The sequence below is a fragment of the Plectropomus leopardus genome, chromosome 20 (genome assembly GCF_026936395.1).
Source record: "Plectropomus leopardus strain MGB_pleo_1.0 chromosome 20, ASM2693639v1, whole genome shotgun sequence".
Taxonomy (NCBI): domain Eukaryota; kingdom Metazoa; phylum Chordata; class Actinopteri; order Perciformes; family Serranidae; genus Plectropomus; species Plectropomus leopardus.
Window position 1 is genome coordinate 6,847,333 of NC_142195.1, and position 253,813 is coordinate 7,101,145.

Here is a 253,813-nt window from a genome sequence, read left to right on the forward strand (position 1 = left end):
GGAAACTGCATTTTACATTTTAGGTTTGCCTTTTGCATTTGGGTTGAGCTCTTAAAAACTTAATAAATTGCTAGCAGACACCCGAATCTGTTCAGGGTTTGAAATGATTTTCATCACTGTCACAACTAACCGACATCAAAGAACTAGCAGCGATGAAGCCTCCTGCTGTGACGGCGGTAGTCTGTTTTATTTATTAAAAAATATTTATTCAAAAAGAGAGACTGGACGCCTGCCTTGACCCCAGTTAGCCAGTTTGCACATTCACAACACAATTCAGTGTTGAAAGGACAACAATACAAACCATCAGGAAACGTTTCTGCTAAAGAGCTCTGTAGCTAAAGAAAAACAATCTTAGTTTTAACAAATGTTTTTCCTCATTCCCTCTTTACTTTAGATCTTGTTTTGCTTTCCTAACTTCAACTCTCTCCTTTTGCGCTGAGCTGAGCTCAAAATCAAAGTGATATCATCACTGACGGGCTTCATCGCTGCCAATTCAACATGCTGAATCAGTAAAAAAAAAAACAGATGACGGTCAGTGAGGGTCGACGAGGGCCACAGGTGCCCACTGTGACACACTGCAGCGACTAGGGCGACGGACGCACACCGATGCTCAACATGGACTGACGACCAACCTTCGGCTTGGTGTGTCAAGGCTTTAAAGTAGTCTATGAGTAATGGGAGGATATTTCATATCCATGCAAAATTGTCCCAACCGACCCCACCCTCCCCTATTAATTTCTGACAGGAACAGCTAATGAGAAACTGACACAAATAAACAATTAAGCTAACAAACAACAAACAAAATAAGAGAATACAGTACGTGCAAATTTGCAACCCGTTGGGTGGTGCCCTAGGAAAATCTGCCACTGCCTGCAGCACATTATGATGAGCCAGAAAATATATGATAACTCCTCCACTGTATGTAATTCATGCAAACCTCTCTCTGTGGTCATTAAAATAAAACTCCTCTTAACCCTCTCATGCACCACTAATTTTAAGAACGTGTAATCTTTAGGCTTTGATCAGATCTTCGGTTTTGAAGATGACTTGCAGCACTTCAAGTGTCTCATTAGCAGAAAACCTCGCACAGCACACATTAAGCCTTGCACAGCAAAACAAAAAAAAAAAGAAAGTTGTTGTGCATGATGCTCTGATCAATATTTAATGCAGCGTTTACAGGATGGATTTAGGACGATCAGAATGCATGGGTTTTACTGAGGCAGCAGCATCCGGGGTGATTAAAGCAGAAACCAAAGTGAGAAAAGCTAATTCCTCATCTAAGCACAGGCAACATAGGGGTGAGAAGTGGGACATCAAAGTGGGTTGAGGATGGTAAGCAAAAAAAAAAAACAAAAAAAAAACAGCAGGTAGGAATTTAGCTTCCTGTGTTTATGTCAACAGGTGATATGTGAAAAGACTACAACAGCACCCAAGTGAGACAAGCTTGTGAAACAGTTTAGAAGAGCAGATTCGGGATGTGTGAAGAGGTCACTTTGGGGCGTGCAAATGTGCTCGCAGCAAAACAGTACTCGAGGAAATTTATGGTGCAGCAAATGTCAACCAAACACTGAGGAGTGCCGCAATAAGATTGAGCCGCTCAAGGGTAAACTACGAGGGACTCCGATCCTTTCCTGCATCCTGAAGTATTTTATTAGCACTTAGGCTCAGGGGCTTCATTAAAGACAGAGCAGGCAGTCTGATTGCATTGGGGCCCGTACTGTATTGGGGCCCATGGCGCGAGCAGGCCCAGCCAAATGGAGAGAGGGGTCCCCCGGCAGAACTGTCTTAACACTATGGCAAGAAATAAATAAAAGCAATATTTTAGAAGTAATCTTTTGTTATTGATTAAATCTGTTTAATATATATATCCTCAAATATGCAAATCCATCTCTATCATGGTGTAAAAAAAAAAAGAAAAAAAAGTCAATACCAACCAAACTAGTACAAACAAAATACTATGCATATTCTACATAAACTATAGAAACTTTCAAAAACCTATTAAAAGCTATTAAATCCAATTAATACATTCTTTTTTTTTGTTTGTTTTATTTGGTACACATAAAAACAGTTCTATGTTTTTCTGTCAGGCAGTCTGAAGAGGACACATGTTTGGACCACAGAGATGTGATCACACAGCTGATCAGAGCGGACTGATTCAGCGCAGTGACAGAGGCAGACAAACAGCACAGGGGTAACTACAGCGATGATCTCATATCCACCGTTATTATCTGTCGGCCATGCATTTTTTTTTTCTATAATCAAATGTCACCAGAGGGACTCCGTTGCGCACACCTAGGTAAGCCAAGCGGAAGTCAGGCCATTCACACACAGAGGCGGTTTCAAGAAAAGACAACAGAGAAAAGAACTGAAATAAGTTTCTTTCTTTTTTTTTTTTTTGCAACAGTGGCCAAGCCCCTCGCGCTGCCCTCAGGTGTGTGTGTCAACAAACGTGTCGCAGGTAAGCTAACGTTAGCAGCAAGCTACATGCAGGTCTAAATACATGTGTGACTGTTGTATTAGATATTAATTTCAAGACAGGCCTTTCGTGTGTTGTGTAGGCTAAGTTTCTGCTAATGTCTCTAACAGGTGGATAGCCAGCCTGTGATTTATTATGCTAAGCTAAATAATAGCCACATAGATGCTAGCTGTTCCTAGCTGTAGATAAGCTTTATATTTACATGTTTCAGGCTGCAGAGCTAACCAGACAGAGACGGAACCGTTTAAAATGGTGAGTACTAGTGTCTTTTCAGTTTTTTGGGGTGTGTGTGTGTTGGGGTTGTTATTATTTCATAGTCAGGTTGTTGTTGAACACCTGTTGCATTGTGTGTTTGTACTTTTGTGGGTAAATAGTGCGCGTGCTGTTGTGTCCGGACAGTTTTCGGGACATGGTGTTGTTTGTTGAAAAGTATTGCAGCCCTCTCCTCTCTTATTTACTGTAATCTCTTGCCTTTATGTCGAGGAGTGCCGTTTTCTTGAGGCTGTTGAGCTAAAAATGCCTGAAAAAGTCGGCGGTCATTTCAGCAGACAGGGAAATGGACAGCTCCTCTGCTCTCAGCTGCTTTCTGTCACAACTGTGAGCTTTGACTGACACAGCACTATCTATGCTTCTGATCTCCTCGACCTGTGGACTTTGCAAATACACAAGCCTAGGTAACACATCCCCACTGTAAAATCAAACACATGATTGGTACTGTAAATGCCTGATAGTGTGTGCATATCTAAGTGTGTGCTTTGTAACTAATGAGTCCAAGGGCCTGTCATAATAGCCTAACTGGGGCCCTTGGTTACTAACTTTCGCCACTGGTTAGGTTGTTTAGACTAGTGGTTCCCAGCTGATGGGCAGAGAAATACTCAGATCCTTTTCCTAATTAAAGGCAGAAATACCAAAGTCTAAAACTCAGTTTCTAGTAAAAGTCTTTTATTTAAATGTTACTTAAAGGGAAAGCTCACCTGAAAATCAAAAATACATATACATGCTGTGCCATTTATCAGCAGAGATTGTTAGATTGTTTTGGTGTGAGTTGAGTGTGGGAGATATCGGCCACAGAGACGTCTGTCTTCTGTCAGTGTAATGGAACTGGATGGCACTCTGCTTGTGGTGCTCCTAGGAACAACAAACCACTTGAAAACTAGCCAAAGAAGCAGTTTCTTTCCAGAAATCATGAACTTGTTACTCAAGATAATCCACAGACCTTGCTGTGAATAGTTTCCACTTAGTGGAAAAGTGTGCTGTTTTCTGATGAGTCCACATTTCACATTGTTTTTGGAAGTCATGGACATTGTGTCCTCTGGGCTAAAGAGAAAAAGGACTATCCATATTGTTAGAAGCACAAAGTTCAAAAGCCAGCATCTGTAATAATTTGGAGGTGTGTTAGTTGCCCATGGCATCATGGGTAACTGGCATATCTGTGAAGGTACCAGAAATGCTGAAATTTAAGTAAGAAATTTAAGGCATTTTGCCGATTATCTGTATCATGTTTTATTTTAATAATCGCCAATAAAGGTAATTAATCAAAAAGTGCAAAGAAAGTGTCAGCATGGGATTAACTTTTACTTTGTAAAACCTCAGGGAACTATTTTTATATATTCATTTTTGTTAAAATTTTCACTTGACTTTAGAAAAAAGTTACTGGGAATTTGCTGTACATGATTTTTACATGAAGTTTCAGTTTTGATGAAACATTTGCTAAAAGCATTTAAACAAAGTTTAGTGTTAGTTTGTTATATTCCAAATCATTTTTTATTGGAAATGCATATCGGTTCCAATGTTGGTGATTGGTCTCATTAACTCCTAATAATTGCTGTTAGTATCGGCCCTGAAAAAGCATTATTGGTTGACCCTTTTCAAAACTTCAGCAATTACTGTCATCAGTTCCCAAATTCTTCCTGAGTGTTGTTAAAAGATAAGGTGGTGTCACACAGTGGTAAACATGCTCCTGTCCCAATTTTTTTTTTTTTTTGGAATATGTTGCGGACATCAAATTCAGAATGAACAAACAAAAAAAAGCAGTTAATCAGTTTCAGCATTAGATATCTTGTCTTTATACAGTATTCAGTTGAATGCAGGTGGAAAAAGATTTACAAATCATTGTTTTCAGCATTATTTTTTACAAAGTGTCTCAACTTTTTGGGAATTGGGGTTCTTTTGTAGACAATTGTGACTTTTTAAAGGAATTATGAGTGAAGAATATGAGGGGACTTGGATAAACTGCAGCAAGTTGACCTGGAACAGTAGGGTGAATGTTGTTTGGAGTATGAGTACCATGGATTTATTGACGTGTCACTGTCTGAGATTACTGCAGGCCATTTGTGAGACAGCCCTGAAGAATAGGACACCGGTCTGGATCCAGATACACTGTAAATGTCTTTCTGGATGTCATTGTTGTGGTAGAAAACTCCTCACAGCTGCTATTACTTATTGTTATTTGACAACTCCTCCTGCTTTCTCCATTCTGTGATTGCCTGTGAAAACTTACAGCATTACACATCCATTCACAGTCTTCCTACCGTACATGAAAGTCTTAATATCAAATGTGTGTTAATGTGTGGTCCTGGCTGGTTAGGGAAGAGCTGAAGGGTCAAGCGTCAGACGTTAAAAGGGAAATTTGGGACGGAGCCTCGTGTTAATGTGTAATTGCTTTGAGCCTGTGGATCTCGGGCTAACAGAGCCCATTCATAGCCGGGCCCCGGCACCACTGACCTACTTACATATTAATCAGATAACGGAGACAGAACGAGATAGTGTTACAACATGGGCACTGTCATAGTGGGATATTAATACCAGGCTTTTCCGCTCTAATAGACTTTGAGATTGAGGAGTGGCTGTAGTTCAAGATGCTGGTTTTTCTAATGTGATTAGGGCCTGGCCACCCAAACATTACACATGGCTGCATCTCTCCAATATCACTGCTGGGTGTGTGTGCTGCTGTATGGAGCTTATTATGAGTCATCATTTTTTTTTATTAAAGATGTAAGAAAAAAATGACATTTAACAAAACACGTTGCGCTTTTCTCTCCATTATGTCAATGGAGAATCAGTAATAGATGGCCTAATGGATGTCGCCATCATGAAGTCACTCATTGGTTAAATTCGGCATTTAAAACGTCACCATTTGGATTTTGCGAGCCAGGAGGAATGATAGAGAACACATTTAGTTGTAGGTCTACCTAAAGGGTTCACTCTACAAAAAGCAAACAGTATTTTTCCATTGGATTTTAGGTCTTTGCAAATAATCAGCTCTGTGGCAAACAGATGATTTTGATTTTTACATGTTACTTTCAGAAAGATAATCTTCACAGATGAACACCACTTTCTTGGTTTTTGTGTAAATGCAATCCTCAGGAGTAAAAAGAAACCTGAGGCTATAAATGGGCTACACTACAGTCGCATGACATTAACTTCACCACCACAACACCGCTGCAAAGCCTTTTCAGCTAATGACGTTCTTTGGTGTCATTTAGCCACTTCATGTTGTTGGTGCTATTGTTATTTAAAATCAGGTTAAGGCTTCAAAATGTATGTAAGGGGAATTTACTGACATATTTTATGATGGAGAACAATACACGAAAGTCTCTTACGCTTATGTTTACCACTTTATTTCACTCCTCTAACAAATAAGAACATTCAAAAACCCCTTGATTTCAAGACAAAGGAAAGTGGGAGTGCTAAAATGGTAACTAGTTTCTGGATTTTAGGACTCTGACCAGCCAGAGTTGTCAAATACAATTGCTTTGTCAGTGCTTTCGGTGTAAGATCTCGACACCAAAAGCCGCCTCAGTGTGAAAGCTGACAGCGTGGCCGGACAGAACAGGTTGTGGTATGCTTATACGTCAGGCCGGGTTGAAACGCTGTCAGTAAAAATGAGGCTGTCTATATCCTGGAACGCCACCAGCAGACACAGATACCAAGAGTGTAATATGTAGATGCAGAAGTCCACTGCAAAGTGACAACGTGATGACTGAGAACGTGTTGATCTGACGCAGGTCGTAGTTCGGCCTCGCAGACACTCAAAGCAGCCACCCCCTGAATTATGCATAACTTAAGAGAAATGTAAGCAGATGAGACGACGCCCCTGTTCAGGGGGAATTAGCTGACCAAAAGGTTTTTTTTCCCCTTTTTTCTTTTTTTTAAGCAGGTAAGCAAGTTTTTACTGCTGTTATTTTTTAATTTTTAATGTCTTTATTTTTTTATTTCTACCCTAGAATGACTGACGCGCTCTTGGAGCCGGTCTCATGTAGCCATTGGCTTCATTCCAGTGGTTGTCACTGGTTTGACACAAACAAAAACAATATTTTGAGGTTTAGCAGCTATCATTTCTGGCTGCCATCTTAGGGCAAAACAATTAAAGTCAAGAGCACGTAAGATTTAAAAAAAAAAAAGAAAAAGCTATTTCAGGTAAAATTATGTTTTCAGCCATTGAGCTCTTTAGTAGAAACGGTGCATAAGTATTCGTGTTACGGTTCACTGGAAAATGGGAAATATCATTTGTTATCTCAACATCGGCTGTGCTAACTGGGTGACTAGCATCTTGAATCCATCCTGTTGGTCTTCTAGTTTCACTTTTTGAATGACGGTTACAGAGTGTCGCTGCCTGCTGATATGGAGAGTTATTTTCTCTCATGCAGGCGCAGATCGTTCATGCTTATTGGCCATTGGCTTCAGTCTTTTGGCGTCTTCAAGTGTAACTTTTTTTGCCAAGACACAGACGACACAATAGTCAGCCCTTGTTTGATGTCTGTATTCTTTGATGCTGGTTTCATGTGTTTGGTACTTTAATTTGTATCAAGGAGAGATGACACACCTTGGGCAGCAGGCTGTAATTTAACACACCTGATGGATATAAGAAGCTCACAACCATCCACAACCTCGTGTCAGCTTTAATCCATCAGGCGCATCTAATCACACCAACTGACGACACCGTCTGCACTCATAAAACTGCTCCAAGAGCTTCAGTTTTTGTAAAGCATTTTTTATTCACAAAGAATGTAAAAACATTTCAGCCTCAATCCACCTTCGGTGTGCTGTAATGATGGACGCCAGCGGCCACCTCACAGCTGCAGGCTCTCAGTCATTACTGATCCAATTAGACGCTGCAAAGATGTAAATATCAGGAGGAAGCTACTCCAACCTCAGACCAAAGTTGCACAAGTTGCTCAAATTATCTAGTGATGCAAACCATCAAATTACAAACTCCCTTTTTATTTATGAAACGGACATGCCAGACAATACTTGACAAAGAGCATTCAAATATGAGAGGAGAGAAAGAAAAACAGCAATCAGAAAACAGCAGTCATGAATGGGTTAAGCAGGAGTCAGTCTAAAAATATACAACAGGAAGAGCGAATTGTGGCAAAGTGGGAGACTCAATCATAATTTACCTTCTGCACCAATTTTAATTCGGAGCCCTTTATAGGATTCAATTCCAAATAGCTTAAAATCTCTACTATACTATGTAGGAGAAAAAAGAAAGAAAGTCAAAAAATGTACAACAATAAGAAGCTATCAGTCGTTTTAAAAATTTGTATTACCGTAACATTAATCCAATGTGTTTGTATGATATTTTTTGAATTGGCCCCCATGGAAGATGTTACGCATTTAATGTAAAGTTACATAATTGAGGTACAGTTCAGAGGTATGGTTTAGGCAAGTAAAGTATGGACAACAGTCTCAAGGGGGAAAGTCCTGTGTTTTGTGACCTATCTTTACTCCAGTCAGCGCATTGGTCAAATGCTCGCAGTCTTCCTAAATAGATTACGCCAGAAATTACATTTTTCTGTAGGCAGACGTGAAAGTTACGTCGCCCTGGTTCCTTCGTCAAAAAGCCTGTGGGATTTTTCCACTGGATTTTGGATTAACATCAACGATACTTACACATTTCACAAATGAATACCACTTTTAGGATTTTTTTTTAAGCATAAATGCAGTCGCCAGAAATAAAAATCAGTGGACGCATGATTTGATGTCGCAATTACAACATAAAGCTGTGTTTGACGCGGCTTGGCATGATGATGTTCTGTAGTCTCATTTAGCCACTCATTACAAACCGCCTTTCTTAAGACACATAAAAGCTGCAAAGTTAACAAGTTCTTATTAAGGTATTTTATTTCGTAAAACACAATGTGAACGTTTATTAAGCTTGTGTTGACTACAGAAACTTTCAGGCATCTAATCAAAAACAAAAAACACTTGCTTATGGTAAGCTCAGTGTTGACTTTTATATACATGTAATGATAAACATGATAAAGCGCAGCTGTCCCACTTTACCAACTGTCCCTCATTACCAGTACTTGCTGTGCTACTCCGAGGTACATATCATCCTTGCAGTACAAAGTCACAAGTTGTATTGTAGGCAACAGGGGAAATGCTTTCTGCTCCGTCAGATTAAGGCAGGCTTTGATTAATATGGGCATGTCTTCAAAAGTAAGTTTTGTCAAAGCTCCTGCACACCCACACAAGTGTTTCAGTTATTAAGGCTGATTAGACCTCTTTTGAGGTTGACACCGGGTGAACCTGTGTTTGCTGAAGACGCAATCCTCCAAGCACCTAAAAACAAACATATTTTACCGTCATTAAAAAACAAAAAACGGATCTCAAAGGTGCCACAAGACTGCTGGGAGAGTCGGGCACATGTCAATCAAGCACAGTCTGCACCCGCCCACGCAGTGCTGAGAGGTCTAATCAGCTGAGTGACAACACCTGTGTGGGTGTGCAGCACACGCTTTAGATGCTTCCAAATTTTATTTATTTATTTCAAATAAAAAGGCAAGTATTCACCTCAAATATTAATAAGTTTATTAGCTGCTGCTGTAATTCTACAAGCTTGCGTTCATTCAATTTTAAGCTGTGGACCATGTAGAACAAATGTAATGAATTTTATACTTTTCAGATTATGGTTTTAAGATGAATAAGATAATGATCATAAGATAAGAGTGTCCTTTGAGGGGAGTTAAAACCAGAGATAAGAGCAGCCGGGAGAGGATCGCAGGAAGACAAAAAAAGAGAAAGCAGTGATGGGGAAGCGAGGGAGATGTTTGATGTGTAAATACACCACACACAGCCGGTGATGTTTTCCCTGCAGAAACGCAGGTAAATAACACATGAGTTTGGTTCATATTTAGAATAATATTCAAATAAGTGTTAGCAGATATCATTAGTATGCCGAGAATGAATTAGTCTTGTCGTCCTGCGCTGCTTCTTTGTTCCTCGTAGCTATTGTCGCGAGGGGTGTGACAGCTGGGGTGTTGTTATATTCAGCTCCTCAGAAGATTCTCAGATGTCTCTACAATTAAAAATGTATCAAGTAAAAAATTAAAAAGATTGCGAGAATTAACATAAACACTGCATTTTTCTGCCTTTTGGTGGAGGTGGATTGCTTTGAGGTACTTGGAATCGATTTTAGGAATTTGAAGCCAAAAAGGAATAGCTGACAATATGACTTTGAACCTTCTCTCAGCAGGAGAAGCTTTGTCCCACTCATGTAAAACTTAGCACTTGATTTAATTAGATCATCTTGTTTCGCGGCCAGAAGGAAGAGCATATGGTCCTGCACTCTTTTCCCCCCCTTCACTCACATACAGTAGCTCTGTTCTATTTTCAGGTTCCCCGAGTATCAGCTTTGAAGCTGCGGGCTTCTCCTCCACACTTTGTCGGTCCCCTGCAGAGAGACAGGGTCAAAGAGACCTGTGTGGTACAGGACCCAAACAGCAGCCAAGGACGGGCCCGTATTAAAAGCATTAATTACTTCTCCGAGACACAGTGTGAGTGCCGCTTTTTTATCCCTTGATGTTTTTCAAGAGAGACAAACAAGGACAGAGTGAATTATTCACTTAAAGGACTCGCTTGTCAGCTCTGCGATTGGCTTGTGTCTTTAAATATTTTTGCAGCCTAATGCAATTCTTCCTGAAAAACTGTTGTGTGAATGCTGCTGCGATTTTTTGGGATGAAAACATTTAGACTTTAAATTGTCTCCAAATACTAAAAGCCTGCCTTTTGATTGCCTGAGACAGTCTGTTGTGATCATCCATCAGCAGCTTGTTTCTCAGATTATTTTAGGACTAAATAAGCAACAACCAAAGTTAAAGTCTGAGGAAATATTTATAGTTACATCAAAGGTTTAACATTGAAAAATTTGATTGACACTGCTGGCAACACACACACAAACACACACACACACACACACACACACACACACACACACACACACACACACACAAAACAAACAAACAAAGCAAAACAAAATCATTATAAGATTTCGACTAAAATACTGAAACTTAAACTGGTGCATGGAAATGTGTCCCACTCACTTCAAACCAAGGAAAAACGTAAGCTCAAAACTGCAACTATAAATAATAGACAACCATTTTTTGTGCCACAATCACGACTGAAATGTTTTGATGTTTTGCAAAAAAAGATGCCTAGATTTGGCGGCACAATCACCACTGGAAATGCTGACATATCTCGCTAAAGACACAAGTTTTTGCGCCACATCCGCTGCTGGAAGTACTGTCATGTATCACTAAAACAAACACAGTATTGATGCTATAATTGCCGTCAAAAAAGCTGCAATGTCTCGCTAAAAAATACTCACTTTTGGTGCTAGAATCAGCCCTGGAAATGCTGCGATGTTATGTTAAAAACCACCCAATAGTGGTGTCACAATTGCTGTAATTTCTCACTAAACAACCCCTGCTTTTGGTGCCAAAATAAGCCCTCGAAATGCTGCGGTGTTCTGCTAAAAAAAAAAAAAAAAAAAATGTTTCGCCAAAAAAACATCTACTTTTGGTGTCACAGTTGCTGCTGGAATGTTGCGATGTCTTTTTAAAAAAACAAAATATTCACGCTCAAGCACATTCAGACAACAAAAAAACTAGATGCTGGAAAAGAGATAATACAAGAGAAAAAGAAAAAACAAGAGAATGAAAAGAACAAAATAAGAGAAGAAAAAAATGAGAACAGAAAACAACTTATGAGGAGCATGTAGCTTGAAACATCACCTGGGTGGTAACTGCATTAAATATTTATGGGAGCATAATCTAGAGTGCAGACTTTGTTTTTAATTCATGAAAAAACAACCACTTCTTGATGCCACAATCTGCCCTTGAAATGCTGCAATGTTGGGCCAAAAAAAAAAACGTCAAGATCTGATGCCACAATCGTGCTGGAAATACTTCAGTGTCTCGCTAAAAAAGCCAACCAGTTTTCATGGCATAATCAGCCCTGGAAATGCTGTTATGTTGTTGGCTTTCTTCACAGGCTCTCTCATCATCCACCATCCCCTCCACCTCCCAACGACACATTCAGCTCATATACGTGAATTTAGAACTATGTCCATTTAGAAAAGTTTATATAAAATGCAAAAATGTAGGTATTTGTGGCTTACAAAAATGTATAATGCAAATATTTTCATTGGCGACTGGGCTGAAAATAATGAACTTTGTCAGACTTTAGAAAATTTAGGTCGGACCCCACGGCTCATATTAAGAAGATGATGGAGAAAATTGGTTTTCAGGGTCTTTAAGTTCTATCAGTGTAATAAAACCACAGAGACACTAACCACTTCCAGGCCACCAGGCAAAGGCTATTCGCTTAACCTTTCACACCAGCAATCATCATTTGTGTGGGCAGAAGCTGAGACAGTGTGTGCCTGCTGATATAACTCAGATAAAAACCAACATGTACCATGTTTTTTTTTTTTCCTGAGGTGCTTTGGGGTGCAGAAGGAGAGAGAGAAGAAAGGTTTGGTGTTGGAGTGGCAAGGGGAGAAAGCGGTCTTTTATGTCTTGACATTTGGAGACAAAAAAAAAAGTCATATACTGAAGAGGGCTCACTAGGTCGATGAACACAGAAACCAATATTGTTTGCTCTCAGATTCAATTGGGAGATTTTTATATGTGGCTCTGTTAGCTGTCAACAAACAATTTCTCACAATATATCTTCGACCGTTGGGTTCATTCCCATTCCCTCTCCTCATCCCCTCCTCTCTTCTCCTCACAGAGGGAGTACATCTCTGCAGATGAATATGTTAGTCCAGCACAGGCTGGAAAGAAAAGCAGAGTTGTTAATGGATTTGGGAGAGGTGAAAAACAGACCGGGACAGTGTTGACATTGTGTAGTCGTTATCATGTGTGCACGGTGCTGTGTGGTTGCAATAGCGGCTCAAGGATTCAGGCAAAGTTTGTAGACAATGCGTAAACAAACACTTGGAGCCATCATTTTTTATGGGTCCATTATTTGTGCAAATAGTAATGTGAAATGTGTTATATTTTAAAATCTGCATTTTGTAAGGATTATATTTTATTAGTTAGAGAGGAATGTGCATGACTAAGTGGCCAGTATAAGAATCTCAGTGGTCCTGAGGGTCAAAATACGACATTTCACAAAAGACGACATTTCACAGGCCACAACAACATTTCAGAAAACCTAACAACATTTCAGCAAATACTACGCTTTTAAGAAAGCACTACACCTTTCAGAAAAAAACAACATTTTATAGAAGACAACATTTCAGGAAACATCATTTTACAAAAAATAAAAAAATTCACAAAACGCCACATTTCATAGAACATGTTTCAGAAAACACTGCGCATTTCGGAAAACACGACTTTTCCGAAAACAGTATATTTCAGAAAACACTACATTTTAGAAAACGACATTTCAGAGAACACACTCAGGAATACACATTTAAAAAAACACGTTACACAGAACATAACATTTGTGAAATGTAGAGTTTGTGAAATGTTTTATTGTCTTGTGAAATGCCACTGTAATTCAGTCATACTGTACAAAGCCAAAATATCATCTGATCATACAGTTTACTAGCCTTTTTCGACAGTAAGAAAATATATTACCATGAATCCATCAGTTTGATTCAGTCATCAGCTCTTCTGTATTGTCTCGGGTGGGAGTCCACATCTCTCAGCTCTCCATCAGCATATGTCTAACAGAATCAGGTGATAAAATCATTTCAGTCCAACTCAACTGAATATTTCATGATGCTGGCAAAAGCTATTGACAGCAGGATCTCACATCTCTCTCCTAGGTGCTTTTTTATTTGCTGTTAAATCATTTGCGAAATGTCAAAATAGAATCCAGGCTTGGTCATTTGCTGATGCAAATTCAGCCACTAAAACATTAATGAATTAGCCCAGAGGGACTGGCACGTACACACGCCTGCATGTACCCTGATTGCACAGACTGGCTTTATATATCACAGCGTGACATATTTTGTTATATGTTCTATATATCAAAATGCAAACCGGAGACCAAGGTCCCTCTCTGTGGCTCTCTGCAGACAGAGACACTGACCCTAATTGCCACTAAAATAGCAACTGGTTGGCTCCTTCAACTGGCCTTGACCATATTCGCCTGTGCGCCTGTGATATTTCAGTCTGTCATACAAATGGCCATTTAAATGATTTGTAATCCAGTTTCTATAATGCAGAGTTTGTTATTGCATGTGTGCATCTGGTCGTTGAAGTCTGACTCCCTCTGTGTTGGAAGCCACCTGAAGGTTTTATTTTTCTTGTATTTTGTCCCTGAGATTTGAGTCTAATAATTTCCATGTTTTCTTTTGGTATTTAAATTTTGAAAAACACCAGGGAACCAACTTGCCCAAACTTAATTTTGTATTGATTAAAATCACCTGGAATCATCCACCTTCACTCCATCCTGCCAAAAACAGGATATAATTTGAAAAAAGGGAAGATTAAATTATGGAAGTGCGAATGTACCACCTGAGGTCACAGCACATGGAGGTAATTCATCACTGTCATTTCAACATCAACACCATTCCAGCAGGTCAAAAAGCTTCCTCTGATTAAACATCAAGCGGAGACAGTGATGCCAAGGAGAATCAAACCAGTGAAGCATCTTTGGCCTGCAGGAGACTCTTTTCGCTAAGCAAGATAGATCTCCCACCAGTCCTATGAGAAACATTTAATTATAATGAGGTGATATCGCTCACAGCAACTGAACACAAGCGTTTCCTAAAATAGCTGGTTGCAACCTTGAGAATGATTTGTTTTTGGCTTCTTCTTCTTTCTTTTGTTTTTTTATGCAACCTGTGGTCTATGGTAACCTTATTAAATGATGCAATCCAATACAAAAATCAACAATCACAGTTGAGTGTAATGAGCACCTCCTATCTCAACAAAAATTGATGAGTATGCTTTGCAAAGCTAATTTGTATTTCAGCCAGGGCCATTGTATTGGATTGCATTAGATTATTGTGTGTCAACCCCAATTAAATTCCCATTCCCATAACATCCAAATTGAGTTCAGTGTATTTAAAAGATCATATTTTAAGCACAATTACCATAAATTTATGATTTAAGTCGATTTTCAGTATTATCAGTCCTCACAATATGCGTTTGTTGTTATTATCCATGTATTTGGTTACGCAGTTTGAATAATAATTAGCAGAAAAAAAGATTGGTTCAGATCATGTTCCTGGAAGCAGGCTGCACCCAGACTAACAAAGCTGATGCAGGCATGTGAAATGAATTACAAAATACCCTTTTTTGTCAATGCTATGTGTATTTTTCACTAGACACATGCTTTTATTCTTTGCAGCAAATTTCCATTGCCCTGAGGATTTGGTTCCAGAGGCTTAAGGCTCATTTATGCTTGACAATAGATGCGTATGAGACACGAATGGAGCCTTCTGTCTATTTTCTGTGTTCATGTTGTCCATATTTGTGCATAGTTTTTTCTCACGGATATGGACGAAATGGAGCAATATGGCTGAAAATCATGGTAGCAAGGTCGACAATAGAAGATGTTGCCTGTTTTCAAGGATGCAAAGAAATATGTGGGAAGTGACCGTTACGTTTGGAATGGACGCAGGCAATGGATGTATTTCGAGACCATACAACGTTCATAAAAGCTGCTCAATGGCACATGAAGCCAAAAAAGCTCTATTTCATTGGTATAATATTAACCGGATGAAGGATGCTGCTTCCACATCGTCAGGTCTATTGAGCAAATGCACTAGAGACTTCCGTCGGCAGAGCTGGCTAGTTTAGCGCTCTGCTAACTTGAATGGGGATAAAATGGTTTAATCTTGCAGCTCCTCTAGAGTTTTAAAATGTTATCAAACAAAATGGTTTAAATCCCCATTGTGAAACAACACTCAAAAAATGTTTCCAGTGATTTACAGACGTGTGCCTCCTAATGTAAATCAATGGGAAAAAGTCTTTTTGGGTTGAAAGGTAGCACATGACAAATGCAGGAGCTGTAATTTCACTGTTTGGCCACTACAAAAATTGGGTGGAAAGCAGGGCACAATTCCTTGGGGCCTAGCGTAGGCTCTATATTTTAGGCAGTTGGCAACATGCTAGCAATATTCAATAAAACAGCTTTTGGAGCTTTTTAAAATGTATTATTTTATAATGTCTGCATTGTGTAGATTACTGCCTCCTGGCATCAGCTCTTCAGAATGTGCATGGTTTCATTTCACTAAGAATGAAAAAAAGTAGGAAAATGTTGTCAGAAGGCAAGCACATTAGCCTGTTAGTTAAAGGGTCAAACACTTTACACTGTTTATCCAACAGATGTGTTTGTACTATCAATTCCTGTCTCAGGACTGTCAAGCAAGAGACCACAGTGATAGTCAAATAGCCTTAAATTCTTAGAGAAAAATAGTCACAGCACTGGCAAAAGAAGAGGATATTCATGGCAGTGTGTGGAAGAACATGCAAGATGAAAAGAGTGATGATTGGGGAGAAAACAAAGCGGTAATAAATACAGTAATAACTGGTACATACAATATGTGGCAATACATTAGTGTTTACCGCTGTTGCCACGCAGTCTCTTTGGTACAGTTTTTCTGGTAATACTTGTTGACTTCTTGCTTATCTACACGACATTTTACTTGTACACAACCTGGCGTTTTGGAGCATGTTGCAACGAACAAACAGTTGAGCATTAATGCCTCTGTGCATGCTTGTAGCTTGTGTGCCATCTGTGAAGTCCCATGTCACAGTGTCTTTGGCTTTTGTTGAGGAGTTCACTCCAACAGAGTAGGGTTAAATAAAGATGGATGGTGCAACACAGCTGGATGAAGCTATCGTATTCTATCGCATTTTGGCTTTCCATTTTTCTCAATGGACTGGGCAGCTTGCTATTGGTCAACAGTGGGAATGCAGCAGGAAATGTTCAAGTTTAACTTAATTTCTTAATTGTCAATCAGTTACATCTACATAGGGCTGGGCGATATGGCTTTAAAATAATATCGCTATATTTTAAAACAATATTGCGATACATGATATATATCGCAAGATATTTATATGTCTTTTAAGCTAATGTTAACTACTAAAATTAAATATATATATATTGAATGAACTATCAAACTAGGGCCTGTGGTGCTTTTATTTTGAAGGACCTGGTTCATCTCAGTCTGGAAGTGTCAATGTTTTTGCAGTGGGCTTTAAGTCTCTGGTCAACAGTTGGTTGTTTAGCGTTAGCAGACAGTTAAACAGACACTGCGGCATCTTTAACTGTGAGGATTCACTCTCTGTGAGCTGGCAACAAACTGACGGCACTCCAGTTCATGTGTTAGTAATATTTGCAAGTCGCACTGGTGTTCCGTGGTCGCAAAATGCGACCAAGTAGTCGCGATTTGAGCTCTGCAGATAAACACGCCTCACCCGCTCATACTACCGCTACTACCAGTCATTAAGTTCACTGTAAGCTGGAAACAAACTACTAGCTCTAGAGATAATATATTAATAGTGTTTGTAAATCGCAGTAGTGCTCCAAAATTTGTCCTGCAGAAGCCTTGCTCTGTGTGTCTGTGTGTGTGTGCGTCTGAGTGAGGCAAAGAGCTGCGGCGGAGAGCGAGAAAACCAAAACGGCGGTGGCTCATAAAGACAACACATTTTATACTCAATAGTCATGATAAACCTAATTTATACATCGCACAAAAAACAAGCTGTGATATATCACACATATTCAATATATCGCCCACCCCTAAATCTATGCTTCTCAAGCTATGCAATTTCAAAATATCTTTAGTGAAAGAAAACATCACACACTCATGTGCATGCTAATGACCAAAACTACTCATTACTCTAAAATGAAATACATCGTCAAAATGCAGTCTGTGCTCCATGTGTTGGAATGACATCAGTGAGCCACTGAGAGGATTGGTGTGACTGGACCTGCTGGACTACTTCTTGTCAAGCTTTGCGCTCCTCTCTGTCTGGGGCCAGACTGACTGATGGGGAGAATAATTTATCTAATGGTATTAAGTTGACACTGCTCACTGCTGTCATCAGGCATCTCCTCTGGTACCAGCCGAAGCCCAGACTCTGCTGGCTCTCTCTGTGTTTACACACACACTTAAAACACACATTCCAACATCCATGCAAACAAGAGCACACATATATATTTAAATATATTTTTCACATAAAGTCCAGGAGAAAAATTTCTACCCATAAACTGCCCTATATTTTGCCATCTGGTCTCCCTCTTTCTCTCGCTCACATTCACTCCAACAGCACTACTTATCTTGCTGTGTCTGCAAAAGACTGAATCTATTAAACTCAATATGTTTCATACCATGTGGCAAATAATAGGATACGCCATAAATGGTCCTCAATGAAAAGACAACCCCTCTTTAGTCTCAAAGTGAGTGTTGAAGCCTGAAAATGTCTCTACCTGTTGTGCCGTGGCAGCACGGCTCTCATCACCTCTGATGCAGTCAAACTGATTCTGTTTAAGAGATGACTTCACATTACTTTTGTCTGCGTGAGGGTGTCATCAACGGTTACCTAAAATGACAGCTGGATCAGGAAATGCCAAGCACACGCTGCTAGAAGTACAACAAAGATGTTTCATCATCAAAACCCAGCTGGATCAAATAAACTTAGGCGATGCATCTTTAATGGCGCCTAGGCAGGCATCAGGAAGCATTAAGTTTTTAAAGAATAATCCACCCTCAGGTATTCTTACACTGTTAGTTATCATCAATCTGTGACACTCCTGTGATGAGTGTTTCTAGGGTGCTTCTATGGAGCACCCACTTTACGTCAACCACCTTCGACTTCTGTTTCAGTTTGTGATTTCCTGTTCCCCTAAAGGCTTTCAACAAACCCCAGAGAAGAAGAACAAGCTTTCATTCAAAGGCGGGAATAAGAGCGTATAAATATAGCAAGCTCGCCAATTAGTACACGCACATTGGTGAGTGTCTATCATTGCTGTCATGCCCTTCAATCAAAATGAAGTGTGTCTTGCATCTGCATCTACTGCATTCTGGTCTACTGCAGCTTCTGCGAGAGAAAAAATGAAGGTTACAAGTTTGTAACCTTAGTTCTGTTAGCACAGGCGGAGCCCTCTACTGGACTCCTTGGGTAATACTACTCCTACAATCACGAGCATGCCTTCACACGCCAAAATCTGAATAAATGTGAATAAATGCGCCTAAATATGTGCGTAACCCACAGTATATACGAGGTGACTTGCCGCCATCAAAACATCCTAAACACTGTTCAGCAAATTCTATAGGAGTGACAGGGGCCCTAGCTGGAGGACTGCGCCTGTGCTAATAGAAGTAGGGCTAGCCACACTGACCCTGAGCGGCTAAAGGTTGGTCACCATAGCCTACCACTTTATAAACTAGACTGCTACAGGGGAGGAGTAGGGGCCCCAAACCAACCCAGATGGCAAGCAATCGAACTGGTTGGAGCTTTGGCCTAACCCTGCAGGTGTCGAAAGACAGTGTGCTATCGCCACGCAGTTGAGGAAGGAATGTTTTGATGGCACCAAGCCACCTCTTATATGGTGCGCTCTGCACATATTCAGATTTATTCAGATTTCAGAGGGCAAATGCATGCTCATGACTGGAAGAGTAGAGTCAAGTAGATGGTGGAGCTTGTGTGAGATAAAATGGTATCTTCCCTGCATCGTCTTATATGGTTAATGATTCCATCCACTTAAGGGCCAATTTATAGTTTCTGCGTCCATGTGTCCGTGAGTGTCAGCATGACTTCACAGTCATCATCCACCCATTTTTGCAAAGTTCAGCACAGACCCCTTGTCACATGCCTGCGTGCAGCCCACTTTTTGTGACCGCAAGGAGTGTGAGCGTAGCAAGCATGCAGATTGTGCTTGCTCCTATCTCTTCAAACTCAAGTCCAGTCCAAAGGACTGCAGTCAAGCCAGTGGCAGCCACCTTACCATGGTAAAGTTATTTGGATGTTCAACAGACATTCACTCCAGACCCAGTAGCATCTTCTGAAGGCCCAGACACACCAAACTGACATAAGAGAACTAACAGCGATGAAAGCCCCATGGTGCGTTGCCCCTTGTTGCTGTGTCTCAGCCATAAAGTTTTACATGAACACACCAAACCAACAGCCAATTGGCTTGTGCGTTCTGCACTTGCGTGAGAGAAAATACCCCTCTTTACCAGCAGACGGTGGTAGTCTGTAATTGTCAGTTCAAAAAGGAAACAGGAAGACTGTCTTGACATTAGTTAGCCCATTAGCATATTAACAGTGCATTTGAATGTCGAAAGAACAGAGCATATTTACCAAGTGGCAGTGAACAACAGCACAAACTATCAGAAAATGTTTCTGCTGAAGAACTCAATGGCTAAAGTAAAAAAAAAATGATTTGATTGATTTGATTTGATTGATTTGATTTTAAATTAACTAATATTACAAGCCCTTTGTTTTCTTTACTCACTTCCATTTCTCTTCTTGTGAGCTACGCAGATTTGCCAATCTGACCCAACACTGACCATCAGCGTGTCAGCGCCTTTAGTTTACCTTTCGCCTGCCTCGGCAGTAGGCAGGTGAGCTCAACTCCTAGCTCTCACGTTGACTGAGGCCCCTCACTTGTACTATGCATAAAATCGTGTGCATGTCCACATGATGGCAGCTGTCTGTGGATGTTCAGTGTGAAAAAATATGTCCAATCCTTTGTCCAGGTCACAGAGGGAGCAGGCCAACAAGAGTAAGTCAGGGCGTCTGCAGTTGGGTGTGCCTTGAAAACCGCTAAAGCGAGACATCCCTGTCAGGTGCCCTTAGTGTTTTGGTCTTTCTTTGAGTTCTCTTTCTCCAAGGTGTCTGACCTCTTCACCCTATCTTTCAGGCCAGCTCATTCTTTTGGTCACTATCCAAAGAATATGACCAAAGGTGAGGGTAGGAAAGCAGACAGGCCGTGACCTCAAGAGTTTCACCTTTAGACTCCACTCCCTCTTCACCACAGCAGTCCTACAATGTTTGCCATACCAATGACTCTGCAGTGAGTCTACCTGTCGATTCCATGCCCCATCTTACCCTCACATATAAACAAAACCTTGAGATACTTGAACTCCTTTACTCAGGGCAGCGACTTACTCCTAGCCCAGAGTGAGCCCTCCACAGTTTTCCAGCAGAGTATCAGAAGCCTCAGACTTGGAGCTGCTGACTCTCAAACACTTCGCAAACTGTCCTGGTGTGCTGGAGGTCACAGGTCAATGAAGCCAGAAGAACCACATCACTTTCAAAAAGCAGAGATGCAATCCACGGGTCCACCATACCTGACATTCTCCTCTTCTCCTGTACCTTGACATTCTGTCCGTGAAAATCACAAACGGAATCGGCGACAAGGCACACTTCTTGCAGAGCCAGACAGACACCCACTGCGAACACACTTGCCTTCCTGCTGTGGATACAGACACAACCGTTGATTATTGTTGAAGCAAAATCATTGAGGCCCTTTCTTGAAGAGGGTCCTCTGTTTGAAAATCTAGTTTTAAGACCTTGCAGTGAACATTTCAGTTTCTGCTTTTATGTTGTATTTTTTCTAAATTAATGTGCAAATTACCATTAAGTAGATCTAGGGCCAGGTCATATTACAGCAGAGAAAACACACTGCACAGAGAGAAGTAGAGGAGAAATGGGAGGGTTAATAGGTTCCCACCAGCAGCTCATTTTTCTTCTGGCAGGTTAGTCTGGCCATGCTGCTCAGAGAGAGTCATAATGTGATGCCAAGTCATGTACATTTACTCAGTAATCAACGGGGGGAAAAAAATAAGGTGTCAAACAACAACATGGGCGCAGATATACAGGGAACACAGTCAACAGCTGTTTTTTCAAAAAGACAATATGGCAAAAGCAAAAGCATGCATGCTGTTCAACATGATGTATCACATTAACCAAGGCAACGGTATGTTGCGACAAGCTGTTCAATTTATATCTGAAAACAATATGACTTCAAGCAGGTGAAGCACACCTGAGACAGCCAGTTCATTGTGGGGAATAAATTACAGGTATTAGAGTAGTATTTCCCTGCTGGAAAGATGGCCTTTTCATAAAACTAGGATGTCCATGCAGTAGAAAGACACAAACACCTTGAAAGTTGGTGCCACATGACCAGTGAAAACAGAGAAAAAGGACACTTTTGGTCAAGAGATAGAAAACCTACAACAACCAGAATGCACAGCACTGCACCAGTCCAATTAACACTCCAGCTGGTGGGTGAATAAATGTGAACTTGTGCATGTGAAACAATCAGGGCTAGCCACCAAGAAACTGTTTCATATTTTAGTTAAACCATGAGCTAAAACATGTTTCTGAACAAAATTGAGGCAAGAGATCAGCAAAGTAGTAACAGAATCTTGGTTTATATTTGATCAGCACTTCTTAGTTTTAACGTTTGAGCACATTTGTTTTGGCCTTTGTTTTCAAAGGCCAAAAAACAGTATAGCACCTACCTCCTGTTCACAAAGTCTTGCCACAGCTAAAACTGCACTAAAACATGTTTCTGGAAACATTTTATGTGAGACAGAGGCAGTGCAGTAACATGATTTTGTTTAATCAGCCCTGCCAAATTTGCCCAGTTTATCGGATTTCGCTTTGAGTTTGAGAGAGGAACATGTCTGTCTCTTGATACACTTCTATATTATTTGACTTCATGGTGGCAGCATGGGTGGCGGGCAATATAAAAATGCAGAGGTACGGGGCTCCTGGTAGCTCCCGAACCTGCAGCCCTTTGTTGCATGTCATCCCCGCTCTTCCCCTTTAATGGTTAAACTGTCCTATACCCCTTTCCCACCAAAGTTAGTGCATGCACACAGGCTTTTCAAACATGGTTAAACATGCTAAATTTATGCAGACTGCATTCCCTTTGCCTGTGAACACAGCGCTGCAGTAGACAAGTCTGCCTTTCTGTCAGCTGGCGTGTGGCGGGGTTGTTTTGGTGGCATGTCTGTGCAATGTCACAGACAGGCAGGAGGACAGATATACAGTAGTAGGAACAGAGGTCTTTGTAAGCTTTTCATAGGTTCTTCTCTTTATATATTTCTTCCGTGTCTCTTTCAAACTCAGTGCAGACTAACATGGATTGATGTGTTAGTGCTGCTAAGGAGGAGATGGGCGGTAACTAGTGATGGCACGTCATTTTATCTTGCCAGTTAAGATGGTGAAATTACTGTGGTCACCCGGGTGTTGTGTTCCCATCAATGGCAATCGGAGCCAGAGGTGATAAATACTGGTGTCTACTGCAGTCATTTGACCTGTGTGTGAATGCCGACACATTCCCATCGCATTAAAAAGCCAGATGTTAGTGGGTGTTAGTGGGTGTTTGCGGGATTTCCGTGCAGTGGGAATGAGGCTCTATAGAATAAAGGAAAAGCCAAAAAAAGAGAGAAAATTTTAGAATATGCAGAAGTACAGGTTGTAGTTTGATTTGCATCAATTTGCGTCATCCAGCTGTGTTTCTCTGGGGGGATGGGGATATCTAGGCACTTACATGGAGGAAGTTTACCACAGTTCATTTACACAAACTACGTACATTGCTTTGAAACAAAGCTGGTTGAATATCTGTGAATTATCCCTTTAATGGTGATAAGAAAATATACTTGTGGGTAAATTCTTCCTGTAGGTGTCAGATTGCAGATGATGTGGATATAAATCTGCTGAGTTTAGAGGGAAATAAGATAAAAGTACAGTCAGTTTCTTTAATGCACTTCTTTTTGCTAGATTGATTTGGTTCCATTTTCATCAGACTTTCCATTCACTCTCTTGCTCTAACAGTAAATCTTGAATCTACACTCCTTTGAATCCTGCTGTATTAACTAAGGTATGCCTCTTTTGCATATAATTGCCTTTCTCTGTTTTTTTTTCTCTTGCACACACATATGCATATTCCTAATTTCCATTCAGTGAATAAATGTATTCCATAAATGATAAATCAAGAGGATAGATTTTTTTTTCCGGCTTTATTGCAAAGACACACATTCTCTTCTTTGACTTTCCAGAGTGTAACTTCTTCTTTATGAGATTAAAAAAAAGGTCTCATGAGCATATGCTTTTCCTTAACTAATTGAGGCGCTAAACATTAAATTCGGGAATCCGCTCAGCCACTCATTTGTCTAACAGTGGCAGACTATACCCAAAATCCAGACGCCTGTCCACCCATCCTTCCCATTTGCTATTGTCACTAACTGTTCAATTTTGGTGCTTTTCGGGGAACGGTGCAGCCGTGCCTGTCTGACATGTAGATGCTACAGTGTGCCAGCACAGGTGTCTAGTTGGCAACTGGAGTTTCAAGCAGAAACGGATCTGACAGCTCAGTGCGATATCTCACTAACCGCTTCGAAACACAGACACCATTCGACTGCATTTTAATAGCATTATAAAATGAAAAGAATGTGTAAAGGGAAATAACCTGAGCTACAGGCATATTTACAAGGATACAGTGTGAGTTAGAAGTTTGTAGAACAAGTGAAAGGTGACGCATGGCCTCTGAGGACCAAAAAACAAAGCAGATTGTACGCTGTGAATACTAATTATGTTGTGGCCCAGTTTGGAGAAAACCTTAGGGACAAAATGATAACCTATAGCCAGATGCCTGGAAAAGAATGACAACTCAACTCACTATACAAGCTCATAATGGCAATTTGCAAGATTCCACTCGGGATATTTGGCATCATGTTCTTCCATAGCTGTCAGGCCTCGTCTGCACCCTGCGTCCATTTTCAGCGGGGGGGTATTCTGTATTAGCTTTGAGTAGGGCGAAACCCTGCAGCAGTCAGGGGCGATCATTATGGGAGCCACGTCTTCTACAGTAGCTGGTAGCTACAGCACTCGCTGTGGTGCAACTGCTGACAGGATGGAATTAAACCCAGTTTGAGCTCTGAGAGTGAAGGCCGTGACCATGAGAAATTTTTACAGTGGGCGCTCAGACATCACAGCCGCCTACTATGAGGTTCGTCCTCAGCAAAGCGTCCTGCATTGCATCAGCTGTCAAAGGAGTCTTAGAGTTGCAAGAATGCAGAACATCTAGTGTAAAAATGTGCTCAATAATTGAGAGCTTGTATTGCTTTTTTTTGCATGCGTGTGATGCAGGTTTAGCAGTTTACTTGTGAGGACAGCCTATAATGTGAGGACATTTTGGGTTGGACAGTCATTTTTGCTTATTGAAAGTTAATATATTTATTACATTGTAGACATAAGAATTGTATCAATATGCTCATCGAAGTCTCTGCACGAAAGCGATACACATATTTTCAAAAATACAACAAAAATACGAAATATATAAAAGACAATTCAAAATAATAACAAAAAATACAAAAAAACATGGTGTGTAACATATTGTGTTTTTTATTGAACTTGAATAAATAAATGACACAATGGAAATAATTTTCTTTTTCACGCACAGCAACTTTTCCTATTATATTTTAGATATTTTTCAGTTACTGCCAGACAAAGCGCTAGTTTCTTAAATTGTATTGTGTATGTGTACTTTTTTAATGAAATGGAGTGGTGTGTGTGGATGTTGGCGTATTTGTATTTTTTTAAAGTCCTTTATGTGCACATTTTTCGAATATCCTTGAGTGCACGTTTTTTCTAATTTTCTTAATGTGCACATTATTTTCTAATTTCCTTTATCTGCACTATTTAAATGTTTCTTAGTAACATTTTCTCCTCTTTGTATAAGAAAATTAAAATGTACATGTACTATACAATTTGAATAAAAATATTTTGGGATGAAAAAAAGGTGTGGGAAGAAAATACAGCCAAAAAATTGGTGCCTCTGGCACCCTTGATGGGTTTTATATTTCTCATAAAATATACTCGTTATCAAACAAGTAAACAACCAAATCTTTGTTTTATATTGTTTGCATGTGCACACCTGGGGGCTATTTCACAAAAGCAGAATACAGAAATCCAGGATAACAAATAAGGCAAAGTAAGTCTCGCCTGTGCATTCTGGCTTTGTCCATTCACATTGGCCAAGCTAGGCTAAGGAGGTGCAACTAAGTAAAGCCAAGTGTAGGTAATTTGGAAAAATGCATGTAAACAGCTTTCTTTAAATGACTGTAAAGTTCATCACAGATTTACTTAAACTTGTCACAAACAAAACACCCATTTTTTGCTAGACACAATACGCCACAAATGTAATATGCTAACTTTATCAGCCCAAGCCTATGGGAATTTACATTGCGTAATGTAGCCTAGTGGCTAGCGGAGTTTTTCTCTTATTATATGAAGCACAAACAGCAGCAACATTTAACAAAGGTGACTTTAGTAAATCAACCTCTATTATATCTCACAAGGTTAACCAACAAAATAAAAGTCCTATACTAGCTATGTTTCCCCCAAATATGTAACATTCTGTCATTTTAAGCATAAGCCTGTGATGTATAACATTGCATAAATGAGCCTAGGGACTAGTGGACTTTCTTCTGCTTATGTCAAGTCAGGATAAATTTCACACACAGGACTTAAAGTGCCATTGTGTGGGGACTCAGTTGTCTTCAAAGTTTAGTATTTCTCATCTGTGAAATAAAAGTAAATAAAAGCTTTGTTTTCAACAGAGGGAGCTTACAAAAATAGATAGGAGGTCTGCATCACCGTGAGGTATAGACCTAGTTACATTTCTGGGGAGGTGTGCATCAAGTTATGGCATAGGATATGTGTCTATGCACAACCTATGCCATAGGTACATTTTCAATTTGATGTACATGCAGCCTATACCTGAACAGAAACGGCACTACGATCAGTCAAACCTGGCTGTTAGCCTTGTCTGTAGCTGTAAGTTAGCTGCACAGAATAAATGTCCATAGTAACTTATGTGTCACTGCATTTGTGAAACCCAGTCACGGCTGTATTCAGCCAGGATAAGTTGAAAATCCTGCCTTAATCTGCTTTCTAGGCTTTGTGAAATAGCCCTCTGTATGTTAAATAGCTTGTGTACAATCTGTCTCACTCTGAAAACAAATGTGAAAAAGAAGGGAGGGTCGAAGGTGATTCATTCACTACTGTAATTTGAGTACACAGCATTAATAATAGCAACACAAGTCTGTTTTGCAATTCATGCATCACCGTGGACATAGGTGTGTCTCTCAGCCATCTGTCCTCATTGACTCATTCCATATCTCCCATACATACTCAGTCTTTCCTCCTCTTTCTCTAACTCATTTCTCCTTGATGATGTCCACAGCGCCTGATGCAATGTGCCGGCATCCCCTCCCTAACGCCAAAGTCAATGGGAAGATGAAGGGGGCGAAATGATTTGCACAGGACTGTGGGAATTAGTTGCACGGCAGTCAGATACCCTGGGGTTACATAGGAAGGAAATTGGATCTGGAGGGAATGTGAGTAGGCCGTGTGATGTCATATATTAGGAGAGATCAGTGGGGAGAGGTGGGGTTTCACTCATTACAGGGAGCCGTCAACACAGCTGAGCCGCTGTGTGACATGACAACTGGCTGCAGGAGCCATAAACTCCAACAGGGTCGTATATGTAGGTGGCAGTAACTAACCGAGCGGCGTGTTCCGTGGGCGTGATTCACTGCTAGAGCTATGAATCTGCGTTGACGATTGTAAAAAGGCAAGACAGTCTTCATATTGCTGTCACTCTCTGCGTTTTTCTCTGTGAACTCTTTTAGGTTATTTATCATCTCGTGCATCCCTGTGAGAGCGCCACAATAGGCAAACAGAACGTGGAAGGCTTACAACAACGGCTGGTAGTTGCCATTATTTGCTGCAAATAAAAGAAAAATCAGTGTATTTGCTTTGACACCAAAATAGCTTTTGCACTGCGGCCCACATGGTTCTCTGGCTCAGTGCATTATTAATGATGTTGTGTGCTGTGATAACACTGCAAATGTCCAGTACAGCATGGGCTGGGACACAAAAGGAAAAATACTGGATTTGGCACCAAGATGATCAAGCAACCAAGCTTTATGATCACAACTTAAATGTCCCATATTGTATTTATTTTCAGCTTCATACGTATATTATGGGTTTCTACTAGAACATGTGTATATGCTTTAATGGTGAAATAACTAATGATAATAATAACATTTTTTGTCATACTGTCTGCCTGAATACACCTGAATTCACCCTCTATCTGAAATGCTCCATTGTAGCGTTTGTCTCTTAAAGCCCCCCCTCCCAAAAAAAGCCCAATACGCTCTGATTGGTCAGCATCCTTAAGTCTTCCATGTCTGTGGTTGTAGCATCTCTGCACCATTGTTGTGGCTGAATAATGACTGTGACATCACTGTCGCAGTAATTTCTTTATATAAAATAATTATGGCATCACAACTTCGCGCAAATCCTGAGGGCTCATTTAAAGGCACAGTTTCTGAATATGGACTGCATACATTTATCTGTGGATTGATCACTTTTATACTTTCACAGTTTTCTATAGCACTTATACCCGCTTTATAATAAAAACTAGAATTAATGCTGCACAGTTGTATGCCTCTGTGCACCAGTCAAGTTGCACTTACAGTTTACACTCATGTCTGTGAAAACATGGATGCTTCACACACATCTTCACCCTGACAGAAAAAAAATGTATACAATCAGCACAGTTTCAAGGTGGACACCTAAAGTTGGTGTCAGCAATTCACTATCTGACCAAATTCTCCCCTTATGTTCCGGAGATATGGCGTTAACTAACGGACAGAAAATTGTTTTTCCAGAATATTATGATGTCACTGTGAAGTTGAAGTTTGACATCTTAGATATATAATGTCATCACTTCATCATTTGATCCCAGTAGGCCACAGTGTGAAATTTAAGCTTATGAATTCTTGAGTTGTTTTATGAGATCAACTTGACCTTGACCTTTGACCTTAACCATCAAATTGTAACCAGTTCATTCTTGTGTCTAAGTGGATACTTTTGCCAAATTTTAGGAAACTCCCTCAAGACCTTTTTCAGACATTGCGTTCACTTCAATGAGATGGAACGCCAGTGACCTTGACCTTTGAGCACCAAATTCTAATCAGCTCATTGTTAAGAGAATTTGTGTAAGATTTGAAGTTTCCTTAAGGTGCTCTTGAGATATCATGTTCACAAGAATGAGATGGATGCAAGTTCATTATGACCTTGACTTTTGATCTATGACCACCAAAATCAAATCACATCATCCCTGGGTTTACTTGAATATTTGTGCCAAATTTGAGGAACCTTCCTCAAGGCCTTCTTCAGAATTTGCATTCACAAGAATGAGATGGATGCAAGGTCGAGTGAGCTTAACCTTTGACCACCATATTATAATCAGTTCATTGTTAAGATTAAGTGGGCATTTGTGTCAAATTTGAGGAAATGCCCTCAAGTGCTTCTTTATATATTGTGTTCATAAGATTGAGATGAATGCATGGTCACAATAACCTTGACCTTTGACCTTTGACCACCAAATTCTCATCAGTTCATCCTGGGGTCCAAGTGGCAGTTTTGCCAAATTTGAAGAAATTCCCTGAAGACATGTGTGACATATTGCATTCATGAGAAATGGCCGTCCAGACATACAGGCAGACAGATGGACAACCTGAAAATATAATGTCTCCAGCGACAACTATTTCTGGCACGGAGGCATAAAAAGACATGGAAATCTGGCTTTTTACAACATGGGACCTTTAATTCTGTTATTATTATGTTAATCATTTAATAGCCGAGCAGCTGCTGGAGTCGTCACTGAACAACACCTTGCATTCATGTCTTGTGCTTCATTTGGTTTTTCAGAAAAAAGGACATGAAAAAATAAAGTACAAAGCAATTGTAGTTTTGGTTCAGTCGTAGTATGCGATATTATCATTTTGACACACTCCTTAGTTCCAGGATGCAAATTGGACCTGTACAGCTCAGTGCCAGTATCCTTGTAATTTCAATTGGGCTCGTTTAGGCATAAACTGGCCTCGGAGAGAGAATGAGGCTGGGGAACACGGAATTAGCTGGAAGCCAAGTCACAAAGCATTCAGCACCTGATTCTCAGCTAGGACAGATGGCAGAATTGCAGCACGATGGCATAAACATGGAGACCGTGAGGGATGAGGGAGAGGCAAGAACACCACACACACACACACACAGCCATGTCTCAGTGTTCCCTTAGGCGTGTGGCCAAGAAACTCAATGTTTCATAAGGATTAAAGTCTCTGTATGAAACCTGCGACGGAACATGAGACATTGGATCAGTAGACATTGCCAAAACAGCTGTCGGGGGCTAGTCACGGTGCCGGCAGTGAGTCACAGTTCCTGTCCACAGGCCATTTATTCTGTCATGATATGAGGATGTGAGCGAGATTTTCAATTCAGCAGCCATCACGCCTTAGCCCACCATGTTCCAAATCCTCCTCCACTCAAACGTCACGGACCTCTGAGTTGTTGTTGGACTTCCTGTGCTGATGGCGTCCGCCGCAGCTGACATCCTGTAGCTGGTTACTGTAGTTTGAGGATCATCACGGCTTTGGTATCACACCCAGACTTGTGCGGTGGTATTAGCTGTACCCTGCTTAAGCTCCCCGGTTTCTCAGGGGCAGTGTTAATCCATCAATACTTAGATCTGTCTCCCCACCCCGCCATGATCCATGATGATGAGCAGAGCTAATAAAGGCATGGGCAGACAGAAGCTGGCGATAACACATTATCCTCGCCATCTAATCCCCCTTCTAATTAGAGATGCTGATTTAGGCCGAGAAAAACACAACAAAACAAGGAAAAATGAAACAAGAAAGTGCCATACACCCATTGGGTTATTTTTTATGGTTTTAACGACTCTGAGAAAGGTCGATGGCAGCGTTTTTGTATGTTTAAGACCATTAATTACACATCACACACTTAACACTGCTGTTGACCAGTTTCCAACCACCGTCTTTAGATTGATTTCATTCCTTCCGGGCAGCCATTTGTTTCCAGACATTGGTTTCATTTCGGCACTTCAGAAAACCTCATTAACTTGGAGATGAATTAAAAATGGCTTGTAATAGATAATCCATCACACTGAACTTAGATTTTAATCCTTTTTTTGTGGTGAGAGGTGTGTTATCAGTTTCTTTGAAAAGTCTCCCAGTTGAAGCATTCCCAGATGCAGATATTCATGTCTTAAGGCTGCCAAACAGCTAACCTCAAAACAGCACTTATCATTATATTTTTATTTGCTTAATGACAACACAGCTTGCAGAGGAATATTACCCAGCTCTGTAGCTCTACAGAGCCTCTAAACCCTTTTTCTGGGCTTGTTTTCAGGTGTATAAATGCTGCTCTAACCTGCTCTAACCTCAACCTCATTTACAGCCATAGCGTGCACAACAAAAAAGCTCTGATAAAACCCCTGTATATATCTGCCTAACACCAAACAGCAGGAAAAAGCTGGTGGAGACCAAAATTGAGATAACAGGAAAATCAACACTGGATTTACATGCATCAAATGGCAACAAAACATCCAGACCTATTTTGTGTTTTGCCAGCACAGGAGAAAGTAATAATAATTCTTCACTTACACCCTGTTCCTACCAAAATTAGAGCGTATACGTGGGTTGTTCAAAAACGAGTAAAGCCGCAAAATATAGGCAATTCACTCCATTCCCACTACCAGTAAACTCACCTATGCAGCATGGGTGTGTGGGTTGTTTTGTTGGTGTGTCCGTGTGATGACGCAGATAGGCAGGAGAACAGGTAAACTGTAGACAGCAGCAGGAACAGAGGCCTTTGAGTGGGGGGTTCTTTTCTCTTTATATATCTCTTAGTTGTTCAGTATGTCTTTCAAACTTGGTCCAGAAGTATTTGGATCGCTGTTTTTATTTGCTGTTTTATGCATAGGGCTAAAACAAAGTGTGGTGCTACATTGTGGCTATGTGACACTATTTTCATTTAGCAACAGGGATTTTGAAAACGGTAACACATAGGAAGCATGTTATGTCTGAGAAAGATACCCACAGTCTATATCCTGTTAGTCAGTCCACAATATTGTTTTGGGATTTTTGTGTTTTTGACTTTGCATCATTTCTGTATGTGCAGCGTGTTTGCTGTTGATGTTTTTGGCTTGACTTTTTGCAGTTTCTGTTCTATTTATAGTAGATTTTTGGAAGTTTTATTTTGAATTGATATGTCCTAGCACGACAGCATCATTGCATTACAATACAGAAGATAAAAAAGTAAATATGATACCCATCATGATGTAATATCTCATTTTTACCTCTCTGCAAGCTGTACAAGAGGAAAACAGCTGTTAACTGGAATGACTGCAGTCAGTGCACTAATGTCAGCAGAAAAGAATCAAATAAGATCAAGAAAGCGACCCTTAACTTGTTCCCAGATGGACATTAACATTGATCTTTGGTTGAATTAAGGTTGTGACATCAGGTTACCAACACTCAGTGTCAGGTCTAATACCGACATCAGTTAGATGTAGAATATTGGCGATGGATGACATTGATATTTTATTGGTTTTAAGTAGTGTTTCAATAACTAAAATCCTGTATCTTCCAAACGTCTCATGTCAACATAATCTTGACATAGAATAACAACATTTGGTTGTAGGATAGGAACAGTTAGACTCTTACATCAGACCATCGCGATGATATTTTTTTAATTTCTAACGTCTTCTGATGTCATATTGGCGTCCAGTGCCAGCTGGGTTGAGACAGACAGAGAGACTGACTGACATCTTCTATCTGTCACCGCCATTATTATTTTATACAAACAGTTATTGAGGAGGAGGCAGTTGTTTTTACTCGCCAGTTTTTATTTTTTCTCACCATTTCCCACTTGATTTCATCACTGTCACTGTATTGGCTGTGGCATGAAGGTGCATCACTGGTGTATTTTTGTGTGTATGTGTGTATTTGGGTGTGTGTGCGTGTCTGTCACCTTTTGAGAAAGAGCAGGGAAAGGTAGAAAGATGCTCTCTGTGACACCATCTACTTCTGTCACTCACCTCTCCTCCCTCCTCCATTATCTTTGCACAGTCACTCCATCCTCCTCCACTTTCCTCTGGCTCCCCTATTTTGTCTTTCAGTGAAAATTTATTGCTCTGCTGAATTTAAATCCCCCTCTCTCCGCCTGCACTGCATATTCTCCTCTTCCCTCCGACTCTTTGTTTACCTTCTCCATCAGTTTTTTTCTCTTTACACCGACCACCAATTTTCTCTCCCTCCTCTTTTATATTCCATCACTTGCTGTGATTTTCAGCCGCTTCTTATCCTGCCTCTGTGTGTGTGTGCGTGTGTGTGTGTGTTGGACATCATTGTTGTTCTTTTCTCTCCTTTATTTCGGCATAGAGCTGAGGAAGGTTTTTATATCTCTGGGGGCTGACATGTTAATGATGCTTTAGTAAGTTCTAGCTATACGTCAGGGGTCTTTTACGTTTTTCAAGTCAAGGACCCCTTAGCTGAACGATCGATGGAGCAGTGACCCTGTACTACAAAAATTGTATAACACAGAGTTGAATTTGAAATGATTCTCTGAATATTTTCAGGTCTTCTCTCATTTGTGCTTACCTGAGGCTGCTGACTCAGCAGTAGATATAGCATGGCTAGGTGCATTAGCTTCATCCTCTGCATCCTTTCGTTGGTAGTTTTTGGGGTGGACGATGTGTTAAGAGTCTCCTGCGTGAAAAATTACTTACTGAATTAATTACTGTACACTTGTAATACTAATACAGATAATTGGCAAATATGTTTCAATAGTACGTAAATGTTAGCTAACTTTTACCTTGCCATTACTTAAGAAGTGCGGCACAGTGATAGCATTAGCTTGGTATTTGATTGCAAAAGAATTCATGGGTAACAGCAAGCCTATCATCAAATCAGTGCATTTACATGGACATAAATAACCTGTCTGTCATCAGGTTTTTGGTGTTTGGGGTTTTGCGAGAGAGAGAGAAGAGATAGCAGGACAAAAAGTTAAATCGTTTTTGCTGAATTGAGAGGATAAACTGTTGCACATTTTACTTAAAAGGGACAAGCAGCTGAGTTGTACTAAACTACATTTTTTGTGACCTGGAAAAGCATGACAGCTCCATTTCAAAATGATGCTACTTTTAGAGTTTGAGAAGTTTGAGCTTGCCCGTGTTGCTGATGTTGTGAAGTAGTTTGCTGAGCCCGGAGAATAGACTGCGGATAGCAAATGGCCTAATGAAGGCTTTTTGAGGTGTTGGCGTGTCTCTCTCTTTCACTCTCTCGCTTTGTGAGCATGTGTCCTGTCTCTCCGCGGAACAAATTGAAGCACACTTACTTCTGGACAAATCCTTCTCAAACCCTGGCTGACGCCCAGTGTCAAGAGTTATAAAAGTTTTATTGAGCTATGAAGGGAGTGATCTCTAATTGGCTTGGCATGCTTTGCAGTAAAAGCACTCCCAGTGACTTTTATGACTTATGGACAGTAACAGGAAACGCAGGTCAGAGAAGTCAAAAGGTAAGAGTGTGAGGTGCTTTTAAGGCCATATCCAATAAACCAGAATTTTGTATCATCACAGTTTATCTCCTTCCCCATATCCTGGCTATCCTGGTGGGTTACAACTCACCAAATTTTATTATTTTTTGCTGTTGATGGAGACGGTGAGAAAGCCAGACGGGCCCAGAGGGTGGTGTTTTTCAGACCTATCATCCTCTCCCGCTCCACAGCGCTACAACTTTGCCGACTGCAAGTTCAGCAGTTCAATTATATACACCCACTGGACAGAAAAAGAGGGAGCCTCCATGCTTTTATTCATAGAGTATCTTGGAGATCACAGCCACATCTCTCTCAGGCAGGATTCTGTGTGAACTCTTTGCCAGCTTGTAACGTAGCTACATTAGCCAGCTGAGAGCAGCATTAGCAGACAATAAGGCTTAATGAAGGCAGCGTATCCTCCTGTGGAGAAATGTATCTTCCCAGATTACTTGGATGAAAGCTGCAGCATCTAGAGAGGGAAAAGAAGTTACCTCCCAGTGCCAATAGTATTCTGTCCACTCTTACTGTAGGCAAATTCTCATCTCAGCCTCAACCTCAATGACCCATTGTCTGACTGAAGAAAGTCTTGATGTTGTTTTTTTTTCAGTCAAGGTCTGATTGAGAAAGTGTTGTAAACTTGGGAGATAAGTGGAAAGCATGTTTTTGGCATGGATACGGTTAAGCAAATACTGTTATTTATCTGTTTAAAAGATGCATCTGTATATCATTACATATGTAATGATATACAGATGATCATTTGCAAAAACCCTCAGACCGTAGACTGTATATAAAGATGGACGTCGCGCCCCCACTTACCCCCGCTATGTTTAAGTGAAGCTAAAATATCCCGGATACAGCCGCTGACATCTCGCACAGGTGATGTCATTCGGAGTGGAAGTCTGCGCAGTATCGATATCTGCGGTGGGGGAGTTTACGCCAAAACACCCATCCAACCAATAGTGAGCTGCCTCATTGAATGCGAGGACATGGATTGGCTGACACAGAGGTCAGTCATTTAATAGGTCATTAAAACTGAACTTATCATAAAAACAATTGCTTGAACAAATGTCAAGGTGATGAGAACTATCGTCAGTCTCAGAAACTAATTTATTTTGCGTATACTTTAAATTTTTTGTTTGGCCTATGTCCCATTCACGAACAAAGACGGACGAGCTTTATGATCTATACTGCAGCAAGACACCAGAGGGTGATCGAGATTGAAAAGCAACACTTTAGGAAAACTGTCATGTTGTCCATCTATCCGCAGTCTATGCCTTGGACGAACAGCGCTTGTCCAATCACAACGTAACGATCATAACTAGGCGCAGCAGGCCTGTCAAGCTTTTGATATCTTGGCATCATGATTTTATCTTTTCCAAAACCAAATTGTAAGGAAGGAATTACAGTGTGTTTATGTAGCAGCTGTGTCTGTATCTCCTGCATTGTGAGATAAATGAGGCACAATCCAGCACTTAAGGCACCAGCCATATATTCTGTTTCAACAAAATGATATTGTGTCTCCCACAGTCAACTTTGTGGTATCAAGCTCCAAAAAATACACAAAGAAAATAGGCCAACCAAGTTTATATATGTTTCCAAGCAGGTGAGGCCAATCCCTCAATGTCAGCCCTAAATTTGGTGCTTGAGAAAGTGCACTGAACATTTCCTTTTTTTTCCTTTAGTATGACGTCAAGTGTATAACCAACTTTGATTACAATTCTGGATGCTAGACAGGAAAGTGAAAGGATTGTGGTCTATATAAATGATAAATGGTGATGATGGTTCCTTTGAATTTCGAGTTGAAGTCGAGGTTGAATGTGCTACTGTAAACTGCATATGTGCCATATGCTACATGGGACAATGTGATCGCATACCTCAAATCTAGAAAACCGATTACCTTGAAAAATGTAAATAATTTTATACGTATTAATCCTAATTTATGTTTACTTTATATGTAATTGTTAAGTTTACTTAAAATGTAGTGATATTTACTTAATTTTGTGAGGTTGTTGCAACTTAAAAATGATAAGTTTATTGAAATCAGTCTTTTTAAGTTTTAGCAACCTCAGAAAACCAAGTTTGCTGGTTGTATATCTGTATTCTGCTTGTTGCAAACTAGTCAATCAAATTTCAAGGACTGAGCAACGACTTACGTGACAAACAACTTACGTAACAACATAACTTAATGTTGAATTTTACTTTCACGTGGGACACAACCACTGGTTTCTTGGGTCAAAGTCCTTGTCTTGCGAGACCAGGGTGAGTAGCAACATTTGCTAGGGGGGGTTGGGCTGAGCAAAGGGTCAATTACATGCAGTGGGTTTCACTTTAACATTCATATTTACTGTGAAAACTATAATGAATCTTGCACAGACTTAAATTAGATCTTGAGAAAAGCCATCTTATTTGTCATAAAAGTTATTGCATCTTTTCCAGCCTGCACAGTTAGAAGGGAAAAGGGAGTTTTTTGTCTCATCAGAAAAAAGAGTAACACTCACTGTCTAAAGATTCGTAAGGGCTGCTAATGATGCCCAATATGATGCAAATTACTCATTCATAGCCGCTGCTTGGCTTCGCCGAGAATAGATGGGGGAAAACTCAGATCTAATGATGTTTGGATGGAATCTCTGTTCTGCATTAGGGCTCAAATTCATTTGCAAACACAATATATTTTCTTATACCATCTCATCTAAATCAAACACAAAAAGAAATCCCAATGAAGCCTGCAGATGCTTGTTCAAATTACATTAGAAATTCTATTTCAAAATGAGCAGTCTACAGCGCCCGGCCCGCTCATCATCACACTGAAATTTCGCCTCCCCTGCCTTTTTGAAGGAGCTGAAGAAGCTGAGAGTATGGTGTCAGATTCATTCAGAGAAGTGTTGCTGCAGTTTAATATTACATGCTCTGAGCATACAGTTAGGGTTGGCTTTGTGTACGCACATCAGAACTGTGCAATCAAACTCAATCGGCTCTGCCTTGTTCTGACACACATCAAATAAACAATCACACGCGAAAGTGAATAGTGACTGTTTTTGGCAAGATGGAGAATTCATTTTCTCTGTGTCCAGTTGGAGCGATATTAAAAACATCTATCTGTTTCCTGCCAGCTGCACATCAACGCACTCCTACATGATGTGGATGTGTCAACACAAATCTGACTCAGACAGGCACTCTGTTCACAGACAGCGCTGATATATGAAGATGTCAGTAAAAGACCCACAACTTCCTCCTGTAAAATGAAAAAAACTGCTCTGTCAAAAGGCAGCTCTGCAGGGTTGTGTTGATTTACTCTGTTCACTGTGCAGCCTCCTGAAATAATAGCGAGGCAGCGACTTTATAGAGTAATCGTAACAGTTTGACGCCTCAAGCTAGATGAGAGTATATCTGCTGGCATGCTGCATTAATGCTGAATTAAGATCCTTGATTTTTTTTCTTTTTTTTTTTTTTACATACAACCCCTACTGGTCTCTGGGGAGCAAACTGAGAAAGCACTGTGCAATCAACTGATTCAGTTAATCGGAGTGCCTGAATAAACATGTCTAGGATATAAGAAGGGGCAGCACAAAAAGCATTTAAGTGGTAACAAATCAGTCAATACTCAAGAAATATCTCCTTTTATTTGCTAAAATAGCAGGATTTTGACTCTCTTTATGTGACAAAATACTGTTGTAAATCTCTCCATTGCTCCATTGATTGATGATCTGGCTCCATCAGTCTGAGAGAGCTCTTAGTAGTGTATTATCCCATACGAACACTGAGCTCCAATAAAGCAGGGTTACCTGTGGCTCATAGTCTTCAATGGTGGAATGAGAGCCAGAGACTTCAGCTATCAGGCTCCTCTTTTGTAGAATTATCTTCTAGTTTTGGTTCAGTAGGCAGACACTAGCAGAAATCTTGAAGTAGTGTTAGAATTCCCAGACTTTAATTTCATCCAATATATAGTGCACTATAAAAAACCCCAATACACGTCATATTTGAGTGTACATACCATGTACCCTACATTTTACTCCCAGTATACCACAATGCGCTGCAGTCATTTTTTTTTCGTAGTAAGAAAAGCGTAGTGTCCGAAATTTTGTTTGGTTAGTCCCCAAATAGTGCAGAGGGTGTTGAATGTTTTGAAGCCTGCTGAAGCAAATTGTGACACATGATATCAGGGGCTACAAATAAAATGGAACTGAATTGATCACTAGATGTTAATGCATTCCAATATTATTCGATCAATAACTGAAAATTGCACAACATTGCCTACACAATGCAGAAATATATCAGAGACAGTTGTTTGTGAAAAATAAATATTTAGATGCACACTGATGCTGATATATGCTCTAGCTCGCATGCACTGTGAATAAATAGATTGCTGTACTCTGGTCTTGATTTAACACACAGCAAGCGTTCATTTGCTCGCTCGCTAGTATCTTTGTAAATCTGTAGAGGACAGCTGCCTGACTGTGGCAGCCTACAGGAATGGGGGAGGGGTGGATGAGACTGATTGTGTCTCAGGGTCTCTCTCTCGCTGTCTTTCTCTCTCGCTCCATCACAGTGTTTCTGGGTAATTTGGTGAAGGGGTTAATGCTCCTGTGTGCATGCCAACTAGCAAGATGGATGTTTGCTGCTACGCAGGTGTAATTGGATCATGCACCTGCCTCTGGTGTGGTCATTGATCTCTCCCCCTGCAGGGCCCAATATTTAGGGGAGGCAGAGCTGGGAGACTGAGCTATTGATTTTCCCCTCAAACTGATCATGAGTCTTTGGACACATGTGATCAACATTAATCTGTTGTGCTGCATGATGGACTGGCTAAAAAGGGCTCAGCCATTCCTATCAATTGGTGCGCACATGGTGCAACCTCTAAATAAGACGCCTCTCCACTCTTCGTATGAAATCGATGAAATTGTATGTTGACATTTTGCTTGATTAGTGCCGCAACGTATTGACACATCAGGGCTGATGATCGATGATGCAACATAAACACTGAGCGGAAATGGGAGAAAATATGAGACCATGAAAATGTCAGAATTGTCATTTTAGGCTCAGGATGAATTATAATGAGCATGTTTGTCTGGGTGGTGACCTATCGAAAGACGGCCTTTGCAGGAACCAAGCGGCAGCCCCCAGGGCTGAAAAATGAAGCTAATGTGGAAGTGCCAAAAATTGTAGTTCATCAAATGGCCACTTGGGGCTGTCTCCAGGACAGTGTAAATCACCATAGACCCCAGTGTGAAAACGCTTAACTTTACAGCAGAAAAACACGCTGGTGCAAAAAGCAGTTTTGGTGGTCTCTACAGCCAATCAACATCATGAGAACTGTACGGGGCGTGAATTTTAGTAAGGCTTGAAATTCGCATATTTAAGGGTGGGGTCGCTAGAATAGTCATGAGCTACCGTTGCTACAGTTGATGAGTCAGATGCACCCCTTACTTCTCCACAATGCCAGCCTATGTCCAAATATGGTAATTTCTACAGTTTACGGGTGTATCATAGAAAGTCCCCTGGTAGACTTGGCCTGTTTCCTAGGGGCTGGTTTGTGGCAAGCCTAAGCCAGCCCTAACTTTTAGTTAGCTAAGAGGAGTCTTGAATATGGAGATGGTGTGTCCCTCCAGGAATGAAACTAGAAGATGGTTCCACAGAAAAGGAGCCTGATAGCTGAAGGCTCTGGCTCCCATTCTACTATTGTAGACTCTATCAACCACATGTAAACCTGCTTTCTTGGAGCATAGTGTTGTTGTGGGATAATAGTTCTCTAAAAAATGACTCTAAAAGATAATTGAGCCAGCCCTTGCTACTCCACAGGTCCAGCCTGTGTCCCTATATAGTCACTTCTGGCTCCAAAAAGCCAAGGTATTGATGGCCGAAATGCTGAACTCAAGGCTTCAAAATGGCAGTCCACAATCCAATGGGTGATGTCATGGTAGCTACGGCCATTATTTATACAGTCTTATGGTAGGGGCTCATTTTAAGAACCGCTAATACCACAGTTTGTTTACATTAAATTCAGAATTCATTACAGTGCTGCTTATTCAAAGTGTCACTTTCCATCATTTGAGTGCTGACTATGTGGTGACTCTGCGCTTATACCGTCTCACATTCAAACTAATTGTATGCAAGGGTTCTCGGAGAAAGTCCTCTGCAAAGCAATCCTTGACAGCCACACTATATTCACACTTCACTCAATTGTTACACACAGAAAATACTGCTTTTCTGCAAGACATCTCCCACGTGCAGTAATTATCGCATAGCCTCCTGTGTATTTTGTTCAGTGTTGGTACGAAATAGTACAAACTACAGACAATGTGTAGCAAAATAAGGTCACTCCCTGGCACTGAATTAATGTTGTATCAAAGAACCGGTTGAACATTTCGCATTTTGACATCTGTTTCATGATTTTAGTGTTCGTGCATGTATGAAAAAAAAAGCCACACAGTCAGGCAGCTCTTTGGAACTGAGGGTGTTTTATCCCCCTAGATGACATTTACTTGGCTTTAATGGCTCTCGCACAAACCCAGGGGACTGCATTGCCTGGGGGGCATTGACAAAGCAAACAGTTAAACAGCATCATTATCATCCATAGAGCCAGGAAAACTCATTTCATTTTTAATGCATATAGGTGTGTCTCTGTCTGTGCGTGGCACAAAGGCGATAAACAAGTCAAAGGAAATTACATTCAGATAGGCAAGCTGCTGGCTTTCTGTGCAGCTGTGTGTGTGGCCACAGTCCACTTGTGTGCATAATGCGCTTTGGAATATGTGTAATGATCAACATGTATGTTGCTTAGTACAAAGGAAAGATATGTTAGAGGTGCAATCTCAGTCCACATGGTCATAATATACGAATACAAATACATGTGGTAGACAGTATTTGTTTACAGTGATATTGTGTGTTTTCCGACAGTAAGCGCACGTAGATGATTGTGCATGCACTGTATTTGAGTAAATTCTGCTCATGGTATCTCAACATCACTGAAGTCATTTTACTGCACATTTATTCAGCTATAATATGCATGCATTAATTTTTTAAAGTTTCCCTCCAGACACATTTTAAAGTATGTAAAAATACTCTGCAATGATTAATATTTTGTTTAACATGGTTTTCCCACATAAAAAGTTTTTAAATAACTCTGAAAAGCAGCTGGAGGCACTTCTTCTTTATTATTAAAAATTCTGGATTTGGCCTCACACCATGCCCACCACCGTTGCTTGCGCTAGATTTTGCTTCGGCTGTCTCCAGCGCTAAAACAAAGTGTGGAGATAGCTCTATTAGATAGAGACAGAGCTGTTGTCCCTGTTGTGCAGATGCATCAGAATGCAAAGCGTAGTTAGCGTCTTTTATTTGTTTATGTTGTTTGTTAGCATGCTAGCTTGTGACTGACAGTGGCTGACACAGTGTTAGTGGTTCTAAACTATACAATAATATCTGCTGCAATGTTGATGTCTTCACATTGTCACATTGTATGTAAATATATGCTTGAAGTATATTCAGAGTTTACAAAAAAGATATATTCCATCTTGCTGAGATTTTTAGGTTATGTGTCATAAGTCTGCATGGGAGGTTTCAAGGTTTCTTTGCCGGTGTTGTCTCAAAGTCTGTTCCCCACATGAATAGTGTTGAATATTAGACAGCCATTGGCTTTTGAATTTGTGACACCAGATCTAGCTTGTCGACGGTATGTTTGAATCTCAGGTTCCCCTTCAGTAGAGGAATGTGAAAACACCTCTCTAGTGTCAGTAGTCAAGGTCACACATTTTAGGGGACATAAACAGAAGAGAAGCTCATTTTTAAATTATATACCATGTTGACACATTCTCATTTCATCAGAAAAAAGATCATGTTTTGCGTTAAGACAAGTGCATAACATAACACAAATATGTCATGTGTTATGTCAGTGCACAACTGTAAAATGACTAACATTACATTAACAGCTGTGGTCTCCTGGCTGAAAGTCCAGTTTTGTTTGACATGTCCACTCCCACCCACCCTTTCTCACTCTTTACGCTACTTCAGATACTGTTATGGGCAAGTATTGCCACGGATGGGTTTGCGTTGGGGTTAGAGAGCCCTGTGCGTCTCATAAAGACGTGAAAGGCTACGTTTGGTGTCGATATCAAACAAAAACAACATTGCATTATTTGACACACTGTGACTGGGAACAGACTGACTTTCCAAGCTTCTTACTAGTTACTGGTTTTATATGTGCTCACCAGTGAAAGTGAAAGTAAACACCAGTTTCACTGTTGTTGGACATTTCTTTGACGTTTCCTCGCTATATTTGGATTTTTTGTCTGTGCTATGTCTCTTGGATGCCATGGAAAACCCTGCATAGTATACCCTTAAATGCTCCAGAAAACAAACAAATACCATCAAAATCTTAACACTGTATGTAGTTCCTGGCTGTTAGAGATGCTACAATGTGTGTGCGTGTTGGATCTCTCCTCCAGCAATAGCTGTATTCCTCAATAGCCATCTCTTTCATATCTGGGAGTTCCACCAGATACTGCTTGATTTCACTCTTTTCAATGATGCTCTTTGACCAGCTGCAGAAGTTGCCTGAGGCACCCAAAGCAGAAATATTACAACTATGATGAATATCAAAAAAATGCAGTGTGGGGTTTTTAACAAGTGCTTATACACGGCGTATTAGGATGATGAATTTCACTGCCTGGGCACCCTCCAGATACAGCACAAAGAGATGAAAACTGTGTCACACACGGAGAAAGAGAGAGAGAGAGAGAGAGAGAAGCAGAGAGAGACATACCGGTACATATTAAAAAAAAAAGAAGGAAAATACCAGGGTGTCTGAACTTGATTAAAGATGCACTGTCAGGAGAGGTGGACAAAATATTAGGTGCAGTTTATAATACCCTGCAATTCATTATAACACCACAAACTGCCTAAAACATTACAATAGAGTTGCATCAACATCAGTGGCGCCCCTAGAAATTTTTCATTGGGGGGCCAGACGGGGCTACTAAAAAAAAAAAATGGGGTGACACACCAAAAGCCATAACTGAATTTCAGGAATTTCATTATACTGTGGAAGTATATGGGCTAGTTGAAAATGATAGGCTACAGTTAATGTTAAGTTCCACAACAATCCAGTTTAATGTATTATGTATCTTTCCAAGCTGTTCTCATGCATTGTTTATACATTTTTCTTCGAAAAGTAGTGCATCAAAATTCATTCATATATCATGTAATCACATGAAAGTAATCTGTGTATAACCTACGTATTTGGGAAGGCTGCGATCACGGGTTCAAGCCACTAAATGTAGTAAACAAAGAGGCAGGTCATTCCAAAGCTGCTGTTTGCTTCCCTAACCATGTGTGTTTGTTGCCTTAACCTAACCAAGTACTTTCATTGCACAAGAAAATAAATACAAGGTGTTTTAATGAAGCTGTACTTTTATTTTTAAAAAGACTGTATTTATCTAACAAGCAGAAACACTAGATTTTTAGTCAAAATGCATGTAACACGCATAAAATGACATGGCGTATCAGAAATTCAACAACAGACGCACCCAGGATACCTAGCGTGCCATATTTAAACATCAACTGTCCACAGAACATGCAGCGATATGTTTGAGTTTGGAGAGAGAATTTGCTTGGTGGTTTGGTGTTTTAAGGTATGCTATGATTCTTTTCCATTATGTAACCACAGTAACTTCATCTTGCATAAAACCTAACCTCTGTAATTTAACGTTAATTCCTCAACTTTACATTAACGATACATAATGTCATTTGTGGGGTGTTAATTTGTAAGCTATCATACAAAAAGTTTTATGAGAATATGTTAATCTCTACGTGTGTCAGGTGATTCCTTCTTGAAATAGTATGGCTTTCCTTTTCCTAAAGAGACAAATATACAGCTTTATTTTAAAAAAAGTACCCTTATTTTAAGGAACAAAACATTTACTGGGAACAAACCTTCTCAAATTTAGATAGAACCCATTTTCATCCAGATATGTTAAGGTGAGAGTTCAAGGGACCTATATTTGAAAATGTGCCATGTCAGTTGTTCTCTTACATTTTTAGCCCCTTTTCCTGACAACCTATGCCAGCATTCTTGTTACCAACAGATGCCTTAGGTTGTCTAGATTCCCAAAATATCATCATTGTTTTGCTTGCTTAAAATATGAACGTGCCTCGGATATTAGGTCGAGTTTATGTTCATGTGTCGGTGCCCAGTTCCTGTTTTATTTTGCAGTGTTCTCCTGGTGTTTAGTGTTACTCTCACATCATGAATTTTCTTGCCGCTGTTGATTACCTCATGTGTTTTACCTGTTGTGTTTCACTCACATGTGTGTAATCAGACCTGGTGTATTTAAAACCCAGAGTTTCCCTCTTTCAGTTGCCAGTTTGTTATTGTCGTCATAGTGTCTTTATACTCTCAAGCCTTTTCCTCTTGTTTGATTTCCTGGTTTTTGACTCTGCTAGGGTTTATAGACTTTGCTCCTTGTGTGATTCCCTTGAACAAATACTTTTGCCCTCGCAAAGTGTCTTTGTGTGTATGACCCCTAGCGGGGGCCGTATTGACAAAGCTTCGTAATACAAACAGTTGATCCCAGGGACAAAATTCTAAGAAAATTCCTCATGAAGTTAAGTGTTGTTCCTGGTAAAGATAAGTTATTCCCAATGAATCTTAGCCCTTTGAAAAGCTCAAGGAGAAAAACTGTTTGGATGAAGGAGGAAGACTTTTAAGAGGCTTAAAGAGTTTCTTAAACAGAAGAAAATGGCAGAGGGACAAAGATGTAGGAGAAATATTCTCCAAACGCCCATGAGTTAATGTGATGCCACACATTAGATGGTGCAGGGAAAACGTTTTAGGTCACTCTCATATGAGACATCACATAACTCACCCAACCCAACAATGATATAACGCTAGAAATGAAGTAATCAAAGCGCAAAGATGTTTACAACTGGAAAACATGTTGCAGTGCAATAGTGTGATTACACAGGCTGGCTATCCACACCTTGCAGGCTCACAAAAAGATGTGTCTGTGACAACCAATCCCATCTTTTAAAAGAATTTTCATACCACTAAATTTTTGTTCCTTACTTGCTCAGAGTTGCTCTGAGAATTTTCCAAAATCACGAAACGGTGTCCAATCTTCATGGTTCTGATAAACTGTTTCAGTGTTCATTGCATATTTCTGACACCAAGTCCCTGTTTTGTAATAAAACATTACAGTACCAAAGTCTCCGAAAGACAGTTTGAGGTTGGGCTGTGCCCTCCCTTGCAACCCCTTTGGAGACACCACTGATCAACATCTTTGTGAAAGTCTTTCAACCAAAACCACACATGCAAGCTTTATGAGCTTTACAGGGGTGCAGTAAGATCATACAGGTGTTCATGAGCGTCCCCTGCAGGTACGACTGACATCAACTGTCAAAAACAGCGTGTAGAAAGAAAAAATCTATGCATATAAAAGCCAGAGCTTTTCTGGATGTTAGAAAGATTATCCTCCTACAACACACTGAAAATGTTCAACTCTGGGCTGTCTTTCTTTCAACACAGAGGGATTTTTTTCTTTGTGGTTTCTATGGCACCCCAGTGATCAAGCCGATGGAACTTGCAGTCGCCACTTTGAAGTTGTAACACTCACACTGTGATGTCTCAGAGTAGCAAATACATCACTATAATCCGAATGCTCCCTTTGATGGGCTTTGAAATAGTGTTTAACTGAACTCTGCGGCGCTAGTGCATAATGTTCATGTAGGAATCCTGAGACGCATTCAAATCACTATTAAACTGAGAGGGCAGTTTTTGCTCTCAAGAACAAATCACACATATTCAGCCTCATAAATCACTGCGAGCAGCTTGGCAAAGTTTCTCTTGGACCAACTTTGAATACTAAGTAACTTTTCTTGTCTACTCATCTCGGCGTTCATTTTCTCGCAGCGCGGGTGCTGTTCAACCAATTTCCCTCGTGATGTATAATTGAACAATTTATGTATGAAACAGTTACACAGTGTCAGACTTGCAAATCCAATTTCCAGACAATAATAACCAGTGAGATATAATTTGCAGAGAGAGATCAACCAAATCTCGTGTACTGACTGAGCTTCCAATAAAGAGACACGTACCTCCTGTATCCAATGGTATTGTGGAAATATTTCACTAACTGCTTCGAATGAATTCAGAGTTAACAGGATTTTTTGCTTAAATGTCTAAGTACCTGATTTGTTGAGAACTGAGGAACAGCTCAGTCGCCAGAGTAAAATGTTGGATGTGTACATTTCTGCAAACCATGAATACATTATATTTCCACATTTCATACTGATGATATTAACTTTTCTAAAGTGACAGTATATGAGCTGATTTTGTCATTCAGAGGTGGATGAGATAGTGGATGGTGTGTAACTTAGGCCCGGACCAAACTGCATGCGTGAGCAGCATGTATCAGTATACGTCACTGAACTGCTGCGGTTTACACCTACAGCGTTCACACAAACAGTGTTGTAGCTGGGGCGCTGCTGCATAGCTGCCTGCTACTATAACTTCTGTATTTCCACAATTAAAAGGCAACACTAAACAAATTTATGGAGCCCTGCAAGTCACTGTATCGTTAACAAGACATTTGTGCAAATATGTCACAATGAAAAGCCCTGTGTTAACAACAGACAACACAAACGTTGTCCGAGGGCTTTTATTTTGAAACAGAAAAGGTTGCCCTGTCTCTTTAACTAAATCTGTCTGCTGTTTGGTGCAGCAAACACATAAAGCATCCAGGTAGTATAGTTTTTCTAAACATAATGAGAGTCTAGTAATGACGGATGAGAGCGGTGAGAGTAAATCAAAATGATAAAGTTGCTGACTTTAGCTCATTGTTAAGCTAGAACAATGAAGTGAAATATGCTAAAATATGCTGAAGAACTAAGGATTACTGCAGTCAGGGGATAATTATCTGTGTTTGTTAATACAAGTGACACCTTTCACATATATGTAATCCTTTGATCCATTGTTAATCCAAAAATATTGATCAGAGCCGTTTTAATCACCACATAATAAGTAACTCTGACAATGATTGCAAAGTAAAATTAAGAAATCAGTGACAGAGAAGTGTTTGCTGAATTCCACACAACTACAGTAGCAAGCCTTTAAATGAATGCTAAAATATACTGCGTTGACCTTCAAGGCAAACATAGTGAAGAAATCTGTACCCTCGCAGCACCATTATTTGAGGACGCGCAGAAGGTGAGGCACTGCTCCGAGCTTCTACGCCGTAATTAAGACATTCACAAATCTGGCAACCCGGTAGGGTGGAAAGCACATTGCTGAGATGCAGGTCCGTCCTCTAACTACTGATCTGGCAACTGGCGGCTCCGTCCTGTAATTAGCTTTGACATGAATACAAGAACCACGCAGAGATGCTGCGTGTGATGAGCAAACAAAGGATGGTACCAAATGACAGAAATACTAACATCAAGATCGACTGTGAGCTCTCCACGTCCTGTGTGTCTTGTTTTGCTCGTCCATCAGTCCGTCTCCTGCTGCATTTCTATCTTTTTTTTGTTCATCGCTGATGGCCTCCAGTCTGCTCAGCCTCTCTCCATCTCCCATTGTACATCAATGTCCCCCGTGCATGTCTGCTGCATCATTCTGGCCTGACCTACATAACCTCTGGTCATCAATTTTTTATATAGCTGATGCATTATGATGCATGGTTCTCAATGGCGGAGAGGCCCCTCCAGGGGTTGTGAGCAGTGGCATGTCACTAAAATACACACACAAACACACACACACACACACACACACACACACACTCACACACACACGCAAGGCATAAATCAGAGCCATAGCAGGCGTTCGCTGACATGAGCCCCCCAGCAACAACACACACGAACAGCACTGCAGCCATTCAGGGGGCAGACAAACATGGAGAAAGACCGCACAGTCTGAGCGGGGATGATAATATCTCGCCGCAGAACAGTGGATGTAGTGAATAAAGAATTAAATGGAACGGATAATTAAGAGACGAAAGGAGAAAAACACAAATGTTAGCTTTAATAGAGGGCTGAAGCAGCAGAATGGACACAGTAGAAAACAAATTGGCTAATATAGACACATTGAAACCTTCTAAAGCCATACAGTCACTCAGCTGTGAAGATGTTTGACAGTAGTGAGCAGCGCATGCCATCAGACTGGAAGATCCAAATAAAAGAGCATCTCCAGTGTCGCACAGTGAATGCGTCTGGATCTTTTTGGGTTATGTCTGAAGGTGTAAGCATGACATGAATAACATTTGTTAGTTTAGGATGCTTGTTGTTAAATGTCTGCATTAGTCTAATCACAGTGCCTAGTCAGTAAATCAAAGACAGGGCCCGGGGGCTGGCCTGTAGGCTTCTCCACCCCGAGGCCGTGAGTTGCCTGTGTTAACTGTGTGTGTGGGTTCAGCGACACTCACAGCAGCCTACACCACCTACACTCAGCTCATAAAATGTTTTCATCATCTACTTAAATATATGCTGTGGGCTACGAAAGATGCATTTAGGAAAGAGGAGGCAAAACTGAACCTTGCCTCCGTTTGCTGTGTTTCCATCAAAAGTTTTCTGTATAGTACCTTTTGAACCAAAAGTAATGCCTACAAACGCATACCTAGACCCTCAATCCGTGTAGTGTTTTCAGACAGTACTCTTACATGTGGGCAATTTGGTTGTCACTTACTGCTCTGCCCAGTAGCACTCGCTGTATTTCCCTGTTGAGAAGCTCAACAGATTGACGTCTGCCGCCCATTTATCATCCACAGAATGGGGCTGCATGCCAACATTTTCCAGAACAAAAAATAGCAGGCTGGAGTGACAGTCTCTCTCATTAGGACAGTTAAAAATAGCAGATTTGTAGTACAGTATCTTCTGAACCAGAAGTAACAACTAAAAACATGTACCTAGACCCCATCCATTTAGTGTTTCCACCACAGACAGTGCTCTTACATGTGGGCAGGGTCGTTGTCAATTACTGCTCCGTCCAGCAGCACTCGCTGTATTTCCTTGTTCACCAGTGAAACAGAGTGACATCTGCACCTCGTTCATCATCCACAGAACAGGGCTACATGGCGAAATTTTCCAGAACAAAAAAGAGCAGGCTGGAGTGAGAGTCTCTCTGAATAGTATAGTTAAAAATAGCGGGTTTGTGCATTGACTTAGGGGTTTAGTGCTGCCTGACAGGAGCCACGCTCCACCATGCATTTTTTCACCAAGTGAGGATTAGAATATATGCAGTTCACATGCTGTGGTCACAGTTAATATACATTTTTAATGCTTGATGATCCACTCATTAATAAAAGAATATGTCTGTCTCCAAAAGCGACAGAGAAATAGATGGAGTGAGCAGAGTTGCTGTGTTGAAATTGATTGTGTATTTGATGGATTTCTTCCATCAACCAGTGCACTGAGTAGCATTACAAGTAAACATTCCACCTTAAATGTTGCCGGCAGTGCACCCAGTGAATTCATTTTTTTCTCAGTCTACAGCTGCTACTAAAGGTTGCAAAACATCCTTTGATTTTATAGTTATCATTCACTAATGAGTTAAAAACCAGCCAAAGCACAGCCCTGAGCACAGAGTGTTAATTCTCTGCTGACCAATGAACAGTGTTTACAGAGCCACCCCTTAGTACCAGATCAGTGTGCTAAGTACCGTAGGCAGAGTGGCGATCAAATATGGGGATGGTAAGGAAGTATTACATTGGTACCATCAACAGCTTTTTGAAATGCAAAAAAATGCAGACTGAACTGAACTGACCTGCTAAGTGGAAATGAAGCTTTATCGACTGACTGTCCATTGTTCTGTTTTTGCTCAGCACATATGCAGTATTTAATTATAATGGTGGCACATTTACTACACACAATTCTCAGTAGTTTCTCAAACAATAGAGGCTTGATTTCCCACATACCTCTCCTCCATCAAATGAGCTCTAGTTCTTGAACTGGTTCCATTGTAATCAAGGATGTGTCATCAACAAAAAGTGTTGCACAATGCATAACAGAAGTAAACAGTAGTAGCAAGATAGCAGATCGCTTTGCAAGCTGCTGTTCTGTCATTGCAGATATTTGTTTCACCCAATAACAAGCAGGGACCGAGTAATGTGATCACTACAGGTTCTCTTTTGTGTCTGTTTTCTCACCTCAAATTTCTATTGTTACCTTCTCCATCCTTTCTTTCCAGTGAAATGCCCCTTGGTGTCATAACAGTTTCACACCTCTGGTTAAGACAAAACCTGCTATTTTTTTGGTTCCAAACCAATTTATTTTTGGTCAAAATGTGCTGAGCTGTTTAAAGTTAGATGCGGGAACCAGTATGGAACCAGTTCCATGTTGGTGGAACAGAGGTAACGGAAGTAGACAAAATCAGGCTTATAGTTTCTAGAGGGCAACTCATACTTTCACTGCCATATTTTAGCATATCTAGGCTATGTACTGTTGCTAATTATTATTAGCTGCATGACTAAAAACTTTGTGTTCTCTTTATCTGAAACTGCGTCACACTGGTTTCGCCACTACCCCTGTCCCTTTAAGAGAAGAATGACGGTCCTGAATCTGTTAACTCTAATGGAAAAAGTAAACATGAACATATGTGACCAATTATTTCATCTTATAGTCACCAAAGTTTAAATCAGATTATCGATCAGATCAGACCCATTTTTCACAAGCCACATTTCTCTTTTTTCAGACAAACAGTTCAGGCAGACAGACAGTTTTGCAACACACTCTTGCAAGATCTAAAGTGTCACATCTTGCAGCTTTGTCAGTGGATTACTGCGTCTACATATTAGGGGTTGACCGATATAGGTTTTTCAGGGCCAGTACCTATACTGATTTTTAGTAGGAAATGGGACCAATAATCAATATTTGGCACTGATATGCATTTACAATAAAAATGAAAATATTTCTAACTAAATCCAACACATAATTTTTATGAAATGCCTTTAGCAAATCTTCAATCAAAACTTAAACTTAAAAAAATCATAAACAGCAAGTTCCCTGCAACTTTTTATGCAAAGTTCAGTACATATTTAAATAAAAAAGTGAATAAATAAATGCAGCAAGCTGAGGTTATACAGGGTAAAAGTTCCTCCCATGCCGACACTTTCTTTGCATGTATTGCAGACTGCCTTCGCTGGTGTTGGTTGTGTGTAATATGTACACTTTCTCATTAATTAATGTTATCAATCATTAAAAAAAAAGCGGATAGAGATAATTTGCAAAATGCCAAATATCGGCCCCAATAATCCAGCTGCTACTCACACATGACGCAGTCCACTTACATTCCATGCACATGCAAAAGGTGCATTTTGGCATCACACACTTACACCAAAAAAAGCCCTGACAGATCAGAGTTATTTGACAAGTTCAGATGAGAACAGGCTGAGTATGGTCTTGTACTGAGCTGATATCAGGTATTAAGCTAACAGATAAAACAAGTGACAAAACAAGGAACGAAGATTCAGTTTGAACCGCATCTAGTATTGTATCGCTTTGAATCAGCTTTCATCCATCTATACAACATAACCCACACAAATTACCGTTTCCTAGAATAGTGAAACAATGGCCTGCCTTACTCTGCCTCTGGTTGGCTTGCCCAGACGTACACCCTCAGCCCGATCTCACTCCTCTTGCCTAAACTGAAGCGTTCCAAACAACGAAGGCAACAAGAACTACCCAATCATAGGGAGAGTAGGGTGGCTCATTCCTCGGCTATCTAAGGATTTGCAAATTTGCATTCCCCACCCTTCAAAACAAGGCGGAGGGATACAGGGAAGAGACTAGTATATACCATTTCATATCTCTGTGCAGTTTGAAATGCATCATCTTTTATAATAGTGCACCTTTGGCTTAATGAGCCATGACTAATTATAGTTGCTGAGCTATGACTGGACGATCAGTGTTTGTGGGAGGGGTTAAGCAAATTGACAATTTTGGAAATGTCAAACTGTGTCAGTGTTCTGTAATAGTCCTCAGCTCTATAAATACGTACTAATATCTCGCTAAAGAAGGAAAGCCTCCAACTCTTTGATGAACGAGGTTAGGTCATGGAAGTTAGATGTTAACGATCTAATTCATCTCTGTGATACCGAACTTCCCATAAAGCTTTAATGATTTTTGGATGTGGTGATTGGAGGGGCTGTTATAATGTGTTTGACTTCATCCCCGACATCGATTGAAATCACTCTTGAATTGCTCCAGCAGTGTGTCCAGTGACGGAGGGAAAAAAACTGTGCCTCCCTGTGATCACCTGATGCTATAAACACAGCCTAATATCCCCCTCAGCTGGTACACAATCATGCAGGGCAATCATCTGAACTAATGTATCGTAGTAGATGGGCTGTCGGCATCACTACAGACCTGAAAATCACGTTTAACATCTGGCAAGTGACAGCGATCGTCAAAGGTTTTTTGGATCGCACACAAATCTGTCTGGATGGAGAGATAAATGAGTGAAAAATGATTCATCAGACCACGCTTTTTCAATCGCAGGAATGCAGTAACAGTGCTCTTCATGCCAGAATATTTATCTTTGTCTAATGGCCTTAGATGTCTTCAGTTTCTGAAAGGCGGCCTTGCCATTAATGCCAGCTACATAAAACTCAATAAGTGCAGAGGTGTCGACTCTATTCAGAAGCACAGTGATAACTGTCTGTTCTCCTCTGACACTAGACTCCTGCTTGTCATTTGTCCAGATAGATAGATAGATAGATAGATAGGTAGATCTTTTCATCCTTATTTCTTTTACTTCAGTTCTCCTACACTCCTTTTTCATTTTCTCTTCTCCTCCCTCCTCCTCTCCTCTTTTCTCTCTCGTTCTCTGTACAGCACTGTGGCATTTTTATCCTCCCAAGGTCTGAAGGCTGAATGCCGATGGAGTGATTATACAAAGCATTAACACCGACTCAAGATCAACTCACAGGGGGCAGTTAATTCACATTTTTATGGAGCTCTCCCCGTTAGCGCCGAACTGATCAAGGTCTTGGGCCCGCATGGACCTGGTCTGCGGCAGAGCAAAATGAACGGAGCTTTACTGCCTACAAAAGATGTGTGAAACATATCTTTGATCACTATCTGTAGCATCAACCCTGCAGAGAGGAGCAGAGGGGGAGAAAGTGATGAAAGGGGGAAGTAATGGCAGCGTGCCTGAGAGGAAAGACACACATTCTATTGGGACCTAAATTTAAACTGGAGCTCTTTAACTCACTTTCTCTCGTTCCCCTCTCTTTCACACACACATGCACGCACATTTGACTAACTGGAAAGAAGAAAAATAACTCAACTGGTGAAAGAACTGGGCCTCTCTCAACACATTTTGGAAGCGTAATCCATTTTTCTCTGAAACTTGGATAACTACACTGACAAAAAATACTTTGGACTAACTGAAAAACATATTTTTGTTACAGCTAAATTTTCTTATAATAGTTACGATTTGGTTGAAACCTGAAATTTTGATTTAATATGAGACAATATATATTTCTTTGGCTAAAGACAAAAATGTATATTCACACTAAGTAAAAAGTTTATTTATTATAAAGATCATATACCTTTTATCTTTTCTTTGTTACATCTTAATTTTTTCATTTTGGAAAAAAAATCTGATATTTACATGGACATCCAAGTATTTTTCTACTTTAGAATAAAGTAATTTATTATAAACAGGCTAATTTCTTTACAGGCAACTTCATTAACTTTTCTCAAGTTAAATTTTTTATTCGGTACAAACTATATTTTTAATTACACCTTAACCCATTGAAACCTGAGTAAAGAATAGTACATGAAAATTTGTCAAATATATTTGAAAAAAATCCCCAAATTCAAACAAATTTGCAATTACATAAAATAATTTTCACATTTTTTAACTGTCAATGTTCAGTGTAGTACTATTAAATGAAGAAAGAACTGTTCTTCTCAAAAGACCTTATTGTTTATTGTGTCTTTTTAAAACATGCATCTCCTTTTCTGTTATGCACTGACAAAAAAGCACCAAAAAATAAATAAAACCTACAATGCATGTGCCCAAAAAATCAGTTTTTACCTAATTCTGCATGTGCAAAAAGGAGCAAAGAGAGAAAAGTGTGAGTGTGAATGTGTGTAAAGGAGGAGGGGGGGCGGGGGGGGGGGTGTTACAATCACCACAGTCACCTCACAAATTCAATGCAACTTCACAGAGCGTTTATGCATCACATGCATTTCACTCAGAGTGACTTCCCCCTCCGATGCACTTGCAATGAAGACATTTTACATATATCTGCATGCAAACAAGACAATCCGGCAATTTGCATTTCGAGCGCAACGGGTGGGAAATAAATCTTGAGGAGAAATATCCATACGCGTGGCAACATTAAATCAACCTCCCCGCTCTGTTTTTGTTCTGTTTGAACCGCCTTTTTCATAGATTTCTTCCAAATCATATTGGTGCTCCATCATCTCCCATTTCAGCTGATTGTTTAACATTCATCACTCATTCACCACTGTCCTCATCGCAAGTCTGCTGTTATCATCTTAGGAAGTGAGGAGACACATTATCCTGTCCTCGTTTCACACTAACAAGCATGTGCATATAATCAAACCTGTCATTGTAATTGGATTCTTATTTTTTGCAAAAGGTAAAAATATGCCAGGATCTGCTATAATTAATCAAACTGTAGTGTCTTCTCTCACACTCAGTAAACATCCAAAGACAAACAAATGCTGTTCTTCTTTTCAACTTTTAATAACCGAATATCTCATCAGGCATGATCAAAGGGTCTGCTGTGCTCAGCGGTGGGATCCACTGTGGCTCAGTGCTTCAGAGACAAACTTTAATATTGGCCAAAGTGCCAGTGAGAGGTGTCTCCTGCTGTCCAGTGTGTGGGCTGAGTACCACCACGCAGGGACGGGCTCCTGCCGACAAACAAATGTTCCTCTTTATATCGGGAGCATACCACTTTTATTACTCGCAGATCTTATTCCCCTGCCCCGTAATCAAATCCTCATTGAGCGAGCTGAAACTGCTGGTATGGCACGCCAGCACACATTTGCGCGTGCATGCACACGTCTGATGGAAAACATCATGGGAGTTGCAAACGTAATCAGAGGCAGGAAGAAGCAGGTGCCGAGCACTTTAACTCACTATCCTGAAAACCATTATCCCACCGTTAGAGCTTTAAACCTCTTCTCCGCCTGACCTTGCATTGCTCCGTTCAGGTGCACAGACCAGCCAAAAATCTGTTAACAGACAAATGGGAGTCCACATTAGAGAATACAGATATGAACTTGCACTGGTTCCATTACTGAGGTGATTTATGCGTCTTAGAGCCTCTAAAAGAGAATTCATTTCGGCTGAGAGTCTTTCTGCAGGCCACTGAGCTAACAGCGTATAATGTGGTTCAGACAGCCACAGGCAGGCAGGGAGCAGAGCGGCTACAGACCCACACGACCACCCAATTAAGAGCCTATTGTTGACACTCACAATGACTGCCCTCACAGAGTGCCTGAGTATCAAAGTAGTATCCTGATAACCTGACACACACTCCCAGAATAGATCTGGGTAGACCAGAAATTAACATTAAGTGATTTTTAAAAAAAAATGAACAGAAATTTTCACCCAGAAGACTGGGGTTCGAATCCTATTTGAAACTAATATTTATTTCCAACCATTCTGTTTTTCTTAACCCAACCAAGTTGTTTTTGTGCCCAAACCTAAGGAGACTGAAACCTATGTAACGCCAATTGATGGGCTGATAACGGCCCTCTGAACCTACCAGTAGGTGTAGCAGCCCCCTGCCAAGCCATATCTTTGAGGTTTATAAACAGGGTAATTGTCATTTAATGGGATGATGACATCCCAATTGCGTGCTTTTCCTGTCTTCTGGCTAATGTGACATTTGTCATTAAATGGGCTGATAACGGCCCTTTGAATCTACCAGTAGGTTATAGCAGACCCCTGCCAAACCATATCTTTCCTTATAACCACAATCAACATTTAATGGGTTGATTACGTCCCGATGGGGTGCTTCTTTTGTCCTCTGGCTAATTAGACTTTTGTCACTGAATGGGCTGATAATAGCTTTCTGAACCTACCAGTTGATGAAGCAGGCCTATACAGACCCATATCTTTGAGACCTATAACCACAGATAACGGACATTTAATGAGTTAATTACATCCCGATTGGGTGCTTTTCGCTTCTTCTGGCTAATGAGACTTTTGCCAAAGTTGATGAGCTGTAATTGGAAATATTTGAGGTTGCTGGACTCCAATAATAGGGATAAAGATGCAGTTTTCCCCATCTTTACAGGTGCAACAAGGTTGACGGGGATCAGGGAGGTGTCAGTCAAACTCTGCAAGCCAACACAATCCTGAAGTGGTTTATTTAGGCAAAATAATTAAAATAATAATTTTGACAACTCTACCCTGGACCTAATTCTAGTACTTGTTTTTTAGGAATGGAAACATTTTAGTATACTACAGTACTTCTCTATACTTCAGATGGTAATACTTTTCACTCTGTTACATTTATTTGGCAGATATAGCTACTTCTTGCTTTGAATATGAATATTTGATAGTTAGATATGATGCAGTGTTATACACTGTATTCACTAAACCTGATAAAACCATAAAATACTCACATAATAATGCATCAATGGAAATAATCAAATTATATAAAAGGCATTACATCCAATAACATAATAATACAAAAGCCATTCTATAAACCAATACTTTTGGTACTTTAAAGGGACAGTACAATCCATCACACATAGGAGAGGGATGCAGTTAATGTTTACATCTTGCACTGTCACAAATACAAGCCTCTTGAATATGGGTATATGCATGCGGATACAGTTTGCAGGTGTAGTTTGGTAGAAAGAAAATAATTCCTATATGAAACTGCTCACAACAAGGTCTGTGGATTATTTTGAGTAACGGGGTCATGACTGATTTATGAATGGTTGGTCCAGATTGGCTAGGCTGCAAAACGTTGTTGTTCAATCATAGCAAACAAAAGTTCAGAGAGTAGAGACGTGGAATCCTTGAAAAAGATGACAAAGTCCAAAGCTCCACATCCAAGGGTATGTGGACATTGGAAGAAAGCTGACAGAGGGCCCTGGGAGATGGGCACAGACCTCGCCAAACTCCCGCCCTCTGGTTTTCTGGCAGAGGAGCAGAGCACAGCCTGGGCCAGTGGGGCTCACTGAAGGCAGCTTAGGGGCCGTGGGATGGAGCCAGGCGGCTGAGAGTCAAGCCAGGGGCCCCGGAGAATGCTGGAGAACCAGAGAGAGGGCGGGACGTCTGCAGGGTCCGTGCCCATGGCAGAGTGCCTGCTGTCAGCTGTCCTCTAGTGTCCACACGGCCATAGATATGGAGCGTCCAACATGCTCTGCTGGCCCTGGGTCTCTAGAGCTTTACATACAAAACATGTATCAAGAATTTATATAACGTGATGTTTTGCCATATATTAAACTGCAGTGATTGTAGAAAAGTTTTTTGGCTCTGGTGAAAGTCAACGCTTTTCATTGTCTCGCATAAATATGGACAGCTGATGACATGATAACTAATCACAGCACAGCATAGTACCCCTCCCCCATTCCTCTGGACCATCCATCCTAGCACCAAGTGTCATGATTTCTGGAAGGAGACATTGCAGTTTTTCAAATGCATTTTCTTTTTTGTACTTGGAGCCAAGTGCCATCTAGTTTCATTATATTGGAGAGAAGGGAGACATCTGTATGACCAATATCTCCAACACTGTGAGACTGACAAATAGCACTACAGATAAGAAAAAAAAATGTTTCGTTGGAACTTTTAACACAAGTTAAAACCAACAAAATATCAGCATCATCCGTCCTCAGTTATAAGTCAAATTTACGCTGGCATCGGACTGTCGTGATTTGAGTTAGACTGTGGAATTTGTTTTGGTGTTTTCTGGTTGTTGGTTCTTTTCACTTTCCATGTTCTGTTTCCTGTTGTTTTTTTTTTTTTGAAGTTTCACTCCTCATGTGTCATGTCTGGTAGCACACCCGTTCTGCTTTAGTCTCGTTAGCTCCGCCCTTGTGTTTCCAGCCACACCTTCATTTGTTAGCCACTCCCTGTGTTTCCCAGCTGTTCACTGTGTCCACTTATCCCAGCAGTGTGTCCTTGTCTTGATTAGTTCCCTACACCTGTGTGCTCCCCTTTGTTGTTGGTCAGTTCATCTGTTCACTCCTGCTGTTATCCTGCCCGATCATCCTCCCTGCGTTTGCTCCCGTTTTTCACTCCTGTCTTCACCCCTGTTCCTTCTAGTGATCCTGGTTTGTTTCATAGACGTCCTGGCATCAACGTTTGCTTAACCTATGTCACAACCTAAATTCCCCCAAATATCAATGTAGGATAACATTGGTGGCCTGCTGTACAAGCCCGAAAAATAACAGCATTGGACCCTGAAATATAGTAAATGGACTGCATCTGTATAGCGCTTTTCAAGTCTTTTGACCACTCAGAGCTCTTTAACACTACATGTCACAGTCACCCATTCACACACATCCACACACAGGTAGCCAAAGTTACCGTACAAGGTGCCACCTGCTGCTCAGTAACCACTCAGCGCACTCACATTCTGATGGTGCAGCATCAGGAGCAATTTGGGTTTTAATATCTTGCCCGAGGATACTTCGGCATATTGCCTGGAGGAGCTGGGGATTGAACTGCTAACGTTCTGATTAAAGGATTTACCCCTGAGCCCCCCGTATGTCTTTTACGGGATTGTAACTACTGCAAATATGATTTTTTTTTTTTTTTTTAAATCAGATGCATGCTTTTTATTTCCTTTTTCAGTGTATACCCCTAAAATACTCCAAGAAAAACTAAGCTGTGAAAGTTTTTTTTAATTAATTTTTTTTTTTTTTTTTACATAGGCCTACACGCATGAGCCATTCAAGATTTACTATACTTGAGTTTGCATTCTTTTGCAGCCAAGACCATAAATCAGCCTTTAATGATTACATTAATTTGTTGAATGGCTTATCATAAATAAAAGTCAAATCCAAGTAAATTAAATGTTGATAAGGAAACTTTTTTTTATGTTGGACTAACTACCAACAAATCCTCTTGGAAAGCCTTTCTCCCTGCTGTCCGCCTGCCAATTTAAATCTCCCTCTCTTGGCGATGCTACTTCCGTTTTCAGCACCATGTACAGCGCCGTCACTCTCATTTTTTTTTTTCATCGAGAGCTTATACGGCAGCTCGAGGCGGGGAGGTAAACTTTTGGCAATATCAGAGTGAAGCTTTATAGCCGTGCGCGTGTATACGACAGTTGTTTGCGCGTCTTCAGCCCGATGTTTAGCACAGTCCGTCGCAGCGATAAATAAGTGCGGCCACGAAGAAGAAGAAGAAGACCGGAGGAGGGGGAGAGAGACGAGCAAAGCGAAGATAGGCTCCCGATATGATATGAATATGCACAGAGACGATTCCGTGAAGCGCATCTTTCTGCTACTGGGTCGCTGAGGAGGATAAAAAATAATAATAATAACCATAAAGAAAAAGAGAGAGAGAGAGAGAGACTTGCGACGAGAGCCGGGGAGGAGAGGACTGCTGTGCGGGGGGACGCAAAGGGACTCGATCTGCATGTGAGACCGCTGGTCCACACACACCGGAGGCGAGAGATGCAGCCTGCGAGCAAGCTCCTGACTCTGATTCTCCTCATCTTCATGGGCACAGAACTCACCCAAGTAGGTCTTTAACGCCATTTTCCACCTCCTGTATGTGTAAAAAAAAAAAAAAAAAAAAAAGCTAAAAACGGTTAATTGGCTTCGCATCCATGGAGAGATTACGCGTTCACCTCGCATAAAGAGCCCCCGTGAATTAGCCCTCTACCCCCCGTTTAAACAGATTAACGGGTGGGATTACATGATGTGAATACATTGTGCTTGACGGATAGATCCAGCACAGCTCAGGATCCCCACCGCCGGGGATGACAAGAAAATAGCAGAAATGATTGCATGATGTGCCAATTCCCTCATTAGCAAATGGTCAGATTAAGCAACTGCAGGGTTTTTCTTTTCTTTTTTTTTTTTCCTGTGTTGCTTTCCTTTAAAAAGGCCATTGTTGAATGATGGGCTCTTAAATCAGAGCTCCACAATCAAATGCAGTGTCTCAAAGAAGGTGTTTTGAGCATGCTCAATAACCACAATGTGACTTGTGAGGAGGAAGAGGAGGAGGAGGAGGAGGAGGAGGGGGGCACATTTAGTCCCAACAACCCTAGCTCAGCAGTTGTAAACAAATTTACAGGTCAATAAAATGCATCTGTGCGATCCTTTAGTGGGATTAGTAATGACTTCTCGCTAGCTGAAAAGACCATTTGTAGCAATACATATAATAGTTACTGTTGCATTAAAGTGTTGCCTTTGTAAATTGTCACAGGCGAGTGAGGGAGGGGAGTTATTTATCACCAGGCCCTTGCTGCTGCCGGATTGGAGAATTTGATGATTTGAATGTTTTGGAAAGTTCCTCACTTTTGTGTGAATTGGCAATTGGAGAGTTTAAAAAAAAAGAAAAAAAAAAAGATATCAATCAGGGATGTACGATAATATCGGCACGTCATCAGCATCAGCAGATATCGGCTTTAAAGTGAAATATTGGAATTGGCCAACATGCTGATTTCTGCAGATATCACAACTGTTTTTTTTTATATCAGCAAAGTGAACTTGTACAAAAAAAACAAAGTTGAAGTCTGTGTCTTATTTTTTGCACAATGAATTAATATTACATTAAAAAGTATTGTATTTCATGTCTCCATCTGCTGGTGGGCCATGACAATAAGAGTATGCATAATATAATAATGCCACAGCAGAGAAGACTTGATCACCAGAATAAGGTGAGAGACGAAGTGTATTCATCTATCAGTATTGGTTACCGGCCAAATGGCTAGTTATATATCGGCATATTGGCAAAAAAAAAAAACAAAAAACAATATCGTGCATCCCTTTTATCAGTATATGACTCCCTGTGTATGTGTACCACTCCAAGTGACAAACTCAATACAATGTGTTGGAAGCCCTGCTGGTCCTAATAACTAATGTGGCAGAGCAATATTGATGTTGACACAAATATGCCAGCAATTGATTTCAGCAGAATTTATGAGAAATGTCAGCCTGCTGTGTGCTGGGACATTTTTTATTCAACATTTGTGTGGAATTACACACAGTTATTGCGGTTTTTTTTTTGTTTTTTTGCCTGTAACTGGACATAGAGTGCAAGGCGGGGTGTGCACTAAAAATGCTGACACACTGGAACAATGGGTGCTGTTTTGCACTGATTGATGGAAGCCATCAGTCAGAGAGGAGCGGGAAAAAAGAGAGCGTGTTTCACTTTAGGTTTGATGACAGTTTGGGGTGCGGGTCAGGGCGCCTGCGTTACAGTGACAGTGTTTCTCTGATGGCCTGAGAGTGTGTGTCATCTGCTTGAAGGTAAGTCGATAGAAGTGCACAGCCTCGCCTGTCTGCTCCAGGAGAACACTGACAGGCTGTATTTACACAGCCTCTGCTATAGAAACCTACATTTCACCGTGGGAAGGCCCTGGCCTCTCATCTCTTTTTCTCATCTTCGGTTTGAAGATATAAAAAAAAATGTTAGAGGTGTATCCAGAGAAAGAAAGATCACTCAGGAGGAAAAAATAGCAATCTGGGCAAGGCCTCGACCTTTGATGCTGCACAATGACTTTCTCTTAATGACCACATTAACCACCTTACTTCAGAAGTCTCACACACTTTGAGACGGCATGGGGGCAGCAGCTGCGGCTTCTTTTCTTAACATCTGGCCGAGGGAGTGAGAAAGCGCTTGATTAGTAGCTCCTCTTTAATTCCGCCCACGTTTATTCACCTCTATCCCCTCGCCTGAAGGATTTGGCGACTGCTCGGCGCTCACACGGAGAAGAATAGCAAGCAGCCAGAGCGGCATCTGTTCCTCACCTAGTGGCTCCCCCATGGCTCCGGGCCCACATCCTCCAGCATCTCACAGACACCTGACAACACAGATGGCACCGCTATAGCCGCCCCTTTGACACCATGCAACCCACATCCTACAAACAAGCCCCGTGCAAAGGGATTACTGTAAAACACCTGTACATGTTAACGGCTTATGCACAATTTGAAAAAAAAAACAACCCACAATTAAATCTCTGCCAGCACGTCCGCATCTTAAGCTGATACTACAAGGGCTGCAGCGAGGGAACATTTCTGAAACAATTTAGTTGTTGGTTTTTTGAAAGTATGAAACCAAAAGAATCAATCCGGTTTTATGTGAGAAACTGAGACGGAGTTGAGCTGAATTGCAATACGCGTGGTGTGATTGGCAGCCAGGGTTGGAGCTATTTATTATTCAGTATGGCTGGTGGAGCGGCGAGGCAAGCGGGGAGAGAGAAAGAGAGGGAGAGAAAGCGAGCAGAAGAGGAGTAGGTGGAGATACGGTGCATTTTGTAGTTCACTCACAGGCTGGAAATGTGATTTTTCGCTACTTTATGAGCATTTATTACAGTGGAGACTGAGTGTGTCAATGTGGTTAACCTACTGTATATATACAATCCAAACACCTGTTCACTTGAATGCAATATGGTACAATAGCCCCGGCAAAAGTACTACTTTTATGAAGGTTATATTGCATTATATTATCAGATGTGCCTCCTTATTTGTCCTTCCAGGCACATCTACTCCTTTCACACCGGAAATCATAATTTATGTCCTATATTGTAAAAGCTACATTCTCCCAAGGTTACCATATAATTTGATTAAAACCTCTCTTCCACACTTAGTTATGTATTTTATGTGACTGCATAAGCACTCTTTGTGCATGCTTTTATTGTGTCTGCACATTTGAGATCTTGTATTAAGAATTAAAAATCAATCCTTCAATAAGGAGCGTTGTAATGCAAGTCTAACGAGTGGTTTTACCCTTTGAGCAGATTGGTTTTGGGGAAAAAAGGCCAATGGTCAACATGGCATGAAATAGCCCACAGATTACAAGAAACTGGTAAAATGTGACGAGACAAATACCAAAAAATAAGTGTTAAAAAAAAGGGAAGAATTAGAAAATTATATAAAAAAAGGAAAAAATGTCAAGAAAAAAATACATATTAGCACTGTTTTAGGGCATTTACGTTTTTTGTTTGTTTATTTTTACTTTCAGGAGATTTTCTTGTAACTTTTTTTTTTTTTTTTTTACCATTTTTTTGTTCATTTTTGGTCCATGTCTTCTTAAGTTGCTCGTTGCCGCCTCTCCATGTTTTTGAAAGAAATCTCACCAATTTGCTCAGGTTTCAAAGGCTTAAACTGACGAATGTCTCTATAAATCACTGAAGATTTATTCCTTGACATTGACTCTCGTGTCTTTTATCAGTCTGGTGCTCCTGCTGGTGCTGCTGTGTTAAAATCTGACTTTATACTAGAGGTGCAACCTCAAGTTTTTAAGTGTTTCGTGTCTGTTGAAACCCCAGTTGCATCCACACTTGTGAAGCGTAGAAAACCAGCTGCACGGGTTTGTTAGAGGCCACTGCGCCGCGCTGAACCGCACTATATTACACAAGAGCAGAATGGACCCTGGACAGCAGCGCACAGCGGTGAGCTGACCCCTGCCAATACTTCACAGTAATCTGTGGAGCCATCAGTACTGTGGGCTCTCACCTCAAAGGTCATAAAGAAGTGGGAGAGATAAGAAAGGCATGAGAGAGCGAGGGGAGAGATATGGAGGTGCAGTGAGTGCAAACTTTGCCTGCGTCTCTCAGTTTACCAGAAAAATGCATTATGGAGCTGACAGAAATAGCCGTGGCCACAGAGCCACTCATGGTGATCTGGGGTCCTCATGTATCATGCAGTGCTGCAATTTAGGCCATCGTCTGGAGCATTAGCTTTTCACCCTGTTGATGACTTTTGGAAATGAATAATTTGTTATTTCTGAGAGATTCTAAACAAATTTCCCTCTTTAATTGCCTCAGTGCACCCAAAGTTTTGAGACTACTAATCGTGCATTCAGTGCATCAACATGACATTTGTGCAGTGGCGTCTTTAGGTCCGGTCGTCCGAGGCTTCAGCCTTGAATATTTTATGAAGAGCCTTGCATCTAAATATATAGTTTTCAAAAATAAGAATAGGCCTAATAATAAAAAAGCCCAGATCCAATAATCGGTCATTCCCTTATGCTTGAATAAATATTACCGGTGGGGGTAAATAGAGCAAAGTATTGCAATATTTTGCGTGGCAATATTGTATCGATACATGGCCGCCAAGTATTGATATTGTTATTATATAAATTATTAATACTGTAAATACAAATGAAACTTTTGGTAGCCTACTAGATAAATCAGTTGCTTTTTCAATGTTTTCATTTCAAATGACTGAAGTGAGATGAACAGACTAAAAAAACTTTATCTTATAGGAAAAAACAGACACTAAATTAAGTGACTTTGGTATTGTGATAATATCACATCATGGGGCCTCTGGTGATACCCACTACTTATAAATGTATTTAGTTACATTCTATCACTGTTAATAAATACATACGTTTAACTACTTTTCCAACACTAGTCAGTAGATGTTTAATTATAGCATTTTTAAAGTATTGTACTCAATATCAATTACTAACAACTACTAATATTGCTCTCGTCACAATTCATAATTAATCTGGAAAGAAAAACAATGTTTTTAAGGGTATTAAGGTGCCAGACTGCATAAAATAGGATTAAAATAGAGATTGTGTGTCAAAAAATCCCTGGGAAGCATCCCTCTCGACCCCCTGGGCTAAGCCCCCGATGTCCTCAAATCCTAGAAACACCCCTGCATTTATATGACGTAAAGTCGATGAAAATCGACCAGTTGTGTGTCGTGCAGTGCTGCAATTTAGGCCACTGTCAGGAGCATTAGTCTTTGGGCCTGTTGATGACTTCTGGCAATGAATAATTTGTCATTTCTGAGAGATTCTAAACGAAATTCACCTTTTAATTGCCCCAGTGAATCCAAAATTTTGAGACTAATAACTGTGCACTCAGAGCATCAGCATGACATTTGTGCAGTGCTGTCATAAGGCCAGGGTGTGAGACTTTAGCCCTAAATATCTCATGAATAGCCCCGATCTAAATAGTCAAAAATAAGGATAGACCTAATAATAGCTATTATGTATTCAATACTAATTACGAACAAATAATAATATTATTCTTATTATAAATCTTTGAAACCTGCAACGACATCATTTTTATTGTGCTGTCTTCAGATGCCTCACACAAGTATTTAAACCTCTAAGCTACTTGGTGCAATTTCTTTAAAAAACACAGGAAAAAGTTGACTAATGACTTTGTACAAAATGTCCCAAAAATTGCAAGTAATTAGCAGATTTATAAAATTATTTATAAAAAGCTATAGGGAAAAATGTCTAGGGGAAAAAAATGAAAAAATATAGGGAAAAATATATTTATAATATTCATAATAATTACATATTTGATATGATAAACACAATAATTCTAATATTCGTTTGCATTTTCCAGGTAATTTCCTTGTGTTTGTTTTTTGTTATTTTGGTATTAATTTGTTTGTTTGTTTGTTAATTTTACTAATTCTCAGGTAATTTTCCTGTACCTTTTACTACTTCCTTTCTCATTTTTGTGACACTTCTTATGTTGCTCATTGCCTTATTCTTATGTTTTTGAAAGAAATCAAGGCGATTTGTTAAAGGGGTTAATCTGGAAAGCGAAAAACATTAAGGGGTAAATTAGCTGCATTAAAAATATATCTTTTTTTTTTAAAATCTTTAAAAGAAAATCTGGTGAAGGATCCCCTGGACCCCCTGGGCTAAGTCTCATGTCTTTAAATCTTTGAATCGTCCCTGCATTCACATGTGTAAAGTCAATGAAAATCAACCATTTTTAATTATTAGAGCCTTTGTTTAGATTGAAAATATATATATTGCATATTTTGTGCTGTTCCATTGCATTTTAGTGGCACTTCCCTTTAGATACCGGCAACACCCAAATCAGCTACACGATGGCGCCAGAGTCACATAAATTAAAAGCTCACCGTGTGTTTGAGTCCAAGGCATCCCATCAATAAAATATACTCTGAGCCCTCACACCCCTCTGTCACTGAAATGCGACACTCTGCATAACACTTTCGTGCGTATTTTGACATTTTGGCTGCGCAGTCATACATCGCAGTAATTTTTAGTTTGAATTACCAAGACGCGTGATCCGGAGCGCGCCAGAGAGCCCTCTTGTCTTTACGGGGCAGTGGAGAAAGACATGTCACTGTCCCCTATAAATAATCCCTCAGCATCAGTGTCGGCCGACCTCAGCCGCACTGCTCATTGTCATTCCCCCCGGGGACCGTCAGTGTCGGGCAGCTTTGGGCGAATCAGGCGCAATCGCCAAATATTACCATGAACGGACCCCAACCTGGCTGACATCATTGCGTCTGGCGATATAGATAGATCCGTAGTACCTCCTCCTTCCTCCTCTCATCCATTTGGAGCAGCCTGTGTGTGTAGTCAGTGGCACTTAATCACAGAGCGCACCAAGGCAGGAGGCGGACCGTCGGGCGTGCACGAAATAGTAACGGTGAACCGGAGAGGCAGCAGTTTGCGGGACAACGTAGACAGAGGAGCTATCCAGAGGACGTTTCCAGCGGGTTTTCCCCATCTTTATCCACCGCTGGAGCAAGTGTTGCATCCTCATCTACCGTCCCGACCCCGTTCAGGTCGTCTCTGCCGCGTCCGACTCGTTCGCAGCCAGTGCTTCCTTGGAGATGTCCAAAAAAAGACCAGCCGAGCCGGAGTCCCGGGTGAAACAGCAAGCCGCACTGGGCACCATGACTCGCCTGCCTTGTTTCTCACCGGAGTCTGTAGAATGAAGACGGCTTAAATCATAAAAACAGAAGTCCAAGCAGCGCGCAAAGATGTCGGTGCCTTTGCTGAAGATCGGCGTCGTGCTCAGCACCATGGCGATGATTACCAACTGGATGTCGCAGACCCTCCCCTCTCTGGTGGGGCTCAATACTACCAAGCTCACGGCGGCACAGGGAGGGTATCCAGACCGGAGCACAGGAGTAAGTGCGCAAGTTTCGTATATTTCCTGCATTTTCTGAATGAATGCAATTAAATTCACAGATGCGCAACATCTGTGCGCTTTGGCTCAGAAATAAAAAAACCCCTCAGTTGCGCGCTTGCAAAGGCTCATGCAAAAGTAAAAAAGGACTTGGAGAAGCATCATAGATTTCTTCTCACTGCGTTTGATGCTGCTCCAGCTGCCACTGGGCTGCTGTCCCTGTCGGTATGCCTTCACTAAGTGGAAAGTTCTTTTATTTTCTCTTCTTGCTTGATAGAAATACGAGATCCAAGGTGGAAAATTAGGCGTTTGACGTGACAAATTTCAAAGCAGTCTTTTTTTTTTCATGTTCTCCAGCCCATCTGAAACAGCAGGAGTCCTCATTCTTCCTTTCTCAGTCTGTGTGAATGAGAGAGGCGTTCAAAGCCTGTGCACTGTTACAGAGTCAAGACGGAGCGTTTCTTTGTTTCTCTGTCAGGCTCCTGGCAGATTCGGAGCTGTCTCTGTGCCAGGATAATAATGTGAGCGCTCTGTCAAGTGGAAGCTTTGCACTGAAATTTAGAACAATGGATGAAGGCAAAGAAATGAATAAATTGTGAACAGAGAAGCAGATATTTGCTCCGTTTTCTTGAATGTTTGTTCCATGATTTCAAGAAGAATTTTTACATGATATTTGATCTGATCATGTTTGTCAGTGATGGTGCAAGAGTCCTGACTGAGTAGATCCACGCTGAGATATCAAGGCAGGTGCTCGATAGTGATTTTCTTTGTCTTGTCAGCACATCCTTTGGTAGAGAGCAGTGCAGCTTTTTGGTCTCTGTCAAGTCTCTCCTTCTCACTAATTGACTCAATCAGCAGATGTGTCCACTGAGTCTTTTTTTTAATGGCTGATATAGTGATGAATATCTTTTTCAAAGTAACATACTCATCTGATCAGCAGGTTACTATCTCTCTGAGAAAAAAAAAAACTCTTTTTGACGTCACACTTTACATTCTTTCACACAGCCAGCCCACTGAATAATGGGAGTAGCTTGAGCTCCTTTGATTGGCTGTATCTTTTCTTTGTGTGGCTTTAGAATATAATTTATGATGGTGCAAAACGGGTGGAGCCTGGTGGGTTAGATTGTGATAAATGCAATGCAGACCAAGCATCAAACAGGCAATCTTAATGGACAAATAGCGGCAATTTTATAATTTCATAGACAAGGATGTGGTTTTTGTGGTGTCCTTTTTCTGTTTTTCTGCTCCCCTCTCATCCAGCATCGTCGTTCAACTTCCTTTATTCGTCTCAATATATCTGCTTCTTTTTCCTAAGGTGCTGCCAGCGAACCCAGAGGAATCGTGGCAGGTGTACAGTTCAGCCCAGGATAGTGAGGGGAGGTGTGTCTGCACTGTGGTGGCGCCCCAGCAGTCCATGTGTTCACGGGATGCCCGCACCAAACAACTGAGGCAGCTGTTAGAGAAGGTAATTACTGCTTAACTCCTTAGCAACTCATAAAGCATTCCAATCAAAGTCATACAATACCCAGAGTGACTGTCTTTTCACCTGCAGTACTTCACACTCAAAGGCGTGAGCGCATACTCTCATATAGGCTTACCCTGTGTTTGTGGTCTGCCTGTCGGACAAGAATAGGAATCATGCCCTAATGAGCTCCCTGGAAACCCAACAGGCGTCATGGGAGGCAGCTATACACTCACTCTCTGTGAATTTCTATTGTGCTGCACACATCCGACACAACAAGAATGATGCAACCAGGCTCAATACACACACCAGAAAGATGACGCTACCCTATTTACACAACTGGAACATCTAAAGCTGCAGTAGGTAACTTTTGTAGCAAATATGACAGAAAAGTTATTTTTTTCACCATGTCCTGACAATAGTACATGAGGCAGATAATCTGTGAAAATAATCTGCCTTCCTTGTGCTCCTAATGGCATTTGCGAGAATAAAAAATCCACCAATCAGAGCCGAGGAGTCTGTGACGCAGCTGTCATTTACTGCCACTGCTTGTGGACGATCAAACTCTCAAACTAGCCAGTGCTGATAAAATATAAAAATTCTGATAATGAGTTGCCCATTTCTTGCTTCAGAAACATATTTTAGTGTACTGTTTAGCTGTAAATTGAGAAAGTTGCTCCGCCCAAAAAGCGGATGCTTTGCACAGTTAAACAATACACTGATATGAATCAAGATTATTTTACTGTGTTGCCTGTCCCTCACCTCAAATGTTTCCAGGTGCTTGGGTTTTTTTTAACTTGATAGCCAGGTCTCTAGCTTCCTCTTTTTACATCTAAACAGTACACTAAAATATGCCTCCAAAAACATCTACAACATGAAATAGGCCATGCATTAACAGAATTTTGATTAATATATGATCAGCGCTCCTAATTTGACAGTTTGACTGCCGTTCACAAACAATGGTTGACATGATTGACAGCTGTGTTAGAGACTCCTGGACTCTGATTGGTTGTTTTCGTGGTTCTTGCAAATGCCATTAGAAGCGCTAGGAGGAGGCAAGGGAGCATGATTATTTTTACAGATTATCTGCCTCATGTACTACTGTCAGGATAAAGTGACAGTTATAAAAAATTAACTTATTATTATATATATATATATATATATATATATATTTTTAAAAAGTTGCTTTAAATGCTCCTTTTGTGTAAACGGGTTAGCCTCATATGTGTATTGAGCCTGGATGCATCATTCAGTGTGACTTCTTGGCTGTGATTGGTTGTTTTTTATGTTTTTGCAAAAACCATTAGAAGCAATAGGTGAAGGCAGAGGAGTATGATTTTTTTTTCACATATTATCTGCCTCATCTACTACTGTCAGGATAACGTGACAGTCTGAAGCGTGAAAACAGAGCCAAGTAGAGGTCTGTGTTCTCTTAGACTACTTCAGTTACAATATGCTCAAAGATTATTATGGGATTTTTGCCCAAAGATGCCAAAATTAAAACGGCCAACTGAGGTTTAAGCACATTTATGAAAAAAAGGTTTTAACTTTTAAGCTTTTTTTTTTCAAATATGGAGTTGCTCTCCAAATATCGTAAAGTAGTCGATTCGCTCAATTTAACGGAGACATCATAGATCTCTTCAGAATAAATAGGAGATGTGCCAAGTTAATAGAGTCTCTCCACCACAGTTTTGTAGAAAGCAAATGTCTTAACAGTATGTATTCTACACTTCCGCCATGTGTGTTAGGCCCCTGACTAGCTGGCCTGTTGTCAGAGCTCGTGAGTCACTGCACGAAGAACGCCAAGCGAAAACAACATATTGAAAATCTGTTGCATTCCTTCCAGTCTCATCGCTCTAATTAGACTGTAATAAATAGGGATTTATTGCATGACTCACTCTGATGTGTCCATATGGCGCCTCAGGTCCAGAACATGACCCAGTCCATCCAGGTCCTGGATCAGCGAACCCAGAGGGACCTGCAGTATGTGGAGAAGATGGAGGTCCAGCTCCGTGGTCTGGAGACCAAGTTCAGGCAGGTGGAGGAGAACCATAAGCAGAACATCGCCAAGCAATACAAGGTACGCACCCAGAATTCCAGCCATCGACCCAACCGCCATTCTGTCACAGCGGCTCTGTAGCCCATCACACACAGCTGTGCCCATTCTGTGTTTGTGTGCTCCCACTGTGAAGATGTTTCAGAGTCGACTAAACCACCATGCCACATACCAAGAAATCCATATTGCATGAATGATCAACAAGTTTTAATAACTGAATACATGAACTCAGCTGCAAGAATTCATATCCTTATTTCTCACCAACTCACTTTCTAAAACCATTAGATGGAATCCCATATCAAATCTGAAATGTAATAGAATATTTTAAGTTTATCACTGAGTAGATTATGGTGAACTGTTGTACCACCAAGACATCTGCACATGGGACATATATATATATATGTTGCAGGTAGTGTGGAGTGTTATTGGAATCGTTTCGTAGCGCTGATACGCCTCAACTTCTCTACCAATACCAAACTGATCCTTTTTATTCTTTGAAACCCTTTTAATCATTCAACTAGGACTGTAACATTTTGTTTTCATTATCAGTGTGCAGATGGGTGCCTCAGTTCATTAATTAACTGTTAGGCCAATAAAATTGTGAAAAAGTCCCTCACAGTTCCTCAAAGCTCACAGTGACATCAGCAGATTACTGGGTTTATCCAACCAACAGTCCAAAAAAGGGAAAAGTAACAATTAAGTACAATAAAAGAGCTGGTATTGAGGAATTATTGACATTTTTCTTTGAAAAATGATTTAACGATGAACCAGATTTCAAAATAGTTGACAATTTTTGTTGCTGCCAGTTGACTTATTGCATAATTATCTACTTCCTTCGACTCATAAAGGAAGTTCTCAACATGCTAAATGTTGTCTTAACAGAAGCGGTCATAAATGCTTTAAAGATCAAAGAATAAGTAGAATAAGATTACATATTTGACAAGACAGTCGATGTCACATTTAAGTACTGACCAGATCAGGCAGTTTTCAGGCACTGTTCACAAGTATTCCTATGAAAAGTCATACACCACAATTCATATATAACTCATGCACTTGGGAAGGGTGTGATTGCATGACTAATGTACTAGTGGGCGGAAAGAAGTAAGTAGTATACAGACCAAAAGTCTGCTTAGGGAGGCGTGTTATGGTGCATGTGTCAAACAACACAGGTCTTTCCCCAAGGATACTGGCATTTGAAACTTTGAGAAACCAAGTAAACTTTGCGTTATTCTAAGGTAACTCATTATCATGTTTCTTTTCCTAAACATAACTAAAGTAACTTTACTTGTCTAAACCCGACTTACCAAATGTTACATTAAGCCTTCCTTTCTATTTCATTAGATATCATATGAACCGTTGAATGAGCATTTTCGTAAGATGTCATATGAACTATTATATGAGGAAACGTTGCTCAGATTCACTCACGTTTTGGATCGAGCTTTGCATGCTTAGCATTTCGCCCTACTATTTTCATAGATTCCTCTTGGAGCTGCTTATGATCTGGCACCCGGTTACCACCTTTTTATTAAGTCCTGACCTCACTTGCCCGTTGTGCTCAGGCAGGTCCCCAAACATAGCAAAATAAGAAGAAAGCAAGACAACACCAAGCCCCCAAAACACCTCTCAGCTTTTCTCCCATTTTTTCCCAGTGGACACTCAAGTTATTGCAGGAAAAAAAAAATCCCTTTCGACCCAGAAAGCATTTTCCTCACAGGCCATAATAACAACAGACAAGTCTGTAAAACTGTTGACAGAACACATCAAACTGCAAAAAACATCAATTATTACTGTTCATATTTTCAATTATTGATCCATGGAGGTTTTATATTTCTAAAACTTTTCTTGAGCTGACAAAAGCAATTGAAAATCTGTCTCACTATAATCATTTAGGGGCCAAACGGCAGCAACACCGCCGGGCATATTTAGTGGGCCACATACTCTGGAAGCAAACACAGAACCTAGATACTTTTTGATGTATGCATCAGGCGAGCAATTCCATTGGACTGAATAGGGGCCATCTTGGGGTCCAGTATCCAAATCTAATAATACATCCATAGATAATTCAGGCAGATTCTCTCCAGATAAATACACTGCCACACACTTTTAATGGATTGTATGTGATAATTGCTTTTGTCTGAGTCTATACATTATTAGGAAAATTGCATAATACCTTTAAAAGTTTGTTTTACTCAGTGCTTCAAACACATTACATGCAGTATTAAAAAAAGCATTAAAGTTCGATACCTAGCCCTTTTTGCAGTCACTCACACAAATGCATTGTTTCAATTGTATCCCTCCCTTTTGTTTGTATCATCTTTACCTGCACCCACACATTTGTGCAACCCGATGCATGCTCAGAACCCCCATGCAACCAACCACATTCAACGCATGTCTGCATATTTCTGTAAGATGTCTGAAGTGCAAATACTAAGTGTGTGTGTGTTTGTTTGTGTGCCTTGTTAGCTAGGTTAGCAAGCCGTAGCCCCTGTCAACAGTTTGTCATTTTCTTGCTTGCAGGGCTAACTTTAAGACAAGTAAAGAGAGCCACAGGGAAGAAGAGGCAGGTCAATTCCAGATTCCCCTGAACTGGGCCACAGTACTGAGAGCATTTGGGCATCAAACAGTTAATTTACCTTTAGCACCATTAAGACTAAGAGACCCCACCCTTCTCCCAAACCAACCCACCACTGATCTCTTCCTGCATGTTACTGCTGTCAAAGTTTTCCATTTTAAAAGCTTTTTTCAAACGTAAATACATTTATTATTATTATTATTATTATTATTACTATTATTATTACTATTATTATTATTATTATTATTATTATTATTATTATTATTATTATTATTATTATTATTATTATTAATTGCTGTTATTCATTTTCTTTTTCTTTTGGCTTTTGTCTATGCATATTTGGTTACTCAACAAATCTCTGCGTAAAACTATAGACGTAAAATTCGAGACACTTTGTTGTGTGTGACATGTAAAAGCATGTAACCCTTAATACGATGTTGCATTTTAAACGATGATGACCAATAAAGAGCTTTCCCAATTGTTGTCGGTGTACCGAGGGCTTGCTTTTTAACGGCTGGTCACTGTCGAGGGGACGGAGCCACCTGCTCTGCTCGTCCAGCGGGGCGGAGAATTTATTCCTGGGTTTGTTTGCTCAGACACACACCTGCACAGACACAACACACACACAAACACTGATCGCGGACACAAACAGGGGCTCATCGTGTCAGTGAAGAGGCAGGATAGAGTTAGAGTAGTCAGGTTCAGACAGGTGTTTTTCTTTTTTTTCTTTTCTTTTTTTCTTTTATGGACAGTCTCCTTTTGTCGCGCATGACACTCAACCGAGCTTATTCTAATCCTTTCAGGCCATTAAAGCGAAAATGGAGGAGCTTAGACCGTTGATACCAGTGTTGGAGGAGTACAAAGCCGATGCCAAATTGGTATTGCAGTTTAAGGAGGAGGTCCAGAATCTGACGTCAGTTCTAAGCGAACTTCAGGAGGAGATGGGGGCCTATGACTACGAGGAGCTCCACAACAGAGTGTCAAATCTTGAGGAGAGACTCCGAGCATGCATGCAAAAATTAGGTAGGCACAGAAAGTTGTTGGCACACACTTTGCTTTCAAACATGTGCATGCACCCAACACTCCCACTGACATATAGTGTGTTGTAAGTGGCCAGAAAGAGATGCTCAGGCATATTCACACGATTCAGAACATCACAGGAACATTATGTGTGACTGAGATACACAGTCTTATAACACACTCTCCATCTACAATTTATAGTTGTGTTTTGTATGTGCTCACCCTCTAATGGATTTTACTATAGGTGTACTCTTACATTGTCAAGGTAACCTGATAGTTGAGTCAATTAGAGGGCCGCACAAATACTCATATAACTGGAGTTACATCTGTGTAACTCCTATAGGGGAGACCAGGTATGGTTGTAACAAAGAGATGGCTGTAGCAGCACCACTTTCACCAAGAAGAGATGACCTATGAGTCATACAATGTATTTATTGTGTGAATATTTACTTTCTTACTTACTTTCATTAAAAAAAAATATAGCTGTGTAAAGAAATGTGCAGATTTTGAAGCCAAAATACTGATTTTTAGGCATGAAAGCATTATTTTCTGGAGCAAATCTATGTTTAATTAGTACTGATAGTGTAGTTAGAACTGTTTAACTCTTTGAAACCTGAAGCAATATTACCTGACGCTTTTCACAGCCTTTGAACCCTAAGCAAATTGGTGTGATTTCTTTCAAAAACATGGCAATGAGTAACTTTGTGAGAAATAATCCACAAATTGCAAGAAATGAGTCGATTTAGAAAATTATTTTTAAAATAGCCTGGGGAAAAAGCTATATTCATCATAATTACATATTTAAAATTGTTACAGAATTATAATTTTTCAGGCACTTTTACCTTGTTTGCTTGTTTTTTACTTACTTTTTTCATTATCTTGTATATATCTTTTTTTAAATTATTTTTTTGGTCATTTTTGAGTCATTTTTTATTTTGTTGCTCATTTTCTTCTGGTGTTTTTGAAAGAAATTAAACCAATTTGCTCAGGTTTCAAAGGGTTAAATTGTATCAGATTACATTAAGTAAAATGTGAGGCATTTAATTTTTTCACATTTCAAACCACCATGCTGCTACTGCTTAACAGTGGATCACAGGCAGGGATGTTTGCAACACTTTCTGTTTAATTTATCTATTTTACTTTTTTTGAAAGTGTGCCAAGATGCCAAGTTCATCTGAACTGAAAAAATCTGAAAATCTTATAGGGGGAGCGCCTTAACTAAAGTCTGCATCAGATGCGCTGAGGCAGGGAAACACAGTAAGGTTTGTCCCCAAAGAATCTCTTATCTGCCTGGTGACATTGAGTGAATGCTGCAAGAAATTACAAAACCTCTGAGAGAGAGGTCACCATAGCTGCTCTGTGTGGGCTATCAGTGCAGTCAAAAAGTCTACAAAAAGGCGCATTTTTAATTCCACCCTCTGTATTGGACAAGCCCCCCCACTTACACTCACTAACATCAGGCTTTTCTGTTTAACAGAAAAGGTTACAATTGGCATTCAGAACTCTGCTGTTGTTATGGGTATATATGGGCTCCAACTCCAATCAGCTTTGATTTACAGTGATGAAATTGTGATAACCAGGAAGACATGCTAATTTTAGCCCCTTTGCCAGCCCATTGCAGTGACGGGCAGTCACAAAATACTGTCAGTCTCCGCCCAAGCAGCGCACCAACATTGTTCAAATTACTCTGCAACAAGTGTGAAAGAGAGACCAAATCAGTAAGAGATATAAAATAGATGTAACCATTGTAACATTTTCCCTGGCCTCCATGCTGCTTTCTACTCTTTTCTGACCTGTTTTCTGTTTTCTTCTATGACTTTGAATATGACACACCAGGGGGGGAAAAACACCCCCAGAAAAACAAAACAAAGGCATGCACATCTGCTGCCTAACCAGTCCAGATTGTTACAATGGAACTAGTAGAAGTAGAAAAATAAGTTTACTTTATGTCAATATTTGACAGTTTTTACATAAAAACTCAGCCAATTATCGGTGCTGGGACAAGTGTGACAACCATACCCAGTCTCCCCTGTGTTCTTTACTATGTCCAGCAAAGAGTTCAATTGGTCCATTTTCAGAAAATCAACACCAGTTTTATGTCATTAATCCATTAAAAAGCCAAAAAATTCTAGGTTCCAGCCTCTCAGATTTAATGTTGTCATTGTATAACAAATATTTTGGGGCTTTTTGTCTGTTTATGAGACAAAACAAACAATATGAAGATGCCACTCTGGGCTCTGGAAAATTGCGACAGACTTTGTTCACAATTTTATGACATTTTATAAAGGAAATCATGAATCTGAAATAATAATTAGTGGAAGTCCTACAAGGCCCGCATTTGTGTTTGTTGGGACACTGGAAAATTTTGTTGTAGAATTCTGCATGAATCTGTGGTAGCTTCCTGCAAAACTGGCTTCCTGTGATGAAATCAATGAGATGTTTAATACATGATAAGGCAGGAGGTGTTTTACACTGTTTCACAGGTACACACACACAAACACAAATTAATAGATAGCATAGAGAGAGAGAGAGAGCTACTGACAGCAACAGTCTTATCTTTGCTTTTAGCCCCTGTCTCAGTCTCTTCACACTTCTGTCACAGCCCACAGTGCTAATAGATGCACACCCACGCTACAGTGACTAAGATATATTACAAGTGCAGAGACACTTACACGCCGCACATCACGGGTATATTGTGTCCCTGTTTGGAATTATTCACAGCGCAAGATGACAGCAAGAAATTGGGTAAAAAAAACTTCTGGTTACAATACCTTTTAGACAGCTAGTCGCAACACACCGATTGTGTTTAAATTGAACATGTAGAGCACAAAAAGCAGACGCCTAATCTCAGCTCTGCAGCTACTTCCTCTGCCATTATTTTCTCTTTATCTATGCACACAGTTATTTATTTATTAATTTATTTTTTACTGCCCACCGGACTGTAGTTTTGTCTGGTTTTTTTTTAGCTCTCAGTTCGATGCACACGCCGCCACTCACATCTGTGGTCTGACTGTCAAAGATAGGAGAGGTAGGAACTGCGCGAGTTACTCCAGTGTGTGTGCGCGCGAGATCAGATGAGATAAAGGCGAGGTCACCCAGCGAGGGACTGGCTCAGGCAGAACAGAGGGTGGCGATTCCTTTCATCTTCACACGATTCCAGAGGCACTCATGCATGGTGCACACAAATACACTCCACTACACTCCCGTTATTGAGATTAAACTTGTGAAGGTCACTAGATAATTTGCATCAGCAGATCAACAACAGCAGGGAAAAAAAGAAAAATAAAGAGGGTAGGAGAAATTTGAGTATTGAATAATAGATAGAAGGCGCTGATAGGAGGTGGTAAAAGGGGGAGGGAGAAGGAGTGATAAAGTGAAGGCGAGCTGGGAAAGTGAAAGAGAGTAACTGGGGTCCCTGCAGAGCTGTCCTTCAAGCTGTTTTGTGCAGGAGAGACTAACAGGCCGGCGGCTGCTGGGACACAATGGCCATCGATCAAGGGGACATGCCAGCTTGCTGGGCAATAATCAAATAAATAAATCACCCTGTGTCGTGCCCCAGCAACGTGGAGGCACAGAGAGCTTCAGGCGAATCCAGTCCCCTCACACCGAAACACTGATGAATGGAGCAGGAGAGCCATACCAGCACATAAATCCCTCTGCTGCCGGCTCTGCAACCATTGTTCTCACCTTCCATTGCCTCTGTGGAGAATAAAATTATAAGCGTAATGTTAACAGCCAGGTTCAAATACCAGAGAATCAATATCTCTTGCTTTGCAAACAACCTCAACATATCTCAGTTTAATGAATTTCCCCCAGTCTCATCTTTATTAAAGAATAATTGGTTTATTTTAGAGAATGTGTGTAGCTCTGGCTATTGTTCATTTTTTATTGCTGAGATGTGAGAACACGGAAACATCGCTTCAAAGAAGTCACACAAGCAGTCAAATGATACAGCAGGTGTTAACGCTTCAAATTTTGGACATCTCTCAATGACATATATGTGACATAATAAGCCAATAATGAGTTAACCCTTGGAAACTTGGATAATCATTTCTTGTGCCTTTCCCAAGCACTTAAACCTTTGAAAATTAAGCAAATTAGTTTGATTTCTTACAAAAACAGGGTGGAAATGTAATAAGCAACTTTGCATAAAATGTCTTGCAAATTGCAAGAAAAGGTGACAAGAAAACTACCTTTAAAAAGAGAGAATTAACATAATTTCTGAATAATTTCTCAGAAATGTTACATATGTATATATATATATATATATATATATATATATATATATATAAAATCGGCATTCACACCAGCTGACTCTGCAGTAGTCAGTTATTAGTTATTTATTCACTATGACTGGGACCGGCTGTGATGGAAATATGTGTTTATTTTAGCCTGCTGATCAGTGAGATGCATCATTCCAAATTAGCGTGAACCAAATTTCAAAGAGAGACTGAGTAAGTAAGAGTTACGTAAAAAGAAGTAACTGCTGTACAGTTTTCACAAGCCTCCATACTGCTTTCTACTGTTAACTAACTGTAATGTTGAACATGACACACCAAAACAAAACACACACATAAGGAGATACTCACCTGCTGCAGAGCTGTGCACACAGCCCTGGTCTACTGTCAGTGGGAAAAGACATATTAGCATGTTCACCTGCATTTAAAAACCTGTGTGCATGTGCTAATTTTGTTGCAAAAGGGAAATAAGTAGGCTTCATCAGGATTGTGTGGAAGTGGTGACAATGATGTAACACCACCAGTGGCCATCAAATGTTGCTTAACTCTGATTGAAGTATGTGACATCAGCTTATTCCACTTTGATGTGATCCCACTTCAAAGTGGTGAGAAGAGCACAGAGAAACCTCATGTGAAATAACCGAAACTGCTCTCACATTGGCAGAAAATGGTGTGTTTATGTAGGACCCCATCACATAGTAAGAGGATTATTGATAAAATAAGTTGACATAGCCTTTAAAGAGGCTTTATGCAAAATTCAGAGCGAGTTGTTTGTAGATGGTTCTCACAATGGCGGTGGCTGAGTGTGCGGCCAGTAAGTAACTATGGCAATTCGATAAATAGAACAAAATAACAGTAACAGTGCACTACTCTTCCAACACTGTATCCAGTTCTCTTTATACATCTGTGATGATCACAACACACCCAGAAGAAGCGTGACTTCATTCTCTGCTCAAGACATTTCTACTCTTATATCTGAACATAGCAAAAAGTGATTTGCTGTTATATCAACCCTTTGAAACCATGAGCATATTGATTTCTTGAAGAACATTGGGAGAAGGTAATGTGCAACTTAGGAAGAGCTGGCCCAACAATTAGCAATAAATTAGTAAAAAGTCACAAGAAAATTACTTGAGAATTTAAAAAAAAGAAAAAGGAAAGGCAAAAAATAACCACAAAGAAAATTACCTCAAAATGTGCTGAAACTTGAAGTACTTGAAACTTGAACTTAACATAATTTCAAATATGTTAGTATGATAATTATGAATATTGTAGTTTTTAAAAACTAATATTCAGGTCTATTAATTTTATGCAATCTGTGGGACATTTCTCACCAAGTTGCTCATCCCCCATGTTTTCAGCAGAAATCAAACCAATTTGCTGAAGTTTGTAACGGTTTAACAGCTTGTAAAAGGCATCAACACAGCAGCCCAAGGAAACTGATGTCAATCCAGTTTTCAAACCTTTAAAGTTAGCTTCAGATTACATGGAAGAAAAATGAAAGGCAAAGAGAAAGGCTGTTAGTTGTAAACATCTACGGCAGTTTATAGATCTGCGTTCTGGTTCAACTCTGACCTGTTAAACTTGCCGTGAACACAGTGTACCAACGATTGGTAGATTCATTGATTTGTTGAGTCAGGACTCCAAATAATAGTTTTTGTCATCATCAAGGGTTAGTTCAGTATTTTCCAACTCGGACCCTACTTTCCATGTTTTGTTTAACTGACTAAAGGGAACAACAATTTTTAATATTGGTCCAGTATTGAGCATGACAGTTACGGTACGCACAAAACAAGCTGCAATGTAACCATTCCGGGCATGTTCACATAAATCGTCATCTAAAAGTACTTGCTTTTGCCACAGACAGGCTCAGATTGTTCCGAGTTTCTGCAAACAAAAGGATCCCTACGGAGACTTTTTGTCAAAGAGTCAGATACCGTTTGTTTAACCAGAAATCGCTATTGCCAAGCACACCAGACTGCATTGAAATAAACAGCAATTTCAAGGGGAAGTCATTCAAAAGCACATGCCCCGTACACAGCACTGTCAGTCCTTTGAACGTGATGGCTGGAAACATTAGATAGCAAACAAGCAGAGTCACTGCACACAAGAGGGCTGAATTGCTTTTTCTCTTTATTTAGTCTTCATTTGAAACCTTGCAGACGCCTATAGCTTCATCAGGTTTGCTGTATTGTGATGTGCATGTCATTTAGTGTGTCGAATAGTTTATATGATGTGGGAAATTTTAAAGTGATAGGCATGCAGACACAACCATATATAGAGAGAGAGACTACTCAGCAGACTCTCTGTCCTGCTGCTGATTGGATTTTTATTGTAGGGCAAACCGGATCATTCTATGGGTGAAACGTGTTATTTGCAAAGTTTCAAATGAAGATAAAACGAGTTATTTTGGTGTGTATAGAGCCAGCTTTATTTCACATCTACCTGAGTGAATCATGGCTTTATTTGAATCAAACCAGAGTATGTGAAGTGGAACGACAAATCAAGAAGATTTTTTGGGAGTTTTTCCTCACTTTGAATGAGGTGTATTTTATGATGATAAAATTTATTTTAATGGAGTCTGGTAGGTTTGATGATGGCAGTTTTGGGGCTGCTCCTGGTTAAACACAAGAATCTTACTCTTAAATAAAAAAGGTCCATATCTGTAGGGATCCTTTCCACAACATGCCAGACACTTAAATAATAATAAGAACATGTCAAAAAACCAAACATTTTTAGTGGATGTACATTGATGGTGTAAATATGCCCAAAATGGTTACATTGCTGCGGTCTCCCTCGTTATTTGACCAATTTAAAATATGTTCTTCTCAATTCTCACTTAGACATAAAAACATTGGAAAATAGGGTCCAGGTTGAAGAATACAACTTCCCTTTAAGCAAAACTGATAAATGTGCTGTATCCAGTTTCTCCTATGTGAGATCTTAATGCTTTTTCTTTGTCATATATAAAATTACACAGTGCATATATATTTTGGGTTTTGGACACCTGGTCAGACAAATTTAGACAACTGAAGACATAGACTTAGGTTGTAGGCTACTGGAACAGCATTTTAAACTATTTTTGGAAATGTGATAGTCAAAATGATGACTCAGTTAATTGGGAAAATAATCAGATAAACTGACTGGAAAATCAAAATTAAAATGAAAAAAGAGATAGTTGTAGCCTGACTATGAATATTTTGTGTGTGCTGACTTTCGGTTTGCCTGTTAAATTAAGTAGTGTAGATAGTAATGAGCTGTCTGGTTATCTGATGATGCCTGTTTTTTGCTCTGTTGAACTTTGACCGTGCCTTGTTGTTGCGCTCCCACATTACTTTGGTGAATATAATTTAATCATAACTGATGAAAAATTACAGCCAAAACCACAAAAAACAAGACGCATGTTGAAATAAAGCAAAATGATCCTTGTGAAAATAACTATCCCTCCTCATCAGTATTCATTCTATATCTAAATCCTCACATTTCAGGGTAAAGGCTGATGGTGTTTTTTTTTGTTACATCAGCTCCCATTAGGTTTTTCCATTGGCTCTGCCCCTTTGCTTCAGCCTCCAGCAAATTCAGGCCAAAAGGGGATTAGATCCAGTGTGCATCTCCAGACTGCAGATCCATCAGCAGACTCCCCGGCAGCCGGCAATAGTAGTGCCATCTAAAGATAGAGGGCATGATTAGAGAGGAGAAAAAAATAAATAAATCAATGGGCCAGTGTATTACTGCGGACTCTAATCCCACTGAGGGTTACATAAGGGACTCAACCCCCCGCGAGAAATAGTAGATGCTGCTCATGTGACCATGTGTTTGTCTCTCAGCCCGCTGAGGTGTGATGCCCACTCACACTCACAGGCACGACATATGTTGCACACACAAACACTCGTTATGCACAATTATAATTATGTAAGCACAATTATCATTATGTAAGAGGAAGACGTTTCACCAGATGAGACAGATAACAGAATGAGACGATCAGAGGAAATCTGCATGTTCGACTTAAAATGTTATTTCCAATGGTGGAATGTAACTAAGTACATTTACTCAAGTACTGTACTTAAGTATAAGTAAGTATAATTTTGAGGTATTTGTACTTTACTTGAGTATTTTATGTTCATGCTACTTAATCCTTTTACTTCACTACATTTCAGATAGAAATGTACTTTTTACGTCTCTGCATTTATCTGACAGCTTTATTTACATTACAAATTACAATTTTTGCATTAAGAACAAAATATAAATATAAAGAATTTGAATTTCGTGGAGTGTTGAATTCTATTTTGTTTATAATTTTGAGTTTTTGGATGTTTGTTATTTTTCATTTAAAAGTTATTTTCTTGTTACTTGTAACCTTTAAATGCTGCAGTTTTTTTCTTCTATTATTTATGATTGATTTTTCTCTTCATTTTGATAATAATTTTGAGTTTTGGGGGGTGTTTTTTCCTTTTTTTATAATTTGAGTTTTTTTTCTTGTTTTAAATGATTTGAAGTTTTATGAATTTGTTATTGATTTTTATTCTTTTTTTAATTTGTTTGTTTGTTTGAACATTTTTCTGCATTGGGTACTTTTCATACTTTAAGTACATGTTTCTGATTATACCTACCTATACTGAAGTACTATTTTCAATGCAGGACTAAGCACAGGATCTAAATACTTTTTCCACCACTGGACATTTCACAACAGTTGAGAGCAAGAAAGTTGGTATGAAGAAAGAGTAATGATGAGTGTTGCAGTAAAGGGTTAATGATGCCTCACAGAAAAAGATGTTAATGAAAACCTAAAATGAGCCGCCGTCACAGTCCTACTCTTTAAATTAGCACTTCAGAGCAACTCATCACATTCACGGGATAAAATTAACTCGTCAGAATCATCTAATTGACTTTTGTCTCGTCCAAGTATCCGCTCGAAAAACGACCTAAACGAATGGATGAGCTGCGGCGGTGCTTTGAGGTATTATTACGTGCTAAAATCTCTCATTTCTGCTCATTAGAAAGGGCGCATCAGTCTGACCAGCTCTCAATCAGAGGAGGGGCCACAGAGCCCAGTGTTAGTTTTGTCAAATTCACATTAACACCTCAATCAACACTAATTAACACTACAGCAGCTTACAAGAGGCACGCTGCAGCAGAATACAGAGCCTTTCCTATTCTCTCTCCCTCTCACTCCCTTTCTCACACATCCACACACAGAGAGAGTAAAACAGGCATTAGCATGTGTGAACTGAATATCAAGCGCCTCGTGTTACAGTACATCACGCAAAGACAGAGGCGTAGCAACAAGCTGGACACCAACAATCTGCAGGCAAACTCATTTGGACTGAAAGTAAATGGAAGTGAATCCCTTGTAATAGATTTTGAATTAATACCTGAGCGGCTGTTGCTCTTGGTGTTCCCATCTCACTTTTTTTTTCTCCTCTTGCAGCGTGCGGCAAGCTGACGGGCATCAGTGAACCCATCACCATCAAGACGTCTGGATCCAGGTTCGGCTCCTGGATGACCGACCCGCTGGCCCCTGAGGGTGACACACGGGTATGTACCGCTGCACACAATCCGTCACACAGTGTGGATGGGAGTCATCTCCTATTATGATGTCAGATGTATGGCTGGGCATCAGACTGTCAGTACCATAAGCTGCTCCATCAATATTAACCCTTTGACTGTTTGGACTGTCATCCCTTTTTTTTTTTTGTGGTGCTAAATTCAGACGGAGTAAGTATTTAAACTTTTAAGCCCTAAGCAGATTGGTTTGATTTATTTTGAAAACATGGGGAAAAAAACGACAATGAGCAACTTGGCAAGAAATGTTGAACAAAATGCAAGAAATTGGTAGATTTATAGATTTCTTTTTTTTTTTTTTTAGCATCTGTTTTCGTTCTTCTGATATATTAACTCTACTTTTACAATCATTTTCTATGCGGCAAACAATTAAAGAGTTTCATTCCAAAATAAAAAAAAGAACTCTAACAAAATGAGCTAGGGAAAGAACTATATTTCTAACTATCATAATTAGATATTTAAAATTATGTTGTAGAATTATTGTTATTTTTTTTGCATTTTAAAAAGTTTTTTTTTAATCACTCTACCCCAATTTTTAGTTTTTTTTTTTTTTCTAATTTTTGAGTCATATATTTGCCATTTTCCCAATTTATTAGGAATAAATCGAGCCAGTCTGCTCAGGTTTTAAAGGGTTAATCGATATATTTATATTAGCAGTGGATCAAATGGCTGTGTGTAATGTGAAAGTGGTTTCTCACGGTGACAAACAACTCTGAGTTCCCCTCAGCTTTATGGAGCGTTAAGCTCTTGGAGCTCTTTTTTGGGGTTTTATGTCCTTTGCTACATACCCGACACCAAACAGCAGACAAAGTAAGTAACTGGCTGGTGAACACAGTGGAGCATTTAGCCTCAGGAGTTGGAGTTGGTGGAGATCTGATCTGAGCTGCAGGTAGAAGGAGAGTGAATATGACTTTTATCTGGAGGCCAGAAATATGATTCCAAAACAATGTTCCTCCATGTCTGCTGAATGTATAAATAGGCAGCTGTTTGCTGACATGTTTGCTCCATCAGCTTTGTAAAGTGATATACAGTATATACAGTATATGTTAATGTTTCTCCAAGTGGCTCCAAAAATCAATTAATGCTGGTTTAAGATAATATATGATCCTCTACATTGATGTAATATGTAGATTTGATTTTTTTTTTAAATTATTCATCAACATTTTTACATTGTGTACCTACAAAGCTTCATTCAACCTTTTTAAAGAAACTTTTTCTTTTTTACTTCCGTATTTTTAAAATCCAAAGTGGTAGCAAACAGCAACAGAATCCTGTGTTGTGTCGTCTTCCATGTTTCATGTTTGGTTTCCATCTTGTATTTTGACCCTGTTCAAATGAAAAAAGTTTTTGCTTTTTTTGTTTTTTTTGTTTTTTCAGCGCAGCACTGTAGGTGTTGTTTTACACATGTTAATTATATTTGTAATATATAAATTGTCACAAAAAAAAATCAATTGCAAACTGTAAAACTTACATTTTTCCTGTTAATTTCACACAGAGAAACAAACACACAATTGCGTTATAAAAAATGTGATTGATTATTTTTTTTAAGCAAAAGATTAACTGGTTTCACTTAAATGTGAATTTTCAGATTGCGGTAAACTGTAGATGATAGTAGACTGAATATCATTGCACTTGGACTGTTTTAAGCAACACAAAGATTTTAAAAATGACAACTGGGGCATGGGAAATGATCATAATCATATTAATTATTAATGAATATTATCGTTAGTTGCAGCCTCACAATAACTGATTTGCTCAAATTGAAAAAAATGAATACGACCACACTGTTTGTAAACACTTAATGCTGATGTACTTTGTTCAAAGATCTGCAACACAGTTGTCCTGACTCCACAGTCAGAGATGACCCTGATCATAGGTGACGGTCATCTCTCACTGTGAAATATAACAAAGGTCTGTGTTTTTGGTGACTGTCCTGTTATCGGCTGAATGCTTCTTGGTTGCCTCTGATTGCAGAGTGGAGTTGGCTCAATAAACGGGTCTGCTTTCATTAGTAAACCACATTAAAATGAAATGCCAGGGATAAATCTATGTGGTCTTAACTGGAAGCTGCCCAGCGCACAAGGAAGTGAGGGAGCTGGAAATAAAGAAAGTTTATTTGTCGGCTACATGCTCTTTGTGCAGCAGCTTTATGAGACACATTAATAAGAGACAGAACTCTCAATGTCATACGGGAGGAGAAGGGCTAAAATCTTGAGAAGAGCGATCAGTGTGCAGTACAGTAGCTGTGTAAACCCACGGTTTGCCTCCTGAAGGCTAATTGTCATGAAAACACCGGCTGCATAATGTGTGTATTTAAACAGATTCAGCGTACTGCTGACTAAGATCATATTTAGCATACTGTAAGGCAAGTTTTTTAGTAGAAACTAATACATTTTGAGCCGAAGACATGAAAGATGTGCTGTGTTATCAAAGGGCAGGAAAAGAAGAATGAGTGTAATTGATGGGAGCAGACAGTTCTGCTCCATTTCTTTTTATCTCTCCGTTTCCATACCTTGGGTTTTTTTTTTCCCGGGCCCTTGGAGACCTGCTTCCTTGATATGAATCATTTTTTAAGTCAATCACAGCAGCTCTTGGAAGCAGGTAGAGGATGGGCTCCAGGTGTCTCAGCCCCTCTGAGACGGAGGAAGTGTTTGAGCCTGTAGCAGCTCCGGAGTGAGAGCTCTCTGCCCACCACCGCAGGGGCCAGCAGGAAGCTGGGTCGAAGCAGCTGAGACAGGGCTTTTATCTAGAATGATGGGCATTATCCCTGCGGGGCCCGGCTCATGCCACCCCGCGGCTGTCGTGCTGACTGTTTGTATTCAGGAGCTGCCGGATCTCAGCTTCGTCTGCTCCTTGAGGAAGTCTCAGAGCTAACTTAATTGGGATGCTTGTTGAGGGTGTGATTTGATTTATTCTGTGTGTGATCTGCATAGAAGATTCAGATATTTCAGGCACAAAGGTGAATGATGTGGATAGGGGTTTCTAGCTCTGCTGTGCTCAGCCTGTTCTCATTCCCAATTCATCAAATACCACCGCTTGGGAAGGGATTTTTTGGCATCAAACACTGGCGCCAAAAGGCACCTGTCACTATGAAGGTGGACTGGTCCAACAAAGCCCGGACTTTCACCTGGGAGACTGCTGTTTGCTTTCTGTATGAATTTTGCGCCAAACCATGATGTTTTTTGTAAACCTAACCATGTCCTGTCGTTGCCTAAACTTAAGCACAGGCTTTTTTTGCCTAAACCTAACCATGCGATTTTTGTAGCTTAAGTAAACAAACGTAAATACAGGGTGTTTCACTGAAGTAAGTTTATTTTGAAAAAGACTGTATCCATCTAATGAGCAGAAACTGTGCATTTCCTGTAAAAACATAATGAATTTAACAGGCATAAATTGAAACAACGTTCTGGAATATCAACAACAAACACAGGAGAATATCTTTATGCGTCATATGATTACGTATAAAAGTCCACTGACCAGTGGCGGTATTTGACGAGTTAAGATGAGAATGTGTTACTGTGCTTGATCCTAATTCCTTCTTTCTCCCTCTTGTCATGGTGTTTTAGGTCTGGTACATGGATGGTTACCACAACAACCGCTTTGTACGGGAGTACAAGTCAATGCAGGACTTTATGACGTCGGACAACTTCACGTCCCACCGTCTGCCCCACCCTTGGTCAGGAACAGGTCAGGTTGTCTACAACGGCTCTATCTACTTCAACAAATTCCAGAGCCACGTCATCATCAAGTTCGACTTCCGCACCTCTTCCATCAGCAAGTCTCGGCAGCTCGACTACGCCGGCTTCAACAATGCGTATCACTACGCCTGGGGCGGACATTCCGACATCGACCTGATGGTGGATGAAGGAGGTCTCTGGGCTGTTTATGCCACTAACCAGAACGCCGGTAACATTGTCATCAGCAAGCTGAACCCCAACACTCTGCAGATCATTAAGAGCTGGACCACCAACCACCCCAAAAGGAGTGCCGGCGAGTCTTTTATGATCTGTGGCACGCTCTACGTCACTAACGGCTACTCGGGTGGCACCAAGGTGTACTACGCCTACTCCACCAACTCCTCTACCTATGAGTACATTGACATTGCCTTCCAGAATAAGTACTCGCATATCTCCATGCTGGACTACAACCCGCGTGACCGAGCCCTCTACGCCTGGAACAATGGCCACCAGGTCCTCTATAACGTCACACTGTTCCACGTTATCCGCTCAGAGGAACTGTAATGGATTACGTACAAGAATTCATATCGTCTGTGTAGAGATCTCCCTATATTCAAAAATATATCTGCGAAAGAAAAAGACTATGGAAAGATCATTCTATCTATAATATCAAATACCGAGAGACTTCATTAACAGGGAATGCAAAGTGGATTGAATGTGCATAAAAAAATATCTAAAATTGAAGGGTTTCATTCCAAAATGTGATATATTTGTTACAGAAAAAAAGCTTTATCAGTTAATATCACAGATGATTGTTAATAAAAACAGAACTGTTTTGTAAATAAAGGTCTTAATATACCCATAGTAAACTTTATTTTAATAGCTGCCATCATTTTGTTAGAGTTTTTTTTATTTTGGAATGAAACTCTTTAATTGTTTGCCGCATAGAAAATGATTGTAAAAGTAGACTTAATATATCAAAAGAATAAGAACAGATGCCAAAAAAAAAAAAAAAAATCATCACGCCTTCTTTTTATATTATGGGATATCAACCTGTGGCTCTTCTGTAGAAATCCTCCCTTGCAGAACTTTTCTTTTGGTCAGTGGGGGTCCTGAAACGAAGACTGTTAAACTGTCGGATCCCCGGGTCCCATGGACACACAGAAAAGTGGGAGGTCAGTCTAGTCAGAAGACTTGATAGCCTATAATGGGTGTCATATCGTTTTTATCAAGTAGCAAATCAAAAGTCTGTAGAGAAACAGCAAACAACAATAACAACATCCACTAAAAGACCTGAAGGCACTGACTGTTGACAGCGCTGTCGTTTGAGATGATTTTTCCGTGTTAGTGACTATGTGTGAAAAAGGCTTTCTTTGCATGAGTGTTTTCTATCACTCCGGTCTGCTCTTCTGAATGTCTTTTTGCTGTATGATACTATTAAAAAAAAAAGGAGGGAGGGAGGGAGGGAGGGAGGGAACAAGGTGGAATACTTCGGGGATTTGAAGATTTCTTTTTCTTTCCTGCTTCTTTCTATTTAGTTCTTGTTTTGTTGATTTATCTCTTTCTTTGCAATCATTTTATTTTTCAAATGTTCTTGTATCACTGTATAACTGTTGGCACCGGTTTTGCCTCTCTGTATTTGTTTATTCGGACTGCGTGGGATGAATCTATCTAGCTCACATCTCTACGAAGAAAAAAAATAACAGAATGTATCGAGTCTTGTACCCTGGGAACCTGGTCCTCCTATCTTCGATTCACATCATGCGCCTGTAGTAGGAAGAGGTTTGTTTTTTTATTTATTTATTTTTTATATAGAGGATAATCCTGTCTCATGTCATGTTTCCCCCCCCCCCCACTGCTAGTGAAGGATAATGCTGTTTAAATGTATAACCTTGCAGAGGACAAAAGCTTTTCACTCTTTTTGCGCTTTGCTGGACATGTGTTGTATCTGAGATGAGATAGTTAATGATTCGTGTCAATAAAACAGAGAAATCTGACGCTCGGATTGTTGCCTTTAAAAAAGCCGAAGGCTGGCCATGTGACGGCTTAGCCCACAAGTGTTCGTTTTGACATCAGAGCTAATACTCTTGTTTCCTGCCTTTTCGGGTTGTCTGTCGTTAAGATTGCAGAACGGTCATTCTGTTCTTTTGTCGAGTCGCTGGGAAATAGTATTTACAGTCGCTGTCACATTTTTAGAAGTCTTAAAGTAAGGCCGTGTGCCTTTTTGAAATAAGAAAATCTGCCTCTGACAGATAAGAAGTTGAATTCATGAGCAATAAAATGCACTGTTGCTCATACACTCCAGGGTTTTGCTGCTGCTGTATTTGGTCTGGTGTGACCGGTAACTTATGGCGACATTTAGCTTGATTGCCACTTGGGCCACAGTGGCTGCTGCTCCATAGAAGTTACAAAGGCTTGCCATCAAGAAAAAATCATGCTTAAATTATAACTTTTTTTTTTTTACTTCTTACCTGTAGTGCTATTTATTAGTCAAAATTGCTTTGATGTAAGTTGCACAGTGTTGGAGATATTGACCGCAGAGATGACTGCCTTCTAAAATCAATGATAAACAGCACTACAGGTAAGAGGAAAAACTATTTATTTTTGATGTTTGAGTTGAACTGTCCCTTTAAGGTTTACCAAATACACAAAACTGCATAGACAAGTTATCACATTTTTTATTGCTATTTGCTTCTGTCACTTTAATACTGAATATATCAAACGCTTTTAGGTTTTATTGGTTGCTAAACATTTCTGATCAATCAAAAGCATTTTACCTGTCACCGACTGGCGGTGTTATAGCTGGAATAACCTCTTTTTGTGTTTCCATCACTTGACGTTTCTTTTGTATACCCTGATGTCTATTAAGGCAAAACTGTCCTTTCTGTTCACTTAACAATTTCCTCTCCTCCTCTGTTCTACACTCCTTTTCACTTACCCCCGCAGCCACCACTGCTCTTTTTTTCCCCCCCTCCCTTATCCTCCAGCCGGTCTATCTTTCCCGCTCTTTGTTGCTCTCACTCCCTCACTGCCTCTTAGTCCTCTGATGTTTCAATCGATGAATAAATGATTGCTTCTATTTTCACTCCGAGTGCTTGGCCAACACAAGCTGCTTTTGCTCCCCAGAAAGAGTTACAGATAGGATTTGGGAGACAGAGAGAGAGAAAAAAAAAAAAAACACGCAAAGAGAGAAACATGTTCGGCGGAAGGTCTCGCAGCGTATGGCACGATGAGCTGTCAGTCAGGAGCGGAATATATTTGCATCTTTAAACAGTGATTGGCGCATCAAGAGACATAGCAGCAATCCGTCTAGTCCCCCCCCCATGCCCCATGCCCAATACACACACACACACACACACTCTAACACTGTGAACCTGACAGTTGCATTTCATTTCATCATTTTGAACGTTGGCTCTCTCTTTTTATTCCTGCACCGACGTCTTGTTTACCCCCAGACTTAGATAGGTGCAGCAGGCTAATTATCTTGTTCATACTTGCCCTCTAAATGCCACGGCCACTGCAGCAGCACTTCTGGGAGTAAAAGGACGGACTCAGTTAGAGGTTTGACCTTGCTTGGGCCAGCTGTAAGGTGCATCATCCCCCCAAGGACAAAACCACTTATCAGTGATAGAAAGCTTACTGCGTATGTGCCAGCAAGAGGGTTACAAAAATGTTGCACAGCACTGCAGTTTACACATTATATTGCTGCAAAATAAAAAAAGATGCCATGGTGTCACGACTGTAGACTTTTTCTGACGCCGCATTACATAATCTACCTTTGAAACTGACTCCCGGGCTGACGTCTCTGTGGCCTCTTTGTGCATTTGAAGGTTATGCATCCTTGAAAACTCTTGACTGTCAGACTATTAAAGCTGACACAAACTGCTAATTGACATTCAACTTATCATTTGTGCAGCGCTGAACAAGGGGAAGAAGTTGCTACAAATCTGTGTAAAATGATGTAATAGGCAAAGAGGGATTATCTTAAAAGTCATGACAACAAACTCCACAAAAAAAAAGAACAGTGACTATAAAAAGACTCTTCACATAAATTATTTTTCTGCAAAAAGTAATCTACCAAAACTTGCACTTATCCCACTTATTTTGAAAGGATGTGATCACATGACCAAAGGTGGGCGTAAACCAGGAAGCAGGCCTGAGTGGTGTTGGAAGGAGGCATGTTGGGGTGGTGGACTGGTCACAAAAACACAGACTTTCCCCTGGAGATGCTTGTTTGGAACCGTGTGAACTCAAGTGAGTGATTTTTCAGGTACGACCTCACCAAGTTTCTTTTCCTAAACCTGACCACAGTGACATTACCTGCCAAAACCTTAAGACACCTAACTAAAGTTCTCAATGAGCAGAAAAAATCACAACCTGAACCAAACCCTGGTTCTTTATGCCTAAACCTAACTTCTGTGACTTAATGTTAGTTATGTAACTGTAGATTAAGGATGCTATGCCATTAATGGAGTGCAAGTTTGTAAAATAACATTGAGCTGTTGTGTGTGCATTTTTGTGGGATACACTTGACATATTTGACTGACAACATGTGAAGCAAAGCATTAGTTCAGACGCAGCACTGAAGCTTTAGCTGACTGATTGGCATCAGCTGCTGCACTCCTGCTTCACCATCAGCTGCTCCTTCATCAGCTGCTTGGCTGCAAACTGACCAGTAAAATGCAGAATAGGTATGCAATCTGTGTGAATATAACCTGACACTTCTCAGTGTTTCTGATACTGTCATGCAAATACAGTTTGCAGCTGCAAATCCCTCCACCAGCCCAACATTTTTGATATTGTTGACTTCACTAAGATCTGAAATTCATGTAATATGTGTGTGTTTGTGTGTTTTGTTAAAGGGGGATTAGCTCTTTAAGCATAATCCTTGTTGCTGCTCTGATTTCTTAAGAGATCTCTTAAAGAGCACAGCTTCTTTATTTATTTATTTTTACTAAATCTAACAGCTGCTGACTATATTAGGGGATAGTTCAGTTTTTTTTTAAGTGGAGTGTATGAAGTACTTGTCCATAGGCAGTGCATCACATACAGTAGATGACGGTCAGCACGCCTTCAGTTTGGAGATGCAGGCTGGAGTCTGATATGGAGGCTAATTAATGTACTACTGTGGGGGCCAATAACAGAATGTATTGTAGGCACCTAAAAAGTTCCTTCCTAACCCTTTGAAACCTGGGTCGAAGTTTTCTTGTGCTGCATTCAGGCACCTTTCATAAGCTTTTCATTTAACACTTTGAAAACTGAGCAAATTTCAAATTTGGTTTGATTTTTTTTCTAAAAAATGGGGAAAATAAGTTAAAAAAAAATTATATTATATTAAAATTATATTTAAAAAAAAGGAAAAGACGTCCAGAAAACTATACTTATAATCATTTTAATTATATATCTAAAATATATTACAAATCTTAATATATTTAAATCTTCTGCATTTTTTTGTGTTTTTTCTGTGTGTGTGTTTTCTTGTTTGTTTTTGTTTTTTACTTACTTACATGGCAATGGCTATATCTTGTTAAATTTGTCATTGCCATTACCGCATTTTTTTGTTGTTGTTTTGGTCAAAGAAATCAAACCAATTTGCTCATGTTTAAAGGGTTAAAAAATATCCATATCAGTTTAAGTGTGTGGTATATTGGAAGCATAGGCGACAGCAGGGTGGGGCTTGGTTGCGCTTACAGCCCTGTCAGAAATTGCCTTAGTCGCACCATTGAACAACTGAGAAAAACACCATGTCATCTCATTTCATTTTCATCTGTCTAACAGAGTAATGCAGTGTCACGCAGTGATGGCGACAGCTTCACACAGTAAACTGATCCCAGAAAAATCAACCTTCATTCATTAAATCTCCTGGTTGGTAATCAACGTAAGGATATCGCTGACTCGAGATCAGCCGGAAAGCTCGGACACACTGTGTCACTGACGTGCGCCTTTACTTATCAACATTCACCTCTTCCCGCCCCTGCCTGTTCCCGCCATCAAAACTAGCTAGTAGCTAACCGAATTTAAATTGGCAAATTGAAATGTCAAAAATGGACCGTTTAATACCGCCCATGGACAGAAAATGTGCCGAGTGTGTTGGATAACTTTTCATGCACACCTGAGGAGGAGCAGGACAGGGAGGAGCCTGCTTCCTCCACCTGCCAGCGCGAGTGAGTTTAAATATGTTTAAATTTCTTTATAAATCAATCTCTCTCCCTCTCACTCGCTCTCTCTCATTGTGTGTGTGTTTAGGTTCAGGGGCCGGTGTGTGCGTCATTGCTGGCAGAGTAGACTGTCTGCATCTGTTGCGTTTGGTGTTGCGTGTGAATAAGGAGTCAGTAAAATCATCTTATAGTAGTAATCTCGACTTGTGTGTTATTTGTGGTTGTTGAGGGAGCAGTATTACTTACATTGAAATTTAGACATTGATTTGAGCCCCACCATTGTATGGATTAGCCCAACCTTTATACAGGATAGCCAAAAAAATCATCTGCTGTTGCCACTGATTGGAAGTATTACCTTACTCTCAAACAGTGATTTCCAACTAGGAAATGCAGTTGTTTTATCACTGTTCAAAGCCAGACTCCATTGAGAAAAACAGTGATTTCACATCGCTGACCACAGGAGCTGCTGATCTGCCACTGCCTCTGTCAGTAAGCTCATTTGTATTATTGTGTGACTTTGGTGTTTTAAAGGGTTATTTTGGATTTGCCAAAATCACACAATAACATTAACTAACTAACTGATCAAAGCAGCAGTAGACCAGCAGCTTCTGTGTCCAGCAAGCTAAAATGACTGTTTTTCTCAATGAAGTATGGTGACTTTGATGAGAGCATAGATGGAGAACTGAAGTTGATGGCTTCCCCGTTTAAATGCACTGTCTGAAAGAAAGGTGAAGCAGAAACACTTTCAATATAACTTACACTTTAAATGATATTCATTATTTTAAGTGGAACTTCTTTAGATGGCTAAGGTGTTATTTGTTGCTGACCCCTTCTCAGTGGTAGATTTCTTAGCTTCTATGTTGGACGCCTGTCTGCTTCTCCAAAATGACTCAGACTGTCATCTTCTGTATGTAGTACCTTAATACAACCCCACTTCAAAAATCCAAGCCATCCCCCTAATTTCCCCCAAATTACCACTGTATTAAATCAACACTCTGCCTGTCTCAAAAAATACTGACCTCTGTGAGCTTCACCAGATTGGTTACTAATATGCACAGGCATGCCTGTGAATGCAAATACCTGCATGTTTTTCAGCAGGTCGGATTAGGTAAAGATTTCATTCATGAGAATTCAGAGTTCGGACCAGCTGACTGTGACCTGAATGGCTTATTCAGAGATGCAGCTGTAATCACTACAGATCACAACCTGCATTTAGATGTTGGTGCCAAGTGCTTGACTTGAAAAGGTCAGACCAATCTGCAAATTGCAGAATTTTGATGATACTACTGCAATATTAAAGCTATCCCTGGCTTTTAGCTACGATTATTCCAACAAGGGAGTGAAGCTTTATTTAATTTTTGTCATTTTGAACCAGAAGTTGCAGACACATTTGGTTTTCCCCCTCAAGTTCTGCAATTTACCAAATAGTTAAAGTTTCATTTAAAGGGACGGTTCACCACTCAATTAAAAATACACATTTTTTGTGGCTGTGCACTGGTGGAAGCCATGGCCTGAGGCATCGTGTTTTTGGCTGGGTCACTGTCCCATTTTCCTAAACACAATACGTCAAGAATGCCATGAGTAAATTTGTTCAAATTAGGCACAAAATTCCACTTGCACTTTTCGATGAACCAACTAGATTTCAGTGGTTGTAACTCAAATGTCAAGGTCACTGATGGGCTTTTTTTTTTCCAAATTTGGCACAAATGTTCACTTTGAGTTCATAATGAACTAATTGAATTTCTTTTACTGAATGATTTATTCTAGTTCATCCTACCTGTAGTGGTTTTTATTAATCCAGATTGTTTTGGTGTGAGTTGCAGAGTGTTGGAGATATCGGCCATAGAGATGTGGCCTCCTCTTGAATATAATGGCACAAGAAATCATGACCTGATCACTCCTAACAATCCACAGACCTTTTAACAGTTTTATATACGATCGGCTTTCTTTACCAAACTATACCTGCTATTCGAGCACTATGCAGAAGGAAGTGTGCATCATGGCAGCTTGAAATAAAACCATCAATGGGGTCCTCAGCTGTAAAGTGAGTTAGCTGATAGTGGGTGAGTTAGCAGTAGATACGCACATCCTTCTGTGCTGTGATTCAGTCGGTGGGTCTAATTCAGTAGGAAGAAAATAGTTCCTACATAAAACTGCTCACAACAAACTCATTTTTAAAATTATTTCGTACTTTCTTTCAGTTTGATTTGATTTTTCAAAAGTTTGATCTTTTTTTCAGTTTATTTTTTTTCTCCAACATTTTTCTTTTTTTCAAAATATTTTATTTTCAAATGTTTTCATTTTCCCCTCCATGGCTGATATCTCCAAAAAGCACTAAAAGTGAAAGGGAAAAATAATTATTTTTTATTTCGGTTTGAAATGTCCCTTTAAGATATTAAAACATGATTAATCCCTAGCTTTCAAGAGAACTAAAGCAATGATAAAATTTCCACAACCTAGGACCTGCCCCGCACTCAAGCAATTACTGGGAGCCCTTTCAAATTTAATGCAAGGTGGCACACACTGACAGTTTCTCAAACACACTCCCACTTTTTACTGTTCCATTACAAATTTTTCCATTCAGATTCATCACACTAGCAGGGGGAGCGAAACAGAACCAAAGCCTAGGTCTCACTTTTTCACTGTTGCTGGGAGCAGTCTCCGAGCTAAAACTATTACAAGCCCAGTGTGGCTTGGAATAACAGCCAATAATAAATCAATAAAACCATAAAGAACAGGACTGAGGGAGAAAAACAACAGCAATAAAGACAATTCATTTTAATTATGGTGCAATAAAAAAGGCAAAGTAAAAAGAACTCAGATGTCCCGTTTGTGATTCTCAGTGCACTGTTTTTTTATTTACAATTGTGTCCTTGTCAGCAATTCAACACCTGTTCTCTAACAAAAGTCTCCTTCATTAGCATTTTCTTTAATTATGTCATTTAATGTGCTGTTATGGCAAGGGTGCGTGCATACACATCCAGCTGTGTGTTCCTGGTATAGACTCCATACCAAAATCAGTCTTTGTATTGTGCATAGAATGACATCACAATCCCTGTTTCCTGCAAGATACTTTTACCAGTTTGCTTTGCCAAAACATTTTGAAGGAAATGCTGCCTGGATTATGTCCACTGACATCATGTTTGTTCAATAGGTGTGATTTATGCAGCATAGTACTCATACGGAGGTGTTCAGAGTGGATGGATGGGGCTTTTGCTGCATTCACGTGATCCCCGGATGGTCCCATTTCCAGGTTGGTAAGTTGCTCCCCTGACTTGGTTGTGTTCATGAACTTTAAGTCCAAGTGTAGAAACAATATTGATGCTACAAAGATTTTTTAAATATATTTCATTCCTCAGAGCATTTAAACAACATGTTGATAAGTTTTATATTACAAATACCCCTTTCCCACTAAAATTAGCGTGTGCACATTGGTTTCTTAAACAAGGGTAGATCTGCTAAATATAAGCGACTGACTTCATTCCCACTGCCACTGAACTCAATGCTGGAGAGCAAGTCTGCCTTTCTGTCCTTTCTGCTTGTGTTGGTTGTTTTGTTGGTGTGTCTGAGTGATGTCACAGGCAGGCAGGAGAGCAGGTAAACAGTAGACAGCAGTAGGAACAGAAGTCTTTGAAAACTCCTCAGTGGTTTCTTCTCTTTATATATCTCTTACTTATTCAGTCTCTCTTTCAAACTCGGTCCAGATGTATTTTGATTGGTGTTTTCTGCTTAGGAGGAAATGGATGGTAATTAGTGACAGCGTGTCATTGCATCTCGTCGGTTAAGGAGCCAAAATTAAATGCGTTCACCCGGGTGCTGTGTTCCCATCAATGCCGATCAAAGCCAGAGGTGTTAAAAACGTGTGTCTACTGCAGTCATTTGACCCGGTGTGAATGCCAATCATACGCATTCCTATTGACTTAAAAAGCCAGATGTAAGTGGGTGTTAACAGGTTTTTTGTGCAGTGGGAATGAGGCTAAAGTGACTTGATCCCAGACTTATTGCTACAATAGTAAACCACTAAAATATTGCTTTAACTGACTAATGCTAATGAATAACTTTTCTGACAAATCTATATCACTCTACCTGGACAGCACCTAATGATGACAACCTAATGCCATACATAGAAAAGTTGCAGCATAACAAAATGCAAAAAACAAAAGGTGAAGAGGTCAAAATATGTCCTGAATGCTCACCAGATTAAAAAAAAACTACTCAATTACACACCAGGTTATTTTGGATCAGACCCCCATCAGCTTTGAACCTTTAAACCTCTGATTGCCTGAGGACTTACTTAGGACTAATGAGCACAGCCCTCTTCATATTTCCCACCATTTCTATACCTCAAAAGTCAAAAGGCTTTTTGGGCAGTGTGTATGTGTGTATTTATGGGCGCATAATTAGTGTTTATGTGTGTATATATGCGAATGTGGTCTTATGCTCATTACCCAAAGCTGTGCCCCACCAAGCATACACTTGCTTTCACACTAAAGTGGCCACATGTAGCGCTGACAGTTGTGCAGCACAGAGCACACACATTTTGGCCACATGGGTGGTCTTTTGCCAGGGGTCAAGCCTCATGCGTTTTCCTGTGTACTTGCACAGGGGCGCGTATTTGCGTGCGGGTATGTATTACTAACAAGCTGTGGTGACAAAATGCGTGCCATCTGTGCACACGGGAGATTTCACACTCTTGTTCGTGTTTGAGTTGTGCCAGTATTCTCATCGGGGACACTGGCCAATCATCACAGGGAGGCAAGAGCAACAAGCTCCAGCCTGTTAGCCCATCACATGTTCACTGATTTTCAATAATATATGGTCTCCACATGGGGAGAAAGTGTTTGCGGCCAATACTTGTTTGTGTTTGTAAAAGTCCATAGAACATTGATTTTTCAAGGCTGAAAATTATTATTATTATGTTTTCAGCCAAACAAAAGGTGTTTTTTCCATCCTTGGAAATCCTTTTTTTTTTTTTTTGCGCATGAAAGTCAAGAATAGCGTATAAACATCTTGCGTAATTAGATAAGGTGGGCCGTTCAGATGCTTCTTTTGTGACAAAATCTGTGAGCAGTGACTGAAAGCTTTTGAGATTAGGATCTTTCATGTCTTTAAAGGGATGCTTTGTCAGTTTTAAACCAGCTGTTTTAACAAAACAGTGTGGGTAGAATGTGCAGATGAACTGTGATAAAACTTTCCCCCATCCAACCAATTCCTAGATATCCTTCCTACCACTCTGGCAAAACACGCCAGATGACACAAATTGATGCAAAACACATCATCTGGCGGTGTTTTGCTGGCTCTTTGCTCAAACTACAGGCTGTACTTCCACATTTTTGTATTGCCTGCCACCCATGCTGCTACTGCAGATACAAAGATATTAAAAGTGGACAAAGAAACAGACCTGCCCTTCTCTCTCAAACTCAAACCGTAATCTGATCATATGGTAAAATTAGGCAGCGCTGATTGCATATAAATCAAGCTAATGCATAGATACTGCATTGCTTTTCTCACTTTTTTAGCTGTAATAGCAAGAATTTGTGAACAGGAAGTGGATGCTTTGGATGAACAATATTGGATTTTTGCCGATATTCGATATGCTGATATATAGCAACTCATTTGGCCGATAACCAGTACTGATATAGAGATACCCATATTTTTATATTTTTTAAATTATTTTATATTATTATTATTATATTTTTTTATTTTTATATTTAAGTAAATATAAAGTTAAGAATAATTTAAAGTCTCTTCTGTAGTGGAATTAACATTATATCATGCATACACTTATCATGATGGCCCATCAGCAGATAGAGGCGTAAAATACCCTTCTATTCCATGTTTTTAATATTTATTTATTGTGCTAAATAAGAAAAATACTTTAACTTATGTTTGATTTTTGTACATATTCACTTTGTCAAAAAAAATTGCAATCAAGCTTCTTCTGAACTTATCCCAAAGAGTTCTGATAGACACAAAACCTAACTGTTGTTAATGATATTAGGGATAATGGTTTTTAGTCTATTTGCAAAAAGAGGGTGATAATTTAAGATCTATGTTTAGTAAGGGTATTGAGCGATACAAGGCATATTCTACTGATTCTTTCCCTTCTTTATAAATTAATGTTATAATTGCAGAATCACACGAATCTGCATATTGTCTGTTTTCTAGGTCCCAGTTAAAGGCTTTGTATAAGAGAGGGACTCATTCTCGTTTGTCAATTTAAAAAATACATATATATCTGTTTGTCATATCAGCATTAAATTAGCATGTTTGCCAATTTCCAATATTTGATTTTAAAGCCAAAATCATCTGATACTGATGACGTGACGATATTGCATCCCTAGTGCGCACCATACTGTTTCCTGCCCGGTGAAAACAGAGATCAAATGGTATAACTAAGCAGTGCTCATCAAATAAAAAACAAAATATATTGCATACTTCTTGCCTCAAATATTTTCAGAAACATGTTTTGTCTTACTGTGATCATTTTTTACTGGCTGGCTGCTATTGTTTCACATGTATGAATACGCATTACATCACCCATCAGTGGGAGCGTTTATTGGTCTAGTGTGTCGCAGTGCATTCTGGGAATTGTAGGTTTTGAACCTCCTGAGTGAAAACAGCCTTTTTCTGTTGCCTGGGCTTACGTAGCCCAACTTTGAAAAGTATTATTGTCAAAATGGTTTTATCAAAAGGCCATCTTTCTTGCAGTGAAGTACTTCCTTAGATGCGTTTTTGGCGAGTGGTGACTCATGTGTTCTGATTCAGTACAGGCTTCCAGATGATTTGAGGACAGGCTGTGACAGAACAATGAATTATTCAGTATCGGCTGTTCACCTGGAGTGAAACCAAGGGGACGAAATCAAAATGATGTGGGTGATTGAAATTAAAGAGTGGCACTGACAAAGAAGTCCCATCCCAACTTGTTTCTGACTATCAGAGACTCGCATATTTTCCAAATCGCCACCTGCCACTGACGAGGGACTTCAAACAGAGCCACACAGATTCCTCACCTGTGGAGAGACTCATTACGGAAGTAAGTTTTTTGTGTCCTCGTTGATTTGTGACTGTCTGCCGACTCCGTGAGATGTCAATATCACAATTACTTTAATACCGTAAGGGCCCGCTCGCACGCAATGCCAGGGTATTGTCAAATCTCTTCAATTTGGAAACTCATTTGGCACTGTGTTCATCCATTTTACTGAGCTGCTGTTCTGCAGGAGTCCTGTCAGCGCCGCCTGATTACTCGGTTTCACCTGACACCGCAAGTCTCGACAGAAGCGGCGAGAACAGCGTTTGATGTAACCGGATCGATAGCTCCAGGCAATTTGCCCCCTTTGCACCATCAATGCATAATTATGTGCTCAACCTCTCCACCTCAATCACGCGTGCGGTCTCTGACCAGCACTCTTAAAAAGGTTACACGTGAACACCACGTGCCACTCTTCCTTAACTCCTCCGTATAATCGTGTTGTTTGTCTCCAACTCCCCGCCTCTTTTTATCCCTCGCCGTCTCTGCCTCAGTCATCAAGAATGCAAATTGGGAGTGACAGAGCAATCGTGGATTCCATCACAAAGAGACTGAGTGAAGCAGCTCGGCCCAAGGTCTGCGGGAGAGAGTCGAGTGTTTGTGATTGAACTCTTTGGTGTCATTTTGTTTGCATGTTTAGTGATGGATGTCATCTATAAATCTTTGTAAACTTGGAATATAAAATCACAGATTAGCCTCAAAATCATGAAAAACATCGACGTTATGACACAAGATGAACATTAATTGAAACCTGGAGTGACATATATTTTTTAAAGCTAAGGAAAAAAACCTTATAATTGTCATAATAACATATTTAAATTACATTACGGAATTGTATCATTTCTCAAGCATTTTTTGCCAAGTCTCACCTTAATTGTTTTATTAATTTCTTTTTTCTTTTATGTTTTCATTTTTGATTTCTTTCAAAATCGGTAAGTAATGTTCCACAAACTGTAAGAAATTAGTTGCTTGTTAAAAAAAACTTTTTTTAAAACAATTATTATAATAACATATGTCTTTTTTTTTCTTTTTGACTATTTTTGTTGATAAAAATGTTGTTAAAAGCATTTGAAAGAAGGCAAATCCATAAATTGCAATAAATTTATAGATTTGGAAAATTATTATTTTTAAAAAGCTAGGGGAAAATATTTATGGAAAAATGTCTAGGGAAAAACGAAAAAGGCTAGGGAAAAGTTTTGTTATTCTTATCATTGATAAATATTTAAAATTATGTTACAAAATTATTTAGACACTTTTTCGAGGGTCATTTCTTTTGTTTTTAAAAAACTAATTTTCATGTAATTTTCTTGCAATTCTTCCAATTTTTTGCTAATTTGGGGGTCATTTCTTCTTTCGTTGCTCATTGCCATCTTCCCATGTTTTTGACAGAAATCAAGCCAATTTGCTCGGTTTTAAAGGATTAAATGCACCAGAAATCAGATGCACAGACAGACGCAGGTTATCTGCTGATGCATGAACACCTATCAGCATCAGCCGATGACTAATCCTAAACCAATTTCACATCCCAGTTTAAATCCCACTGATCTCTGTACGTACGTGTGTGCAAAAGCACATGCATACATGGGGACATTTGTGTGCTGCATTTCAAGATACCATGATGCAGTTTGAAAAAAAACAACAACAAAAAAACAAAACACCCTGCAACATCCTCACACAGCCCCATGCAGCTCTCCCCACCCCCATCTCTGCCCCCAGGTGCACTGAGGCAGAGAGCAGAATGGAGCAGAGCCGTGTGCGGTGACAGTGACATCCATCGCATGCAATGAATAATCAATGAACACCATCTGGTGCATACAACAGGGGAGCACAGCTCCAATCGCTTACTCCAGGATCTCTCTCTCTCTCTCTCTCTCTCTGTCCCACTCTGTCTCTCGATTCTTCACTGTCCGTCTCACCTGCTCTCTCCCTTTCCCACACATATTAGCACCCCACCGCAGACGATGTCTCACGTTCTCTCTTTTTCCTCCATCTACATCGTAATGCTCTGTTCTGCCCCACCACCACTCCCCATGCTCCTCGGCGGCCTCTGTGACAGACTGGTCATGGTATCCCTCATTCTAATTCAGCGGTACAATTCCCAGGCAGCTAATAAGGTGACCTGTTGCCCTTTAAAGGACATTCGCCTCTATGATTTATAATAACTGAATAGCTTATTAGAGTGGTCTAAAAGTACTGTAAAAGCATGCCAATTATATAATCTAAAGGACAAGTGACTTAGGGAAATTCTTTCATACACAGAACTTATAAAGGTCTGACTACAGGAGTTATCTTTTTATCCTTCATTCCCCCTTTCTTCACTTTACAACTTTTTTATGGCTTCAGGAATTAAGCAATAATACCAGTGCTAGCAGCCTTCACGTAGATTTGCATTTTACATTTGCATTAGATGCTGTCTGACCTCAGACTTATGTGCAGCTGCTGGATCCAGAGTGGCTGTCGGAGCAGGTCTATAACTCCTCCCCGGCTTGGCTTGCCACTCTATTTAGCCGCCTGTATTTCATCCAGAACTGCTGTCTTGACTTGCCGTCAGCTTCCCTAAACGCTACAATGTCACCCATCACTTCCATTTCCTTTCTGTGGAGGCCTCTATCAAAGTCAAAAAAAAAAATCCTGGCAGAAGCTCAAAATCTGGCACATGCGGTACAGCCCACATCGTCAAGCTCATAGATGTCTAAGGAATTTTAAGCACAAAAGTTAGTTTAAAAGGTGCTGGTATAACAATGAAACAACAGCAGGGATCATTGTTTCAGCTGGAGAAAACTAACTTCTGGAGGTTGGCATATTTAAATATACAGACAATCAAATGGCTGCTTCAGGACGTCCGAAGTCTTGCAATCCCAAATAATAGTAACAGAAGGTGGGTTTCCATTAACCCACAACTTGCACAAATTGGAAGTGCTAATATAAAATATGTCTGATGGAAACACGTCATTTTCAAAAAAATGCCCATTTATTGCAAAAAAGTTTAAACACTCACGAGGTGGTATTGCAGGTTATTTGAAAAAACATATTCCACAAAACTGCAATTGAAAGACTTTTTTGGCTTGTATACGTCACATGATGCTATGGCTATGTGCTTGTCAGTAGGAACTGGGTCCCCTGGGTAAGATGCAGGTGTCAAAAGTTGAGCAGATAATTCAGAAGTTTTGAATCCAAATTTTAGAATCCATAATTCCTCTGTGTGCATAACACGCCTAAGTCACCTTCTATTAGAAGTAATGACAGCCAGTGCAGCGGCCACAATAGAAATACACCTGCTAATGTTTTGAAAATCCATCGCCATGTTTCTTGGAATGTTATTGTGAGAGGAGAAGTTGCATAACATCACTGGAAATGGATTCATCTCACAATTATATTTTTTATCGACATTTAAAAAATATCTCTGCAAATCTGTGATGCCAACCCCCTGACTAACCAGCGACTTTTTGCAGTATCGACAGTATCGTCCCTTTGGCTTCAGTAGAAATTAAGTTTTGTGTTCAGTCATCACTCTGAACATTCCAAACTTCAGATCAAACCATATCTGCTGATGTCAAATGTGTTATTAATGTTAGATTGTTGACTGACAGGTTTTTATTGGCATTGATGTAATTTTCTCAGCAGTATTTTATCAATTGGATTTGTGCTATAAACACACTGAGGCTGTTTTGATAAGAGCTACAAATGTTCTCTAAAAAAAGAGGTGCTGGTGAGTGGTTATATTTTTGTAAGATATCCTACAATAAACACTTGTGCTCCTTTAAGTGATACATCCTCTGCTTTGGCTACAGTTGCGGGCACCTCAAGATTGCAATAATAGTCCTTATTTTGTTGCACAAGCTGTACCACAAGGAGCCATTTCAATTTGTTAAGGCTTTCTTTGCACAAGAAAAGCTCCAAAGCGGGAGAAAGAAGACCACTTAGGAAAAGGTGCATATGCATACAAATAAGAAAAAAGAAAATTAAGGTTGGCCAGAGATATCAGACCAGTTGGAATGATCAGTCACCTAAATTGAAAGATGTGCAATATGTGGGAAGGCAAGCGAAGGCTTCATTAGCCCCATGGCTGAGGGGAGAACTCTGCCAGCTTCGGGAAAGTGCACTGAGGATTGTGTGAAAGCTCATCAAGTCAGCATGCATAGAAAAGACTTTCAATTCATCCCGCTTCAGAACAGGTGTAAATTTAATTTGCATTAGGAAAAATCTATGTTTTTGGCTAGTTAATAAAGAGAAAAGGGACTTTGGGTAAAAAACTGCAGCATAATTTAGATCTGTCGTGTCGGAGGTTTAATGTAAATTGAAGCCCTATTATTTTTATAAACTAGAATTACTGCCCTGCAGTTGTATGCCTCTGCAAACCAGGCAAGTTATCGTTTACATCCATGTCAGTCCAGACTCATATGAAGTCATGACAGCGGACAGTGCTTCAAATAAGGAATTTGCTGAAGAGACGCTACATATTTTTTTTAAAAATGGATGTTTGACATCTTCTTCTGTTCCTGAGTTATGACATTAAGTAATGGCCAGAGAAATGTTTTTGCAAAACATTATGATTTACATTATGATTAAGTTAACCTTTGACCTTTTGAATATAAGAACTGAGTCCAAGTGTGTGTTTGTTCAAAAATTGAAGAAATTACCTCATGGGGTTCTTGAGGTGTTGGGTTCTCAAGAATGAAATGGACGAAGTCACAGTGACCTTTTACCAGGGGGATGAATATAGACAGTAGGGCAGGGCTGCACTGGGGTCTGTATTGTATTGATGGAGAGCCACTGGCCAAAATGTTGTATCATAAAATAAGAAAATAACATGATTTAATTTACAGATTCTATTAAAATTTTGTTCAGTATAAATACCCTCTATAGCACAAATCCATCTCTATCATAGTGTCATAACAAAAGTTGTACCAAGCAAAGTATAATAACATTGTAGACGTATTCTACATATATTGTAACAACTATAAAAAAAAAAAAATTAAACTATTCAATCAGATACTAATAAATATTTCCTTATTTTCTTTGGTATTTGTGTCAAAATGCAGAGGCAGCTCAGCACATCTAAGCATGCCAAGCTAGCAGTGAGACCATTCAAACCCAAAGCAGTTGCAAGAAAAGACAGGAGAGAGAGGAACAGGAGGAGAATGTGGCAAAGTTCATTAAATTAGATTTGTCTTTTGTTTTTCTTTGTACAGTCGCCAGCTCCTGGACAAGCCCCTCGCCCTGCTCTAAGTGTGTGTCAACAAACATGCAGCAGGTAAGCTAATGTTAGCAGTGAACTATATAACGTTAGCAGCGAGCTAGGTAATGTTAGCAGCAAGCTAGGTAACGTTGGTCTAAATAAATATAATGTTTGGCTAATGTGTGAGATGTACATTTTAAGACAAGGCATACATGTGTTGTGTAGGCTAGGTTGAAGGGTGCTAATGTCTCTAACAGGTGGATAGCCAGCCTGCGATTTATAATGCTAAGCTAAATAATAGCCACATAGATGCTAGCTGTTCCTAGCTTTAGATAACCTTTATATTTAAATGTTTCAGGTTGCAGACCTAACCAGTCAGTGAGAGAGTCAGAGCTATTCAAATGGGTGAGTACAAGAATCTTTTCAAGGGGAAAATTGGGGTATTTGTTGGGCCACTGTGTCCCTGGTTAAAAGGTTATTGTTTTGGATTCAGGCAGCCGCAGAGCACCTGTTGCATTGTGTGTGTACTTCGTGAGCAGTGGCGGTTCAAGTACATTTAGTGCCCTGGGCAAGTCTGCCCCTGTCTCTCACCCTGTTAATAGACTGTGATTGTGCTACTCAAGCTGGCCAGTTTTCTGGACATGGTTTGTTTGTTGTTATCTTGCAGCTCTCTTCTCTACTATAATGTCTTACCTTACGTCAAGGAGTGCATTTTTTGTGTGATTGCACACAAAATGCCTGAAAAAGTGCAGTCATTTCAGCAGATAGTGAAATGGCCATCTCCCCTGCTCTCAGCTGCTTGTTGTCAGGTTTCTGAACTTTAACTATCACAGTACTATCCATGCTTTCTCTTTGACCGATGTAATCCACATAAACAATAGCCAAGGTAGCATATTCCTTTTTTTTTTTTTGGTGTTTTATTTGGTTTTACAGAAATAGACAGATGACAGTTTCTTATACAGTTATGCCCACTTTCCTCTACCCATTCAAGGCTACCCTCCACAACCACCCTCTACCCTGACAAAAAGGACATGGCCACGAATTACAAATTCATTATAATACAACATTATTAACCAATAGTACCTAAAGCTGTCCTTCTTGCCATAAAATGACGAGGTGGTTGCCATATCTTAAAAAAAAATCCTGACTGTTACATCTTATGTTGTATTTGATTAATGGCATGTAGCAAAGTAACACATTCCTACTGTGAAATCCAACACATGGTTGGTATTTATATATACACCTTATTGTGTGAGCATTTCTAAGTGTGTATGTGTGTGCATGTGTGCATTGTAACTAAGGAACCCAAGGGCTTATTATGATAGGCTGCACAGGAACCATCGTTACTAGCTTCGGCTGCTGCCTTTTACCATCAAATTTGAATTGGTTCATTTTAAGTCCAAGTAGATGTTCCTCCAAATTTAAAGAAATTCCCTCAAGAAGTTCTTGAGATAATGCGTTCATTTATTTATTTTTATGTATTTAATTTTTTTATTCGTCAGAGACCATGTACAATTGACATTAAGAGCGAGAAGAGATGTATTGCACCAGATGACCACCAAGTTCTAGTCAGTTTAACCCTAAGTCCAAGTGGATATTTGGGCTGAAAATTAAAGAATTGCCTCAAGGTGGTTTTGAGATATTACGCTGACAAGAATGGGACAAACCGAAGGACAGATGGACAACCCGAAAACATAACGTCTCTAAGATAAACTTTATTCAGATGCAGCTTCCTCTGCAATGTTTTCCACTTGTGAACCGCAACAACCATGGATGCAACAATAAACTGCATTCAGATTGACAAAACAATAGACCTGCTCATATAAATGTAGGGCGGAAAAGTCTGCAATCTGCAGATATTCTGTGCCCTTGAAAAAGTTAACATTTCCACAAGAATAGTCACAACGAAAATAAATTAAATTGTCTATTATGCACCCAGTTAATAATAGCAAACCAATCCAATCACATTAACGTCGGGCAAAACATTTTCTTGAATACATCTATGCTTAGATTAAATAAATAAAGAAATAAAGTCATAATGGAAGCATAGATTTTTTTAACAACCCCACACCCCTGCCCCACTACCTCTACAAAATTGTTTTTCTCTATTGTATTTAGCCTATTACTTTCCACTTAAATTATCCCTGTCTGGTGCCCCAAATCATATTTCACCACTAAATACTTCGATACGACAAAGGAAGCAGGATGCCATCAAAATGTAATTATTTTCTGTGGGTGTGTCCCATTATCCAAGACACGTTTCCTCCTCTTACTTTCTCTCATGACACAGGAACTGACTGAACATTGTGCTAAAAACAAACAACTTTGTCAACTCCCTTGTAGCAGGATCAGAGTAAACATTATGTTATTGTATCAGGATGTATCTTCATATCAGGCTGGCCAAACACAAGCTGCTACTTCCAAATCAGTGTTAAGGTGACACAGAAGCAGCAATGAGTGACAAACATGTTTGCTCATAAAAATGTTGCAGGGTCAACATCAGATAAGAGGCTGGATGAGCTAAAATGTGGACTCAAGTCTACAGCCTGTACATTTAGGTGTCCCTACTTTTTGTATTGAAGATTCAGAAGACAGAATATGCATATTACACTTTTTTTTATTAAGTTTTGTGAGAATTGGAGAATTGAGAGTGTAGGTTGAGATTGACAGCAACAGCCGCAATTCATTATCTTAAAAACTGGATGGTGCAGCGATAATAAATTCTGTGAAAGTCACCTTAAAAGCATACTTCACTATATGCATATCAACTACTCACCGTCTGTTATGTTGAATTTGTAAAGAAATGTTGTTTTTACTTATTAACCCACGCTGAACGAAGAATTTAACAAAACTGAAAACATTTTTGATTAATATAAATTCTACATTTAAAAGCAAAACTATATCAAAACAGCCGTTATCAAACCCACATACAACTTGTGCAGTAGGCTGTGTTCCAAGTCTCATTTATCCAGTTGTATGCTCAGTACTTCTCAAACAGACAGAACTTTATGACATGGAACAGATCTAAAAGTGAAACTTTTCTAAGCTCTAAAAGCCAGACTGCACTGACAAAAACAGTAATTTTATCTCACTGAACATGGGAGCTGCTGGCCTCCCACTGCCTTGATCATCAGTTTGTTTGTGTTATGGTGTGACTTTGGTAATTTTAAGGGTTTAGTTTGGATTCACAAAAGATACACAATAACACAAACTAAAAAAATGATCCTTTTTTATTTAGATTCATCAAGTTTTTTCTCTGTTTTTTGGCTTCTTGGTTCAGCAGGGGCATGCCAGAAAAACATTTTCCTCATGAATTCAATGTTATGGAGGCTGAAGTATTTCTTTAATATGATGGTCTTGCCAACATATATCAAAGCTAAAGAACACATATGAATCTGGTTCATTGTCAAAACACTTTTTATGTTCAATTGTTTCTGCAACAGTAACGCTACTTAACACATTATATAACCTGTTTTTTTGGACTGACATTGTTTTAACTTTGAACCATAAAGAGTACCCCAGCGACATTTTTCTGTAGGTCAACCCAGCAGCTAACATTGACCTGGTTCCCACATCATAAAGCCTATGGGATTTTTCCATTGGGAAATGTAAAATAAGCTCTGTTCTAAACAAACATTTATGATACTTACATGCTTTGTTCAGCAAGGTAATGTTCTTAAATGATCACCACTTTGAGGGTTTTTTGAAGCCTGAAGTGTAATCACCAGAAGTAAAATGCTATTGTGAGGCTAAAACGAACTACACCACAGTTGCGTTGCCACAGCTACAAGGCTTTAAAGCCGTGTTCAGCGCGGTTTGGCGTGATGACTTTCTGTAGTCACGTTAGCCACTTGTTAGCACTCTTCTTTTTTAAAGACACATGAAAGCTTCAAAGTTCATGAGTAGGGTATTTATTATTTTGCAATGTATTATGTGTCAAAAAGTGAAAATCTTTTAAGCTAGTGTTAACCAAAGACCTTATTAAAGGCTTCAAATCAAAAACCCATTCAAAAAAATCCATTGACTTTGAGCAGAGAAATACTAATAGGTGTAAGAACAGATTTCCATGTTTTAGGACTTATTACTGGGGTTCTCTAAATACACATATACATATGACAACATTTTTCATTTAAAAACAGATGATCGACAGGTTCTAATAATTGACAATGTGACTTACAACAAATAGGCGGGCTCACAGCAGTATTTGAGTGTGTCCTACACATGACAAAGCTGTCCCTTTGTTTTCTGAACAGCAGCTCCTGCGTGCTGCTCCTCTGCTGAGTGCCAGGTACTCTCCCACAGAGACAAGGCTTTGCCTTTAATTAATTTCCTGAATGATTGAGCACAGTTTAATAGTCATTTCCTCGCTGTCCACTGGTGATAACGATGAAAGCAGCCAAATGGAAGGGAAAGGCTACTCCTATAAAACCTGTCCTATAAATTAACCTTGACTTTATCGGCTCTGTGAGGTTTCGGTAAACACCGCTACGTAAGGGGATACATTGAGTAGACAAGCTTAGGGTAAAATAAGTTACACTTGGGTGATCAGTTGTTAAAAAGGAAAATAGAATATAACATTTATTGCAAGTGTCAGCACATCCAAATGTGTGACTTTACTGTAAATGTAGCCAGCAGTAAAAGACAGCATATATTTATTGCCACTGAGGAGCTATGAGTGTCGCCTTCTGTGACCCTGCTGCTTCTCTTTTGTAAGGCAGAACTCCCAGAAAGCACCAGGAGGGACTTGTCTTGCCCCAAAATTCACTTGAGCAAACTGCTGAGTTGTGCCTCCATTGGCCTGCGCCAACTGATCTGGCATGCGGCCCCTCAGTGACTGGCACATGCAAAGCAGATATGGCTGGAAGACAGGAGAAGAAAAACAGTCCTTTGTGTTTTAGTTAATCCCAAATGTCCCATTGGTCTGAAATGATTTCAGCTTGTGGTTCTTGGCTTGAGATTACGAGGGGAGGATTTCCAAGCTCCCTTGCCATCTGATTGCTTATGTTCTCCATGGAATGAAGTGATGCAGAAGCCACCAGCTTTACAAACACTACACCACGATGGGCCATCAATTACTGCCACACAACATGTCAACTACACAATCAGATTTTTACTTTTAGCCACAAAACCAAAACAGAGCACTTCTTTCCATTCACCATATATATGAAGGCGTACTCTGTCTTTCAACTTCCTGTTCACTCTCTCTCTCAGTTTGTGCACTTTTATCCTTGTTTAATTAAGGCAAGTTAAGGGACACCCCCCATTGGGTTGAGAGCTGCCTCTGCCGCCGACCTCTCTGCATAAGGAGGAAATGGAAGGCGACAGGGTGATAGGCTGCTTTTAATTAGCAGGGCAGCATGAGAAGGCCATTTTTTTTCTTATGAAAATATCTCATTTTCAAATTAAAGGGTGAAACCTCTCTGTCCTGGTGTATCTTGGATTTTTCTGTTAAACTACAATATTAAGTGAAGTGAAGCAGTCGATGCCACCAACTGTATTTTGACAAACAAACAGCGAAGCAGACATTATGTTTGCAATTAAAAATGGACCAAGATGTTTTAACTGCATCATCCTGCTGTCCAGTTGTACAGTCAAAATTTGCCTTTTGCCCTTTGCCATTTGCCTCACCTGCTCACACTACCACCACTACCACTCATTAAGTTAGACTGTTACCACAGCGCCGTTAAACGTAGCGCTTTATTTTCTATAAGCTTCAAACAACCTAACAGATCTCCAGTTCATATTTGCAAATTGCAACTCTTCATGGTCGCAAAATGTGACTACATTAACATGGTCTCGAGTCCTGCAAAAGCCCTGCTTTGTGTGTGTGTGTGTGTGTGTGTGTGTGTCTGAAAGAGAAAGAGCCTTTGGAGAGAGTAAGGGAACCCAAATGGCCGTGGTTTATAAAAACAAAATGACAATTCATACCCAATGTTTGCGATAGTCATTTTATATATCGAACATTCAACAAGCCGCAATACATCTAGTATACTCGATATATTGCCCACCCCGACCTGCATCCCCCCAAAAATCTACACCTGTGTTTAACAGTGATGTAAAAATACAACTATGTTACAGTTTTCATCCAAAAATGAAAACAGTTGACTCACATCAGTGTGCTGTAAAGGGCATGATATCCTCTGTGTGTGTGTGTGTGTGTGTGTGTGTGTGTGTGTGTGTGTGTGTGTGTGTGTGTGTGCGTGTGTGCGTGTGTGTGTGTGTGTGTGTGTGTGTGTGTGTGTGTGTTGTGTGTGTGTGTGTGTTGGTGTGAATTCATTCTCTGCAATACTAACTGGAAATAAATGCAATTTTTTTAAAAATCTTTCTCATAAAATACATTATTTAAGCCTCAAATTGAAAAGTTGCAATGATTTTGGAGGTTAGATTTTAGGAACGTGCTTGTTTATGCCACAGTAACAGCGGAAAGAAACTGAAGCAATAGTGAGCACAGAGAGCTGCAGACTGATGTGTGAAAACTGAGACAGCCCTCAGAGGACACCCACAGGAAATGAGCTGAAGGGATGTACTATAACGTTTGGCTGCTTTTTGATTAGTTCCCACTTTCCATGAATGCTATAGTGCAGATTTAATTCGAGAAGAGTGAGGGGGTTTAGGGTTTCATAGGCACCAGAGCATGGATGTTGTTTGGCAGCTTTCATCCCAACACCTATAATCAGTGATTTACATTTGCCCTTCTCTTGCTCTGTGTGGAACTGGGGGGGCAGAAACTGGTCTCATCTCAAAGAAAGAAAGTGAATTAATGTGCAGCATAGCTCAGAGCCAAGGTCTCCACTAAAAATCGCCAACGACCCCTGACAGGAAATTGGCAGAACCTTTTTATGGCCTCATCTAGATGGGGCTTTAAAGCAATGGCAATATACTCAGAACCTTCTCAAAAAAGTCTTGTAAAGCAGCCACTGAATTTAATTGAAACAGGTTTCTTCCACAAGTCGAGATGATGCGATCACATCCAATATACCTGCAAAAACAGAGCAAGCTGTTTAAAAAGACAGCGCCGCGGTATGAATGAAAATAAAAACACAGGTTTTCTCAGGTTTTCAGGCTTTCTGACTTTGTTGACTCCTCACATATGCATGAATTGTAGTATCTTAGCACCATTCAAATGCTAACAAAGGAGAATGAACACTTTTTTCTATGCTACAATCAGGCTTATGCAAAGCAGAACAATCATAATTCCCTCTTTTTGCCTCATTTCTTCCTTTCATTCCACCCTCTTTTATCAGCAACATGGAAATCCTGGAATCTCCATTTCATATTCCCATTAATACACGCCAGCTCAGCTCTAGTATGCAAATTCCTAACAAAGAGCTGTGGATAATCTAAATTGCCCAGTTATTATGAGATTTCTCACATGATATGGGGCGACTTGTGAAACAGAGCAGATGATGCAAAAAGTTTTACCCTTTCATTTTCCAACAATCTGAGCCAGGCTTATTGGGAAAAAAATGTTTTGAGTGTCTACAACATGTAATGACAAATCTTCAGACTGACAGTCTCTCTGTGGAGTCGTATCGCTGTCAGCTGCAGCATCAGGCTATGGATTTCTGAGTCAGGGACCTGGAACGGCATAATGATATACACACAACGCAGCTGACAAACAGAGAGTGATGGCGAGACAAGGTCATGTTTTCTGTTCGGAAATAGGACGTCTCTGTCTCTTTACACAGAGAAAAGGAGTCCTGGACATGGTCAGTTTTACTGATTGTCTGTCTTTTGTGGTTTGGAGCAGAGCAGAACCAAGGATGCACTTTATTTTATAGTGACATTAATCAAAGGCGAAATAGTAATAAATGTCAAATTTGTTGCAGTTATAGGAGTGAAGCTGATACAATTGGGTGGTCACAGCAAAACACAACCGCAATAACTTTTGTCTTTGTAAGACCCATATATTCCCTGTTGTCTTAAAGCTCCTGAAAAACTGTCTCTAAGTCTTATTAAATATTCATGTCTAAATAAGCAATCAAAAGGAAAAAAAATATATTATTTTGGTATTATTTATTAAAGTGACTGAACATTCATTTTAAACTCTTATTTTTTTCCTAATAACATGAAAAATGTATGATTAATTTTGCAGTGATCAGGCTTTTGAAAAAGACATCCTTTGGTTTAGGCCTGTTTTTTTGAATCAGTCATGATGTGATTTTATTGACAGTGGTTTGGCAACATCAGCTTACAAGACCACTAATGCTAAATTCTGATTGTTGCAGAGAAGAAAGTGCCATCACATTTTCTCAAATTAGCCCTGCACACTTCACACATGTCTTCACACAGGAGCACAAACAAACACAGAAAATTCTATGACAAACAAATCTGGGGGTATGGTGCTTGAGGCTGGTCAACCTGTTCACCAAAAAATGTTGGCATTGTACTTTTCGGCAAACCAAGGATATGAAACATTTGTACATTATTACGAAGCTGTTTCATTGAAATCTTTCATTTCAACAGCGTTGTGGTTAACGTGCGGTTCAGTTTAAGCATAACAACCACTTAGTTATGGTTCAGAAAAGATTATGTCTTGGCCTAATAGCCGACCTGGTTTGGAGAATTCAATCCCGCCTAGCAGAAAAGCAATTGAATATTACAATCTCCAGCACAAAACTTTGTTTAAATGCTTTTAGAAAATGTTTAATCAAAAACTGAAACTTCTAACATCATATACAGTGAGTTCCCAGCAACCTTTTTTATATAGTTCAGTGAAAAATTAGATTAAAAAAAAATAGCTCTCTGAGGTTTTACAAAGTAAAAGTTCCTGTTGAATGTAATACGCACACTTTTCATTAATTAATTTTATTGGCGATCATTGAAATAAAACACTGATACAGATAACCTGTTGAATGCCAAATATCAGCCTCGATAATCGGCCAGGCCGGTAATCTGTTGACCCCAGCAGCTACAAAAAAATGTTTGGTGCCTACAAAGCTGCTGGAAACACAGTGACAAGTAGCTACAAAACAGCCACATTTGGTGCCTAAAAAGCAGCTAGAAACACAGTAATGTGTATCCACAAAACACACACTATGTTTAAAACCTAAAAAGCCACATGAAAACCAGCAATGACTCACTAAATCACAACGGATTTGGTTGTTTGTTGGTTTCGAACAGTGGTCTGTCAAGCTGTCACGCCATCTGCTATCCACCATCCCATCTACCTCCTGATCACCGGTAGCTCATGTTCCACATCACTTGAGAGACATCCACGATACAAATGAAACATACAAATGTAACATATTCTTGGTTTGTAGAAATGTACAATGCCAATATTTTCCTCTGGCTACTGGGCTTAGCCAGGAGTTGGATGCTACAGTAGCGGCTACATCCAAATACCTGACCAAACTGTCATAGTATAGGTGCCAGACTTTGACAAAAGAGAAAGAAGACTGCGGGGATTAAAAAATGTCTATCGTGAGTCTGACCATGTAAAAGTGCAGTGATAAATCAGTGGAGTACTCTTTTAACAGAAATGCCTTTGACAAATGACTTGTTTGTTTGCTTAGCTGCAAAGTCACTGCAGACAAGCAAACACTGTCGGCCGCTTTGGTTCTCTCCATGTCAAATCAGCGATAAATCCAGAGTTCATGCAAATACAGTAGTAAAATAGAAAAGTCAACCTTATTATCATAATGTTTATGAAGTGGGTTATGTTTTCTGGGCATAGATTGATGCATAACAACAGCAATCTACATGTGAGCTGGTAAATGTGGAAATATACATGCAAAAATGAAGTGGAAAGTACGGGAAATAAATATGCTTTCACCTTCTGCACACATCCAAGGAGGATCATCCATCTTCTTTGTTATCACACGCCAGCTCCCTCCCACTACTTCTCTGTCTTCATCTCCTCCCCTCTGTGCTCCCACCATATCCACTAATTAATCAGGTCATACATTTTATCCCAGAATCATGAATTATGAATTTCTTTCTTTTCCTCTCTTGCAACAAAACACTCTTTTTTCCACACCGCACCAAACACACTCTGCGTGCATGGAGAATATCTGCTTTAACACTGTGCCTGCACCAGAAGTCAGATTTCATGGGGGATTACAAAGTGAGGTCAACACACCCCAATCTCATTTGTTTGTTCTGTTTCATTTTCAGGGAGGCACATTTTCCTCCCTACATCAGCTGGGAAATAGGAGAGAAGCGGCAGGGGAGAAAGAGGAGGTGGGGGTTGGGGATCTGATCAAAAGCACGACGTCTTACAGCACATGAAGCTGTTTCATCATCTCTTGATCCTCTTCTGACACCTCGTATGATGGAGTGGTTGTTCTGGGGGAGGTGGTTGTGTATGTGTGTGTGTGTGTGTGTACAGTTACTGGTGAATGGTTGAGATGATAATGCTGAGCCTATACAAATGTCAACTCCTTCTGTGATCTTTTGTATCATGGTTTCTGGTAGACATTTCTTATCTCTTGGCAGTGTTAGGATTTGTTTCATATAACTAAAGTTGTCGTTCAGATTTTCATAAGAAGACGTGTTAGAAAACATGTTAGAATAGACATGCCAAGATTTCATGGAATTAGAACCCATTTTGATACATAGTTTGATATATAGTAGTGTTTATTTGTCAGTAGCAAACCATGACATTGCCCTCACACCATATACTGTATAAGATAATGAATATAGCAACCATGACTCTCGACTCTCGCTTTGAACATGCATTAGGAGACTTGGATACAGCGAAGGAGGCTGTATGCCATTCATTCCTATGAAAGTTGTTTAAAGGTGAATGAAGCCCAAAATGCTTATTTACACTTAACCTGTAGTACCTGGAGGGTTACAGCTGCCAAGTGCGCCCAAGCGGCTAAATTCCACCGACCAAATGGTCAACTTCCAGTTTAGCGCTCCACTAACTTGAATAGGGATGAAATGATTTAAATTTGCAGCTCTTTTTAGATTTTCCAAATGTTATCGGTCTGAATGGATGAAGTCCTTACAGTGAAATGAACTATTTCTGCTGGGATTTTGACTATATATCCACTGATTTACAGATGTCGCTTTCCCAATCAAAGTCAATGAGAAAAAGGCTTTTTCAGCCCCATGTCATCACGTGACAGACCTGGACGGTTTAATTCCACTTGTGGCCTTTATGCAAAAGCCTGGCACTGTTCCTGGGGGCTTGGTTTTTAAGCTGAAAATTTGGAGCTATGATGATTGCCATCTTGGATTTTTGGAGCCAGAGGTGACCAAATTTGATGAGAGTTAAGTTAACCCTAATATTTCCTGCTAGCTTTGTCAACGATGTTGCATTTACAGCACGTTAACTGTGATCATGTGATCAGTGCTGATTTTTGCTAGCAAAAAAAAAGGCTTTTAAACATCAAAACAAAATGTACCTACAGGAAAAATGGAATGTCCAACTCCTTAGAAGAACTTTTAGTACAACCAAATGCTGAACACGACTTTTGTAGGTGACCAAAGAGTTATGCCAAGGCTATGTTACAACCAATGTTGTCATCATGGTAGCGACTTGTCAATGGATGGTCCCCACCTGTTACTCAAGGCAGCCTTACTAACATTCAAAGGGGTTACATAAGAGCTCAACCCCATCACTGGCCATAAAAGGTGAAATTAGCTATAGAAACCTAAACAGTTTTTGTACCAGTATGTAAAAATGTTTATTTCTGCTGTAAAGTAGGGCATTTTAACATGGGGGTCAATGGGGATTGATGTGTTCTTGGAAACAGCCTCCAGTGGCCATTAGAGGAACTGCATTTTTAAGCACTTTCTGCATTGGCTTCAGTTTTCTGCCCCAGACACTGCTGCTTGCTTCACATTCAAAAGCTATTTGCTGGGACCAGTACGTATTAATCAAGCATTACAGTTTGTAATTACACTGTATTATTTCTATATTAAGTTACTGATTCAAATACAAACAAAACATTTCCTACTAAAGCAGCTTTGCATTGAAAGCAATCAGCTGTAAAAACAGGAATTGATTTTTATTGTGAGGCACTCACAGGAAATGTGACAGTGAGGGTTAACACTAACCACTATTGTCATACAGAACAAGACAACAGAATCATTTTGGCAGTAGATGAATTTGAAATATCACAGAGAGTAATAGAATAAGAAAGGGCAGCCACAGTGAGCTGCTGGATGAAGAGCTGCAGGCGACAGGCTGCACACCTCCAAGTCCAATTCCTTTCACTATGCCCTGCTGTTGGCAGACTCATGCCATGTGCAGCATAAAATCAGATCCCAGTTGCTCTCAGAATGAAGAGAACAGGCCAATTATTGCCTGCTTCCTTCATTAAAACAGCAATGGACTGCACTGTAAATAGATGCAGCAGTTATTCTTATGTTGTTTTTCTGACAAAGTGACTGTTCCAGGGGTGTCTAGCTGTCTCCAAAAGTGTTAAATTGCACTTCCTGTTACCACCAGAAACTAAAGCTGTCGCCAAAACAGGGAATAAAGTCTTGTGGATTGTGAAGTTGTAAAGTTACAATCTCGAAGATCTCTGTTTTGTTCTCTTTGACACCTATCAGTAAGTGATAGTTGCAGGTTTGTTTTTGAATCTTGCTTCCAAGAGATCCAAACAGCAGCATGTTCTCATCCCAGGTTGTCACATATTGCACCTTTGCAGTGGACTTTTGAATCTAAATATTATGTTAAGTTATCCCTGTGTGTCTGCACATGTTAAAAAATGTTGCTACCTTGATGTCAACAGATGCACATGTTGAAATGATGCTGCGCGTGATCATGTTTAAACAAATACAGTATATGGCAACCAATGCTGGAACGTCAACAAACGCTCATGCTGGCACTGATAGTTAGGATTAGGCAACAAAGTCACAGACAGTTAGGATTAGGGGAAGGAGGCACCTGGATAGGTATAGAAAAAACACATCATATTCACACGAAAAGTGAAGACAGGACTTCTACATCAAAGTCCAGGTTTGTGGGACCCATCCACGCCCCCTCCTGCCCACCCTATAGACAACTTCACGTTCCTTGTATTACCTCATTACTGGCAGGTTTCTATCTGATACCGTCCTGCCACGTTTCATGCGCACTCGGCAGCTTAAGTCCGGCCATGTACTCAAGTGACACCACCCGTTTGCGTGTTGGGTGGATGCAGCAGGTGCTGTCCGACTGTCCACTGGCATATAATGACAACGCAACCAGTTCTGCTCTGCTGCGCCATCACCTGATGCCATCCAGCGGCCTTTTAGCTTGGTGTAGCGTTCTTATGCAAAAAGCACTAACACAGTGATGCTACTATACGAGTGCGGAATGAGAATGTGCTGCCGAGCATCGCTTTTGAGATGCAAGTTTAAGAGCGAGTCTGTTGCGTTACCTCCACCTACCCCTTTGTGGTGAACTAACCACTGCTGGGTGATGGAAAATGCATCCACAAGCTCAGCATTCATGATTTTGGTAACAGCGCCACAGACGCCCAGTTCATAACATTGCAGCATAGGCTCAGTCAGCCTTGTATTACCTTCGTGCTAAATTCAGTTTAAAATTAGCAACAAAAAAGGTCATTAAATGACTTTTCTCTATCAAATTACGTGGAGAAAGACAAAGATAATAGGACTGCAGGTCCACAATAGTGTGAAGGATAAATATAGATAAAAATAGACTGGGGCATATAACTACAGGTTTAATCCTAATTATCAGAATTGGGCAGCCACAAAGGACATCTGGTAATTGGAACTTTGTTATGTGCATTATCAAGGTAAAACGAGACAGGAACCCACTAAAGAGGCCAATTATCTGCACCCAAACTGCAGATGCTTTTATATGAAGACCTTGAGTGGTGTACTTGTGCTGCACAGTTGAGAATTGGGCCTTAAAGTCTCACCTCCATTACCTACGCAGGGCAGCTGCTGCGATTTAACCTACATGTAAATGTGAGTCATAGGCCTACACTGTATAACGCTTGCAGGAGGGTACTAAGTCAAGTAGGTGTAAAAAACTTGTAAACTACATCATGGAAAAGCAGTTCACATGTATTCTGTTTTAACTATTTTGACTCTTGATGAGACCATGAAGCTCTTCACATTTGCAGCAGCCAGAGATCTTTAACTAAATGAAGGGATCAGATATCTGCCACTTTCACTGCCTTACACTCAATGGCTTCCCCTTAAGTTAAGAGTGTTTTATTGATCACTTTTAGAGTAATAAATAGCAATAGCCCAGCTTATATTACAGAGCTTTTAACAGAGCTTGTAACTCATCATATACATACATTTATCTTATATCTTCAGAGCAAAACTCTTAGTCACAGTGAGTATTGAAAAAAAAAAGCATTTTGAAAGATGATTATTAGTTTTAGCGAAATCATTGTGTTAAGCTTTGAAACTGAAAGGATGGTCATGTCACAGCTATTATGAGTCATTTTACCTGTACGTGCATGTGCTAAAACCCATATATGATAAAGAAGAGGTACTGCAGTGATTTAGTATTTCACCTCCATAGAGTCAGTGGATTTGTAAGAGACATATTTTAAAAATATACGGTCTACATCAATGCAGGAGCGGACAAGATATCCTGACTTTGATTTCCTAGTATGACTCAAGGTCCAAAAACCCTGCTTCCTACATTTCCTATGATGCAACTCAGCAGCATTCATGCTGAGAGAGGACATGAATCTCTGCACCAAATTTTGTGGGAATCCATCCAAAGAGATATTAGGACACTTTACTCAAAAACACAAATGTGAATCTGGTGATGATGCAAGAGTTAGGGGATCACTAGTTCAGAGTATCACTAATGTCATTAGGATTCCTCCTCTGGGAACCATAAATGTCTCAGCCAAAGTCGCCAGAAGAAAATGTTGGCAATGTATGTTTCTGCAAAAAATGAATACGTTTGCACGATTCATATCATATCAAAATTTCTAGAGTGATGTAGTACATGAGCTTTATTGTAAGAAGGTGGAGGGGATGATGTATGGCGTGTCACCTTGGTGAGACGCTTTCCAAACAGACCATTGCAAACCACTGTTATACTCCTACCAAAATTAGTGCGTGCATGTAGGATTTTCTAACGGGTAAACCTGCTTAATATAGGAAATAGACTACATCCCCACTGCCAGTGAACACACTGCTGCAGCAGGTGCTGTTAGTTTGTGTATGTGCGTGTGTGTGTGGGTCGTTTTGTTGGTGTGTCCGTGCGACATCACGGACATGCAGGAGAAGAGGTAAACCGTAGACAGCAGCAGGAACAGAGGCCTTTGAAAACTTTTTAGTGATTTCTTCTCTTTATATACAATACCTTTTACTTATTCAGTGTCTCTTTTAAACTCGTTGCAGACTAATTTGAAATAATGTTTTGGCACTGTTTAGGAAGAGATGGAGAGTAATTAGTGTCAGCATGTCATTGCATCTTGCCAGTTAAGTAGCTGAAATTAGTGCATTCTTATGGGTGTTGTGTTCTCATTAATGCTGATTAGAGCCAGAGGCGATGAAAACTCGTGTCAACTGCAGGGTCATTTGGATGTGAATGCCAATCATACGCATTCTTATTGCATTAAAAAGCCAGATGTTAGCGGGTGTTAGTGAGTTTTTTGTGCAGTAGGAATGAGGCTTTAGGGACTAAAAAAAGACAAAACCAGTTGTGATTTACCAAATCATTGCTGTGTTTCAAGTGGCTATTCAGGTACCAGGCAGTGATGCTTTGTGGGAGAGAAAGTTAGAACAATTCTAATGGCCTATCACTGACAGGGGCCCTAAAAAATACGAGAACATTAAGAATTTTTTTAATGGCTAATTATGAACCTAAGTTCATTAACACAACAACCTATGAGCTTTTTCTTTTCTTGTTTTTCTCAAAAAAAAGAAAAAGTAAACATCCAGGAGCCTCTGTGTTGCCCCCTCCCCTCTTCTATTCACAGGAAATGGTTTGATCTTGCCGCCACACCTGGCACAATCGGTACTTGTTAGCAAAGTGAAGTGAAGAGTATCGGTGGAGCTGACCCTAAAATGAAAGCTTCCAAAAGAAATGTCTGAGTACCGGAAACGAAAAGAAACAGGAGAAGGAAAAGAAATGGTGACAGTGTATCACCAAGTTCTTGACAAAGAGAGGTGAGTCACTGTGAGTGGTGGAAATCAGCCTGTTTATTTTGTAGTGAAATGGGCTGTTTGATCCCCTCAGGTTAGTTAATTTAACTTCACAGAAATTTCTGAGTGTTTACATTTTGCTCCTCTTCAAGTCGTCATTTTATCAATGTACAAACTTTAAGCAAGCTATTCATACTAAATCAGTTGTCCCTGTCTCTTCCTGGTGTCAGGCCAAAGAACAGATGAAGCTTCATCCTCAGCAGCCCTGTCTCCCCATGCACCCCCACTAATGACCCAGCCCTACTCCCAAATGAAGAAGGAGGTAAGCAAATGACATGTCAGCTGATAGTAACTGAAGCTTTGATTATGATGTTGTTTCCATTGGTGGAAGAAGTACTCAGATTTTTTATTAAGGAAAAGTAGAAATGCCACAGTCTACAAATACTCCATTGCAAGAAAAAGTCCTGGATTCAAAATGTTACTTGAGTAAAAGTTCAAAATGTACTTAAAATATCAAAAGTGAAAAGCATTCATTAAGCAGAATGGCTCCTTTCATAGCATTATAACCACAGATATTATTTCTATGAGGAGGATCCATCAGGTTTTGCGTGGCCTTTGGTGGTGGGGCCCAGTGTGATATCTTTTCATGTCGCCGCGGCTCTGGTACCAGATGTGAGTTTTTTTGTAGCAACCTGCCCCTATTTTACCAGCGGCTTTTTAGGCCCCAAATGTTATGTTTTGTAGCTTCCTGGCTCTGTTTAACATGCTGCAATAGTGCCATGAGAAGCTTTACCCAGACATCCCTGCTTTTCCAGCAAGGATTGTGCCCCAAAAATTGTATTTTAAGCCAAAACATGATCTTTGCTAACTGTAACCAAGTGGTTTTTTGTACAAACCTAAACACACATTAACCACAGCATTGCTTCTATGCATCAGCTACAAAGTAATGTGCAAATGTAAGGTATCTGTGGTTTGCAGAATGCCAACATTTTGAGTTAAATACCTGCAAAAAATAGTTGTAATCCATTCAGTAAAGTAAATGACATGTTTGAGTCTGTAGCCAAATATGCACATCGCTGAGTCTTAAGTTAAAATAATATCTGATCGATGCAACAGAGAACAAGAATTTCATCAGAAATTACGGCGGAGGTTGCAAGGAAAGCATTTGCACGATCCACAAATTGTAGAGCGCATTTTGAGCCCCACAGATGAATGTTGTTATCATTAGAGTGATTTTCACAGTCTTAATAAACAACTCTGATGATGTCATAAGGGTTGTTTTCTCAGTGTTAAGATAGCTCTGTCCAGAGAGCCACAGAAGATGCATAGCTGTTTTCTCAGGCTGCTGGCAGTGATGCAAAGTAATAGGATCATAATTGTTCCAATATTTCAAATCAAATCTGGCGCTCACCTTTCCATCAGGATGGAACAATAAGCATCTCAATTTCCAACAGCTGTGAATGATCCACTCCCAACACAAGACAGTCTATTTTCGGAATAACAAGGGGGAGGGGAGGAGGGGGGAATCAGAGATTCTTCTCCCAGTTATTGAATAATTTACAGACCTTGGCAGTGTACTCATTAAGGCTCTACAGTAGGCAGACAACTACGGGTGAGTGGGGGGGGTGAGTGCTGTCAAACGGGGAGGGAGAGAAGAAGAAGGATCGGCTATTTGGTAAGACGGAAGGAAAGTGAGCAAGAGGGATGTTAAATACATGAGACGAAAGAGAAGGAGAACAGAAAATACTTGCATATCAAGGGAGATAGAAAGGGAAAAAAATAGTTTCTGTCAGTGTCATGATTAAAAGATTTAGGGGAGTTAAGGGGGTGGGGTGGGGTGGGATGGGGGTGACTCTTCCCACAGCCACACTTCCTTTTGTCTTCTTTGAACTCGGGATGTGTCGACAGGCTAAGGGAGTTTGGTTAAACCCGACTGATCGCAGATATGAGGTGCCGCTTGGTCTTTGAATTAGCGGGGTCCCAGAACACACTGGGAGGGGAGGGGAGGAGAGAGGAGATGGTACAAGGGAGGCAAGAAGGGAGTGGAGGCAAGATGGGATTGGGAGGTGGGTGAGGGAAATGTTGGGGAGCAGAGGGGAGGAGTTAGATAGATATATAGATAGATTAGATAAATTCTTGAGGACTTGGCGGTGGGGGTTGGTGAAAAACAGGAAGATCACAATGCACTGTCCCATGATCCTCTCTTGTATCTTGCAGCACTGTCATTAGAGTCCACTTAAAAAGTGCAGATAAAATGCCAACACTTTTGGTCTAAATTACCCCGGAGAGTCTCTTACAGCAGGCGTTCACTGTGTCATAAGAGGATTTTCGATACCCACCTCCCCTCTATTCTGCTTCAGTAGCTCTGTTTTCACGCTCTGCTCCACGGCTCAGCATATATACTGTACAATATAGAGCACCGGATCATGACAAGCCACCGTGGATCTCCCTTCCTCTGTGTGTATCCCTGAATATTTCATAAATGGCACACAGCAGATGTTGTTGTAAAGCACATCAATATTTGATGCACTTTCTGTCTCCCTTTTTGATATTTTGTATTCCGGTGACATTGGCGGCGACGTTCATGTTGGCCCCTAACAGCCGCTGTGGTTTTGTCTATTATGAAGCATTAGGATTGAGCTGTGTTCGGCACGCTGGTTAATGGAGGAAACAAGTCACAACATTGTGCAAGCGCTAGCGGGTTGATCAGCGTGCCTGTTTGCAGGTGGCTAATTAGCAAGCCTTGCTCTTTTTTTCTCCCCTCTCTCTTTCTCTCTCTTCCCCCAGTTCCCTCATTCCAGCATGTCATAATTCTCAATGAGTTCCTTTTAACTACACCCTAACAGTGTTGATTAATTTCATCAGAAATTACAGTGGAGGTTGCAAGGAAAGCATTTGCATAATACACAAATTGTGGAGCGCATTTTGAGTCACCCAGATGAATGGATTCAAGTTGGCAGAGCGACCGGCTATGAATGAACATGAGGTACGATTGAAACATATTTCCAAATGTCAAACTATTCAGATTCTCTCAGCCTGTCTGGGCATAAAGACTATATTTGACAACACTATCACATATGCCCTGGCATGTTCTTATGACACACACTGCTTGTTTTGGATTAATACAGATTAGGAAAAAGGAGGGGTTGGAGAGAATCCCAATATAATCTGGATTACCGGCAGCCTCATCCCCCTTTGGCTACGGCAATTCCCTGGAGAGTCAAAAGCCTGTGTGCAATGGCATTTTCTTTGACCCATTTGCAGCAGTGGTGGTATTGCAGGATGAAATATGGAATATGAATGAGTGCCTCCTCCCCTAAGAGCTTCCATTAGAGATCACTTAAGGGGCCCTGGTCCATTATTGAGAGGTTGCAGGGGGTGTGAAGCTGCTCTCTTTGAAGTCAGAAGTGGCAGTGAAGTACATGCATTAGGTGGAGTAAGGCATTTTTGTATCATTACGATCAATGTGTGTTTAAAAATGGGAATGGCTTACAATAACTATTATGCAATAATTAGATTTTTATCTTTATGTCTCTGAATCCTCCAGTTGTGATTTGGTGAGTCGATGCTCTGTTCAGTAGCAATCTGTCTGTTTTGGCAGCTGCTTTTTAGGCACCAAACATTGGTGTTTTGTAATGACCTGTCCCTGTTTTTCCAATCCTTTTTAAACAGCAAACGGGTGTTCAGCAGCAACCTATCCCTGTTTTTCCAGTGGTTTTTTTGGCACCAAACATGGGTGTTTTTAGTGACCCGTCTCTGTTTTTCCAGCGGCTTTTCAGGCACCAAATGCGGGTGTTTTGTAGCTATCTGTCCCTGTTTTTCCAGCGACTTTTAAGCAGCCAACAGATATTCAGTTGTAAACTTTCCCTGTTTTTCCTGTCACTGTGTTCTCAGTGGCTTTTTAGGCACCAAATGTGGGTGTTTTGTAAGGACCTGTCTCTGGTTTTCCAGTGGTTGTTTTTTTACCAAGACTTTGCTGCTTTTCCAGCAGGGACTGTACCTACAAACCAGTATTTTATGCCTAACATGATCTTTTCCTGACCATAAAAAGTGTTAAAGACACTTTGGCTGTGATACTGTGAGTGTGGTGCATAGACAGACACACTGATGCTGTATAATACACAACAAATACTGAAGATGACTTCAGTGTTATCGATGGAAAAAAAAAGAGTGCAGTTCTGCCTTACTGAGACGTGCATCTCTGCTCTGAACACATTCCCTGGCCTTTCCCCTCTCCCCCACACACATGAGTCGAACTGGCAGCCATTTCTCATGGGAGGAGCTGTTACATAGCATCTAAGAGGTTATTAAGGCTACTGTGTCTGGGGGAGGATGAGCTGAAACTGCAAAGACGACCAGAAGGCAGCAGCAAAATGGCCTCTTTTGACAGGACGCTGTTCCTCTTAGAGTACAGCATATCTAGCTTCAGGTGCATTGTGGTCCATTATAGTTGTAAGCAATAAGCCAGTGGTTTGTGGTGTGTGTGTGTGTGTGTGTGTGTGTGTGTGTGTGTGTGTGTGTGTGTGTGTGTGTGTGTGTGTGTGTGTGTTTGTGAGGTGTGTTTGTGTGTGTGTGTGTGTGTGTGTGTGTGTGTGTGAGATTTGCCTCTGGGGGGAAAAAAAAGGGGGATTCTACTCTGTATTTGATTTCCATGCATGTGATCATTACATTTTCTTGTTGGTGGGGATCAGCTTAATCCCTCCTCCTGGTTCGCATTTCATTCTATCACAGTGAGTCAAAAACATTCATTTTCTTTATCGGGCAATATATAATGCAAGCTATATGTGGGAACATGTTGGTTTGCAGAGTTTGTCTCAGTGTCTGCCAAGTCAGCAGCACAATTAGGTAAAACCAAAACAATATGATAAACCAATGCAGTTTAGCAGGGGTTTCATAGTGATGCAGTGTTAGTACTGTGGACCTATAGGGATGGTTCATGCCAAAATAAAAATAAATATATTCCCTCTTACCTGCAGTGTCATTTATGAGTCTAGATTGTTTTGGCGTGAGCTGCTGAACGTTGGGGATATTGGCCGCAGAGATGTCTGCCTTCTCTTCAATATAATGGATATAATGGAACTATGTGACAGTTGGCTTGTCGTGCTCAAAAAATAAATACATAAATAAATAAATGAAATGATAGTTGTCTACATCTAGTTCCAGTATCTTGGAGTGAAGGCAGACATCTCTACGGGCGATATCTCCAACACTTGGTAACTTACACAGAACATTTTTTAGAAACCACTAAAGATAAAAGGAAAGATCTGTATTTTGGATTTTGGAGCTGAGCTGTTCCTTTAACCCTCTGAAACCTGGAGCGACATAACTTTTTCTTGTGTTGCTTTCAGATGCCTCTTACGAGTACAACACTTTGATCGAGCATATTGGTGCAATTTCTTTCAAAAACATGGGGGAAGAAGACAATGAACAAGCTAAAAAATTAATAGATTTAGAAAATAATTTGATTAAAATTAAGGGTAAAGGGGTGCCTGGTGGCTCAGTGGATAGAGCGGGCACCCCATGTATAGAGGCTGTGTCCTCGCTGCAGCGGCCCAGGGTTCAATTCTGGCCTCGGCTGTTTGCTGCATGTCACCCCCCCTCTCTCTCTTTCTCCCCCTTTCACACTTATGCTGTCCTAATAATTAAATGAAAAAACACAATTATCTTTAAAAAAAAAAATCAAGGGGAAAGACAATATTTATAATTCTCATAATTATTTCAATTATTTTACAAAATACTTTTTTTTTGGCATCTCTTAAATTTTCATTTATTCTTTTTTAAAAACTAATTTTCAGGTGTTTTTGTACTTAAGTTTTGGCATATTTCTTCTTTTGGTGCTCGTTGCCTTTTTCCCATGTTTTTGAGAGAAAGCAAGCCAATTTGCCCAGGTTTCAGAGGGTTGAAACAGGACCGTTGTGAGTTTAAATGTCAAAACTGAAATAAATGTCAAACAATGACAACAAAAGAGTGGAAATACAGAGAAGCTGATGCCACCTGTTATCTGGATTTAGCATTGCTGTACAGGTTTTCTTTATTTCTATAAAGACCTGAAAACTGTGTATACAAACAGCAGTCAGTACATTCTGCTGTACTGTAATATATTTAAAAGTAAACATGTTTGACATGTTTATGAGCCAGAAACCATAATTATCCACTCAAAACTCAACCACAAAAAAACAATGTGCAGTAATTGTGAAACATATATAAAGTTCAACACTAAATTGCCCCCTCAGCTTTTGTTTCATCATCCTCCCCTCCAGCTGCAGATATCCTTGATCTGTACTAAAGCTTCACTTCAGCAGGAGAGTGGCACCCTCCGCTAACATAGCCCTCAGCCAAGTGCCTCAATAACACTGTGAACTAGTTTTGATATAATTGGTTTATATGTCTCTAGTGCCAATATGTCTGTACATTGCTATATAATCTCAAAAACCTGAATACCTTTCAAATTGTTCTTCTTCTCCCTTTTTCAGTTTAACACTTCTGTCATTATAGACCGCCTGTACTGTCTGTAAATTAGGATAAAGCTTGGATTTAAAGGAAAAGGTCAACATTTTGTGAAATGTGCTCATAAAGGTGCTTCTTGTTAAGAGTTAGTTCCAACTAATAATCAGCACATGTTCATGTCTGCATGCTATATATGAAGCTAAAGCTGGGAGACGGTTTTGGCTTCTTGATCAGTAGCAGGGACTGTCTTGATTCTCGGTTGGTCAACTGGCAACCTCATGGTGACGTTCAATAAGTCAACGCTCTTAGCCAAGAAACTGTTGCAACTTCCGGATCTGTCACGTGATGCCTTTGGGCAATGTGATTCCCACATTACCAAAAGTAATTCCAGGGACCTGTTACCAGTGCATGATTGCAAGATAAAAATTCAAGTGTGTTGAACTCGGTAAACCGATTAACAAACCTGATTTTGATGAATTGTGTTGGCATTATCATTAACTGTGCCATTTAAAATTAAATGTATGTGTTCTAACATGAAAAAGAACAAGTGCATATCCCGAAAACAATTCTTTAACTATCATTTGGTCAGCCTCGGCTGTGCCGAGTTACTGGAAGTGACTCTTTTAAACATGTTTCATAGTTGAGGCTACAGTACAAAAAGAAGCTCATTGAAATAAAATGACAGATCTCAAAGGCATTGAACAGTCTTTCATCATAGTCATTAAGTCATTCTTGCATATTTAACACTTGAACTTTCTTACCTTTGAAGCAAAGTTAAGGGCTATCTCACTGATTTATGAATAATGCTCAGTAAGTCAGTGCCGTTTGCAAGCATGCATTCGTCCAAGCGCAAGGACATTGTACAACATCTATAATGCATACACAAATTCTTCCAAATTCTTTACCCCAAATAGGTTTCCATTTTCCCTTTCCTCTCTCTTACATGCCAGCTAGATTTCTATGAGAGTGTTCACAAGGGATATGTATCGCAGGCTGTGTACTGATGTCAAAATTATGAAGACAGATATGAGAAGTTACTCCATTATAGCTGGATGAGGGATGTTGTCCATTTCCATTTCATGTTTATTCCCTAGTCATTTTCAAATCGACAAATAATAAACAGCACATTTGACAGAAGAACATTTAAAAAAAAAACCCAACTAAATTCCAACTTGAACAGCCTGGAGATAATTACTTTCAGCAATATTTATGGTAATGAACTTGTAGTTCTGTATAATTCAGTGTAATGTAGTTTTTTTAACAGAGGTCCAGGGCTGTCCTGTGATTGACTGTGCTTACATAAAGTAATTGCTTCATTAGAAGAGAGGGGAAAAAAAACATCTAATGATGATAGCTAAACAGAGAGATTTATTATTCATCACAAGGCTTCGGAGCTCCAGTATTGATGTTCAATGTGGAAAGTCAGACACACTGCAAATTAACTGTACAAGATGTTATATTGACTGTATGTCCTCAAATTTACTAATATATGAAATCAATGTTCTGGCTGCTTGCACGCTCTGGGTAGAGCAGCAAGGAAGAAGATGCAGTTGTTGACCATTAGTCCTACTGTCCAAAAAACCTGGTGAATTTGAAAACCGTGAGTAAGTTGATTTTGCTCAGGCGGTATGACCTTACTCTTGCAAAGTTCAAAACTCTCACTATTTTTTTCTCAACTTCTAGCAGCTGCAGAAGAGAGTTCGAACAGTTGTAGCTCGATGGGTGAACAAGAATCCACAGCCATGCTTGTGGCTTTGTGAGGCTGTTTTGGACATCTGTGCTTCAGAGTTTAATGCTAATGTCAGCATGCTAACATACAATAGCCCTTTTCACACAGAGTGCTACAGGGCCACTATGAAGTCCCTTCTTTAGGCCACCTTTAGGTTATTACACAGAACCAGACAGCGGCATCATTGCTGTTGCAGAGTGTGACTGTAGAAAGCATGCTGGTATCGCATAATCAAGAGGTGTGATGGGCAAGACATGTAACACAACAGCGAAGAGCTCTAGTGTGACATAAAACATATGCATCCGCAGCACTTTCTAAACAAAAACATTTGAATAATATGGCAATAACAATTATTTACCGTGCATTGTATGGCAGCTGATCTTATCCTCAGCTTGGAGGGTTAGCAGCTCCCAAATATCATTGTTTCCCATTTTGCAGACATTCATAGCTGCTGCTCTTCTTTGCGTTAGCTGGTAACTGCTGCTGCTTTTTAAAAATCTTTGTAGTGGGTCGCATGCAGAACATGTCATCAAAACATCCCGTCCTGCCGGCTATCGTGTTTATACAGACTCCATTTTGGTACTGTTACTACCACCCGTGGTGGATTAAAGGACAGACAACTCTTTACCCCCATTCTGCTTATAAACAGAATGACAAGGTGGCATAATGGCGAGATATTCCAACCCTAAACAGGAAAATGGGCTATGCTCACAATAACATTGCTAAAATGCTGATGGTAAGCAGGTATATTGCTTACCAAGTTCTTTTTTAGTGAGTTAACATTTTAACCTTGGCTAATTAGCACTAGTACAACAGAGGCTGATGGAAATGTTATTGGTTTTAAAGAAATTTGGTCTTAAACAAAAGTATTAAAATTTCAATTGGTGGAGCTACTTCACAAGTCAAGGGTTATTGCAGTTTGTTACATCCTGTTGCGCGGGTATACATAAGGTTTAACCATATAGCAACCTCCAGGCTGAGAAATGATGCCAAAGCAGAAATGCCAAATGGCCACTTGAGGCTGGCTTCAAAACAGAGTAAAGATTCTTTTTTTTCCCTTTTTTTTTCTCCACCCATTCAATAAGGCCCAAATTAAAACATAATTAAGAGTGGGGATGCTCGTGGGGCGTTGGTACAGTTTATGTGGAAGATCAACCCCTTGCCGATAGCCGAAATGCAGAATTTCAGGCTTCGAAATGGCAACTAAGGGGTGACGTCATGGTACTTACTTCCATTATTTATGCAGTCTATGGTTTTAACGTAAAATTGTTAACTGGCAATTACATCTTAGGTGATGTTGCAGTGTATCACGAAAGTAATGGGTAGTGTAAAAAAATAACCAGCAATTTGTAATATATGCTTTATTTGAGTAGTGAAGCCAACACCGCTAAAACAATAGGCTAAATGTAATGTTGTTGCTAAAGAAAAGTCACTAAAGTCACTAGGATTAATCCTCTGGGGAACATAAATGTCGGTACAAATGTCATGCCAATCCACTGTATAGTTGCTGAGATATTCCAGTATAGTCTGAAGTTGTAGATCGACCAACAGACTAACATCATCCTTGGAACAATGTTGCCAACATGGCTAAAAACACCTGGTAGCTCTTTGGCTAGACAAAGAAACAAAGCGCACAGGAGTTAAATTGCTGTACTCATAACATATTGAAGAAAGAAACTTTACTGAGGGTAGCTGACAGCCGGAAAGAATTTTAATTAATGAGACCACTCACAGTTTCAGTTTGTCTTGTATCGTATCACCAACTGTACAAATTAACTAACACAGCCTGTGGACAAATCTGTGTGACACCTCCAGAAGGCTCGGCATAATTGGAGCAAAGACAATGCTGAATTGATTCCAGCAGTGTCTTGGTGTTTGTAACCTTTCATCTGTTGGAGACGATTTTCTCCGTCGATACTCTGGGAGAAACTGTGTGTAGATGGTTTTGCTCTGTGATAGCATCTGTTGACGTGAGCTCCTTTTGAGATTCACTGAATTTGTTTTTTCCAAACATTTCTCTGGAACTGCAAACCAAACTATTAATACTGTATATACAAAAAAAAGACTCAAAAGTTTTCTGTTTTGAGAATATGAGTCAAATGATACACACACGCACACACCATCTGCCTTGCTTTTTTTATGATTCTTACAGGCTGTTGTGCTCAGTGGAATCAACTGTAACCACTGCCTTACATTTTTAAGATGCAATTTGTTTTCCCTTCTTCTGAATCGTTCACATTTTCAAAAATTACATCTTTTTTTTAACTTCTTACCTAACCTTCTTAACCTCTTGAAACCTGGAACAATTCAGTTTAATTTCTTGTGTTGTGTTCAGATGCCTTTCACTAGCTATTTTAACATAAGCAAAAACTAGGAAAAAGGTGAGCAATTTGACAAGAAATGTTTTGAAAATTACAAAGATTAGTAGAAGGTGACAAGAAAATGATGGGAAAATTAATTTTAGAAAATTATTCAATTTAAGAATTCAGGTAATCTTCTTGTTACTTTTTTTTAAAAAAAAAACTGATTCCCTGCTAATTTTTGGACTGGGTCTTCTTAAGTTGCTCATTACTTTCTACCTGTGTGTGTTTTTTTTTTTTAAAGTCGAACTAATTTGCTCCGGTCACACCATAACAATATAAAAGCTGCTTTGTGGTGAGATGCACAACAGAATCGATAACTATAACTGTTTTTATAAACTGCCAAACTGAAAATCTTAGCTTTAAGCAATAACAAGTGAAGCACCATCAGGAAGACATGGCAAAACTGTGGGATGCTGACATTCAGCATGCGTAGGCCTACATGAAGCAATTATTTTGCTGATCTGGCTTAACAAACTGCAGAGCTTGAAGCTAACTAAGCTATGTAATGCCTGGTTTTGATAATTTACATTTTGATATTTAATGTTTACATATTGTGGCACTGATAGTTGTGTTGCGCAAAGTCTATATTAACTTGTGATAAAGGATACCTATCAAGCAGTGTCAATGAAGCTGACTGTTTATTGCTCTAAATTAATGTGCTGATATATAGTATCGGCTTGTATCTAAAATGAGTAGCCTTAGCCATGGATGCAGTCAAAGCCTCCATTTTCTTTCTTTAACCCACAAGCTGCAAGACATAGCCTACACTGGCTTTCAACTTACTGATACTTTGCATCACATCAGCGATCATTTGCTATTCAACTTGCTTCTTCACACTGTGACAGACGGACACTAATGTTAGACATGGCATATTGTATGTTAGTAAAAATCTTGATATTGATGTGGGGACAATGACATGGCTAGATAGTAGTTTGCCAACCATTATCAATGTTATTGTCTTTGAATCTTGCTAGCATAATGTTAGCTTTTTGAGTAATAGATGGGCCAAAGCTTTCTATGAGCTAGGCAGATGAGAAATATCTCCCATCTCCAATTTGTTGTTTGTAGGTTTTTATTTTACCTTTTGGTCGTGATTTTTTCAGGTATAACTCACACCCTTGGGTGCTCCCAGTAAAACTGAGTTACAGCTTGTGATTTTGATTGCAAAATGCATGAAAATATATATGAATAGTCTTATTTTTTTCCTTTGGCAAGTGACCAAGGTATAGGTGGGATAATGCTCTTTGAGGTGTCCATTATCAATAATTAATGATCTCCACAGTGGCAACCCCCTTCCACTGCCTCCCCAGTGTCCATTAATACCTGATAATGGACACCCTGTCAGACATATTCCTGTAGGTATTGCACCAATTAAAATATTGCCCTGACGAATTGAGCTAGATTAGAAATCAGTCATTAGGATTCATCCTCTGGGGGACCATAAATGTCTGTACGAAATTTCATTGCAATTGCATGAAGAAGTAGTGGAGACGTTTCAATCTCGGCTAAAGTGGTGGACACACTGACACGGACAGACTGACATTTCAATTCATATAGAGCCACAGCACTAGTGTTGCAAAGAATACACTCATAAGATTAAAATGAATAGATTTTAGTATTTGGTCAAATATCTGAGACACTGTAAGGTTGATTATTTCAACACGAACACACACATTTCTTTACAAAGTGTTTGTAAATCCTGTAACAAATGATTCAATCTTAGCCTTTCAAAAGACTCATAAACTGTCCAAAGTTTATACTGTATGTATGGCCCTGAATATGAATAGGTGAGGTGTATACAGTGGATGTCAGTGCACAGTTTTCACTGTAGCATTTAGTCAAATTGTCAATAGTGAGGCTCCACTCTGGACTGCCCTCCGGCTGGTGTTGTTGACTGTCTGCAGTATTCAAGAACATTTTGCCCTCAAGTCTCTATGACCCTGTTAATACTTTAGCTCTGTACAATGTCCAGAAGAGTAAAATAGCGTGAAAAGCAATTGTGCATTCGGCAGCGCATGCTGTGTTTAATGAGCACTGAAGCATTATGTTGAGCTGCAGTGAAATTAGCACTCAGTCTAGCCCTCTTATGAAAGGTTACTCTGCTGTCTATCTGTCTGTCCACGCTCATTATCAGACAATCCTTGACCCCATGGTCTACTCCAACATGTTTGTTATCCTTGCCATTACTCATCCTGCTATTATTTCTTTCCATCCCCACCCCTCCTTTTCCTCTCTCATAAAGGCTACCATTTACATCCATTTTTTAGAATAAGAGATTTATTAGGAGTGTTTTAACAGCTTAACAACCTGTGTTTGTCGTTGGCTGAGTGACGATTTTGCATTAAATTGCACTGCCTTCCATGTCACCTAAAAGGGATTAAGATATCCCATTAATGCTGAGTGTGTCAATGATAGGATGTCTTGCTTTTGTGTTTTGTAGTGTTTGGAATAAAAAGCAGAAGCTTTGGGTTTTGGATTAACGGTTTGGTCTTTGATTTTATAAGCACATTTCCTTCAGTGGGTACACGCTGGTAGCTCAGTATAGGGTATAAAATAAAAGTAGAGTTATTATTACCCCTGCTTTTATTACTGCTATAATCCTCTCTGTGACTCTCATCTGTCCTTTTAACAGATTAAGACAGATTTAAAGGCACCATGTGGACTTTTCATTGTAAACAAAGAAAGTTTTGATTACACTTGTTTCTCACCAAAACACATTTAGTTTCCCCTGAAGGTGTAATAAAACAGTTCCAAGAGCCTTTCACTGAATATTTTATTTAAAGGCTACATTCTTTACTCCTCCTCCCCTATTTGATTGGCGTCCTGCCACCTTTTACGGCACATTACAAAAGCTTCCTGCAGAAATGGGTTTTACATCACTGTCCCATGCATGTGACATGCATGCTTTTGATCAGTCATGATTGGATTACTGAACAGGCTTACTAGGCACGGGCCCAAAGTATCACAGGAGCCCTGGGCCTTTCAAAATGTCAAATACATATATAAACAAGACTCTAAATGACCATTAAAAGATATAAAGAGACATTAAAGAGAGGCTAAGGAACTGCAAAGAGTCACAGAACAACTGCAGAGAGACACAAAACAACCACAAGGAGACATAAAATGACTACAAAATGACATAAAATGACCAAAAAAAGATGCCAGTTTACCTCAGTAAAATACAGAATTACCCCAAAGAGAAGCAAGCACAAAATGACAAAAAGACAAAAACGTCAAAATATTACCTCAAGGGAAACAACACAACCACAAAAAATTGCCCCCAAGAGACACAAAAGGAACACAAGGAGACCAAACATTGCCTCAGGAGGCACATCATTTCCTCAAAGAGACACAAAACGACCCAAAAAAGACCCAAAAAAAAGTACCTCAAAGAAAGACAGAATGAACAAGAGGAGACAAAAATTGCTTTAAAAAGACACACAAGTACCTCAAAGAAACACAAAATGACTGTAAGGAGACAAAACATGCCTTAGAGACATTAAATTCCACACTAAGACAAAACTGCCTTCTGGTAAGACAAAACTGCCTTCTGGTGACACAAAACAAAATAAAAAGGCAAAAAATGCCCCCGACAGACACAAAATTACCCCAGACACAAAATTGCCTCAAAGAGAAAACAAGTAAAAGGAGACAACCAATTACCTCAATGAAAAACAAAATGAATACAATGAGACAAAACACTGACAAAACAAGAGGCACATAATAACCACAAGAAGACACAAAATTACCTCAGAGACACAAAATGAACATAAGGAGACAAAAATTGCTTCAAAGCGACACAGAAGTACCTCAAAGAAACTCAAAATGACCACAAGGTGACAAAAATTGCTTCAAAGAGATGCAAAAAGACCACAATGAGACAAAAAAATGCCTTCAAGAAACATTAAATTACCTCAAACATGACATAAAACAAAAACAAGGAGGCAAGAATTGCCCCAAACGGACATAAAATTACTTCAACTAGACACAAAACGACCACAAGGAGACAAACAGTTGCCTCTAAGAGACACAAAATGATCACAAAGAGACACAAAACCACAAAAAAGATGCATAACAGCATAAGATACAAAACCACCACAGACTGTGTACTCCTTCTATGAGAGGTAGTGGTTCCCTTAGCTTGTCATCTATGCCAAGGGGCCTATTGACCCACTATTTGGCCATGGTAATAGCAAAGCACTACAAACAGTAAAGGCACCAGCTCATCAAAATGTCGCTCTACAGCACAACTAGAGGTCAAAAACTCCGCAGGGTGCCTTTAACAAACCAATAAAATTGGAAAAGGTTGTCTGTGCTACAGTAATATGGGGCAATACATCAGAAGGACAGCACTTAAGGATCTTTCCTGACTCTTAGATGTTGTTAGTGATGCTTTTGCTGCGGTTCAATTTAAGTGAGTGTTTACAGGTAGGAAATGTCAGCTGGAGAGCAGAGGATGACGTAACGAGGTGTCCTCCCCTCCTAGACGTACACATACAGCCTATTTGAATGAAAATAGAGTTTGCAATGCGGATGAAACAAAGGCTTCTGCTTCTATTAGCATCAAGCCGTGCTGTTCTTTGTAGGATGCTCAGCTGAGCAGGAAGGCTCAGTCAGCAGGGTTCTCGCGGTGCTCCTCTCAGCTCCCTCGCCTTTCGTCTCTCCTGCCTACCAGACTGACACCTAAAGTGGCACTAATTGGCATGGGCTCTGACAGCTATCCAGTGTGCCTGCGAAACTTTTAATGACACGCCTTCCACCCAGCAGCATCCAGACTATCTCCCCTGTTATGGAAAAACCTGTAGAAAGATATACTCAAGCTGTGCATGCTCACTGGCAGTATGTTCCCTCTTGCTTTCTTTTGCTCTTTCTTTCTCCCTCTTGCACAAATACAGACACACCAGCCTACACTGACACACACTCGCTAATGTGATGTTACCCGTGGAAGCACAGATGGGTGCTGTCTGGCAGAGATGACGCATAGACCAAATCATTTATTTCTCTAACTTGTGGACGGAGTATGAATTATGCATGCATAAAGAGGACTAAAATATAGCACATGCTTATGAAATGTAATAAAACTTATTTTCTAGCGCGTGCAATATAATCTGCATTACCTCTTTTTCTTTTGTGTACAAACCAGTTTAGTTTCAGTCCAATCTGTCTTTATATTCCTTTGAAAGCCTTAATCCATATTGTTTGGTTCATTTCTTTGAAGGATTTGTGCACAGTTTAAGAGAATACCTCATTTATATTTTGTAATTTTTCATTAAAAAAAGTTGTTCTGTAAAGGTACAAGGTAGATTTATTGTCATAAACGTGGTTTAAGAAGAAGTGAAATAAAAGTTGATCCTAAATCCTGCTACATCTTTTTGGCGGAGTTGAGGAGTCTCACAGTCTGGGGAAAGAGGCTGCTCTGTAGTCTGGTGGTTCGGCAGCGGATACTTGTGTATCTTTTTCCAGATGGCAGCAGGGTGAACAGACTGTGGCTGCTGTCTTTTGCAGCATCTTTTGGGCTCTGTGCGGACACCTCACTTCACCGAGGTCACTGATGCTCTGTAGATGGGAACCAGTGATGTTCTGGGCAGTTTTAATCGCCTGCTGTAGAGCCTTCCTGTCCTGGGCCGTGCACAAACCATGCCAGCTCAGGATGTTTCCAGTCAGTATGCTTTCTATTGCTCCTTTGTAGAAGTTAACCAGGATCTTGCTCTGGAATTTAGCCTGCCTAAGTTTCCATAGGAAGTAGAGCCTTTTCTGTGCTTTTTTAACCTGGGTGGTGATGTGTGGTGACTAAGATATGTTCTCAGTGAAGGTAATTCCAAGGAACCTATAGCTGCTCACCTGCTCCACCTCAGCTCCACTGATGTAGACGGGTGTGTGTCTTTGCCTCCTTCTTTCTAAAATCAACAATCAGCTCCTTGGTTTTACAGACGTTGAGCAGTAGGTTGCTCTCTGTGCACCACTCTGCGAGATTGTTGATTTCCTCCTGGTATGAACTCTCATCGTTGTTTATAATACACCCAATGATGGTGGTGTCATCCACATACTTCACAATAGAGTTCTCCTGATGTCTGGGAGTGCAGATTGCGTCCATCATTAAAGAGTAACTTTTGCATTTTTCAACTTGTACCCTATTTTCTTATTTATTAGTGTATAAGCGACTCATGTGAATTATTATTATTTATTTTTTTTAGATTGGTCCAGTATTAAGCAAGAGGGCAGCAGCTGCACAACTGGCTGCAATGTAAACACATGGGGCAATTGAACATTGCCACTGTATCGCCAATAAAAATGGCTATTTTTGCCACAGACAGGCTCAGATTGTTATTATTAGTGGCCAAAGTGTCTCTGTGCAATGTATCCTCATAGAATAGTTTATATGATATCCTATGAATTAACGCCCAACAAATGATGGCATGTCCTTAACGTACACACCTTGTCCACATTGTCAAACCCTGCTAAATAATAGTCCATGGCATTGAAAATCTTTTAGATATCACTAAACCGTGCTTGGGGAGTGTGTAATATTTCATACCATCATACCTACCTGAAATTTTTCTGGGGTGTATGATATATGAGGATATAAGTGTGCAGCGCTAGTGGGATATATGGTATATGACAGTGTAAGGGTATGGCTTCTCCCAGAAGGCATTTAGCTTTTCATTTAACAAATACAAAAATGAAACCCAGGAAATGTTAAGAAAAGTAATATTCTCACACCCATTTTCTTTATTAAACGGAGAAGTATAACTGTACACCGTTTGATTTCAACTGCAAGGACTTAACTGCCCTGTTAACTCATCATAAAACACACTCCATTCAAACTCTACAGAAGCAAGATAAAATCAACCCAAACCATCCTGGTTACTCTTGCTAGTAAAGTAGTTAGAAAATCCACTGTTACAACAATCACCAGCTCTGCTTTGGTCAAAATAAATTCTTAATTCACTAAGTTAGTGTAAGAAAACATGCCGGCATTCCCGGCGGTTTCTCCCCGCCATTGCTGGCCGCCGGCTGTTTACAGTCTTGTAACTTCCTTGCTTGTTCCACTAGTAGAGACCACAGACTGAGCTCTGGTGGTGTGTGCTGCATATTGCATACAGTGAGTTTAATAGAAAGAGGAGCACCTGTATTTATGACAGTATCGAAAAACATACCTTTGGGAATTATACCTTGGTAAACTGTAATACTGTGATACCGGCCAAGCCTTCACTAAACTATGTTTACCACGTTTGTCTTGATGCAACTAGTCACATTTCATTTTAGAGAGAGATTTTAGTCTTGTGAGAGTTATTCTTTATCAGACTTTTTTAGGCATGCATTTGTATATGGGCACACTGACACAAAAACAGGGATGCATAAGACTCAGGCACACAAATACATACTGTATGCTGAAGCACATCCAAGTGAAGCCACAGAGAAGGCGAATATAAAAAGAGACAGACTTGGCCTAATTATTTCTTGCTCTTTCTTCCCCTGTCAGTTTCCCTCTCTAGTACTCCCGTCGCCTTTAATCTAGCTTTCATACTCCCACATTCTCAATATCACCCTCAAAGTGTTAGCACTCTGCAGCACTCTCCCTGTGTCACTCACTTAAGCTTCTCCCAGCTGCTCACACTTTGCCTCCCTTCGTCTGCCACACAGACAGTGAAGCAGAAACTTTCGGGCAAGAGATTAAATCCAGCCAGCAAAAGGCCAAAGATGTCATTCCAAATATATTTCTTATTCCCCCCTCTCCTCGTGGACAGAAGAACTGTCTGCCATATATACTGTAGCATTTCTCCACATTGGGGCTTTCTATTTACTTATGCTCTGCTGTATATGAGGATAAATATCATTTGGGCTCATGAGATGGGGACTGTTGCAGGAGAGGCAGAGAGGAATAAGCACTGCAAGGGGAAAATGGAACAGGGAGAGAGAGAAAGAGCAGGAACACAAGAGGGAGAAAAGAGAGGATGATGGAGGAGAAACAAGAGGTCTTCAATCCACCACAGGTGCTTAAATTACCTCTTTCCTCTCACAGCTGGCCTTGGTTCAATCTGCAACAAATAAGAGCAGCTGGAAATTGTGAAGTAACACCATTTCTCTCTCTTGCTCTCTCTGGTCTTTACATTAGGCCGGCTCTGTGGCATTACAGCCATGAGGTCCCTGAAGACGTGAACAGGAGGTAAAGAGTTGCCTCAGCAGGGTCACCTTGTGGCCGCTCTGTATCAGCTGGTGGTAAACAAGTCATGTCACTGTATGTGAGGAGTCCTGCTACAGCAACAATCAGTGGTTCACAAAAGTGGAAGATGTATACAGAGCTTTTAATATAATGCAGCCATAGTGATGTAACATCATCAGTGGGATCCTTTATAGTGGTCCTCACCTGTCTGTGCACATCTGACTGTTTCTAAGAACACAGATCGTGATATTTTAACGCTATATCATGATACACGATATGATATATATCTTGATATTTAGAAATGTCCTCTCAGGTAATGTTAACTACTCAAACACAAAATTATTGAAAAAACAGCGGTTACATTAAAGTTAAATAAAATACTTATAATAACATTTTAAATAGTATTGTTATAATTGAATAAATTAAAGAGGGACCCATGGTGCTTTTATTTTGAAGGACCTGGCTTGTCTCAGGCCAGAAGTGTCAGTGTTTTTGCAGTGGACTTGTAGCATCCGGTAAACAGTTTGATTTTAGCATTAGCAGACAGTTAAACAGATACTGTGGCGCCTTTCACTGTGAGGATTCACTCACGGTGAGCAGGCAAAAAACTAACTGCTCTCCAGTTCAGATATCACTAATATTTGCAAGTTGCACTGGTGCTCTGTGGTTGCAAAACATGACTAAATAGTTGCAGTTTGGAGTCCTAGAGGAGAGCAGGAGAACCGGAATACTTGCAATATAGTCATTTTATATATTGCATGTATAACAAGCCGAGATACATCAAGTATATTTGATAAATCGCCCACCCCCACTGTGGATACAAGTTTTCGATACACTGGCCCCTATAGTTTGACATTGATGTCCTAAACGGGGTTCCAGGAGTGCCAAGTTGGGACTTGACACTGGTCTTGTCTTTCTTAAGTTGGGACTCAACCCGAGAATTGTTTGTCTTAATTTAGGACTTGACCTGGGATTTGCTTGGCTTAATCTGGGACTTGACCAGAGACTTGTCTGTCTTAAGTTTGAACTGACCAAGGACTTGTTTGTTTTGACTTGGCACTTGACCTGGGACAATGACTTGGTTCCTGAAGTGTGCAGCCACTGACCAAACTGCCATATTTGGCGAGTTGGAAGTGAGAGCGTGTCGTATAAATACAGCATGTTTGATTTCTGCTTCTTAAATAAAAGATGTTGTTGTCTTTTTCTCTTTGAACAGAAACTATAATGTATCATTGATGGCTCTCTGGATATATGTTGTGTCTTGTTGAATCTCATTTATTGAGATGCCGTCATTATAATGCGCATCATCATATTGTGAGTGCACTGCAACCCTGTAAAGTATTATCGATGCTGTAATCCATAAATGCACATGCTATAAACGGATTATGGATATGCTGCAGGTGGATGTACTTCATCATCATCATATAGACATCCACTCCAATTCAGTATCACTGTGAGAAGGAAGAGGAGGGGGGAGGTGAGACCCCCCCCTCTCTCTTTTTCCGTCTGTGGTTTAGCTCTTCTGCAAGGGTGAGAAATATTGATTGTCATGGGGTTCTGAGGACTTGAAATTTAATTCAGTCCATTTTCAGATGCATCTGCTGCTGAACCGGCTTCATTTATTCTCTCGGCTGTTCTAACCCATCTCTGACCCATCAAAAATAATGCATGTTCACAGCTAGATCTAAAAAGTTTAGAGTCAACAGCTTTTATCTGTGTTGCTAGTGTGTATGTTCTCAAATTAAAGGGGTCTGGGGACACAGAGACCTTCATCCTCATGGCCAACAGTGAAGCCCCACAACCTTGGATTCTGATCAAAGAGTTTGTGGATGCAGACTGTGGGAACTGGGCTGCAGCCCTCCAGCTCGCAAACCCACCAAAACAACATGTTTCCAATACACAGACATGATGCGGGTATACTGGGCGCACACAAACACATCTCAGACATTTCAAGCACAACTCTCTCTGATGAAAGTGAATTTTAGATCTCGACAGAACACTTCAGGATATTCACTGAGCTGTCACATTCGGCTGCACACAGATATGGATGCACGTTACACACGCAGACACACTCCGGCACATATTGAGTTTTTGTATGTATATGGGAAAGACTTAATGCTGGCGAGCTGAGGCCATGTTTCCACCGTCTGCAACCAGTAAGCGTTTGATCTGACTCCAAGGCTCCAGCTGGCTTTGAGGATGGAGGGCTCCCTCTTCTTGGCCAACCTTTAAAGCCACATGCTCGGTAATTAACATGAAGCACCTTCCATACCACGTCACCTAAGATGTGGGAGAAACGAAAATATGTGAATCTTTTACCAGCATCATCCTTATTTCAGTGCGTTGTGGTCTTTGTTGTGACCTGAATGCTAAGCCTTTTGGATATAACAGAAGCACGGTTTGTTACTGTAGTCGTGGTTATTTTGCTTTGTCCCCGTGTACCGTGTCATTACGGCGGGATCAGGATTGCATTTTGTGCTCGAGATGGAACATAATGTGTTTATCTGAGATCGATCGTGAGGCGAGGTTTAATATGCGGTCCCCAGAGTGGGGGGAGTGCAGTAACGCCACAGGAGGGGAATAAAAATACAGATTTTTTTGGGGGGGAAAACAGAGGGATGTGAGTAGGAGGATCGGTGGGGAAGAGGAGCGTGGAAAATGCTGATACCTAAAGAAGGAGAAGGATGGATATAGAGGTGTAAAGTGTGAAACACGGTGGAATTAATGGCTAATAGTGGCTATTAAACTGGTGAGAAAGACACAGTGTGCAAATATCCCTGCACTGCTTTGTATTCCCCAACATATTTCTTCTTGATGTTGCCTTGTGGCTCAGGGCTTTGCACTGCTGCCTCAAAACAAAAGCAATCTTTGTCTGATTACTGCCTAAAGTACAATTATGTTTTCTGTCTTTTATAGATAGACAGATGTGTTTGGATGTTTGTTACATGCACTGTGATTCTCAAAAGTTAAAGGTTCTGTGTGTGATATTTAGAGCATTATTATAGCAGAAAAAAACACTTTCTATGGAAAAATATAGTGGACTAATGGCATCGTGAGCAGAGAAGGCTTTTAATGCTCCTAATGTGTAATTAATGTGTGAACTTTAATGTTGAGTGTATTTTATTGTGTATTTTAGTGTATTCTATATCTTTGAGTACCTTGAAAAGCACTCTATAAATACAATTTATAATTATTATCATTATCATTATCATTATTATTATTATTATTATTGTTATTATTATTATTATTAATGAAGTCAATCTACCTATACCCATAGATATAGAAACAAAGATACCGCATTCCCTGTTTGACATATGTCTGCGTGGGAGTCATACTTGGAAAGTCAAAATCTGCTAGTAAACATGTACGTGTGTATTGAGAGATGCAGATTTCACTACAAAATCACCTGTAACTTGTTTCATTCTGAACGTATTTTCATGATTCTGGTCTAAAAAGAAAATTAGTGATACAGACATCTGCTGTTGATGCTACACATTAGCTCACTGATGTACATGATACATCGTGTGTGTAATTATTAATTTTTCTGAAATGTAGTGGAAGTATGAAGTTGAATTAAATGACGTTGCATGAAATTTAAAGTAGCAGAAAATGCGAATGCTCAAGTAAAATGCTAATACCTCAAAAACTTTAGTAAAGGACTGTGCTTGAATAACTGCACTTTCTCACACTCCATCTCTGGATGTTGCTTATTCATAAGTCGGAGCCTGCATGTCCAAGTGTCGTGGCTATTTAGAAGATACCTGTTTTGTCATAGAGTGTATTTGTTTACACATCGCAGCGAGCTTAGAGCAGCCGTCAACAAGGTATTTGCATTTCTGTATTTATGCCTATAACTACCTGTATGTTGTGATCTGAGCTTCTCTGTGGATTGCTGTGATAAGGCAACCCATGTGTGCATCAGTTAACGCTGATATCGGGATGGCTTCATCCTGGAAGTATAGCGTCCACCTTCCAGTTCCTCTCTGATTAATACCTTTAGCTCTGTTAGCACTGTTGCTATTGTTTAGCGCTATTTGTTGAGTTAGAAGCTGCTGGCATAGCCATCTCCATGTTGATAACCGTGTACACGGTTACAGTCTGAATTGAAGCCCGTTTGAAAATGGAAAACTTTGCTCTAATCAATAGTTTTATTCTAAAAATGGAGAAAATGATGTGTGTAATGTGAAGGATCAGTTGTATTGTTAACGCCATTGAAATTTTTCCTCCATGTGCAGTTGTCCGCAGTGGCAGCTCACTATTTTGATTTTAAGCAAAGAATTGCCAATTAGGCTACTTTTTTGCTAGATTTAGCAACTCTTCATATTCTATTTTATATTTTTTATATTTATATTTTTCTAAAAAAGCAACAAACAACAAATTTAGCAACTTATTTAAAGCATGAGGGGAAAAGAGAGAAATATGATATATTGTGATTTATTCTCATGGAAGCTGCTCGGAGTGATGGCAGTCTACTGCTCTTCCACCGTCTGTGATTTTCTAAGGTTACGTTGACAGTCTTTTTCTTTGAATAGGAGGTTTAAGAAAGTAGTGCATGATTAGCATTAGTGCCATAGGTCTAAAGACATACAAATGATTTGTTCAGGTTTTTGTACTGAAATTAATTCAGCAAAGTTTTAATGCTTCCATTAATGCATAATGAAGACAACATTATGCAAGTGTGCAAATTTTGTCATCTGGCAAGTTTTGGGGAGTTTTGGAGTTAGCTTTAATTGGAAAAGAGTTGGCAACACTGCTTCACTGTTTGGTTTCTTTAATTGCTCTCTTCAATTTTGGTTTCTAGGCACTAAACATCAGACAAAGTTAGCAACTAGCTACTGAACATACTGCAGCATCCGAGGAGGCAACTGAGGAGATGGATGTTTCCCTTAGAAGTTGGTGGAGACCGAAAATGGAGCTAATAGAAAATTAAACATTAGATTTATATTCATGGGGAGGACAGGAACACAGCTCCAAATGAATATTAATATTGCTCTCTGTCTGCTACATGTTAAATAAGCAACTGTTTGCTAACAAGCTTGCCATATCAATTGAACAAAGTGATATTATATCACGGTTATTCGGCCAAAAGAAAACAACATTAAATGCAGACACTTAAAGAAATGGTTTCACATTTTGGGAAACACACCCACTGTATATTAGTTCTTGCTGAGAAGATAGATACCAATCTTATATCTGTCCGAGTGTTAAGCTGAAACTAGGAGATGAGCAGCTTGGGTACAACAAAATGCATGAATGGACGGAAACTGGGTGAGAAAGAGAAGATAGATGAGCTTGGGAGACTAAAGCAAATCAAGCAAGCGACTGTTAGATGTCACTTCCATCTGGAGGCGCCAGCCTGTCAGTGTTCATTAGGCCTCAGAAGACCCCGCCATACCAGCAGAGCACCTGCTGGCCAACAAGACAACTCATGTTTAGAAGAGACACAGAACACAGACGGGCTAACGCTGCCAACTGGAAATCTATTTTTCTGAAGTGGGGAACTATCTACATGTACAATGAGGGAGCAGATAGTGCATCAGTGTTGTCAAGTAACTTGCTCATCAAGGCACATGCAGCGACTCAATATATCGACTCCACTCCACCTTCTGTTTGTCATCGGAAACATTCAGATTCGACATTTCAAGCAGCCTCTGGATTTATGAACCCACAAAGACTGGAGGGAAGTGAAGTGGAGTACTCTCAGCCATGACCCTGACCAGTTCTTACCCCACACACACACACACATGCACACACACACACACACACGCACACACATGCAAAGCTATAATTGTTTATTGATCTCTTCCAGATTGTCATCCCAATGACAACAGCTGCTGATGAAAACATTGCACATGTACACAAGAACGAATGCTGAGTGAGTGTATAGGCATGCATTCACAAACACATCATTTTCTCAGCAGCATCTAATCACATCTTATATTTAATCACACGGCAAACTGCTTTGATTAGAAAATTGGCTGTTTTGACACTGCACGAAGGAGAGGTAGGAAGCATAGATGTAGGAGAAATTTATTCCCGGTAATGTAATTTTCTGCCTTATTTCTCTCTTTTTTCCTCATTTTGCGAGTGAGCTTTGGCTAAGAACTCTAACAAGCCTCATGATGTTCATGCTGCCTTCTCCACACTGTGATATTGATATCTACCCAGTGAAACTTTCCTTTATGGCCTGAAAATCAGACATGCAACATCCTTCGTTATCTCTCTTCTGAAGGAAGTTGAGACCTTTCAAACAGCTCTTGTGCATCTTCAAACAGAGTTGGGTGGGCACTGGAAAAGCAATTAAACATATGAAGATGTGTCCCTCCCCTCTCCCCCCTCCCCCTCCTCTCTGTTTGTGCATTGGCAGGGTCCATTAGTAAATGAGCCGTTGACCATTAGTTTCCTCTAAATGGAAAATAATGGTTCTTCCTGGAAGCTGCCCAACAATTTGACCAATTTCTGCCAGTGCTTCACGCTCTATTTACACACTGTGACTCCTTTGCTTTCATTTGTTTTCTTTTCTTTTTGCCCTGCATGCGAAATTAACTGCAGGGCAATTATAGAAGAGATTTAGTTAGTTTCTTTAATGTTTAATAATTCACACAAGCATGGGGGGATGACCAAAAAAGGCCCACTGGGGACGGGCCCAGTGGCTCAAAGTGTCAGGAGCTCTCCTGGCCTTAACTTGCAAAATGTCACTCAAATTAACATGTGCCGACCAGGAAGAGAATCTGTTTAAAAAACAGAGAAACATAAAATGAATACAAAGAGATGCAAAACAGCTGCAAAGAGATACAAAGAGTTAAAAAACAGATTGAAAAAGAACACTGACTCACAATGACTACGAAAAGGGGCAAAACAATCTCAAAGAGACACAAAATGACTACAAAGAGATGCAAAGCAAATACAACTACTAAAAGAGATTCAGTTTAGCAACAAAAAACACAAAAGAAACTCAAAAGAAACAAGATAAACACAAATAAACACAATGCAGCTACAAGTGAGGCAAAACAAATGCAGACAGACTTGAAATTATTACAAAGAAATGCCAAATACATTCAAAGAGATGGAAAACAACTACAAAGAGACATAAAACGGCTATAAAACAACCACAGGCACAAAAAAACCCACACTTAACCGACCAACGACTTAAAAGAGAAAAAAAAACAGCTGCAAAGAAACATAAAGAGACTCAAACAACTACAAAGAGGGGCTCAAAAGTCTCAAAGAGACACAAAATGACTACTAAGAGATGCAAAACAACTACAAAGAGACGCAAGAAAAAACACAAAGCAACTACAGACAGACTCAAAAAGAGGCAAAGCAACCAAAGACACAAACCACCACAGACACAAAACAACCGAGAGATGCCTAACGATTCCAAAGAGATACAAAACAATAACAGACCATGGCAAAACAACTTTAAAATCTCTTTTTCTGTTTGTCTGTTCCTGTGGAGAAAAGGTGGGGAGGGGGGGCTTTTGCACGTCTGTGCCCAGGGGCCCATCATCTCATAATCCGCCCATGCACACCAGCAAATCTCAGTGACACATTGGAGCTATATCAGGCCACAAACTATTTTATGACTTCTGCCTCTCGCTTTTGTAATGTTTTGATGTGGCGCTTTGATGCATTCGTGTTTGGTTCAAATCCTCTTTGTTCCTCTAACATCATTTTTGTGTTTTACATCTCTGCCATCATCCTTCATTTTTCCCAACTCTCTCTCTCTCTGCTCTCTTCTCCGCTTTGACACCATCTGTAAACATCCCGATGAGCCACATACCGGAGCGGAGAACCCTGATTGAAAGCGCACGACGAGGCGAGCAACAGTTCATGCATATCAAAGCAACAAAGATGGATGTGAAACATAGCCTTTCATAATGAACTTATAAATCAACCGCAGCATCGGAACTATATCTGAATCTATTGCCCTTGTCATTCCACGCATCTTGTTGTTGTTTCACAATTTCCCGCCATGTGTTGTGTTGCCATGAAGGGTTCTGTTAATTCATCTCAATGTCGGCGTTAAGTTTTAATTTCGCCACATTTGTTTCCTTGCTTGTTAGTCACTTATTTTGCAGATGGATGTGCTCGGATTAGAGATTTTTCTCCTCCCACTGCAAAACTTTTCCAAAACCAAACCAATAAAGCAACCTAAAGAGTGTGTCTATTCATAGCTGCTACAACATAATTTAGGTGCCTATTGACAGGATGAGGCAGGTGTTTTTTTTTATACACTCTCTCTTGCCAAGAGCGTGCATCTGAAAGGTTATTATAGCTGTTCTGTGATCGATGCAGAGTGCCGTGGGCAATGCAGTGATACAGCTGTATCTCTTTACCCCCACTCCCACCCCCTCTGATCTCCTCCGACTGCACCCTCTCCTACTGGTGGACTGCATGTTGAACAGGTCAGGAGGTTAAGAAGGGCTGTTATCCATAAATCTACAGTGGATTTTGAAGTCAAGCGACGCACATGATATAAGCAAGGGAGGTGATCAACATAAATCCTGAGCTGAAGGGATGATTGTAGTTTCCTTTATTCTCATTGGTCAAAAAAAAAAAAGCTGATCCGACAAAACCAGTTCACAGGAAAATCTCAATAGACTGTAAATCTCATGTATCCCATTTTGATTTGTTGCTACGGAAATACAAAACATGACGAATGTGTCGCTTGCAGTGTGGGATCAAAAACGCAACATGAGAAAGTTGAGTTCGGAATGACTGAATATCCTCATTTCTAGATTGTGTGCATCAGCTATTTTCTCGTCACTCCCCAAAAAGCCATATCCTCATGGCATGTAGGTGTGCAGAAAAACACTCCTTCAATATATCAAGTCTGCATGGCAACAATCACTTGCTGCTGTCAGCACACACACTGCTCCTTTACGGGCCTAATGTGTGATAGTTAAAAATGTTCATGGCTGCTGAGAACTGATGAGGTATCAGCCTGCAACAATCACATTACCTTTATTATGATTATGATAAATCTCCAATCTGAAATACGTGCTTGTTTATGCAGCTGATAAATGAGTTGGCTTTAATTACTTATTGAAATAGAGTGTTTTTTGGCATGTTTTAATACTGCAAAGAGCCACTGCAGACATGGCAAAAGCTTGATAAATAAACTTGACGCATTATGGCAACCCCGATAGGAGGTGAATTTCACAGCAGGAGGACTGCTTTTCATTTATATTACCTGTCCAAACACACAATCCATGTTATAAATTGGATGATTTACCATATATTTCATTTTAAGAGAATGACATCGCATCGATAACGTATTTTCTTAGACTGACAGAATGTACAGGGCTCTCATCTTCATCTGCCTCTCCAAGACAACAGTTTCTGCAGGGCTGGGTCCTGGGCTAAATCTCTAGTAATATGTTTACAATAGCTGGCAAAGAAAAGAAGAAAGCAACAATATAAACACGTATTACCAACTGGGACCTACTGTAAGGTCAATTACAATACATGAAAGTCAAACTGTGTTTTATTGTGTGGCAGAAAGCTATAATGGCAAACAACATTTGGAGGAAAATCAAATCATACTCAATAAGTTTATACCAAAGCAGTGAAAAAGAAACTGCTGGACAGTGGCTCTGAATCATGCTGCAGCAACATTGTGAGGTGTGTGTGTTGGCACGTGTGTTTGCTGGAATGGATATGGACATGATAGGGAGACGTCGGCACATTAGTTCACAGGTGTCAAACTCATTTCAGTTCATGGGCCACCCACAGCCCAATTGAATCTCATCGCATAAAAACCCCAAAATAACAACACTTCTGAATGTAACCCTTTATTTTAGTGTAAAGAAGAACATTCTGAAAATGTTCATCAATTTACAAAACAGATGATGAACAGCCTGAGATTTCCTGATAACAAGTGCAATTTCAATATGTCTCTTTTTCCACATTCAGTCAGTCGATTACTAGTGGTGCCCATAAGAGAAGTGGATACAGCAGCACAGTCGACTTAGATAGCTTCAAGTCGAGCAGTTGCTTTTGTTTGTTGTTTTTGCTAGTCAGTGTGCTGTAGGATGTTTTGGTCGCCGTGACTTTGATCCAGATCGAGTGCTCTTGACTGTGATGCTATGTCTGTCATCACTGTATAAATATCATATTTATAATTCTCTTAATTACATTTTTTAAAATTATGATATAGAAAACAAGAAAAAAACTTTTCTTTTTTTTAGCACTTTCTTGAGGTAGTTTATTTTTTTGGGTCTTATTTATAAGTAATAAGTAATGACTAATTTCCTGCTAATATTGGGGCCATTTCTTGTTCAAAGGGTTCACAACAATGTTAGGTCTGCAAAGTCATCCAGTGGGCCTGATTGAAGTCTTTGGTAGGCTCACTCTGGTTGTATGTTTGAAGTCTCTGCTTAAGATGTAGGTAATTTAGCTGAAATTGACGAGCAGGGCCGCACCTGAAACAATGTGCAGAAATGCCTTTCTGCTCAGAGCTTTTCCTTTCAGATTTGCTCCTATATTTCAGACCCTAATAATAATGGCATGATGCATGTGACACTGTTTAAATATGTATCAAGAACTCTAGCCTTATATTGTGAAATATATTCCTTCTCTAAAAACTTCATCAGACAGAAACATTGAGTCTCAACAGGCACTGTTGTCACTTAGCGGAAATACATTTTACAAGTAGGCACTTGACTGGTACAAGGTCTGACCCATGCTGAGCACACTCAGAAAGAGCTGCAGTCGCACCATCGCAGTCTCTGTCACATTTTAAGAAGCTCCATTTATTTCCAGAACAGAAATCGGAAAATTGGTTAAAGCCAAGTAAAAAATTCTTGTTTCATTTTGATGATTTATTATAGTGAAAGTTTTTTTACAGAGAGAATTTGGATAGCTCTTACTGTCAACAGCCATGAAAATAATACATTTTTGCCATGTTTTGAGGAATAAAATGTTGTATAAATTAGGCCATGAATGACATGACAACAAACTGAAGTTCTACTGAAGTAGATATTTAGAGTGTGAGAAAAAAAAATGAAATAAATAAATAATAAAGTAAAATGTCATACTTTTTTTTAGACAAAAAAATGAGATATAAGTGAATAGGGTAATTTTTTAACTAACAGATTTTACAATGAAACTTGCCCAGTTGATCACTTACATTGAGACAATTGGTTATTGTATAACACATTTTCTGAAATTATACGTTACATATGCAAAAGATGCATTATCTAATGAATTATGCACTTTTTTGCATACATTTCCAGAGCAGAAACCTGACCTTGAAACGGGGTGTGTATGAACCCAGAAGCAGTACGCCAACACTCAAAGTCAGTTGGTAATAAGCTTTATTATCGCCAACACAATTAAAGATCAGCTCACAAATGTTCTGTCCGTTCTTCGGGTGAATTACCCAGTTAATGTCTCTGGTAATCCCACGAGATGAAGACACGAAGCTGGAACTCACTGTGGCTGGAGAGTAGAAACCCCAGTAGCTCGAGGAACCCGACAACACGTGTGGAAACGTTCGGGAAAAAACGCTGGAGTGGTCGGGGACAGGCAGGGGATCCGTAGCCGAGGAAACAGTCCGAGGATGCAACGGGTACCCGTCGAGGAGCAGGCTGAAGGATAAATGCGTGGTCGAGCGGGAGGTCTTTGCCAGTGAAGCCGTCAGAGATGCGGAACGCTGGAGCGACGTGGTCAGGGACAGAAGGCAGGTAGGTACACCGGGTGGCAGGCACGGAGGGTTGGTCGGGAACAAACTGAGTCGGCAACAGGAAATCTGGCAAAAGAACGCTGGAAAGTCATGCATGGCAGAGGAACAATCTGGCAGTGAATGAACGTGTGCGAGAGTCTTAAGTACTGGACTGATTGATGATGAGCTGCAGCTGTGGGGGAGAGCAGACTGCAGCAGTGGGCGTGGCCAGCAGAAAGAGCAGGTCAGAGTGAGGTGAATGGAAAAGTACTGGCAGTGAAGGGGAGGAGGAGAATGCAGGAATCATGACAGAACCCCCCCCCAAGGGACGGCCCATGACGTCCCAAAACCCAAAGTCAGAAGCCGGGTGGGGCGGAGGGGGCCCGGAAGGAGGGTCAGAACTCCTCGGACCCGGCAGAAACCATCTGCGTCGACGTCGTCCGTAGTGCGCCGTCGCCGGCATCAGAAGGAGGATCCCCCGCCGGCGGCGGCAAGGAACCCCTGGAGCAGGACCCCAACCCAGAAGGTCCAGGAGCAGGAGACGGAGAACGGGCAGGAACGGAAGACCACGGCCAGGAACTGCGTATCGGGACGGCTGGTCCGGATGGAGCCGATGGAAATCCATGATGAGCTGGCGGTCCAGAACCTGCCGAAGCCGGGACCCAGGATCGCTCCTCCCGGACCGCATTCCCTCCCAATCGACAAGGTACTGGAGGCCTCTGCCGCGGCGCCTGGACCGAAGGAGCCGACGGACCGTATAAGCCGGGGACCCGTCGATGATCCGAGGCGGAGGAGGCGGCTGAGAGGCTGGCTGCAAGGGACTCTCCCGGACCGGCTTGATCTTGGAGACGTGGAATGTGGGATGGATTCTCATGGCACGAGGAAGCTTCAAACGGACTGCCACGGGGTTGACGACCTTCTCAACAGGGAATGGACCGATGAACTTGGGAGCCAGTTTTCGGGAGTCCACCCTCAGCGGAAGATCCCTGGTAGCCAGCCAAACCTGCTGGCCCACCCGGTAGGGAGGTGCCTGGGAACGGCGCCGATTAGCCGCCGAGGTGTAGCGGCCCACGGCCCGCAACAGCGTGGCCCTGGCCCGGGTCCAGGTCTGGCGGCCGCGGCGACCCGAAGTCCTCCACCGAGGGGTAGGCCGTCTCTCTCTTGGGCAGGAAACAGAGGAGGCTGGTAACCATGGGCACACTGGAAGGGGGAGAGCCCAGTGGCGGAACTCTGAAGGGTGTTGTGGGCGAACTCCACCCACAAGAGCTGCGATGACCAGGAGGCAGGATTGGTCGAAGCCATACAGCGGAGTGCCGTCTCATCTCCTGATTCATCCTTTCAGTCTGTCCATTGGATTGGGGGTGATACCCGGAGGACAGGCTGGTGGACGCCCCCAGAAGACGGCAGAACTCCCTCCAGAATGCTGAGGTGAACTGGGGCCCCCGATCGGAGACCACATCTGAAGGGATGCCGTGCAGTCTGATGACATGCTGCAGTAGCAATCCCGCTGTCTCTTTGGCTGAAGGGAGCTTGGGTAAAGGCACAAAATGTGCCATCTTGCTGAACCGATCTACCACTGTCAGGATCGTGGTGTTGCCTCCCGACAGTGGCAGACCGGTGACAAAGTCCAGAGCGATGTGGGACCATGGGCGATGAGGAACAGGAAGAGGGTGCAAATGACCAGCAGGAGCTCGGCGAGGGGTCTTACATTGGTTGCAGACCGGACAGGAGTTCACAAAGTCTTTAGTGTCGTTAACCAGGGTGGGCCACCAGAACCGTCGTTGCAAGACCTCCCTGGTAATGCAGTGATGCCAGGATGGCAGGTGAGACGAGGACGAATGGGCCCACTGCAACACCTCAGACCTGAACCTCTCGGGAACAAACAGGCGGTTCTGAGGACAGGCGCTGGGACCCGGTTGCTGTTCCAACGCCGACAGGATGCGGTCCTCGATCTCCCATGTGAGATGCCAGGAGTGAGAGGCAGGAAGAATATTATCAGAAAGGGGAGATTCTCCCTCCTCCTCCAGGAACTGGCGAGAAAGGGCGTCGGGTTTGACATTCCGGGACCCCGGCCGGTACGAGAGAGTGAAGGAGAAACGAGCGAAGAAAAGGGCCCAACGGGCTTGACGGGAATTGAGTCTCTTGGCTGTCCGGATATACTCTAGGTTCTTGTGGTCAGTCCATACGAGGAAAGGGACTCTGGAACCCTCTAGCCAGTGTCGCCACTCCTCCAACGCCAACTTAACCGCCAGAAGCCTCATGTTGCCAATGTCATAGTTGCGTTCAGCTGGCGACAATCGTCGGGAGAAAAAGGCGCAGGGATGCAGCTTGCCATCTTCGGCCGAGCGTTGGGAGAGGACTGCTCCCACCCCCACATCCGAGGCGTCGACCTCCACCACGAACTGCCCATCAGGATCGGGGATGAGGAGAATGGGAGCAGAGCTGAAGCGACCCTTGAGGTGTTCGAAGGCGCCATCAGCTTCAGAAGACCAGCGGAACCGAACCTTGGAAGAGGTAAGCGCCGTGAGGGGGGCTGCCACCGTGCTGTACCCCCGGATGAATCTCCTATAGAAATTGGCAAACCCGAGGAATCGTTGCAGCTGCTTACGGGAATCGGGTGCCGGCCATGAGGTGACGGCGGAGACCTTAGCAGGATCCATTTCCATGCTATTGTGACCAATGATGTAGCCCAGGAAAGACACAGAGGAAGCATGAAAGTCACATTTCTCCGCCTTAACAAACAGGGAGTTCTGGAGAAGCAGCTGCAACACAGTCTGTACATGGTGAACGTGTTCTTGTTTGGTCCGGGAGAAAATCAGAATATCGTCCAAATATACGAACACAAACTTATTAAGGTGTTCTCTGAGCACGTCGTTGATCAGGGACTGAAAAACGGCTGGAGCATTGGTGAGCCCGAACGGCATCACCAAATACTCATAGTGTCCTGTGGGTGTATTGAAGGCCGTCTTCCACTCGTCCCCCTCACGAATGCGGACCAGGTGGTAAGCTGCCCAAGATCAAGCTTGGTGAAGATCGTGGCCTTGTAAAAAGTTCAAAAGCGTGATTATGAGAGGGAGGGGTACTTGATTCCTCACCGTGATCTCATTCAACCCCCTATAGTCTATGCAGGGCCGTAAAGAACCGTCCTTCTTCCCCACAAAGAAGAACCCGGCTCCGGCAGGAGATGAGGACGGCCGGATGATTCCGCTAGCCAGAGAGTCTCTGATGTAGATGTCCATAGCCTCTCTCTCTGGTGCGGAGAGTGAGTAGAGCCGACCCTTAGGAGGAGCCGCTCCGGGAAGGAGATCGATGGCACAGTCATAAGAGCGGTGGGGCGGTAGAGAGGTGGCCCTGGCCTTGTTAAACACCTCCCCGTAATCGTGGTACTCTGTGGGCACCCTTGAGAGATCCGGTGTGGTGCAGGAGCGGGTGATCCCCCTTGAAGCCTCTTGCCACCGAAGACAGGTCTGTTGACAGGAAGAACCCCATGCCACAATCGAGCCGGTAGACCAGTCTATGTGGGGATTGTGACGACGGAGCCAGGGGTATCCGAGGATCAGAGGCAATTCTGGGGACCTCAGGACATGGAATTGAATGGTCTCACGGTGTTCACCAGACAGGAGCATGGAGACAGGAGTAGTCTGATGGGTCACGGTTCCCAGGAGGTGACCATCCAGAGCGTTAGCTGGAACAGAACGCGGTAGGGAGACCAGGGTTAATCCCAGCTGTCGAGCCAGTTCCTCGTCGATGAGATTCACATCAGCACCAGAGTCAATGAACGTGGCGAGGGTGTGAAACTTATCACCCAACAGGAGCTGCACGTGGAACAAGGGGCGGAGACTGGAGGCAGAGTTCTGGGAACGGCTCAGCAGGATGCCCCTCTCTACTGCTGAGCCCGACCTTTTACTGGGCAACTGGAGAGGAAATGTCCAGCCTGTCCACAGTACAAGCAGAGTCTCCCCCGACGTCGTCTCTCACGCTCCTCAGCAGATAATCTGGTTCGGCTCACCTGCATCGGCTCCGTCCCTCCCAGACTCGGGTCCGCTGGAAGCGTACAGGTGGTGGTGGAACCGGCTGGTGACCAGAAAACCGGTGGAACCTCCCTCCAGACGCAGCTGCTCCTTTCTCCTCGCCTGAATCCGCCTGTCCAGTCTCGAGGTCACTTCAATGAGACCATCGAGAGAATGAGGAAGCTCAAAGGAGACCAGTTCATCCTTTATGTATGGTGCTAGCCCATTGAGGAAGGCGTCGCACTGGGCGGCCGAATTCCAGTTGCTCTGTCGAGCCTGAGTCCTGAAGTCAATAGCGTAGTCGGGCATCGTCCGACTTCCTGACGCTGGTTCAGTAAGCCCTCGGTGGCGTCAGGGCCCAAAGACACTGGACCAAAACCTTCCGTGTTCATCCAGCGAAGGCTTGAAGCGAAACACAGGCGGGTGTACCTCTGTCCCATTCTGCTGTTCCCCATAGTGCGTTCTCGGCCAGTGAGATGGTTAATGGCGAAAGCCACTTTGGCGCCTCCGCGAGCATTAACGTGTGTGGCTGCAGAGCAAACAGGATGGAGCAGTTTGTCAAAAACGGATTGCAGCCCTCTGGATCTCCAGCGTGGTACCGTTCAGATTGGACCGTCTGGTGCGCGCTGGGAGGTGGCGCCGGGTTGGGAGCCGCCTGAACAGGGATCGAACCAGGAATGGCGCATGGTCAACGTGGTGGCCATCTGTTGTACCTGGTTCGCCAGCAGGGTTAAAGCTCGCTCCAACGCCGAGGCAGAATGACGAGCCTCAGCCGCGTTGGAGGAAAGCTGAGCCTCGTGTTGCTGGAGCATTCCCTCAACACGGGCTAGACGTGACTGTAGAGCGTTAGAGTCTGCTGGGTCCATTGTTGGCCAGATTGTACTGAAACGGGGTGTGTATGAACCCAGAAGCAGTACGCCAACACTCAAAGTCAGTTGGTAATAAGCTTTATTATCGCCAACACAATTAAAGATCAGCTCACAAATGTTCTGTCCGTTCTTCGGGTGAATTACCCAGTTAATGTCTCTGGTACTCCCACGAGATGAAGACACGGCTTGGAACTCACTGTGGCTGGAGAGCAGGAAACCCATGGCTCTCGAGGAACCGACAACACGATGTGGAAACGCTGGGGAAAAGCGCTGGGTCGTGGTCGGGGACAGGCAGGGGATCCGTAGCCGAGGAAACAGTCCGAGGATGCAACGGTACCGCCGAGGAGCAGGCTGAAGGATCGCCGTGGTCGAGCGGGAGGTCTTTGCCAGTGAAGCCGTCAGAGATGCGGAGCTTGAAGCGAAGCACGTGGTCAGGGACAGAAGGCAGGTAGGTACACCGGGTGGCAGGCACGGAGGGTTGGTCGGGAACAAACTGAGTCGGCAACAGGAAATCTGGCAAAAGAACGCTGGAAAGTCATGCATGGCAGAGGAACAATCTGGCAGTGAATGAACGTGTGCGAGAGTCTTAAGTACTGGACTGATTGATGATGAGCTGCAGCTGTGGGGGAGAGCAGACTGCAGCAGTGGGCGTGGCCAGCAGAAAGAGCAGGTCAGAGTGAGGTGAATGGAAAAGTACTGGCAGTGAAGGGGAGGAGGAGAATGCAGGAATCATGACAGACCTAAGTTATTTTCAGTAGTCTAAAAGAAGACATAATATGAAAGCAAAATAGCCTAAAATCTCAAAATTCCCCAGTGCACGAAAAAACTTTTCCACCTGTAGTGTCTCCTCTTAGCTGATATCCTGATGTGTTCATTTAAATCTTGTGGGCATAGAGCATACATTTCTGAAAGAAGGAAGAAAAAATGCAAGATACTTGGGGAATAGCCCAGAGGTAGCTCAGAGTGACTATATCCGAGGCTTCAGGGCAAAGCTGCAACGTGTACACGTGTAAGGGCAGCGCCACGCAGCAGTGCTGATTGGACATTTCCAGCTCTTAGGGGCTTGCAGAGACAGTATAAGGTCCCACAGTAGTTAAAAGATGCCTGATTGCACACAGACAACTGGCTATTGGAACAAATCGATCAAGTGCAGCTGGAACAAATCATACAGCCAACCCGTCTCTAATCCTCTTCTCTCTCTCTCCTTCACACCCTCTTATCTGTGCATCCATTCATCCCTTTTAACTTTCTCTCTCATTTCTCTCCCTTTTGTCATTTGTCCCCGAAACATTGTCCTCTCCTTGTTAAACCAACTCTGCCTCATAATACACGCGCAATGTTCACCTGCTCTTTCCCACCCCGTTCTCTGTATGCGCCATCCCCAACCCTGCTCCAAATTAATTCTCGTTTCATTTTAATAAGATAGATTAAGGAGAAATATATATGAGGATGGAATCTAGGACAAGACCTCTCTGATAAAGTTACGCTAATAATATGCGGTATCACACTCATACAGTGCCAGCACCAGGGACATTATCCACAATCGCTCTTTCCATGCTAATGGAGTCATTGATGGATGTTCCCAGCTCGCCCTACAGAGCAAAGCTTGGCTGTAACAGATGACCACAGAATATTACACATTTGTCAGTCTATTTGATTTGTTTCTCTCCATGACAGTGCTACAGATAGTTATGAGGTCTCGAATTACCCCAGCTGAGACCACCTTAGTACCTCTGTTTATCTCTCGTCTCCCCTCTCTCTGCAGAAGGCATAATGAATATCCCGATTGACAGCGTCTGGGCAATAATTAGTGTAATAGTGTAGCTTCACCCTCTGTGTCTGTGAAGGTTATTTCTGAAAGGGATATGGTTATGAAATCACAAACCTTCCTTTCTCCGACCTCGTGTCAACCTGCCAGTTTTCTTTCTGACGTTTCTTCACAGCCAAGAGACAACTTTTCCCTAATAATCCGTTTATGATAGTCAGGGGAATACTGGCAAAGAAGTCAAACCAGGAGAGGAAAGTATTTTGAGGTGACTATTTACCAATTTGTGGATACAGTATTGCAAGCCTCCAATTCAAAGAATAATTAGCATTTTCCCGTTTAAGTAATTCATGCCCTTTTGTAATTACTTTGTGTGAACTATTTCCACAAAGGTTGTGCAAGTTAATTATTTTTTCATTTGTTGTTTCCCAACAAAAAGTTGTAGCTCATTTTTCTTATCAACAAAGTTTCTGAATGATTTGTTTTTTGACATAATTGCTGTATAGCTCTCCGCGACTAATTCACACTATGTAAATTGTATATTGGTGGAAATACTCACACAAAAATCAAGCTTATTATTAAGTATAATGAAATTATTTATGGTATGTTCAACAGGTGGGATCCATATTAAAAGGAATAGTTCTTGCCGGGAAATGAGCTTATTTAATTTCTTGCTCAGAATTAGATGGGAAGATTGATACCACTCTCTTGCATGCTAAATAAGAAGCCACAGCCTGCAGCTTTGCACAGCATAAGACCATAAGCAGGATAAAACAGCAAGGTTAGTGCTGTTTAAAAAAAGTTAAAAAAAAAAAAAACCCAACAAAACAGCAAACCAGCATATACCAACTGAAATTACGCCTTCGTATCTTATTTGTTTTATGCATGTAAAAGCAGGTTTTTAAAGCTGCCATGTAGCAGAGTTGTGGGGAATGGCAAATTCATTTACTCTTTATGATATCCTTAGCTAAGTGGAAACACAGAGACGGGTTTCTACAAAACACCCTCATTTGTTGTGTTAAAAGTTGCTGGGAACACAGAAGTGGGTATCAACAAAACACCCACATTTAGTGACTAAGCAGCCACATGAAACACAGTGACAGGCGGCCACAAAACAAGGTTTGGTGTGATGAAAGCTGTTGGGAACACAGTGACAAGTTGCTACAAAACATCAATGTTTGGTGCATGAAATGCAGTTGAAAACACAGTGAGGGGTTGTTACAAAACACCCACTTTTGGTGTGTTAAAAGCCATTGAAAACCCAATGACAGGTTGCTACAAAACAGCAATGTTTGGTGTATTAAACGCCATTGAAAAAACAATTAGGGGTTGCTACAAAATACCAATGTTTTGTGCATTAAAAGCCGCTGGAAATACATTGGCAGACGGCTACAAAACATTGGCCATTGAAAACACAGCAACAGGTCACAACAAAATATACAAATTTGGTACCTTTAAAGCCACTGAAGGTGCAGTGATGGGTGACTACAAAACACCCATATTTGGTATGCTTAAAGCCGCTGGAAACCCAGCGACAGGTCACAACAAAACACCCACATTTGGTACCTTAAAAGCAGCAGATTTGACTTGCTAAATCACAACCTGTTTTGTTCTTTGTTGATCTCAAATAGTAGTCTGTAGCTTGGCAGGCATCCCGCAATCTCCTCCACCTCCAGATAATATCTCATATACTACACTTTAGAAATTTTAATATAAGTATGACATGTACTATATGTATATATGTAATATAAATTTATGGTTTGCAGAAACATACAATGCCACTGTTTTCTTCTAGTGACTAGGCTGCATGTATTCTGTACAATTGTCAGCATGTGATGTTATAGATTTTGTAAACGCATTATCGTTTTTTTGTGAACCATTACGTCATTTCCACATATGTTTCACAATCTGTACCATTTGATATAAGTTTTAAAGTCTGAAGCATTCAAACTGTCTCCAACATATTGAACACTGCTGGATTTACTAATAATACTAAAATCAAACTATGCAATTATTTTTGACCATCTGCACATCAAAACAGCATAAAAAAGTGATAAATCAGAGTTTTGCAAAAGCACTCTCATCTTGAAACAAAATGGATGCAAGGCTGAGCTCTGCAGCTGTGTCACAAAGTACACATAAACTATGGAAGCCATAGGAACCTGATAATGAGATTGGTCTGCTTGGATAATTTCATATTTTCTCCTGTCTTTTTCTAGTGGTTGAGTTTGTTTGTTTGTTTGTTGTCAGTGAAGCATTGGTGAATGGGCCATTTCAATGTCCATGAGCAATTCACAGTACAGCCCTTTCTACCATTGTCAATACTCTATTGAAGAGTGAACAGCCTGAGCAGAGCCATGAATCACTTTTAATGCAATGCATAAATAACATCTCTGACTGCACAAAAAAAAACTAGAACGTTTTTCTTTTAAGTGAATCAGTGTTGAGTAGCGGTGAATATTTGACATTATGAGATGTACAGGATTCACCTCTTTTAGCTGGAGCACTGCCTCTCTGGCTCTACAAGGCCAATTGTCGCCAGGTTTAACACCATACCCTACGCGCTTATTTCAGCGGGCAGCAGAGGACTCATCTCTCACAGCAGAGAGCAGAGCACCGATAAATGCCATAAATTTAAGTAATGACAGGTGCAGAGAGGGGCAGTGCTCAATTTTTTTGCACCGTGGAGTTTCTACTACGCCATTTTGCATACTGAGCTTCTGTTTCAAGAGACAGAGCTGTTTTCCATACAAGCTTTGAATGCTTGTCACCATGCAAAAAGTCAACCTGTGTGCAGTTTTCGGGGATTTTTTTCCCCTCCATGACTCATGACTGAAAAATCAATACTAAAGCAATCAGCAAATAATGCATGAGGCTGCGTTTTCAAAGTGCTTTATAACCTATTAACTCCACGCTGAACATCATTTCACAGGTCAACCACAAGGTGAAGTTATGTAGTCAACAGATGGAGCGCTGTTATGACTGAATTGTAATATTTGGATGTCTTCTACCAGCTGGATTCATTTATTTTTCAAATGCACAGATGTTTCATGTTTAGGGTTAATGAGCTTCATATTACTCGGTTAATGTCTCCGTTGAACAATATTGTTTTTCTGATATTGCTCATTTGGCCAGTTATTGAGTGTTTCCTCATTTATATGCCCATCAGTCTTGGGGTGTAATTTATTGACACAAACCTAAATGACAGAAGTCCTTGAAATTAGTTAAAGTCTAAAAGAGTCTAAAATCGGAAAAATATCTAAATCTTATCAATATATCATTTTTTTCCCACATTACTTTTGTGATGATTCAACCCAACTCAAAAAAAATGTTGACATTTAACATTTCTGCAAACCATGGAGATGTAACATTTATATGTTATTATGTAGCAAAAACACTGAAATGCTATGTTTCAACAATGCTGTAGTTGATCTGTGGTTTGGCTTCGGCAAAGAAACTCCACTTGGTCATGGTTTTAAAACGATCACGTTGTGGCCTGAAAATGCCCGTTTTTTTTTTTTTTTTTGTGGCACAATTGCAGCTATAAAATCAGCAATATTGCCTTGCTGATATTCTTTGTAGGCTAAAAGGTGGCAGGAAAAGAGCTATAAGTTACTAAATAACACTCAAGTTTTAGGGCTAACAAGGTGTATGAAAAAGAGTAACGAGCCGCAAAAAAACACCCAACTTTTGGGGCTAATAATATGCAGGACAAAAAAGCTATGGGCTGTTAAAAGGATCCACATGTGGGGGCTAGAAAGCTTTAGGTGAAAGAACCATAGGTCAATATAAAACAACATGTTTGGGAGATGGAAAAGTATGGAAAAAAAAGAGCCAGAGGTTATACCCACATTTGGGGGGTAAAAAGACACAGGGAAAAAAAGCCACAGGTCCCTATAAAGGACCCATGTTTGGGGGCTGGAAAGCTGCAGGAATAAAGAGCCAGGGGTCGCTAAAAAGGACCCATGTTTGGGGGCTGGAAAGCTGCTAGAAAGATAGAAAGAGACCCAGGGGTTGCTAAAAAACAGCCATGTTTGGGGGTTAAAAGTGCAGATAAAACAGCCATTTTAGATGGGTCAAAAAGAGCCAGCTGTCGCTAAAAAACACTCACATTTGGGAGGTGAAAAAGCACAGAAAAAGGATCTATGGGTGCTAAAAAAAACATGTTTCCGGGCTGAAAAGCAACAGGGAAAACAGACATTGATCACTAAAAAACACCCATGTTTGGGGGCTAAAAATACAAAGGAAAAGAGCCACAGGTTGCTGAAAACATCAACATTTGGTAGCTAAAAAGATGTAGGAAAAGAGTTATAGGAAACCCAAAAAAACATGTGTTTTAGTGCTAAAAAACACTGGAAAAAGAGACACCCATGTCCGCGGCCTAAAAAAACGCAATAAAAAGAGCCACTCATCACTAAAAACGTTTGGGGGGCTAAAAAGCCAATGAAACACAGTAATGACTCAATAAATTACGATGAATTTCGTTGTTTGTTGGTCTACAACAGTAGTTGCAGCTTGGCAGGTGTCTGAACAAACTTAGCTAATATGCTACATCAATTTAGAAACACTTATATGATAAGTATATGAAACATGCAAATGTAAAGTATTCTGGGTTTGCAGAATTGTACAGCGCCAACATTTTCTTCCGGTGACTGGCCTGATGATGGTGTCGGACATTTAGCCTACCAGTTTGATTCAGTCTGAAATATCCAACCCCTACTGGATGCATTGCTCACAACTTTTGTCCAGACATTCCCCAGGGGAGGAAACTCAAAGCGCCGCTGCGCCTGAGTACAGCCTCACAGAGCCACACAAGAAACAGTCCCTTGGTGAGAGACTTGTCTCCTCTAATGGCTGAAAAAGTAGGGGAAGCAGAAGACATTTCCACAAACAATTTCCCCAAGAATCATGTAATGCTGCGGTATCGATCAGCCGGGTCCGAGATTACCACCTCGCCATGCCTCTACCCTTGCAAGACTGCAGATCAATAGTGCTGAGGAACCAGATAAAGATAGCCCAGACTATCACATTGCCGAACCGAGCACTTTCTAAAAATGTTGTGAGGGAATAGCAACAGGGCATTCCCTGTGGCTGAAATAAAAGAAAAAGAAACCTAATCCCCGGCTGAGCCACAAAAAGACAACAGATTTGGAGCAGTCTATCTGAGAGTCTTTGGATCTTGTTTTAAAAGAAATGTCAGCATGTATCGGAGGCATCGTGTTTCATTTAATCTACTAATAAGGTTCCTTTTGAGGAAAGTAGTTTTTTAATCTTTTCCTATGTTACGTAATCCATAAGCTTTTCATTTAAAAATTATAAACTGCTCTGTAGTTGAAGGGAGACCTTGAAGAAAAATGCCTTCAAAAAGACCAAAAACTGAAAATATTCATCTCATTAGATGTAAATCTTGTGCAGAGGACCAAGTCCTTTGTATCTCATTTGTATGTGGAACAAATGAGCAGAGAGATTTGAGCAAATGCAACTTCTTGAATCAGTAACAAGGGTAAAAGTAAATACAAAATGCATAACCGTTGCATACTTTCTGAAGTGTTGATCTTCCTTTCCCTGAATGCAAACTATATGCAGATGATGAACTCTAAATTTTGCAACATCCCTCCTCCTCCCACCCCATCATCAATCTTAAGGAATCTGTCAAATGTGCCGATGAGCCAGCGGAGCCTCACATAATTAGACCTGGAGTGCGATTTGAGTGGAGCGGTTCAAGCTGGTCCATCTTTATCTTTGGCTCTGGGACAGAGCATCAGGTTCATGCCGGGTTATATCTAGACTTTCCCCGGTCTCAGAAGAGTTCCTCTCGGGGAGTGAACTGCTGAGTGATGAATAAAAGCGCGAGCGTGATTCGCAGTCAGTGCTGTTTTCATGGCTCAGATGAAAACGATAAGGTAGAGCAGCTTTGAGAAAATCTCATCATTAGTCCTCTCACAGGCCAGGATTTAATTATCTACACATCCAAATCGTCCGCTTCCCCCTTCTCAGCAGATTACCCTGCTCCTGGAGGATAATAACCATGATGCCTTTCGCCTCTTTCCTTGCCTGCATGGTAAAACAGTAAAATATGGATATGTGTGTGTGGCTCTCCTACATACTCGTTTCATTTTATTTCCTTGATGGGGGATGGTCGGATTGGTAGCGTGATGAATAGGTGTGTGTGCAGCTTGCGTGTCTGCACTTGGGCTTGCATGCGAGTGTGTTGGGAAGCCCTAGAAATAGGCTCATGTAAAATTAATTTTCAGACAGAAAATTGACCCAAATGTGGAGGAATCTCATTGTGCCTAACTGCATCAAATGGATCCCACGACAAAGGCAGGGTGTAACAGTGACAAGAGGAGCTAAACAAGGCTTGCTGATTAAGAGCTAACAGGGTAAAAAAAAGAGGACAAGAAAAAGCGGGAGGGAAAAGGGAGTATCGGTGGCGAGCTGAAGTGAGACGAAGAAGAAAGTGAAGACAGAGAGGAGAGCTTATGCCTCCTCAGAGAGCATTGTAATGCAGCTGCTTTATGTCTTAATGTTGATCACACTGACTCTGGTGGGACCTCATTAGCTTGAGGCAGAGAACTGTGTTCAACCATCTATTGCTTTGCAGGGGAACACACAAGTTACATTGTAATAACATTAGCTCATAGCTATGACTACAAATGCTAAGTTGCCTGTATCAGTAGTCTTGTACCTGTGAAGTCTTTTAATATATATTGGTGGGAGGTCTCAATATTATAGGACATTTATATTTTTTTTGCAACTCTATCTTGTTTTCATAGTTCTGGCCATTACTTATGTCGACCGTGATGTTATTTTACTTACCAAATTAATTGCTTCAGTCTAGGAACCAGGCAATATCCCTGATAGCGAGCAGACACCACATAAATTAGCAAGACCTTTCTGGTTACCCTGGATAATTTTAGAAAGAAGCTGAGTATCCAGCCGATCTGTTGTTGTTTGACATTAAGTACGCAGTGAGTTGCCATGGGCGAATTAACCTGCGAGGGGAACCCAGGGCTAAATTTTGCTGTCAGGTCCCGACGTCTCTAGAAATGAGATTTTAACACCAGACCGCTCAACAAGACAATTAAATGAATAACAAAAACAGTTGAAATGCAGTGAACCTGGGTTTTGGGCAAACAGCAACCTCTTGGACTGAAAAATTAAAAGTGGAAGTGTGGAAAAGCTGCAGTTCCTTTAATGGCCACTTGAGGCCATAAAACTGAACTGGTTATACTAAGGGATCTCAGCCAGATGTTCAGATTTTCTAGGAAGTACATTTTGTTGTAATGGTCTTAAGCTATTTTTGCAAGCAAAAATTTGCATTAGCTTTAGCTTGATCAAAGTTACCCATAGCTGTACATTTACCATCCCTACCAAGCTATCAATTAGTCTTAGGGTTATCATTACACTGTTATCCAAATATACCTTTTGCTCGGAAAATCCAAGATTGAGGAGGCTAAAAAGTCAAACGCAAGGCCTCAAAACTGGAGTCCACAAACTTCCAGCCAACTTTTGCTTGTGGGCTTAATTATTTCTTAAATAATTATAAACGTTATTGTGACTGCAGTTCAGTTAGTTTTTTTTAATTTTATTTTAGTAGTTAACTTTAGTTTAAAGGACATTTAAACATATTGTGGTATATATCTATATTGTGATATAGTCTTAAAATAATCACATCACCCAGCCCTACTATAGGCCCAATATTATTCTGGCCCACTTGGATAAACTCACCCATGTGTGCAATTTACCTGGGGCCATTATGGAACCCATGACTAATCCCATATGGGGCCCATTTTTCAGCCCATTTGCCACTCACATGGGCCCCGCATACAAATGCTGGCTGGGACGTAAGTAATGTCATGGTGGCTAAGTCTATTATCTTATGCAGTCTATGAGTTTGGGGCATTGGACCTTGCCCATTGAATTTGCCCAGTTGGTAATTCAGCCTTTGGGTCATAACACCTGACTAATTACAGATACAATCAATAATGTGGTTTTAATATGATTGGTTGGAATTTTGAAGGCTGTGTTGCAGTTATAGAGCAGTTCTGTAATCCCATTCCCCTCATGGCTGCTGTCAAAAGATGTGTTACAAACTGTCGAGGGCTTGTTTTAATATTTTTGGAGTAATAGTACACGTTGTGCCTCTTGACTAAGACTGTGCTGGGATAGAAATAAAACTGGCCTCAGAACAGACCATATTGCCTGCATCTTCCCAACCATCTGCAGGTCCATGTCCTTTTTTTTATCCTTCTTGATTTCCAATCAAAGTAGCCTAATGCTGCCTTTCTCTTTTTTGTTGTTGAGTCTTGTTTAATAAGATGATTACAGTATGAGCACCCATGTTGATTACTGATCGATCAAAGCATACACTTGGAGCCCAGAAAGTGTTTTTGTAGCCATGCAGAGCAGGGAAAATGAAACATGCAGTGTGAATAAATTTAACTTGCGGGACTTCTGCAGCGCTCGTTTAAACACGCGCCTGTTGGTAACGTGCTGGGTGTTTGGCCTGTGGTATCGCTGCAGCTTTTTTGAGAATCACTCATCCAAAGAGCTTCACACTCAACACATCCTTGGGTCCTGAGCAGTACACCTGAGGCCCCAAACAGAATTATGTAGCTATTTAAACTTATTTTTACCCCAAAACAACGTAGGGCCCTAAAGCACTTCAAAAATAAGCAATTCGGTGGTATACTTCTAACTGTGCACTCAGAGGAAAATATTGTTACCTACATTTACCTAACAGAGAAATGTTACTGGTTAAGTTGCAGTTTCAAATTTCACTGAACTGAAAGCTCCACCATATGCAGATATTAGACACATTTAAGTACATTGTTGATTCATCGATTCAATTAGCAAAGGAATTTTGAAGTGCTGATGTTATTGGCAAGTATAGGATGAATTTAACTAAGAGAAATATTTTTGCTGGCGGTAACATTATAAAGCCAGATTCACATTGGACGTGGAAGCAGCGCGTGACGGCAACCTCGCCTAACTGCAGCGTGTTTCACGCTAATGGTGTTTCCACTGGCAGCGTTGTGGCTGTGACACTTCTGCAGGACTGCCTTCCACTATGAGTTCAGTGTTTCCACATTTAGAACCACAAATTCCACTAATTTATGAAGTCATGTAAGCTCTTGAATTATCAACAGCAAAGTCCTGCAAATATTTCAAAATAAAATGCCTTGTGTCAACAACTGATTCTGTCTAGAGATGTTGTCAGAGGGCTTTTATTTTGAAATGGAATGGAAGTTTGAGTAAAACAGATATATATTTCCTCATCTCTATGACAGACAAAGACATTGAAACTGTGATAACAGGTGGTGTAAAGTCAGTATAATTGTCAAAACACCATTTTCATAAAGATAAAGAGTTAAACTTTATTGTCTGTCCCATCAGTGACAGAAATTCTTCTTTGACAAGGCTCCAACAAACAATGCAACACATTATTAAAAACACTAAAGACACATTCAAACTCACTGTCTATTTCTGCTGACAACTGAGCGCAGCACACGGAAAAATTACCACTGTTCCTTTAAATTTGCTGCGGCTGATAGGAAGCTGAGATGCACCTGACCAGCACTGCATGGGTGCCGAAAAAAACCACAACAGGTTCAGTGTCGTTCAGGCACTGCTTCTGCATCCAGTGTGAATCTGGCATAAGTGTTATAAATGACTCTGGCCAAAAAAAAAAACTGTACATATATATACACACACCCAAGATGATGGGGTAACTGGTGTGCCAACTGCATCAAATTTGATACTGCACCTCCTTAGGCCCCCAGCAAAACAATCACCAATTATGAAGTAGGTGAAATGAACTGTTCTTGAAACACATGAGGGGCACACACACACACACACACAAACAAACACACAGTTTTGGCCATCTGAAAACCAGTCCAACGGGGCAAGAAAGGTTAGTTATTTCTGGTGATCAGACAGGTTATACAAAGCCAACATAGCCTTATTGTCTCAACCGCTTTGTTTAGAGCTAAAACATACAGTACAGGGAAACTGTGCACACACAAAGAAGGCATTCCAGGAGGTGCATCAAACAACCAGCTCTAATAAACCTTGACGTATGCATTCACACACACAAAAACACGTACACACACACACACACACACACACACACTGACAGCCATGTCTGATCGCAGGCTGATTGTCGGTAGAGATTGTGGTATCAAAGCCCGTCACGCATCTATTTCCTTGATGTCTGTCATCACTCATCTGACCCCCATTTCATTGGGAGCCGAGCAACATGATATCTTTTCTCGTAGACCGCACGGCCGTCCATGAGAGAATCAATGACGGGCGGCAGAGTGACTGACTGCTGGATTGTGGTCCAAATGGAGATCAGTGATATGCTGAAAAGCCAGCTTGAGGCTACGAGCTGAATGGTTATGACTCAATCACTTTATCATCGCACTATCATTCTCACGCAGAGCAAAGTGCAGTGGATCTATAAGGATTGCCGATTTGACCTTGACAGCCATTTGCAGATTATCAGTTTCTTTTTTGCAGCATAATGGCTTACAGTATCCATTGTGCATATATTTGTGGCTGAAACGCAAACTAAGTGATTACTGTCACTGACTGCACTTGTACTTGCAGATTTGTGTGTTATTTAGATGCAAATGTCTGAGCATGGTGTAAGTCACATCCCCTTTACAGAGAGAGTTCAACAGTTTGTGAAATTATTTGTGTTCTTGGCAAGGCAGAGATGATGAGATTGATACCACCATTAACCCAGAGCCAGCAGGAAATTTGCTTAGAATAGCCATAGGAAACAGCCAGCCTGTCCCAGTGGCTCCATCCAGAGATATAATGTGTAATTAGATAGCTTTATGTTGTTTTACCCTTTGGACAGCGCCAAGCTAGCTGTTTCCCCTGCATGTAGTCTTAATGCAGCTAATCACCTGCTAGCTATACCATTATATTGGGCATACAGATGCAGAGTGGTATGGATCTTCAAATTTGTTCTTGCTCTCATTTTCACAGGGTTAAGTTAAAAATGTCACACTTTTTTATGCACTTAATAGATATATTTCTTTCAAATGTCGGTATCAAATTTGTTAAAATCTGCATTGATGAGAGTTTCTGCTTTTCCAGGATAAACATGACAGGTGTGGCATTTTAAGATGGTGACAAGGCACCATCATTACTACACATGGTGCCTCAGGAAGGTTGATGGTCATTTCACTATTAGCCTTCTCCAGTGTTGTATCATTAAATTTGGCAGTAATTCCAATCAGCCTCAAGACAATAGACAACATGTAACCCAAGCAGCAACCTTGGAGGCTGAAAAATGAAGCTAATGTAAAAGTGCCAAAAACTGGATTTCATCAAATAGAAACTTGAGGCTGGCTCCAAAACACAGTAAATCCGCATAGAGCCTCATATTAAAATGCCCAACCTTACAGCAGAAATAAACATGTTTACTGCCTGGTACAAAATACAATTTTGTCTCTGTTGCTAATTTTAACATTGATGAAAACTGTATGGGGGGTGAATTTTTTTTAGATCTCACCCATTTTCATTTTTATCACAGCCCAAAAGTTGTACGTATTTAATGGTGATGCCTCTTGAGAGACAGTCTGTCTGCTAAAAGTTTCCCTGGCTTCAGTAAGATCCACCGCTTGCGCTTCCACAGTGCCAGCCTCACCCTCAAATATGGTCACATCTGGCCCCAATAGAACGAGATGGCGAGGGCTGAATTGTGGAATTTAAGGTTTCAAAATGAAAGTCCACAAACCAATCAACGATGCCATGGTAGTTACGTCCTATATTTATACCGTCCATGATGTAAGCACGACAGTACAGTACCTCCACATCCAGCATCTTCACCTGCAAGATCGCCTGAGAGCACCTGAACAGCTGATGCAACAATTGGTTTGCCTAGAATTTCTGCACAAATCATCAGAAACCATCTTAGGGAAGCTCATCTGCATGCTCAACATCCTCACCCCAAATGTGCAAATCCTAGGATAGCGAAGGAATTAGCTGCCCTACGCGCTGTTGAATTCTTGGTTGGATCGGTTAGGTTTATGCAAGAGGAATGGGACTGGTTAGGTTATTAATGTCTGGGGTAAGCCAATCAGAGGCAGAGCAAAGCAGGCCATATCTCATACCCTAAAATTCGCACATTTCCTCACAAGCGTCTTGACCTGACAGCTGTTTGTCATCATAACCAACTTGTGCAGTTGTGACGCCGGTTGGATGTACTGCCAAATTCAGGAAAAGGACATTGGAGACATCTTGTGCTGAACAAATGAACATGGTAACAATTCTGGTGGTCATTCCTGCAGTCAGCATGCCAATGCCACAAAAAAAACGGAATAATTTGTGGCAGTGATCATATGATCAAACTGCTCATTTTAGTGACCTTTAATTCCTACCATCCTCAGGCACACCTTTGTACTAATGATGCTGTTTAATCAGCATCTTGATAAGCTACACCTGTCACGTAGATGGTTTATCTTGGAAAAGGAGAAGTATTCACTACCATGTTTATAACATATTTGTGATCAAATTTATGAAATATATCTTTTTAGTGCATTAAAAAGTCTTCGATCTTTAACTTAAAGTTGTGAAAATTGGGAGCAAAAACAAAAGTGTTGCGTTTAATTTTATGTTCAGTATAGAAGTGAATATCTGTCTCTCTGCTCCATATCTTGTCTGTACCTGTCTAGTCTCACTATTGTCTGCCTCTCCATCTTTTCCCCTCCCTTCCCTCTTCCCTTTCTGTTTTTTCCCCAGAGGTGCAGCCCTGTGGATTCATGCGACTCTGTCATTGAGCCAGGGAAAGCTGCTGCCGCACAGAGATATGCTCAAGGTCGTCTGAGGGTGGCTGTAGACGCACGGACCAGTTGAGGCCAGACAAAAAGGTACACATTCACTCATGTCCTTCCCTCAGTAATACCCCATAAGCTGCCCACAAGAGACACATCTCATGACCCTAAACATGCTATGCCACCCAATTTCAGCACTCATCACAGTGTGTTGAAGGAGAGCATCAAAGACACAAACACAGTCTTGTACACACATCCATGCTCTCAGAGTAATCCGATACGGCCCTGTGTTGTGATGCGTTTGGTCGGAGTCATGTGAGGTCAGCCATAGCTCCCTGTTCTGTGATGAAGGGCGCCGTATTGGACTGTTCACACACAGCTCAATGTGACCTGTAAACATTTATTGAGCCCTGTCACACTTCATTTATCTTTATGTGTACTTCAGCGTATTTAATAGAAAAAAAAGTAGAGAGAGGAACTGACAGATTGATGCTATCGGTGATGCAGTATCATACATTTTTTTCACCTCATATGCTGTGCTGTCAGTGGCCAGACTTTATATGGGGGTGTTACTGTACACATTTGCACATAATATTTCTCCAATAACACTCTCATAAATTTACAGAGAGGTCTGTGGGGATTCTTCCCTGGTGGATTTCATTATATTTTGATTTATTTACTAAAATTCTTCATTGCTCAGCAGGAATACTAAACAGCCTGGAGCTTTTCATCTTTTTCATTTATGCTGCTGGACTCATTGCCTACTAACAAGTCTCACAGTCCAGGTGGTCAGCTTGTCTCTGAACTACTTCAGCTCTCAGTATCAGGACTATCAGCCTCTTACTTTCAATGCTAATGGTGAAAGCGTTTAATGTGTGTTGTTATCCCAGGATGTTCTAAAATATCTGGAGCATAACGGTACACAGATAGGCAGCTGAAACACTTATCCGCATTAGTAATTGCTGCTGAGTGCAGAAAACTGGACACGACATTGACTTTGGGCAGGGGAAACAGAAATGGGAGATGGTGTGATTTCGTTGTTATTTTTATTGTTTGTTAGGCTCTGTATTGGTTATCAAGAAGAACCAGAACATATGTTCTGTCACAGTCACCACCTGATTATTACTTAGCTCAATATGTCCGTTCTAGCATCATCTACACATTCATATATCCAGACTCTATTCGTGGCAAAGATGCAAATGAGTTTCTGACACCTTTTTTCAAGGTCTTTTTCATTCAACTCATTTACAGCTGTTTATATGTAAAAAATGATCCATTTGCTTAGAAAAGAGCAAGCACAAAAAGTACTTAGAATTTATAAACAATGGAAACAATGTTGGAGAAAGGATTTAAAATCTAATGGGAAATGTGGTGGAAGAAGAGTTCAGAGGTTAACGTATCAAAAGTAAAAGTTTGGTTGAATTTAGGTGGTAATATTGGGTGACCAAAATTCACTGTCAGTGTGAATTTATGTACAATATTGATGACAGATTACATTGATATTTTGTTGGTTTTTAGTTGTACTGTAAAGTTACCAGAATCTAGCGTCTTCCAAACGTCTCATGCAAACGTCATCTTGATGCAAAACACAAATTTTTAGTTGTTAGGTATGGAGAAAAAAACCCAGTGTCTGCAAAACATCAACATTTTTACATCTACACAACATAAAATTCTGTCATCATAAGACATTTTAAATATTGTCAACCTGACTTTCATTCCAATCGAAATTTAACATCTGTCCGACATAAGAGTCTAATGTCTTTCTAAATGTTTTTTGATGCCTGGTGCCAGAAGGGAAGGTACAGAGCTAACAGCAATTGTTTATACAAAAATACTGATTATAGCCGCTTTAAAAGTTCAGTGTGCTTCAAACAACAAACTGCGTCCAAGGACGCACTGTCTGCCCAGATCATGCCTATGACCAAGCCATGTTAAACTTCAGTACAACAGCACTCCTTCTTGAGTAATATTGCTTTAATTAATAAATTAATTAATACATTAAGTTTGGGGCAACCTCTAGTTAACCTGGTAAAGTGTGCTGCATATAGGCTGAGATCTTTGCAGTGGCCTAGGTTTGATTCCAACCCTTTGCCTTGTTTCTTACCCCATCTCTCTCCATCACTTCCTTTCTATACGGCTGTCCTATCCAGTAAGGGGAAAATTGCCAAAAACATAAACTAAAAAAAACATCATACCAATAATTCTGCAACTGGACAGGGAGTGGACTGATGCCAAGCAACACATAGACAATCCTGCACACTAGCTCGCTAATTAGCGTATGCTACACCTTATCCCAAGCAAGCTATTTTGTATCATACACGTGTCTGTATGTTTCTATTTATGTGCAACCAGTGAAATAAGAGTCTATTGACAGTAGTTTTGATGGCATGTGTGATACTGATGAGTTAACCGCTCAATCAAACAATATGTTGCGACTTCAGCTGATGTCATACAAGCGCACATAGAGGTTTGCAGTGAAATATCAAGGTCTTTGTCCTTTCCTTAAACCTATTTTGACAATCACTCAGAATTTAACACAATGTACTTTGCTGAAATATGTTAATCTTTGGTGCAGGGTTCGTTATGAAGACTATTAATGTGGCCTAAAGAGAGACTGTAATTGACTGTTTAGAATACCTGTAAAGTGGAGTGATACATGTATAATTAAGAGTCCCAGAGCTGTTGTACTCTACATTGTATCAGCACTCATCGAATGCCTCTTGTCCAATCAAATTACTTGCTCACAACTAACTGTTATATAAGTGTTTATACCTGTTCTAAATGGCTGCACTCGAAGTTGAGGTGAGAACCCTGCTGTCTATAGAGAGAGACAAGAGGCAATGAATTGAGGGGATAAGCACTGATGCAGTGTTTCTGACAGTCTATCTAAAGGAATTTGAGCGGTTGCACACAGCTGTGCAAACAAAAAGGGACATAAGTACAAGATTTGTGTGAAGACTGAAAAAAGAGAGCTTGAGAGAGAAACTCGGCATTACTTTCTCACCTCCATAGATCTGGTCAAGAACTGCATTGAGTTGACATAATTGTCAGAGAGCTTGTTTCAGAAAGTTACAAAAGCACAGCCTCTCCACCCTCGATCTCACTGTTGGAAACGAGGGGGGTGGGGGTGCATTAGATAACCCAACAAGCACTGAAAAATCAGTGGACAGCCAGAGAAAGATCAAGGAAGACAGTCACAGGCTGAAATTCAGTCACGGACTGTAATTCCATATTTAGGTCACCGATAATAACTCAACCATTTCCATGACAACTGAGCACACTCTATCTGCTGAGAAAGCCTACAAGATGCATCCAAAAGCTTTGGAAAAAGGCAAATAAACTGACCTTGTGATTGTTTGTTAAATTCTACTTCCAAGGTCAAAATTAACCCTCAAGGCAGACTTTTTTTTAAGAGATACTAAGGCCTTTTAAATGTGGAAGGGATGGATGAATGGAGACTCGACTCACTCAGGCTGTTCTCATGTAGTTCTTAAGTAAACCTATGAAAAGTAATGCACCACAATTTGTAACCTCTGTAATCATGAGCCAATAATCTGTATCTCACCCTCGAAATTGTGAAGGCTGTGATCATGTGACCAGTGTGCTGGTGGGAGTAGAGAAGGAATTAAAACAAACAGCGAAAGTCACGAGGCAGCTTTGGGTTATAGATGGGTCAAACAAAACAATTTTCCTTGGGTGTTTGTGTCCTTTGTGAAACCAAGTGAATTTTTAGGTATTTTAAGGTACCTCATCACCAGGTTTCTTTTCCTAAACTTAACCTACACAACTATACTTTTCTAGACCTCATCTACGTAACATTTCATTTCTACACCTAAACTATGTATTTTTTTTACAATTCTAATACCTAACCTAATCAATTTTACTTTTCCAAACTTAACATATGTAAGTTAACATTTCTACATCTAACCTCATAACTTTACATTTCTAAACCTAAACTTTGTAACTTTACAACTCTAAACCTCACCTTGTCAACTTTACAGTTCCAAATTTAACCTATGTGAGTTAACATTTCTACATCTTACCTATGTAACTTTACATTTCCAGACCCAAACCACATAACAACAATTTAAAACCAAACCCATTGCGTAACTTTTCATTTCTACACCTAACCTATAAAACCTTACATTTCCTTTTTTTAAGGAACCTCCATCTAAAAAGATTTTGGTTGTTAGGTTTGATAAAGACCATAATTCTTTAACTATTAACTACAGCTGATGTGATAACCGTGGAGGAAGTGGCACCAATGATTAGAGTAGTAACTTCTGACTATAACTCACATTGGGTTCACTTCTAAGGATATTTTGTGGCGTTTTTACCTTAAATTGATAGAACAGCACGAGTGTGAAAGGGGGAGAGAGAGAGGGGATGACATGCAGCAAAAGGCTGAGGATGGAATTAAACCCCCGGCCGCTGCAGTGAGGACACAGCCTCTAAATATGGGGCACCCGCACTATCCACTGAGCCACCAGGCACCCTAAACTTTACATTTCTAAAAAAAACCTTTATTTTTCTGACCAAAATTTACATGGCTTTACTTTCCTAATCCTGAAATGCATAATTTTACATTTCTAAACCTATCCTCCTAACCTATGTAACTTTACATTTCTATACCTATGTAGCTTTACTTTACTAAACCTAACATACATCATTTTACATTTCTTATCCTATCTGACCTCACTTTACATTTTTAAACCTTATCTATGTAACTATAATTTTCCAAACCTATGTGACTTTACATTTTCAACCCTAACCTAATTAACTTTGCTTTTCTAAACTTAACCTATGTAAATTATCATTTAAACACCTTACCTATGTGGCTTTATTTTCCTAAACCTAACGTGCATAATTTTGCATTTCTAAACCTAACCCACCTTATGTTACATTTTTAAACCTTAACCTACATAACTCTACATTAAGTATATAACCTGACATAAGTATGATTCTTTTCCTATATGTAGTAGGTAGGTGGCAGGGATGTTAATTCATTGTGCGCCAATTTGTAAGATATCGTACAAAGTGGTGTATGAGGACAGTCAGTTTTTACAGTTCCTTATTCATCTTTGGCCATCAGTGCAGTGTGTGCACCACATTTGCATTTCATCCATCCATGGTCAACGAAACACATTCTTTTGAATATTTGTACATCTTATTGTTGTAATGTCATCAGCATTGTTGGCTTTTCTCTTGATAAGGGCACTAATGAGCAAACTGCCTGCATTGCTGTCTGACTGCCAGAGATGGGACTGTTCAGGAGCTGAGCTGAATAGAGAGTAAGCACTTCTAAGGAACTGCTTCAAATGAGGGGTCTTTGAACTCACAATCACATCCTGAAACTCAATAACAGATATATACACCATGGAACCATAAATAAATAAAGTCTGTTTGCTTATTCGGTAGTATAATGTGTTCTCATTTTCATCATTAGCTGACAATGTGTGTATTTTTCCGCAGCACACAGTGTGTTTTCGTCTTTCTTCTCCCTTGCACAGTAGTGGGAACTTACACCAAGGCTAACTCTCACACTTGAAAAAGATGCAACTTCAGTGAAGAAAATAAAAGAGAATCTGACACCTCGTCTGTTAGGTGCGAGTGCGAGAGGTGTGTAAAAATGTGAGTTTCACCCGGAGTTGTGAAAATATGCGTCTATAGATGGATGAGTCACTGCAAAGGAGACAGACAGAGAAGAAAAGAAAAAGAGCAAATAGAGAGTAAGACATTTTGTGTGTTTGTCTTGAAGTGAGTCGGTTCGACTGCTGAACCAACTCCACTGGGGCTTTGACTCTGACATTTTTGTAATACATGATGCACACTCAGGTGGTGGAAATGAGCCAGGATGTGATAAGCACAAACACTTTAAAGGAGCATCAACCTCGAGTAGTTGCTGATGCTTTGTGATCATCAATCAAACGCAGACATTTTCTTCTCGCTCTGCCATTCTGTTGGATTCTTTCCATAAACTCATTACCAGGAGTACGTATCTCTCCCTCTCAGATGATTCGATCCGCGTCTAGATAAACAATCCACAATACAACCCCAAAAACAGTACATTTTTGCTTGTAACAAAACAAAGCATTGTGATTCAAAGCCAGTTATATATGATATGATTCAGTTACAAGAAGGAGTGGATTTTTAGAATGTTTTTAGCGATCCAGTTTGTCTTGGTTGGAGTTTTTAAGCCTGAATATAATGGATTGTGTGGCTCAAAACGCCAAAAAAAAAAATAATAAGATTGAAAAACACTCAAACCTAAACAGCAATGTTTCTTTCAAGAGATCATGAACAGGTTACTCAAGAAAATCCAAGGAAAATCTTTACAACAGATATCACCAACACTTGGCAACTCACACCAAAACAATCCGGACTGATAAATACCACTTCAAGTAAGTTTCCCTTTAAAGTTCCCCCCCGGGCATTGATTAAATGCTGTTCATCAAAACCACATATGTAAGATGAGGTTTTTTTTCCATAAAAAAAATCCTTTGCGACCTAAAATGGCCTAGATATAACTCTATACCTTTGCCTAATTTAGTATTCACCGAATTATGAATATGCAAATCAACCCCGCCCCTCAGCTGCTTCACTGCAGCAACGTGCCTGCTCACCTTCGACTCTGCATATCAAACACACAAACCTCTGCTTGTAAACAGTAAAAGATAACATGAGCCTTTGCCTTGACTACATTATCAAACAGCCAATTATGTGCTGCTAATGTTAGATAACCCGAACTTCCTGTTTACCAGCTCCAACAAGTTTAAGTGAAAATTAATTTGCAAAACATGGCTTTTCCTATGATATCCCTTGTTTCACTGAAGTGTAATGGCAGCCGTTTTCAACCTTTCTCATGTCAAGGAAAATCACTGACCCTCAATGAAAAAAGTGTTGTTTGAAAGTTTGACCATAGACCTTTGTTGTTAGATTTGATATAGAAAAGAATGTTGAGAAAGAGATTAAACATCTTTATAAACACATAGCAGTGAAAATAAAAGTATATTTACTCTACTCTGAATTTGCACATGACAAGGTGAACATAATTTACTTTAATTTATAATAAGTGTTGGAGCTTGACCACCATCAATATATAACAGCTTAAGGTCTACCTATGAATACTAGTCTAACAATCCCCGGACTTTCACTGTGGAGTCTGGGGTTTGCTTCCTGTCTGAATGTGATGTCTTTTTTCTACACCTCACCACCTCACCTTTGCCTCCTTCCTCCAATCCTAATCGTCCGTGCCAAAATGTGCATTTGTTGACATCCTGCCGTTGGTTACCATGCGTTTGTGAAACATAACCACAAGCTGCGTCATCCACTATGTGCTTTTATTGACATCATGGTAGCGCCATTTCGGAACATTCGTTTTTTTCCCTAAACCTAAGCACACAAATTTTACATGTCTAAACTAAAGGATGACATGTTTTATTTTCTAATGTAATAACATCCGTTGGCCCTAATTTGAAGGACATCATAATAAGCGTTGTAAGAGGATACGTTGACTCAGTGCTAAAAAAATTATTACATTACTATAACATGTCACTGTATAGCGCCCAAAAATGTTAGTAGAATATTGCATCTTTTATATGTTGGTATTGCCTCAAGTGTCAATCCATTAAACTACACAGTACATTTTATTGAGCTAATTCAGGTGATTTGTTCCGCTGTTGTGGAGGATGTGTCATGCTAATAGCTAATAATTTATGCTCCTAAATAAAAAACGGGACTATAGGGAGCACTGGTTATGCATTCGGTATGGAGTTGTGCTCTTTATGACAGCAGGACCTGCCGTTTAATGTGAAAGAAATCCCACACCACAGAACTTCATGTAATTGGAAATCACACCAGCAGTCTAGCATGCATCAATTCAAGTAACAAGGGACAAGAGAGACAAATACCATCTATGATTCAGCACCTCAGAGGGCAAATATTTGTCTCTTTTGGTACTTCTCGCTGCTACAAATTGAAATGTTGTGATTGTGTTTGAGTATCTGGCTCTCTGAGGTTGGATATCAATGACACATCTCACTTAGCGAGAAGAAAGAGCAGCAATTAGACATGAATCTAAAATACTAGTTAAATTTTTCAAGAAGCTGCAACAGTGAGCATGCATTATTAAAATCAATTTTATATAGCAGAGCATGCATTCACTCTTCCTCACACATTTATTCAGGTAACCTTTTACATAATTCATGCTTATTTATGATTGATTAAGTTCTGTGAAATTATAATGTTAATTTATGCAAATGATAATAGAATGTCTGTGCTATGTAAACATATTTATTTTTCTGTAATTTAATAGTCTAATTAAAATATTTTTCACGGTCCACGTAGATTAGCATTTCCTTATTCCCATCGCCTACTAAACTTCATGCTTACTGGCAAGGTTAATTTCTACAGTAGAAAAAAATTACTTCTTTAATCAACCATCTTCTAACAACCGCATTTATACACTACCAGTTTGCAACAGCAAACACGCAGGAAACTTAATTAATGTTTTCAGGACAAAAACTGTCAAGGACAAAGTATTTCAGTTTTCTTCAATACAACATTCCCTCTTGATATGCTTGAAGAAACTAAATTATCATAAAATATCATAATGGTTATGTTTAGGCACTTGGTTCAGTCATTTATAGTCAATATTTTTAAAAATAGTAATGTATCAAATGACGTCCTCTTAGTTTGATGGAGCTTTATGCCATGTCTGGTTGCAATTTTACTGTTTTTGTTGACTCTCACTGAGTCGTTTTCGGCAGCCGGCAGCTATTTTTAGAGTAAATTTTCTAAAACCCCACTATGCTCTACCTGCTCAAAACCAAACAGCAGACACAGCATGACCAAACCCAATGGTGTAGTCTCTCCTGCTTATGCCATCCTGGTAAAGGCTTCTTCTAAACCTTTTTCAGTTAACAGTGCATTGATGGGAGACCAGTTGCATCACCTTATGCAATTATGCATAATGCTTTATTGATCAAACATACTATATTCCTCATAAACTATGTAAAATGAAAGCTTTACTGTAACCCAACTATAGTTTATGCTTTCACAACACCATGGACACCTTTCTTTACATGCTATAAGAGTGCCCAGTGTTTGCAGACTTCTGGAAGAAGATTTGTAGTATGTTATTCCCCATATTGTCCAAACTCACCATACTCACCATCTGTCCCCTAACTAAATGACAGCTCTAACCTAGATCTTTCCATCAGACAGAGACGCTTCTGGCTGGCCAGCCTCACAGCTGCGAAAGACTCATCGGCTACAGATGGAAGGCTTCCCACTCTGTGTCTGTACAGAAGTTGATTAGATTTTATTGATATAGCCAACATGTAGCAACGGGAGGCTGTATTGCATGATGATAAGTATAGCAGCGTTGCATGTTGGAATCATATCATTGAAACACTTTAGTCTACTGTAAATGTATTTTGTCCATCCATGGGGTCCTTGGGGTAGGTCTGTGGGGTATACTGTTTTTGTTTATAGTGATCCAGTGGAGAATAACTACTCATTCCATAAAAAATGAGGCTCTACTTTGCTGCAAATGATTAAAAGCAATAAGTATTATATCTTGATTATGTTTGAGAAGCTTAATTGGCAATGGAATTCAAAAATCTCAGTTTGATAGGATGTTTATGTTCTGTGTACTCAGTGGTGTCGGTTTTGTTTCAGTTCCTTGGGGTAAACATAAAACGGGGAAGTTGGGGTCCTCCCCCAGGAAATTTTGAGCATCATATTTACTTTCCAGCATTCTTCTGAGTTTTTATGCATTGATTTGTGTCTTTTGCCCATCAATTTATGGTAGAAATGCCTTTAATTTTGTCAAAAGAAAATTTGATTTTTTTTTTCTTTCAGTTGCCAGCCCACGGACAAGGCCCCCGCCGCTGCCTGCAGCAAGTGTCAACAAACAGCAGGTAGGCTAAGTTTAGCAGCAAGCTAGATGACATTGGTCTAAATAATCGTATTAAAACATGTATTTTGAAGTCTAAGTTTTAGGTTGCTAATGTCTCTACCAGGTGCATAGCCAGTCTGTGAATTATTATGCTAAGCTAAATAATAGCCTAGTAGATGCTAGCTGTTCCTAGCATCAGATAACCATTATATTTACATGTTTTAGGTTGCAGGCCTAACCAGACAGAGACAGAATCATTCAAATAGGTGAGTACACGTGTCTTTTCAAGGGTATTTGGGGTATGTGATGGGCCGCCGTGCCCCCTGTTTAAAAGGTTGTCATTATTTCAGGTGGCCGCTGAGCACCTGTATTGCATTGTTTGTGTTTACTTTTGTTGGTAAACCGTGTGCGTGCGGCTGTAGCTGGTCCGTTTTAGAGACATATTGTAGTTTGTTGATGAGTACTGCATTTGCTTAGTTAAGGCTTTGTTCCTTTAGACCTGCATTAGGTAAATGTTTCAATGCCTTTACAAGGTTTTCTGCGGAGTAATTCTCCTAGTGATAAGGAAAGTGCAAATTTGAGCACGTTCTAAATGTCTTTTGGTCCAGTTAGATTGCTCGGTTGGAGCTATTTGTTGTGTAATGTCAATTCCAACACATAAGCCTAATTGTGTGTGCATATCTAAGTGTGTGCGTAAGTGTGTGCATGTGTGCTTCTTAACTAAGAAGCCTGAGGGACCATCATTACAGCCTGCACTGGGGCCTGTAGTTACTAACTTATATATTGTAAACATTTGTATAGTGTGGTATAGAACACAGTGTGTTCTGCCTTGTACACATGATGTTCATCACCTAATCAGCCTCTCTGACCTGCTGGCTACAGCAGCAGGTGTGCCTCATTATTTCATTATCAGCCAGTGCATTTAAAGCATTTAAACCCTGCCCCCTCAGTATTGTTGCTGGATTGTTGAGCCATGTACTCTGCCTCTCTGCAGCCTCTACCCCTGTTAGTCAGTATCACTTAATGTCCCTCAGTAACGTCATGATCTTCCTAATTCCTGTGTTTTTGCTTCTGCCCTCTCCTGTGTCACCGGCAGTGTGTTGAACATGTGAGCTTCAGTTTCAAGCTGCTCTTTTTGATTTGTGCCTCCATTCGATCCTTCACAGTTGTCATGGCAGAGCAGCTTAACTAGTCTCTTGAGGGCAGATCATAAAAGAAAAAACAACAAGAGAACAGGGGTCACTAAAAGATTAACCAGCTAATAGATTGTCTCCACAGCAAGACAGTTTTCATGTCACAGATCCACAAGTGTAAATAATGAATCTATTTAATTTTATATTAATGTTTAACTAGCATGGCGTACACTTCATGAGCTGTGTCTTTCCTACTATGGCTGGTCAAAATTTACTGAGAGAAGAGCTCTGCTTTTTTATCCATTGTATTGTACTTCAGAGTCTAATAACGCATTTTATTTATTCTGTAAATGTTTTTCAAGATACACAAAAGTGCTTTACAAGACAGGCTATTATTGACAAAGAAACTATCTTTTATTATTCACTTCACACACAGAGTTTGTCTTTAAATGGGATTATAATGATTTATTATGAATAATGAATTCTGACATTACCTACAAGGTCTAAAATCCCCCTGAGGATGTGACATTTTTGTCACTCTTATAAAGGCCTTGCTTGGTGTAAATGAGCCCCTATTAGCAGAAAAAACTATGTGACATTTCATTACATAGATTGGGATCAACATTAAGGCAACACCTTGCTTAATATGTGCTTGCCTAATGTGTGATTAAATTTAAAGACTAGTATTCGTGAGTTAACACTCCAGAGGAAGATAGTTAAATGTTTGCATCTCCCTGTCCAACCAACAGGTTTTAAAAGTGTCATATAAACATAGCCGTAGATTTCGGGCTTACGTTTATATGAACATTTAGAACATGTGCATTTGTCCCCTTCAATAAAAACATGTAAGTAGCAAATAAGTAGAAAATTAAAGACATTTACACCTTAAACTGATGCAGAAAAGGCACAAATTGGTGCAGAAACATTAACCAGAATGCAGGAAATTAAGTTTGATGCTCAAAATATTATGGTGGAGGACCCGGAAACCCAAATTAAATATTTATCACGAATCTTATACTTGTCCTCTAAAGTTATAACGAAATCTATTCCCATGCATACGTATAATGCCTGGACCACACCACATGCATGAGCAACGTGTAACAGCAGCATTGCTGAGCTGCTGCAGTTCGTCCACAGTTCGGAATGACAACGGCCTGGGTTTTTCACACTGACAACATTGTAACTGCAGCGCAGCTGGGTGCTAATATAACTGCTGTACTTCAACAATGAAAAGCCAATAAGCTACTCCATTAATTTATGGAGCGGTGCAAGCCACTGATTTGTAAACAGCATGGTCATTCAAATCTTAGACAATTAAAAGCCTTGTGTTAACACCTGGGGGGAATGGTTGTCAGAGGGCTTTTATTTTGAAATGGAATAAGGTAAGGTTGAGTTTAAGTGTAAATGTTTATATTTTTCATGTCTGTGACAGGTACAGACACTGAAACTGAAGTGAAAGTTGGCATAAAATCAGTATGACCATCAAAACAGCTTTTTTTGCTGTTGACTTTTGCTGATAAATGCATGTCGTGGTAAAAATCAGCCAGACTGCAAATCGCTAGATGTGCCGCAGCTGAGCAGCAGCCGAGCCACAGCTGAGCAGTCCGTACATACAAAAAGGCAAGTTAGAACAAATGAGTAACAAGAAGCAGCGTCAGTGTGACGCTGTTAGAAAGATCTGGATCAGTTGTTGTCTGAGCAGTAACAGAATTTAAGCATCAGCATCCAAACATCCTCACCAGCTAGTTTAAGACTTAGCATGTCAGGCTTCACAGCACTGACACGTGGTCACAAGGTTGTGACCTGACATAACTCAATTTTCCACATCGGTCTGAGACTCAACCTCCTGACCTGAGCATCAATATTCATCACCCTCTTCTGCAGTTCAGCTACAAACACCGGCTCAGTCAAATAAACAAATCTACCCTGATAAGTCTTTTCTTACATCAAAGTCGGTGTTGCCTGAGCCACTTAAGGTATCGACATGACCTGCAGTAAAAAGTGATTTGTACATATTTTTCCTCAGTTATATATTTATTTACTTTATCTGTCTTGCTCTTTAGTCAGGACTTATGAAATATTTATCCTGCGTGGCTGCTGCTGCTGGAGGGAGGAACACAAGTAGACGACGTCAGAGACATCATTTTTTTTCTTGAGCTTGCGTGCAAGTTGTAGCCACAGAATCCTTCATATTTTATTAGCCTTTGCAAAAAATGTACATAAGATAAAAAAAGACACAGGATTAAAATACACTCATGTCAGGTCCTGTCTATCTGCTGCAGCATCATTGCATTTTTACAAGGGATGATTGGTTGTGACTGTAACACAAGATGTAAAACGCTGTAGGTCTGGTTTCAAAAGTGGGGCGACACAATGAAGTAAACAAGTAACACAAGATTTTCTTCATTTTTATACATTTGTATCATCTAGCAAATAATAAATTCAGACTAAGTTGGTTAACATTCATGATATTACATTGATTTTAATATTGATATATAATTGATATTAGCAGTAGGTGGATTGATATTAATTTGCAGCATTTTAAAAGTCCCATATTATACTAGTTTTCAGGTTTCTCAGTTGTATTTGGGGTTTCTACTAGAACATGTTTACATGATTTTCCCTTGTCTGAATATACCTGTATTCACCCTCTGTCTGAAACCGTACGTTTTAGTGCCTGTCTCTTTAAGCCCCCTCCTGATACAGCCCATACTGCTTTGGTTAGCGATTGCGGATCTTCCATATCTGCGCTGGTGGTGCTGTTGCACTATTGTTGCAGCTGGGAAAATGACTGTTAGGGGACTGCAGTGGCAGTTTATACCTTTATATAGTACAGTTGTGACATCACAACTTCATGGTAGTCTTAGCAGCTTGTTTGGAGTTACAATTTGTGAATACAGCCTGTATGCATTCCTCTATGGATTGAGCATTTTGATACTTTCATAGTATTTATAGAAGCTAAAAGAAGATATGGAATTACTTAAGATATGGATTACTTTTATAACACAGGACCCGGATGCAAAAACCCAATAATTACTTATAATTGTTTTTACGATATTTATTAATTAAAATTTTTGACAAAAAAAATCTAACTTTCCATTCTATTGTCAGCAATGAACCTTTAAAACTGATAAATTATTTATTTCCCTCTTTAACACAAAGCAGTTTTTTTTACTGCTTTGTTGCTGATTGATGATCGATTCTGGCATCTTTTTTTGAGAATTATGTTGATGCAAATTAAAATTGTTATTTTTAAGTAGTTTTTCTACAACAAAATTCAGCATTGTTGAGCAAAAAAGAAAGCAGAAAAGCAAAGGCCAAATCACTTACTTTGTCCCATATGAATCTGAGTAACCGATACCATAAAAGTGAGGGACAGTGCAACCCCAGTGTGTTCAAGATTAAATGACGAATAAATCATCAAAATAAATAATAATATAAATGTGTTTATACTGTGTAAAATCTTTAAATGTGGTGAAAAAATTGGAAGTAATTTTAAGGAATTAATTAAATTCAGCTCATTATAAAACGTTTCATAATGCCAGTTTTACAGTTTTGTTTTGTTTTTTTTTGATATGATAATGATTTTTTTAAAAAGCCAAGTGTTATTTCATTATGGCATTTCTCCAGTGCCAATTTTATTGTATGCCACTTTTCATTTAATGTCACATTTTATAATGGCACATTTTATTTTGTCACTTTTTATGACAGTGGTGTTGTTAACTGCCCTTTCACCTTTCAGACAATCATGCTACCTACCTCCAAAACGACTATACCAGTTAGCGCCTGTTAGTTAAAACAACAATGCCACATAAATTCTAGAAGCTGCTGCTGTAAATCTCATCTTATTCCTATTTTTCATTCTCACTTCTTTTCCTCCCTGCTCTAGTTCCTACATACCTGCCTGCTTCCTGTGATATGCAGAACTATGACAGGTATCAAAGCAGAGCACCTTGTCTGAACATGACTATATAGGTAACGTGTCTGATTCAAGTCACTAAGTGGGTCTGGGATTTGCTGATCTGTCACTCTTCTCTGAAGTCAGAACATGTCGGGCTTGTACTTTTTCCTGCCACAGTGTGTCTGTAGCTCACTAAATGGAGTGACAGACGCAAAAAAAAAATTGGCAAGGCTACAAGTTAAAAGCCAAGCTAACATACATCTACCACAGCACAAATACAGAACTTCAATGCAGGGAAAAGGATATCAGGGGGCCTTTAAAGTGGATAGTTTTGAAATAAAGATTTTTCTTATGAATTTTGGCATTAAACTGGTGAGAAATGGCTTTCCTGTTTTAAAAGCCATTTCTCACAGTTTAATGCCAAAATGTGGTGCGGGAACATTGAAAATCTGCAGGTAAATTGTGTGCCTGGCCAGCTACGCACAAAAGGTCAAGTTATTTAAGTAGCCATGTTCCATTTTTGTCAAAAAATAAATAATGTGAATGATGCCTAATGACTGCCCGTGTCCTCACCTCACAACAAAAAAACTATCCAGACAGAGATGTCTAAGGGACTAACGTTTCAAAACATAAAATAATTGGACCCCAGATGTGATGCTAACACTAGTTGTTGTGGCTAGCCTGTTCAGTGACCGACATAGGATGTTAGCAAGTTCATATCAGCTACATTGTCATCTTCTTACCCCAGCTGGCTGATCTAAAGCCTAATATTGTCCTTTACTTGGTTGTTGAGATAGTCATTGCAGTGTTCATCATACAATATTCGAAGCTGAGAAAACAAATTAAGTCAGCTATGACCTGTAGGTATGCTGGAACAAAGGATTTCACTGGTTAAACATATTTCTGCAGCTGGAAATCTGCTGAAATCAAATTTTTTGAATGCAAATCCATACAATAAGTTTTTGTGTTTTTTTTCAACTATTGGCAGTGGAAACAAGTTCCGAACACAACAAGATTGTCATATTGTATCACTGTATTGTATCATTACATTTTAAGTCAATACAGCAAAATTTTTAGCAAGAACATATACCCTTACTTAGCAACATTATCCTTTTTTCGCAGAAGTATATCTGGCCACCTGATGAATTTAAGTGCAATATTCAGTCAGAATGTTTACTAGCTACGGTTATAGCTCAATTTGGCCATTTACTTGGACTACCGGGGGAAAATCTATTTATTGACAGAAATATGTCCAATTCTGCCATAGTAGGTGGCAAAATGCCACCTTTCAGCTAGTTGCTAATAGACCTTTTAATGGTTGACCTATTACATCACATACCAAACAAGTTAGCAAGCAGCAAAGACGTTGTATGTTGATCAGTGAAAACATGAATAACTTTTTGCCGCTGTACATTTCGCAAATACTCTACGCTTTACTTGGTACCTTCATCTTGTTTTGTTTTCTTCTCTTCTCCTTCTTCTTTTGTTATTTCAAATTTTCTTCTACAAATTTATGCAGTTCAACGTCAAAGCCCAGTGCAGAGACTATGGAGCATGAGCAGAACGCTAAGGCTAGTTCAGCTCTGGTTGAGACAAATACGTAAATGGAAAAGTAAACTGACTCCCAACTGCATTATCTAGGTGTGTTAGTCAGACTATGAGAAATTCGATGTAGTATTTTTTATGTCAGACTGACATGTTTACATGTATTTTGAAAGTTTTAGTCAGACTAATGTAATAATTTGACTTTTTCTCACACCATGTAAACACACTGACTCTCTTTCAGCTCTGTTTTTGCTCTCTAACAGCTCCTGAGGGAAATCTGACTCTTTAGCAGGTAAATTCTCCACTATATTCAGCTACTAGTCAATTTTTATTGAACTGAAACTCACTATAAAGCTCCAAACCTGCAGATGTAGGGGCTAATTCTCTTTAAGTTCATCATTATGACTGCCTAGTTTCACATTGCCACATTGTTCTTTGAAGAAAAAAGTGATTACAGCCAATTTCTTCCTCACTTCTATCAGCTGTCCACCTGATTTTGGACATTTTCTCGCCTTTTTTCCCCTCACAGATTGGATGAGGCAAATGAGTGAACAGTGAAACTTCCTTAGATAACAGATCTAAGTCCAAGCTTTTGCTGGACCACTCAAGGACGTTCAGGGATTGTTTCGGAAGCCATTCCAGCTTTGTCTCGGCTTGCGTGCTCTGGAACAGATTCTTCAAATGTATCTTTGAATTTGGCCCTGTTCGTTTGTTCCCTCTATCCCTTTCGCAGTCCTTGCTGCTGAAAAGAGCACTCATACCTTATGCTGGTCTAAACATCCTTCTCAGTACTGATTGGGCAGCTTTTCACCAGATGAAGATGATTTACATAACATTTAGTTCTGGCATTTAGCAAACTCCGGGAGGGTTTACTATAAAGACCTGAGTGCCAGAAGTGCAGCAGAGATGATTGTCCTTTTTGTAGATTCTCTCCCCTCTCTACAATCTCAGCAATTGGGTTCTTGGTCACTTCCCTGACCAAAGCCTTTTTTGTCATGAATTTGGCCAGATGGTCAGCTCTGCTATGTAACTGTGGAGCTCGCTGTGCTCCAGAGAGTATCTATCCTTGAATTTATACAGTACATTAAAATTATCTCCGTGCTCAGGAGAAATTTCTTTGGGTTTGCATGCCTTTTTGTTTTTCATAGGAGCAGTGGGAGCTATTATGGATGGCTGGGAACCTTTCTAAATTATGTTCAATGAATTAAAATCAATTCACACAATTTAACTCAAATTAAGTTGCAGGAAAGAATTTATTGGAGTTCACCAGAGGCATATTGATTTTATTTAATTAACCATGATTGGTCAGCTTTGTCTTATTGACTGCATTGAGGAGTTCTTTAAGAGTAACAAGTAAAAGTCATGGTACTTAACATCATCACCTTATTCCTTGTTACCAGTTGTATTTTGGATTTCCATGGATAGAGAACTTAGACAGTGTCCAGTTTTGTAACTTTATCTCACTGCTTTGATAATAATGGTGTAGTTCTGCTGGCCTCATCAGGCTGTAACCTCAAGCCTGCCTCTAGGGGTTGGCAAATGTGAATAAATTAAGATGAGGGTCAGCATCTTTAAAGAAGCATTTCACTGATACAAAGACAATCCTCACATAAATCCAGACCATCTATGCAGTAGACAAGACATAAATACTTTGAAATTGGTGCTACATGACCAGAGAAAACAGACAAGGTTGCTTTTGCTCAAGAGGTAGAAAACCTGCTACTAGCAGAATGCACTGCACCCACACCAGACACTGCTGCTGATGGGTGACTTCATGTGAAGTCATCGTTCGTCCCAATGGCAGCCAGCTGGTAAACAAACTATGTCACATTACAGCTAAACAGTGCACTAAAACATGTTTCTGAAAACATTTAAGGTGAAAATTAGACAACACAGTGACAGCATGTCGGTTTATATTTGATCATCGTTGCTATGTTTTACTGTTTTAAGTTTTTTTGGCCCCCATTTTCAATGGGAGTATGGTACCCACTGCCTGTTCACAAACTCTCACCATTACAGCTAAACAGGGGCACTAAAACATGTTTCTGAAAACATTTAAGGAAAGAATTAAGCAGTGCAGTTTAAGAGTCTTGATTTATATTTGATCAGTGCTGCCTAGTTTTACTTTTTAATCAGAGTTTGGTTTAGTTTGAAAGAGAAACAGAGAGAAGGGCGGGTCTGTCTCTCGATCTACCTCTACTCTTTGTGTCCGTGATTGCGTTATGGGTGGCGGGCAATACGAAAATGCGCAATTACAGCCTGTGGTTTAAACAAAATCCTGAGAGCCTGAAAAACTGTAGAATCTTCTTAGTAGAAGTTGTCCCAAACACAAACATTTCTTTGTGCACTGATTGATGGAATAGTTCACAGCGAACTAGATGGCATCATGCTTTATGAATCTGGCTCCTATTTTCAGATTCCCGTTCAATAATTGCTTTAGTTCTGAATGACAAACCATGATGTATGAGAGAGAGAGAGAGAGAGAGAGAATGTGTGGTGACTGTGGAGGAAAAGCCTCCAAGGCAGCACTGCTTGCTGTTTCTTGGACTTCAAACAGCCCCGGCTTATCTTTGATGCATGTTTGAGGTCACTGCAGTGCTGGGAGAGGAATCCTCTACTGCACAACTTTAAGGCACAAGGGTTAGTATACCTCTGCAGAGGATGGTAGTCTTGTCTTTGTTGAATATCTAGTTGATCCTGTGCATTTACTGTAGGTTTTATGCACCATGTATTCAACATTCAGCTTTCCCCCTATAAGCTAATAACTATAAAATTCACTTTAATTAGTATGCAACGGAACAACGCACCGGCCCTTATGTCCACACCAACGATAAATTTTCTATAGAAAGGCACTTGGCCGCCTGTGCATAAAACTGATTATAAGTTATAAATGTACAGTGGAATTCCTTAATATAATGTGACAAGAATTAACCACAAAGGGGGACAACACTAAAAATTGACCTTCAAGAAATGAACAAGCCTTTGGGGACCATGGTGGGTGCAACAAGCTCCTTGTAATCTAATGACTTTGACATGACACAATATAATTCTATTTTTATGATTATTCCATTAAGGCTTATTTATTTACCTTTGTATACATTTTGCAGAAATTACTGTGATTTTTAATCAACTTAAGGGTTATACTTGTTTAAAAACTGTCCTGCAAAATATGACCACATATGTCATTTTCACAAGCAGATATTCTGACCCCTATTTATATACTGTTTTTAGCTGCAGCCTCTAGTGGTAGTGGTATTTATTACTGGAGGTAAGGATGAAGTTGGGCGATGAAGTGCGAGCAAAAAGGGAGGTCAAACAAACACAGGGTTTACATCCAGGAGGCCAGTGTTCCAACCTGTTCCCATTCTCATGTCGTCAAACACCAACGCTTTTTAACACCTCTTGGCATGTGATAGTGATCCACAGAGCACCATTTTGCGTCTCTTTGTGATGCACAGCTGAAACACATTGTAACACGTGGTTAATGTCGTGAAACTGTTACGGTTAGGTTTAAGCAACAAAACTACATGTGTAGGTTTTTAAAAAATCATGTTTTGGATTCGTTACATAAGGTAACATCATGTAAATACATCACATGACTGATGCCACTGCACGATGATCATTGTTAAGACAACATTGACTTTTGATTCCACGAAGGACACACACTGCAGTATTCTGGGTGGATGTCATGTTTAGTTTGACCCATTCACTTCCCCTCCTTCCATAACATATGTTATGGGACATAACGTATGTCACATAAGATTTGTCACATTAAATAGTAACATACAACCTTATTTGAGGCCAAGCCATCATTTTTTCTCTAAACATAACCAAGTAAATCTGGTGCAACTGTGACTGTTACTTTAACTGTTGTCGTGAATTGATGGGGGTGGTAATTTAGGAAACGCTCCTGTGGGTCATATTAGATGGTAGGAACATAGGTCCTGTTGGGTCATACAGGTAGAAGGACTTGTTGGCTTTTTTGTTCATTAAGCTTATATTTTTGGATGCTGATGCTATTGTTTCTCAAAGATATCAAACAAATGGAAGTTCGCCATTGCCAACTGGGAAAGGCTCCAGATCCCTGGGACCCTGCAAAGGACAGGTTGGATGGATGGATGGATGGATGGATGGATAGATGGATGAATGGTTGGATGGATGGAAGATAATATACAGTTGCCCTTTCATGCTGGATGTCTCTGTCTTTGGTCTTGATGTGGCAGTCTCATGGTGCCTACAGATGTGATTTATGTATGACCTAAAAGCTATTTTGACAGCACTCTATTCAGTCAGTATTATGTCAAATGAAATATATAAATGTGGCCCATGAGGTCATAGTAAACACGTAACTCTCCCTGCCACTCACCAACCCTCCATCACTACTGCCACTGTTGTTCTATTCCACGAGGACTTCAGTCTGCTTGTAATTTCCACAAGAAAGAGACATGTGATCAAAGGAGAGGCAGAGAACAAATACCTCGAAAATAACCCTGGGTTTTCTCGCTTGTTTTCTGTCTGAGAAGGCACTACCAAGCAGTGAAAAGGTTGCTTTTTTGGGATGAGGTGACATGTCTGAGTATAGCATCACACCTTTAAGGTGAGCCTATCAGCTCCTTGGAACAGCCTTCCTAACAGACTGGCTCCCCTGGGGGCTACGGCTTCACAGTCTCAGGGTTGGGAGTGTGAGTCATTCCCTTCCTGAGATATCACTTGTGTAGCACCCAGAATGGGACCAGGTACAGATTTAGAAAGACGAATAACGGCTATAACACAAACATATGTGGAAGAGGCACTATAAAGAGAGGAAATTTACAGTTACAGACTGCAGAGGGGATATAGAAATGTGGCTAATCAGTGTATCTATGATCATTTGCAGACTGACTGATGATGTTCATAATTGTAATCCAGTTAATTAAATCTACCTACTTTGTAATGGCAAGATACATATTGTTTATAGACTAAAACATTTACAGGAAACAAGTATGTATTCATGTACAACATTGTACTGTAGGTGATTATATTTTATAATGTCAACAAATGCGATAAAAAGACCCAAACCAACATGGAGTTAGTCAGTCTCTAAGTGCTCTCTGACTTTCATACCTCTGTTGCTTTCAGCCCCAGCTCATTTCTTCCTACACTCATGTCATTATATGCAACTTAACCAAAAAATAAGTTTTAGGGGGAAAAAAGAATAAGTACTACTTTATACTGATAAATAGCATAATGGGTAAAATGGCGTGTTGTTGTGTGTGTTGTTTTTTGTGTTGTTTTTTTTCTTGTGCACATTACCATCCATGCCTTTGTTGCCTAGTCCGAAACATGTGCTTTTGTTGCCCAAACATAGTCACATGCTTTTGTAACGTAATCCCACTAATGTGCTTTTGTTGACATCCTGGCGTTGCAGCAGCATCCCAGAATATCAACAGCAGATGCAGAAGGATACCTAGAGCGTAATATATAGATCAGGAAGTCCACTGACAAAGCGACAGTATGTGAGGGCTTGGGATGAGAATGTGTTGGCAGTTTTGTTTTGAAGAAATTACCAAAACAGGAGTAAACAGTGGATTTTATAGGGACTGTTTTCAGCAGTGGATCAATACGCATTTGTTGCTGTAGTGTGTATTTGCTGACAATGAGAAAAATATAAAATATTGTTGGCTGTATCCTGTTATATTATTGCTTATAGGCTTATTTCAATGTTTTACAAAATTGAATTGTCCAAATTAATGATTTCCATATAATGTCTAATTGAGAAATGGATAAAATGGGTAATTGTAATACATGTTTTATATGTTTTGAAAGTTTTTCTTTTATATAATGCAGAGCAGTGGCACACATTCAACTCCAGTCTGATCATATTTTGAATTCATTTGCACCAACTTAATATAACCCTACCTAGAAATGTATTCTTATTAATATTTTACTGTTGATTTCAACCATATTGCCCAGCCCCAACCGAATGTATTATTTATTGTATCTATCCATCTTCCAAGAGAAAATTCCGTATTTGCTGTTGCAATATCACTTTAGTGGAAACTGTTTAAAACTCAACAGCTCCTGGGACTTGCCCCTTTGGGATGCTGTTCGTTGAAGTGTAGCTAGTGTTCATGTTGGGTTACTACAGTTCATGTAGAAAGGCCTAAAATGCTGAAGCCGACTGCAGAGGGGCAGCGCTGTGGTCCAATAGAGGAAGAGATTCAACGAGCCGCTCCTGGCACATCGACAGTGGCACAGATGGCCATGAGGGTCCATATGGGGTGGAGTGTGTGTCCAAGCGATCTATTGGCATTGTGTATCTACATGAACGCAAACGTGTGTTTTCATGCGTGTGCATGTGTGAATTTACGTGATTTAATGTGCCATATGTGCACCTATGGATTATGTACTTTGAGCAAGTGAATACAGAGAAATCTGTCATTCTGTGTGTGCCCATGTGTGAAGGGAATAAACTACTTTTTGGACATTTCTCTGGCCCTAACACTGCCACCAGCACGGGTCAAACTGCCCCTCAGCGTGACCGCCTCGTCTGCAGGAGTTGGGCCAAGAACATGGCATTACTAACGTCAGTCGGTCAGCAGCAGTACGCCACCACACATGGCCCACCAGCATGGCACAGCAGCATACACAAACGCATAAGCACGAATACCAAAAGCAGGGCGTGACCCAGTGTGGGCTGCTGTTAAAACCAATATGTAAGAGGAACTGAAGAAAATAGCATGCCGGAGAGATTTCTACACATATCACACTCTTCAGGGTTAAAGAGGTGACAAAGATGCGAACCCTGGGGGGTATTTAAATCGTTTAAATATTAGCTTTAAAATGACGATTTACTGCTACAAAACTATTGTAAGTATTGCATTATTTCAGCGCACTTGAAAACAAAAAGAAACAGTTAAGAGTGCAAAGCCAGGTCAAGATTTGTATGAAAGTACATTGTACTACATTCAGAGGTGTCATAGTGGGGAGATGAGTGGGAATGAGAAAGTTTAGATGTGTTTGCAGTTTGTGTTTTCTAAGTAGTTAATGCAATAACTAAATCAAAATTGGTTGAATGAATCAGTTAAAAGACTGAACTTTGTATGAAAAATACCCTGTAAGCTCTCTGAGTCCCTTCTCACCCCTTAAGGGCACAGAATGGCGTAATCCGCCCCTGCACTAGACTTTGTGGCTGAACGCAGCTACAGGTGAGTGAGTGAGTGAATGCTCACACTACCGCATCACCAATGTGCACTGTTATATCTTTCCTCAAGAAAGGGAAATCAAGATTCCAAAACAGGGAAGAAAAAAGAAAGGGAAGGGAAAGAAAGCAAACTGACTTTGTAAAAGAAAATTTCAATACCTGCATGAGAGCATGGGCAGATTATGAGACAATGGGCCCCTGGGCACAGATATGAAACAGGTCCCATTTGCGTGCGTTTGTTGACATCCCGACATTGGTTGCCTTGTGCTTGTTTCGTCTAGACATAACCGCGTGCAGCGTCATCCCATCATGTGCTTGTGTTTACATCACAGTAGCAGCATCCAGGGACATAATATAGCAGGTGCATAAGGATACCAAGAGCATAAAATGTAGACTCAGAAGTCCACTGCAAAGCAGAAATACGACTTGGGATGAGAATGTGTTGGATAAGATTTTTTTTTAAATAACAGAAAAAAAACTTTGAAAAAAACTTATTTAACAGCATCCCATCTGCTAACATGTGGGGGCGAGGGTTTATACCTATGCTGCACCCAGCAGCAAGTGGTGATGTTTTGGCATCACTTTTTGGGAGCTCTCATGTCGTCCATCTTTACTTACAGTATGCTCTGACCTCTTAGAACCCTGTGCCCTAAATTTCAAAAACTCAGATTTGTGCACATGACACAAATGACCTCTTCTGGATTCAAAACTGTGATTTTTGCCAAAAAGGTGGCAAGTTTGCATCCCTGTTTCTAGCTGAAAGTTTGGCATATGTAAATAAAGAATACAGCATCAAGTAATATTTATGAAACAACCTCACCCTGATGTTTTTTAAAAAACATGAAAATGCCTGCTCCAGGTATGAGTGTCAACTTGACGCGCGTCTGCCATAATCTAATTTATGTGAGCATTCCTTTGGTGTTCTGCATCCACATATTTTCTCTGCCTGCTTGCTGTATCTAATCCTAGGATCAGCTCCAGACTGTGGTATTAGAAGGAGCAATGCGGACTTTATGGGAATTAGGTCTGGAACATGACAAACGAGCGCGGACAGTCAGGGCTCCCAGACGCTCATGATAATGTCTGATGCAGTCATTTAGGATAAACAGAAGCTCAGGGACAAATGAGCTTAGTCCCTTTCCTGAAAGGAGCTTTGAAATGAGTGCATAATGAAATGTATAATTTATTTATTCTGAGATGCTGGAGGGCCCGATGAAATAAACATGAGAGAGAGCGAGAGTGAGCGAGCAAAAGAGAATGAGGGTGAGACAGATAGAGATGGAGAGTGAGAGAAAAAGGGAGGGGAACGTGTGATACTGTAGGAGAGAGAGAGAAAAAAGAGCGAGAGAGAGAAGAAAAAAAATCCCTCCGTGTATGCCAACAAATGCATGTAGGATGTAATTTTATTCCTGCTTCAGTGTTGTCAAAACGATCCGTGTGCAATATGTGTGTGTGTGCGTGTGTGTGTGTGCGCGCGCGCGTGCGTGCGTGCGTGTGTGTGTGTGAGACCCTGGTCTTCGCAGTTACTTAAGTAATCATTTAGGTATAACTTAGGTACAAAAAGGCTAAGTTAATCAGCTTGCTAAATGCAAATATAAGCTGCAATTAGCCCCTGTATTTCTGTATCATGTTTATTTAATCTCCATTCTTTATAGAACTATATTCCATTGTTATGCAATGACATTCTTCCAACAACTATAGACTTTTCAGGGTATATTACTGCTACAGCAAAACCAAAATGAACCAATGAAAAATAATAATAATCAGCACTGAACACAAACAACAGCTGAGGCTGATGTGCAGGTAACTATTGGAAAATATTTGTGTGATTACATTAGATGAAATGTCAAGAGATCACCAAACTTATTAAAATTCTTCCTCAGCCGGCCAGAAATTTGTTTAAACTTAATTTACAATCCATCCAATCGTCAAGACATTTCACTCCACTACAAATGTCAACCTCCTTCCTGTCGGTTACTGCAAGAAGATGCTATCTTCATTGCCCCATCGCATCTGTGGAGTCCAGAATTGATAATATTTGCATGCACATTAATATTTCCATTATTTTTTCCAATTATGGCAATATTCCAAATTTGATATGGGTCTTGCAAATATCACATTTTGTTTGGATATTCTGAATAAGGCGTAATTCCGAATAACATATTTTCTGTTTGAGACATGTGGGATATGCTGATATTATTTGGATTTTAGGAGCATTCTTTGAATATGTATGCAGGCCTCTTGCCTGATTATAGTCCGCTCTGTCTGTTGTATACTTTTGCTGCCCAATCCGTACCGGAAACCTGGTTAGTTCTACGTGCAAAGATTGTTAAGGTTAGGCATTGACCTTGAATTGTTTGGGCTGGGATTGCTCATTGGTCATGGGATAGGACCTGAAAAAATTGGGTGTCTGGTACAGATTGGGCACACAAACCAACTTGCCAAGAACGACTGGGATAGAAATGCAAGCCCAATATAAAAACCCACATTTCCATTCAGAAGTCGAAACTCAGTAACTTTTAAACATTATGAAAGACCTTGATATCTACAGGATTTGGGAAATACACAAATATCAAGTGAGAAGTCACACATCATGGGGCATTTCACATAAATCTGAGTATGAATGACTGCATATAAATGGGAATAATAAATTAATTTTTCACTAGCAATGTAAACATCTTATCAGAATACTGTCTTTTGTAATAAGGGGAAAAACCTGAATATTTTGTGCATGTAAATGTAGTCAGTCAGTATGTTGACATGCATAGCAAGTTGAGTATCTTATCCATATGTAATAGTTCAGTATCATATGTATAAAAGCGATGCTTATCCACTTATCAGACAGGCCAGTCTCTGCTGGTACTTCCTGCCAGTCTGTCAGTCTGTCATGGGTTGATGAAGGACTGGAACAGTATTATTTGTCTACTACAGCATTCAAATGTATAATGGTTTCATTTCCACTAAGATAATCAACATATTAATATTTCAGCATGGAAGGTGAAGGCTACGCACAACAAATATGGGTACTGGCATCTTATTTATTTACAGCATGATACAAAAATAATTTGGCGAGTTTCCTACATGCATGTGTTTATCATCATTCTGCCAGACTGACAGTGCCTATCTTTCATTAAAGAGGCAGACACAGCCATACACAGCTCTGGTCATCACCTGAGGTCCTGATTTATCTGTACTGACTGCCACACACATATTTTACTTTCCAGTTATGTCTTGTGTGTTTGGTCTCCACTGCACTGTATGTCACTGACAAAATGGCACATCAGATTTGGAATGACTGCAAGCACCCCATTTATTCTCTGGGTCCAGGAGAGCCAGTATGCAGGTGGACAAGTGCTGATCGACTTTTGGCAAAGTTGTGGGTGCAATAAATCTCTGCTATATGAGGACAGTAAATTCTACTCAGTTAACATCTACAGTTAAGGAGTGAACAACCAGTTAACAACCTAAGAATCAGAGTTAAAGACATAAGAATTGATTTATAGATTTTCAAAACTTTTATATGTGCTAATACTGCAACCTATTCTAACTCCCAACTCATCAAAGGGCAAGGGCACCCCTCCAGCACCACATTATGACGCTCAGGGATGGCATGTTAATATACTGACATCAGGTTTGTTGTGTCTTTTTGAAATAAACTTTAGTTTTCAGAGGAAATGCACAGTTTCTGCTTGTAAAATGCTTTCAGTCGCTTTTTAAAACAAACAGAGAAGAACTAAGATAAACAACTTATTTAGGTTTACTTCCTTAGATTTAAGAATCAAAAGCACACGGTTCATTTTAGAAAAAAAAATGGTTTGGCTTTAAATAAGTACGTTTGTTATTAAAGTAATGAAACGTCATGTGACATATGTCACTAGTATGTTACACATTTGAGCACACCGTGTTGTTCTTAAAATACTTAATTTGACTTATGCCACTCTGGACACTAACAGAGGCCGCCTGGGAGAAAGTCCAGAGTGTGTTTGACCCATCCAACCTCCATTCTTGCCTGCCCAAAGTAGACTTTTTTGCTCGTTATACTACAGCAGTTGATCGGAACATCGAAAAAAGATGCAACCAAGTGTGTCTTATACCACAGTTAAAGGATGCCTCTGATTTATCTATAATAATAAGTAAGGGGTTGAAAACCAAACAAATAGACGCCAGCCAAAGACTCGGTCATGGTAATAAAACCCTAATGTAAGCGATGCAATCATATGTAGTCAATGCATGTTTTTTTTTAATGCAAACAAAGCAAATTCTGTTGGTATACAAACTTCTAATTGACGTGAAAGCTTTCAAATTGTTTACATCTCCACCATCCCATTTGACATTAACGCAGCATAATACAAGAAGAGTATAGAAAGTGGTACAAATGAGAGGGTGCAAGCGCTGTTAAAAAAGTGTGTGTACTTGAATAAAGTACAGACATTGTAGTCTGTTCTTATTCATAGCTGGCATCATTAACATGGTGTAGTCAGGCTGGCCAATTTAGCAATACAGTGTAGGTGATTTTACTGCGGAGGTGCGGGGACGTGGGAGGGGAAAGGCACAAACCTGTCACACAACGATCAGACATACAGAGAGCGAGAGGAAGAGGGAGAGAGATCCAAGTCTGACCTTATTTTTTTAATCAACATAGTTGTAAAAGCTACTTTGTTATGGGAACAAAAGACAACCAGGAAGTGTCGCCTCTTTTAACATCAGCTCCTAATTAGCAGCAGTGCGTTTCAAATAAGAGTTAATAATAACAACTTAGGACAACAAATTGAAACAAACCCGTGGTTGGTGATTGTTTGTTCTTTCGCTGCAGGTAGCAGATACACCGCCACACACAGAGACTATGGAATCTCTTTATGTATGCTGCTTTTATTTAAATATAAGTAGTCAGACAAGACTTTGATCTTTTAGACCTCTAGCAGTTGGCAGGAAAAGTTTGATGTATAGCAAAGGAGATGAAGGATTAAAGCGAAGTTGGGGCTGTGTGCTTTCATTAAATACACACAACTCACATGGCCAATGCTGAGGTGAGTGGGTTCAGCTTTCTTCAGCAGTCATATGTAATAATCTTATTTCTTACACAGCTGCTCTGCCTAGTTTGGAACACAAGGACAAAGGTGCTGCTATATGGGTTTGTATTAATGCAAATTAGTGGTGCATTTTGTAATTTCAGTTGCTCTAAAGCAAAGATACTGGCAGAACTTTTATGCACCAATCAGATGATTTATTGATAACCTTACCTGAAATTATCCTGGCACTACAGGTATGGGTAAAAGGCACTCAGTTACTGCATGTGTTATTGTGTAAATTTCAATGTATTGTACATTTAATAGTCTCTTTTACAGAAAAAACTAGGAGACAATTTGATAGATACACAATGCAATACACTGCAATTCGATTTAGCTGTGATTAGAACTTGATATTTTCTCTTTTTTAATATAGAAATGTTACAAAAATAATCATAAAATCCCCCAGAAAATCATTTCTTCAGTTGCAGTGATAACTTAATGTCCCTGAGGAGGAAGGATTTTTCACTAAAATGCTGTGTATTGTTTTCCTCAGTTCCTGGGAGAGTTTTAGCCATCTGAATTTGGTATTTTCAATAACACTGTGTAGGCGCATGTCCTTGAAAATAAAACTGAACATGGCTTCAATAACCAGGAGGTGTTTGGCATGGAGGGATTACTTAGTGAGCCTACCCAGCACTGGCCTTCATGTTCAAAATGTCATTCAAATTACTGAGAATACCAGGAGGAGCCTCAAAATGATCACAAATACCCCTTTTTCATTGAATTTAATGAATTTCCACACGTTTTTTTTTAACACTGGAAATCCCACAAAAATAGGCTATAGACTACTTTCCCATTGCAGTAGACTAGACCTGTGTACACGGCTCTACAGCAGATAAGCGTGCCTTTTTGTATTTTTACCGGTGTATCACGTTCAACGTCACAGAAAGGCCTGAAAACATGTAAGCAAATAGTCGAAAGCAGTACAGAGACCATTGAAAATGTTGTTGTGGTCATTTCATTTTTCTCTTAATAATTCAGTCTGCCTTTCAAACTTAGTACAGACTAATTTTAAACACTGTTTAAGTGCTGCTTGGGTGGAGATGTACAGTGTTTTGTAATAGAACATCATTGCATCTTGCTGGTAAAAGGACTAAAATTAGCACATTCAAGTGGGTGTTTTACTTTCATCACTACTGATACTGAAGCTCAAAGGAGGTGTGTGTTAGTGGATTGTTTGTGCAATGGAAAGGGCTACAAAGTTGCAAGGGAACTTCAAAAAGACACAAAATGATCTCATAGAGAAGCAAAACTACAAACATATGCATAATGACTACAAAGAGATGCAAAACAACAACAAAAAAGGAGCAAACCACAGTTTTTTTAGTCTTGCTATAATGTTGGAGAGGTGTTGGGGCCTTTTGCACATCTCTACCCAGGGGCCCACTGTCTCTTATTCCGCCCATGGTTTTTTGGGGCTAACTGGAAGTTGCTCATTGGCCCTCATGGTGTCTGCCTGTAGCCTTCTCTCTGGACCACATATTCTAGCACTGTCTGTTCTGACTGTGCTTCCAGACAACCATTTATAAACAAAAATGCCTGTTTCTACGGTAGCCCAGAACGGACAAACCAAACACTGGCTCTAGACAGAGCCATTTGCTTTGGCCACCAAAGTTAGCAGCCTCTGTAATGAGGGTGTTGGAGAAAACAGATAATTAACTTGAAACTGCTTTATTTGGTGTTTTTATTGCGGTTTAAGTCGCAGAGTCTGCATGCCTGGACCTTAAGTTAACAGAGAAAAGAGGGAGCACACGTTAGCAGGTGCAAGGCTAGCAGCCCATCTCTGACATGCCAAAAACACTGATTTACAATTTGAAACTGCTTTATCTAGTGTTTTTAGCACACGGTCTGTTTGTTGGCATCCGAGAAAAAAAACACTAGTGATTTCCTTGATTCCTTAAGTGGAAAAAGTTTCAGCTGGTTGCAATCTGCAATTCTCACCACTAGATGCTACTATATCCCCCTAAATCCTACACACTGGACCCTTTTCCCCAGACTAAAACTGTATCTTCTTAGCCACAACTATTCCTGTAGTATACTGTCAAAGTACTACATGCAAGAAAGGGACAAACAAACATTTCTTAATAATTTAGGAGCTAAAACATTGGCCTAAAGGCACCCTGTGTGTTTTTTTCCAAGCCATCACTGTCAGTCTGTTTTGAATTCACCTGCCATAGGTTTGTGTTGTGGATAGCACATCACGGTGGGGTTATGGAGTGGTTGTGTGCTAGATGAATACAGCACTCCACATAACTGTGCCTCCAGGTAATGCATTTCCTATGTTCCTGCAGTGCAGAATTCTGGGAGGTGGTATTTTCAGATCTGCTCTCAATTGCCCTAAGAGATGTTCCCGGCTCACAAAAACATTCTTTTAGTGGGGCGGCTTGAAAATCACAACACTGCATCTCTTTATAGACATATGATTTATGACTGAACCACGGAGAAAACAAAGCTGTGAAAAAGGTGTTTGTGGGTAAATGCATCACACCAAATACACAATATATTACTGCATCTTTTTGTTGGTTAAAGGATTAGGAATGTTTGCTGTGGTTTTGTCTTCTGGCTCATCATCACCATTAGTTTTTCCAGTGTCCGATGCATGCTTTTTCAAAAGAATATAAAAGCCATACATTACTTTATAGTTCTGCATTAGCCCCCGAACATAACTGCTGAGGTCACTAAATTTTTAACGCAAGGCCAAGAGTTTTAAGGAAAAAATGAGATCAATTTAAGAGACTTTATAAAACTTTTAGATTTAAGTGTCCTTTAAAACACTGTAAAGGTCGAATGCATCTCAATTCATGCACATCGTGTCAAAAGCCTCCTTACTTTGGATGAGTAGTGGAAAAATACACAGGTTGCTAGTTTATCTTATACAGAGTGGTGGATCTTCATATGGACAGCGACCTGCAAAGCCCCCCAGCCCTAATGCTAACCCCCTTTCTCCTTCAATTTTGGTGCCAAATTTGAAAAGTGGTGCGTTGCACCAAACTTGGCACACAGGTCCAGAGGGGTGAGCAGGAAATACACACGTTTTTAGAGAACAAACCACAAATTTGGCCAGTTATGCACTTTTTAAATGACTTCCACATATATTAACCAATAAGAACCAAACTCAGTACAAACCTTCAGGGGGCCGGAGAAAGAGCGAGTTATAACAATTTCAAATGTTCAAACTCAAAGTTCAATACCAAGAAAAGCCACGATAAACCAACACGTTACAAAAACTACATGTGGTATTGCAGCGATATTGCCTACGTAATACTCATTAAATTCTAGTTTTCCACATTTTACTTCATTTTAAACTAACAAAATAAAGATACAGTTCAGCCATTAGGGGGACCAAATGTTATACAGACTGGGCTGAGACAAACTGGACACGCTCCCCAAGGTTTAATAAAACCACCATTTCTGTCACTTTTAAAAAGTGGTACACATCACCTTAACCTCATCCTTGACCATCTGGTGCAGTACAAAAACAACAAGAGGAAGACATTTGCAAAGTTGCACATACCTTTATTGTTTGTTGTTTATTTGTAATGATTTCTCATTAGGTCTTGCTCTTTTCAATAATACATACAATAAATGATAAAGATGATAACAGTGAAATATCTTTTTCGGGGTTGGGGCAGGGGAAGATACCTCAGATGCCAGTTGTCAGTTCAGCACTGCTTTTGCACTTACGCTTTTGATCTGGTCATGAAGTAAATGTTGCTCTTTAAAGGATACAGGATTCATTTCTGCTGCAGCTCATCCTAACTAAATATTATTGGATTTGTAGTTAGCTAAGATCAAAGCTGTAAAGGAAGACTTTGGAAAAACTCTGCATTCATATTTTATTTTGCACTGCCTGACTGATGTGGCTGCTGCAGTAATTTGATGTGTGCTCACACTGATTCTCGTGATAGCACCTGACGATGTGAAGTCATAAAAATGGAAAGCTCCTCTGTGTTGTGCGAGCAGGAGAACAGAACAGGCGGAGTGATCGAGGGAGGGAGAGAGTGAGTGAGTGAGAGGAGAGATCACACAACCTTTTTTTTCCAAAAATGGCACCAGAGTGCACTGCCAGTTTTGCTGTTCTGAAAGCGCTTATCAAAGCTATTGAGAGCTTGTTTCCAGCTCTCTGCAAGAATCCTCCTCTCTCTCCATGTTCTCTCTCATTCACCCCATAACTGTTAAGTGGTTCCCAACCAAAGATTCACAAGGGATCACAGGCCCTCTTGATTTAAGGAGTGGGAGAAAAAATGACTCTGTGCAAAGTAATATTAGCATTTCATCCATTCTGTTTGCAAACTCTGAAATAAAAATGAAGTCTTACATGGAGCTAGTGAGTAGTTCTTCTGATTAATCAGAAGTGATACTTGAAATTAACTTTCAAATGCTTCACATCCACACCTAGCTTTATTAAATACATATTTCATAGCCCCACTGATAAATTATTTAGTACCAACCAGCCCCAGCAAGTAAAGATTTCTTCATTTTCACCCAGGAGGCATTTAGAACATTTTAAAACAAAAATCTTGGATGAGTGGTTCTTAAAGTTTTTAGACTGGGTGTCATTTTAGAGAGAGAACATATGATTGAGGGCCGCAGCAGCAAAGTGCGAACGCTGTGACTTTTTTATGACATTTTAAACCAAGACTTTACAAAAAGTATTTATGACATTGCAGTGATATTGCCTATGAAACACTCATACTACATTTTATTTTGTACTTTTTAGTACATTTGAAAGTAATGAAATAAAGAGACAGTACAGTGTTTGGCACTGCTTGTACCAGCGCTGATCAGACATTTTAGTAGTAGTTTTAATTAGTAAGTATTAATTAAGTATTAATAAAGGAATAATAATAGGTTTATTTAAAAGTATGTGGAATACAAACTAAGTGACATCATGTTTTGTAAAATACCGTAAAATTCATACTGTATTTTCCATTTACAGTAGAAAACTGTAAATTTTCATGCCAGTGAAAAAATGTTAATTTTACAATAACATAATAGCTACCCTGCTGCCAGTAACATTTACCGTTTTTACAGAACAGTTCTTATGTGTTCCCACAGCAGTCGAGCAACGGCTTCTGCTGGGTTACGGCAACACCGCTTAGACAAACTACACACAGAACTGCAGAAATGGTGGCATTATTAAGTTTAATTACAAATATTATTACATTTGCTACTAATTATTTTGAACCATGCTGTGTGCTGGCCTGCCTGTGAATAAGAGCTATAATTCATTTACCTCACAAAGAATTTTTGGGGGATGTTAATGTTAATATGTAATAATTATAAAACAAAATAATCGAATATATTGTTATTTATAATCATCATCATCATTTGAAAATATATATTATATAAAAATAATACACAATAATATAGAGCAAATACATAGATTACAGAATTAATATTTTATTTGAAGTGAAAAATAAGCTGCACATGAAAAAATCTGATTAGTAAAGGTCCCAAACTGTACTGCAGTGACAGCAGGGAATGACCAAAAGCAGGCATCTGTTTAAGGACCTCGCCTTATTGTGCAAGACAAAAAAACAAAACAAAAAAAACAATCAAACTCTGACACGATCAGATCAAACCTGTTTGCATCAAAATGGCAGAGTGTGGACCACAGGTGTCTTAAGCAAATTAAAAACTTCCCAACAGCACAGTGAGTCAAAATATAGCAGGAAATGATAACAATGCATGGATACATTTTATATTTAGTTGGATAAAGCCACCACCCCTGCACAGGAGGCAGAACTAATCGCATACATCCAGCACACTGAGAAAACCAATTGGAAACGAGACATTATTATGCAAATATAATACAACCGCAGAGGAGAGGATATAATCTGTGCAGGTGATACATACTCACAAGCACAACCTATCGGATCATTTAGTCGATCTCTTCAAATAGAGGTGCCTCAACGATGAGGAAACAAAAATGCCTTCAGTAGCAGATTGAGGGAGAGGGCTCGTGGCTGCCCGCTGTTTCCCTGCAGGATACACCAATAACTCCTGGTGAGCAAACATCTCTCTGAGGGGTTGCATCAGAAATCAAACATCACACAAGGTAGATTTTTTTTTTATAAGAAACTGATGGATTTAAGTTTATACCTGCCAGATAATCACCATCAGCAGAGAAGCTACAGATGTCAATGTCTGTATACTGTATACAGGTGAAATTATAATAGTTTCTTTGACAAATAAAGGGAATCCTGTTGAAGGTTCAGAGGAAGAGGAAATCATCAATGAACACGTCAACAAAATAACACCAGTGATGAAATATTTGTTGGTACTTTTACCACTTACCACATTTATCTTGCTTTTGGTCCCAATATACTTGTCAGAGACAGCTTTAGCTCTCTGGTCACCATCAAAACAAAAGTACACAGCACACAATGACCTTGCCTCAGGGCTAATTAGATATGATAGTGGAAAGCAGTTCCAAAACACACTAGCCTGGGACATGCCCAGTGAACTTAAAAGGCTAATTCCTTTCTAATGCAGTGCAGTATTCACAAAAAATTATCAGGGTGTTTACAATGTCAAAGCAGGATCACAGTCTGACCTACTTTCTCCTAAAAATCACACTCGCATATAACTTTGCAACAGAAAAACGTAATGCTGCTCAGATTACATTCATTTATATCAAGTATATGTTTATACGAGACGTTTTTCTCAGTATAGCCACCTTACAATATTCATACGGATGTTTTCTGACATTGTCAACACATTTTATTTGCTTTCCCTCCAGTATCCACTCCTGGCGCTCCACTACAGTCCTTAAGGCCTTTACACAGAAGCATGATGGGTAAATAACACAAAACTGCGACATTTTTGGAATCAAAGCTGTTTATACCAGCAGGGATGCAAATTTGAAACAATCGCAACACTTGTGCAATGAAAGGTTTGCATGCAAATAGATTTTATGGCGAAGATGTGAGTTTGCAGTGACTAGCGGGATCCTATTGACCCACAGCAGTATCTGGCAGTCTGAGGTGAGTTGTTGTACAGCCTCAGCCACTGTAAGCAATTTTATTAACTTTCTTTTTTACCTAAATGCTCTGAGTGAATTTGAGTTCCCTCTGGTAAAAGGTCATGTGGCCAACAAGAAAGCAGTGTGTCACTAAAAAAACAACCTATAGTGTTTGTTGGTCTCAAACATCGCTCTCCAGGGTCAAAATCTGGTGTTTGTTGGCTTTGAGTAAACACACGTGGCTTCAAAGTCAGCAACGGTCGTTAAAAAACACGTGGCGTTGAGTGACACGGACGTGGCCAGAGTGGAAGCTGTGTGTCAGGACACAACATCCAGCTTTTAGCAGCACATGCTGCAACCGATGCTGTTTGCTGGTCTTGAACACTGCTGTCCTGTGTCAAAGTCCTGTTATTTTTGGCCTTGAGTGGAACAAAAGCAGCCAGAAAGGCAGCAGTTTGAATGCCGTTACCCATGCTGTTGTTTGCTGGTCTTGGAAAACGCTGTCCTACATCAAAGTTAGGTATTTGTTGGCTTTGAGTGGAACAAACATGGCTTCAAGCCGGCAACGTGCCCCTAAAAAACACCTGGCTTTGAGTGTCACAAATGCGGTGGTTGTTTGTCGCTCTCGAGTACTGCTCTCCAAGGTCAAAGTCCTGTGTTTTTTGGACGCACCCACCTTGAATGGATTTTCACGCTCTTTAAACTACACTCACTGCTCTGAGCTTGTAATAATGTTGTGGATGGGAATTGAGGGGAAAACCTGTTGTATCTCACACATACACTAAACAGCACTGCCCACGTGGCGTACTTTGATGCCCGGGGAATGAAACGAGGCTGTGTGTAACAACCTGGAAATGAGACTCAACATTAAACTGTAATTTCTCAAGAATTGCATAAGGATGGCACGCTTCCTAGATTGGTAAAAGAAAAAATGCCAGTAAACATAATCAGGCAGCCATTAAGTTTCCTCTGCAAAAAAATTGCCAAAACAAATTGGCAAAGCAAATCAGTGGTACATGAACACATTTTGTAGGAGGCATGACTGCGGTAACAGCCTCCTGCTAACAAGGCTTACAATTTCACTATTTGTGTTCATTCTGCTGTATTTTGCTTTTAAAAGTCATACTGAGGGAAAAATGAAAAGACCTTTCTTAAATTTTCATAAGTGCATGAGTTTTCCTCTCATAGGGCCCCCATAATGTGATGGATTTTTCTCCTACTTCACTAACATGCTCCCAGTAAAACCTTTCAGCCACTCCGTCATTCACCCCCATCCCTCTTCCCATTCTCCTCCCATCCCCTCTGCAGATGCTAATTAGAAATATACTTAACATATTAACAAATGTCACTTCAGCTCATGGACATACCCACCTTCTCTCCCTCCATAATTACTTTCAGTTTGGCTCTCTGAATTCCTCCATCTTCCCGTCTCTCCCTCATTGCCTTTTGCATCTTTTATCTGTTGATGGAGAGTGAGGGCCAGTGAGATGTGGCTCTTTGGAGAGAACAATGGGAATTGGAATCATTTCAGCAGTACATAATTTATCGAGGCCTGGCAAACGCTCCTGTAGGACACCTCCCTTTTGTTTGTTTTTTTTCTGTTTAATTTCAAAGCATTTTTCCTGTCAGCCTCTGGGCAAGTTTGTTTGTTTTCACAGTCGTGTGTGCATTTTATTGATGCAGTCATGGATAAATTAATAGCAAAAAAAGCAAAAGCAAAAAAAAAAGCAAAAAGCACTTCTTTTGCATCCGGTCTTTGTGGCTCTTATGTCTGCGTGTGAAGAAAGAGAGGGAGAGGAAGGGTTTAGAGCGGGAACTGGAGAGAGCATGTGTGGTGAGATGTGAGAAATGTTGCAGGAATCCATTCTTAGAGTCTCCTGCATTAAATATTCCATCAGAAGCTGCTCTAGTTGCCATACTGCTGGGAACAGCCAGACTAACACTTCATCTGTAACACAGTGTAGGATTTACAGGCCCGCTGTGGACAGCTCTTAGTGCAGAGCCATATGGTGAATTAAATCTATAATTACACGCATTACTAAAGTGTATGTTCAGATCTCTGTTTTAGATTACAGCCGCTTGATAGATTTTGCTTATATTCCCCAAAAATTGTGGCAATATCTCAGTTTTATAAGCTATGTGGCATTGTTTTTTTTGTTTTTGTCACCACCAACACACTTGCTGTCTCTGTTGCCTGTTCGACTTCTATTTTTTTGTCATAAAAAGCTTTAGAAGACGGGCAATTACACTGCAGTCGCTACTGCTTTCCTCCCTTTTTTTGCAGTGCGACTAAAGTGACATGGGATTTTGCTGCTTGGGGACAACAGTGTGATGTTTTGTTGGAAGCGTTTGAGACTAGTAGTGTCGCAAAATGTTCTCTCCCCACTTCAGCAACATGCTCCTTTCTCTGTCTTTTTTTTTTTTTTAATTTTCCATTTTCATTTCCATTTCCATTCATGTAATCAAAATTAGGACAATGGTGACTTTACAGGTACAAATCAAACATAAAAAACAACACACATACACACGGACAGAAAAGGGAAATAAGCTGATGTGCAAACCTTGAAAAGATGAATAAAAGATACATTTAAAAAATGAAAAAATGCAGATATCAGATAAGGATAATTCTATTGCTAACATTTTGCCATTATTGTTACTTAACACCCTGAAACTTGGAGTGACATCACTTTCCTTTTGCTTCTTTCAGATGCCTTTCACAAGTATTTAAACCTTTGAACCATTGCTGTGATTTCTTTCAAACGTAATAGAACAAAGGCAATGAGCAACTTGATAATAAACGTCCCACAAATTGTAAGAAGTTAGTAAAAGGCAACTAAGAAAATGACTAGGAAAAAAATAGTTTTACAAAGAAATAGGGGGGTTTATTAGAAAATTAGCAAAAATTAGGGAAAAATGTCCACAAAAATATTTTTTTTTATTTAAAATTATGTTACAGGAAAAGAAATTATACATATATTTGTTCATCTTTTGGGGGCATTTTCTTGTTTTTTATTTCATTTTGTTTCATTTTGGGGTTTTTTTTTATTTTTACTTGTTTTGATTATTTCAGATAATGCTCTTGTAACTTTAAAAAAACTTAACTTTCTTGTTTTTTTGGGCCATGTGTTGTAAAGTTGCTCATTGCTTTCTCTGATGTTTTGAAAAACATTAAGCCAAATTGCTCAGGTCTCAAAGGGTTAAAGTAACATTACAAAATATAGATTAGAGAGAGAAAAAACAGTAACAATATAATAATAATAGTAATAATAATAACCATCATCATAAATTCCAAAAATCTAATAATAACAATATATTGAAACTTAATATTTTGGTGATTATAAGGGAGTGAATAAATTAGAATTAATTAGGTAATTAATTAAATATTCAGCAATTCAGGTTATGGGGTGGATCCTTCCTAGACATGAGGGCTAATTGCAATTTTGTAGTTGAGGTATGTTGCGGTATTGAGGTAAGATCCATCACAACAACTTCCCTCTCCACTTCAGCTGTTCATTCATGCTCATTTCTCAGACTTCAGCGTGTCGACCCTGGCCCCGCCGCCTTCCTAATTTATCCCAACCCTCCCTTGATGCGTTACTCCCATCTCCTGCTCCTCTGAACCCTAACCAACTCCCACCACTTCCTTCCTCTCTGTTACCTTCATTACTGTTGCTCAGCTTGCTCGACTTGATCCAGAAAACACCAAATTACCCCAGTTTGCAACGATGCCCCTCTCTTAAATGGCTTATGTAACTATGATGCCTTGTTCCAGCTGAGAAATTGCGCGAGTGGATAGATGTTAGCGAATATTTAAGAAAGGGGAAGTGTTTTATATACCTACAGTGCACCTGCAGCTCCAAATCTGAGCCTTACCTTTAAACAGTGAGGAAATGAATCTGGGTCAGGATCGGCCTCTGTGGCGCTGCATTTTTTCCAGGAGAGATTTCACAAACCTCTTCTCTGCCGCCGAAGGAATGAAAACGGGGACAACTCCGAGGAGATAATGAGCATTGCTTTCTGTGTGTGTGTGTGTGTCTGTGTTTGTGTGTGCGCGCGTGCATGACTGGTGTTATTTATGAAAATATACTGTACTTCTAATGACCCAACACGAAATTGCACACCACCGACAACAAAAATTCATCATGATCTTCCCTAACTAGTTGATTATTCAAAGCGGTGCTGCCAGACATGTAGTTGAAACGAATGCAACAACAACAACAGCTGCTGTTGCGACCACAATGACAATCATTGGAAATGTCAGAGCTATCAGGCCATGTCATCTTCTTTGTGTCTCATTTGTTTCAATTCCAGCTTTGGATGGTGTGAGTTGTCTGTGTAAGGTATGTGTGCACAGTCGAGTTAGCATTAGGGAGCGAGAGCCCCTCTCATTTGGATTCTGTCAGACTATTACTGAGGTATATGGAGAGGCTCTGTTCCATTAGAGCTACACAGCCAAGAGCCGGCGACTATAATTACACACTAATTTAGCCTCCCATTCAGAATAGAAAAGGCAGAGGGATGAACGAATTGAAACAAAGGGAGAAAAGGCAGGTTATAAGAAGTCACGGGCAGCGGGAGAAGGAACATGGGGAGGTTTTTGGTAAACAATGAGAGAAAGGAGATGAGACAGAATGAATTAAAGAAAATTACAGAAAAAGACTGATAAAAAGCTCTTTCAAAGAATATTTTAAAATATGCTTTTAATTTGCCAAGAGTTAGATGAAAAGATTGACACCACTTTTAGATGTGCACCATGGAAACGGGGAAAGAGCTAGTTAGCCTGGCTAAGTCAGAATGTACTAAGATGTGTTTTCAAGCACCAAAGGAGCAAGTTGTGCTTTTACTGAATGGAGTAACACTTGGTTTTTGTTGTGGATTAAAGAAATGAGATGTAACAAGTACATTTTGTTACCTTTGGAAAGAGCCAAGCTAGCTTTTTCCCTTGTTTCCAGTTTTTATGACGAGCTATGCTAACAAACTGCTGCCTTTAGGTTGTACTGACATGAGTGTTCTCTGTAAAAGAGATGATAAGTATATTTCCCAAAATGTCAAATAGTATATATGGTATTTATCACTATTTAATAGTTTTTATTGATAGTGGCGGAGTCCGCCATTCTCGCAATTAGTGCAGATTGCATATCCAAGCATGAGGAATTCACAAATAAAAGATGGACTTTTCAAGAAACAAGGCTGTCTACGCAGTAGAAATACCTTTGAAACTGAGCACAAGGGCTATAGCGTTCACTTTCGCTCAAGAGTTAGAAAACCTACACATGCCAGAATTCACTGTATGGCAACAGACAGTTAAATGCTCCTGGTGGTGGATGACGTAATGCGGGCTTGGCCATTTTTCTACAGGCAGTTGTGACCGGCTGGTAACAAGCAGTCTCAAATTACGGTTGAACAAGGCACTTAAACTTGTTTCTGAAAACATTTGAGGTGATTAATAAGATAATACAGTAGCAGAATCTTGGCTTGAAATTGATCAGCGCTTCTGGGTTATACCACTTGATCTCAGTATTTTGAACTTAAGTTTTTTTACAATACAAAGAATAGCCTCTTGTTCAAGAATTCTCATGTCACAGCCAAACAGTGCACTGAAAAAAAATCTTTTGATGACATTTATGCGAGAAATAGGCAATACAGTAACAGAATCTTGTTGGGTCTTTCTCTATCCACTTTGTACTCTTTGTGTCTATGGTGACAGGCATACAAAAATCTACAGCCCGAGCAACAGCCTGAGTTTTTTTAGGGCCGATCCTGATACCAATTATTAGTTGTTATGATAAGCAATATTTGGAACCAATATGCATTTACAATAAAAATCAAAATCTTTCTGTCAAGATTTAGAATTTGGAATACAACAAACTCCAACATAAAATTGTGTTTAAATGCCTTTAGCTAATGTATAATGGAAACTGAAATGTTCAACATCATATACAGCAAGTGTAAGTCAAGTGAAAAAAATTCAATTAAAAATGAATAAATAAAAATAGTTTTACAAAGTTCCTCCCATGCTGACACTTTCTTTGCACTTTTTAATAATTAATTTTATCTGCGATCATTAAAAGAAAATACTGATACAGGTGGTTGGCGAAATGCCAAATATCGGCCCCCTATATCCTACCGAAATTATTACAAAGCTGTCTGAATATCAGTAAAATATCCCTTTAAATTACAGCCTTATGGTTCACTGGTCACACTCTTTACACACATTAATGCAGGGAACATCTATTGATAGTGCTAGACATTAAATGCCTTCAACTGGCTGGTATTTCTTGTGAAGCAGCAACAGAAAACACTTTTCCCAAAAGTGTCAAATGACTGGTGTTTTCTCCGATCTTCAGATCCACAGACACAATTTAGGAAAGTGTGTAGCATACATTTGAAACACAGAAATAATTACACGACATAAGGGTGTACTGTCTCAATAGCTGTCTTATTCTCAGCTAATCATTTGGAGACTCGTCATGGTCAAAATGACAGTTGAGCTTTGAGGCAGCTGAGACTATCACAGAAGCTTAATAGATCATGAGACCTTCAGGTTTTATCTGTGTGTGGAGGTTCTCATGAAAAATGTATGCATGATTAGGCAATGAGACAGACTGGGACTTGTGGGCAAAGTCGTCTCCCGTAAGTTTGGAAGCTATATATGGAAAGGCTAATCAGCGAGCAGAGAGGAGTCACAGAGCCAGGAGGTGTCGGGCTGGTTGTTGGAACAGGCCTATCCGGCACAGCAGCAGCTTCATGGCTACCTCGACCACAGTGTCCTCTCTGACAGGAGGTCTCTGCTGGGGTTAACTAGATTCAGATCCACGGCTGCTACAGGGGCCCGTCACTGCTCGATGCACTCAACCTGAGACAGTTAAGAGGGGACTTGAGAGATTTTCTTCCATCACTTAAATATTTGCTCCCTTCTCTATTCCTGACACGCTGTAATGACCTTATCTTCATTCCATTTTTTGCAAAACCCCAATGTTTTCTCTCTGTGTTTATAGAGGCTGCTCAGTCGATTGCTAAATTTAGATTTTTGTTCAAAGTAGTCATGCTTCAGGGAAGCGTGTTCTTTTAGTTGTATACAGCCTTTCATTCCTCACTGCCTCTCCGCACTGACTGGAATTTCCATCTTTGTCTGTCTCTTTGGCTCAGACTGTGGATGGACTCTTTGGACCCCGCTGTTATTATTTTTGGGCTACTAATGGCCCACTGTGGATAGGAAGGTGCTTATTAAAAACTAATAGGCAGCTGTGATATCCAGAGGCATTATTGTATGAGGTCTAAGGAGAGCTATGTGCACATTGTGTAGTGCTAAACTGTGTCATCTGTTTTATTGTTCCTCTCTTTATAGTGTAATTTCTCCTCCTGTTATTCATGATTCATGAATGAATGTTTCTTTTAGTTCAATAGAGCACTTCTGCCCAAAGCTTGGGTTCAGATTGGACTTGAGCTTTGACTGATCTGTGTATACAAAGCCTTGTGGTAACTTAAATTAATTCTTTTCATTAGCAGCACCCTCACCTTTATTCAAAGTTTTTCATGTACCTATGCATTTATAAGAAGCACTGTGTGCATCTTAGGAGCCAAATTTAGGAAGTGGGGTTCCTTTACGGTAATTGTGGGCAAGTGACAGCCAAACTGGAAATGCAGCTCTCTCACAAACAGGTTCTTCTGACTGTTGATGAATACTGTTAAGCCTCTTACAGACTGTTTGATTTTAGTAATCTTACAAGTTTAGTGCAAGCTTTACTGTGTAACATGGATCGAATAAACTTGGGTACGACATAAAGTGGCGGTCATCCTTGAGCCTCTCCCTTTGACGTAGGACCACCAGTTTAGAGCCACAACCAGAGATATCGCTACGTCTATTTCACGTTGGTCATCTTTCGTCTGGAACAGCCCAAAATTGCATGGTGTATAACGACACTTTAGACACTTTCCCCCTTGCTACATGCAGCTTACTGACAGTATTTGTACATATGGTGCACCAACATGTTCTCATCCAACCGCGGTAAATACTGATGCTTTCTTCTGCTCCTCAGCATGAAATACTGACACTGAAGGCACCCTTTTGTGTCTCCGTGAGATGCACCATTTAGCATTGGACAACTGTCTCCTGGGTGAAACGTTCTCAAAAGATTACCTCTGGGGTCCAGGTAACTTATTGGATTCAAATAAGTATGTAATGTGACATTAGTGATGTCACACATATGCAGATGGGTATGCAGTTAGTTGAAGAGTGAGCCTTTAGCATTGCTATCGCATGCCGAGAGTCATGACAAAGTGGCAATATAATAGACTTCTGGACGCATGCATGGTAACGGCATGACACTAGGTTTGGCAACGTTGATGTGATGTTCAGTCTATCACTTTTTCTAGGCTGAAATATCTTAAAAAGTACCAGATAGATCGCAATAAAGTTTTCTGCAGACAGTAAGGGTCCTCATTGGATGAATCTTCGCACTTCTGTCATCCTCTGACATTTCATGTAAGCACCACCAGCAGGTCAGACTTTTTGCTTATCCTGTGAAATATCTAAATATCTATCACATGATGGAATTGGATCAACACTCTTCACACAGTCCTTGTTGCCAGAGGATGAACTCTAATGGCTTTGGTGAGTCATAAGCTTAAACAGATAGCTCATACCATCCAAAGCTGGGGTATTCATTATTCAGTAGGAATTGTTATTTTGGTGATCCATTGGTATATCATCCACTGCCATCACCTCTGAATTTCTTTCTCAGAATCTGAATTTACCCATATTTTGGTTTTAGACTTGCACAACTAGTCACATTACACTATTGTGTCTTAAGTCAAATTGATCTGCAGATTTAGTTAGAAATCTGATTTGGTTTAAATGATCTTCTGTCTTTTTTTTCTTCTTTCCTGAGGTAAAATGTTTGTTAAGCAATGGTTGAGACAAAACTGTTGTGCCTCCCTTTTAGCCAACACTTTTCTCTCTGAAACTCTGAGATGTGCCATTACTAATTCATGGCATCTGAGGGAATCACTCCCAAACTAGAAAGACAAAGTGTGAGAGGAAATAGCCAGGCGTTGCCTTGAAAGGAGATTTTAAAAAGACACTTGATCAATACCTAGATACATGCCATGTGGTATCTACCATAATACACATAAAACATTCAACACAAGTAGAAATAATCACATTTTTGGCTTTAGAGATACCATATTAATCAAATGTGTGTGTAGTAAAGGTATTAAACATGACAGTTTAAATTATTGTGATCATAATATTAAACATTGAGAATTGCGTTGCCTGCCTTCTATTTGTGCATCATCACCATGAAACGGATGAGTCACAGTCAAACCGAAAGAGTGAACATTTTGTGACACACGAGTTATATAAGAGACAAGCTGTAGAGCCAAAAAGTGAAGGAATCATGACATCCAAAGAAAAATAGACCTATAACCAACCCGAGATATTCCTCCATAAATCAGCTCTCTGGTATGTAAATATAAGCTACAGCTCCAGTGGTAAATGCAAGCAGAAAAGGACTCCTAACTCTTAACAATTTACAGGTGAAAGAAAAAGCCTTCGTGTTGTTTGTTGTTTGCCAACAGTCTGCTCTCCTCCTGACCTACATACAGAAAACATCTGTCTCTGCATGGATACTGAGCAGCAGGAAACGCTGTAACACCTTAACTCAGCGGCATGTGCATCATTGTGATATTTAACTTCATGTTAAACAGATAATCTTTATAAATTCTCATTCTCACTCTGCACACATGGTTGCATCAATGCTTTTGTCATGATCAATAATGTATAAAGAATGGCTGCCATATGCATTCATGGAAACACTTTATGTGGCAAGATACAGCAAGCCATATTCCACTGAATACCATATGTCTTACAAGAGCACTCCACCGATATAACATTGCATTTCTCCAGCATTTTCAGAATCAAAATGACAAAAGGATCAAATCTGTGCAGCAGAACCTGAGATGTTGTCTTCTTTCTTCCTCCTCCATATCAAAACCTAGTGCCTACGTTACTGACCCAACCACCCACAGTTTAGTAAGATGTTGCATACCATTAACCTCAGAGGTCAGAGGTCAGAGCTGGGAGTCATCACACCACAGTTGATCATGTTCCAGTCAGGCCCTCAGGAACAGCACCGGGCTTTGAAACCAATTTTTGAAACCAATTTTTGTAGTGGCTAAATAGTAGTATTAAAAGTTCATCACTTAATGCCAATGTGCCCCAAAAGAATTTTCCCCATGGACTTACTGTGGGAAGTCTGTAAATCAGTGGATACATTTTTTTGAGCATCATAACTCCCTGCAAAATGACTTTTTTCACCATCAGGATTTAATTAACTCGTTCAAATAACATTTGAAAAGTCATTAAGAGACTAAGAGATTAAGAGATTTGAAAGTCTATAAGAGACCCAAGATTAAACTATTTCGTCACCATTTAAGTTTGCAGAGTGCCAAAACTGAAGTACCTGGATGTGTGCTTGCCCTATGGGCCCAATGACGCAGAAGCAACGGCAATCATTCGGTTAATTTCATATCGTGGAAATACAGCATTTTTGGCCTCATGTGCCACCGAGCAACTTTTCTAAGAATGAATCGTGTCCCAACTCCAACGCTGTATCCAGGTCTCTTAATATATCCATGGTTCCAGCACAGCAAGTCAGAAAACTAAGATTTACCAGTTCAAGCCAGGTTAGCCACTGTTAGCAATTCCAGTTGATAACAACAAATTACTCCATATTTTGCGCTTACAGATGCAGCAACATGTCCAAAAATAGAAGTCTGATAGAACTGTGTGAATGACTGTTGTAATGAGACACCAATGAGACAGAAGTGCTTATTAACAATAGCCTATATTACTGCAGCTTTCATTACTGTTGATGCATGTAGCAGCCATATCTAACTTTCGGAGTCAGAAGTCCAAATCCATCGGTAGATGTTTGTAAATCAGTGGCTCAGTTTGTTTGAACCTCATAAAATCTGTGAAATATTTCGTTTCACTATTGGGATTTGATCCATTTAGTCTGATTACATTTTAAAAGTCAAGAAGAGCTGCGCGATTCAATAATTCTATTCCCATTAAGTTAGCGAGCGCCAAAGTGGGAGTTGGCTGTTTGGCCGGCAGAAGTTGGCCACTTGGCTGCAGCTGTAAGTCGCTAGTGCACCATATTGAGGAAGATCTGGGTAATTTCATACGGCATTATTATAACCTTTCTGGCTTCATGCACCACTGAGCAACTTTCATTGGAATAATCGGAGATCCACTTCCAATGGTGGACCATCCAGGTCTCTTTATAAATCCATGCTGTAACATATTCAGTTCAGCTTTTAAGTGATTTTGGCATAATGCTGCTAATACTAATGCACCGTAGATACAAGATAAATACGTCACGGAAAATCATGTCACCAACACTCCAGAGGTTTCATAAACAGCAGCATGAATTCTACAACCGTAAAACAAAGCCTTGATTCTCATCTCACTCTCTTAAATAAGTGGGACAGGAATTCCAGTTGAAAGGGTCAGTATGCTACAAATTCGCACTCTGTGCCAAGAAAACCATAGCCAGGAGCTTTAGTAACACAGTCCGACAGTATATTCATTTAGCTTCGGTGCTTTTTATTGTCCAGAGCAATCGGTCCAAGTTTGCAATTATCTCTTGCTCAGCAGATGTGGCTTATTAGACGAGGTTTAGTGCAGATTCTACATCTGTCTCGAGGTATTAGATAATCCCCAGCAATTATTAATTTATTTTCTCATTAAATCATGTATCCAAATAGTGTATTTTCTTGTTACTGTTTCTTTTTCTCACCACCTAAGTTGTGATTGATAGGCAATAGCCAAGACTATTAAATATTCTTTTTACTGTTGGCTTCCCCACAGTGTCATTTGCAGTATTTTTCTAAGCAGTGCGTGCATAATCTCCTTCCCAGTCTCGCCGTATTCATTTAGTGTTTTCTGCACTTCAACACTAAAAACCAAACAAAAAAACATCCCTAAAAGAACATGAAACATTAGATGTGACAGTCATTTACTTCACATTCATCCGGTGGCAACACCACAGGAATTTAAACACATTTCCTCTTTGGAAATAAATGGAAAAGTTCAGATAAGATTTTAAGGCACCTGTGGGTGTTTTTGTGTGGTACAGGATTAACTCAGGAGGAGGAGGGGGGAGGGGGGTACATTTAAAAATGTGCTTTTACTTCTCTGCATAGTCTTAACGACATTATAAGAAAAACATTGTCATGAAACAGAGAAGTGTACTGGGTCATTTTCAAGTCTTCTCCAGTAAATGAGAAATTAATTAGGGAAAGAAATGGTCCAAAAAAATGTCATTAGTCACGCAACAAGACTCAGATTTGGGTTGTTAAATGGGAAATCTACCTGTCTTACACATAAGTGTCAGTTTATTAGTCATGGTGAGCACTGCTCAGCGGGACGGTTGTATGATGTCTTCTGCAGCTCTGGAGGAGCTTTGTGAAGTCTGAGGAGAAAAGCTCAGATAACCCCTGATAAAATAATCAGTTATCTCAGCTTGCTCTTGGAGACTACAAATTTTCAACACAAAGCCTGCGTTACAAACTTAAAAGTAGCATCCAGTGCTTTTGAAGCTAGACATGTGCAAGGACTAAAGGACAAAATTACCTCTTAAATTAATTGGGTTTCTTCTGGCTGTTTGATGCAAATCTGCTGTGTTCATTTTATGTCAACCAACACATTCACATCCCAAGTCGTCACATATTGCTGCTTTGCAGTCGGCTCCTGCGTCTACATATTACTTTGTAGATGCTATTGACTTTGCTGGATGTTGGTACTGTGATGTCAACAAAAGCACACGGTGGGATACATGTGGTTATGTTTAGGCAACAACAGCACATGGCAAGCAACGCTAGGACGTCAACAAATGTAAATGCTGGCACTGATGGTTAGGATTAAGCAAAAGAGGCACATGGTAAGGTAAAAAAACATCTCATTTTGAGAGGAAGTGAATCCTACATGAAAGTCTGAGGACCCCAGTTTTCCCATTGGCGTTTGAGCCGCCAAACCAGGTTGTATTTGATTGACCCGTCTCAGCTATTTCAGCAGGTTTTATATCACCCAAACTTGTTTTTATTACATTACATACAAACTTTGCACATTATCTTTTCCTAACCACGACAGTCTTAACTGCACCTTAGTGTTGTTTGCCTCTATCAAAAACACAAGAAGAGGGCAATGAGAAACTGAAGAAGAACAACCAAAAAATGAGCAAGAAATAAAAAAAGAAGAAAAGAAAATGAGTTTAAAATTTTTTTTTAAAAAGATTTTTAAAAAAGAAGAATGAACAGAAAAAGGAGAGGGTTAAAAGATATCAACAAGAAAACAACCTGGAAAAAGTGCTTAAAAGTTAAATTTTAAAAAACTCTTCTAATTCTAATTTTAAAAAAAAAATAGATATATAACTAACAAATTTATAATTTTTTCATTTTATTTTTTCCTCATCTTTTTTCCCCTAACATAATTACCTAGTTTTTTTAAAAATGTTTTTTTAAATCTGCTAATTTCTCGTTTCTCATTGCCTTTTTCCCCATGCTTTTGAATGAAATCACAGCTGTTTGTGCATGGTTCAAAGGTGTAATTACTTGTTAAAACAATGTACAAATGTAACATATCCTGGTTTTGCAGAAACATTCAGTGCAAACATTTTTTCTGGCATCTAGATTGCTGAATCTCTGTGGGGAGGCAAGAGACTGGAGGTGATTTGCCTTATCTTTGGATGTGCAGACACTCCACAATCCTCAAAATCAGATATCGAGGGCACATCAGGGCGACAATCAGCCCCAACTGTGCAGTGTGTTTCCAACTTTCGGAGCAAATGCCTCACTGGTGTGTTTGTGTGAGGCTATGCAGGATTTGAACTCTGCTTTAGATAGAGGATCGAGGTAGGCTGGAGGTCATTTAGAGGTGGAGTTATGGAGGAGGATTACAGGCTTCATCAGAAACAGAAGCGAAAATGTAGAGCTTCAACTAAAAGTGGATCATTCTGTTGGATTGCAGCGCCAAAAAGAGTTTGGAACTGGTCCAGATCAATCAATATAGTGTTAAAATCAGAAAAGTTTTTGTAAAAAAAACGAAAAGTGATCATTTCATCATGGGTTACAGTTACGCAGTCTGTACACATAACGTGTTGCAGGCCGTGTCCTTTATGCACCTTGGGTTTAAAATAATTCAACAAGACATCCTTCATTCTTTACTTAAGTTGTCATGGAGCCAATTCTCTCTGTCACTCTTCCTCGTGTGTTGTTTACAATGTTTCCTGCAGAAATGTGGCCTGACAGCTGAAATGATCCACCTGCAGGAACGGGGGCGTCCTTGGATAAAGCCTGCAGGGAATTTTAATAAGCTGAGAAAAGCCAAAAGTGCAAGGACTTTCAGACAGGCTGCAGAGGAAACATGAAAAAGTTAGACGCCAACAATTTATCCACGGCATAAATTACCAGATATTGTGACAGCATTTGTGTATGTACAGGCGAGCAAACACAATATTCAAAATTATTCTTATTACAACCTTTAGTATCAATAGTATATCTGTAAAATGTGGTTTTGTGTGAATGAACAGGCCAAAGTCCTCATAGCATCTGATCCAAGATGCCTGTGGTAAAATGAAAGCCGTAAATAGCCACAGACAGCCAACATCTCTAACACAGTGACCTACTGATACCCTAGCACACATCCTGGGTCTCTCACACACTGACACACCAGAGCGCGCACACAACCATGCAACAATGGTCACCCCCAGATAAATGGGCAGAGAGATGTGGTGTGACAGGCCATTGAGCCCTCCACAGCTTTAATGAGGCCTGCAGCCAGTGGGGACTGACTGGAGTAGCTATACCAGTATGTTTCCATTACTACTGTACAAGAGCAGGATGCACTACAGCAATGACAGGACACATGCAGTCCTTAAAGCAGGAAGCACTTAGCCATGGGATGTTGAAACCAAATAAAGGTGCCTGGAGAGGAGAGAGGAGAGGCTGTTTTCAGATTCCTTTCTGTAATATTTCAGGAATAAGAAGGCGGATTTAACCCTCTAATTGCGCAAAGAGAAATTGCGAGTATAAAATACGCCTAAAGGAAACATGTCAATTTTGAAAAAACTCCCATTTATTGCAAAAAAAGTTTTTGTGCACATATTAGGTAGTATTTCAGTCAGTGCAAAAAAGCCATATTTTGCAAAACTGCAATGGAAAACTTTTTTTTGGCTTTTATAGATCACATGATGCTATAGCTGCATGCTTGTCTGTAGGAGCTGGCTCCCTCGGGCATGATGCAGCAGGTGCTACAAGAGGTGTTACTGACTCTTTAAAAGTTGAGCGCGTCATCCAGAAGTTTTGAATCCACAATTCCTCTGTGAAATCGTGGAATATCACCTCCCAGAAATCCCTCAAATGTTGCCACTCCCACGCCTTTCCATTATCGCTTGCATAACCTGCCGACTTCACCTTTGATTTGAAATAATGACGACTAGTTCGGTGGCTGCACCTGCTAATGTTTTGAACATCCATTGCCATGCTTCTTGGAATATCATTGCGAGAAGTCGCATAACATCAGTCAGTCAAAATGCAGTCATCTCATAATTGTGTCGACATTACAAAAAAATTACTTAAGTTTTGCAGAAATCTGTAATAGAAACCCGCCTAGTGAAAAGATGCATAATACTTGGCCCAGGAGGAAGCAAAACTAAAGAGATTCTATGGTGGTGGAGACTTCACATCTTTGTCAGAGTTCAATTGTAGCTTCTACAACAAGGTTATTAAAAGACACAAAAATAAAATATGACTCATCTTTTTAAAATGAATGAATTTTGAGGGGAAACAGCTGGATTTGATTGGCTAGATGTTGCGTATCAAGTTTTTGTACATAGAAAGTGTAACTGTTGGTGGTACTCATCCACCTCCTTTTACACACATTTTCAAAACAAAAAAAATGGCAACTTTCAAGGCTGAAAAATGAAGCCAGTGAGCCAAAAACTGCAGTTCCTCAAATGGCCACTTGAGGCTCCAAACAGAGTCAATCCCCATAGAGCCCCATGTTAAAATACTCAACTTTACAGCAGAAATAAACATGATTACAGCCTCGTACAAAAATAGTTTTGGTCTCTGTAGCTAATTTCAACACTCATGGCAACTGTTCAGAGGATGAATTTTTATACAACTCATCCATTTATATTTCACTGAGGCCCAAAGTTATGGATATTAAAGGCGACTGCCGCTTGACTGACAGGCTGTCTGCAAAGCGTCATTGTCTTTGAGTCAGATCCACCCCTCACTCCTCCACAGTTTCATTTGCTCGTCCATATATGGTTATCTCTGGCTCCAAAAAAACAAAATCGCAATGGCCAAAATGCGTAACTCGAGGTTTTAGAATGGCAACTTGTCCAACTTGTTTGACAATTGTGTGAAACTGAGCATACAGGAAAGAAAAGACTTTTAAATAATGTATGGTGTGGTGAAGCTGTAGGCTGACGGTGTGAAGGACAGCTGTGGGAAGAAGGAAAGTGAACATGCAAATAAAACTGAACAGAAAATAAAGAGATGAGGTCATTCACAGGTAAGAGAGGGAGAGGGACAGAAAGACAGCAAGCTGTCTGAAATGTCTGTGACAGAGGAAATTGTTGCCAAAGGGCACCAAAATGTCTTGTCTCCACTAGAAGGACAGTTACATTAATATTGTGTGGCAGGTGGCGCTATCATCTATCCTATCAAGATTAGAGGAGGAGATCTCTCTTTCTCCCCCGATTATAAAACTTTTCAGGATTTTGTCCAGATGGATCTCTGGCCTCAGCCTTGTGATCCTCTTCCTGTTAAGCTGTTCCTTAGCAACAAAAAAGTAGGAATTTAGATTTCAGGAAACAATTTTCTAGGATGGAGGTATTCAGTAGGCTACATGTACAAGCTCATCAAATTTAAACTTTCAAATTCAAATAGGATTATTAGTTTTAACAAAAATATTTTTGCCAAAGCAATTCACAAAATAAAACAACATAAAAAATTACACACATTGCATACTGTCATCCATGATATATATCCATGTATATATATATATATATATATATATATAAATAAATGTATGTGTGTCTGTGTGTGTGTGTGTGTGTGTGTGTGTGTGTGTGTGTATATATACTGTTTATAATATACAGGTCCATCTATCTCTCTCTATGTATCTATCTAACAATTAATACCAAATATCATAATGTATTAATCGGTAAAGTAAGTAAAGTAAAGAAGGTGAAGTAAGAGTAATAAAAGAAAAGGCTGAGTGTGAGCTTTGAGGAGGTGGTTGTGTTGTTGTGCTGTTTGTGTCTGTCTCTGTGACATGTGCTGACACTGTTTTTTCTAAGTATATGTTGCATTTTAATCTGGTCAGAGAGTGTTTCTTGGAGTTAATCTTTAACACACTGAAAGTGAACTGATCACACTAAACAGATCAGTAGCTTTGAGCAGTGGACTTGGAGGCACCGTAGGCAGCCGCCATATGTCACCTATAGGAAGATCACAACTGCACACTGACAGATTCTATATATTTCATGTGCTGGGATGAAAATGGGATTGTTCTCTTTTATTTTTTTTCCTTAAAGAATTATGCGCTTGTATTTTTATTATAGTTGTGCTAGAATATATACAAAGAGTGTCCCATCCAATCTGTCCTCTGACACTGCTATATGTGCAAGAACTGACTCTGGGTTACAATTGCAGAAATCTGCTCAAGCAGTGCTCACTCTGTTTCCAATGTCCACTAGTTAGACATCACAATCAGGCTGCAGGGCAAAGCCCGTCCACGTGTCATTATTTTTTAACCCCCAGAGGAGAGACCCCCCTTTTATTCTTTTCCCCAGAGCTGAGCCAAGTCCATGTGCAAAACCCAAGGGTCTCCATGACTGAGGAGCCCAAGGGAAAGAAATGAGCAGAATAAAAAAGGAGAAAAGTAACGAAGCAAAACAAAGGGACGGATAGAGAGCAAAGCAGAACATGTGGGTGGACTGACAGCAGATGCAGATCTGAGAGTGGCAGAGGTGGAGAGGATTTGAATGTTTGAGAGAGGCTGTAAAATTTAGGAATGGCAGATTTGGCAGAAAGTGATTAGACTCAGGCCCAAATCTTAGCTTTTGCAGCACTGTTGATGATAATTACTTTGCTAAATAGTGAACGAGGAAACTAACAGGAGAATAGCTGGGAATTTACAGACTTTTACATTGATGTAAATACAAGGAAATACAAAAAAATTCACTCATGCTGCACATGTACATTTGCTTTAATTTATATAGCTGTGTATTATTTTCAACTTATTAAAGTGCTAGTAACACTTGCACTGTTCTCAGTACTCTCTGCTCGTCTTATTCTATATCACCCTCACAGCTGCTGCAATGACCCAGTTTCTATACAGAGATCATTAAAGTTTCATATAAATCCAGTGTAGCGGGAATAAATACATAACAAGACGTTAGATTTTAACAGCGCATCAGTGGACCTAGAATAAAACATCACAAGAGGAATTTTATAAAACAAAGAGAATAAATACAGAAAAAGAACAAGTGAACCACAGAGGCTGGGGTCTCTGTTTGTGTGTGTGTGTGTGTGTGTGTGTGTGTGTGTGTGTGTGTAGTCGCCAAGCTAAATTAGGGTGTACTATAAACATTCATACAATAAAATATGGTATAACACTTCCAATACGGTTACAATAACACACAAACGTATGTACATATGTTCATAGTAGGAAATCGCATTTTATTTTCATTTAAACTATCGAAAAAAGAGGTATGTACCATACTATATTTTTATTCTTGTCAACAAATTCGATGAACAGATAGAATTCAAAAACGTATCAGTCCCTCTCTCAAGACTGTCTGATTTCTATATCTTGTCTGTGGCTCTTATCCATGAGCTCATTGGTTCCTGCTGACTCAGAAATATATAGTGTCATTTTTGTAAAAGGCTAACACATTTCCTAAAACACCCGGCCATTGTAGGTTTTAGCAAATGTAACTCAAACAGGAGCAAATCCTTAACTATTTCAAGTGGCGGATTGATACACATTTGGTACTCTGGAATATTTACAGCAACGGGGACTGACTTGAAATCATGGCTGGGCAATATGGCTTTAAGATATTATCGCAATATTTTAAGGCTATATCGCGATACACCATATACATCGCCATATTTGTAAATGTCTTTTAAACTAATTTTAACTACTAAAATAAAAAAAAAACAATTTTGAATAATCAGCATCTGCAATAAAATTCAATAAAATAAAAAAGGTTGCTGTACTTCTGCTGTACTGGGGAAAAAAACACCTTGGCACAATAAATGAGTCCCTTCACAAAGTCTGTAGGTCTGTACTTCAAAATAGTGTTTTTTACATACTTGACATGTTCTTAAATTACTTGCGGTCCATTCAGAATGGACTTGCGACCCAGTTTTGGCCCACAACCCACCAACTGGGAACCAGTGACCTTAGAGCATCATAGTTTGAAGCATAGGGCTACTCACAAAGCTGCCACATTTGGCGAGTTGGGAGTGAGAACATGTCAGATGGCTTCTCTTGGCTGACCTCTATGCTCAGTAGAACCATTGTACTCCCTCTCAGCTCAGGGGCTGCTGGCATTGCTGGGAATGAAGGTTTTAACAAATTCTCAGAGCTGTAGGCTTTGGACCACAATATTTTTGTCAAAACACACATTCCAGTTGAACAGCCTCTGAGTGGTGTCTAAAAAGCGGGGCATTGTGCTGTAAAATGGCTTCTCGCCCCTTGTATCCCTCTCGCTCTGAGTGCTCTGACACAGCCTCGACAGATGCAGCCTGGTAAAGTGTTTCTGTATTTGACAGCTCGGCCTCCACCTCACCACCTTCACCAGCCGTGAAAACCAGCCTCGGCTTGTGTAGACGCTGCACCCACAGTACACGCCTCTACATGAGCGACAACATAAATTTACTATGATTAGACACACACATACACATGCATGCTAAAAACATCAGAAGTGACATACATAAGACCACAGCGAGGCACGCTGTCTATCCAAGCTTATAAATGTACATAAATAATTCAGCTGCAGTTTTGTTCAGTTGCTTGCTGTACGGTACGTCTGGCTGCACGTCTAGTCTCCTGCTCACATCCATTTGAAACATCTATTTTAATGCAAAAGTCTGGAGAATCTAATTGGTAAATTCGTACAGTTCATTGTAACTTGAATATTAATAATGAAGAGAATCAACCAAATGCTTGATGTATATTTTCATTTGACCATTTTTTTGGTTCCTCACTGTAAATAAATACTATTCCTATTTCAGATTCCTAATTATAGACAGCTTCATTCATCCAAATCCAAAATTCATCGATCATGTTTTTTTCAAGGGACTAAGACTTTTTCAGCAGCAGAAAGATCATCCTTGTGACACTTTTTGGTCAGTCTTCAAACCCATTGGCTAACATCTCAAGATGATAAAGCTTTTCAGGGCAACGGTCAAAATTTCGGGAGATTTTGAAAGATATTGTCAGATATGCATGCCTAGACTTTTATCTCACGTGCGCTGCTCATTGTTTACAGTTAGACTAGAACTTTGAGATCGGTCCAGATAATATTTTGGCTCATCTCCGGACGACAGCCAATAATTTCTGAACCTGCATTTCTGCTAATGCGTTGCACCTCTTTGGCTCTCTGCACAGGTTGTTTATCTGCAAGCAACAAAGCCAAAGGTGGTCAGACTACAAACAGAAACCAGAATGCTTCCAGCCCATTCTCATTCCCAACTTGTCAAATACAGCCGCTTGGTCATTGATTTTGGCATCACTGACGCACTAGGCATCTTTCATGATATGCTGTCAGGCAGCATCAGTTTATAACGCTGCTGGACAGCCACCTCTGGCACCTGCTGCAGACTGATATGCTGCCAGACGCCGTGAAAGTATGACATCTGCAGATGCCATCAGTTTAAAACACTGTGGGTAACAGTGTGTTTGCCTAAGTTGAAAAAAGGGTAGTTATACGCACACGGAGATACAAGGCTATCAAAAAACATCTTTCATGAGGACAAAGGTCATGCCTGCACACTTGCTGCATGCCACTCAAAATTATGAAAGACAACGTTTCGATCCTGCCTGGATCTTCGTAAGACCTGACAATAATTTTTAAACCTAACCACTTGCTTTTGTTGAACAGGGAAGTAAAAGTAATTCAAATCTAGGTTTATTTCTGAAAAAGACTAAATGCATCTAATGAGCAGAAACTGTACATTTGTGAAAACTGGAGTGTATTTTGAAAAGACACAATACATGTAACAGGCATAAATTGACACAATGTCAAAACCCCTCAACAGCAGATGCAGAAGGATACCTAGAGCCACGGCAATATTTGACGAGTTGCTATGAGAATGTGTTGATGCTTCCGATACCAAAATCTTGTACCATGTCAGTTGTAATGTCAAAAATGTCAAAGATTTTGTTTCAGATATCTGTTTTCTGAAATTACTCTTTGGTTGTCTGCTTTTGTTTGTTAAGATGCATTTTGTCTCCACAAACTCAACAATTGCAACTAAATAAAGAGACACAACCTAAATAAAAAAAAGAGTAAAGATTAAGATCAGGTTGTTTGTATTCAGTGATAAATTTTGGCAAGCTGTTCATTTTTTCAAAATGTCTGCATTTTTTCTACTCCACTTCCTTATTTATGTTTTTTTTGTGCAAACTGAAAATTTGCAAAAAAAAAGCATGTTGAAGGAATCGCAGCTTCTCCCCTGTAGATCTGTCACAAAAGGTCTAAAGAATCAGCAATATCACAAGGTTTCCCCGCAAAATGTCCACTTCCTCTAACACATGTACATGCTGACACATATTTCTTTGTTGGTGTTAAATAAGATGCTGCTTATCAGAAAAATAACAGTGTCAACTATTGTGCTTAAAATGCTCTGAATAGCGATGTCTTGACTGTATCTGACTCTTAATTTCTCAATTTTGTGGCGTGAATTGGCAGCAATCCTCTGGGACTGATTCAATATTAAAATCCTGATACCTGTCACTTGTTGTAGTTTAGCTTTTCTCCCTTTTATTCAGAGTGCTGACTTTCATTACACGTTTTTCAATCGCTGAGTTTCCTCGGGAGAGCCAACACACCACTAAACAAATTGCAGTTTTTCAACAAATGTGTTTTTCAGCCTTTGATCCGCTGAGGATTAAACTATGCTTCCTGGAAATGTGGCTGTAGACGACCGCACAAAACCTCAGCACATGGCCTTAGTCCAAACTTGCCGGCATATTGTCAACAAAAATGAATGGGCCATTAGCTCGGAGCAACTTCTTCACCTCCCATGCGCTGCCACTACAGCAAAGTCTCTCACAACAAATCCCAAATCACCTTGGGTATGCGGGCCTCCAGGCATGCCAAGAAACTCTGAGCCTTTCTCAGCTGAGGGTAGTGCTCTACTTCTGGTCCCCAAAGATGAAGATCACATCAGAGGGAGCACAGTGGGTTGCACTACTGAGAGAAGTAATACCCCGTACTCTCAGAGAATATAAAAGAGATATAGGGGTTAGTTTTCTAATCTCATATTTGTCTAACATCATAACACAAATTAGATCAAATGGACCTATCAGTTATCCTCTGCTAAATCAAATTCATAGACAGGATTCTCATTTTAATTGTACAACAGAAGCAGCTCAAACATCCAGCAATATAAACCATGAAACACGTCTGTTTGTGAAAAGTCTGTATCTGTCAACTCCACTAATAACAAATTCAAGACAGGTACTGAACCTTGGAATAAAGACAGGATACACAAACAAATCGAATCCTTACAGACAGGGCTATAATTCTGCACCCTGCAGAGGTATTGGTTTATGGGTTTGTTTCATCTATTTGTCTTATTTTGGGATTTGTTTCGTTCTTGGCAGAGGTAGTTACTGTGTTATTTGGAACTGAACTTGCATGGCAGAGAATGGAAAAATGGAAACTGAGGTTCTTTCTTTTGTAAAATGCTTATTTCCTTGGTGATATTAAAGCTGTATTAAGCTGTTTTGACTTCCTGGGTAGAGAAAGTACATTACCAAAAACTTTTACTAACAAGCCTTGAAATGTCAATTTATCAAGTTCTTATTGCTACCACATTAATATAAACTCTCTAAAGTTCCTCAGTGTGGTGTTTACCAGTTCCTTTTGCTTGTTTTAGTCATGTTTTCGCCGTGGTCAAATGGCAAGCTAGCACCACCAGCAGGTCAAGTTTTCACTCGTTCATTGAACTATTTAGCCAGAGAATCCATCCATTTTTATTCAGATATCTTGAGGTCAGAGATCAAGGTTGGTGATAATAATTCCTCTAGTTTCATATGATACCAATATCATCACTCTAGCTTTAAAACTCAGCCCTATAGCTTCTTGAAGACAGGAATGTCGGCCAGGGATTTTTTAAAAATAACACGCTATTTATGAACCTCAATTGCATAGCAATTAACTCGTCAAAACTGACAGCCTTAATATTTCCATATCTAATAGATGGATTGGTATCAGATTTTGTGGTGACATTCATGGTTCCCAGATGATAAACCTAAACCTGTTGGTTAATTTGTGGTGTTGAACATTTTTTTATTATTTTGCACTGGCCCGGAAACCCTTAAACCATCAAAATGGAAGGTAACACGTGCATTGAGTTTTTTATTGTTAAGTTACTTTTTACTTATCCTTGAGTAGGTTTCTTATATAGCAATGTTCAATTATACCTGGGGATAGACTTTCAGTACTTTATCCACCACTAAGTGTAATACTACACTGGTGATCCCTTGTCTTGTCATCCCATAAACACCATCTGATATAAATGTCAGTTTGCCCAGTACCTTGGTTTATGACTAAATATTTCCAGAAATATTTGCATGCTAAAATGAAAAACTAAAATGGTGAACAAGTAAACATTTTACCTTCTGAACATCAGCTTTTTAGCATCGGCATTTTTCGAGTTAGCATTCTGATGTTAGCTTTTAGCTGAAAGCACCGCTGTCGTGATGTGCACTTGTCTCAATGAAATGAACGCCATCTTCTCATTCATCGTAGCTGCAGGCATGTCTGTTTCTTTTTCTCTTCAACTGAGATAGACGACAGACAGAAGAGAAAGAGTTACTCTTCAAACTAAATGACAGCCGACAGGCAAGAAAAGAACAGATTCCAAGTGCAGTTGGTTTTAGCGACTTTTTTTAGAGGTAAATGGCAGCCTGACATATTTTTTTTACTTCTTTTCTTTCTTATTTTGAAACCAATTCTTGAAGCTAGAAAGCTGTAAAAACCAGGAAAAATTAAAACCAATATTGCCACTTAAGAAGGCTGACTCCTGGAAATGTCATATAGCTGGACAGTTACCACACTTTCTACAGGAAAATACAAATGTACCAGGGTCATTTGTTCTCTGAGCCCTTCACTTTGCTTGTGTGCACACTCTGTTCCTCTCACTCCACTTTATCAGACAGTCTCAAGAGCTGATATAAAACCATGTGCTCACAGTGTTGGTTCGCTGCGTGTCCTCCTTGCAGGCATGTTTGTCAGTTTATTGAACCGATATTAAATTGTACTTCTGATGGTTCACACTGTATCTTTCTTCCAGGCATCTTTTATTTTCTGAGGCTGTATAAACACTGGAAAGAGGCTACCATGAGCCAGAAAAACATGGCAATGGCTTTGATGTATGCATTCTGGGGAAATACATGCATATAAAGAAGGTTTTCCTCCTGCACAAGTTACATTTAATTACTTCCAATACTATGCAGGCATGATTGCTGGCTATAGCTAGTCTAAAGTAAAAGACTGTTTCATAGCAGGAGCTTAGCATTTCATATGAACCTCTTCAACAGAGGATAGCAACATAGTGCAGTTTGCAATCCCAGTTTAATTTCATTTCATTATAATGGGGGATGAGGGAGAACCCCATATGGAGAAAATCAGGAGTGCAAAAATAATGTTGTGGAAAGTTTGTGGATATTTTTTAGCTAACTTAAAAGTGCTCAAGCTCAGCAGATCAGGTCAAAGATTTTACCCATCCATTACATCATAATCAGGGGTGTAGTGGTACAGGAGCACACTGGCATGATGCTCCGCCTCTTTTTATACCTCCACACCAGAGGTAGCTGTGGCCTTCTTGTGAATGTGATATCTCTGAACGTCTTGAAGGAATTTCTTCAAGTTTGGCACAAACATCCACTTGGACTCAATGATACACTGATTAAATTTTGGTTGTCAAAGGTCAAGGACACAGACATTTGTTGTCTCATGTTTGTGAGAAAAATATCTAAAGAATGCCTTGACAAATCTCCTCGAATTTGGCACAAACATCCACCTGGACAAAAGGATGAACTGATTAGAGTTCAGTGTTCAAAGGTCACTGTGAGCAAAACATATCAAGGACTAGACCCAAATATGTAGCTATTTGGTATTAGTTAAATGGAGTTGGTATTCAGTTTTAAATTTGGGGATTTAGATATTCTTTTTTTGTTTTGTTTTTTTTTGCAGACGATGAATGCTGCATCTGTCACACACACAGTGACAGGAAGATCATTTTACCCAACGGTTATTAATGGGTTTATTGACTGAGTTGAGCCATTTCTGTGTTGGTGTGAGCAGCACCAAAATGCAACCCCCCCCCCATTAACATTTCAAATGCACAACGAAATTTAAACAGACTAATTCAGGACACCGGACACAGATTATTGTACTGCGGGGCTGTCTGAGTTTTTTTTTTAAGTTAACAAACTGTAAAGTGTCACAACCACTGACAAACAGTTGGAGGCACACCAGGCCCTCTCTAACCTAATGCTGAAGCTCCGTGGTGCACGGTGTCTCCCTCTCTCACCAAAAACACTAAAACTGCTAGGGGTCAGGATCCAATTTCTCCTTCATTTTCCATCCCTCATCCATAAAGAAGCACACAGACTCTCCTCACCTGAGGGGGAAGCTGTGAAGCACACTGTGTTGTATTGTCATTACCCCCCTGCTCCCGTCGATTGAAGCTCTGATTATTTCCTGCTGATTAATGGTGAAGCTCCAGAGCCAAGAAAATGGTGTTCGGGACAACCCTAAAAATCATTATTTTTGGTCATAACTCAAGAATTAATTTGCTAATTATGATGAAGTTACACACAAATGTCTAACCAGATACAGAAATGAAGTGATGACATTTTATATCCAAAAGGTCAAGGGTCAGTTTTACCATGGCATCATAATTTTCTGCAAAAACACTTCTCTGGCCAATATTCAACATCATAACTCTGGAACAGGAGGAAAACATTTGGTCAGATATTGAATTCTTGATTGATTCAACTCATCAACTCATGCATTCAGTGCATGCAATAACACATCCTTCCTTAAAAGCTGCAGGTAGCCTCCAGTGTTAGCCTTTGAGCTGCACACAAAGTTGTATTTTTTTGCATAGTAAAGCCATAACCCACTCTACTCTCCCTCTGATTGGTAAGTATTTGTTGCAGAGTTGGACGGGTCATGCCATTGCTATCCTCAGAAACTAAAACAGTGAATTTAATTATTTCTTTTCAGTCTATAACTCGCTGTCTGCTAACCTGAAAAGGCAGCAAAACATCCTTTCATTTTATTGTAATAGTTGACTAATGTATGTAAACTTGCCATCATAGGAACAGTGGTTATATAACCTTCTAAATGAGCCACAAGTTAACCATAAGTTACATACAGTAGGTGTGTTGCAGTACTTGACCAAAAAGCATTACGCTCGTGATAATAATAAAAAAAAGACTAGAAGACTTTTTCATATGGATCCCACCATGGATATGTGCAGAGATGACTCACCCCAGCTTCTCTATATTCAAACTTTACATCATTTAAAACACAATAATTGTTAATCCTCTGCTTAAACCCAAAATCTCTGTCACATGCTCCTACCTATAATTTTTGTGGCATCCATCACGTCACCTAAAAGGCACTTGTTTTTATCTTAAGCTTGTAATAACACTGAACAGATATTTGGAGACGTGATGGTGTAAGCTTGTGAGGTCTAAAGCCAAAATTAAGCTTTAAATGCTTGTTTGCGGATTAGTGTTTTGTTCTCTTTGGGGCGGGGGAGGTGTTCTGTAGAAAGACCTGCCCGGTGGATAAACAGTCTTGTCTGCAGAGATGTTTGAATCAACAGTATATTCTTTTCCATATATGCTTATATAGGTGGGGTGGGCTCCTGGGAAATTCCGCTTTCATCCAAATTGATGTTTGGAATGGGTCCTCTTCAATACACTTCCTGGTGTGGGAATGTAGTTTGAGCTGATGGACAGAAAATTGAAACATAACTAGCAGAAAGGCAAGGGGGAAAGAACAATAAAGTTGCCTCTGGCTGAGTGTCAACCTCATATAGACCTTTACTGCCCCCCACTGGTGGAGATGCACAAGTTATTTCCAATGAAACACTGACAGAGGAAGATAAACTTGTAAGCTTTTTGTAATCCCTGGATATGATCAAGCAGTTTATGTAATCATTATGTTCTCTAGTCATTTATAATCTCTCTCAGAAAGTTGCTGTTTGGACTTACTGCAATGCTCCTTTGGCTGAACAATGCTTTTGACAGTCAACATTTGTATCTAGGGCCCATGTGGGTAGTAAATAGGCTGAAAAATGGGCCCTATATGAGACTGTCCAGGGGCTTTATAATGGCCCCATGCCAATTACCCCAATGGGTGGGTTGGTGATGCCCATTTTGGGCCAATACCCACTTGGTGCCCAGGTAGCCCTAGTAGAACCAATCTGGGACTTACTTGGGCAATTGGCATTGGGCCATTATGGATCCACTGGACCATCCCATTTGAGGCTCATTTTTCAGCCCATTTACTACTCACACAGGCCCCACATACAAATGTTGGCTGCGATGCTTCAGTAGCCTTTACCTCCAATTAACATTTTCGTATGTTGGCAGTCCTTTCTTTGGCCGATGCACTGATTCCTCCATCTTTGCAAACATTTTTCTCACACTTTGGCTGAAAAAGTAGGGCTCTGGAACATTACACTATCTCTGAAAACCTTTAGGCACTACAGTGTTGTCTCCTAGCAACCAACAAAAAGGGTTGGCAGTGCAGCGAGAGGTGACATTATCCCAAACCACCATCCAGTGATTCCATCTGTATGGTGGAGTGCTCGCATGTCCATGTTTTATTAAAAGGGAATATGTGGTTGAAGCCCACCGGGGAGCCGTTTTTCTGTTTTTGGTTTGGTGCAAGATCTCAACTATAACAAGAAATATGGTTTGTTAATGGAACTTGCCAAGCTGCTGCAGGGCTTTTTATCTCAACCGTTGAGAAAAAGTTGATAAATATTCAGTGTTTGCTTCACCTGAATCAGACGGTACAGCTGATAAGAATTGTCATCCAAAGATAACGATTATAAATGGATTGTCTCCTGTCAGTGTGGTTCTCCTTGAATACCTAGACTAAAGACGCACTCTTGAAAGCTTTTACCCTGGAGCCACGCTGGATATTTACATGGCCTGACATTGAAGCAGGATGGCGCACTCAGGAACAAATATTTCCCCTGCACACAGCAGCTGAGTTTATATTTCATCCTCCTGTTGAGAATCTTTTCAGCAGAGATTTCATATTTTCCCTGTACAATACAGCAATGCCCTTAGTTTTCTCTTTCGCCTTGTATAAAGGTTGAGTTGGTGCTGTTATGCAGTCGGTTAAATGTAGAAACAATGAAGGGCAGCGTAACTCAGCTGGGGGCTTCTGACTATCGCTGTGCCTGCCAGGTACCTCTCATCCTGGAACTCCAGAAAAGGCAGTCCAGCCTCATCTGAGCGTTTTATTCCAATTCTCTGTAGAGGTGATCACTCAGCTCTCTGCACTTGCTCTGAGAGGATATTCTATGTCCCATCAGTCAGTTATAATCCAGGGATCAATCAGTCAAGCCCCGACATTCTCCTATCATCCAATGCTCTGGACTCCCTCTCACAGGTCCTGAGCTCATGTGGGAGTTGCCGCATGTTGTTTCAATGAGCTGAGCCTAACCGGGCCCTGAGGATACAGGCTATATAGGCATATTCATCAGGGCCAAGGAGCCTCTGACCTCAGACCAGTTTACCTTGAGACATCCTGCTAGGGTCTGTTGCCCTTTACAACATAGTTCTCAGCTTCACAGGGGCAAGAAGACCTCTTCAAGATATTGTAGCCATCTCCGCAGTTGTTGTGCACATTTATCTGCTAATATCAAGATGCAGCTACATTTATGTGTATATTTACAATCAATAAAATTACTGTGTGCAATGTGAACACACGAAGAATTATCATTCTAGTTGGCAATGCCCTTCCTCTACAGAGCATTTCAGCATGCCTCCGTTAATTGGGGTTTTTTTTGGCCGGAGGCTTTACCAATTTAGTTTGCTCTTATCGTTCTCCTAAAACTATTTTTGTGGCTGCAGCAATCTGCTGTTTTCAGGAACTTCGCAACTAGCTGTTGAGTCAGCCTGGTCTCACTCCAAGGTTGTCAAATAGGGTGCCCTTGTTGTGAGCCCTAAAACCCAGACATGAGTTAGCATATTTGTATTCCTGGTTCCCTCGTCTCAAAGTCAATGGGTTATCTGGAATGTCTTTTGGGTTAGATGCCTGAAATAAGGTCTGTGATTGACGCACATACCCCACTTGTAAATGTTGATGCTTGTACATGTTTTTAAAAAGGCTGTTCCTAACAAGTTAAATGAGACTACAAAAGGTAATCACACTGCGCCACATCGAACACGGCTTTACAGCCTCGTGTAGTTTGGTTTAGTTTGTTTGTTGTCTAGATAGATAAGTTACAGATAAACTGTAACTTTTTCTCTTCTGGTGATTGCATTTAGATTTCAAAAATAATAAAAGTGGTGTCCATTTGTGAAGATTATCTTGTTGAAAATTTTGTGTTTCATAAATGTTTTGTTTGCCACAAAGTTTATTTTCTGCAATAATCAGAAATCCTATAAAGAGTGAAAAAGTCATTGAAGGAAGGAGATCGAAGAGAAAGGGTTGGTAAAACAAGCACAGAACTTTTACTTAGGAGACTGCTGTGTGCGTCTGGTGTAAAATCGGATGTCAACATTAACTTATTCAAACGTAACGTTACGTAACTTATGTCTGACATACATATGTCACGTACTGACGGCATGTCTTAATGTTATGTTATGTTATGTTATGTATGTGTCACCAAGTAATTTTGTGTCCAAAACGTGTTAAAACATCATGCAGATACTAAAGGGTGGTTTGGCATCAGTATCAAACGCCAAAGGAGCATGACAAAGTGTTGGAATTTGGCAAGCCAGATATTTCCTCCTGGAGCTGGAGGAGACCAAAACTAGAGCTGAAAGGAGTATTACACTGTTCCTCAGGTTGGTAGATATGCAAATAAATGCCAACGATTCTATGTGTCTGCAGAATCTGAAAACGAGTGATTGTTGCCCAACTAAATTTTGTTAGTGCAGTCAGTTAAAAGGGGAAAAGTATGTCAATGTTGTCCAAAAATGTCTTAGCAGTTACTGTTGCCTTAAATATAAATTCAAATTCATACTCATAACAATTCAAGAGCATCATTAAGAACCATCATGTAATTTAAAGGCCAAACGGAGGAGACTGACTATCGGGAACTTGCTTTAATAATGCGAAATAAAAAGCTGCTGTGGAAGTCGCTGTGTGGGTGAAAGAGACTTGGGGGCTTTTACATCTTTTTTTTGGTGCAAAAAATGCTGTCGTGGGTTTGCATTTTCTGTTTAATTATGTCCATACTGGAATCCCATACAGTCGCAGCATAAATCTGCTCACAGAATGTGCAGTGTATTTTCAAATACACTCCCAGGTTTTCAGGTAATACCTTAGCACGCCACCCATCACATAGACACACACAGAAAAAACACACACACTCACACTTACTCCACCACTAGCCCCTAGTGTGACATGCATATTTTATAGACAACCTTTCACTCCAATCCCAGTCCTGAACCCAGGGGAGCATTCTGGTTAAAAGTCACATCAACTGGGCAAACATTTTCCTCTCGGCTGCCAAGAACTCAGCAGGATGTCTGTTAACTTTAACCAGCAGTAATCTGGTCGTTTTATTGGATCATACATGGAAATGTTTCAGGCAATCCAACACAGTACTAATATTTTTTCAATCATATTTGATATTTACTTTTAACAATATGTGATAATAGAATAACGTTAAGGCCACTTTTGTAATACTAGAGGTTAAGTCTGTGTATTTTCTTTGTTATGTTTAGTGATATTTTATATATTTTTTAAATTTTATATCATTTTTATTTTGCTTATAGGTCCAGTGTGTAGGATATAAGGGCATATGTTGGCAGGAATAAAACATAGTAAGTATGTTTGCTTTGATGTAAAATTACATGAAAATAAAAATCTTGTTTTCTTTACTTTAGAATGAGTCGCTTATATCTATTAAGGGAGCAGATCTTTGTCTACGTAGACCGCCATGTTGCACGGCCATTTGCATTTTGTTTTTGTGCATTGCCCACCACAAAAACCTCGGGAAAAACACAGATTTTCTTAACGTGAAACTGCTTTTTTCAGTCTTTTTCTGGTTTAAATCATCAGGTCTCTTTCTTTTTGAGAGGAAGAGACCTCTGCAGATAATTCAGCTCCTGGTGAAAAGCTCCTGAACGTTTCTATCTTAATTTATTAGAGAAAAATGGTGAGCACACATTAGCAGGTGCTAGGCAAGCAGCCCGTCTCAGTCATACCAAACAGCATCAGAGAAACACTGATTCGTAATGGGAAACTGCTTTATTTAGTATTTTTGCTGATTTAAATCACCAGGTCTCTTGAACATCTGGATCACAAGTTATCAGAGAAATAGGTGAGCACACATTAGCAGGTGCTGGGCTAGCGTCACATTGGAGAAACATTCATTTGTAATGTAAAGTTCGTTTATTCTGTATTTTTACTGTTTTTAATCACCTGGTTTTGGGGAGGAAGAGACCTCTGCAGACAATTCAGCTCCCAGTTAAAACCCCCGAACAATGAACACCATGGAAATTCTAAACGCGAGAAGCAATCTGCAATCTGCAATCCTCACTTTAGTTGCTACTAAATCCCCTTTAATCTTACACACTGGACCTTTAAATGTAAATCTAATTGTGCATTATTTACTTTTAAGTGTATATTGTTGAATGCTGACAAAATTAGCATCCTCAGTTTTCCTCAGAAGCTCTTTTTTTTCCATTTGTACATTTGGCATTTCAAGTAATTTGCCAGCTCTGAGTTACACTGTGAATTATTCCTACCCCTGTGTTTACCAGTGATCCTGGCAACACTGTTCCACACTAAGCCTTCAGGGAGAGATGACATGATGCCATCCGTACTTATAATGAGGTTGGATGTGGTTGTAAAAGCCCCAGAGAGAGGGTTACTAGGAGACAATAAAGGACACATGGGGATATCATCCCTACAGGAGACATATGGTTATACTTTGAAATTTAAAAACACTCCCCAAAACACTAGGTGTCAACTGCTAAAAGCTCAGAAAATGTAAAACTCAATTTTCCCCTCAGGAACAAATGCCCTTTCAGAGTATAAAGGTGAATGCCACTTTTTTTCAACAACTAATGGTTTCTCATGTAGCATGAGTTATATTATGGAAAATTGATGCCCGTTGCCACCCGGAGCAAGAACAAAAACAAGCACATACGTCATCATAATGCACAACTTGGAGGACCTTTGTTGCAAACTAGATTCTACATTTGTCAGATGTATGTGATCCTGATATGGTTTTTACTAGAAGTTTTTTGTTTTGTTTTTGAGGACCGTTAAAAAAGATCAACCAGAACTATAATTGTTGTAATTCCATCCATTCCTCCAAGACCTGGCACCTACAATACATCTCATAAACTAACAGTTGGGTCAGAGGTATGGATGTGTTAAGGGGTGTTCACACCAAACGTGAAGCAAACATTTTGCCACGCGTTACTTTGCCTTAATCGTTTGTAATAAATACAATACACACTCACAGGGCACCAAATCTGCTGGGTCCTGCTCTGTGTGGACATACTGCATATTTGGCGGAGCATTTATTCAGGTATTTCTTTCTGTTACCTATCTGGAAATGCAGAGATATCAATATACGTATTGTTAATTAAAATATACGTCTATTTTAATTGATAATTGATAATCCACAACACTGACCTAATAAATACACACTTGGTGATTCTGTTTTAGTTTGTCTGATTTAATGGGAAAAATACAAAATTATGCATTTCACTCTTTTTTTTTTAATGGAAAACACCTTGAAATTTCAAAGTAGGAGGTTGTTGTCTCAGTGGGAACGGATGGTTTTACATAACGTGAAGGGGAATACCACTTCATTTTGTACTTCTCTTTGATGCAGTGTTTTGTTGAGCTTTTGAAATCGTTTCCATTGTGCAGGGAAGAAAACACTTCTTGTTGAATGCAGAAATGCAGATGATTTACTATAAGCATCATCCTACACAGCAGATTACTCATATTCAAATGACAGAATGAATGAGCGCTGGAACAACTCCCAAGTGTATTACCGCCATGTGATTTCCATGACAGGAACTCATCATATCGGCATTCCCTCTGGAGTGGAGGTGTTGAAGGCACACATCTACTCTCCTTCTCTGCTCTGTCTGGAATATTCCATATAAACAGAGAAAAAATGGGTTTGAAGGACAGCTGGGCTTGGCTAACCTGCTGGGAAAGAAATTAAATGTACTTTCTACACCAATCAATACCCCGCTGTGTGGAGATGATAGAGGGTTGTTCGGGTTAGAAATAGAGTGTTTATATGACATGACATTGTCCTCGAAGCTCTGAGGGTCATAACACACTCAGCAGCTGCAAACTGTAGCTAAAAAAGCAGGAAATGTCTGCTAAATCAGCCTTTATGTTGTCTGTTTCTGGGTGACCTACAATCAAGTATACAAAAATGAAAAAATGTGATTCTTATGCATTCTTCTGGTGCATCATTTGTCCTTTCATGCTACGCCTTTTCATCCAGCGCACGTTACGTGTTTGAAATGTCAGGTTATTCTGGTTCACTTAGTTGCCTCCACAGTGGAAATACTATGGCAGCAACAGCAGTCATCTCCTCCCACACATATTCAACCATGGTGCACCTGACCATCAAGTTCCTTTGTTTCTCACGTCATCAGATGATTAAAGGCAGCAGAAAATACACCAAAAATAAATCTGATTACAAAAAACAAAAACAATGTGAAAATGTAAATGTGAAAATCCTGCAAAGACCGTAGGAGAGAAACACCAGTTTTGTTGCATCAAGACTGAGCTTGAGAGTGAAAAGTGGTTATGCAACACGGCCTCTGTGCGACATTGCAGAGCATCACAAATGCCCCAGCTGGGAGAAAAAGCAAGGACACAAACTTGTAATAACACATAAGCATGCGGTGAAAGCCTGAGAACACTGCAATAGCAGGAGTGCCAAATACAATAGGACAACTGCTTGTGTTCACTTGTTGGTCAACAGCAAACATGCTGACAAACACTACTTTCCCCCGAGTGGGATACAAGAACAAATTAAACACGGCACAAACTCCGAGCTGAATTAAGCAGATTTCTCTCCCTGATTACGTTGGAATTCTTACAGATTCATTTTGCACTTGCTGTTGAGAAGGTCCCTCAATACTGAGTGTAAACTGAAAAGAATGAGTTTAATTGCTTGATTTGCCTGTTTGTCTTTGCATCCCAAACATGATGCAATGACTCTGCCTTCAGGCTTAAAGCTGGGGTAGGCTGAAATGTGGAGAAGGCAAAATCAAAGAAAAACACAAACTTTGAAAACAATCCAGGCAGATTAAAACATCAGATTGCACAATTAGATTGTCTGTTTTTGGACTTGGACATTGTTAGAATATGCTGTATATACTGTCCAGTTATGTATTGCACCTCTCCGACCGTAGAGCGCATTCTGGGCACAGATGGAGCAGCAGAACATCGGGCACAGTAAAAGTAAAACTTAACCATTCATTCTGCTGGGTCTTAAGGTGGAAGCTATTCCTTCTTATTTAATCCAATCAGCTCTGAATGGTTAGAAACTGCTGCTGAGGAAAAAAGAGCTCACAGAGCGCTTTGTCTGCGCTGCATTCACGGACCCACAAAAACCTCAGAATTCAGAGAAGAGACACATATGCATTTAAAGGAAAAACAACTAAAATTTGTCATCATCACCATCTCCCACCCCAAACCACAAATGAGAGAAGACTTAGCTAGCTAGCCATCCCATGGTCTCTCCACCTCACTCCTCACCACTGTGTACTATTTCCTCAGGCGAAGAGCAGACAGTAACTTGCAAGACTGATCATTGGTTGTTGGCCGTAGCGGTTCAAATTCAGCCAGTGTAAACCCCTTGGCGCTGGATTTCACAGCGGACTGGAGGCTAGCAGCTGCTCCGGGTCTATGACTGTGTAAAGGCAGCAACAGAAAGTTTGCTAATCTGGTGGAAAGTCACAGCTGAGGTTTGCTGGCTGAATTTTGTCGGCTGTGGCCACTGACTGGGGGTCAGATTCCGGAGCCGCTGCCATTCTCCACCCAGCGAGGTGGTCTTTAGCGGCCGGGAGTGAGGCAAAGGACACGCTGTGAGTTGAAGCTCTTACTACTACTACATAAAAATGAACATGAAGCCGCAACCATGAGTCATTGGCTCCTGTTATCAGAAGGCTCAACAATAAGCAACGATTTATTTCCATCTCCGAAACACTTTCTTTGTTTAATTTATCGTTAGACTCTCTTTTAGACCCTTTTTAATGAGTCTGTTTTCCTCATTTTGCATTGTTTTGCACTTGTTGCTAATGCTGGAATAGTAACGTTTTCTGTAGCATTATCCAGCTATGTATCAGGTTGACACCGAAGGGATGTTTATCTGCATTTGTAAAACAGCCAATAGGAACGCCACCTTTTCAAAGTTACCTGTTATTGAACATAGTCTACCAAGAGGAGGTGCAGAAGTCTTGTTTCCTCTCATTCCACCCGAATCACTATATGTTCAAAGTTTATTATAGGATTTTTTGCTCAATGATGCCACAAATAAACTCCCTAGCCCATCTTTAAGTCTATGCTATGCATGTTTGAAAGCATTCACATGAATAGATCAGTGGATCACTTAATCCTATATGTCAGACCTGACAGGCAACACATTGTTGATGTTTTTTCTTTTCTGAGAGGCTAATATTCACTCTTGAAATTCTCGAGGGGATAGTAAACTGCCAGGATGATCAATCAATAAAAAAAAAAAAAAAGAATATTATGTTTCATGACTGCAGCTTCCGGAAAATGCAGAAAAATGGTCTTTAGGTACCTTTAATGTATATTAATGGGCCGATATAAATTACATATTCAGCCACCAGGGAACAAGACATTAAGTATTTTAGTTGAATATGTATTATGTTGGCTATTAAAATGCAACATACACTCAAAGGATGTCACACCTCTGCCTGGCTATCAGGCAGCTGGAGAAACATAATTAAATTTAATTATTTCTGCTTGACTTGCAGACTATATTGAACCGTAAAAATGTTAGCTTTCTCAGATGAGATATTGTGTATGATGGCTAATTACGGATTTAATAAAAAATCTGCAAGAATGCTTCTCCACTGAGATTGATTTTAATGGTTTATAAACTCAATATATAAGAAGTATTACTCATAAACCCAGTTGGCTTAAATATGCTGCTTTTTGTTTGTTTGTTTAAACACAAATCAGCGCTGGCCCACTGTGTGTGGGTGGACCTGCATATGTGCAAACTGTACATGTGTGGTGAGTGGGAGCAGGGGCACAGCTGGGGTCTTGGCTTTCTCTCTGAACACCGTCTTCAAGCCTTTTTACATTTCATTGTGAAACCTCCGCGCATCGACTCTTAAGCTCGCCTTATCTCTGCAGCATCTGTGTCGGGCTCATGCATGAATAAGTACTCTGTCTGCTCTTACTGCTGCGTGTTGTTTATGTCATATGTGTAGACTGTACCCCCCCCCCCCCTCCCCCTCTCTCTCTCTCTGTCCTTCTCTTTGACCCCTTTAAACTGACTAACAAGCACCAGCAGACACCAACACCCTCACCTTTGCAGTTCACCTGTCATAAAATGCATGGCTGCTTCTATTTAACTTGCAGGATCTTCGTCTCAGCTCTTAGTTCGCACACATGCCAGCAAGACATGTTCACTATTCTTATTTGACAGGCGCATTAAGAAAAATAATGGTCCCGCCGAGTGGCATTTCAAGTGCTGGATCTGTTTCATTTCAGTTAATAAACATCAGCCATCATATCACGTTGTCAGGCTCCGCTAAGGAGATGATGCAGGATGGGACAAATTAAGACTGAACTTTGTGTTGTAATTAACGCCGTAACTGTACTACCTTTCTCTCATTTGAACATTACAAATACTGCCAAGAAAAAATGCCTTAGCTCCACTGTAGGTCTCTGCTGCCCCCTGTAGGAGCTACATGAATTATGACCATTATTACACTAAAAGTCTCCTTTGAGAACTTCATATTGGAGGTTTTACAAAAAAATAAACCAAAGATGAGAAGGTTTTAGTGTAAGAATGAAAAGTTAGAATGATTAAATCCTAGTGCTGTGTAATTAACTATGTAGAATATAAAGAGTTTTTTTTAATATAGTTCGGGATTTGTGTGTTTTTATGCTCAGGGGTCTCATACTCTGTATTCATGATATTATATCTGGATAATTTCAATTTCAGAGTCAATCCTCTGTACTTCAACCAAACTGAATTGTGGCTGTCTCCGAGTAGCAAATGAAGCATGCAAGATGCAAAATCTTCCTGTTTTGCCTCCAGACACAATTTAAAAAACAAAATACATTTTTCTTATATGAGTACATTCACCAGGCCACAGACACAAATACAGAGGGGCTCTATTGAAATAGTTATGTTATAGCTTTATGAGTAAAGTTAAGTTGTATATATTACATTGTACATTTAATTGCTTTTTATTTTAATCAATTTTATTTTACCTATCCACATTATGCCCCCTGCAGTCAGGCCTTATGTCTATAAATCAAATGATAAGCAAGTGAAGTCCATTGTGTCTATTTTTACATAGGTCTACACTGCCATCTGGTGGTGTATTGCAGGAAAACCTACTTAAACATAATGTATATTTGGTACAGATGTGTATACACTATGTGATTGTGTCTCAAATCTGATAGTACTACAGAGTTGTTTAGGAGCAGTCCTGAAGGTGAAGCCTTGTCATTAAGTAGATAAGTTATGTTAAAGGGTCAGTCCACCCCCAAATCAGAAATACATATTTTCCCTCTTACCTGAAGTGCTATTTATCAGTCTATATTGTTTAGGTGTGAGTTGCAGAGTGTAGAGAGTGTAGAGTGTAGTGTAGAGATGTCTGTCCTCTCTCCAGTATAATAGATCTAGATGGTACTTGGCATGGCTTGTGGTGTTCAAAGTGCCAAAAAATACATTTGAACGCCTCACCACCATTGTCTCTTTCCAGAAGTCATGACCTGGTTACTCAAGATAATCCAACAGACCTTGCTGTGAGTGGTTTTATGCAGGAACATTTTTCTCTCTACCGAACTACACCTGCCGTATCACTTCGCAGAAGGAAGAGTGCATCTACTGCTAGCTCACCTAGCACCACTGACCTAGTTAACATTATAGCTCTGCTTTCATGGAGGATGCCATGAAACAGAAATGCCACTAGACTTGTGATATTTCCATGGCCTCAGAAAGTTTAACCAATATTTGTGAACATTTTAAAGCCAGAGAAGTAAATCCCAAACTTGTAAAGTCATAGGGTATAAAATCTGGAGCTGCTCCATGGACAGAGAATGAGAGCCTGATTTCGTTGACCAACAAAACATTTGCTTTCTTCTCTAAAGCTAAATGAGCTGTATTCTATTTTAGTGTTCTCAGCTCTGAGAACTGAAAATGTACCCATAAACTAAGAAAATCCCCCTGAGGGCTCTCAGTGTTATCTAGAACGTCTTTCACCATTCATTGTCAGTGGAGCAGCTCCACACTTTACACCCTATGACATCACAAATATGAGTTTCAGCACTCTAGCATTTAGATTTTGGAGGGAGCTGTTTATGTTTACTGAGATTGGAGTGTTTTAGATCATAGGAATAACATGTATGAATTCTGAAAATGTTCAAAGTTCCCCTTTAATGTCACCATCTCGCACTGACATGAGCACGAGCCTCTTGTCCATAAGTAGATGCACTGTTCCCTCTGCTTAGTGATACTGTCGACGGGTGTAGTTCAGTGGAAATAAAGTAGTTCCTACATAAAACTGCTTACAGCAAGGTCTGTGGATTATTTTCAGTAACCAGGTAATGATTTCTATAAAGAGACATTACTTTTGAGGTGTTTAAATGTATTTTTTTTTAGCACTTTTAGCCCCAAAAGCTAAGTGCCATCTAGTTCTATTACACTCGAGAGAAGGCATCTCTGGGGCTGATATCTCCAGCAACACTCAGCATCACTCAAATCAAAATGATCTGGTGTGATAAATAGCACAACAGGTAAGGGGGAAAAATATGAACTTTTGATCTTGATGCAAACTATCACTTCAAGCTTCATGCAGACCACTCCAGGTGTTTCTCAAGTTTAATCCCTGTTTTATTGTCTATTTTTCTGAATAACACCGAGAATCAATACAGCTTTGTGACAACATCTTATTGAACTGCTCTGCTTTGTGTTCAACATCAGTCTTATGCTTAGACTAAAGCATTTTTTGGGGGAGTTTTCATGTTCTTTTAGGTCTGGTAACAAGACATGCAAAGCAATCTAAGCGAAGCCTTGTTTTACTTTCTCCTCTGACATTAATGGTTTTAACCCGACTATTTCATCCATCCCAGCTTTTATGAGCACTTCCAAGCTCACCCGCTAATGAGCACACACAGAGAGGTGGTAAAAACTAATGTAGTTTAACTTTTGTGACATCTCCTCACTGAAGAATTAATGCAAATCTAATGTCAGTGTAAAAGCTGTTTTAACTATTCCACATTATTGCTAACATTGCTTTTAATTTATAACCTGTCCAGGAAACAAGTTCTATATTTTTTGACGTTTTAATCGCCTTCTTCCACCATCTTCCCCTAAAATAACTAGATGATCCAGCCTAATTTATTTAAAATATTAATATTATACTGATTTCCAGCAGCATATCAACATATTTGTAAAGCCCTGAAGATAATTACAATGTGTTGTGGTGATAAAAGTTGAATTTTAGTTCTCTGGTTATCTCGATTGTTCCCATATTCTTCCCCTTGGAGGCTGGAGTGAGCATGGTTGCTGTCCATGGTGCTGAACCTCTTTTTTTTCACTTTGGTAACTTTTGTGGCTGAACGTCCACAGCAAGTTTTTGGAAATGTAGCACCTGGAGGGACACAGAGACAGCTTTGTATTTTCATCACGCCTTTTGTTTTATCATTAACTGGTCTGAGAACTGACGTTGACCTCTGACATCTATTCTCGGTCCAACGTCAGACTCACCAAATACCAATAACAAGCCCATCACCTCCTGATTTGCATGTAAATGAAAACACCAAATGACGAGGCAAAGTGCGTTTCAAGGTCAGGAATGTACCAACACGTTGTAGTGCTGCTTGTGCCGGTCATTTCGGCGCTGTGAAAATGGGGCCAGTTGGTTCAGTCGCATTACCATTAGTGCAACTCAAATCACATAGTTTATAAAGCAGAATAAAGGATCCTAAACAGTTTGGATCTCATATCACTTATTTATAAACTAGACTATGTGGGAGTCATAGCTGGATAACTTTATTAAAAATCATGATTAAATATTTGATAAACTTATAACAACGCATTTTCCATTGAGAAGTCCCATTTATTTGTGATACTAATGGTAGCAAATGTTAATGTGCAACATGAGGACCATCAGTTGCTTTCACATGCCTCCTTTTTTAGTGATCTCTGCTACAGTTTGAGTGTTCATTTTTATTCATGTTTCCATCTGGTTGAAACAGTTAGGCCAGTGACAAACTAACAGAAAAACCCTAGCTGTTACACAACTCAGTTGCCTACATAAATGTCTACAGACTGTTTTTCACACTGTTGTAAATATATTCTGAAATTCAGTGGACAGAGTGAATTTCCATACTCTGCAGCACTACAAGCTTAATATCATTAGTCTACCTAAATTAAGTGAAAAATAACTGGCATGGAGGCACACATTAGCAGAGTGGCATAGTAAGCATCTGTTTAACCCTTGAAAAATGGCCTCATCTGTTTTCTGTGCTCACTGCAGTACATTAAAAAAAACAACAACCTCTAAATAGCTCTTTTTTTAAATAATGAACACACAAAATCAGATCTACGGAAATACATTTATTCCATTATGAACCTGTCAGTGCATTTATGCTCACTTTAAATGTAACAGCAATTTTCTCATGTTATTATCATTAGGAAAGGGAGAAAAAAAAAACATGTAACTTGTCATGTGAGGACCCAACATGAGGATGAGCAGGTGTGTGCAGAAAATGTGAAGATGATGCCCTCGCCATCCGTTTTGTTAAAAAAATGGATAGTCAAAAATGGAAAAAATGACTCATTATTCATTTTTAGCATTTTGGTTTTGGAAACAAATATTGAAAAACAAGGGGGGGGGGGATTATCGTTGAATGAATGATACATGGTCTGTGATGGATAGGAACATTTCCATCCTGAGGAAGCGTAGTGAAATGTCAAAGGTGAAGTGAGACTGTTTTAGGTTTGAGAATCTTGTCTCTTACTATGTGAATCTCTGCACAGTGTGACAAAAGTCACACAGTGAGTGAGTCACTATGAAACTGTTTGTAGCTCACTGTAGTTGATTCATACTGACTCAAACTACTGTTTTAGTAACTGGTCAGGTATTGTTTTAGAAATTACAGTATTTGTACTGATGTGCTTGCATTTTTCTGCTGTGATCTGTCAAACGTCTCTCTCCTGCATGTGTTTGAGTGCGAGTGGATGTTGCAAGGCAGGTGATGGCTGCTGATTGGCTTGTCTGGAGGGATTACTCTCACCCGATAGGTTGACTTAGTGACTGAGGAGTTTTTGAACTCAGGCTCACAGAAACTCTTATTTCTGATGAATACTGTGCAGCTGGTCATTTCTTCGGAGTAGGAAGAGTGGGGAGGGTCACACAAGCATGTTATGTCCAGTTTTTCCCTACGCCAGGAGCATAACATGAATTGGGGGTTCATCCGTTGTTGTGTCGAATAAGTTTAATTCATTTTTTCTTCTTCATATCTGCATTTCTGGTTGGCAGTTTTTGCTTTTGTGTTAAATGGAGTTGATGATAGAACATTTATCTGCTAATCCAACTGTAAACAAAGTATATGAAAGTAAAAAAGCTGAACTGGTCCTAAACTTTTTGATGTGCATGTGCCTATAACTGCAAAGAAAAGGGAGTTGAAGGAGCTCCTGTGTACTCAGCTGAATGAAAGGGGTCTGTTTGGTGAGCCATGTCTCACAGATGGAGTTGAGCTGGGTGGACCTGCTGGTAAACCTGGCCCTTCTCCTGGCCTCCAAAACTAGCAAGACGGCACGCATGTTTTGCAGTGTTCCTGATAGTTGTAGTATTCTTTTGTTTGGTTAAGTAGGAGTGAGAATCCCTTTTTGTTTATCATATTTTCTCTTGCTTTGGATTTTAGGAGTGGAGTTTAGTTTAGGAGGAGTTTAGTTTGTCTTTTGTTTAGGTAAGTTTAGAGTCGAAGAAATGTACTTTTGTTGCTATTTTGTTTGCTGAAACTGAACTGCTAACTTTGTAGCTGTGACGCTGGCCTTCTCTTGGGAGTTGGAAGAGTGGAAAGCGGTAAATATTTGTTGGGATTGTGTTGTTAATGTGCTAACTGGCTAAGTAGCATCAAGACATGTTGCGGTTTCCTTTTTTAAAGACGAATACAGACCATTGCCCTCTGCTGGTTTGGAGAGTTATTTCCTCTCATGCAGGTGCGGAACATGTGCTTGCTGAACGTCAGTTGTAGTATTTGTGGTTTGTTCATGTGCAACTTTTTGACCAAGACACTGGCGAGTTGAGGCAGTTTGGTCACTGCTAGTTCGCTGATGTCGGTTTGGTGTGTCTGGGTCTCTACATATGTTTTATCTGCAATTACTCTGCCTTCAACTATAACTCATACTGAGCTACATGAACAAGCACTCAGCTACCAGAATTGCATAGAATATTAGCTGTAGCTATTGAAACAGATCAATAATGTAATGTGTCAGAAAGACAGACGAAAGAAATCCTCTACAGCTGCAACAATGGGTTTATCTGCAACCATTTTTGATAATTGGTTAGTCATTTCTGTCATTTTTCAAGCAAAAATATAGCTCATAGTTCCTGGTTTCAGAATTTCCTGCTTTTCAGGGGTTGTCAATTTTGTACTTTTGTTGGAACAAAACAAGACAGCTGAAGATGTTGCCTTCGGCTCAGGGAAGCTGTAATGGCTATTTTTTCACTGTTTGTTGACATTTCATAGACTATGTGTTTAATCAATTATTCAAATTAATCCATCATTAAAATAGTTGGTTGCAGCTGTAAACTGCTCAATGGAAAATTCCACATGAATACTGCAAATAATAAGTAATATACTGGCTTAAACTGGTACCATTTGGATCAAAATATTAACTACACTTCACTGACTGAGTACCTCAAGGCTAAACAGAAGTGGATGTTTACCTACAGAAGGCGAATGGCCACACACTTTGATAGATTATTTGGCGCTTGAGAATCAGTGCTGCTTTTTGGGATCAGAAGAACGGACCTGGAAAGAAACCCATCAAACTGTGGCATATCCCGAGTGAAACAATGGAGCGTGACTCAGAGCTCCTGTAAGGTGAAAGAATGTGTGCCAGCAGGAGCGGCATTGGTGATAGTGCCGCACGGTGACAGCAACCCAAAGTCACAGATACATCATAACGACAAAACAGTGAAGTGCATCAGACCGCAGATATCTGCTCTGTATACCTCCAATTCTAAACTAAGAATAATTAAAAGAAGCCACTTTAAGGACACTAATGGACATTTTTCTTCACTTTTTTGGCTAAGTAGTAAAGTACATTTTTTGTCAACGGCATCCCACTTTGTATTTCTATATCACAATGTAACGTGTTTCAACAGGATAAGATGACGCCAATATCATAATAGTATCTTTGTGCCTGTGACCTCCTGTTTTGGATCTCTAAAGATGGCCATCCAGGCATACTTGGCTAAAAAAAGGTGTATTCTGACAAAGATTTTACATATTTTCCATAAACAGGGGCATGACCATAGACATATTACTGAACAGGCCTACTGAGCACAGGCCCAAGGGTCCAAAGTGTATGGGGCCACCATAGTCTTGACCTGCAAAATGGCACTCAAATTAACATGTACTGACCAAGAAGAGACTCAAAATCACCACAAAAAGACCATAAAGAGATGCAAAGGAACTGCAAAGAAACACTAAACAATTACAAAAAATGGGCACAGCAACAATAAAGAGACACAAAACAAGTACAAAGATACAAAAAAACAATACAAGCTTATATATCGCAGAAACTAAGAAGAAGAAACTAAGAAATGTGTGTAAACTGGCAATGTCACATAATTAAGGTGTTATGTTTAAGCTCGGAAACCAACTTGTTCTGTATTTTAAGAGGTTTATATCACTAGTGACTTAATGTCAAACGTGTGATGAGGACCTTCTCTTGAGAATGTGTGTATTATCTCTTACCAGTAGCTTTTAAACACAATTTTAAATCCTTGTATTGGTAAAATCCAATTTGTTTTGGATCTGCTTTAATTTTTGCGTTGGCTTTACTGAGGCGAAGGGCTGGCAGGGTCGCTAATGCATTGCATTTAGTATTTATTACCCATGTGTTTACATTTCTGACAGCACACACATTCTGCCAAAATACATCTTAGTAATAACCCCCAATATGTAGCAACCTTCAGCAGAGAGTTGTACTGACTTCAAGGAATACTCACCCACAAAATGACCCATTGTATATCACTTGGTTATGCTGTGTTACCTTGAATACATGAAGAAAAGGTTTTTTCTCGCATTCCTCCATGGAAAATGGTGAACATATTGATTTCTTTATTGATTGGAGTCCACATTTAACAACAGTAAAACTAAACATCAGTGTACAAACTCCCATACAACTCTTGTAATATAACAAGTCTCATTTATCCAGTCAGTACTTCCTAAATACATTCATTTTCATTTAAAAAATCTGCAATGTTGGAGTCTGGCTGTGAAGAGAGCATATAAGTTTGATGTTCAGTTAAGTTTTAAATACTGTTATTTTTAGTGAAAATGCATGTGATTGGGAAGTACTGTGCATACTACTACATACAGTTTTTACATAAGAAATTCAACAGCATGAATAACTGATACACAAATGGTCTTTTTGGTGGTGAAATATTTCTTTAAATTGATAGTCAAGCAACAAGCAGAGACCTCTCTTTAAGATTAATATATTTTTTTAAGTGAAGGTTGTGAATAGACCAATCTGATAGACTACTACAAACTTCTAAAATATGCTATTTGACTAAATGTATTCACTGGAGAAACAGATATATGAGTACATTTTCAGCTGACAGTATATGTGTTTTTGTAAACCTTGCATGAGTACCAATGTCGATTTAGATTAAGCTACAGGAAGGACCTGAGGTGTAGTGGTAGTTGATGAGGTGGCAAACTATTGTGTAGATGGGTAAGCTACTGATGAGAAAATTGGTATACTCTACTATATATACCAGTGGGTTTTGGTTTATAGGTTGGTATACTGCAAACAGTCAGAAAAATACTAAATACCAAAACCCACTCCTGGATTTTTTTTTAGATCTTGAATGTAATTAAAACACACTTAAAAGGTGGATACACTATTAAGGTGGTGTCGAGTCAGGGACTGTTCATTACTTAAGAAAGGGGAGGGGGTGGTGCAGAATGGAGGAAGCACTTCAAATAATGCTTTTTTAAAAGCACTATGGGGAGAGATATGGAACTTTAAATGGCCATATTTTGGATAAATTTTAAATACTCTCAGACCCCAAAAGTGAGTTTGAAAAGCATATGTTCTTTTTTTTAATCTCCAAAATCAAACCATTTGTCATAGCCAGAAATTGTGAAATATGGTTATTTATGGAAGAGGGAGGGTCATGCAT

At 40.0% G+C, this 253,813-nt stretch overlaps 1 protein-coding gene and 1 long non-coding RNA gene across 7 annotated transcripts; both read left to right on the forward strand.

The window, feature by feature from the left end:
- Positions 1–2,104: 2,104 nt before the first annotated feature.
- On the forward strand, positions 2,105–89,756 carry olfm1b (olfactomedin 1b). 3 transcript variants are annotated; one of them, XM_088070926.1, is made up of 8 exons: positions 2,105–2,296; positions 2,405–2,458; positions 2,688–2,728; positions 68,488–68,637; positions 70,559–70,714; positions 74,066–74,285; positions 83,949–84,055; positions 87,649–89,756. In XM_088070926.1, the coding sequence occupies exons 1-8, from the start codon at positions 2,263–2,265 to the stop codon at positions 88,321–88,323; spliced, it is 1,437 nt and encodes a 478-aa protein (XP_087927052.1). In that variant the 5' UTR covers positions 2,105–2,262; the 3' UTR covers positions 88,324–89,756. The 3 variants fall into 3 exon arrangements, with proteins under 3 accessions (XP_087927052.1, XP_087927053.1, XP_042365402.1); XM_088070927.1 differs by lacking the exons at positions 2,105–2,296; positions 2,405–2,458; positions 2,688–2,728 and adding an exon at positions 59,279–59,823; XM_042509468.2 differs by lacking the exons at positions 2,105–2,296; positions 2,405–2,458; positions 2,688–2,728 and adding an exon at positions 66,460–67,173.
- Positions 89,757–91,120: 1,364 nt separating this feature from the next.
- Positions 91,121–182,126, forward strand: LOC148186163 (uncharacterized). 4 transcript variants are annotated; one of them, XR_015775128.1, is made up of 9 exons: positions 91,121–92,029; positions 97,072–97,174; positions 106,140–106,201; positions 106,485–106,531; positions 121,987–122,176; positions 122,383–122,474; positions 171,927–172,054; positions 181,823–181,881; positions 182,085–182,126. It is a non-coding gene; the product is annotated as an uncharacterized LOC148186163 (long non-coding RNA). The 4 variants fall into 4 exon arrangements; XR_015775127.1 differs by having other exon boundaries at positions 97,072–97,170; XR_015775126.1 differs by having other exon boundaries at positions 91,121–92,013.
- The last annotated feature ends 71,687 nt before the right edge of the window (positions 182,127–253,813 follow it).

What these genes read in the sequence shown, in the direction of transcription:
- olfm1b (XM_042509468.2), top strand. Translation starts at nt 67,024, where the DNA reads ATGTCGGTGCCTTTGCTGAAGATCGGCGTCGTGCTCAGCACCATGGCG. An exon ending in TGAGGCAGCTGTTAGAGAAG is followed by an intron (nt 68,638 to 70,558) that starts GTAATTACTGCT and finishes ATGGCGCCTCAG; the next exon opens with GTCCAGAACATGACCCAGTC. An exon ending in AGCATGCATGCAAAAATTAG is followed by an intron (nt 74,286 to 83,948) that starts GTAGGCACAGAA and finishes CTCCTCTTGCAG; the next exon opens with CGTGCGGCAAGCTGACGGGC.